This window comes from Amblyomma americanum, chromosome 4, assembly GCF_052857255.1.
Source record: "Amblyomma americanum isolate KBUSLIRL-KWMA chromosome 4, ASM5285725v1, whole genome shotgun sequence".
Classification (NCBI taxonomy): Eukaryota; Metazoa; Arthropoda; class Arachnida; order Ixodida; family Ixodidae; genus Amblyomma; species Amblyomma americanum.
In genome coordinates, this window is record NC_135500.1 from 67267566 (window position 1) to 67555923 (window position 288358).

The 288358-nt window shown below is 47.8% G+C and overlaps 2 protein-coding genes and 2 long non-coding RNA genes across 5 annotated transcripts; 2 read left to right on the plus strand and 2 right to left on the minus strand.

Annotated features, from left to right (window-relative positions):
* Positions 1 to 106362: 106362 nt before the first annotated feature.
* Positions 106363 to 231064, minus strand: LOC144128019 (uncharacterized). Of its 2 annotated transcripts, XM_077661071.1 has the most exons (10): positions 230910 to 231064; positions 228693 to 228816; positions 200143 to 200266; positions 178092 to 178178; positions 166928 to 167054; positions 130539 to 130662; positions 118051 to 118105; positions 116677 to 116805; positions 107685 to 107778; positions 106363 to 106741 (listed from the first exon to the last, which is right to left on the minus strand). In XM_077661071.1, exons 2-9 carry the CDS (start codon positions 228798 to 228800, stop codon positions 107690 to 107692), a joined length of 843 nt encoding a protein of 280 aa, XP_077517197.1. In that variant the 5' UTR covers positions 228801 to 228816; positions 230910 to 231064; the 3' UTR covers positions 106363 to 106741; positions 107685 to 107689. The 2 variants fall into 2 exon arrangements, with proteins under 2 accessions (XP_077517197.1, XP_077517198.1); XM_077661072.1 differs by lacking the exons at positions 228693 to 228816; positions 230910 to 231064 and adding an exon at positions 201261 to 204202 and having other exon boundaries at positions 200143 to 201105.
* Positions 231065 to 232273: 1209 nt separating this feature from the next.
* LOC144130152 (uncharacterized) lies at positions 232274 to 232942 on the plus strand. Its single transcript, XR_013313983.1, has 3 exons — positions 232274 to 232368; positions 232457 to 232602; positions 232815 to 232942. It is a non-coding gene; the product is annotated as an uncharacterized LOC144130152 (long non-coding RNA).
* Positions 232943 to 265877: 32935 nt separating this feature from the next.
* Positions 265878 to 267432, plus strand: LOC144129552 (uncharacterized). The gene is made up of 3 exons (XM_077663698.1): positions 265878 to 266240; positions 267106 to 267180; positions 267256 to 267432. Exons 1-3 carry the CDS (start codon positions 266001 to 266003, stop codon positions 267430 to 267432), a joined length of 492 nt encoding a protein of 163 aa, XP_077519824.1. The 5' UTR covers positions 265878 to 266000.
* A 5189-nt stretch (positions 267433 to 272621) lies between these two features.
* Positions 272622 to 273364, minus strand: LOC144130153 (uncharacterized). The gene is made up of 2 exons (XR_013313984.1): positions 273227 to 273364; positions 272622 to 272690 (listed from the first exon to the last, which is right to left on the minus strand). It is a non-coding gene; the product is annotated as an uncharacterized LOC144130153 (long non-coding RNA).
* Positions 273365 to 288358: the final 14994 nt, after the last annotated feature.

Genomic DNA, 288358 nt, shown 5'->3' on the forward strand with positions numbered 1-288358 from the left:
TCAGGGATAGGACGCTTTCAGCGCTTGTCCATTGGGTAAACTGTAATGCTCTACAGATAAATGTTTCGAAAACGAAAGCAATGTCCTTTCGTGCGAAAGGGAAAATATTAAGTTTCTCCAGAAAACTCTGCTGCGCCTCGAGTAGTATAGAAATTGTTAACACATTTAAAAATTAGGCATCTGGTTTACGGAAAAACTGCTCTGGGATACACATATTGATCATATATGCCTTAAGGTTGCTCGTGTAGTTGACATACTATCACGTTATCGCCATTTTTTCTCTACCTCAATTAAACTGCTTCTGTTTAAAACCCTCTTCATGTCACATTTGCATTACTGCAACCTAGTTTGGGGAGCTGCTACAAAGACCACTCTTTAAAATATTTACCTCCTTCAAAAGAAGGTCTTAAGAATTAATTTTAACCAACCTTACGATTATCCTTCCGCAGCCCTTTTTCACAATAGTAACGTGCCGAGAATATTTAGTCTCTATGATATACGTCTGTCCTTGCGCTACAAACAGGAAACACGGGACGAAATTTCAACAATATCTCAAGTTGCTAACCTTGAGCTCCTTGTTCCTACATACCCGCTACGCCGTCTGCGGCACTACACCCTTAACACGCCATGAACTAACTACGGGATACAGATGCTTAGATATTATCTTCCCGCACTACTCAATCGTCTCTTTGATGCAGGCATTGACATTAATAAATGCAGCAATGCTGACCTCCGGGCGTTCTTTCACTAAATAATTCTTTTTTTATGGTTTGTGGTTCTTACGTATACGGTAGAAATATGCAGGCTCGTTGAATGCTTATCGTAACCCGTCAGCACGCCAATATCATGCTGTCTTCATTCATGTATGTTGAAAATTGTTCTTTTATGCGTTGTCAATGTGTTCACTGCTGTGAAATTAAGTGCTATAATCTCTGCGCATATAGAATGTTTAAATAATGCTTTCAGTGCATGCTGTGAGGTTTATATATTACTTGTTCTTTATGTTACATTGCGCACTTAGTTTGTGTTTCCGCTGTTCATTCACAGATTGTGAATCATGCCTTAGGTTGATGTATGCCTTTCTTGTTTGCACGTGACCAATGGGGCCACTGTTGCTGGATGTTGTGGGCCTCGGGAGCTTGTCAAGCTACGGCTTTTTTTCCCGGGGCCCACTGCTCTCTGTAGCAAGAAATAAACTGAACTGAACCTGAGCTAACTATGGAGGGAAGCGAGGCAGATATCAATTTTTTTATATGTAATGTGATTTACAAATTTCATGGTTGCACCTCCTTTTCTGATAGGAGAGGACATAATAGCAAAGGTTATTGGAAAGTGGTCACTAGATGTACCTGAGTCTACTGTTGACCATGGAGATACTCCAATCCCATGAGATGCTAATGTTAAATCTCTGACTTAACGAGAAACTCCACGCATAAAGGTTACTGCTCCGGAATTGCAGCAGCGCACAGCATTCATAGATATCCATGACCAGAGAAGCTGGCCGCAGGAGTCAGAGCGACTACCCCAGACTCTTTGGTGCGAATTAAAATCCCCTGCGATGACTGTGTTGTTTGCTCCGCTCAGTAGGGTATCCAAACAGTTTGTCCTGTGAAGACCTAGAGGAAAGTAGACGTTAGCAATAGTTACCGTGGCGCACTGTGTAAGGGAGATTTCAGCCGCCAACAACTCACAGTCAGGGAGCATAACTTTCTGCGAGATTGATGCCCGGTGACATAATTTTGTAGAGATCATAGTTATTAACCCACCACCCCTGTCATTAATGTGGTCTACCCTGAAAACACGGAATTTTTTCATTGAAAATGATTTAAATGGAGAGAGCCACGTTTCTTGCAAAATCACAATATCTGGATTATGTTTATGAAGAAGTATATCAACATCTGTGAGAGAAGAAAGTACGGAACGACAATTGCATTGCAGAAAATTTAGAGCCGCCATGATTATTGACTGATGAAAGAGGCAGCAACAGCCTCCTTCAGCACATCAGTCTGGGGGATTAATTTGGGGGGTCCTTTCTTTGCTTTGATTTGCGGAACAGCTGACTTCGAGGGTGAGGAAGAAGCTTGACGCTTCTGGGAAAGACAGCATTTCAACATCCGTGTTACAGATATCGACGTGAGAGACACTGCCAGGAGCGCTCTTGGCAGGCGGGACTTGGGATGTGTCAGGAGGCGACATGGAGTCACTCTTACTGGCAGCACAATTTAGGAGCGATGCAGGCGTCGCCGCCGAAACAGATTGAGAAGGCAGACACAGGCCTGCAACAAGTTGAGATAAAGCCTCGGTGAAGTTGCACAGCATTTGCTTGACCACCACAGAATGAGCCTGTTCTACTGAGGACACTATCGAAGTAGTCAAGCTTGACTCTATATCTGCAACAGAGCTTCGCGAACGGCTCGCATATGTATTATTCTTCCGATCCAGAATTGCATAAGCATCTGCTCTCGAGCATCGCTTCGCTTGAATTATATCTAGCAAGCTTTGTTCGTCAGCTCGCTTCGAGCAGTTGGCATCATCAGCTGAGTGGTTACACTTGCAGAGGCAACACTGGGGCTGATCAGAGGAGCAGCTGTCATCCGAATGCTCTTCTCCACAAACACGGCAGCGGGTCGCCGATTTACACGCTTTACCACTGTGACCGAACCGCCAACTGTTGGTGCATTGAAGTGGACGGGGTTGCAGAGGATCCACACGATACACTATTGGCCAGACCTATAGCTCAGAATGACAGGAGGATCCAGCAAAGTAGTTATAACTGATTCTGTCGCTACACGCACTCCATTTAATTCTCTACTGCGCCGGTAGACAGAAAGAACCCCCGCATCTGCATCCTGAAACTCCTCCAGTATTTCCTGTTGGGAAGATGCTGAGTCCACTCCACGAACAATACCTTTGGAGCATGCGAGCGGTTCAGGGATGAATGCTTTCACCGCTGATGACTTAAAAATTTTGCACTGGAGCAGGTCTGTGACGCAAGCAATGTCAGAGGACTTGAAAACAATGCCTCTACGGCCGAACGGTCGCACCTCAGAGATCTGGAGGTAGTGGGTAGTGAGAGACCTTAGCTCCTCCTGAAGAACCTTAGAGGTTTTCATCTTGATCATTCCTTCACCGATCGGTACGAGCGCCACAGGGATGACGTCAATTCCATTTTTCCTAAAAAGGTCCAGCGGCAAGCTTTGGGTGGGCAGGCTGGCAACCCAGGCTGCCGACCCTCCGCCCGGGGAGGTCAGCGACATACCTGAGCTAAACGCTCCCTCAAGTGCACATTAACCGCGCCTACAGACTTAACCTTAGACCTGGCCATGCAGAACGGCCTCACCAGAGATGAGCACGCAGACACCACCAGGAAACCACAGGCACCACAGGAAACAGCCGTTCAGAACCGTCTCCCCCGGCTCGAACTTCTGTTTCTTCCGCTGCTGTCCCCGCTGGTTAGTGGCCGGAAGGAGCTCGAACGGTCTCGAGAATTGTTACTGTTGTCCCTGCTCGATCGGGCAAATGATGAGGACGACGATCGGGTTCTGGATCGCGACTGGCGGCCGGCACCCGGGAACTGTTGTTGTTGCTGTTGTTAGAGGGGGGATGTGGCAGCGCAACCTCGTCAGTGATACTTCAAGCTGCCGAGAGCAACAAATTTTCCTCTTCCAATAATATTTAAGGTGCTCATAATCCGCCGATGTTAAAAGTGTTGTGTCTTGCGTGCTTAAAAACGCACGTCGCCGAAATCTAGGTGCTGTAATATAGGCTGTAGCCGGGATGATTGGCAACACGGGGCCGCTGAGGGAAGACTTTGCGAGATTGTCAGCAATCTCATTTACTGTCACACTGCTGTGACCGGGAACCCATACTAAATGAACAAGGCTCAAATGCGGAGGAAGTAGGGATAAGAAAGTTGTTAAAATGGGACCGTCAACATGTGCAGCGAGGGACGAACACAAAGATAAAGAATCAGTTATTACTGCAACTGCTGTAATAGAGGGGTCAGGCTTGACGGACTGAAGGCCGTTGCCTCCGTCGTCTTCTTCCTTCTTGTTGTTCGGTTGTTGCCGCCCCACTAGGCGCAGCTTACAGTTGCGGCTGCCTGTGTTGTGGGCGCAGTGGCAGACGATGCAAATCTGCTTGCACATCGGTAATTCGCCTTCGGCGGGCACGGGATAATCTTCGCCACAGCGGCAGCATAAGGAGATCTTGGGCTTGCAGCAGACGTCCGCTCGATGGCCGACTCTTCTGTAGTTAAAACAAGTCTCTACTTGCTCTCGGTACGAGTGTATGCGGAAGATGGTTCCCCAGTAACAAATCCGACTGGGGATGCCCTTGCCTTGGAAGGTGATTTTGATGGTCCGGGATTTTCCGATGCGTCGGAAGTCCACGATGATGATTCCTGGGTTCCGGTGCATGAAGCCCTAGCGGAGTTCGTCCGGGGAGGTTCCATCGTAGGCTCGGTAGATGACTCCCTTGATGGAGTCGTCGGGCGCATCCACGTATCACGCCACCTCGAAGTCTTTGTCCCCCATCTTGAGGTTGGTTGGTTGGTTTTTAGGGGAAAGGAAATGGCGCAGTATCTGTCTGACATATCGGCGGACACCTGAACCGCGCCGTAAGGGAAGGGATGAAGGAGGGAGTAAAAGAAGAAAGGATGAAAGGGGTGCCGTAGGGGAGGGCTCCGGAATATTTTAGACCACTTGGGGATCTTTAACGTGCACTGATATGGATGGATGGATGGATCGATAGATGGATGGATGGATGGATGGATGGATGGATGGATGGATGGATGGATGGATGGATGGATGGATGGATGGACGGACGGACGGACGGACGGACGGACGGACGGACGGATGGATGGATGGATGGATGGGACGTAGGAGCGTCCCCTTTGAAACGGGGCGGTGGTAGTTTCCACAATGTCTACAATAATTGACTAAGCTGTTCTTGAAGTTTGCACATCTCTGCCCTCTCTATCTGTAGCTGTCTTTCCAGGGAATCCATACGTAGCGCTAGGCTGGTGTTCGCTTCGACAGCCCTGTGCAGGCGTGTACTTAATACGCAGCATTTGCACATAGCATCCGCGCCTTCGGCCTCCTCTACAGATTCGAACCGCATTTCTTTCAAATTCACCGACGCCTCAAACTCCTTGCATTTCACCTTCAGTTGCTTGACCATCTTAGCAGCAGCACTCTATTATTACTACCACAAAATGCTAGAAAAGAAAAAACCACTCGCAACCACTTGCTCAAATAAAATTCTGCCCACTGTAAAAGCCAATCACATAGAAAAGAAATACTAGCGACCTGTCTAAATCAGTTAACTCACAATTGTGTCCTGCAAATCTATAGCTGCCGGCCGGAAAAGTCCCGACCGTTAGGGCACTGACCTGCTGTTTCGCGAGCACTTCACCTACCTAGCCTAGGTCTAAAGCTAGCCTAAATCTAAATCTCAAAATATTGAAGGAAAGAACTCATCTATTTTTCGTAGTCAGGGGGCTCTCGCAGTCGTCCGTCCGTCAGGTCCCGGTAACCAGGCGTAATCCGAAGAGCACCGAAACAAGCGTCCGCACCGCAAAGCTGCAAACTGTCGCCGTGCAAAGCACACGGTCGCCTTCTGCGGTGCAATATCCGTGCACGTTAAAGATCCCCAGGTGGTCGAAATTATTCCCCATCTTGAGGACTTCAGGATTCCATATGCCGAACCTCGTTGGTGGTTTCGGCGTGCTGAACGTATTGTGTTGTTTGAGGGGTTGACACGAGTGGTGTCCTCGGCTTAGGCGGCGAGGAATGGAATCTTGACCGCGTCGAAGGCGGCCCGCTGAAGTCGCGAAGTTGCCGAGGAACGACGTCGTTTATATTCCTGCCTCGCGCACGGCAGACTATTTAATAGTCGTCGGCAGGCAGGCGAGGGAGTGGGGCAGGTCTTCGGGGAGCAGGCGGCCTCTTCTTTTTGGCGGGAGAATTTTCGGCCAACTGGCCTCGCCCTGGCAAAAGCTTGTTGGCGGCAGCGTCGCTTTTTAAGCGTCGTGCTCGGTCTTGCAGGCGGAGAACGGTCTCCCGGACTCAAGCTGCGTTGGCGAAATAGTTTCACCCTGGACGGCGTATTCCATCTTGGCAAGTTTTGAGGCGAGCTCGGCAGCGTGCGCGGATCTCAACGGCACGAACGCCGCGACGCGTTCGGCCTAAATTAGGCCTAGCCCGCGATGCCCGTGCTCGGTGGAAAAAACACATTAAATGGCAAAAAGTGGACGAACCTGAGAAAATCCGGTGTCCGCAAGCACGAAATGACGATCCGGATGTCTTCTAAATTCTTTAGGCCCGGGGGCCGACTCTATCCGCCAGAAAGTGGCTTCGAGGTGGGAGCCCGTGCGATGCACGTCAGCCCAGGTCGAGTGCCAGAGAGGGAATCCTCAAACGAAAGGCTTCCCTTGTACCTTGGCCAGATCCAGATGAGCTAGACCATACTTACGAACGGTGATTTGCAAAAATAGACGAACGACTCGCCAAGGTGGAGGAGACTATCGAGAAACTATTACCACAGCGTAAAAAAGTAACAGCTAACAACTTGTAATAACATCTGACAACTACCGCCCGATCTCCTTAACGACATCCTGTTGTAATCTTATAGAACATATTATTGCATATCATATACTTGCAATATTAAACAGTAATGGTGCCTTAAACCCTGCTCAGCTCTGCTAAATTTAGGAAGGGATTCTCTACCACTACCCAGCTGATAATAGCCATTCATAATTTCAGTGCAGCTTTAGACAAGTCAGGCCAAATTGATGTTTTATCTCTGGATTTCGCCAAAGCCTTTGACAAGGTGCCACATAACAAGCTTCTTTTAAAACTGATACTGATTTGTGTACCACCTCTGCTCATTGCTTGGATTGGGGCTTATCTACAACACAGAACGCCATTTTTGGAGATTGGCCATAGTTGTTCTTCCCCACTCCCTGTAACCTCTGGGGTTCCTCAGGGAAGTGTTCTTGGTCCCCTACTTTTTTTAATTTACGTAAATGATTTAGTTCCCGGCATTATTCTAGCTGTTAAGATTGCTCTATTTGCCGATGATTGCATGATATATACTCCGTTATCTTCCGTTTCTGACCAGATAATGCTCTGATTAGTGTCGTTTCCTGGAGTGGAAAATGGGGCATGGAAATAAATGCTCAGAAGACTGTGCTCTTGCGGATAACAAGGAAGAAAAATCCGTTTTTCTTCGACTGTTGCAGTAATGGCGTTTCAGTTAAAGTTAAACTGCCAAGGTATAAGTATCTTGGTGTTGTAATAAACTCGCAACTATAATGGAATGACCGTATAGACCACAATAAATCGTGAGGTTTACGTAAACTTGGTTTTCTTCGCCATAAACTTAGGGGAGCACCCAGCAGCTGCAAGCTATTAGCCTACAATACGCTTATAAGACCAAAACTCGAATATGCCGCCCTCGTTTGAGACCCCCATGAAAAAAAAAGACATAAGAGAATTAGAAAAAATACAGAGACGTGCAGTACGTTTTATATTTAATGGGTACAATGGAAGTAATTCCCCATCTTCGTTAATGGCAGCAAATGATATTAAACCACTTCACGTCAGACGCAAGATAGCCCGCCTATCTTTCCTTCACCAACTAATTCACGGAAAATTACACATTTCTCCAATCCCCTATGTGCAGTTTTCAGAAACGCGTAGAACTCGTCGTCATCATGATCACACTTTAGCACCATACTTCGCGCATACTAATGCTTTTAAATTTTCTTTTTTTCCGCGAACGATTGACGAATGTAACGCCCTGCCTTTACGAGTGATATCGGTTGTTGATTTTGACAAGGCACTCTGTGAGCTATTTTAGATATATGTACTGCATTAGACAGTTTTATTGATCTGTGTTTAACGATGTAGCTGCTCTTGTGTTGAGTGAATGTATTTTTCTGCCCTCCCTGCCTGGGCTCAAATGAGGGTCTTATTGATCTGTGTTTAACGATGTAGCTGCTCTTGTGTTGAGTGAATGTATTTTTCTGCCCTCCCTGCCTGGGCTCAAATGAGGGTCTGCAGTATTGTGAAAAAAAGAAGCAGTGGCCAATGTGGCAAGTACTTTCGAAACGGTGTTATCTAAGCTCGAGACCGACCCGCTAACAAGTAGGGTTGACGCACTAGCTGCTGCTAGGAACCTGACCATGACATCGCCAACGCTAAATGCAGACTCTTTTATTCGTACCTGCACTGTCCTCTCCCACCCATCCGATGGCGCGTCGGCACGTGCGTACGCCAGCGGTATTCTCAAACCTAACTTTATGCGACCCTCCGCGCGAGCGGGACTTTACGGGAAACGCGATGGCTAGTGCGCCTGTTAGAGTATGGCAATATAACTGCAGATGATTCAGAGCCAAGCGTAAGGATCTGGAACATGCAGTTTTGGCCCAACCAAACAGACCGACGCAGAAGTAAACTTCACGGGATACGCAGCATACAATGAGAAACTGACGGCTCATCTCCGCCCGATCAAGGCTACACTTGTACACCGCAATCTATCTCACAGCAAACCAACTAGATCTGGAAATGTCGGAGGTCTCTCATACTTTTATACAAACCTTACCGAACACGCGCGCACTATGTCCCTCTACATTCCCAATGTATACAGTCCACCTAAAGACAACATCCCGAAAATAGCAACCCTACTCCGCAAGGCGCATTCAGCCGTGCGAGATGGGTGGCTGACTGTCGGAGACTTTAACACCCCCTATGCAGAATGGGGGTACTCAACCAAAAGTATAAAGGGAACTAAACTCTTGTAGACTGCTCAGGCGCTCGGGCACACCTTACTCATCGACCCTGACAAACCTACGCGCATTTGTAACAGTGTAACCAGGGAGACGTGCCCCAACCTTACGTTTGCAAGAAATATCCCCGATCTGAGATGGGAGAACCACAACATTAACATAAGAAGCTATCACTATGTGCTGTGTATCACTTTTCGAGCCACGCATTGCAGAATGCGTCGCCGGGAAGTGAAGCACACAAATTCGGACGCCTTCAGATATGTCCACTCACAAAGACAGACGGAGGGCATAGTAGATTTACGACAGTGGACGGAGCGTCTGCTTGAAGACGCCGCCAACACCTCGAAAGCTGTGACGCAGGAGGAAAGCGGTCTCAGTCCGGACACTGAGCTAGTACACATGATAGAAGCAAAACTAAGCATACAAGCTCGATCGCGTAAAAGTAAGCATAACCGGCGCTTAAAAATTCGACTAACACGACTTGAAAAGGATATCGGGGCATACACGTGGGAGCTTAGCCGAGAGTAGTGGCATCAGACTTGCGACCGCCTTAATTGGCAGCTGGGCAATAAGAACACAGGGTTTCTATTCAAGCATTTACTCGATCCTAGAAAAACTAAGATCGAATCTCACAAGACCCTACAGAGGATCGCGCAAGCTTTCCAGGGTAGCGACAAGAGCTCATTACGACATTTAAAAAAAATCAGCACGTAAACACGTACCAGGATATACCTACGTCAGATGGGTATTCGGGGTCGAATAATGCTCACATGAATGGGGTCTTTTCCGTAGCGGAGGATACTGCTGCTATTAATCAAATTAACGCCACCTCGGCAGCCGGGGACGACCGTATCACCAATAAGATGTTGCACAACTTGGAAGACAAATGAGTAGAGACCCTTACGGACATTTTCAACAGATGCTGGAAAGAAGGAAGCATCCCCGACGAATAGAAAGAAGCACGCTAAAATCATTTCCATTCCTAAACTGGGAGAAAGACTCGACATTGGGAACCACCGCGAAATTTCGCTAACGTAATGTCTAGGAAATGTAACGGAGCATGTGGTCTTAAACAGGCTGCAAATGCACGCTGACGCGGAAGACCCGTTTCCACCGTCCATGATTGGGCTTCGAGCAGGCCTGTCGGCTCGGACATCATGTGGAAGACCCGTTTCCACCGTCCATGATTGGGTTTCGAGCAGGCCTGTCGGCTCGGACATCATGTGGCAGACACAGCAAAACACTCTAGATCCAAATCGCATACGAGCCACGCGTACCATCCTGGGACTCGGTGCAAGGCCTTTGACAATGTGTCACACGCTTCCATCCTCTCTCACCTGTCACTGATGAACGTAGGAAAATTGACATACGACTACATCGCCACCGTTCTGAACGACCGCACGGCTACGCTCCATTATGGGGACAAACGTAGCTACAAAAATTACACTACGCGCCATAGAAACCCTAAAATCCGCTGTACTTAGTTTTTTCTTTAATATTACTATTGTCACGAAGTGGTGACTGCAATTCGGTGAGCAGAACAACAGATAAAATGACGTCTAATCAAAACTCTTTATTTGGGATGACTTGCGCCCTGAATGGACTCAATCACTCGGTGGCGGCGTAGCAACAACCGTGCTCGGCGGTCGTCCAACAGAATGCCGCCGCTCTCGGCCATGCTCAATTTAAAGCTGATAGCTAACTTTCGAGATAAAGCGTGTAAAGTTACTACAACATTCGGGAACAACGTAGAATCGGCTTCGCTTGGATGCGATCAATCAAGATAAATCTGGTCGCGTCTTGCATCGGAAACAAGGCGATAAATCAGCGTGCCTGCAGCTTTGAAGAATGAACGAACACTGCAAAGATTCACGGCATTACTCCCCTATCAAAGAAGCATCGATGCGATGTATTAAAACAAATAATGTGACTAGCAACAAATAAAAGGCATCGTGCGAGAATAAACACAGTGTGGAAACACAGCATAGGGCTTTAGGCGGACACATGGACAACTTCTGGTCGTACGCGGCGTCAACGGGAAGCAGTCAGGAAAGACTTCATAATCCAGTTCACCTAGCCGACGAAGAATCTTGCACAGGCAGAAATAGCGGCCCAAAAGCTTTTCACTCAATCCACGGCGGCGAATGGGCATCCAAACCTAGACTTGGTCTCCTGGCTTGTATGCCGCGTTGCGTCTTCGTAGGTAGCAGCGTCTGGCGTCGGTCCGCTGTTGGTCTTTGATCCTAAATCGCGCAAGTCTTCGGGCTGCTTCTGCGCGTTGAAGGTAGGCGGCGACGTCGACGTTCCCTTCTTCGGTAACGTTGGGCAGCATAACGTCCAGCGTGGTCGTGGCCTCCCTGCCATGGACGGTTCTAAAAGGCGTCATTTGGATGGTCTCCTGTACTGCGGTGTTGTAGGCGAAGACAACGTAAGGCAGGATGGCGTCCCAGGTCTTGTGTTCAGCATCGACATACATGGCGAGCATATCGGCGATGGTTTTGTTCAGGCGCTCGGTGAGTCGGTTGGTCTGCGGATGGTATGCAGTAGTCCTCCGATGGCTGGTTTGGCTGTAACGCAGGATTGCTTCCGTTAGTTCCGCAGTGAATGCTGTTTCTCTATCCGTGATGAGCACATCGGGGGCGCCGTGTCGCAGAAGAATGCTCTCCACAAAAAATGTGTCGACTTCTGCTGCTGTGCCGTTCGGTAGGGCTTCTGATTCAGCGTAGCGGGTCAGGTAGTCGGTCGCTATGATGATCCACCTATTTCCAGACGTTGACTTTGGGAAAGGGCCAAGCAAGTCTATGCCGATCTGCTGAAAGGGCCTTGAGGTGTGTTCAGTTGAGGGGGCTCAGAAATCATTCTGGTAGTGTGGGAGGGGTGTTTCGTCGCTGACAATCTCGGCAGGTTTTCACATAATGCGCGACATCGGCGGACAGTCAGGGCCAGTAATACTTGTCTTGAATGCGGTGGAGGGTGCGAGAAAACCCGAGATGTTCAGCTGTCGGCTCGTCGCACGTGTGAAGGCTATAAAACTCCTTCGCGGAGAGAGCAGGTACAACAAGGAGGCAGGCTGTTTTGTTCGCTGCGAAGTTTTTCTTCACAAAGATATTCTGTACACAGAAGGAAGACAGTCTTAGACTGAATGAGCCGGGGGTGAAGAAACCTTGCCTTCCAGGTACTCGATGAGGCGTTTTAGGTCGCGGTCCGAGCGTTGCTACTGAGCAAAAGAGGTTGGGCTGATGGGTCCCAGGAAGGCGTCCTCATCGTCGTCCGGCGGCGGTGCATCCACAGGGGCTCCTGAGATGTCATCGGCGTCAGAGTGCTAGCGTCCCGACTTGTAAACGACGGTGACGTCAAACTCCTGGAGGCGCAGGCTCCATCGAGCGAGGCGGCCAGAGGGGTCCTTCGAATTGGCAAGCCAGCACAGCGTGTGGTAATCGGTGACTCCCCTGAACGGTCGTCCGTACAGGTAGGAGAGGAATTTCGATGTCGCCAAGATGATGGCACGTCACTCCTTCCCAGTTGTCGAATAGTTAGCCTCGGCCTTGGAGAGGAAACGGCTAGCTTAAGCGATTCAGACATAGAATGGTAGGCCCCCTAGAAAATGAGCACTAAGCATCACAAAAATGCGCCGGAGGCACTTAAATATCTCTTAACTGTGCGAAGGCGAAAGCCGTTTGCGACTCACTGCACTGATTTGAATTTTCCGCGCTTGAATTCTCACGACAGAGGAGAAGAGCAGCTGGCGCGAGCGTGGCGCCACGTGACCTAATTCCTTGACCTAGGTCACGACAGAGAAGAGGAGCTGGCGCAAGCGTGGCGCCACGGGACCTAGGTGGCGATGTAACGGACTGACGGTCACCACGTCTGAGCCATTAAAGGCTATCACCTTAAACTTCTGATGAATTGAAAGAGGCAGCTGCGGGCTGATCCTTTAAAAGATTACATAGCGGGATTAAGAGTCCTCCAGTGGAATTGTTCAATCGCATCTTCCTTCAATGACTTACAGCAGATCGTAGTTAAGCGCAGTCCAGATATTAAGCCAGAGTAGAAACTTGGCTGTCTACAAATCGGATATTCCCGGTGAAAAATCTCTATGTTTAGAGCTGATGGGACGAGGGGAAGTCGCTTGTTCACATTGATTTCAGCAAAATAATTTCATTCCGCGAATACATATCCGAAAGTTACGCTACCAGGGTTTTGGTATTGTATGTCCAGAAAATGTGAGCTGCTGCAACAGCTGCGCCTGAACATTTATGTGGGCACATTCTAGTGCGGTTATTGGTTTATATTTAGCTTTGAAAAGCTTTCGAGTTTCTTCGTGGTATCCTTTTCACTTCGGTACGTGGACCACTACCCGCTAACTTTCACTATAGCTTTGAGTTCCCTTAGAGCGTTTGGTACCGTTTAAAATTGATCAGCATTGTAATATTAGAGTAATATCTACGTTAGGACCTATCCTCTATTGTTCCCTTGGGTAGCTCGGAAACTCCCCTTCGATTTTTACCTGCTGCATTAAAGCCAGTCAACGCTGTGTGTTTAAGGTTCATTCAGCAGTGAAAAACAAGATATCTTCACAGTGGTAGAATAAAGACGGTGAAACAGATCATCATGGTAGGGAAGCCGCAAGGAAGAGACTTGCGGCATCACCAGTGCCTTAACAATTAGAACAATTACAAATTCGTTGCACCGCCGTTTAAAAGAACTGCATCTAAAGCTAAAAGAAAGAGTACCGTGGAGAATTTAAAAAAACTCTTTATCTAGCCCAGTTAACCGAAAATCTTTGTACACAAACATGGAACACAATAACTCTTAGCCTTCCACTCGGGTAACCTAGCCTACAGTTATGCCTTCCCAAGAAACACATAGTTTTATGCCCATAGTTAGGTTCATTCCATCTTACCTATCTGCATGAAGACTTGACTGAGGTCACTCCATCTGAGTTGATGACTATAATTACTGTGGTGCAGTCTGCCGCATCTGGCGTTGAAGGGGTCACAGTTGGCGCCACTGGTCGTTATTGCGGGACTGCCGTCAGCACTACGTTAGAGTACGTTGACTTCACCCAGGGTATCCTTCAGATTGTGAATTGGCCCTTGAAGAAAGCTCGGATTCCACTTGCTTGGAAGCCGCCCAGAATAATTTATTTGCTTAAAGGCACGGGGAAAAGATTTGACCTTCACTATGTTCGGCCAAATTCTGTCACTTCAACTTTGATAAATCTTGTCCATCCTGTGGTACACATCCGCATCACGAATCAATTTTCAATGCTGCATGCTTTCAGTGAGTTTAATATTGGTTTTCGCCGTGGGTGCTCGATTTGGTGTGCGCTAACGGGCTTAGAGACGTCTATTAAGGTTGAATTAAAGCGAAAGGACGTCTCAGATCTATTTACACTGTATATTGCAAAGGATTACAACAGCGTTGAACACAGTATTTTGTTTCATAAACAAGCTAACCGTGAACCTCCTTTGCCCCTCTTTCTGTGGATAAGAAGCTCTTAATCGATAGATATTTATTTTGTGTTGATGGCGATTACAATTCAAACTCACAGCCCACTCGAGAGGTGCGCCTCAAGATTTGTTGCTATCGCCGTTACCACTTAATACGGTCGTTGGAGAGAGAGAGAGAGACATAGAGAATCTATTCGTGCGAGATATTCCTGTCCACCCGGCTGTTAGTCTGTATACTTGCAGACGACTTTGCATTCGTCTCTTCGGCTAAGGATGTTCATACTTTGTATCAGGGGCTGCAAGCGTATCTAAACACTCTGGAAGTCTGGCTGGACAGTCTCAGGTTGAACACCTGAGACTGACCTGTGAACACCTTGAACAGAAGGCTGAGTACCATGGATGCACTAAACGGCATGGGCACGGAGGCTGTGTGTCTCCGATCGGTCGGCCCGCTTAGGGTTTTGCGAGTGGGATTAGTTCGTCGTGTCTTGTGGTCGGTGTGCGGGACGGGGCTGGGGCGACGGTGAGGTCGGTTCTAGTCAGGCGGACTGGGGCACAGCCCGCCGGTGCGGACACGGAACACAAGGCCGACGACCACGGAAGACTCAGCACACCGAAGGCCCAGGACCAGCATGGCGATGATTTCCCAGCAGCTTCAACAAATGTTACGTGACAGCCAGCAAAGATGAGACGAGATGACTGATGGCAATGAGGTGACTGAATGGCCGCTGGCTAGCGCGAGCTCTCCGTGCCGCACCACTGCCAACTTTGTCGTCTTCGAGTCAGTGACAACATATTCATTCACAGCGGTGTAAGTGTCTTAAACTACAGACCTACCAGCTCATTTTTTATGGCATGCAATATATATGTACAGAGGTAAACAGTTAAGGGCATCTTTGATTTTCACCTAAAAATAAGGAGGCTGGCTATAGAAAAGGTATCGAAAAAAGGCCGCATTCATGTCATTATTCAGGTGTTATAAAAATCCGCGGAATTTTAACAGGTATTTTTGATATATTAGCCTTCGTGTTTCAAAATAGTGTTTCAGGTCATCCTGTCTAAATATCAGCAGACATCAACTGCATAGTCAATCAAATTTCCTATTCATTAGTCTATAATGAACCACAAGCACATGTTAAATTCCTGAAAAATACGTTAAGGCCTCCACAAAGAAAATTTCCCTCCACAAGGGAAATGGTAAAATCGCAATTCGTAAGGGCGGTAGGTCGAAGGATGTGCTTTGTCTACTTCTTTTAAACACGTGATTACAGTATTCAGAAAATAGGATTCGGAATTCTGTGCATACAGGCTGAGAATATGATATACATTAACAATTTAGAAATTTGCAAAATATTTCATTCGCACAGTTACGAAAAATCACAAGGCGGCTTGGTTAAAAAAGGTCAGACACTCAGGTGAGTAATGAGATGTCGTGTTTCCCGGTCAGCTGATTATAGATAATTAAGCAAGAGTTGCAGGTAGATGCGGTGGTACGAATAGACAGGCGGGCTGCGGCAACTGCACGAGCGGTTACCTGTCGGAGAAGAGGAATTGTGCCCTGACGTGGAGAGAGTCAATGCTATCCACGTGTGGACGTCCGCACGGCATCACCTAAGAGCGAGCTGATAGACCCTTTCGCATCCGTAGTCGATCGGCGTCATACTCGATCCGCTTCATAGTGTACCGAAATTCGCAGCACAAATGAAACGCGGGCACAAGAGCAGGAACAGACCAGTCCGGACGGCGACCACTTTCCAAGTGATTTTAATTGAAAGGTTCGACAATTAAATGTGTTGAGTTCCCTTGACGAAGTATGTTCTGGCAGTTCTCCAAAAAGAGAATACGTTTTCAAATAACGAGAGTGAATGCGTGCTGACGCAATTGTCAATCCTTCTTAATAAATTAAGTTTCAATAATTTCATATTCAAGCTTGCTCTTAGCGCAGCCTTAAAACGAATTTTCATTTAACATGGGATGATTTTTGTATTTATAGCAACTGAGAGCAAAGCTCCCTCAGGCAGCGTACACGTGCTCTTGTTCCCCCATGTACCTACCCCTTCCCCCAACCTATCACGGGTGGAGGAGGACTCTGAGACGGCTGCGGGTCGGAGTGGCCCTGACGCCTGCAGTTTGCAACCAGTGGCAAAGTGAGAAGATTCATGCGCAGGAAAAATGCCCTCACTGCAAAGCACCCGCTTCCGCGACCACTTCCCACCACCTGCTGTGGACATGCCAAGGAACTTCGCTGGTGTGCGCTCGTATTCTTCAAGAGGCAGGCCTGTCTTCAAACAATGACTCCAATTTCCACTTGTGGCTAACGAAAAACTTTAAATAAGGGAGTACGACATTGGCATACACCCAAACGCTGCCATATGGCTATAAAAGATCGCTGTACAACTTTCTCGGAAACTTCGTAGTTAATAAAAAATTCGGCCTGGTTCACGGTTCGAACCCGGGACCATCGCTTCACCGGAGCAGTCGCTCTACCAAATGAGCTAAACGGGACGGCAAGCTTATGGTAGGGCGAAGGCGAATCGATCAGTAACTTGAAGTAGAAACAGTGTTGGTCACATATTTACGGGAATCAATTCGCTCTCGACCAACCATAAGCTTGTCGTCCCGGTTAGCTGAATCGGTAGAGCGACTGCTCCGATGAAGCGGTGATCCCGGTTTCGAACCGCGGACCGGGACAAATTTTTTCATTAACTACGAAGTTTCTGAGAAAGCTGTACAGCTATCCTTTGTAGCCGTGTGGCTGAGCTTGGGTAATTACTCCCTTAATACAAGTCAACAACTCCGCCTTGGGGGATTCCCCTAAACATGTGGTCCAGACTGTTCCCACTTCGTGTTACTGATCAATTCGTTCTCACCCTACCATAAGCTTGCCGTCCCGGTTAGCTCAGTTGGTACAGCGACTGCCCCGGTGAAACGGCGGTCCCAAGTTCGTTCATTCATTCATTCATTCATTCATTCATTCATCTTTATTCGACATCTTTACAGAGGTCTGGAGCACAGACAAAAATCTGAAGACAGCTTGACGGGGTCTGTGCCCCTTAACAATTCATGTTCGTACAGACATGTATAAATGATAGTTGGCAACGTCAGTTTCAGATTTATAATTCAGAACATAAAGAGTCATGACTGAAAACTAAATGAACAAGCCTCTTATTAATATCTGTGGACAAACAATTCGCAATATACTAGTAAAAAACATTCTGGGTAATGATACAAGGTAGATACAAGGATAATGGCTGAGTAAAACAAAGGACGACAGCAATGAAGCACTGGTGGATACTGGATAACAAACCCAACAATCTGAACGTTAGAAAAACCAATAGAAAGTGACACGTTGATGAAAGTTGTAAAAACTGTATGAAAAGACGTAGTCTTTCTTCTACGTTTTCTTTTAGCTTACAGATTTTTTTTCATAGATTACGAATATTTAGTAGGGCCGGTAATCTCATGCGTAATGACTGATTGCCGTAGTTGGTGCGCACTGATGGAATGTGCCATATTTCATGGTGACGTATTTCATAAACATTACCATTTCTCATCAGGTTCGATGAGGTTCGATTTACCCTGCCGATCCCTCTGACATACGTGCGGATATAGCAACTTAAACTGGTAGCGGTCATACTTACATTCCTGTACCGGAAATGTGTTAAATGGGAACAACAGAAGCTCAGCGCAAGGAGATGCCGAAGTCATACAGGTGACCAAAAACACGTGTCACGCAGGGACGACCTCTAGTCTGCAGTTGGCATGTACGGTTACGACACCATCGAGTCAAATCAATAAATCTTCATCCTGATGCATAAAATTAACATACATGGTAGCGCACGTAAAGGATGGCGATAAACGACACGCCAGCGCAGAAATCTGGCTTTACCTGCCGGCTTCGAGTCCGTGCCCTACCTTTTCGAGTACCCTTAGATTTCACCTTAATCAGTAAAAATGTGCGCAAGATAACTTCAGTGCTGTCTGCTGCAAGTAAAAATGTGGGTCGTGATGCACAGCACACACCCACATACGTTAGCTGATGGAGCGCACGTAAAGGATGGCGATAAACAACACGCCAGCGCAGAAATCTGGTTTTACCTGCCGGTTTCCAGTCCAAACCATACCTGTTCGAGTACCCTTGGATTTCACTTTAATCAGTAAAAATGTGCGCCAGATAACTTCAGTGCTGTCTGCTGCAAGTAAAAATGTGGGTCGTGATGCACAGCACACACCCACATACGTTAGCTGATGGAGCGCACGTAAAGGATGGCGATAGACAACACGCCAGCGCAGAAATCTGGTTTTACCTGCCGGTTTCCAATCCGAACCATACCTGTTCGAGTACCCTTGGATTTCACTTTAATCAGTAAATATGTGCGCCAGATAACTTCAGTGCTGTCTGCTGCAAGTAAAAATGTGGGTCGTGATGCACAGCACACACCCACATACGTTAGCTGATGGAGCGCACGTAAAGGATGGCGATAAACAACACGCCAGCGCAGAAATCTGGTTTTACCTGCCGGTTTCCAGTCCAAACCATACCTGTTCGAGTACCCTTGGATTTCACTTTAATCAGTAAAAATGTGCGCCAGATAACTTCAGTGCTGTCTGCTGCAAGTAAAAATGTGGGTCGTGATGCACAGCACACACCCACATACGTTAGCTGATGGAGCGCACGTAAAGGATGGCGATAAACAACACGCCAGGGCAGAAATCTGGTTTTACCTGCCGGTTTCCAATCCGAACCATACCTGTTCGAGTACCCTTGGATTTCACTTTAATCAGTAAAAATGTGCGCCAGATAACTTCAGTGCTGTCTGCTGCAAGTAAAAATGTGGGTCGTGATGCACAGCACACACCCACATACGTTAGCTGATGGAGCGCACGTAAAGGATGGCGATAAACAACACGCCAGCGCAGAAATCTGGTTTTACCTGCCGGTTTCCAGTCCGAACCATACCTGTTCGAGTACCCTTGGATTTCACTTTAATCAGTAAAAATGTGCGCCAGATAACTTCAGTGCTGTCTGCTGCAAGTAAAAATGTGGGTCGTGATGCACAGCACACACCCACATACGTTAGCTGATGGAGCGCACGTAAAGGATGGCGATAAACAACACGCCAGCGCAGAAATCTGGTTTTACCTGCCGGTTTCCAGTCCGAACCATACCTGTTCGAGTACCCTTGGATTTCACTTTAATCAGTAAAAATGTGCGCCAGATAACTTCAGTGCTGTCTGCTGCAAGTAAAAATGTGGGTCGTGAAGCACAGCACACACCCACATACGTAAGGTGATGGAGCGCACGTAAAGGATGGCGATAAACAACACGCCAGCGCAGAAATCTGGTTTTACCTGCCGGTTTCCAGTCCGAACCATACGTGTTCGAGTACCCTTGGATTTCACTTTAATCAGTAAAAATGTGCGCCAGATAACTTCAGTGCTGTCTGCTGCAAGTAAAAATGTGGGTCGTGATGCACAGCACATACCCACATACGTTAGGTGATGGAGCGCACGTAAAGGATGGCGATAAACAACACGCCAGCGCAGAAATCTTGTTTTACCTGCCGGTTTCCAGTCCGAACCATACCTGTTCGAGTACCCTTGGATTTCACTTTAATCAGTAAAAATGTGCGCCAGATAACTTCAGTGCTGTCTGCTGCAAGTAAAAATGTGGGTCGTGATGCACAGCACACACCCACATACGTTAGCTGATGGAGCGCACGTAAAGGATGGCGATAAACAACACGCCAGCGCAGAAATCTGGTTTTACCTGCCGGTTTCCAGTCCGAACCATACCTGTTCGAGTACCCTTGGATTTCTCTTTAATCAGTAAAAATGTGCGCCAGATAACTTCAGTGCTGTCTGCTGCAAGTAAAAATGTGGGTCGTGATGCACAGCACACACCCACATACGTTAGGTGATGGAGCGCACATAAAGGATGGCGATAAACAACACGCCAGCGCAGAAATCTGGTTTTACCTGCCGGTTTCCAGTCCGAACCATACCTATTCGAGTACCCTTGGATTTCACTTTAATCAGTAAAAATGTGCGCCAGATAACTTCAGTGCTGTCTGCTGCAAGTAAAAATGTGGGTCGTGATGCACAGCACACACCCACATACGTTAGGTGATGGAGCGCACGTAAAGGATGGCGATAAACAACACGCCAGCGCAGAAATCTGGTTTTACCTGCCGGTTTCCAGTCCGAACCATACCTGTTCGAGTACCCTTGGATTTCACTTTAATCAGTAAAAATGTGCGCCAGATAACTTCAGTGCTGTCTGCTGCAAGTAAAAATGTGGGTCGTGATGCACAGCACACACCCACATACGTTAGGTGATGGAGCGCACGTAAAGGATGGCGATAAACAACACGCCAGCGCAGAAATCTGGTTTTACCTGCCGGTTTCCAGTCCGAACCATACCTGTTCAGTACCCTTGGATTTCACTTTAATCAGTAAAAATGTGCGCCAGATAACTTCAGTGCTGTCTGCTGCAAGTAAAAATGTGGGTCGTGATGCACAGCACACACCCACATACGTTAGGTGATGGAGCGCACGTAAAGGATGGCGATAAACAACACGCCAGCGCAGAAATCTGGTTTTACCTGCCGGTTTCCAGTCCGAACCATACCTGTTCGTGTACCCTTGGATTTCACTTTATTCAGTAAAAATGTGCGCCAGAAAACTTCAGTGCTGTCTGCTGCAAGTAAAAATGTGGGTCGTGATGCACAGCACACACCCACATACGTTAGCTGATGGAGCGCACGTAAAGGATGGCGATAAACAACACGCCAGCGCAGAAATCTGGTTTTACCTGCCGGTTTCCAGTCCGAACCATACCTGTTCGAGTACCCTTGGATTTCACTTTAATCAGTAAAAATGTGCGCCAGATAACTTCAGTGCTGTCTGCTGCAAGTAAAAATGTGGGTCGTGATGCACAGCACACAACCACATACGTTAGCTGATGGAGCGCACGTAAAGGATGGCGATAAACAACACGCCAGCGCAGAAATCTGGTTTTACCTGCCGGTTTCCAATCCGAACCATACCTGTTCGAGTACCCTTGGATTTCACTTTAATCAGTAAAAATGTGCGCCAGATAACTTCAGTGCTGTCGGCTGTAAGTAAAAATGTGGGTCGTGATGCACAGCACACACCCACATACGTTAGCTGATGGAGCGCACGTAAAGGATGGCGATAAACAACACGCCAGCGCAGAAATCTGGTTTTACCTGCCGGTTTCCAGTCCGAACCATACCTGTTCGAGTACCCTTGGATTTCACTTTAATCAGTAAAAATGTGCGCCAGATAACTTCAGTGCTGTCTGCTGCAAGTAAAAATGTGGGTCGTGATGCACAGCACACACCCACATACGTTAGCTGATGGAGCGCACGTAAAGGATGGCGATAAACAACACGCCAGCGCAGAAATCTGGTTTTACCTGCCGGTTTCCAGTCCGAACCATACCTGTTCGAGTACCCTTGGATTTCACTTTAATCAGTAAAAATGTGCGCCAGATAACTTCAGTGCTGTCTGCTGCAAGTAAAAATGTGGGTCGTGATGCACAGCACACACCCACATACGTTAGGTGATGGAGCGCACGTAAAGGATGGCGATAAACAACACGCCAGCACAGAAATCTGGTTTTACCTGCCGGTTTCCAGTCCGAACCATACCTGTTCGAGTACCCTTGGATTTCACTTTAATCAGTAAAAATGTGCGCCAGATAACTTCAGTGCTGTCTGCTGCAAGTCAAAATGTGGGTCGTGATGCACAGCACACACCCACATACGTTAGGTGATGGAGCGCACGTAAAGGATGGCGATAAACAATACGCCAGCGCAGAAATCTTGTTTTACCTGCCGGTTTCCAGTCCGAACCATACCTGTTCGAGTACCCTTGGATTTCACTTTAATCAGTAAAAATGTGCGCCAGATAACTTCAGTGCTGTCTGCTGCAAGTAAAAATGTGGGTCGTGATGCACAGCACACACCCACATACGTTAGCTGATGGAGCGCACGTAAAGGATGGCGATAAACAACACGCCAGCGCAGAAATCTGGTTTTACCTGCCGGTTTCCAGTCCGAACCATACCTGTTCGAGTACCCTTGGATTTCACTTTAATCAGTAAAAATGTGCGCCAGATAACTTCAGTGCTGTCTGCTGCAAGTAAAAATGTGGGTCGTGATGCACAGCACACACCCACATACGTTAGGTGATGGAGCGCACATAAAGGATGGCGATAAACAACACGCCAGCGCAGAAATCTGGTTTTACCTGCCGGTTTCCAGTCCGAACCATACCTATTCGAGTACCCTTGGATTTCACTTTAATCAGTAAAAATGTGCGCCAGATAACTTCCGTGCTGTCTGCTGCAAGTAAAAATGTGGGTCGTGATGCACAGCACACACCCACATACGTTAGGTGATGGAGCGCACGTAAAGGATGGCGATAAACACCACGCCAGCGCAGAAATCTGGTTTTACCTGCCGGTTTTCAGTCCGAACCATACCTGTTCAGTACCCTTGGATTTCACTTTAATCAGTAAAAATGTGCGCCAGATAACTTCAGTGCTGTCTGCTGCAAGTAAAAATGTGGGTCGTGATGCACAGCACACACCCACATACGTTAGGTGATGGAGCGCACGTAAAGGATGGCGATAAACAACACGTCAGCGCAGAAATCTGGTTTTACCTGCCGGTTTCCAGTCCGAACCATACCTGTTCGAGTACCCTTGGATTTCACTTTAATCAGTAAAAATGTGCGCCAGATAACTTCAGTGCTGTCTGCTGCAAGTAAAAATGTGGGTCGTGATGCACAGCACACACCCACATACGTTAGCTGATGGAGCGCACGTAAAGGATGGCGATAAACAACACGCCAGCGCAGAAGTCTGGTTTTACCTGCCGGTTTCCAGTCCGAACCATACCTGTTCGAGTACCCTTGGATTTCACTTTAATCAGTAAAAATGTGCGCCAGATAACTTCAGTGCTGTCTGCTGCAAGTAAAAATGTGGGTCGTGATGCACAGCACACACCCACATACGTTAGCTGATGGAGCGCACGTAAAGAATGGCGATAAACAACACGCCAGCGCAGAAATCTGGTTTTACCTGCCGGTTTCCAGTCCGAACCTTACCTGTTCGAGTACCCTTGGATTTCGCCTTAATCAGTAAAAACGAGCGCCAGGTAACGTCAGTGCTGTCTGCTGCAAGTAAAAATGTGGGTCGTGATGCACAGCACACACCCACATATACGCTAGGTGATGGAGCGCATAAACGACGGAAGCGAACATGTAAGCACGCGTTCTATGCGCGGCGCCGGCGCTACCTTCCCGCAGGCCACCGGGCCGCGGGCCGATAGATGGCGACTGGTGTCGAGAGTAAGAGCGCACCCGGAGCCTGCGTACGAGGGTAAAGGAATATTATCTATAGGGGACCTGCAATCGTCGGGCGGCGCCGCCAGTGCGTCGTTATTTGCCCCACCAGCGGAGGAGTTGCCAACCAATGAGGCGCTGCATCATGCGTCGGTGCCGTTGCAGTCCTTTTCGTAGTTGGTGCCGACCGTGCCTATACGTAGCGGCCATCTTCTACGTTGCACCGTAAGTGCGTTTGATTTCACGCCTTTGCAGTTTTTTTGCAGTTTGTGCCCTAACCAGAGAGTCGCCACTCCCTTTTTAACAGCGCAATAGAACTGGAGGCACATGGGCCTCTCTTGAAACCCGGTGGGTCAGCAGCGGCCGCCCAGAGGAAGCGACTCACCTAAGTGACGAAAGCAGCCAGGAGACCGTGGTGTACTGGGCGGCCAGTGAAGACTCGTCGGCGGACGATGGGTTCGTACGAGTCCTCAGTAAGAAGGCCAAGCCAAGACTGCGCCTACTTGAAGACTCGTAGTCATCATGCGCGTCGTCATCAAGCGCGAGGTTCCCCAACACATACCGTCTTGTTTGTGCCACAGACGCCGACCGACAACCTTAACCTTCTGAACAGGCAAGCCACGTCTATGTTCCTTGAAGGCCTCGTCCCTTTGGAGATTAAAGACTTCAGACTCAACTCCTACAAAATCATCACAGCCATTGATGTCAAGGAGCGGAGCCCACTGCAAAGTTTGACCCTGTTAACAAACTAGGCGACATCAACGTACGCTCCGGTGTCCTCAAAGCCAGGTTCACTACAGCTGGCGTCATGTACAACGTCGACACGGCTATCGCTGATGCTGATTTGATATTTTTAAAAAGCCAGCGTCCAACAGAATCTCAATAATGGAAGTTCAGCGCCTTGAAAGATCTCAGTGCATGAAGCTGGCATTGAAGAGCGACTGCATACTGTTGTATGTGAAAGTTTGGCATTTTCGACACCCGGTTCGGTCCTACTTGTGGTTGGGAGGCTTCGAGCACCCCTGCATCTTGTCCCCCTGCTCCACCTGCTATACTAAATGAAGGGAGCCCGACGGTTGTTGAAGCTGGACGTGCTGCGCCAGGCGTTACGTGGTCATCGCTCCTAAAAATTTGCATGTCCACTGGGGCCAGGAACGTTATTGCGATCCCACAGTTGCGTGCCTGCAGTTGATCCGGAGAAAGGCCAAGATCCCGATCATGCTGAAGAACTCCACGTCATAGCAATGTTCAAGTCCGTCCTGAGTGGTATACGCGCTGTGCTGGAAAGCCTACGCACGCACGCATGTCCCACAGAATGCGCTACAAATACTGGATGCTCTAACTCCAGTTCTCGCGGCTTTATAGCAGCAGAAAGAAATCGATACCCCAGCATTAACGGTTTAAAAGCAACTGAAAGAACCCTCTATTTTTCAACGGAATGCCCGCGGACTCCAGATTTGAATTTCAGATATTCGACAATATGTTTACGTAAATCATTTCCCCATTCTTGCAATTTGTTAGCCGGATGCACAAAAGATATGATTTTATTTTTCAGCCTACGAGTCATTAGCACCTCCGACGCTGCGAGGAAAAAGTAGCCATCGTCTACATTCGGCGTGAACGGAGCATGTACATGCTCCATCCGATACCCCCCAATAACCACAACCAGTACGTTTGCCTGATAGTGAAGGGGCGTAATCTGACGTTTACGCTTGTGCTTTCCGCCTGTGCCCTCTTCTTATAAGCTATATATATATATATATATATATATATATATATATATATATATATATATATATATATATATATATATATATATATATATATATATATAAATATATATATATATAGCTTATAAGAAGAGGGCAGTCAAATACTTTGCTAAAATCTACAAAAGCTGCAAGTGTGAACATATTGTTTTCTATGTTTTGCAAAATACTTTTATTGCTAATAGAGCCATTTCCGTCGACCTGTCTTTCCTAAAGCCGTATTGCGCGTCACTCAGAACGTTATGTCTATCAAAGAACCCAGTTATTCTAACAGAGATTATTTTTTCCAGCGCTTTCGAGAAGACTGGAAGTATAGATATAGGTCGATAATTTGTTGGCAAGTTGCGATCTCCTCCTTTAAAGACAACTGACGTTCTAGCTATCTTCATTGCATCTGGAAATTTTCCGGACTCTATTACTAAGTTAAATATATGTACAAGTACAGGCGTTATTATGCTCAAGACGAATTTAACGGGTCTTATCTGAATATTATCGGTGTCTAACGCCCTGCTGTTTGGTAAAGCCATGACTATACTGTGGATTTCAGACCCATCGGTTGGCTGTAAGAATATGCTGTCAATGATGGTGTCTCGGTGATTTCTGTTTTCGGTGAGGTCGATTTCCGTTTGAATTGGGTCAGCGACATTAATGAAAAAATGATTTAAGTAGTCAGCGACTTCCTTGCCGCAGAGTTCACGGCCATTTATCATTAAAGTATCTGGCGGGGAATTTTTGCTTCCACGGACTAGAACACTATTCATTATTTTCCAGGCAGCGTTGGTGCGCTGTTCAGCGATATTAGCAAAGATTTGTTCATAATATGAAAACTTCACGCGCCGCAGCTCCGCATTCAGCTTATTCCGAAGGGTTTTAAAGTCTTTCAAAGTTGCATCCAATCGTGTACGTAAAAAAGATTGATAAAGGCGGTTTTTGATTTTTATCTTTTTTACATGCTCTTTTGTCACCCAGGGCTTCCTCGCTCTTTTAGTGCGTTTAAGAGCTTTTAATGGGAAATATTTTTCATAGACAAGTATGAAAAGCTTGATAAATTCATTGTAAGCTTCATCCGCGTTACCTTTTGTTTTTACTATTGACCAATCTTGGCATAATATTTCTTGTTTGAACAGCTCTAAACTGTTTTCAGTGATGCACTGACTAGTGAAACATTTCTTTCGCCTTTCTTTTGGTATTGAATTTACGTAGTGCGCAAGGAAAACCGGGCAATGGTCACTGATGTCGGATGAAATTGTGCCTGCACTGTTTATGGCAGTATCAATGTTTGTTATTAAAAGATCAAGTACTGAACATGTGGAACATGTAATGCGTGTTGGTGTTTCAATTACATTTGCGAAACCAGACGAAAGCAGTAGCATATTAAATTCACGTGCAGGATGGCTATCTTCTAAGACATTGATGTTGAAATCACACCCACCAACCAATATCAGGTTATTTTTTTAGACGAAGTTTAAAAAAGATTCATATAAATCTAGAAAGCGCATAATGTTACCGTTTGGTGGGCGGTATACAACAGAAATTACTTGGCTTTCATTTTGAATTGTCAGCATTTCAAAATCATCATTCACCATACTGAAATCTGTCAAAATTTAACATTTCTTTTGAGCCGAAACAAGTATCGCAACACCGCCACCTCGTCGGTTTAAGCGATTAAGAAAAAAGGTCTCGTACCCATCTATTTCCAACACAGGGCAATTGTTTAAATACCAAGTCTCTGACATCATTATCACATCAAACTTAAAAGAAAATTGCTGCAAAAGAAGGATGATATCATCTTCTTTATGTTTAGCCGAACGTGCGTTAATATGCAAGACGGATTCACAAAAACGATGCTGAAAGTTGAGATTTGATGGTAAGATCAGTTCGCGATAATCCATTTTGGCTTCTTTTTTTTCCGTCTGTACAAGCAACTAAGCCTGCACACACTTTACTCATTATCATTGGATGAGGACGCTACGCTAGCCTGGGCGGAAAATATTTTGTCGATGTCAAGTTCAGAAAGGATCTGCACAGCCGGCATGCCATCGGCTTGTTTTGCGAAGATCTTTCCGTTGCTCGTCCAGACGGATTTCCAACTATTTTCGTACTTTTTCTTGACAGTCAGCGCTAGAAGCTTCTTAAGTACTGGGCATAGGTGTTCATTGATGTAGATAGGATCTGAAGTGTTCAGGCCGATGGTGCTGTTTGTGAAACGAGTCTTTTTTGCTTTTCCGAGGACGTTGTCGCGTTTAGCGCGTGACTGGAACTGTACGATGATGTTTGCTTTATCAGGGTTTCGTGTGGGCACACGGTGGCAAGCCTCAATGTCATTCTGAGTAATTGGTTCTTTTACAGCATCACCAATCTTCGCGAGAATATCAGTGACCGATTCATCTTCACTTTTAGCCACACCCTGTATCTCAAGGTTATTTTTTCTTGAGTACTGTTCAGAGTGGGTTTGCCGGTTTTTAATTTGGCCTCCATCAACGTGAGCCTCACTTGAAGTGCCTCATTTTCAGCAGCTTTCTGTCGCTTTTTAGCAACTTCATCGTCCAGTTTCTTTTTTAAGTCATCTATTGTTCCATGGGCGAAGTCAAGGCTTTGGGTTATATTTTTTTGTTCACTCTCAAGATCACAGATTTCGCTACGCAAGTCTCTTTCCATCGACTCGCGGAAAACCTTGACTTCCTGTCTGATTTCCTCTTTCATCTTTGCTAGTTCGGCTTTCATATCATCCTTCATGGCGAGAAATGGTTACGTGTAGCCAAGAAAGAAAAAAAAACGGAAAGGCAAATACACAATGGTACAGTGGAAAACAAGCGGCGCGATACAAAATGAACTGCAGTACAAGTAGCAGCAGCAGCAGCCGTGGTACAAAAACCAAAAACTGAAATAAACTGCTTGAAAAACAGTTGTACCAACCTGTACAGAGCAAGAAACTTTAGAGCGTGTTGCCGAGGCCACAACTGCTGCTGCTATGATGCTGGGGGTCCGGCGGCAGAAGATTTTATGGTCAGTTTCCACGCAGGCGCAGAAACGGCAGAAGGCGTATCCGGTGAGTTGCTTGTGGCGCCCGAGAAGTTTATCTGTCCACCGATGTTGGCAGTAAACCGCGCTCAGGCCAGACCAAGGGTGCAGGACAAGTGATGGCTTGGTAGATCAGCTGTGCACATGGGACCTGTACAGAGCAGGAAACTTTAGAGCGTTTTGCCGAGGCCACAACTGCTGCTGCTATGATCAAATATGTAAGGACATGGTCACTGCCGTCGGTTTCAATATCCGACAACCACCGGACGTTGCTGCTCAGGCATAGAGAAACGAAAGCTAAGTCAAGACAGCTGCTGTAAGTTGTCCCTCGAATATAGATTGGGGACCCGTCAGTTAGACACAGAAGGTCACGGTCAGAGGAGAATGACTTAATCTTTCATCCCCTGATATTTATTCTAACGACTCCATACATAGTGTGCTGAACGCTAAAGTCACCCATGACGATCCAAGGGCGAGGTGTAACCGCGCCATCGTCACTCAATCGTGCGGCGTCAAATCGAACTGATGGCGACATATACGCACCCACAAGCGTAAACGACAGACTGCGCATCTTCCCTGTCAGGCAAATGTACTGGTTGCGGTTATTGGGGGAATCGGATGGAGCACATACGTGCTCCGTTCACTCCGAATGTAGACGATGATTTTACTTTTTCATCGAAACGTGGGAAGTGATAATGGCTCGTAGCCTGAGAATCAGAATATCTTTAAAGCATTCGGCTCACAAATTGAAGGATGGGGAAATGATTTACGTAAACATATTGTCGAATATCTGAAATTCGAAACTGGAGTCCGCGGGCATTCGGTTGAGAAATAGTGGGTTCCTTCAGTTGCTTTTAAACTGTTAATGCACGGGTATGCATTTTTCCTGCTGCTATAGAGCCGGCGGAACTGCAGTTAGCGCATCCAGTATTCGTAGCGCATTCTGTGGGGCGTGTGCGTGCGTAGGCTTGCCAGCACAGCGCGCATGGCACTCAGGACGGTCTTGAGCATTGCTATTACCTGGAGTTCTTGACCATGATCGGGATCTTAGCCTTTCTCCGGATCAACTGCAGGCACGAAACTGTGGGATCGCAATAACGTTCCTGGCCCCAGTGGACATGCAAATTTTTAGGAGCGATGACCACGTAACGCCTGGCGCAGCACGTCCAGCTTCAACAACCGTCGGGCTCCCTTCATTTAGTATAGCAGGTGGAGCAGGGGGACAAGATGCAGGGGTGCTCGAAGCCTCCCAACCACAAGTAGGACCGAACCGGGTGTCGAAAATGCCCAACTTTCACATACAACAGTATGCAGTCGCTCTTCAATGCCAGCTTCATGCACTGAGATCTTTCAAGGCGCTGAACTTCCATTATTGAGATTCTGTTGGACGCTGGCTTTTTAAAAATATCAAATCAGCATGAGCGATAGCCGTGTCGACGTTGTACATGACGCCAGCTGTAGTGAACCTGGCTTTGAGGACACCGGAGCGTACGTTGATGTCGCCTAGTTTGTTAACAGGGTCAAACTTTGCAGTGGGCTCCGCTCCTTGACATCAATGGTTGTGATGATTTTGTAGGAGTTGAGTCTGAAGTCTTTAATCTCCCAAGGGACGAGGCCTTCAAGGAACATAGACGTGGCTTGCCTGTTCAGAAGGTTAAGGTTGTCGGTCGGCGTCTGTGGCACAAACAAGACGGTATGTGTTGGGGAACCTCGCGCTTGATGACGACGCGCATGATGACTACGAGTCTTCAAGTAGGCGCAGTCTTGGCTTGGCCTTCTTACTGAGGACTCGTACGAACCCATCGTCCGCCGACGAGTCTTCACTGGCCGCCCAGTACACCACGGTCTCCTGGCTGCTTTCGTCACTTAGGTGATAGAGTCGCTTCCTCTGGGCGGCCGCTGCTGACCCACCGGGTTTCAAGAGAGGCCCATGTGCCTCCAGTTCTATTGCGCTGTTAAAAAGGGAGTGGCGACTCTCTGGTTATGGCACAAACTGCAAAAAAACTGCACAGGCGTGAAATCAAACGCACTTACGGTGCAACGTAGAAGATGGCCGCTACGTATAGGCACGGTCGGCACCAACTACGAAAAGGACTGCAACGGCACCGACGCATGATGCAGCGCCTCATTGGTTGGCAACTCCTCCGCTGGTGGGGCAAATAACGACGCGCTGGCGGCGCCGCCCGACGATTGCAGGTCCCCTATAGATAATATTCCTTTACCCTCGTACGCAGGCTCCGGGTGCGCTCTTACTCTCGACACCAGTCGCCATCTATCGGCCCGCGGCCCGGTGGCCTGCGGGAAGGTAGCGCCGGCGCCGCGCATAGAACGCGTGCTTACATGTTCGCTTCCGTCGTTTATGCGCTCCATCACCTAGCGTATATGTGGGTGTGTGCTGTGCATCACGACCCACATTTTTACTTGCAGCAGACAGCACTGACGTTACCTGGCGCTCGTTTTTACTGATTAAGGCGAAATCCAAGGGTACTCGAACAGGTAAGGTTCGGACTGGAAACCGGCAGGTAAAACCAGATTTCTGCGCTGGCGTGTTGTTTATCGCCATTCTTTACGTGCGCTCCATCAGCTAACGTATGTGGGTGTGTGCTGTGCATCACGACCCACATTTTTACTTGCAGCAGACAGCACTGAAGTTATCTGGCGCACATTTTTACTGATTAAAGTGAAATCCAAGGGTACTCGAACAGGTATGGTTCGGACTGGAAACCGGCAGGTAAAACCAGACTTCTGCGCTGGCGTGTTGTTTATCGCCATCCTTTACGTGCGCTCCATCAGCTAACGTATGTGGGTGTGTGCTGTGCATCACGACCCACATTTTTACTTGCAGCAGACAGCACTGAAGTTATCTGGCGCACATTTTTACTGATTAAAGTGAAATCCAAGGGTACTCGAACAGGTATGGTTCTGACTGGAAACCGGCAGGTAAAACCAGATTTCTGCGCTGGCGTGTTGTTTATCGCCATCCTTTACGTGCGCTCCATCACCTAACGTATGTGGGTGTGTGCTGTGCATCACGACCCACATTTTTACTTGCAGCAGACAGCACTGAAGTTATCTGGCGCACATTTTTACTGATTAAAGTGAAATCCAAGGGTACTCGAACAGGTATGGTTCGGACTGGAAACCGGCAGGTAAAACCAGATTTCTGCGCTGGCGTGTTGTTTATCGCCATCCTTTACGTGCGCTCCATCAGCTAACGTATGTGGGTGTGTGCTTTGCATCACGACCCACATTTTTACTTGCAGCAGACAGCACTGAAGTTATCTGGCGCTCGTTTTTACTGATTAAGGCGAAATCCAAGGGTACTCGAACAGGTAAGGTTCGGACTGGAAACCGGCAGTTAAAAGCAGATTTCTGCGTTGTCGTGTCGTTTAGCGCCATCTTTTACGCGCGCTATCATATATGTTAATTTTATTTTTATGCATCAGAATGTAGATTTATTGATTTGACTCGATGGTGTATTAACCGTATATGCCAACTGCAGACTGGAGGTCATCCCTGCGTGGCGCGTGTTTTCGGTCACCAGTATGTATTCGGCATGTCCTTGCGCTGAGCTTGCTGTTGTTCTCATTGAACACATTTCCGGTACGGGAATGTAAGTTCGACCGCTACCAGTTTAAGTTTCTATTCCCGCATGTATGTCAGAGGGATCGGCAGGGTAAATGGCTCACCGCAGTATCATTCTGCTGGTGTTATATCTGCCTGAATCACAAAAAATATACACGTTTTTATTACATTCTATGACAAATGGCCAAACGTCTACGCGACGCATTCACACGCACCGAGAGCTTGCAAATAAAATGAACGCGACTTATTTATTTACTTATTTGCGAAGCTAAATGTGCCGCACGGCATAAAACATGATGCCAGTAAAGAACGTTATAAAACGTTACAAAAAAGAAACATGAAGTCCGGTTATGCACAAAAATTCACCTAATATTCAGGCGTAGATGTTTTTCGTTGCTGAAATGTTTAGGGGAATTCCCACAAGTGGAGTAGATCTGTAATAAGGGCGTAATTACTTATAGGCATCCACCCAAGCGCAGCCATACAGGTGCAGAAGAAAGCTTTACAGCTTTCTCAGAAACTTCGTAGTTAATGAAAAATTTGTCCCTGTCCGGGGTTCGTAACCGGGATCACCACTTTATTGGAGCAGTCGCTCTACCGTTTGAGCTAACCGCGACGGCAAACTTATGGTTGGCCGAGAGCGAATCGATTCCTCTAAACACCTGATTAACACTGTTTCTACTTCGAGTTACTGGTCAATTCGCTTTCGCCCTACCATAAGCTTGCCGTGCTGTTTAGCTCAGTTGGTAGAGCGACTGCTCCTGAGAAGCGATGGTGCCTGGTTCGAACCCCGAACCAGGCCGAAATTTTCATTAACTACGCAATTTCTGAGAAAGCTGCACAGCTTTCGTTTATAGCCATATGGCTGCGCTTGGGTGGATGCCAATGAGTAATTACTCCCTTATTAAATGTTTTTCGTTAGCCACAAGTGGAAATTCGAGTCAAGCGTTAACCGCTTTTATCCCCATCCCACCCAACACTGCATGGTGATGGAAATAAACTATTATTATTATTATTATTGTTTGAAGACAGGCCTGCCTCTTGAAGAATACGAGCGCACACCAGCGAAGTTCCTTGGCATGTCCACAGCAGGTGGAGGGAAGTAGAGTCGGAAGCGATTCCTTTGCAGTGAGAGCATTTTTACGGCGCAGGAATTTTCTCACTTTGCCACTGGTTGCAAACTGCAGGCGTAAGGGCCACTCCGACCCGCAGCCGTCTCAAGAGTCCTCCTCCACCCGTGATAGGTTGGGGGAAGGGGTAGGTACACAGGGGAATAAGAGCACGTGTACGCTGCCTGAGGGAGCTTTGCTCTCAGTTGCTATAAATACAAAAATCATCCCATGTTAAATGAAAACCCGTTTAAAGGCTGCGCTAAGAGCAAGCTTGAATATGAAATTATTGAAGCTTCCTTTATTAAGAAGGATTGACAATTGCGTCAGCACGCATTCACTCTCGTTATTTGAAAACGTATTCTCTTTTTGGAGAGCTGCCAGAACATACTTCGTCAAGGGAACTCAGCACATTTAATTGTCGTACCTTTCAATTAAAATCACTTGGAAAGTCGTCACCGTCCGGACTTGTCTGTTCCTGCTCTTGTGCCCGCGTTTCATTTGTGCTGCGAATTTCGGTACACTATGAAGCGGATCGAGTATGGAGCCGATCGACTACGGATGCGAAAGGGTCTATCAGCTCGCTCTTAGGTGATGCCGTGCGGACGTCCACACGTGGATAGCATTGGCTCTCTCCACGTCAGGGCACAATTCCTCTTCTCCGACAGGTAACCGCTCGTGCAGTTGTCGCAACCCGCCTGTCTATTCATACCACCGCATCTACCTGCAACTCTTGCTTAAATATCTATAATCAGCTGACCGGGAAACACTACATCTCATTACTCACCTGAGTGTCTGACCTTTTTTAACCAAGCCGCCTTGTCATTTTCATGAACCGGTTTCCCGGCTTGAGATTTCTTGTGACCTACCCTATCTGCGGCGATTTAAACGTCAATCAACACACGTGTCTGCATTTACTCTCATTCAAGCTTGTTTTGCCGCGCTCGCTGCTGTTGGCGTTCAACACAGCTGATATAGCTCAGACGTTCAGCGGCTGTGACTTTATCCCAGGTTAAAACTTTCATGCCAGGATCGGGAACCTGGCCAAGCACACGGAACGAAGCTGTATTCTGCAATTGGCGACAAGTGGGTCTTCGTTCGCACTGCAATCCTCCTGTTGATCCAGTCATGCCTGCAACGTCCAGCAAGAGATTTGAGATGTGACCAAGACAGCGACCCAAGCACAACGTGACCAGCCACACATCCACTCTTGGCTGTGGCGTCGACCCTTGTCGGCCCCTCCTCTTCGTTGAGCGTGTGGCGATCGCTGCGCGCAATTTCAACCGCATGCTCTAGCTCTCCATCAAACGACCTTAATCGTGCACATGGGCCTCAACTGTTTATCATGTTCCCAGGAAGTATCCATGCATTTAGAAGCAAACAGTCATTTAAATCGTGAAAAGCAATTCGGTTCTTTAGTTTTAATATTTTGGGGTTTCAATAATTGTTTTAGCAGGTTAACGTATTTGAAAAAGTAATAAAATATACCAAACCCACACTTCCTTTCCCCTTTATATCTACAAAAAGAACGAGTTGACTGCCTCCCATCGGTAGACTACCATGCAATCAAAGTTCATACAGTGAATGGAATCTATCTCCTTCATCAGAGCCAAGAGTTCGCAGCTAAGTTGGAATCATGCGCGATATTTAGCCAAGTAGGTCTCGCCAGGACGTACGCGATATATTTGTCGAACGTAATGATTTTCGCAACACGGATATCATGACGCTGTTTGGACTGTTTGAATCTTTAAGCACGCCGGGTAAGCGACAAAAAGGCATCAGCCATTACAACTATACAATACCCAGACGACGCGCGAGCTACAAGCTGTCTTAGCTTACAGTGACATCTTAGCGCGTCGAAGAATGCGCAGCAACGGCTGTTTCCAGCGCGAACACTTTCAGCACGTTCAGCAATCAGACAAAGTCGGTAACGGTTAGGAATGCGTCTACCGATTCTCCACTCCTGACCTCCTAGGCCGCCAATTGTCGAAACTGAGAATTCGTCTTCTGATCTTCTATGCCCAGCTTGGGAAAGAGCTGGGAGCCTCTATTACCCTCCACAACTTGAATGAGTTCCTGGGATGATGTTAGCCTCTCTCTCCTCTGTTGACCTCGGTATAGTTGCGGCAACCATTAGCCAACATTCTCCAGATGATAGAGATGTGTTCCTCAGCCTTTGCATAAACCGAGGGCTTTTCACGGCTACTATACAAAGCGTCGCATATGCGGTACTCCCAACGGTCTACAGAAAAATCCGTAAATGGCGTCACGATGGGTACTTCATGCACATTCACTGGCGTTGTTCTCCAACTGCAACTAAACTCCAATTGGCGTCCAAAAGGTTCCCTATCTCGCAAACTGCTACCTGCTGGGACCCGCTTCAGCGTTTCTGGCAATGCTCACCATCTACTACTCTAGCCAGAAATTATTCCCCTTCTTGCAAGATAGGCAATTTTACGTCAGTACACATAACAAGCATTATAAAAGCATAATTAAATCGTTGTCAATACATATAAAATAACTTACAATCAGGCGCCACCACACAAAACAATTTCGTTAAAGTTCGTGATTGCACTGTCTGGTTTTATTTAGTGTCATGCATGTTTTATATAGGATACAAATCATGGATTTCTTTTCTAGAGACCTGCTTATTCTTCACTCCCACTTTTTAAGGTAAAATTTTCACGCATTCTCTTGAAACCCTCATTTGACAGGCACAATTTTCTCTGATATACTATCTTTTTGCAGAGATAACATTTCATTTTCTTCTTTTTGAACCCTTTTGTTAGTGAGATGCCATTGCTCCACACCTACAATAGGCCGCAATTAAGCACCACGACAAAAACAAAAACGTAGTTTCAACGCAGCGATGGTACCGCTACTGCTACTGCTGTTCCCGAGTAAGAAAGAAAAGGAAAGTGCTCGGGCCTGCCTACTGGCTCAAGCCCAGCCACGCTCGCTGCCGCGTGCTGAAAGTAGCAGGGGATAAAGGATTGGGAGAAGAGTTATGGGTTCTGGCATGACGACTGGGAGGAAACGCCAGACTACTACTGTCGACTTCGGTGGGCTACTACTCCGACGAAGTATCATAGCGTGCCGCTGAACTCTGTGGGGACCTGCCGTGCAGTCCCCTGTGTTTGCTTTCCCGCGAGGCACCGTGCAGCAGCAGGCTCACCGCGAGGAGGAACGCATTCCTTTGTCAGTTATATTAACTAGCAATAGAGGGTGCCACCGTCGAAGCGAGACTGCTTGCAGCCCGCGCGCGGGAGAGGGCATGAGCGCGGCCGCTCAGTGGGCGCACTGGCCCTCATTGAGCGGCCGTGGCATGGGGCTCTTCGGCTGGGATCGTCGGCGCGAGCGGCCGTGTCGCTCGCGGCTCCGCTCTTCCCCGGCGGGGCGAGGAATCGAAGGGAAGACTGGCTCTCGTATCTCATCCCGTCCAGGCCACGGAGTATCTCTTGCCCTAGCGTGGGCGAACATTCGCTCGGAACCTTGCTGGTGAGTCGGACGACCTTGATTCATTGGTGTACCTTGCTGCTAGCTGGTGTTATTGTTGCTGTAGCAATAAATGCATGTTTGTGTCAGCCAATGTGTCGTTCGTTTGTTCCCTCAGAGCACGGCCCGCCGTGGTAGGTGTGCGCTCGGTAGCATACGCGATCACGGGGTTTGTTCCGGACGGCTTTGAACCGTGTCAGCCGCGATTAAGTGGGGAGAACATATCTACCTCCCCATTTCAACCCCACAACTCTTATAGAAGCCCCAAACCATACTGGAATGAGCAGGCAGAAATGGCAAAGGAAAAGGCCAGTGTGTGGCAAGGGCGACAGCTATCAATGTTCTCGTGCACCACAGTGTGTAACCTGTTTCTCATCTCCAAAGATATTGTATGTCATGAATGTGTTGAGCGCCTCGCGGATCAATTTTCAAAAGATCCACAGGGTTTTTGCCGTTTTTATTTAAGCGTCGACTTGGGAAAGAAACAGTCGAACAAACTTATTCTTGGCTGTGAAGAGAGGAGGTCTTGGTCTTGCTCATTTATTTGACGACAAACCTTGTCGCACTTTGTTTCTTCGCGACCAGAACATTTTTCTTCGCACAGTTATGCAAGTTTGTTTATGTCGATTGCTACCAGGATTTTTAGCATGCTCGGTTGATGGAATGCGTGGTACCGTGATAGGTTACTTGCGCGAAGTTGTGCTTGCATACAAAATGTTACAGGTGCGATTTTCAATGCATTACCTTTCCAATGTCAGTAGGAAAAATCTGTATAAAGATCTAATAGAAACAATGCTTCCTGTACCCATTTATCGTTTGTCAAAGTGCGGAGGCTCAGGAGCAGATGTGCTCAAAAGGGTTAAAAGAATGCCAGTGTACCCATCTTTAAAAACTTTCTTCTTTAATCTTCACACCGGTACACTGTCGGTTAAAACATGGATGCATGACAAAGGTCTCATTGTCCCTTGGTCTACAGACTAATTTTTGTGTAAAAAACTTGAAACAATAGATCACGTGATAGTTGGGATGTTTTTTTTCTAGGACATGCTTCAAAGAACTTTAAAGAAAGATTTTCCATTACATCCACATGGCATCAGGTTTTGACCGGCAGGAAAACAGGACATCCCTTATGACACTATAATGCTCCTTGGCCTCCATAGTTTATATAAAACAAGGACACAACTCTACAATGCAGATGTAGTTGTGAGGTCTCCACGCGAGAATTTCATCGAAGGTGTCATAAGACTGAGGGAAGTGTATCGGGCGCTGCCTGATCAGCCAACGTGGATAAATGTGGTTGATGACTTGGTTGAACTGAAAAAATTTAACTCACCGCTTCAGTGCACGTGTTACTGACATGTTTTATTCGTTAATACCCGTTGCCAAAATGCAATAAAGAAAAAAGATAATCATACCTCTAGATCAACGAGCCAAGGTGCGTAATCGGCAATAACTAAGCGATTTTCTGAGCTATGAGGCTACGAAAAAAGGAACAAAGGTAGGTTGCGCGTGAAGGAGCGTGCGCAAAACAAAATAGCTGCGAGTCAGTCTGCTTAACCGGAATATGAAATGCCGCGACCAGTACCCGAAGCAAAAGGGGAGACTGGGCTCGTCAGGGATTTGAACACGGGACCTCTCGCACCCTAAGCGAGAATCATACCCCTAGATCAACGAGCCTTCTTTGTTTATTGCATGAATAAATACATCAGTAAAATATCGTAGTTGCTATGCTCCTTGGCAGACAACAGTGTCTTATGGACTTTCATTACAACAAAATGGTCCATCAGACTCAATACATCATCCGCATAGTCATGCTGCTTCAGGACTTCTCTTAATTTATGCCTATGTTCAACAAAATATTCACATACCGATCGTGCATCCAAGTCACAATGTCTAAAAGCCATTCTGCTCCTTCAAATGCTGTGAAGGCCCAATAACATAGTCTGGTCATACTGTTTAACATCATTTTCAGTGGTCAGGTACCGAATTCCGCGCGGTGTCAATGGCAAGTCTTTTTAGGGCTCTTTGCAAAACATCCCAGTAGAATACCGCATCCCAACTATCCGGGAACACGAGTTCTACCGTCTCTGACTTTCTATACAAGAGACCGTTCGAGCCCCAAATAACAAATGACCCTTTTCCTCTAGCCATGTTTTTACTGGTAGCGTTCCTGTATGCAATTTGAAAAAGAATGTTTTGACGGCAGGTGCAACAGTCATCTCCTTAACTCGCCTGAGAAGGTCTTTCCCGGGGCCTTCGCAGAATAAGATTCTGTACAGTGGAGCTGGAAACAACTGTTCAACAAGATCCTTGTATAGTCGCTTCGGCATTAAACTCGCTAGATACTCTAGAGAGAACCGCACTTACAAAAACCTAAACGACCAGACCGCCTCTCGCCGGAAGCGAGACACTGTGTACCTCCGAGCATTGTACGAAGAGAGAATGAATTCTGGAATTGCACTGGATAACATGGTTTGTATGAATGTTCGCAGGAAGGCATCATTTTGGTCACGCAAGAAACGAAACCTTAAAACCACCTGCCATACATAGAGATGCATTAGTGACAGTCCTCCGACCTTTACTCTCCGGAAGAGATTATATCTGCGAATTCGTTCCCAATTGGACGCCCAAATGAAGACTGCGAAAACCCGATGAAACCTTAGATTATTGTTTCGTGCTGTGGGGACCTGCCTTGCAGCCCCCTGAGTTTGCTTTCCCGCGAGGCACCGTGCAGCGGCGGTCTCACCTCGAGGCTGAGCGCATTCCCTTATGAGTTACCTTAACTGGCAAGAGAGGGCGCCAGCATCGTTGCGCGGAGACTGCCAAAGCCCGCGCGCGGGAGAGGGGGCAGGGGGGCTTCGGCTGGGATCATCAGCGCGAGCGGACGTGTCGCTCGCGGCTCCGCTCTTCGCCGGCGGGGCGAGGAAGCGACGAGGAGACAGGCTCCCGTACTCGTCCCGTCCGGCCTTCGGAGGATATATCCCTTGCCCTAGCGCGGGCGAACATTCGCTCGGAACCTTGCTGGTGAGTCGGACGTCCTCGATTCATTAGCGTAACTTGTTGCTAGCTGGCGTTATTGTTTCTGTAGCAATAGATGCCTGTTTGTGTCTGCCAATGTGTCGTTCCTTTGTTCCCTCAGAGCAAGGCCCGCCGTGGTCGGCGAGCGCTCGGTAGCGTACGCAATCACGGGGTGGGGTTCGGGCGACTTTGAACTGTGTCAGCCGCGATTGAGTGGGGAAAACGTACTTATCTCCCCAATTCAACACCACATCTGGCGCCCAACGTGGGGCCTCCTCTTGGAACACTGGACGACTGTCGGTTCGGTTCGAGGAACGCTCTTTGTCCGGACTTGACAAGTGCTAGGCCTAGAGTGAATTTTGATCGCTAGGACCTGCGGCATGCTTTCTTGAGTGCGAGGTGTATTGCGCTGCAGCATGTTTGAACTTTTCGACATGCTCAGCACATTTTTTTCCCTGAAGTTTCTTCGTGAGAATCACTAGGTCCGCATCGAGGGAGCGCGAGGCCTAGCGCCCGCGGAGTCGCCGAGCCCGAAGCGAGTGAGTACGGAAGCCGCGTGGGTGGTCCGAGTTTCTGTATATACTTTCTCTACTGTCTCTTTTTCGACTCTGGGAGTCGCGGCTCCGGGAGCCGGGTGGCCTGGGGCCACGGGTGCCGCTACGAGCTCGCTGGTATTGCAGCTCGGCACCGGGCGCTCCGACACCGTCCGATACGGTGGGCGCCGACCGCTCAGAAGCTTCTTTGTGCAGTGAGCGGGGTAGGACCACCCCACAAAGCTGATGTCTCCTCGCGGCTGCGCGCACATAACCCGTTTCGAGTCTTTGTTGTGGTCACGGTCGTTGTCGGAGTGGTAGTTAGGCCTGATGCTTTTCGGAGCTGCTGCACCACGTTAAAAGAGACACGGCCATCGGACCGTGTCGTTGAGAGGGGGCGCACTTTGCTGCCCGCCCGTTTTTTTTGTAACCTCGCACGAACTGAGCAGTCTCGTTCAACTCAAGAAAGGGCTTTGTTCACTCGAAATTTGCGTTTGCACAGCCGCCGACACGTTTTGCTAGCGAGTTAGGCATTGTGCCACGTGGCCCTTGCGGATGCCGTTTCCCCTCCCGTGACCTACGTTAAAGGCACGCCGAGAGCGTTTCGGCAATTTTGCAGATCCGGTGGAGCCACCCAGGCTTGCTGACCGGTGCACATCGTCTCGCTGCCACCTGCTGCGACGGAGCGGCCTGTATCCTGTTCGCCGCATCCATCCGGGGCAGCTGTGGGCGAGACCAGTCAGCAGTCACCTCCGGCTGCTGCTGCCCTGGCGACTACTGTAGGATCCTGGCCTGCAGTTTTCCCACCGGCCTTCGTTTCGCGGGCCTTCGGACACGGTAGTCCGCGGGCCATGCGAGTCGTCCTAGCGGAGACCTTCACGCCGCATTCGGAATACCGCGGAAGTCTGCGTGGACGCTGTCGGCATGACCTCCGCTGCAAGACGTGCCTCAAGGACATGAAGACCAGGAGACTCCTCCATAGCATGTACTTTCAGGCGCGTGGGTCTATTTAAGGTTGGGGGATGTGGGGACCTGCCCTGCAGCCCCGAGTTTGCTTCCCCGCGAGGCACCGTGCAGCGGCAGTCTCACCTCGAGGATGAGCGCATTCCCTTGTGAGTTACCTTAACTGGCAAGAGAGGGCGCCAGCATCGCTGCGCGGAGACTGCCAAAGCCCGCGCGCGGGAGAGGGGGCAGGGGGCTTCGGCTGGGATCATCGGCGCGAGCGGACGCGTCGCTCGCGGCTCCGCTTTTCGCCGGCGGGGCGAGGAAGCGACGGGGAGACAGGCTCCCGTACTCGTCCCGTCCGGCCTTCGGAAGATATATCCCTTGCCCTAGCGCGGGCGAACATTCGCTCGGAACCTTGCTGGTGAGTCGGACGTCCTCAATTCATTAGCGTACCTTGTTGCTAGCTGGCGTTATTGTTTCGGTAGCAATAAATGCCTGTTTGTGTCTGCCAATGTGTTGTTCCTTTGTTCCCTCAGAGCAAGGCCCGCCGTGTTCGGCGAGCGCTCGGTAGCGTACACGATCACGGGGTGGGGTTCGGGAGGCTTTGAACTGTGTCAGCCGCGATTGAGTGGGGAGAACGTACTTATCTCCCAATTCAACCCGACAGTGCACAATATAATACCTCGAGTAAATACATTATCCTTACCGCAAGAAAGGTGTTACATAGTTACGCGCGCGAATATGTAAAGATTACGGCCCATCCACCCTTTCGTCCTGTCCCGCATTTCTTCCGCTTTTTCATTCCAGTAATTGGTATTCTCCCTACATTTGCCCAGCGGGACTCCCAAATAACCTCCGGGAGCTGTAGCCCATCGGATCCGGCAGAACAATTCTGGTTCTAAGGCCCATTGTTCATGCCAGACTCTGAGACACTTGTCTAAATTAACAGCCCTGCCAGTTGTGGGATACACAGGTATCCCCTCCTCATCCCCCGCGCCAGCGGCGACCGTGACTTACACGGGCGCGCTGGCCACCAGGAATGTGGAGAGAAGGCACCCCCGCGACTCTGCTCATTTCCGCCCCAGCACTGACGTGACGTCACGGCAGCGCGCTGCCTTCTGCGGAGAGGGTAGCACGCCTAAGCTTGACGGCAACGATTTGCTGCCAGGGAGGCAATGCCCGAAGGGATAAAAGGGGGAACGCGCGGCGGGAAGGGACTCTCGCTGCCGGACCTTACCTAAGTGCCCCACGGACCCCTTTCGCTGCCCGCCGGCCCCCGAACACCAACGCCGGTCGATGTCAACGACTTGGTGAGCTACTGAACATCTATTTTATGGATAGAACATTCTTCCGCAGTGTGCTTTATCTCGCGTTAGGATAATAAACTATTTCCTAGCGTGCCCTGCCGTTGCCTATTTCGTCCGGACCTGCCGTGGCTGCGACTCTGCGCCACGGATTGGGGAAACGTGTTGCGTACTTGAATAACGCCTGCGTGTAGCTTGCACGGAAGCTCGCCTTCCCGGCCGGCTGGACGCAGAGTGACCCCATATCTTGGCGCCCGAACGCAACACCCTCTCAATGCTAAGGCCTCTCCACCGGCCGCGTGACGTCACGCCAAGGGACCGTGCAGGCCCCGCGCTCCGCGATTTCAGCGCGCCGCGCCCGTCTGCACTATTCGGGTACTGCCGTACGTAGCTGCCTTATAAGTGATTCCTGCATTTTCATTTTTGTCGTTGCTGCAGAAAAGAAATTCGCTAGTTTGTGCGCGCCTTAGGCTATCATTTTATCTGCTTTATATATTTTTTTTATTGCAGAACACCTTATTGTCAAGAAAGTTCGAGCTGCTAATACAGTTTTTTATAATAAACAATTTAGCATACGGCCGCCAATTTCGCATTATTGGTCATTATAATAAAAAATTGATTAGTTAATTTCAATTAATCATCTAATTATTAGGTTCTATCACGTACATGATGTCTGCCGTGCGGTAAAATCCATCCGCACAGACCGCACATGCGTATATCTAGTTGTTAAAGTAGAAGTTCGTGAACATTGAAAAAAAAAACACCGTCTACTGCGCATTGTGTTAGTTTTATTCTGTATTGTGTTTTGCTTAAAGCTTTCACACACAGCAATAATGACACTCACAATAATGTTGCGCTGTTGAGTATTTGTACAGCTAATCTGACCCTTACAATAAAAAACGACGAGACACCAGCAATGAAGTGTGCGCAAAGCATTTTTATTGCTTGGGAATAAAACTTACTTCTTCTTAAGCGTTGCTGCTTTCCGGGCTGCGGCCTTCTGCTGCGCATTGTCTTGTATGGCATCATTTCTTAGTTTGCAAAAGTTGTTTAGAACAACGTTGGTTGCAACGCGTACTACCAAGCGCAGGAGAGTTTGTGCAGTGTGGCCATTTTCACATGTCTCAATGTCGTGTTCGTCCAGGAGGGAAATCGTCTGTGAAATCACGACACCACGTTGATTTCTACAGGAGAGAAAATCTTCCGCGGTTGCTCCAAAAGACAACTTCTCTGCAACTAGTTTAGTCATCAGTACCATGTGAACTGTGCATGGCTGGGGAAACTTCAGCCCTCCTCTCGACAGGTTAGCTATCATGGCAGTATTTTCCGCTTCGATCTCTCGATTTTCAATCACCAATGTGCTGAAGCAAGCAGAACATGAAAGCTTCTTTAAAGCAGCATGAGCAGCGTATCCTGCAATGTAGACAATAGCATCCATGTCAGAGTGGGCGTGTGTAATATCGTCGTCGCTGACAGCCACAGAAAAGTTGCATGGGACAAGATCCTCACTTACGTCTTCAAACTCTGTTTCCTCGCGTGGAAATGTCAAAAGTTTTTGAAGACGAAGCTTCTTCTCACATTCGTAGAGCTGACGCACGGAAATGTGGTACTGTGATCCTGCCAGCTGGCGGTAACGGCCGAACCGGTCTTCTAGCGCATCCGTCTGAAATTTGCCCAGCAGTACGTACTTGAAGTGAAGTTCTTCTAAGCAGTAGCGCGAGAGTTCTACCAGAGAATAGCATGTCAGTCGCAAAGCACTGTGAGTCTCTTTCGTCAGCGAGCCACTGGTGATGTTTATTCTTGCCCAAGCGTCCAACCAGTCCACAACGCCGCTCAGGAAAGCTAACTGTGTGTCATCAACAGACCTTACAGGGTCTTGCATGCTGTCCCTTAGCCTCTGGCCTTTGCAAGGGGTCTTAACATTGACTATTTGCCACCATGTGAGGATAACGTCAATGAAAAGAGCAGTCGACTCAGCTTGAGGAATCTTGAACGCGGAACCATGTGTCCTGAGGGCATTTGAAACAAACTGATTAATGACGTCGAGAGCGAGCTTTACATTTTGCCGCTCCATTGAGGTTGGATTCACGGCTTTTGCGTTCAGTCTGTAAGCAGCCTTCACAAGCGACGTCTTCTCTGAAGAATAAAGCTGCCGCACAGCTGCGAAAGAAGCAGCTTTCATACGAGGAGGCCCTTCGGGCATTGCTCCACTCAAGTCCATTTCAGGGAAATAGAGGCATGTTCCAGGGTTTTTCTGGTTAATCCAATTGTTCCTAATGCACTTCAAGAGATGCACAGGATCGACCACGTAGAAAAGAGGGCGAGCGTTATCGGCTGGATGGGGATAGACAATGCTCACCTGAGGACTTGTAGCAAATAACGACATCATCTTGCGGTTCAGAGCATTGTTGTCCGTTATCACAGCGATAATTTTGAGCCCCATTTTCTCAACATTAATGATTATGTTCTTAGCATGCTCGTGCAAAATTTCTGCGCTCAGTTTGCTCACAGGTAATATGTGAATGACGTCCTTGTTTGCAGAAAGGAGTGATTGTACCATGAACACATGGGCTGTTGTTGCTGGTTCCGTTGAATGAACCGACGATCCTACTATTGTGCCCCCTTTGTAGTCGAAGTATGGTTTTATGTGGATCTCATCGATCATCAGGGTCACTGTCTTCTCGTGGTCTTTCATTGATTTGACTCGTTCTCGGATGTAGGAGAGACAGTGCGGTTGATTTTGCTCCACAAGAGGGTCAGCTTTGTAATTTGAGCAAACACGGCGCAGTGTGGAAGGATGGGGCAGAATGATTCTTGATGCAGCTCTTGTGAAGTGATATGCGTGAGGAGAAATTGAATTCAAAATACTGGCGAATACCAGCAGCTCTGCGCTATACACATGCTGTTTCGCGAGGAGAAGCTCTATCTGCTCAACCAGAAATTTCAGCAAAGAAGACTGTTCTTTCGTCGTATCACTGTCCTCAATGAGGTCTGCAAGCAGTGAACCGACAAACTGCAATACTTTAGTATGTTTCGACTCTTTCGTCACCTCAGGTATATTATGCAAGCCTATCTCGAGTTCTTCTAGCAGCAAGGACAGGCTGGAGGTGTCGCATACTTGAGCTGGCAGAATCCTGCCTGAAGGAAGCGACAGAAGCTTCACTCCATTCAAGAAAACAGAAAGTGACAGATCAGGGAGAACTACCAAGGCGCATTTCACATTAGGTGAAGGATCATTCTCGATGAGAAGGAACCTAACGCACTGCTCATCGACAGAAACGGTCCAGAATTTCGTGTTGCAGATTCCAGGCAACTTAGATTTGAACTCCTCGTAAGATGAAACTTTGTTTCTTTTCTGTTCAAGCTCATTAGACTGAAGTGACTTCCTCATAGCCTCCTGCAAAGCAGCGTTTTCCCTTCTTGCTTTTTTCGTCTCTGGCGATTCACTCCGTCCAGGCGTTGAGGACAAGTATTTTGGGCAGTTTGGAAAAACAGAAGGCGCAGCATCAATCTTCAACTGTAGCCTGTCACGCTTCACCTCTATTATTTTCCCTGTCAGTTCATCTTGGTGTGACAACGTCGTAATGAAGTCGCCTGCGTGGAAGTGCAGTTCACACACCTGCACGAGAAAATGAAGCAAGGCCATTCGCCATGACTCTCCATTGCCTAAAACACTAAGTAAAAAGAGTCTGAATAGTGAACAGCTTTTACATATTTACACAGCTTTTACACAAACCTTATGCACATCCACAGAACTAAATGCTTCCTGGACAATTCATACATAAGTGTAAGAAGTGATATCATTGCCTACAAAGACAGCATGCCTTTCCGGGAGCGACAGCTCACAACTAAGATAATTACCAGCGCCTATTAAGCAATATTTCAGAGTCTTACCCTCGAATGCTCTGTAGGTGTGAAATCCTTCCGTGGAATGGCTCGCAACCAGGCTTTTCTTCGTACTTCGTCTCTTGGGAAGCAATAAACACGTACTTTGGGACCATTCTGGTAGTTCCCGCGGCACCCGGGAACACAGCACCGGCCCATGTTTCACGAAGTTGCACTCGCTACACGGCAGGCAATCAGTTTCCCATTCGTGCGCTAGCACAGGTACGCACGCCACACAAGAAACGGCCACACGAAACAGACACAGCCGTGCGAGGAGCGAACGGAAATGCACCCAACGCCAGGCTGAAAGACTCAAGCAGCAGCTAGACGCTCACTGCAAGACTGCGTTCGTGTCTGTGCTTGCCCGGGCAAGCGCGAGCACATCGAGGGAGACAACCGAGCGGAGCGGAGCCGCGCTTGGTGAGCAGCCTGACCGGACACTTGGCGTGACGTAGCGCGTGTGGAAAGGAGGGCCTGGAGAGGCCTGAAGAAAGTATTTAGAGGGTGTTGCCGAACGTGGGGCGAACTAGGCAATTGAGCAGTGACCTTTGTTGGAGCGAACGACTACAGTCGCCCTAACAAAGGACTGCAGCCGACAGGAGTGACTTGCAGTCTTTGTTTATGCTGTCAGAGCCAGCGGCACATAACCAGGGCTCCCTACTTGACGCGCCGTTGGAAGGGTTTTAATTTGTGAATCTTGGGCGTTCCACGCGGAATAGCCGAGGAACATCCCCTGACGCGTTGGTAGGACTTAGGCCTGGCATGGGGGGCTCCCCATCGGGCGCCTCGCCGCTCCGCGGCGCGTACAATGAGGCACCTAGGCCTCATCATTCGACGCCATCGGCGGCTGCGCCCAACTCCGGGGGCGTTAGTCCGCAATCATCCGAGGTGCTCTTGCAGAGCGCAATGCAGGTTATGCAGAGTCTAGCGGGTATTTTGCAAAACAATTTGCAAGCCCCGGCCCAGTCACCACGTGTTAGGATAGACTTGCCTACCTACACGGGGTACCACGACATTACGGTAGCAAACGAGTACCTCGACCGTCTACTGCATTATCAGCAAGTGACAGGAATCGGAGACGCCGAAATGCTCGCGCGTGTTGTGCCTGTTTCTTTGACGGAGCAAGCGGCCCGCTGGTACCGACTAGCCGGCAACCGAGCGAGGACAATGGAGGAGTTTTGCGCAAGCTTCCGCGACGAATTCCTTCCCGCAAACTATGAGTGGCGTTTGAGGAGAGAGCTGGAGCTCCGAACCCAGCACCCCGACGAGTCTCTGTTAGAGTACGTCCGAGCGATGGACGAACTTTATCGCCTCGCTGACCCTCGCGCCATGAACACGGAGAAAGTTGAGCGTGTCACGAGACAAGCGCAACCGACTTTCACGGCTTACCTGAGAGGAGTCAGGTTCAGAGATTTGGATGAGCTGGCAGCTGAGGCGAAGCGCATTCAGGGAGACATCCTCTCTGCGCGAGCGTATCGGCCACCCCCACCCGCGTCGCTGTCACTTGAGCCGCGCTGCGCGTGGAATGGCAGCTCAGCGCGCAGTCCATCTAGCGCTAGCACAGTTTGCTGAAGAGCGTGTCCCAAGGGGTTGGGAGTTGTCCGACCGCGCTTTGGACCCATTCAGCTACGCGTTGCGAACAGCACACGCTGCCGCAGAGCGGAACGAACCGAGGCGAGATAGCGAGGCCGACACGCGGCCCCCACCATCCGCGCCGCGAGTTCGAGATGACCGACCGGAACGGGGTGACCAGCGCCTAGCCCGTCGGGCCCCGGGCAACCGTTGCTACCGGTGCGACCAGCCGGGGCACTTCGCCCGCGAGTGTGGCCGCCCTCCCGCCCGTGACCAAACACGGTCGGGAAACGGCCAAAGCCGCCGGTGATCGACCTTCGATCTCGCGCGGCGTACACAGAAAACCCTGGTTTGCTAGCGCCTTTGGCATGTCGCGTAGGAAGTTCTGTTGACCTGTCAGCGCCATTCATTTAGCTAACGATAGCTCGAAGGAAATTCACCGCGTTACTAGATACAGGAGCAAGCGCTTCTTTGTTCGGTGACGAGGTGTTAAACCATCTCCGTGAGAGCAAAATCCGGCTGAGAGAGTGCGATACCACTTTTCGCCTCGCGAGCGGCACAGCGCCATCAAGCGGTGCAGCTAGGAGAGTGGTTCGCTAGGAAAGACGCGTGCGGCGACAACGCCTCGTTCATCTTCCCTGTTTATCCGTTCCTGTAATTCTTGAACGAGACCTCCTAGCCAAGACAGGTATTGTGATAGACATCAGCAGCGGAGGCTACAGGGAGCGCACGTCAGGCGCCTTAAAGCCTTTCGCGAAAGCGCCCGCGGCGTCGCAGACCATTCTGACTCCGAACGCGGCGCGAGCGGGGGAAGACCATGACAAATCCACCCTGCCAGCCCGAAATCCAGGAGGCGAGCGGACCATCGCCGCTGAGGGAGAGGGCAGAGAGAAGGTTGCCGCGGTAGAAAACTGCTCTGCCGCGCAGGGAAGGTCAGCGCACCCCTTGCTCGGAGTTCAGCTCGAACCTCCTTGGAGAGCAGACGTGTTTTTGGACGCTCTCCCCTCGCGCTGGCGCCTGCCGTGTTCGCGTTGATCGCCCCTCCGTGCGTGCCGCTCGCCCTACTGGGTAAGCGCGCGCCCGCTTGCGCTGCCTTCCCCGGCGGAAACTGAGCCCGCTCGATCTGCCTAGTCCGAGCGCACACGCTTCGCTTTCGCTCCCACGAGTCTGAGCGCACCGCTTCCTGCGCTACGCGAGGCCCCTTCGATCATCAGTCGACGTACTGCGCTGCCCAGCCATCCAGAGCTACCCGCGGCTAGGTGGTGTACGCGCACTACTCCTGCTGTGGCCTCTGCACGAAACACCGGTCCACGAGCCCTGCTGCTCCTGCCGGCCGCCCGGTCCTTCTCGTCGAGTCATTCGCTAACACGTGGCGCACCCGCAAGCTGTCCGGTCCTGTCACCGAGCCGCCCGCTGCCACGTGGTGCTCCTACGAGCTGTCCAGTCCTGTCGCCGAGCCGCCCGCGGCCACGTGGTGCTCCCGCTAGCCGTCCGGCCTTGTCATCGAGCCCCCCCCCCTGCCACGTGGTACTCCTGCAAGCTGTCCGGTCCTATCGCCGAGCCACCCGTTGCCACGTGGTGCTCCTGCGAGCTGTCCGGTCCTGACACCGAGCCGCCCGCGGCCACGTGGTGCTCCCGCTAGCCGTTCGGCCTTGTCGTCGAGCCGCCCGCTGCCACGTGGTACTCCTGCAAACTGTCCGGTCCTATCGCCGAGCCACCCGCTGCCACGTGGTGCTCCCGCAAGCCGCCCGCTGCCACGTGGTACTCCTTTGAGCTGTCCGGTCCTGCCGTCCGCTGCCACGTGGTGCTCCCGCGTGGCATCCGGTCCAATCGCCGTGCCTCCCGCTGCCCCGTGGGGCTCCCGCAAGCCGCCTACCCCTTTTGCCCTAACTGCCGCCGTCACGAGGGGCACCCACGTGGGCATCCTTGCCTACCGCCACTCCCTTGTTGTGGCTGACTACCCCCTCCTCTAGCCATGGAGGTCCCAGCTACAGCTGCAGCCATCAACTCCCAGGCACCTCAGGGGCCCCCCGCAGTACCTGCCCCCCCTGCTTGTCCAGAGAAACAGGGGCCCCATGGGCGCAGCATCCTGAGGGTCCAAAGCCACCGCCGGGCCACCAGCCTGGACTGCGACCCTACCCTCTTCCTGCGCCACCTCCGCCTCCGCGTCCAGCTCCTCCTGGATGAATACCAACGAGGCGAGGACCTCCTGAGCTCGCTAACGGCTCCCCCACTGCCTCTGCCCAGTGCTTCCGAGCAGGAGGCCGTCCCCTCTACCACCTCCTCCAAGGCATCCCGCAAGGCTTCCACGGCGCACACCTCTCCTGCTCTAACGCGGTCCCGGGCACAGTTCTTGAAGACGACCGCCCCACCCAACCCGCGCACTACCAAGCGAGCACGGGGGCCCAAGGAGCGCTCCTCCCAGGCGCACCCGCCAGCAGTCCCCAACACAGTGGACCCCTCTACTGAGGTACTTACTAAGTCCTCGGCCCTGCAGAGGCTCCTCAGAATTGCGTGTGCGACTCCCCTCCCACCTGAGAGCCCCGAGGACAACCTGGCGTCCCCTCCAGGGGCTGCTGGCCTGCCAGAAGCTGCCCAGTCCTCGGAGCCCAGTGCCCAGCTGTCCGGACACGAGGATGAGCCCCATGCCGACTTGGAGTCATCCGCCCAACCTCCCGGGACGCCTGCCCAGCGCACCCCCTCCACCACTCCACCACCACCCCCTGCGATGGAGGACCAGGAGGGTTGGATTCCTGTCCGTCGAAGGCATCGGCGCCTGGACACCCGCACGACACGGCTGACGACTATCCTGTTTCGGCCCCGCCCGCCAGCCACGCTCCAAGCTGCAGTCAAGGAGGACTGGAGCAGCTGCCTCTACGCAATGCCAGGGGTCTGCGAGGTGCGAATCAACAGGCGCCGAAACCTGGTCTCGGCTGACGTGCTGACGGAGGAGGCCCGGAAACGCCTTCTGGGCGTCACCTCTTTGCTGTCCACCTCTGTCCATGCGTTCGAGGCCCCTCCAACGGATGGCTATATCGGAGCGGTCCATGGAGTCAGCAGGGAGGTGCCTGCCTCCACTATTGCGGACTCCATTGAGTCAGCGGTTCCCGTCAAGAGCGTCAGGCGTGGGCCCCATGCCGTAGCAGTACGGTTCACGGCCCCCCCCTCCGGACCACGTCTTCATTGCTGGGATGAGGTTTTCGGTGAGGCCCTTAACAAGCCGACCTTTGCAGTGCCGGAAGTGCGGTGGCTACAATCATGTGGCCGCAGCATGCTCCCGCCCCCTCCGCTGCGTGACCTGCAGCGGCCCCCACCACCACACAGCCTGCACAGCAACCACTCCCGCCTGCCTCCACTGCAGGGGTGGACACAGGGCCACCGACCCCAACTGCCCAGCCAGGCGGCAGCAGAGCCGCGTGACAGCAGCCCTCCGGCAGACCGCCAACCCTGATGACCGACGGTCCGTGCTGCGAAGGATGAGAGCCCTCCCAGCCAAGCGGCCCCATGGTGGTGCCCCTCCAGCCTCTAACAGCCCTGGCCACAGTTACGCGGAGGTCGTCCGGTCCGGCCGAGCCCCAACCAGCACTCCACCTCCTGCTCCAGACGTGACTGCAGCCCTTCGCGCGGCGGTACAAACACTCCTCCCCCAACTCCCCGCCAACTCGGAGGCGAGGAGACTCTGCATGGCCGCTCTGGCTGCGCAGGACCTTCCACTCGTCAGCCATGGCTAGACGGAACAAGATTGCCTCACTGCCTCACATCCTGCAGTGGAACGTGAGGTCCCTGCGGGCCAGGCATGCGGAACTGGCCTGCCTCATTGAGGATGGCCGCCTCCCCTTCGACGTGCTGGCCCTCCAGGAGACCAACGTGGAGCCATCCTCTCTGCGCCTGCCGGGGTACCTCGGCTATGCGGGAGTTACTCGCTGCACCTCGCCAGGCTGCCCCAGCTCCCCCTGCCTTGACCCTGGTCACCAGCAACAGGGCCCGCGGAGTGCTGTTTATGTTCGGGCCGACCTGCCGCACGTTGTCATGGACCTGTCCGATGCCGTCTCAGGCCCCCTGGAGGCCTGTGCAGTCACCGTGCGGATGGGCGCCACAGACACCACGGTGGTGTCCATCTACATCCCTCCAGGGGTGAGCTGGGCCACACCCTTGCTGACCCCAGTGCTTTCTCGTATCGGCCCCAGAGCACTGGTGTGTGGGGATTTCAACGCCCACAGCAGGGAGTGGGGCTGCCGCACCACCAGCCGCGCGGGCCGTATCCTGATGGAGACCACGCTGAGGGCGGGCCTTGGTCTTCTGAAGCCCCCTTCCCCCACCTTCGTCACCCTCCGACACTCATCAACCCTGGACCTGGCATTCACAACGCCAGGGATTCGGTACGAGTGCCGGAAGCCAGCTGACACCTGGGGTTCGGACCACTTCCCCCTGTTCCTCACCCCAACCTCCAGGCGGCCCCAGGAGGATCGGACGTACGCGGTGATATCCTGGCCAGAGTTCCGTTCCGCAGCAAGGAGATCCCTCCGGGCCAGAGCTTCCTGGACCACGTAGCTACCTGCGCCCGCGAGGCTACCACTTTGGTCAGGGTCCCGGCCAGTTCCCCTGTCCCGGACCTCAGCCTCCTGAACATCAGGGCAAACCGCAGGCGCCAGGAGCGCATTGCCTTGAACACCTCCCTGCCTGCGGACTGGACGGCCTACCGGCGCATCGACGCTGCCTGCCGTCGACACGCCAGACGCCGGCGCCGCCAGAGCTGGACCGGGGTATGCTCCAGCATACAGAGAAGCAGCCACTCGGGCAAAGCCTGGCGCCTCCTGAAGGCTCTGGTCCATCCACAGATCCCCAGGCGTCCCATTCTGGCCATTGCCATCGCAAGGGCCATCAGCATCGAGGACCTGGCTGAGCTGATGGCTGATCAGTTCAATCCTCCTGGCGGACCGGTCTCCAGCCCCCCTCCAGCCCTGCCCACCCCCAGAACCCCGGCAGCCCCCCCTGGTGTACTGGCCCATGTCGTGGCACAGTGCTATGCCGCAATCACGGCGCATGAGCTACAGGCAGTCCTGGACCGCCCACGAAAGCGGACGGCCCCGGGGGCAGACGGCATAAGTCATCAAATGCTCCGTAACCTCGACACCCCAGAGAGAACCCGTCTCCTTGAGGCCTTCAACGCCATCTGGGGCTCGGCCACTCTCCCTGAGGACTGGCTGACGGCCGTGGTCATGCCAGTCCTCAAGCCACGGAAACCGAGCCGCCTGCCGTCCTCCTACAGGCCAGTCTCCCTGACCTCCGCAGCCTGCAAGACCATGGAGGCCATCGCCCTGTTCCGCCTCACCTGGATTGTCCGGGTCACCAACTTCCTGCCAGAGCAGCTAACGGGCTTCCGACGGGGCAGGTGCACTGCGGATTCAATTGCCGACCTGGTTTCCACCCTGGAGGATGCCCGGCACGATGGGGACGCCGTCATGCTGGTCCTGCTGGATGTCAAGGCTGCCTTTGACACGCTTCCACACAGTGTGATCCATGAGGCCCTGAGCCGCCTGGGAGTCACTGGCCCTCTACTGGCGTTTATCCAAGCCTTCCTCCAGGGCCGCACCTTCCGGGTTCGAGTCGGCGGACAACTAAGCTCCCCACGGCCCGTCGCCGCAGGAGTACCACAGGGCTCAGTGCTGAGCCCATTCCTATTCAACCTGGCCATGGCAGGACTACCAGCCTCCCTCAAATCCAGGTCCTCCCACCGGGTGAGGTGCTCTGTGTATGCAGACGACGTGGCCCTGTGGGTGAGGGGCACACCCAGGAGGATCCGTTCTATGCGTACATCTCTCCAGAGGGCCCTGGATGCTGCACAGGCCTACCTATCGTCCATCGGCCTCACAGTGTCCCCGGCAAAGACGGAGGCCCTGCTGTACCACCCCAGAGGGCGTCGGGCGCACATCACCACCCTGCGGCTAGGTGCGGATGGGCTCACGTGGCGGAACCAGGTGAAGTACCTCGGCCTCCTGATCGACCGACGCCTCACCTGGCTTCCTGCGGTGGGGGCCCTCCTGCCTCGTCTACGACGAATCGGCCAGGCGGTCCAGCGCCTCCAGGCCAGGGACAAGGGCTGCTCTCCTTCCTGGGCCCTCCGCCTCTACCACGCAGCGGCCACGTCTCTAGTGACATATGCCCTCCCGCTGGTGACCCTGCTACCTGCCCGCCTTCAGACTCTAGAGCTTGGACACCGCTCCGTCCTGCGGCAATGCCTGGGCCTCCCGCGTATCTCCCCCATCGCTGCCACTCACGCGGAAGCAGGGTCCTGGCCGCTGTCCCTCCTGCTCCTCCAGATGGGTCTGCGCCATGTGAACCGCCTATACCATGCTCCAGACGGAAGGGCCCTCCTGTCTCGGCTCCGCCGAGCACCGGACTCCCGCATGGGGCTCCTGTATAGCACTTTCCACAGGCTCTTCGGCCCCCCTGTCAACCAGGCACCATTCCCGCCCCCACCAACAAGGCCGCCGCTTCCCATCTCGGTGGACATCCGGAGCTGCAGTAGGCGCCGTACACCTGTTGCTGCCCTGCAGCAGACTGCTGCCACCCTGCTGCAGGAGTCCCTGGGAGGACATCTCCAGGTCTACACCGACGGCTCGGTACTTCCAGCAACAGGCCAGGCCGCAGCGGCCTGCGTAGCACCGGCCTTAGGTGCAGCACTGTCGTGCCACCTGCGGTTCCCAGCCAACTCCACGGCGGCTGAACTGGCGGGCCTCCACCTGGCAGCAGACCTGCTCCTCCTGCTGCCTGGACAGCAGCCCGCAGTCATCTTAACCGACTCGAAAGCAGCCCTCCAGCTGCTGCGCCAGCACCAGCCCAGACAGCACACGGTGGCCAACCTTAAGGCCCGACTTATGGCCATCCAGGATGCTGGCCGTCCGGTCTCCCTCCAGTGGCTGCCTTCACACGTTGGCATCACTGGGAACGAGGCTGCGGATCAGCTGGCCGGAGCCGCCCACACCAATGGCTCCCCGGTGTCCTCAAAAGTAACGCAGCTGGACTTCGCCCGTCCTGCTCTTCGGCAGGCCGTACGGGCCCTCCACCCCGATCCCCGCGTGGCCTCAGGAGTCCGCTTCATGCGGGTACCCGATTGCCTGCCACGGAGGGAGCGGGCCCTAATCCTGCGACTACGAACGGGCTGCTCATGGACACAGGCCCGGCTACACCGACATGGCAGAGCCCCGTCCCCGGCCTGCTCCTTCTGTGGGGCAGACGAGACTGGGCCACCTCCTCTGTGCCTGCCCGAACCTAGAGGCCGCCCGGCGTGACATGACTGCAGGGTACCGCAACCTAGGGATGCCCTCCTACTCGGACCAAGACCTGCTGCACCCAAAGCGCAGCCAGACTGAGGCCTTCCGACTGCTGCTGGAATTCCTACAATCTACGGGATTAGCCACTCGGCTATAAGCCTGGCTCGCATCCCGTGATCCAGAACACGGCCCATATTTCCTGGAAACCCCCAGCTGTCGGCGCAGCTGATGACTTTGGCGGCAGCTTGTTCACCACCTCGACACCTGCCGTGGTACCCTGAACGGGAGTGCGGGGCCCCGACGCGCCGTCTCCCATGGCGGTATCCCCCTGCTGCTGTCCTGAAGCAGCCCCCCGGCGGTACGACCAGGCCCGCATCCCGAGATCCTGGACACGGCCGCCGGTCCCTTGTGCGCCAGCCCGCTGGCGCCCCAGCTGTAACCACAGCTCCTGCGCGCCGCCGGAAACGGCGGTTTTCCTTAGCGCACCCCGCCGCGCTGCTACCCTGTAGCAGTTTACCCCGCGATCCTCATCGGCTGCCACATGGTGGCCTCCTGCAGCCAACCCGGCTGAGCTGTAGTCATCGCCCACCTCCGCCCAGCCTTTCGGCCGGACCGGGGAAATGAGCTGCCTGCCTCCTGCAAGCCCCCGACGTGCACGCGCCACTCCCAGTGCGTGCCGTTCACCCTCCCCAGTCGTGGCTACTGCTGCTGCTGGGACCTGCCTTCCTGGACACCACGGACCACCAGCGCGCGTTGCAAGCGGACATCCCCCTCCCCACATCCCCTTTCCCCATCCCCGCTCCAAGCTGTGCCCCCGCGATATGGGTGGCAGAAATCGAGCACATTCCCCCCACATAGCCACAAGAAACCTCTTGCTCTCGGAAGTGAACAGCGTGACGGAGAGGGAGAAGGCACGGTTGTCATCGCTCCTCTACGAGTACAACGCGACATTCACTGACCGCCCGGGCCTCACTACCCTAGTCAGGCACCGAATAGACACGGGTGACGCACTGCCTTGGAAATGCAATCCTAGACCAATTAGCTTGGCCAAAAGAAAAGCACTGGACAGCGCCTTAGACGAACTTATCGGCACTGGCGTTGTTGAGAGGTCAAACAGCCCTTGGGGCTTCCCGGTAGTCTTGGTTCCAAAGAAAGACGATACATATCGACTTTGCGTGGACTACCGCAAGCTGAATGAGGTTACGAGGAAAGACGCATACCCTCTACCAACCATTTCTTCCCTAGTGTCCAACCTAGGTGGGGCGAAGTACTTCACGACGCTTGATGCTAGCCGCGGATACTTTCAGGTTGAAATGAATGAGCGGGACAAGGAGAAAACTGCTTTCACTTGTCACAGAGGCCTTTTCCAATTCAAGAGAATGTCTTTTGGCTTGGTAGGAGCACCCGCTACTTATCAGCGCCTAATAGACCGTGTTCTGGGAGATGCGAAGTGGCAACATGCGCTCGCGTACCTAGACGACATCGTGGTGTGCTCAAAAACGTTCGAGGAACACCTGCGCCACTTGAGGGACGTCCTAGAGAAGCTGAGGTCCGCGGGAATCACTTTGAACCCGAAGAAGGCGCAGATCGCCGCGACTCGAATAACACTGTTGGGGTTCACGATCGACAGAGGCCGCATTCTGCCGTGCGATGATAAGCTTGAGGCTTTGCTTAAGTTTCCGTCGCCCACAGATATAGCCGGTCTCAGGCGCTTCCTGGGAATGGCGAACTTTTATCGCCAGTTCATCCCAGATTGCGCAGCGCTGCAGGCGCCTTTGACAAAACTTTTGAAGAAAGGCGAGCGCTGGAGTTGGGGTCACGAGCAAGAGGGTGCACTGCGCAACCTCACCAAGGTGCTCGCTGACACGGCTGAGTTGCAGCTACCCGACCTAAACAGGGAGTTTGTGATTCAAACCGACGCAAGCGACCTGGGCTTATGAGCAGTGTTGCTTCAGGAGCATGAAGGCGTTCTCCGTCCGGTAGCTTTCGCGAGCCGTTCGTTGACGCCGTCAGAGAGAAACTACTCGGTGACAGAGAAGGAATGTCTCGCGATAGTTTTTGCTCTGCGTAAGTTCGACTACTACGTCGATGGGGTGGCATTTGTGATCGAGACGGATCACATGGCGCTCACCTGGCTGAGACGACTCAGCGAGCCGAGCGGCCGCCTAGCGCGTTGGTCCCTGTTGCTGCAGCGTTACGACTTCACCGTGCGCTACCGCAAAGGGAAAAACAACGCGGTGGCTGACGCACTCTCGCGAGCGCCTGTCCAGTGCGAGGAAGGTCACGCGACCGACCGCCCGACAGCCGGAGAGAATAAGGGACAGACCCGAGCCATAGTCCATGTAAGGAACGCGGACCAACCGTCGATCTAGGGCGAGAGCGTGAACCACGTGGACTACGCGAGTTACGTGGGGATCGTGTTCAGCAGAAAGGAGCTGCTCGAAGCTCATCAGAAGGATCCGTTTTGTCGAAAGGTGTTCGACGGGCTTCGGGTGCCGGGCGGTAGGGCCGCCGCGCACACGGAGACAGCTGGTTTTGCTGTTGGTGCGGAGCGCTCGGAAACAGCTGGTAGTGCTGTGAGCGCGATGGATTCGTATCTGCTGGATTCCGACGGCGTCCTGCTGAGGTATATCCCCTCCGAGAACGACACAAACGAGGCGTTCAAGGTGGTGATACCGCGATTATTGAGAGCAGCACTGTTACGCTACTTTCACGACTCGTGCATCGCTGGGCATGCAAGCGGCCCCAAGACTTACACTAAGTTGTGTCGCTTTGCTACCTGGCTTGGCATGAAAAGGGACGTAATACGCTACGCCCGCTCGTGCCATGTGTGCCAAAGTGTGAAGCCCCGAGGCGGACGACCACCCGGCCTCATGCACCCGATTAACAGGCAGACTCCCTGGCAAATCTCGGCATGTGACATCATGGGACTGTATCCTATGACACCGAGTAGGAACAAGTTCTTGCTGGTGGTCACGGATCACTTCAGCAAGTGGGTTGAACTTTTCCCCCTTAGAAAGCTGACGGCACGAGTGATCATGGAGAAGCTGATGGACGTATTCACCAGGTTCGGTTTCCCAGAGCAGCTGATAACGGACAACGCGTCCTACTTCATTGCGAAGGTGGTTGTTGATTCGTGCGCTGCACTCGGCATCAAGCAAAAGAAAACGACCACCTATCGTGCTCAGTCGAACCCCACGGATCGAGTCGATCGCAACGTTAAGCACTTGCTTGCCGCGTACTCTGAGAGGCACAAAGATTGGGACTCCTATCTGCCGGAGATCGCGTTTGCTTTGCGTTCGACCGTTAACCGCTCGATTGGGTATGCGCCGTCTTCTCTCAATCTGGGTAGAGAGCTGCTAAATCCGATGGACCGGATTCTATCGGACAGCAGGAAGACGCCAGTCGCTTCGTCAGCACGAGCTGAGTACGCGACGCCGCTGCGCGCTAAGATGACGGAGGCCTTACGCAAGGCTCGCCGCAACCTGGGCACTGCTAGGGCGCAGAAAAAAGCACAGCACGACCGCTCGCACCGGGATGTTCACTACGAAGTGGGCGATCTGGTGCTTCGACGCCAGCACGTTCTCAGCGACGCCAGCAAACAGTTTGCGGCCTCGCTGGCGCCGAAATGGATCGGGCCGTTCCGCGTGCGAGAGAAACTTTCCTCGCTCGTTTACAGGCTCGAGGACTTGCGGTCGAAACCGACAGGCGGACCGGTGCACGTATACGACCTGAAACGCTACGTGCAGCGAGATGAGTGGGTAGAGGACACAGCCCGACCCGCGCCGCAGTCGGATAACGAGCGCTGCGATCAGCCGGCGAACCCCGCGTCCCGCTATAACTTGCGTCCTAGGCAGAAACAGAATCTGCCTGCGCAGCCTAGAGCGAGGGCGCGAGCCGGCAGGCAGTCTCGTTAGAAGCATGAACGTACGGGCCGCTCATGCCGATCAATGGCACGCAAGACTGACTTGCGTTAACCCTCATGACGCGCTGCGGGAGCTGGCTACATTTGTGTTGACCTTTTCCAGGGCAGATGGAAAAGAAGCAGGGCACATCAGAACGACACCGTTCCACTACCAACTACCAGCCACCATCCAGCTGCGGCAACGCGCCGCGCCAAGGCCCGACGCTACGCCCCGCCCGCGACCTGCAGTCGCCACGCTGGCCAACCCGGCTACCTGCCACATCGCATCGGAGCTGCCCACCCGCCGACTGTGCGCCACCGCCTGCGGGGCCCCATTACCACCGCAACCCTGGGCCCTCGCCTGCTGACCAGGTATGCCAGGGAAGCCCAACCGCGGCCTCAACCATAAAGCGCCACAGCCCTAGCCCCTGAAGCCACCTGACCCAGTACCTCAGGGGCGCAGCCTTGGACCTGGCCTCCAAGCCATCGCAGCCGGTGCCAAGGAGGCGGTCGACCGAATTCACCGGAACGGCGTAGCCGCGCGCACTCGGACGACGGTGACGTGTAGCAAGATGCCAAGCGTCATCGTGCGGGAGGCCAAGCCCTCGGAGCGAAGCAGCTGATCGGCGGGGGCGTGGCGCGGCCGTCAACCGATGCACCTGCGGGAGCTGAAGAACTTCGATCCCAGGATGGCAGAGAAGGTCAAGTAATGTTATCCCTGTTTCTGTGTTCGGGAGGCTTCTTAAGGAGGGGAGGATGTGGGATACACAGGTATCCCCTCCTCGTCCCCCTCGCCAGCGGCGACCATGACAGGAATGTGGAGAGAAGGCACCCCCGCGACTCTGCTCATTTCCGCCCCAGCACTGACGTGACGTCACGGCAGCGCGCTGCCTTCTGCGGAGAGGGTAGCACGCCTCAGCTTGACGGAAACGATTTGCTGCCAGGGAGGCAATGCCCGAAGGGATAAAAGGGGGGAACGCGCGGCGGGAAGGGACTCTCGCTGCCGGACCTTACCTAAGTGCCCCACGGACGCCTTTCGCTGCCCGCCGGCCCCCGAACACCAACGCCGGTCGACATCAACGACTTGGTGAGCTACTGAACATCTATTTTACGGATAGAATATTCTTCCGCAGTGTGCTTTACCTCGCGTTAGGATAATAAACTATTTCCTAGCGTGCCCTGTAGTTGCCTATTTCGTCCGGACCTGCCGTGGCTGCGACTCTGCGCCACGGGTTGGGGAAACGTGTTGCGTACTTGAATAACGCCTGCGTGTAGCTTGCACGGAAGCTCGCCTTCCCGGCCGGCTGGACGCAGAGTGACCCCATACAGTTTGCCTGCAAAACCTTTCGGTTACTTGTAGCGCCTCTACAATACTTTTTGCGGTCTTCACAAAAGAGCTTCATGCCATCAGCGTATTCCAGTATTCTCTCCTCACATGCTCCCAACCTGAAATCTCGGATGTGCCCACTCGCAGTTATCATATTACAAAAAGGCTCCAAATAAATTGCAAAAAGGAGAAGGGACAGTTCGACATCCTTGTCGAACAGATGCCCTTACATCAATTCTTTCAGATAACAATTTGTTTACCATAAGGCGTGTCGAGCAACATGCATAAGCCATTTTTACCCCTTTCAGAACAACCGAGCCAAAACCAATATGTTCCAACAAACAGCAGAATATTTCATGAGACACCCGATCAAACGCTTTTGAAAGTCAATTTGAACCATAGCCACTTTCTTATTTATAGCATCGCAGCACTCGAGCACGCTGCATGCTACATGAATATTTTTAAATATGCTTCTTGTTTTTATTCCACACATTTGGTGAGGTCCTACAATATCTTTTCTGACGTATTGCAATCGGTTATCTAAAACTTTGATCAGAATCAGCGTTTGTTAACATGATCGGTCTATAGCTTGTAACTCTTACCAGCTTGGCTGGGTCATCTGTCTTAGGAATTAAGACCGTATGAGCATTGTTAAACGAAGGTGGCAGCCTACCGACCTCATGACACTCCTTGAAAAGCTCATAAAGCATAGTGGCAAGGTCATATTTAAAGATCTTATAAAAGGCCGCACTCAAACCGTCAGGTCCTGGCGATTTTCCGGCATTCAATTCATCAATTGCTGTCACTATTTTGTCAATACTTATTTCGTTCTCTAGTTCTTCACTAATCTCATTTCCTAATATTGCCATAAGTGATAAAAAGTTTTCCCGAAACCCTTCTTCAGTTGGTGGTTTGCTTGCGAGCAGCTCAAGATGTCCACGAATGCACTCGAAATTCTACTTTGATCACTGAGGATTTGTACTTTGTATTCGATAACTGAGATCTCGTTCGAGCGCGCGTATCGCTTTTCATCTGGGAGCGCACGTTTTGTTGGCATTTCGCCAGTAAGCCATTTTTCCGTGCGTGCTCTTATCGCTGCCCCTTTGTGCTTCTGAGCATTTAAAGCTTCTAGCGCAACTTTGACGCCTTTTATATCATGCATGAACATGTCCGGCGTTTGTTCCTCTTCGCGCCCTGAATTCGCCAGAAGCTCTCACAGTTGCTTTTCTTCTTTTTTTCCTCATACTTTATTATGGTTGAACGCTCAATGGCATGGATTTTCACCTCCTGTTTAAAGGGTTCCGAAGATTCAATACATCCTGTTTCACTATTATTAAACATATCCATGCTTTCCTTAACTTTTCTTAAATATATGTCGTTTTCTATAAGCCTTGACTTCAGTTTCCACATATTCCAGTTCATTTTTGCTTTACGCTGCTTCGTTCCTCCCATGGTATCTGTAACTAGGCCGTGGTCACTAAATGACACTTGCTTCACTTCATACTGCTCACAGGAAGGCAAAAACTCCGGCGACACAAATTTTGTCCTGTCGTGCGCGGCTACTACCTTGAAAATGCGTAAAATGCACATGTTTCTGACTATTCATCAGGCCTATGACGTCTTCCAAGCTTCACTCGTTGACACTCTTCCACAAACCAGCACTCAGGTCTTTTACATCGTTTCCATTTGAACGATATTTAAGGCCCCAAAACACAATTGGAATCTCCCGATAATATGAGTACTTGACTGCATTCAAGGAACGAAGCTAAGTGTTCAAAAAATCCGCGCCGTTCCTTTTGTATCGTAGGAGCATACAGGACAAGAGCCCTCACCGCGAGTGTTTCGTATGTGAAGTCGCACGATAAACCGTCCCCTTGCACAAGTTATTTGTTCCCCTACAATGCCTATGTTTTTCCTCAGGAAAAGACAGCATCCTGCCGACAAACCAGCCGCATGGTTTACACAAAAATTGAATCTTGACTGAACACCAAGTACCATGTTATATGTGCTCCTCATCCTCAACTTTTGTTTCTTGAATAGCCGCGATATCTAGATCTAACTCACCAAACCGTCGGTTCAGCTGCACTTGCTTACGATTCGAGGCAAGTCCTCGTACGTTCAGAGTGCCAACTTTTAGCGGTTTCTTGAAATAAGCCATAGCGTGCACACAGCAAACACAAAACAGTGCCTAAAGCTCACTGCTTCGGTTCTCGTCGCTCACTTGCGACGAGGACCGTAACAAGGCTAAACTGCCTTTCTTGGCTCCCTCCCCTCTCCAATGCCTTTCTAGCCGACGAAGTTCTCGGTCCCTAGCCGGTGCCTCTTCGTAGTCACGAGGTCGCTTAATGGAAGCGACTGTCGCATCCATCGGCGCCTCGGAGTCGTGGTCGCCTGAAGTGCTCTCCCTCGTTGGCTCTTCTGGCGGCGTAGCAGCATCCGCCTTTTTGCCAGTCGTTTCTGCAGCGGGGTCCCCTTGTGACTTCTCGTCGCCAGGAGGCAGCTCCGGCTGCTGGAAATCAGGGCCGTCGCTTAGTCCTGAAGGGGGCGGGGCTCCGGCGTTCTCAAGTTCCTCCTGGTCCATAAGCAGCTCGCTTCCGTCGTCTTGCGGCGGAGCAGTACCCGTGGCCACACGCGCATACGTGCGGACGCATCCTTGGCGTTCGTGTCCGATGGACCGACACAAGCTTCACCTCGGCGTGCGGCAGTCGCGTCGAATATGTCCCGTCTTCTTGCACCGTAGGCATATTGGTGGACGCCCAGGCACCACCACTAATATTTGCCCTCCATAAATCTTTAACATGTGCGGTAAACCATCGATACAGAGCCCCTCCTTCAGAACCATACGCACCAGCCGGGTTGTCGATTCGACGTCTTCGAAACCCCGGCTGTTCCACTGCTCGCGAGTGACATCTTTCACATCTCCGAATTATAAATAATAAATAATTGGTTTTTGGGGAAAGGAAATGGCGCAGTATCTGTCTCATATATCTTTGGACACCTGAACAGCGCCGTAAGGGAAAGGATAAAGAAGGGAGTGAAAGAAAGGAATAGCTGCCGTAGTGGAGGGCTCCGGAATAATTTCGACCACCTGGGGATCTTTAACGTGCACTGACATCGCACAGCACACGGGCGCCTTAGCGTTTTTCCTCCATAAAAACGCAGCCGCCGCGGTCGGGTTCGAACCCGGGAACTCCGGATCAGTAGTCGAGCGCCCTAACCACTGAGCCACCGCGGCCGGGTTCTCCGAATTATTCTCCGAATTATTCAAAAAGCCTTTTGCAGAGATTTATTTGACACGTAGAAGGGCACCCAGTGCACCCTGAAGGCCACCTCACGTTTGTTGGGTTCAATGACTGCACAATAGCGTTTTTTTCACTTCTAGTGCTCCTTCGGTCAAAAGTCGTTCCTTCACTTCCGCAGTTTTCAGCTTCAACATCCACACATGCGACATTTGAAATGTCCCAATGCCAGCCACGAAGGGTAGAACACCCTCAGTTTCCAATGGCTCACGAAAATCCTGTATGCGATAAGGCCTCCCGGCAATAGCGCAGTGAAGGAAAACAGTTGTCTTCATTTCGTCGCCCGTAGGCAAAGTAGGTAAAACTAAGCGATAGCCCAGTGGTGGGGGTCGCTCACTGGAACCGCGGCCAGACATGGCCGATAACGAAGTGCGCTCAGAGCTACCCATCTCACGACCATCACCCACAGAAGCCGGAGGTTAAATGATAGACCAATGAGCCCAGGAGCTGCAATGGCAATAGCTAGCCGATTTTCGATGTACAATGGGGCTACAAAAAAAGGAACAAAAGTACGGTGCGCATGAAGAAGCGTGCGAAAAAAAAAAGAATAGCTGCGAGCCAGTCTGCTTAACCGGAATATGAAATGCCACGAATAGTACCCGAAAAAGCAAAAAGGAAGACTGGGCTCGTCCGGGATTTGAACCCGGGACTTCTCGCACCAGAAGCGAGAATCATACCCCTAGACCAAGGAGACTTTTTTATGCTTTATTGCCGGGCTTCGGCAGAGTACACAAACACAAAAAATTTCATGATATTCATTTCAGGACGGAATCTGACACTCAACCAGCCACTGCTGCTGGCTTCATGTTAAAATTCTCTCAGGGACACCAAGGGCTCTACCCTCGAGAGCCATTCAGGAACTTGATCGGCCGTTTTTTGTATTTCAACGAACCAGTGCACACTCTCACGGAAGTAAATTCGGGCAGGCCTCGCATCCGGTTCACAGTAGTATGCAGCCATTCGCGAGCGCCAAATATCATGGAGACCCAAAAGCAATATTGTGTCATAAGGTACACCCTCTTCATTTTTAGAGGGAGGTACCGTATTCGATACGTGTCTAGACGCAAGTGTTTCTTGAGTGTTCTTTGCAAGACATCCCAGAAGTAGACGCCTTCCCAGCAGTGCAAGAATACATGATCGATTGTCTCTGGCTTCTTGCAAATCAAACGATTTGAGTCCCAAGGCAGAAACATTCCCTTTTTCTCTATAAATGCTTCCACGGACAATGTTTCGGTGTGTAAATTAAAAAAGAAAGATTCAACAGCCGGTGGTACCTGCATTTTTTTCACCCGCTCCAACACATTACCGCCCTGGCCTCCAGAGTACATGGCCCTGTACAATGGTTCAGGCAGAACATCACGTAAATCCCGATAGAGTGTTTTCCTTTTTACAGTAGATCGGTACTGCTGTGAAAAACGAGCAGCTAAAAATCTAACACTCATAAATACTTCTCGGCTGTATCAAAAAATCCCACCTTGAAAGTTATCTGTTCGCACAATCCATTCTGGTAACGCACGACCCAGCTTTACTTGACAGATTGTACGCAAGAAGGGGCCACTCGCGTCATGAAAAAATAAAAACCTGCTCACGATTTGGCGCAAAAACGATGGCCCAGGCCTAGGTCTCCATCTTTTACACTTCTAAACAAATTTGTGCGGCTGCGTAGTTCCCAGCTCGGGGCCCAGAAAAAAGCTGCTAAAATGCGGTGCAGTTTCTGTACGTTAGCTCGTGAACAGTGCACTACCTGCATCACCTACCATAGCTTGCTGATGAAGAATAAGTAGCACACAAGCCCTCGCGAAAGTCGATAATCGAGCCCCTTTCCACCTGTCAGCTTTTGCACGTGTGTCTTCCAACTGCCCTTTCCAATACGGTTCGCTGTCTCGGTAACACTTCAGTAGGACACCTAAGTACCTCATTGATGTCGTCACCCAGAATACATTCGCAAAGTTAACTGCAGTCGTTGTCCATTCGCCATACCAGAAGCCAATACATTTTCCCAAATTTACTCGATTTCCTCTCGATTGACTAAATTGCAGTCATGTACAAGCGCAGAACAAACAGGGACAAAGAAGGATGGGACACCACGAGCGCTTACTTCCAACTAAAGATTTACTGACAAACAAGCACATTACATACAACCTTGCTGCATGACGTCAAACTGACAGCACTGCCGACATCAAGTGGCCGCACCCAAAAACATTTTTTCTTTTTTAGTGAGCAATACAGATGGTGCGCTGACGCAGGATGGACCCGCTTTTCTAATCAATTCTGCTTCTATTATCTAACATCCTGGCACCTATGCTTGGCCACTATCTTGCATGCGCTGAAGAAAGGTTTACATGGTTTCTTATTCTTTTCCGCGCAGTCATGACAATGTTCAGAGAGATGACCATCCCTATAATTGCCTACCTTCCTCCTGTGCTCCAGCAATCTTTCATTCAGACATCGGGCAGTTTGACCGATGTACCTAGAACCATACCATAGAGTAATTTCATATACTACTTCACAAGCACACGCTACAAAAGGATCTCGGTGCTTGATAGCGCATGGTTCTTTTGGCTTTTGGAAAGGATTGGTCATTTTCACTGGTTTTTCCAGCTTCTCGGGCCCCGACACCACTACTCTGACGCCACTGCGTTTTGCAATCTTCTTTAGGCGATGCGAGGTGTTGTGCAAATAAGGAACAACTACTATCTTATTTACATTAGCTTCGCTCTGGTTCCTGTCCTTTTTCTGGCGTTTTCAACATGCCTTCTGATACAGAAACAATAAGGCTGATCAAATAACCAGCTGACTGGAGGCGCGTCACTTGGTTTTGAAAACTATGGCTCAGTGAATGGCAACACGACTTTTTTAATGCATTACTTAGACACTGCTTAGCGATTCCTCTCTTTACAAGTTTCGAATGTGATGAATGAAACGGTAAGAGAGGTTTATCAGCCCTTGGATGGTACTCCCAACAAGTAGAATTCTCAGTGAAATTTAGCTTTAAATCTAAAAACTAAAACACCATCTCTTGGAATTTCATGCGTCAGTTCTAAAGGATTAAAACACTTACCAAAAAGGGCTAAAAGCTGGTTGACAGTGGCTGGAAGATCCCTGCACCCTTGTAATAAAATTAAAAAATCATCCACATATCTAAAAGCAGTCACGTTGCTAAAATCCTTCAGGCAGTCACAAACGACTCTGCCACGATGGGCTAAAACAATGTCACTGAGAACAGGAGCAATACAAGAACCTATACAAACCACCTGCTTCTGAATGAAAACTTAGTCATTCCATTCAATGTACGTTAACCTGAGATAAAATGAAATCAATTAAAAAAACTTTCTACGAACAAACCTGCTGCATTCTGAAAAGCTATTACCCAAAACAATCAATGCACTCTTCCACCCAACTGAGGAGTTTTTCTTGCGGCAAGGAATAACACAAATCCTTTATGTCAAAAGAGCAGGCCATAAGACCATTGTTATGATTCTTCTCCAAGAACTCCAAAACTATTTCAGAACTTCGAATCTGGAAGGGGTCGTCAATCACTAAAAGATTTAGTTTCTCTTGCAAGAAGAGAGCGACTGATTTTTGCCACGTGCCATTTTCTGATACAATAACCCTTAGGGGACACTCCACTTTGTGGGTTTTAGCAGTGAACATGACCTGTAAAAATGCAGCATTACTTTTTTCAATGTTTTTCGCCAATCTTACAAGGTTCAGTTTGTTGCACAGAGCTTTGCCAGCCGACCGTAGTTTTTTCGCAGATAACACTTGTGCCTTATGCAGCACTGACAGTACTGCTTCCATGACCTTATTTCCAAACTCATCCCTTGTTAGCACCACAAAAACCACCTTCATCTGAAGGAAGAACGCACAGATTATCTTTTCTCAAATTCGAAGCCAAACGACTTATCGAAACACGCGGAATTACACCTTTAGCGTGATTTAGCACGTCAACCCCCTCCGAAATGCACCTTTCGGCTTCACTGGTATCAGCAAATCGTGAAACACGTCGTACAAGGGGCAACTGTTCCGGGGCACTCAACTTTGGCTCAACGGCAAACTTGGGTCCAAGACCAAGAATGCGATCCATATTGTCCGGTAGATGAACCTGGCCTAAGGTCTTAACCGCACACCTCGTCGTGGGGGGCCGTTTGGGCTGGGCGGCTCGAAGCTTCCTCAGCTCTTGCTGCCACAAGCACTCAGTGACGCGGTCCACTGACATGATGACGGAGTGCAGATCACGATTGCCACCATTTGGCTTTGTGGAATCGTGAAGACGCGTGTAGAGTAGATCTCTGTACAGGCGCGCTTGACGCCGCCACTCTGATCTCAGAATCTTGCATACCCTCGTAGCATGACCATTTGATGGGATAAATCCGCCAAAAGCCAATTTGATGTCATCCGGTAGAAGCTTGTTCCGGATGCAAAAGGACAAAGCACGCCCACAGCATTCGGCGTTCACGATGAATCAAGGTTGTAGAGACGAACACGAAGAAAGAGGGCCCGATGTACGAGAAATGAAGCTCAAGAGCACAGACCTTTAGGCTAGTTGGTTCATTTCAGTCATGTACAAGTGCAGAACAAACAGGGACAAAGAAGGATGGGACACCATGAGCGCTTACTTCCAACTAAAGATTTACTGACAAACAAGCACATTACATACAACCTTGCTGCAATTGCCGATAATCTAGAGCTCCTTAAGCCATACCTGCACGAGCTGCACGTTAACGGGAAACCGTGCAGAATGCTTCGTAATAGCGCCGCGACGATGGACGTTGTCCATCCGTCTTACGTTTCCGCGGACGATTTTACGGGAGAAGTCTCGTGGATAAAGCAGGCAGTAGAAGAACTCAGTGTATGCCTTCCCATAGCTAGAGTGAAAATTTGTGGACCGTTTGGAGAGCTAATAACTGAGGCCGCAGTTTTGAAGGCCTTGTCACTTCAATATCCTTACTTCTCGAATCGATCAGACCAATTGCTACGCGAGAGAGGCCAGAAGCTCGGAAGCGGGGTGATACAAGCTTTGACAAGGTCGAAAACTCGCCAGCTCGCATCTCAACTACGTCAGATTCCCGAACCTCAGGTAGCCAGAGACGCACCAGCCAGCATATCGTTGCAAACAAGTGAGGAGGGAAGTGAACCAACGAGGAATGAAAGCCAGACAGCTGACCGAGCAGATGAGCGACCAGTGACTTCAACCACTAAGTCGGTAGAGGAGGCGGAAAACGCTGAAGGATCCGTTTTATCTCCAACATCGCGTAGTTTTGATCGCCTTCTGCAGGTGAACAGGGAGTCCCTAATAAAAGAACAGAAGCAGGATCCCACTTTGGAAAGACTGCACCTTACAGCTAAAGAGGGCATCGCGAGACGCAACATAACGATGCATGAGAAGGGAGGTTTACTATACCGACACTACCAGGACAGAAAAGGCAAAACATTTGATCAGCTGGTCATGCCCGAAAAATACAGAGCGGACATTCTGAGTGCCTGCCACGAAAATGGCTGGGTAGGACATCTAGGAATCAATAAAACAAACGAGCGGCTATTAATGGAATATTATTGGCCGGGTTGTTTCAAAGATGCAGAACGCTACGTAAAATCATGCGATGCGAGCCAGCGCGTGGGCAAGCCGGGAGAAACATGGAAGGCTCCACTGAAAATTGTCCCATTGATCTCGGAACCCTTCCGCCGGCTAGTAATACACACAGTAGGTCCTTTGCTTAAAACGAAATCAGGCTATAAGTACTTGCTTACTATGCTATGTCCCGCCACAAAATTTCCCGAAGGAATTCCGTTGAAGGACTTGAGCTCCACAGAAATAGTTGACGCCCTTTTGTGAGTGTTCGCGAGAATAGGATTTCCGGCCGAAATCTAAGCCGACCAGGCGACAGTCTTTACAAGCGCCTTGACGACCACATTCCTAGAAAGATGCGGAATAAAACTGTTACACACCTCTGTGTATCATCCGCAGTCCAACAGTGTAGAGAAATGGTGAAGCGGGTGCTACGCGCTCTTTGTTATGAGCATAAAGCAGACTGGGAGGATTGTCTGCCGGCCACACTTTTCGCTTTACAAACAGTCCCCCACGAACCTACGTGGTTTACACCAGCAGAACTCGTGTACGGAAGAGCCCTCCGCTCTTCCCTCCGAATGCTGAGAGAAATGTGGGAAGGGACAGGAGAGAACCAAACAGTGGTTGAATACGTGCTTCAACTACTGACCGCCTTAACAACACGAGGGAATTAGTAAACCGAGATATGAAAGCTGCCCAGGAGGCCGCCAAGGTCTGTTACGACAAAAACGTGCGCCTTCGAGATTTCACCACGGGCGATCGCGTAATGATCCTCCGGCCATCGAGAAAAAACAAGCTGGAATTCACTGGGATGGTCCAGTGGAAGTGTTGCAAAAACTTTCGGAGACGAATTACGCGCTAAGGGTTCCAGGCAGGGGAAAACAGGTGAGGATCTATCACTGCAATCTGATGAAGCCGTTCGTGGAACGCCACGGGATCATCAATCTCACTCTAAACGAACCAGAAGAGCTGGACCGCGAGAGTCAAGGTTGGAAGGGAGGTGCGCACGCTAGTGATAACGTGGAGAACATTCTGGCTCTCTCCGTGAATACACATTTCCTAAGCGGGACACAGGTTGACACGCTAAAGCAGTTGTTGAGCGAATTCGCTGACATATTTAGCAGTCGCCCGGGAAAGACACACCTCCTGATGCACGAAATTGAGCTCACATCTAATGTGCCGGTACGATCGAAACCCTACCGGGTATCACCGCGGCAAAAAGGAATAATGGACGAGGAAATTCAGCGCATATTGGAGTTAGGGGTTGTAGCGCCAGCTGAAAATGACTATACCTCACCGCTAATTCTTGTTGAGGCCCCAGGGAAAGATCCTCGTCCCTGCGCAGATTATACAAAGCTGAATGCAATTACCAGGGATTAGCTATACCCGATTCCCAACATAGAGGAAAGGATAGGGTGAGCGGCGCGAAATTCATTTCCACTCTCGTCTCGTACGGGGATATTTGCAAGTACCTCTCTCAGAAAGCGCGAGCGGGTATGCCGCTTTCATCTACCCAGCGGGCACCTTTCGTCCCTTAATGCTTAGTTTTGGGTTGAAGAATGCCCCCTACAATTTCTCGAAACTCATGGGCATCGTACTGAAGGACATGCAGTGCTTTGCACTCCCTTATATGAAGATGTCGCTATTTTTTCGGAAACCTGGCAAGAGCATCTAGAACACCTAAGGACCGTGTTTTCCAGTTTACGACAGGCTGGACTGACACTGAAGGCAGAAAAGTGTAGATTTGGTTGCGCTCAGGTGACGTACTTGGGCCACGTTGTAGGCCAGGGAACTAGGAGCCCATCCGAGTTAAAGATTGCCCCGATCGCAGCATTTCCACAACCACGGACGAAAACAGACATTCGCTCCTTTTTGAGATTAGTTGGGTGCTACCAGCGATATATTCCTAGCTACTCACAGCGGGCTAGTCCCTTAACTGACGCCTTGCGAAAGGGAGCACCTACTAACGTAAGTTGGGATAGCCAAAAAGAAAACGCCTTCAAAAGCCTGAAGGAAGCACTCGTGTCCCGACCCTTGCTCAGGACCCTTGACTATGGGAAAGAGTTTATAGTCCAGTGTGATGCCAGCGATAGAGGACTGGGTGCTGTCTTAAGCCAAGTTGGCTACGACCATGAAGAACACCCAGTTCTGTACATCAGCCGCAAACTGACCAGTAGAGAGGAAGCGTACAGCGCTTCCGAAAAAGAGTGCGCGTGTTTAGTTTGGGCAGCACAGAAGTTGTGTTACCTGTACGGAGCAAAGTTTGTATTTGAGACTGACCATTGCCCTTTAACGTGGCTGCGACAGATGTCCCCCAAAAATGGTCGCTTGCTCAGATGGAGTCTGGCTCTCCAATAGTACAATTTCTCGGTGCGTTATAAGAAGGGGAAACTGCACGGAAATGCTGATGGCTTGAGCAGACTGATGCAAGCGGGAGAACTTAGAGGAATCTCCTCCTGTGTGTCTTTTTTTTAACTTTGTTCCGAGTAATCCGGCTGTGGCAATTTCAAAAGGGGATGTTTCGCGCTCTGTCGGCACAAATTTAACCCAAATTTAAACATATTTTTTTAAAGTGTCTAGTTGTCAATGGAAGAAGCCTGGTGATTCTTTGGCGAATTCCGAGCGCTTGCGGGTGGGGCAGTGCTTTGCTGTTTGGAACGTCCGAACTGCGCTTTCCTTTGTTGGTGGTGCTTTGGGTTCTGCCTTGGAGGCGCTGATATTGCAATCCAGGGGACCAACACGGACGCCATCTCATTTCGTCCTGCCCAGCGGTCGTCAACGCTGGACATTCAAGATTTTTCGGGCCGCGGAGGAGCTGTAAGGATTCTGGCGACAGCCCGTCTAAGTTAGCTGCGCAGTCGGCCAGGGACATCCGCAGCCGGGGTCCCTGCATGGCGATAGGCATCTTGGTTCCCATGGCCTGTCCCCGCTTGGGTTATTAGATTCGAGACGGACGACTGTGCCACCGTTTGTAAACAACATTGCTATGGAGGCAATTAGCGACCGCCAACCCGAGCAGGAGTGGCTCACCGGCGCCTCGCCCATTTGGACTTCCCGGAAGACGTGTCCTGCTTGACAGCGTGAGAACTCTCGTTCGGACGTGAAGACAACGCTCTCTCTGAGGGGGCGAAGGTCCAGCGGCACCCTCTCTCTCCGGCGAGCCATGTGATGGGTGCGTGTCCTTATGTGAAGTGGTGTGTGTGTACGACAGCGCAAGTTAAGCCACGCCCAACCTGGCGAAGACCTCCTAGAACCTGGGGAATCCTAGGGACCAGACCCTTTTAAAACCGGACGACGAGTGCCGTAAGGAGGAATCCTCGATCATCCTCAGATCCCCCGACTTTCCCCCATCACCCTCCAATGGGTTCTTAATCTTGTAATTATAGTAGATAAACCACTTGTACAGTTTCCTTCATAACCAAGTCCGACAACATTATTCGGAGAAGGGACCTGCGGCGCTGAAAGAGTCAGCTTACTCAAGGCCCCCTCATCTCTAACACCCGTAATACCTAGAAGTGAAACGCTGCACCATGCTCCCGGTCTCCTCCTCCCCGTCTACTTCAGTTTCTTGTACCGCAAACAGATCAATGTCGTAGTCAGATATAAGTCGATATACTTGACTCTGTTTTCTTTCCCCCGCCAATCCCCTTACATTAAGTGTGGCTATTTTCAGGCAACGTAGAGGAGACATTTCGACAAAAACGTGAACAGACCGGGAACATGGCGCTTACCTTTCACGTCCAGCGCATTGCTAGACGCTTTGTTTAACGCCCGGGTCATCAGGCCGATCGCCGTGGCCTTGCCGCAAAGGTGAACTTGCGGCGACTCGCCTGTCAGCTGAAACGTTCCGGTGCGGCTTGAAAGGAGGCCTCCGGGCCTGAGTAGCTTTCGCTGGAGACTCCTCTCCACTGGTTGTAGTCTCGTTGGCCTCTTCGTTGCGAGTCAGTTCACGAGGATCGCTTGACAGGTGCACTAATGGTTACTAAGCGGCCGTCGCTGTCATCCATGCCCTCTTCACACACAGGTTGGGGCACCTTGGTTTTTGAAGTGCCTGCGGATCCTCTGTCCTCTGCCATTTTGGTTGCAATAGATCCTGGCAGTTCAGGCTCCTCCCCTTGGCCACTGGGCGTCCCAGTGTCCTCCACCGAAAAAAACCATGGCTACTGCTGGCTTATCCCCTTACCCTGCACCCTTAGCCGCCTCCTCAGCTTCCGCGGCATCCATTTGCAACTCCGCCTTTTCGCCGTCGATTGCAGCTCCCGTTCCCGATGCGTAGGTGCGAACGCAATCAGCGTCACCATGACCGGAACGCTTGCATATCGTACAGCGAGGAATTTTACATTCTCGCCGTACGAGCCCAGTTCTGCGACAGCGCAGGCATTGCATAGGCCTACGAGGCACAACCACAAGTGCCAGCTCTCACGCAACTCTTAGCTGATGAGGGATATCTTTAACTGTAACACTCGGCTTCATATTAAGTAAAACAGCCCTTGTGGTAAAGGCTTTTTCCGCTATACCTTGAACTGGCCACCGTTCACGGGTCACTGCGGTGATCTTTCTCGGAACGCTGCAAATGCAGTAATGTCCTCGTCATCAACGCCGGGGAGCATCCAATGCAGCCGCAGTTTGACATCCAGGTCCTCAAGGCCGATGATCATGCACCGTCCCCCTTTTACTTGCATTTCCTTCAGGGCGAAACAGCCGCCTGGTTGCCTCGGAAGTGCTCAGGGCCATCGCCCATAAGGGATTAACCTAGTACGCCCCCACAGCAACCACGTCAGGTTGAGTTCCTGTCTTGGCCAGGGCATCGCGGAAGTCCTCGAATTTGAAGGGCCGAAGTCGCACATAGCCTTGAAGAAAAACAGTATTTAACACCTCGCGTCCGGTAGGCAGTTGGCAAAAGAACTTGATAGTCGTTATCTGCAGCTGCAGCATTCCTGTTCCCGCGGCCCGCACGGGCTGCTATCGCTGCTCCAACGGAGCCCATCCTACATGCGTCCGTCACACTCGGTGGCCGGAAGTAGAATGCCCTAGACCAACGAGCCGCTGTGCTGAAGCGGCAATAGCTAACCGATTTTCTATGTGCTATAGGAAAAACGAAACAAATATAAGGTACGTCGCGCAAGAAGAAACGTGTGCAAAAGAAGAATTGTTACTGTCAGTCTGCTTAACGAAGGCAGAATAATAGCCGAAGGAATATAGAATGCCGCGACCAGTACTCGGCGAAGCAAAAAAGGAGAGTGGGCTCGGCCGTGATTTGATCCTGAAAAAAAGAGTAATAATTATTATTACTTTACTCTCGCACCCGAAGCGAGAATCATACCCCTAGACCAACGAGCCGAGCTGGGGAATCGGCAATAGCTAACCGATTTTCTATGTGCTATAGCGCTACGAAAGAAGGAACAAAAGTATGTTGCGCATGATTAAGCGTGTGCAAAAAAAAGAATAGCTGCGAGTCATTCTGCTTAACGAAGGCAGAAGGATAGCCGGAGGAATATGGAATGCCGCGACCATTACTCGGCGAAGCAAAAAGGGAGAGTGGGCTCGTTCAGGATTTGAACCCGGGACCTCTCGCACCCTAGCGAGGATCATACCCCGGACCGACCCGCAGTGCGGAATCGGCCTTAGCTAACCAATTTTCTACGTGGTATTGGGCTACGAAATAATGAACAAAGGCACGTTGCGCATGAAGAAGCGTGCGCAAAAAAAGAATAGCGTCGAATCACCCTGCTTAACGAAGGCAGAAGGATAGCCGAAGGAATATGGAATGCCGCGACCATTACTCAGCGAAGCAAAAAAGAAAAGGAGAGTGGGCTCGTCCAGGATTTGAACCCAGCACCTCATGCACTCCAAGCGAGAATCATACCCCTAGACCAACGAAGATTCTTTTCTTCTTTACTGCCGGCCTTTAACTGAGTACAACAAAGCATACAAGGTTGGAAATACAAACTACAAAAAGGTAGCCCAGAACCCCCAGAGGGCAGGATTTGTCAATTTAAAAATCCCTGAGTTCCGTCAAACTTTCGAGCTTTGCCAGCCACTCAGTGGGAGATGCTTGTGTTTTCAGCATCTCGATAAACTTGTGCATGGCCTCAAGAAAATACAATCGCGCAGGCCGCGCATCCGGGTCACAATAAAAGCCTGCCATCCGGGAGCGCCATCTGCTATGAAGGCCCGCGAGCGTTGCTGAATTGTAAGAGGAAAGGCGCGAAACAAACGCATGGACCCAAAGAAAGACAGACGAAGGACAAGCGCTAACTTCCAACTGACGTTTATTAGAAACATCGAAAGATATATAGGGCCCTTTTGTTTGTGTTGACCTTCCCCCTTCCTACCTCATCAGCTTGACCAGCATATCTATTTGTCGTGCGCGCTCGTACTCGTTCTGCATTCGCACCAGGACGATTCCGCCTGAGGTGATTCACCTTTTCTGAGGCTTTGCACTGTCTACGGGCCACGGAACTCGGATTTGCAAGATGCTACGAGCGGAATGGCAGCGGCAGGTACGCTTCTACAGAGAGTGCCTTTTCCACCGAGTTCAGCAGGAATATTCTCGACCTTCGGTGAAGATGAGAAGTTGGCAGGATGCAGTCGCCTGGTCGACCAAACATCTGAGTTTCTCTGACGGAATATGCTCATCCACCTCCGTTCCAGTCAACAAGAAAATGAGAGGACTTTGACAACCAGCAACGTTCACACTGTTGAAGGAGTGCACCTTCCGGAGTTCGTACGCCGGACACTTTCCCTGGGACCAAAGTTTGCAGTGCAGCCTAAGTCTCAACCAGAGCTCCTTTCCATGGTGAGGCAGGTTTCCAAGCTAGCGCCGGACAACGAACGTGACCGATGTATTTCGGAGGGCGTGGACGTTCTAATGTGCGGCAATTTTTCATCTGTCAGTTTTCCTTGGAAGCGTGTCGGGCACTATTTGAAGGAACAGGATCTGTGTGTTCTCGCAGCAGACAGGGACGGGGGACTCGCTGTGATTCCTACTGTTTTGTTAAAAGAAAAGGCTAAGCACGTGCTTGGGGCGTCTTTCAAGCCGTTTTTGAATACGCTACTTTCAAAGATAAAAGCCCAAGCAAAAAGGTTGTGCAATAACTTCGAGCTAACGAGACTCGCAACACAAATTGAGAAAAGCAAAGCCAATAGCCTCAAACTATTTTTCTCCGTAAAAACGCACAAGGCTGACTGGCCTTTGCGCGCTATTGTCACGGAGCGGGAAACGTGGCAAAAGGCGAATGCCTCCTTTTTGCAGGTGGGGCTGAACCTCCTAAATGTTGACGATCCCTTTTTGATAAGGAATTTAGAAAGTGTCACTCAGTTTTTACATAGCCCGAGTGGGATGTGCTGCAGTTTTTTCTATTGACATAAAAGACCGGTTTTATTTCAAAATTCAGCTAGTGTGAGTGTAGGTTGGTTCCTGGAAATGCTTTCTATGTATCTAGAGTGCACGGCTGTAACATGCTGCGTTGACGTCTTCATACAAAAAGAAGGAATTCGCATAGGGTCAAGCATCGCTCCTATATTGAGTGATATATTTTCAGTGGAACTTGACAGGGCTTTGGCCGACTCCCTTGAAGAACCTTTTGGTACGTAGATGACTTTTTTAGTAATTTTAAATATGGACGATGCCGGCTTTGAAGAGGAAGCAGCACGTATATTAGCCATTTTTGAGGCTGGCCTAAATACGCTTGTTTTAACCCACGAGGTTCCCGATCGGTCGTCCCTTAGGTTCTTGGACCTCAGGCTTAATTGGTTGTTCTGATTCGCATGTGTGCTCGGTATACGAGTAGCGAGGCAAGAAATCGCTGCTACCTTTTTCTTCGGCGCACATAATAATAATAATAATAGCTTTTTTGGGGGAAAGGAAATGGCGCAGTATCTGTCTCATATATCATTGGACACCTGAACCACGCCGTGAGGAAAGGGACAAAGGAGGGAGTGAAAGAAGAAAGGAAGAGAGAGGTGCCGTAGTGGAGGGCTCCGGAATAAGTTCGACCACCTGGGGATCTTTAACGTGCACTGACATCGCACAGCACACGGGCGCCTTAGCGTTTTTCCTCCATAGAAACGCAGCCGCCGCGGTCGGGTTCGAACCCGGGAACTCCGGATCAGTAGTCGAGCGCCCTAACCACTGAGCCACCGCGGCGGGTAAACGAAGCTTGTAAAAAGAGGCATTGGGAAAACCTGTCTGTCCAATGCCCTAGAAAAGTCCTGCATCCACTTAGTTGGAGACAGTTTCCGGAGGCAGATTTAGAAGAAGTTTTTGTTGGGCTAGATGGTGCATTTTGTAACAAAAGAACTGCAGTGCAACCAAGACGAACACAAAAAAATGGCACACAGGACTAGCGCTAAACTTCGTCTAACTTTATTCAGTGGCAGCGCAGCAAATATAAGGAAAAACCAGGTCATGAGCAGATACCAGTTCACACACACCACTATCAACAGAACCGTTCAAGGTACGCCATCTCCGATTTGTATAGATTCACAGACGTATCGCTAACACAATATACACCTCACTTCCTAATATGAAATGCCTCCAGTAGTTCCCTTGCCCTAGTAGCTTTGCTTTTACCTAAAATCTTTGTCATGAAACCGTGGTTGACACATTAAGCAGGACAGAAATCTAGCCTGCGGCAAATGTTCTGCCGCTCGAGGGCAATCAAAACACTCAGCGCAGTGCTGAGGAAGATGTGTACCACTTAGGTCTTTCAGTGAGCGCGCGTACTCACCTGCCCTTTCATTGATGAACCGCCCTGTTTGGCCCACATAGACCTTTCCGCATGACAGCGGTATCTGGTATACCACCCCGATGCTGCAATTCGTGAACTTCTTTGCATGTCTGACCCGGCAACCACACTTGTCTTTGCTCGCAATGCGCGCGCAGAGCTGTGCCATCTTGCGTGGGGCCAAGAAAACAACCGGCACGCCATGTTTGTTAGCCACTTTTTTCAAGTGGTGGGCTACCTTGTACACATTCGGCACTACCTCCGGTTTGACAGCCGTTTCTCTGCTGACACATGGCTGCTGCAACTTGATGGTTTTCATCTTCTGTAAGAGGGCTTCAGCAACCGCTGTGATGGCTGTGCCTGAGGACCCTGCCGAAAGTAATCTGTCTACCTGCTTGTCATAGCTCCCTAGCATAGTATGACAGCACGATGTCATGAGAGCTGATTCAAGCCAAAGCTTGGCAATGGCGCGTTTCACAGTCTTCGACTGAGCCGAAGCATATGGTAGTAGCTCCTTCGGTGAGCGCGGTGCATATTGCCAACATGCATGACATTCATCCACAGTGATGTTTATGTCTAAAAACTCTAAAGAACCCCGTACAGGCAGTTCATGCGTGAACCTCAGTCCCGCTCCTATATCTTTAAAGGCATTTAACACAGTGCTCACAGCATCTGTGTACGTCAACTCATTCTGTTTTTAAAGACTACCAGGAAATCGTCAACATACCTAAAAACTTTCAGAACCCCCTTCCCCTTTATCTTAGTTCAAGGGCGCGGTCCATAGATGTTAGAAAAATGTAAGTACAGGCACTACGCAGGATCCAGTGCAGATCTCGTCTTTGGCAATAAAATTTGTTGCCGTAAGAGACAAACGTCACACTGAGGTGAAGTTCAAGTATCCTCTTAAAATTACCTATTGAAACCCCCGAGGAGTTCTGAAATTGAACAGCACCGCTCTCTTCTATATATAGCAACTCTTACAGCTGCAAACAACTCACTGTGGGGCAGAGAATACAAATCTATACAATCTATACATCTACACATATCGGAGATGGCATATCTTGAACGGTTCTGTTGATAGTGGTGCGTGTGAATTGGTATCTGCACATGTTATGGTTTTTCCTTATATTTGCTGCGCAGCCAGTGAATAAAGTTAGATGAAGTTTAGCGCTAGTCCTGTGTGCCCCTTTCTTGTGTTTGTCTTTGTTGCGCTACACTTCTTTTGTTACATGGAAGCAGACTGATCGCCTAAGGGAGAGCGGCTATCCCTACCATCTACTTTGTGCTGTGGCGGAGGGCATCCTCAAGAAGCAAAAGGATGACAGTGGCAAAGTTGCGAAAGAAAAACCAGATAAAAACAGTGTCGTTGTCTTGCCGTATATTCACACTTTATCCCACAATCTCAAGAAGATTGCCAGGAGAATGGATATCAACGCGGTGTTTTCAGCACCCCATAAACTGAGCAGGCTCCTTAGGCTGACGAAGCCATCGGGAGAACAAGATTCAGGCTGCAGGATACGACATGCCAACAGGAATGCTGATTGTACTGAAGGCATCATTTACAAGGTACCACTGACATGCGGCCGTTTTTCCGTCAGAGTGGACGATGCGTGAACGAGCGTTTCAGCGAACATGCCAACAATGTGAAACAAATGCGGGAAACTTTCGCAATTCACTGCCGTGACTGTGAATATGAGGATGGCGGCCATTGTTCTCCGGATTTCCCACAATCTGTAATTATCGACCGGCATCCTTCGCAAATCACAACGGAGATATTGGAGGCGCTTGAGATTGATAGGATGGGCAGTGGTTGCGTAAGCACGCCATCAATCGGCCTTTCAAAAAAGTAGATGTATCTGAGCGGGTATTGAGTGACATGACATTTTGTATGCTGCTGTCATTGTTAGTTTCTGTATTCCCCCCTTTCATGTGCCTATATATCGTTCGATGTTTCTAATAAACGTCAGTTGGAAGTTAGCGCTTGTCCTTCGTCTGTCTTTCTTTGCGTCTGTGTGTTTCGCACTTTTCGTCTTACAATGCATTACCAACTAGCTCGCACCCACACCTCACTACTAAATCAAACGCTATGCCATCTTCTTTCGCTGTAGGCTGGAATCCGATTCCATACGGATGCAATGGTAATTCTTTTCTCATAGTCCTTTGAAGGACGTCCCAAAAATATGCCCCTTCCCAGCAATGCAAGAAAACGTGATCAATTGTATCTGGCTGTTAGTACATGTGTTTTTTGTACATGTGTACCCATGTACACATGGGTTCCATGAATACGTCACTTACTTCTCTGTAAAGTGTTTTACGCTGAACACCGCTTGAATAACTTTTTAAAATCTCGCTGTCAAAAACCTGACGCTAAGCACAACCTCTTTAGGAAAACCAAGAATACCTCCCGTCATAAGCGCCGCTCCAACAATGAAATCTGGCACAGCACACCCGAGCCTCACTTGGCACACAAAAATATGTTTAATATATCTGCCGTACGAACAAGTGCCCCGGACCAAGTCCCCCACCTTGACGCTCCTAAACAAATTTGTCCGGCTGCACCTCTCCCATTTCGAGGCCCATATAAAAACAGCGAAAATACGGTGCAGTTTTTGCACATTTAACCGTGAGCAGTGAAGTACTTGCATCACGTACCACAGCTTGCTTATCAAAAACGAATTGCACACCGTTCATCTTGCAAGTAAAGACAAATGAGCGCTTCTCCATTTGTTAGCTTTCTCATGCGTTTCTTCAATCTGTGTTTGCCAAAAGAGCTCAGTGTCCGGGCAAAATTCTAGCAGAACACCAAGGTATTTCACGGGTGTTGTCACCCAAGAAACGCTGGCGAAAACAGCTGGAGTTGACGGCCATTCTCCGTGCTAGAATCCCAGACACCTGCCCCAGTTTACCAAAATTCCGGTGACCTCACTGAAGCCATTTACTGCTGCGATTGTCCTGCTCATGCTATTTTGGCTAACACAGAAAACAGCAACGTCATCTGCGTATGCTAAGAGCTTTACTTCTGATGCCTGTACACGAAAACCATGAATAGGCTAATTTCCTATAATGTTTAGGCAGAGAGTTTCTATATAAATACAAAGCAGCAGGGGGCTGAGGGGACAGCCCTGGCCTACCGATCGCTTCACACTAAATGGGCCCGCAAAGTCTTGTTTACCATTAACCTCGTAGTGTAGTTATGGTAAGCCAAGGCCACACCCTCTATGATAACAGAATCTAGAACGCAAAACAGTAATTCATGTGCCACACAAACGCCTTCTCAAGGTCAATCTGAAGAACTGCGACACGAGCATATATTCGAGAAAGGAAAACAGTACTGCCGAAAAAACACACACACAGCAGAAGAACGACGTAGGACAAGCGCTTGTCCTATATCACTCTTCTGCTGTGTGTGTGTTTTTCGGCGGTACTGTTTTCCTTTCTCGAGTACAATGAACCATCTATACCAAATAGAAGTTCTTCTAAACGGGCATATAATGTTTCACAGCACTCAAGCACACACTTAGCCTTGTGAATATTTTCAACAATGGAACGCCCTTTGATCCCCACATGGTGTGGCCCGACTATTTTATGCATTGCGGTCTATAGCCTACCTGCAAGAACCTACATATAAATTTTGTAGTCTACATTTGTGAGAGCTATTGGCCTGTAAGATGTTACCTGTCTGAGTTTTCCTGCTTGGTCAGTTTTTGGTATGAGAACAATATGGGACGATGCATATGATGCAGGCAGAGCATGTAACTCATACGAAATAAAACAGTAAAAAGTATTCAAGACGTAGCCCAGTTTGCAAAGGGAGTAATGAGACGTCATTATACACATTTCCAAGGGCGTAGTCATGCTAGGCTAGATAGAGCTTACGTTTCCCTTGAGCTAGCGGCGGTTTGCGATAACTACATCGTTGAATCAGTTACAATTAGCGATCACTGTTGTGTCATATTCACAATGGGAAAGAACCTGCCCCCCCCCCCCCCAAGCGAAATTCAACTAGGACTTGTGGAAGCTCAATGCAAAATTATTAAAGGACGATACGTTTCTTTTAGAAACAAAGAACGTGTTAGAAAAAGTTTGGTTGAGTTATGAGAAAAGTTGGGCAGAAAAGTGGGAGGAATTTAAAGGTGATGTCAAAATGAGGGCTATCGAAAGGTCCGTAGAAATCAAACATGCTGAAAAAGCTGAATAAAAGAGCCTAAAACAGATGTTGAAAGAATTAATTTTAGAGGAAAATCGAGCTCCGAGACTATACACTGATCTTATCAGCGAAGTTAAAGCTAAGCTTGAGGCTATCGATGTGACCCGGTTTCAGGGAGCTGCAATCCGGGCACGAACGGATCGCTTGCTGGCAGATGGTATGCCCAGTAGGCGGAATTCAACGACAGAAAAAGATAGCTACAAGGAAAGATATCGTACAGATTGAAAACAAAGGTACTCTGACGGACGATCCGAAGGTAATAAGGGAGGCTTTCAATCAGTATTACCGTGATTTGTTCGCTTCCAAATCGGCGGATGTACAGGCCTTTCAGGCTGAATTTTTAAATCTATTACCCCAACTGACCAGTGAAGACACTGGAAAGTTGGAAGAAGTTCTTCTAAACCACACTGACATCCTGTCTGCTGACTTATCAAGAGCGGAATTGGAATACACTATTGATGAGCTTCACTTGGGGAAATCACCCGGTCCTGACGGGATAACAACGAAATTTTATATGGCGTTCAAACGCGAAACTGCTCTCATTTTACAACGCGTTTATGAAGTCATTTAGAATGGGTTTTTTACCACCGTCGTTTTCTTGTGCGCATACAGTACTTATACCGAAAACTGGCAATCCTGCTAAGCTTAAGCAAGTTACTGGTTACCGTCCGATAAGGCTTACTAATGTCGATTATAAAATTTTTACGAAAGTATTAGCCAAGCGTTTACAGTCAGTTATGAACACCTTGGTTTCCCCCCACTAGACGTGTGGAATTCAAGGGCGGGCCATCTTCACGAATGTTCATGTCACTCGGAGTACACTGGAATGCTGTGACGCTGACTTTAGGCGAGTCGCAATGTTACAGATTGATTTAGAGAAGGCCTTTGACTGTGTATGTCATTACATTCTTTTTAAAATCGTCGAACATGTCTGTGTTGGGGAAGTAATTTTAAAAGTGGTTAAAAGCCGCCGCGGTGGCCGAGTGGTTATGGCGCTCGGCAGCTGGCCCGAAAGACGCGGGCTCGATCCCAGCCGCGGCGGTCGAATTTCAATGAAGGCGAAGTTCTAAAGGCCCGTGTACTGTGCGATGTCAGTGCACGTTAAAGAACCCCAGGTGGTCGAAATTTCCGGAGCCCTTCACTACGGTGTCTCTCATAACCTGAGTCGCTTTGGGACGTTAAACCGCGATAAACGAAACCAAACTAAAGGGGGTTAAAATGGCTTATAGTAACTGTACCATGAATCTGGTTGTTAAACGAGAGCTCACAGACAGAATTGCCGTGAGAGCATCCGTGCAGCAAGGCTGCCCATTGTCACTGCCACTTTTCGCTCTGTACCTAAAACCACTTTGCCGGAATGTAATAAACAGCAGCTATATTCGTGGCTTTGAACTAGAAGCAGCGCTGGATTAAGGGGTAGGGGCTATGGCGAGCTGCAGCCCAGGGCCTCACCTCGTAGAGTAGGATAAGGGGGCCCATTTGTTCTAACCTGCTTAGTATATGGAACCATAGGCAACGGAACTTGGAGCGACATGCATGAAGCGAGAAAACCAGAACGAGCAGACGGGGCCCCCGCCTAATGTAACAGCATGCGTTTAGCCTGATCATTTGGGAAGAGCTTGTCGAGCTGCAAAAACAGGAATCTTCCGCCACCCCGGCGGGGCCCTCTTTCTTACGAAGCGAGGTGCGTTTGCTTGGAAGAGTTTTCGTGGTTTCCCGTCAGTCCGTCTGTCCAGTGCTCTCTGGAGAGGAGGGGCAAGGGGGAAACACCTAAAACATGTAATGTGGGATGAGGAGCTAAATCTCCCTTGCCCCTCGTCACCACTACGCCACCCTCCACCTCTCAAATAGTTCCGCCGCTGTCCTCATAGAAAGGATGTGCTGCAGAACCCAACAGTGCCTCCCATTCGACTTTTCTTTACGGTGATGGTAATTTGGGCTCTGGAGGATGAGTCCGATAGCAGATGATGATGAGTGATGACAGAGTCTTGGCAGGAAAAGAAAGAAGACGTCACCCGTGCTTTTTTCGCGTGCCGTGGGGCATGGAATGTTCACTGTTCGGGCTAGCGTTGTGGACGAGTGAAAGGGGAAGTTGGAGAGCTGGACACAAAGGCCTGTCTCCACGGCCCATTCCTGCCTAGTGGCTACGCACCCTTGCGCGCGCTCGACGGAAAAAGTAGGTCAGACTGGCCGCCGAACTTTCCAGAAAGAAGTAGAAAAAGATGACTCAGAGGCGACGGAGGGCGCATAACTTCGCCCGTGCTAGGAGTCGCCCTCTCCCCTTCGTTCTCGCGCTCGGCGTCGATGGGGCGAAAGAAAAATCGAGAACCTCCCAGAACAGACGATTGCTCCCAGTCAATATTAAGACGAGACCGGAACAGGAGAAGGAGTGAGTTTGTACGGAGGAGAGAATTTGTACAAGGAACTCTAGGCGTATGTGAACGCCTGCTTTGGCGCTATAGTAACAGACAGACGTGGCGCGCGTCTATGAAAGGAATTTGATCGCGGGCTGCGATTCAGCCCCGAGCCGTCGGTTTAGCTTGCATAAGCTCGCCCGCTGAGGAGCTTCCGGGGGGGGGGGACACCACTCTCGGTCAGCCACGGACCATCCAGGCAGCGTGCGCCAGTCATCGGGACGGCCACCGTTGGACACCCGCGGTAGCGCCGGACTAACGAAGTACCCGCTGCGGTGAACAATTAGCATCCATCGTTGCAAAAATGCTCAGTAGGAAGCATCAAAGTGGTGCGTCGAAACGAAAGGTGAAGTTGGAGAAGAGCGTGAAAAGAAGCTACCAAAGATGAAAAAGTACCTGCTGAATGCAGCTTCCGCGGAGCAGTATGATCGCTCTACCCAGAGTCCGTGTCAAACTCCCAATAGCACCGACTGTGCTTCTGTGGAGGACTTGACAACTCCATCACCAGGTTTCCTGGCAAGAAGCAAGGTTCGACCCATCTTGGTTGTCTAGATCCTGTGAAAACAGTGCCAACCTCGGTCATCGATATTTCTGAGCAACCGACGCCAACCGAGCCCTGTCCTGTTCCTGAGTCAGCAACATCTATGCTACTCGGCCGGGCCCCTGCCACAGAGCTCCAGGTGTCCGGTCCGCCACGCTCGATTTCTGCTACTGCTGATCAACAGGTGCCAAACCTCCCCGATGAGCCTCCTTCTACTGACGAGCGCCAGGAAACAACACTCCAAGAACCGACTCACTTGTTTACAGTTAGTTTGGCTTCAAATAATCATGTTCCCATCCACAAAGTGCGCCTCGAGAGGACGAATGAGGCGGCTTCTTGTTGCGGCAACAGAGAAGTACGGACACCCCCGCAGCAAGAGGTACGCTGAGAGATTCTCCGAGTGGCCGGACGTTATTACTGACAGCTTTCGGAGTGTATGCCTTCAGAAGGGCCATTGTTTTTTAAAAAATGGGGCAGAAAATTTTCCGTCACCCGAAAGGCAATACAAAATCTCTCACAAACGCTACACGTCACCTCATCTTTTCGTGCGAAAGGCTGTAAATTGGGAGGCGTACGAGCGACACTGGTTAATGTACTCGGAGTCCAAAGGTTCCGTTTACTGTTTCATGTGCAAACTATTTTCGATTTCAAGAAGCCCCAGTGCTTTCACCACGCACGGCTTTTCTGATTGGAAAAGAGCAGAAGAAAAAGTTTGCGCACATCAAAAAAGCGTCGAGCACCGGAACTGCGTGGCAGCATGGCTCGCTCGCTCTAACTCGAGCAGCACAATTGACAAGGAGCTGGTTAAGCATCTTGTCACTGAGACCGCTTCCTGGACAGAGGTGCTGAAGCGCGTAGTCGTTGTAGTTAAGCTTCTGGCTGAGCGCAACCTAGCTTTTAGGAGAAGTGAGGAGATTTTTGGTTCACCGAGAAATGGGAATTATATGGCAGTGCTTGAGGCCATTGCCAAGTTTGATCCCTTTCTAGAGGAGCACATCAAACGCTACGGAAACAAAGGACAAGGTCACCCATTGTATCTGTCAAATACCATTTGGGATGAATTCATCGAGCACATTGCAAGGGCTGTCAAGGAAGGTCTCGTTACCGAAGTTAAACGCGCAAAATACTTCTCTTTAATTGTTGATTCGACTCCAGACCTTACTCACGTTGATCAGCTGTCAGTTGTTTTACGATATTTAAATGGAAAAGTGTATGAACGCTTTCTTGGATTTGTTCCAATCGAATCGCATAACGGCTTGTATCTTTCCGATACTGTGATGTCCCTCTTGATGACCAAATGCATGTCGATTGCTGATTGCAGGGACCAAGCTTATGATAATGCTAGTAATATGTCAGGAAAATACAAAGGTCTGCAAGCTCAAATCAAACACCTGAACGAATTGGCAGTCTACGTCCAGTGTGCTGGTCATTCACTGAACTTAGTTAATGCGTGTAGCGTTGAGTTTCCTTGAGGCAGTCAAATTTTTCACTAATTCAGAGACTGTATGTGTTCTTTGCTGCCTCACCTAAGCGATGGAGGTATCTTTTGGACAGCATGGGTTTGAAAAGTATCTCTGAGACCAGGTGGTGAAGTCACGCTGAATCATGTAAGGCATTCTGAAAATTTTCAATGCAATCTTCGGTTGATTGAAGCTATATCAAAGAACGAGGAAGAAAACGCTGACACTAGGAACGAAGCGTACTCTCTCTTTAAGAAAATGACAAAACTAGAGACTGCATTCATAGCGATTTTCTGGGGTGAAATCTTGGAGCGCTTTGAAAAAAACGAGCGTAGTACTTCAGAAACCAGGCCTAGACATTTCAACTGCTGTAGATTTGCTGAGCTCTCTAGAAGGCTTTGTTAAATTTTTGCGACCTCTATTTGATACCTTCGAAGAGAGAGCCCGCATGTTAAGTACCAATCAATGTTATCAGCATGAGGGCAAACGCATCGTTTTGAGTAAGCACCTGGACGGAAAAAGCGATAGCGCGCTGCAATGTAGAAAAAAAGTTTATCGTAGAACCTACAATGTTATACTTGACAGTCTAGGCTCTGCTTTGCGAGTGCGAAAGGCTGTCTGCACTGAACTCTGCGAAAGGTTCGGATTCTTAAAATTGCCGACAGAAGTTAGGAGCGAGTCCTCTCTGGCACAGCAGGCTGAGAAGTTGGTGAAAACCTACAAAAATGATTTGGAGCCAGCATTTTCCGCTGAAATCGTTCAGTTTGCGAACTTTCTGCACAACTCCGCGTGCCAGCTAGGACACGAGTCCCCAGGGAATAATGAAGTTGCTGCACGAAAGAAAGCTTATTGATGTGTTTCCGAGCCTTTCTATTGATTTGCGAATGTACTTAAGCAAACCCGTGGCAAAATGTGAGGCTGAACGATCGTTTGCTAAGTTGTCGCTGATAAAAAATCGCCTTCGTTCGAGCCTTCTTGACGACAAGGTGAACTCGCTATCATGTCCATTGAAAGCGACCTCCTCCGCGATCTATCCTTCGAACAGACTATATCTGATTTCGCTAAAGCGAAGGGGCGAAAGATGCCATTTTAAAAGAGGACCGTTTGCGCTATACATGCATAGTTCTAATAAGTTCGTTGTGTCGCCTCCCAGCCTCCATGTTGCCAATGAAACGGTGTAATTCAAGATATGCAAATCTTCGTTGTCCGTCTCTTGTTTGTTCTTATATTTAGCGTGCTTATAAAGAACTGTATTTTTGTTGTTTTTGATAGTGCCACGTTTATTTGGTGTCGTCCTTGCTTATCTTTAACGAAAATGATTTGAAATATTTTGCAATTACAGTTGGTAATTTTCATCTGTATTCTAGTGCATTCTTATGGTGTTTGTATTGCCTTAAGTATTGTATATATCTATTTCATATTTATAGAGTAACTTATATAACGATTAATGCAGTCTGATGCTCGAATTTTAATAAAGAATGTTTTGGATACAGCCATGCGTCTCCTCACGGGATTCAACTTAGTGATGCAAACAAAGCCTAGCTTCAGAAGGATCGATATCTAAACTGCGTTGTCTTTTATATGTTCCTGTTCGTCTTGAGTGCACTAAACTTTTCCTTAAAGCCTAGCTTTTGCTGAAAATAGAATGCAGATTAATCACAAAGTGAACATAGGCGTGTTTACAACATGCGTTTCAAGCAAGTTTTGTTGTTTTCCATATAAAAGTAACAATAATTATCCCGTTGATCACACTTCGTTCTCTTTAATTTGGTGGAATTAAAATGAAACATGGCATATTTCCAGTAGCATAGCAGGCGACGGGGGAGGGGGTGTCAGTATATGGAAAGGAGGTCCGCATGCGCATTAGCCCAGGGCCCCCATTTTTCTTGATATTGCCTCGACTAGAAGCATGTGAAATTAAAGTCTTGGCTTATGCCGAAGATGTGGCAATTTTTTGTAGTGACCGCAGCAGCATGGAACATGCAATGTCGGTTGTTCGCAGGTTTTGTGATGTAACCAACAGCGTTGTTAATCTGGACATATGTGCAGGCCTTTGGCCAGAGAACTGGACATCAGCGCCTTTGTTTTATGCAAGTATATAACGGTCACATGTCCCTTCCAAGTACCTAAGTGTTCCTCTTGACAAGTATCGAGACAACGATGACTTTTGGAAGGAGAAAATTCAAGGACTGTCCACGCATACAAAGAAATGGTCAGGAAAGGAGCTGTCTATATTCGCGCGGGCAAACATATGTATTGTATACCTGGTTTCAAAACTGTACTATTTGTTGCAGGTCCTTTCATGCTCTCGACTTGACATTCAAAAGTTTCGTTTCTTCGCAGTTTTTGTTTGGCAGTCCTCATGGGAGAGGACTAAACGTGATAATATATCTCTCCGTTTGAGAAAAGGGGGTCTTTCTTTGCCACACTTGTACCCGAGGCAGGCGGTCAAGATATATGTTTCCTCGAGAACAATTCGACCCTCTCCTGCGGACTTTTATTCAAGTGAGGCTTTATTCGGCTTTGCCAAACTATGCTATTTCCACTGTATACGGGATGCAATACAGTGCAAGTAGATTTCTGAAAGAAATGGTATTTTCTATTCTGTTTCCGAATGCTCGGTTCAGTTTGGAACACCTTTCCAATGTCACGCGTAAGAAATTGCTAAAAGACTTGCTTGAGGCCAAGGCAGAAATGATTTAAAGAGTAAGGAAAATGGTGGCGCCAGCGGGTGTGAAGACGTTTTTCTTCAAGTTGCACACTGATACGTTGCCGGTTAAAACATGAATGGAGGAGAAGGGATTGTATTTACCATGGGGTGCTGACTGCTTGTTATGTCACAACCTAGAATCAATAGAACACGTCTTATTTGATTGTTGGCAAGCGCTGCTTTTTTGGGACCTGCTTCAGCGTACAATAAATAAATACTTACTCTTGACGCCGTATGGGATACGATTCCTGGACGTTGATCTTTATTAATACGATGTAATTTTCCTTCTTGGCCTGCACAGCATTTGGCGAAGCAGGATGGCTGTACGACACAGCGATGAAGATGCGCGGTCTGTCCGAGATTACTTCAAAGAAAACATATTTAAGCTGCGTGAAGTGTACAAGGAGCCATGTTTTGGAGATCAAGTTATTGAGTTGATGGGAGAGTTGTGTTCTTTGAAACAGTTTTGATTTTCTCACGTAAGTGAAACGCATGTCTGCTCTTGATGTTTGATAATGTAGCGCAGAACATGTTTGTGATCTGTTGTAAAATGTCGAAACAGGCCATAATGGCTAAAACTCTGCTCGTTGGTCTAAGGGTATTTTTCTCGCTTAGGGTGAGAAAGCTCCCGGGTTCAAATCTCGGACGGGCCCACTCTCCCTTTTTGCTTCTTCGAGTACTGGTTGCGGCATACCATATTCTTGCTGCCATTCTTTGGCCTTCGCTAAAGTAGACTTAATCGATGCTATTGTTTTTTGAACACGCTACTTCATGCGCAACGTGACAATTTGTGACAACCTTTGTTCCTTTTTCGTAGTGCCATAGATGACAGAAAATGGGTTAGCTACTGACGCTCAAGAACCTCGGCTCGTTGGTCTAAGGGTATTTTTCTCGCTTAGGGTGAGAGAGGTCCCGGGTTCAAATCTCGGACGAGCCCACTCTCCCTTTTTGCTTCTTCGAGTACTGGTCGCGGCGTACCATATTCTTGCTGCCATTCTTTGGCCTTCGCTAAAGTAGACTTAATCGATGCTATTATTTTTTTAACACGCTCCTTCATGCGCAACGTGACAATTTGTGACAACCTTTGTTCCTTTTCGTAGTGCTATAGATGACAGAAAATGGGTTAGCTACTGGCACTCAAGAACCTCAGCTCGTTGGTCTAAGGGTATTTTTCTCGCTTAGGGTGAGAGAGGTCCCAGGTTCAAATCACGGACGAGCCCACTCTCCCTTTTTGCTTCTTCGAGTACTGGTCGCGGCGTACCATATTCTTGCTGCCATTCTTTGGCCTTCGCTAAAGTAGACTTAATCGATGCTATTATTTTTTAAACACGCTCCTTCATGCGCAACGTGACAATTTGTGACAACCTTTGTTCCTTTTCATAGTGCTATAGATGACAGAAAATGGGTTAGCTACTGGCACTCAAGAACCTCGGCTCGTTGGTCTAAGGGTATTTTTCTCGCTTAGGGTGAGAGAGGTCCCGGGTTCAAATCTCGGACGAGCCCACTCTCCCTTTTTGCTTCTTCGAGTACTGGTCGCGGCATACCATATTCTTGCTGCCATTCTTTGGCCTTCGCTAAAGTAGACTTAATCGATGCTATTATTTTTTTAACACACTCCTTCATGCGCAACGTGACAATTTGTGACAACCTTTGTTCCTTTTTCGTAGTGCCATAGAAGAAAGAAAATGGGTTAGCTACTGACGCTCAAGAACCTCGGCTCGTTGGTCTAAGGGTATTTTTCTCGCTTAGGGTGAGAGAGGTCCCGGGTTCAAATCTCGGACGAGCCCACTCTCCCTTTTTGCTTCTTCGAGTACTGGTCGCGGCGTACCATATTCTTGCTGCCATTCTTTGGCCTTCGCTAAAGTAGACTTAATCGATGCTATTATTTTTTTAACACGCTCCTTCATGCGCAACGTGACAATTTGTGACAACCTTTGTTCCTTTTTCGTAGTGCCATAGATGACAGAAAATGGGTTAGCTACTGGCACTCAAGAACCTCGGCTCGTTGGTCTAAGGGTATTTTTCTCGCTTAGGGTGAGAGAGGTCCCGGGTTCAAATCTCGGACGAGCCCACTCTCCCTTTTTGCTTCTTCGAGTACTGGTCGCGGCATACCATATTCTTGCTGCCATTCTTTGGCCTTCGCTAAAGTAGACTTAATCGATGCTATTATTTTTTGAACACGCTAACGTGACAATTTGTGACAACCTTTGCTCCTTTTCGTAGTGCTATAGGTGACAGAAAATGGGTTAGCTACTGGCGCTCAAGAACCTCGTCTTGTTGGTCTAAGGGTATTTTTCTCGCTTAGGGTGAGAGAGGTCCCGGGTTCAAATCTCGGACGAGCCCACTCTCCCTTTTTGCTTCTTCCGAGTACTGGTCGCGGCGTACCATATTCTTGCTGCGATTCTTTGGCCTTCGCTAAAGTAGACTTAATCGATGCTATTATTTTTTTGAACACGGTCCTTCATGCGCAACGTGACAATTTGTGACAACCTTTGTTCCTTTTTCGTAGTGCCATAGATGACAGAAAATGGGTTAGGTACTGGCGCTCAAGAACCTCGTCTCGTTGGTCTAAGGGTATTTTTCTCGCTTAGGGTGAGAGAGGTCCCGGGTTCAAATCTTGGACGAGCCCACTCTCCCCTTTTGCTTCTTCGAGTACTGGTCGCGGCGTACCATATTCTTGCTGCCATTCTTTGGCCTTCGCTAAAGTAGACTTAATCGATGCTATTATTTTTTTAACACGCTCCTTCATGCGCAACGTGACAATTTGTGACAACCTTTGTTCTTTTTCGTAGTGCTATAGATGACAGAAAATGGGTTAGCTACTGGCACTCAAGAACCCCGGCTCGTTGGTCTAAGGGTATTTTTCTCGCTTAGGGTGAGAGAGGTCCGGGTTCAAATCTCGGACGAGCCCACTCTCCCTTTTTGCTTCTTCGAGTACTGGTCGCGGCATACCATATTCTTGCTGCCATTCTTTGGCCTTCGCTAAAGCAGACCTAATCGATGCTATTTTTTGAACACACTCCTTCATGCGCAACGTGACAATTTGTGACAACCTTTGTTCCTTTTTCGTAGTGCCATAGAAGAAAGAAAATGGGTTAGCTACTGACGCTCAAGAACCTGGGCTCGTTGGTCTAAGGGTATTTTTCTCGCTTAGGGTGAGAGAGGTCCCGGGTTCAAATCTCGGACAAGCCCACTCTCCCTCTTTGCTTCTTCGAGTACTGGGTGTTGGGTTTTATGGCACATAGGCAGCTAAGGCTATCATGCGCCAAACTCAAGGTGTAGAATTGGCTTTCTGTAGAATGCTTACGAATATCAAAAAATGCCGATGGCGTAGATGACCTAAAAACATTGTGCTGCCTAGTAAAAGAAGAGAAGAAATTTGGAAATCGCTAATGGTAAAAACCTTAAAGAAGGTCAGGCAGCCTTAGCGGCTATCCTTGGCTAGGCAAGGATCCTGAGGCTCCCAACCAATCAAATAAAAAGCCTCAGCCTACTTCTCAGGAATGAGAAAGTGGCTAAGGTGTATCATGTAATAAAGGGAACCAGTGGTTCAAAAATTAGTTTTTTGAGGACGCCCGCTGCTTTTAAAAAGCTAAAAACGGAGGGTATGTTAACAATGGCATTATCAGCTAAGAGCAATGTTGGGTGAAAAGGAATGTATTCATGATAAAATTGAGTGAAGTACTTTTTTCTTAGTTTTTCTAGTTTCACACATGAGAATAAAATGTGGTTAACAGTAAGTTCTTCTCCGCATTCCTCACAACCAGGTTTATCTTGTTTTGTTAGCAGGAAGTTCTGCGTGAGGTGCGTGTGGCCAATTCGCAGACGGCATAAAACCACTTCTTTAAAACGTTCCTGGTGCACACATGACTTAAATTCACCCAAAACTGGTTTTACAAAGTGCAGTTTATTATTCACTTCGCTGTTCCAACGCGACTGCCATTTTTGTCTTAATTTCTGTTGAACTAATTTCATACAGTCATTAAAGGGTATATCTACTTTTTTTATTTCCTTGCCCCGAGCTTGAGCGGCACACAAATCTGCTCTCTCATTTCCTTTTATTCCGACGTGGCTCGGGACCCAGCAGAGTTTAATGTTCTGTCCTCGAGCTGTTGCTGTTACAATGTTGTGTATGATGTCCCCAAGTATGGGAGTGGTTGCGTTTCTAGAGTGGAGGGCTGTAAGTACACTTAAAGAGTCTGTGTAAATAATAGTGTTTTTCAGGTTCTCGTTTAGTATTTTTTTTGTTGCCACACATACTGCGTAACATTCTGCGCTGAAGATGAATGCGCACTGTGGAAGTCGCATTGCTGTCTCCGAATTTCCTCGCACCACTGCGCTTCCTACGTAAACATTCGTTTTTGAACAGTCAGTGTAAAAGTCCGTAAAACTACTGTATTTTTCTTCGAGTGCAAGGAATTCCTGTACTATATGTTGTTTTGGAGTTTGTTTTTTTTGGAACTGCGTAAGGGTAAAATCACAGATTGCCGGAAAATTGTGCCATGGAGGCAGTGGAGCTCGTCTTCGAGCAATGGCAGGTAATGTGTCCAGTACTCCGAGGTTTTGACACCTCTTCAAAACGCAGGAGGAGTGGCCTGATAGCTTGTGGTTTGTTGTTAAAAAGTGTTCTTGATGGGCACTTTGTGACTATGGGGTAACATAGGTGTTTGGGAAGCGAACGGATTTTTAAAACGTACGAGCACGTGAGCATGGTTCTTCGGTCTTCGAGTGACGGTTCGTTGGTTTCTACATAAATACTGTTAATGGGTGATGTCCTGAAAGCACCAGTGGAGAGACGCAAACCCAAGTTATGCACTGTATCTAGTCGTTTAAGGTATGATGGTCTCGCTGACCCATACACTACACATCCATAATCAAGGGTAGAGCGTACTACAGAGCGGTAAATTTTTAGAAGGCATGTCCTGTCGGCACCCCAATGTTTTCGTGACAGTACTTTGAGTATGTTGAGGGATCGGGAGGCTTTCTTTTTCAGTGCATTTATATGAGGCAGGAAAGTGAGCTTTTTGTCAAAGGTTACGCCTAGGAATTTGTGCTCATTTTTCACCGGTAGCTGTGTTTTGTTCAGGTGCATAAATGGGTCAGCCTGTAAGCCTCGCTTAATAGAGAAAAGAATGGCCACGGTTTTCTGTGTGGAAAACCGGAAACCGTTCTCGTCTGCCCAGGTCACCAGTTTATCCATTGTCAGCTGTATTTGTCTCTCGCATGTTACCAGGTTTGAGGATGTGCAGGCTATTTGCAGATCGTCAACATAGACGGAATACATAATGGCCTTCGGTATTACTTTGGCTATGGAATTTACTTTAATAACAAACAATGTCGTGCTCAAAATACACCCCTGAGGAACCCCGTTCTCTTGAACGAAGCCTCTGGACACGGTTGATCCTAGGCGCACTTGAAATGAGCGGTCGGAAAGGAAGTCCTTCAGGCAGTTCAACATCCTGCCACGGATGCCAAGATCTGCTAAGTCACGAAGGATGCCGAACCTCCAGGTGGTGTCGTATGCTTTCTCGAGGTCAAAAAAGACGGCAAGACAGTGCTGTCTGTGTATAAAAGCCTCTCGGACAGTATTTTCCAGGCGAGTTAAGTGGTCTGTTGTTGAGCATGCTTTCTTAAAACCGCACTGATGGATGTCAATAAGCTCAAGAGATTCAATCAGAAAAGTTAGTCTTTTATTCAGCACACTTTCGAATGATTTGGCAAGGCAGCTGGTAAGGGCTATCGGCCTGTAACTAGTAGGGGATGTTGGTTGTTTTCCAGATTTCAGGAATGGTACAATAACTGCTTTCTTCCAGGCTTTCGGCAATCTTCCGAGCGCCCACACTTGGTTAAAAAACTTCAAGAGCGCCTCCACAGATGGCTGGGAAAGATGTGCTAGCATTTCGTAATGTATATTGTCAGGGCCAGGTGCTGTCTTTTTCCGGCCGAGAGAACTTCGTTTATTTCTTGGAGTGTTATTAAACCATTGTACGGTTCTTTTGTGCAGCCCGTTGTTGGAAGTCTATGTTTCTCCACTGCATGTTTATGCTTTAAAAATGTTTCTGTGTAGTGTGAAGAACTAGAAATGTTTGAGAAATGTTCTCCCAAGATGTTTGCCTGTTCCTCTATATTTGTCTGTGTACCTGGAGCTGTTAAGAAAGGAATTGTGTAAGGAGAAAAGCTTCTGTTAAACTTGTGGACTTGTTCCCACATTTTTTTGGACGTAACTGAACTATTTATGCATGATACGTAGCTTCTCCATGATGTTCTTTCGGCATTTCGGCGGATGTACCGAGCTTTTGCTCTCGTCTTTTTAAAGTTGATGAGGTTATCTTGAGTTGGGTATCTTCGAAAAACTCCCCAAGCTTTATTTTGCTTCTTTTTTGCTTCCCGGCATTCCTGCGTGTACCATACCTTGTTGTTTTGTCGTACTATTCCTGACGATTGCGGAATAGCTTGGCACGCAGCATCAATAATGCAGCTTGTAAAAATTTCATTCAGTTCGTCAACGTTAAGACTGAAAATAATTTCTCCAGGCTAGCCTTTTCTTTAAATAGTTGCCAGTCGGCTAAGTGTAGTTTCCAACGGCGTGGTTTACTAGGGATGACTGATGGTGGCGATGAAAAGTTAATCACTACAGGAAGATGATCGCTTCCGTACGGATTATCGAGAACATCCCACTTAAAATCGGTAAAAACGGAAGAAGAGCTAAAAGATAAATCTATGCAACTCATTTTTCCTGAGGCTGGAGAGCAATATGTGGGTTTGCCTGTATTGAGTAGGCAAACATTATTGCACAGAATAAAATCTTCTAATATACGGCCCCTAGTGTCTGTCTGTTCACTCCCCCAGAAAGGGGAGTGTGCATTAAAATCCCCAACTACCAGATATGGCTCTGGTAGCTGATTAAAAAGTGATTCTAGGTCATGAAGTGTTACTGTGAGGTGTGGCTGAAGGTATACTGAACATAAGGTAATTGTTTTAATGCTTATGACGGTGACTGCAATGGCTTCATAATTCGTCTGCAGCTGGATTTCACGTGTTGCAACACCGCTCTTAACAACGACAGCAACACCTCCAGAGAGCGTATCTGCCTGCTCACGGTCACGGCGAAAGACTTTATAATTCTTAAAAATATTTTTTTGTAAAGGTCCCAAATTGGTCTCCTGAAGGCACAGTGCTACAGGAGACATAGAGCGTAGGAGATCTGTTGCATCGCTGTAGTTATTTAAAATTCCACGGCAGTTCCAGTGGATAAGGAACGCCATGATTATTTTAAGGAGGAGTGTTTTGAGACCTCAGGTCCCTCCTTGTTGAGGGCCTGTTATCGTGGTTTTTTCTTTTTTCCGGTCAAGAGAGCCCCGTCGCCGTTGCGACCGAGGCGAGCTTTGACTTGTATCCATCGCCTCCATGGAGGCGCTGGAGTTCCGCGGGAAACCCGCGGGCAGGGGGGTGATAGACTTCTCCCGAACGGGGGAAGCCTTGCGGGCTGCCGACTTGGAGGACGGCCGGCCCGTTGTTGGGGGTGGCATAGCAGCTCTCGCTGCATCTGCCAGGGGCGCGGATGGCCCTGCCTCAGCCTCACTAGGTGTGAACTGGGCAGGTGCCTGAGACCGGTGTGATGCGCCGCACCCGCGCACCACATCGGCGAAGTTTGTGTGGGGTGTTAAGGAGAAAGTGCCTTGCGACATTGCATAACGCTTTCTTGCCTCTTTAAAAGTGATATTATCTTTTGTCTTTATTGTAATGATTTCCTTTTCTTTTTTCCAGGCAGGACAAGACCTTGAGTAAGCAGCGTGCTCGCCTTCGCAGTTTGCACAGCGTGGCGCGGCGTCGCAGCCGTCTGATTGGTGGTCATTGGAGGCACATTTAGCACAAGTGTTGCGGCCGCGGCAGCTCTGGGAGCCGTGACCGAACTTCTGGCATTTGAAACAGCGTCTAGGGTTGGGGATATAAGGGCGAACGGAGATTTTTGCATAGCCTACCTCGATTGACTCGGGTAGGGTGCATGAGGCAAACGTCAGGACCAGGTGTTTTGTCGGAATCTCTTTGTTGTCTTTGCGGATTGTAATTCTGTGGACGTTGGTAACATTCTGAGGGTTCAGTCCTTCAAGCATCTCTTCCTCTGTTAGGTGCAGGAAATCATTATCTGAGATGACACCACGTACTGTGTTCAATGATCTGTGCGGTGTAACAGAGACAGGAATATCGCCAAAAGTTTCAATGTTTGCAAGCTTTGAAATCTGAGTTATGTCGAGCAGTTCGAAGAGGAGGTCACCACAAGCCAACTTTGTGACTTTGTACTGAGGGCCCAGGGATTCTGTAAGAACTCTTGAAACAAGGAACGGGGATATTTGTCTGGCTGGCTTTTCTGTTTCTTTACTGTGGACGATGTGGTACTTAGGGAAAGTTGTCTTCTTTTTGTTGAAAAACTGGGATGTGACATCGGTCCGCCCCCTTTTCAGACGGCGATCATTATTAAGCAGGGAGGAAGCCATAAAAAATTTTGTTCTTCGGCCTTGGTGCCAGCCGCCCACCATGGAGCCCAACTAGGGGACAGGACAGGAACTTGAAAACAAGTCCTGCCCACGCCAGCTGTACACCATTGCTATAACCGAATATGACGAAACCCAGGATAGTTCGCCACACAGGGTTAACCCTAGCCGCCAGGAAAAAGGAAAAAACCAAGGAAGGAGGAGGAGACAGGAGAGTTGTAAGAAAGATGATAGGAAAGTAAAAGATGGAGGGGAGGATAAGGAAAAGACGACTGCCGATTTCCCCCGGTCGGGTCAGGCCGGAGGTGCCGTCTACAGGAAGCTGGGGCCAAAGTGGTGTGTTGCCTCCGCCGAGGGGCCTTAAGGGTCCAAACGCTCGGCATCGGCTCAACCACCAGGATCCCCTTTTCCCCGGACACGGCGATGCCACGCACGGCGAGGCGCGGGTGCTCGGGTCCGTGGTGATGCACAGCTCACCATCATCCCCTTGCGGGGATGTCCCTGCGGATGCTCGGGAACCCGCGGTGTCGCCACTCACCGTCGCGACGCCTGCAAGCTGCAGGCGCCCCCCTGCGGGGACTTCTTCGAGTACTGGTCGCAACATACCATATTCTTGCTGCCATTCTTTGGCCTTCGCTAAAGTAGACTTAATCGATGCTATTTTTTTAACACGCTCCTTCATGCGCAACGTGACAATTTGTGACAACCTTTGTTCCTTTTTCGTAGTGCCATAGATGACAGAAAATGGGTTAGCTACTGACGCTCAAGAACCTCGGCTCGTTGGTCTAAGGGTATTTTTCTCGCTTAGGGTGAGAGAGGTCCCGGGTTCAAATCTCGGACGAGCCCACTCTCTTTTTGCTTCTTCGAGTACTGGTCGTGGCATACCATATTCTTGCTGCCATTCTTTGGCCTTCGCTAAAGTAGACTTAATCGATGCTATTATTTTTTGAACACACTCCTTCATGCACAACGTGACAATTTGTGACAACCTTTGTTCCTTTTTCGTAGTGCCATAGAAGAAAGAAAATGGGTTAGCTACTGACGCTCAAGAACCTCGGCTCGTTGGTCTAAGGGTATTTTTCTCGCTTAGGGTGAGAGAGGTCCCGGGTTCAAATCTCGGACGAGCCCACTCTCTTTTTGCTTCTTCGAGTATTGGTCGCAGCATACCATATTCTTGCTGCCATTCTTTGGCCTTCGCTAAAGTAGACTTAATCGATGCTATTATTTTTTGAACACACTCCTTCATGCACAACGTGACAATTTGTGACAACCTTTGTTCCTTTTTCGTAGTGCCATAGAAGAAAGAAAATGGGTTAGCTACTGACGCTCAAGAACCTCGGCTCGTTGGTCTAAGGGTATTTTTCTCGCTTAGGGTGAGAGAGGTCCCGGGTTCAAATCTTGGACAAGCCCACTCTCCCTCTTTGCTTCTTCGAGTACTGGTCGCAGCATACCATATTCTTGCTGCCATTCTTTGGCCTTCGCTAAAGTAGACTTAATCGATGCTATTATTTTTTTAACACGCTCCTTCATGCGCAACGTGACAATTTGTGACAACCTTTGTTCCTTTTTCGTAGTGCCATAGAAGAAAGAAAATGGGTTAGCTACTGACGCTCAAGAACCTCTGCTCGTTGGTCTAAGGGTATTTTTCTCGCTTAGGGTGAGAGAGGTCCCGGGTTCAAATCTCGGACGAGCCCACTCTCCCTTTTTGCTTCTTCGAGTATTGGTCGCAACGTACCATATTCTTGCTGCCATTCTTTGGCCTTCGCTAAAGTAGACTTAATCGATGCTATTATTTTTTGAACACACTCCTTCATGCACAACGTGACAATTTGTGACAACCTTTGTTCCTTTTTCGTAGTGCCATAGAAGAAAGAAAATGGGTTAGCTACTGACGCTCAAGAACCTCTGCTCGTTGGTCTAAGGGTATTTTTCTCGCTTAGGGTGAGAGAGGTCCCGGGTTCAAATCTCGGACGAGCCCACTCTTTTTTTGCTTCTTCGAGTATTGGTCGCAACATACCATATTCTTGCTGCCATTCTTTGGCCTTCGCTAAAGTAGACTTAATCGATGCTATTATTTTTTGAACACACTCCTTCATGCACAACGTGACAATTTGTGACAACCTTTGTTCCTTTTTCGTAGTGCCATAGAAGAAAGAAAATGGGTTAGCTACTGACGCTCAAGAACCTCGGCTCGTTGGTCTAAGGGTATTTTTCTCGCTTAGGGTGAGAGAGGTCCCGGGTTCAAATCTCGGACGAGCCCACTCTCTTTTTGCTTCTTCGAGTATTGGTCGCAGCATACCATATTCTTGCTGCCATTCTTTGGCCTTCGCTAAAGTAGACTTAATCGATGCTATTATTTTTTGAACACACTCCTTCATGCACAACGTGACAATTTGTGACAACCTTTGTTCCTTTTTCGTAGTGCCATAGAAGAAAGAAAATGGGTTAGCTACTGACGCTCAAGAACCTCGGCTCGTTGGTCTAAGGGTATTTTTCTCGCTTAGGGTGAGAGAGGTCCCGGGTTCAAATCTTGGACAAGCCCACTCTCCCTCTTTGCTTCTTCGAGTACTGGTCGCAGCATACCATATTCTTGCTGCCATTCTTTGGCCTTCGCTAAAGTAGACTTAATCGATGCTATTATTTTTTTAACACGCTCCTTCATGCGCAACGTGACAATTTGTGACAACCTTTGTTCCTTTTTCGTAGTGCCATAGAAGAAAGAAAATGGGTTAGCTACTGACGCTCAAGAACCTCTGCTCGTTGGTCTAAGGGTATTTTTCTCGCTTAGGGTGAGAGAGGTCCCGGGTTCAAATCTCGGACGAGCCCACTCTCCCTTTTTGCTTCTTCGAGTATTGGTCGCAACGTACCATATTCTTGCTGCCATTCTTTGGCCTTCGCTAAAGTAGACTTAATCGATGCTATTTTTTGAACACGCTCCTTCATGCGCAACGTGACAATTTGTGACAACCTTTGTTCCTTTTTCGTAGTGCCATAGATGACAGAAAATGGGTTAGCTACTGGCACTCAAGAACCTCGGCTCGTTGGTCTAAGGGTATTTTTCTCGCTTAGGGTGAGAGAGGTCCCAGGTTCAAATCTCGGATGAGCCCACTCTCCCTTTTTGCTTCTTCGAGTACTGGTCGCGGCGTACCATATTCTTGCTGCCATTCTTTGGCCTTCGCTAAAGTAGACTTAATCAATGCTATTATTTTTTGAACACGCTCCTTCATGCGCAACGTGACAATTTGTGACAACCTTTGTTCCTTTTCGTAGTGCTATAGGTGACCGAAAATGGGTTAGCTACTGGCGCTCAATAACCTCGTCTCGTTGGTCTAAGGGTATTTTTCTCGCTTAGGGTGAGAGAGGTCCCGGGTTAAAATCTCGGATGAGCCCACTCTCCCTTTTTGCTTCTTCGAGTACTGGTCGTGGCATACCATATTCTTGCTGCCATTCTTTGGCCTTCGCTAAAGTAGACTTAATCGATGCTATTACTTTTTGAACACGCTCCTTCATGCGCAACGTGACAATTTGTGACAACCTTTGCTCCTTTTTCGTAGTGCCATAGATGATAGAAAATGGGTTAGCTACTGGCGCTCAAGAACCTCGGCTCGTTGGTCTAGGGGTATGATTCTAGCTTGGCGAGCGAGATGTCCAGTGCCCATAATTGTTTTACGCACAGTAAGATTGCACCACAACAATCAATATATCCGCAGATTCCTTCTTGCGAAGCTTTCCTGCAGGTGTCAGAAACGCACTCCACTGCTCCTTTTTGCTGGTGTTTACTCAGTGAGGGCACATGACAAATTTTAAAAGTAAGACCTTGCTGGGCATCAAAGAAATTAAACCACTGCGATGAATAAGTTCATAAACGTACCTTACTGTACTTTGCAGTTTGCCTCGCAATTAGAAGTGATGTCCAGGAAAGTGGACTTGGTTTGGAGGAGCAACACTACATCATGCCATAGTTCTCAAGATGCGCTAGTGAAAGAAGTTTTTAAGCTATACCACAAGGATCTTCGAGTCACCGCGTCAATGCTTCACTCTTGTCTGTTGATGAAAGGCACCTTCATTAAATACAACATGGCAACATGCTTGTGTGCTCCTGCGTACAAAAGCTTTTTTTTCTTCTTTTTACTAAAAGGGAACCACGAAATGTTCACTGAGGTTATGCATATTGCATGACTGATAGGCATTCCATCACTCGTCATCACACTGCTCAAATTTTTGTGCTATCTTCAGAGCAACACAGATATCAACTTAAAATGATGCTCCTCCTCAAATCGCTTCACTTATAGCATGGCCGCATTTTGGGGGTCAGGCCGGTAGTTTATGTAATTTATGTAAACTGTTACTATCGCCAAAAAAAAGATTAGCAAGGTATGTTTTGCCTGATCAAACTTGAAACCTTTCTATTTGTTTTCTTTCTAGCCTTTAATGAAAAACTGTGAAACTGTTTCTGATCTTTAGTTCTTGCAGTATTTTCCTGCTGTCTCTGCCTTTGCCCTGTTCTAAAAGCTGCAAGCTCCATGCAGTTCTTAACGGTGGACTCCAATTTCCCCAGGACTATGTTTAACATACGTTTGAAGCTGAACATTATTCATTAAGTAGTGAAGTCATCCACGACCAGTTTGCATGAAGAAGAGTAGCTTTAAAAAATGATTTTGCATGAAGAACAGTAGCTTTAAAAAATGATTTCGCTTCTTTTTTATGTCAATATGTCTTTTCTATGTCACCATGGCATCATACTAATGCTGAAGTTGTCGAAAAACTAGCTGCACCAACAGTGGACCTTACAGCAGTCTGTGAGACCGGATTCGTTTAAACCCTTTCCATAACCTACCATGCTTTCAATGCCTGGCATCAGCTCAAAAGCGGCCACTCACGCAATATCAAGGCGACGAGTTGGTCATGGCACTCGGCTGCTGACCCGACAGAGGCGGGTTTGATCCCGGCTGCGGCGGTCGAATTTCACTAAAGGTGAACTTCTAGAGGCCCGTGCACTGTTTTATGTCAGTGCACGTTAAAGAACCCAAGGTGGTCGAAATTTCCGGAGCCCTTCACTACAACGTCCCTCATAGCCTGAATTGCTTTGAGATGTTAAACCCTCTAAATCAATTCAATCAAATCAAGGCTAACAGTGCTCCTTGCGGGCAAAGTGCGAGTCCAGGAGAGGCTATTCGCCTGGCGGCTCAGGCCGCGAAGAGACAAAATCTTTGTCAGCCTTTAGTCGCGGATTATACAGCCCTCGTCCTCCAGGCCTGCGTGCCGCAGGCAGGCAGTAGTAAGGGTTCTCCATTTCCAGTGGAAATAAATGTCATCTATGCATCCATCACCACGTGCCAATGGGCACATGCTGCTGGTTTGCGCGAAATGCAATCTCTGCCGCAAGCGGCTTGTCTGTTATGCAAACGCCTCATCATGGCCGGCAGCAAAACTAAGCATGCCGCCAAGAACCAGCGATGAAAGAGGTTTCAGGTATGCGAGCCTTGACGATAAGTGCTACGGTAGGCATCTATTAATCTTGTCGCCGATGACCAGGCAGGGAAAATATAGTAGGCAACGCACTTTCAAATACACTTCCAGAAACCACGCAGAAATTTTCTAACTTAGCAAATCGCATACCAGATTTATTATTCCCAATTTCAATGGCATAATGAAGTACAGTGGAACCTCGTTAATTCGAAGTCCGTCGGACCGCGAAAAATCAACGAATTAACCGGGTTTTCGAATTATCAAAAATGGACGAAAAACGAGAAATAAACGTACAAAACGTGGCTGTATCAATACTGCGCCTTTATTTCGCCTGAAAAACGGTCACTTGAAGTAGTCATCGATGCGCGACTGCTTGGCGCGGTAGTTAGCCGCACCGTAGGCTGCGTCCTCCAGTCTGCTTACAGTGCGCAGCAATTCGCTGTTACCGCCGCTACACTCCACAAAACTGTGCACAACGTTCAGCGACTCGACGACTGCATCTAAAGCTGGTGCTCGGGCGGGCTCAACATCGCCTTCAACTTCGCTGGAAGGCCCGTTGTCACATATTTCTCCTTCCAAGTCGGCATACGACGTTTGGGCATCAAGTTCGGCGCTCAAATAGTCCGCAAAGGTCAATCCGTTGCTCCCGTCGCCGCTTTCTTCGTCGAAGTCGGTCATGCGCGCACACAATAACTCTCCTTCATCATCCAGTGTGCAGCTGGCATCAGATGCATCCTCGGGACTGACATCTTGTTGCTTGGAAAAACCGGCATGCATAAAGCAACGCCTGATCATATCTCCCTCCACCTGCTTCCAGGCGTACACGATTAGGCAAATGGCACCCAGTAGGTCCACGGAATATTGCTTACTGTTGTCGTAGCACAACAAGATCCTTTTAAGTAAATGGCAGCGATAAATCTTCCTCGCTTGCAGAATAACGCCTTGGTCCATAGGCTGCGACAGAGCTGTAACATTCGGCGGCAGGAAGACAAGCCTAACTGCTGTCAAGTTCTGGATGTCGGCGTGGGCTGGGCAGTTGTCAACAACAAAAACAACTTTTCGTCCCGCGGCAGCAAACTTACGGTCAAGGTGCCTCACGTACTCCTCGAACAGCGCTGCCGTCATCCAAGCCTTTTTGTTGCTTCTGTACAGCACGTCATCTTTAGGAGGAAGTCGTGCGTTCTTGAAGCACCGAGGCTTCTCCACTTTTCCTATGATCAGCAGCGGCAGTTTGTGACTGCCGGACATATTCGCACCAAACAGAATGGTTATTCTGTCCTTGGGTTGTTTTTTTCCCGTGACTACCGCATCCTTTGGGGCAAACGTCTTCGTAGGCAGCATTTTGTAAAACAATGCGGCCTCGTCCATGTTGTAAACATCGTCCTCCGCGTACTGCTGAAGCAGCGGAGCCAATGTATGCCTTTTCCAATTCTCGACAACATTTGGGTCGACGCTCCCACTTTCGCCGCACACTGTCACGAATTTGAGGTTATTGCGGTCTTTAAATCTGGACAACCAGCCGTTGCTGCACTTAAATGCTTCATGGCCCAGCCGCAGTGCAAGCTCATCGGCCTTTTCGCGCAGCAGCGTGCCGTTCACAGGCAGGTGCGCTGCATTTGCATGCTGAAGCCACTTTATCAAGGCGTCTTCAACGTCCGGATACGTAGGAAAACGAATCCTTGTCCGCTTCATCGAATGCGTCTTCCCGTAGGCCTCGGGGATCTTCGTCTTATTTTTCAATATAGTCGAAAGGGTCGATAAAGGCACCTTGTGCTTTTCCGCCAACTGCGTTTTGGAGCTCGTCCATTTTTCAGCCTCCTCAATTAGGCACACTTTCTGGCAGAGAATCAGAGTTCTGTACTTCGGCATTTTCTTAACACCAACACCGCGCACGTGGTCAAGAACTAGCAGAGCACAGTACTCGCCTGGTCGCGGCACCGAACAATAAAGAACAACGAGCAGTGCCTGCCACAAGCGAGACAAACAACAAAAACGGAAACGGAACCAGAAAATTTTTGACCTAGTGGCACCTGCTTGTTGCTTTGTCAACTAAAGCTAGCCCCCAAAACCGGTGCAGATCACTGAGGCACAACAAAGCACCGGAAACAGGAAGTTGATTTAAAGTGCCGCCTGGCTTCCACTCCAGCAACTATACTGGCCTCAGAGACTGGCATTGTGGAAAAATCACGGAGGCCATGGCTTAAATTGACGTATTATCCGGATGAGGGCGCGCTGGCTGTTCAAATTATCCGGCAAAATTTGCATACAAACTGTTGGGACCGCCGAAAACCTTCGAATTACGCGGGATTTCGAATAAACAGAGTTCGAATTAACGAGGTTTTACTGTATATAATTTGCAGTATTAAATATCTGCATCAAAAATCTCTTGGTTCTGTATCTTGAATCAGAAATACAATATTTTTCAGGGCATGTGGTATCACTATTGAAGATGCTTGTTTCAAGCATTGTGCCCAGCCCTCAGTTTAGCTCATAGTAGTTAGGAAAGGGAGGGGGTCAACTGCTGCAATATCTTATGACCGTGCAGCATTGTACACATCACTGAGCAGCATCAGCTGCCTATCTGACCACAGCTTCTATGCACTCTTTCGGGTACCTTTCTCTTTGAGAGAACACACACTGCAGGATCCTCTGCTTAGTGCAAGCACAACTACTTCACCCACATAACACCAGATGCTGCACCAACCGGAGAACAACTGCCACGGAGCATTGTGGCGCCGCAGCAGAACTTCTTGTGAACTAGGCCTATTAGCAAGGTTCTACTCTACAGCACTTACCTCGTTTATTACCATGACATAACATTTCCCGAAGATAACCTGCTGCTGTTGCCTTAGGTGCTGTGGGTACAATTTCAATAGTGCTGGTGGCCCGAATGACCTGGAAGCCGTGGACTTCCAACAAGGTATCTTGCAGTGACCACATGAAATGGTGGCATCTGGAGTTGAACTAAGCTGCGGATAAAGACCGGGATGTTTCCATATCTAAAGCACACCTATAATGGGGGAAATGAGACTACACCACACCCAGCATGGCTCTATCAGCAAAGATGAAGCTTCAAATATGCCGCGTTCTTGGCCTGCAAGTACTTAAAAGCTGGTGGAGTGACAGGTGTTTATTAGGCACTTATGACTTGGCCGTACCAAGAGATGAAACACAGTACAACACAACTAAAACTGAGGAATGATTGGCGAACAAACAACATGATCGGGCAGTGTCTGCATATAGACACATCACAGTACCTAGCGGCTAAACTTCTTGCTCAAAATCGATTCCTGTGACTGCTGCAGAAACACTGAAAGACCTGCTATCCTTGGACACAATCCTGAATGATGTGAACAGCCTGTGCACTAAACTTGATAAAATCATCTTTTTGGAAGCTGGTGGTCTTTGCTGTGTGCGCTGCATTTCTTTAACCTCATGTCAACCTGCCCGGCGCACCCTTGTCACAGCTGCTAACGTCGGCAACTTGAACCCTGCAAGAGAACATAGAGCCACATACACAAGCAGCCAAATGATACTCAGTTGAACTTAGTTACAGTGAACCTCTTAATAAAATCATAATATACAGTAGACCCCCTTCCGTTCTCAGAGTTTACAACTATCAACTGCAAACAGATAAGTATCTAGCAGCTGAATGAATGTCAACAGAGCCACAAACCGCCAAGCAATTGATATTTTAATACGAAATAAAATTTGGATGGAGATGTCCTTAACACCACTGTAAAGGGATTGAGCAGTCTATGCCTCCAACGCAAGCAGCACGCAGCAAACTCCCTGTAAGAGAAACCCTAAGAAACCACACGGCACTTTCTTCATAACATTAGAGGTGCTCCCAAAAAGATTCACTTGCATGCCAGGTATACCAAAACATCTTTCATGTCAACGGAATAAACTAAATGGCCTAGCAATGAGAAGAGAACACCACTTCAAAGAAGCACTTTTTGCACAATGCATAACGAAAAGCAATGAAGTGAGGGCATGACACGCACACACACACACACGTGATACCACACAAGAACGACTACAGTTTTTTTTTTTCTTGCCATCCCCTTCCCTTTCACAGCAACTGCTACTTCTATACCTTTTTTTGTTCCTTCTGACTACAACAGGGCCAATAGAAAGCTCCAATAGGGCCCTGGTAGTGCAACGCAGGCACCGACATCACACTGTTTATTTTTTTCTCTCTGAAAGTGTCAACACAGGACCTGCCCACCGTTCGAATGTCTCAAAAAATGCCAGCCTGCTTCTCCGGCCTTCCATGGTAGATATTACTTTATCCTGTGGATCTTCTCGTCTCTTCCCGCAAGCATTTTAAGGCCAGGCTGGCCAAACCTCAGAGTCGCCCAAACAAATGGTGGAATTTGTGAGGAGAGTCTCCATGGTGCCATCCATCCTGTGAAATATCATTCCCCTCACCTCTCTCAGTTGCGTCGCAGCGGACGGCCCCGGCCCAGGCCCAAGAGCCGCATGCGGGAGCGAACCTCTTCGTCCTCCTCTTCTTCAGAGTCAGCTGGTCCAAGAAAGGCGGCCCATGCAGGGAATAAAACAGGGGAGACTGTTCACAGAGACTCATCAAGTGTGCAACACACAATGGCAATGTTATTGTCCTTGTCACATACGTACAAGAAGCAATTCATGCTGCTTACTGTGACTTGTGAGTGGGCCTGTTAGTATATACCGTATTTACGCGCATAATTTGCGCACTTTTTATTCAGAAATTAGGGCTCCAAGAAGGGGGTGCGCAAATTACGCGGGGATTTCACGAGAGCGACTTAAACTCCACAAAGGTCTTAACGCGCAATATAGGTATAGTGTATGTTGCTGCATATACGTCAACACCCGGACCAGGCCGCGCGCCCCCCCACCCTTGCGGGATGGCATGAAAGTGCATGCACGAAGCTGAATAAGAAGCTAAAACAGTGTCATCGCTTGCAGCCCAGCCAATTGTTTGGTAGTTCCGGATTCCGTAAGTTTGCTTTCGCAACTTCGTCCGGGAAAGCAACCGTGAATCAATAAATCAAATATCACACCACACAATTCTTTTAAGAGTACCACGCGAGCGTCGACCAAACTGCTTGTCGGCGCCTTTTCACGGCGCGGAGCTGAGAACCCAGCAAGAATAGCCACGTGCGCACAAGTTTTCCAACACGATTGTCGTCTATGGGCAAACTTGTGCGCATGCTTTTATTCTGGCTGGCTTCGCCGCTCCACGCCGTGATAAGGTGCTGACAAGCAGTATGAAACTTGCCGTATAGTTGTGATATCCCATCGCAAGACACGTCCGAACAATCAAACACAAGCCGTCAGAGCCACCAAGAAAAGTGTAACCGGCAGTCGAGTCACATGCACCAGCCAAACAAACAGCGGTGTTGGGTCTTCTATCAGCTGCCGATCCTCCCCGGAAGCGCTGCTGGCCGTTCCGAGTGGCGATGCTGCTGGTGCCGCCGCGATTGTAACAGCGGCCTCCGACACCACCATGAACGCCCAGTGCACAAAAGATTCAAAAAGCCTTCCGAACAAACACGCGGAATAGCCGAATGCTACTGGGTAGAGCCATAGGGTATAGCCCGCGTGCATGATGGTGGTCTAGCGCAGTGCGGTGCGTAAAATATGTGAGTAAAAAATGTTTTTTTGTAAACCCGGGTGATAAGTTAAGGGTGCGCAAATTATGCGAGGGCGCTAATTATGCACGTAAATACGGTACTGTTGCCATAGTAAGAACAATGTGGCTGCAAGTATAGTGAACTAGATAGGAGTAGTGGGGCCAGGGAGGCTGCGAAAGCAGCAGCGCCGGCGAGACAAAAATCCCGGAAACCTTGAGCCGCTGTGTGGTGGCACCAGTGCATCCTTCACCTGAAAGCCACCTCAGACATGCTCCATGTCATGCCACGAGCAGTGGCATGTTTGCCGGTTGCGTGGTGTTGACCGTGTGCACTTTTTTTCACGTGCCTCTGTGCCATGTGCAGAGATCAATTATGAGATGACAGACACTGAACATGACTTGAGGACTTGTTTTTCCATTTATGATGCAAATTCCCAGTACAGAAACTGCTGCCATGGAGTGACAGCAGCCCTAGAGGAAGTATGAACATAAAGACGTGTTGCTGGCATGGTCGTATTACGTGCTGCAAAAAGTCTTCAAAGGGTCTGAGCAGCCGTATTTCTGGCACGTCATCAATATCGTCGTTTTTGAGACACACTTAACGCGTGGGGACGGAAGCGCTCAAGCGCCTGAACTAAAGCTGCCTCTTCTGACGCCAAATATCCTGGCTGTGCGCGGTCTCTGAACTAATCCTAGCAGAACGAAAATGTGCGTTTTTATGATGCACAGAGAAACAAACTAATTTTTGAAAGTCAGAGTGGTGGACACGTTTATTACTCGAATACATCAGTTACGCGAGATTTTCGATTACACGACACCTGGATTATACAGCAAATGCTCGTTAATTCAGCACTGATGGGAACGCACAAAATTGTCGAATTATCGAATTAACAAAAAAAATAATAAATATGCCCCAGCATGGCGTACCTTTATATGTCAAAGAAGTCTGCAATCATCTGTTTTTAAGCGAGAATTTTAGCAGCAAAAATTATGGTTATCACTGACAGATGCTATGTGGCACACACCATTTGAAATCATTCACAGAAGTCAAGCGTGAACAGGGCTTCTGCGGCTTCTTTTACCGTGCGCTTCAGGAGTTGGAGCAGCTGCTCACAATCGTCATCTCCCGATGAACCATAATTGTCTGCACCTGTGATCTCTTGAACTATTTGTTTTTTCAGTCAGCTGCCCGGCGACTGACTCCATCGATGGTCATGTAGTCGGTGAGCCACACGGAAGAAGGTAAGACGTCGAAACGGCTGTCGTCTTTTCTGGTTGAGGTTGCATCAGCTGTTTCAGATGGCATTTCCTCTACACAGCAGACCAGTGGCACAAAACTGCTGTGCCGGAAGCAGTTCGCTATGACTGCTGCAGGCGTGTTGGCCCATGCCCATGCATAAGCCAGACTGTTCAGAGCGCTGAGGAACGTAAGGTCGGCCTTCTTCCCATGTTGCATGTGCTTTCTGTATTTACATTCGAGGTACTGAACTGTGTCCTGATCCATGTGCTGTAGGGCTGTGGTTGCATTCGGAGGGAGAAACACCAGCTTGATCCAATCAAGGCCCAACAACTTGCAGTGAGCACTGCAGTTGTCCACAACCATGAGCATTTCTCAATTCCAAAACACCAGTCAAGCTGACGCAGCCGAGACTGAAAAATGTTCGATGTCATCCAAGCCTACCTGTTAGCTTGGTAATCAACAGGAAGGTGCCTCTCGTTCTTACGCACGTCAGCTTCTGCGCCTTCCCAACCACAAAGAGTGGCAAACACTCTGTTCCAGTCTTGTTGGCGGCAAAAGCACGGTAACTCTTTCCTTGCTGTGTTTTCCTGCTGTGCAAGGGTGATCTTTGAATGTGACCGATCGTTCTGTCCAGGAGGTGCTTTCAAATAACAGCGCTGTTTCGTCAGTGTTGAATATATTCCTGGCGCCATACTTAGCCAGGTGTTCACAAAGCCCGATGATCGGCCACTCCTCAATCACTTCATTCATGGAGGCTCTTTTGCCGCGCACATTCGTAAAAGTGAAACGGTGCCGGCTTCTGAAGTGAGCGAACCAACCTCCGACCTTTAAAATCTTCAATGCTCATTTTCACGGTGAACCTTACAGCCTGGGTGCAAATTAGTGGCCTGCACAAAGGGAGATGGGCCTCACGTTCGTTTGTAATCCATCGCGGTACGGCTTCTTCAAGCTCTGGGTGGGCCACTGTTCGGAGTCGTTTTCTTTTGGTACAGTTGAATCCCGCTACAATAAAATCGACGGGACGCGCGAGAAATTTTGTTGTCGCGAAATTTCACTGTCGAGAAATTAACCAAAAATGCAAGGCAATAACTCCAGCAAAACACAGTTTTATTGTTAGAAATCTGTGAGCTTAGCCTGCTTGCGTTTCACTGCCAGCAGCGGCGTCACGCGACTCTCGCACTGTTAACAGCGACATCGCAACGCCGTCATCGTGCGTGCCAAGGAATTTTCTAATTACGTAGAAGGCATCCAGTACCTGCGGTGAGGCTGCCGGGGCAGGTAAATCTTGAGCGGAGTCATCTTCATGATAGGACGGCTCTTCCGGCTTGCGAACACTTTTGATGATGTCTTCATCACTTCGTTCCTCGTGGACAATCACGTCCGCGTCAGCGTCGAAGAAACCGTCCAGCGCTATGTCAGCAGGGACGTTTCCAGCTTCCTTCCAAGCAACGTCAATCCCCGGAGTCGATGACGATGGTACACTTTCCGCGGCTGCAGTCGTACTGGTCACCTTGCTGTCGACAAGCCCGGCGTGCTTGAAGCAGTTGCGGATCAAGCTGCACTGTGTTGCTCTCCATGCCGCAGCCATCATTTCTAAAGCCATGAAAAGATCGACTTTCGTCTCCCTACCAGTGTCGGTGTTCAGAAGCCGCTGGATCAACCTCTCCTGGTAGGAAGACTTCATGCTCCGGATGACGCCTTGGTCCAGGGGTTGAATGACTGAGGTACAGTTCGCCAGGAAGAACTTCAGCTCCACAATTGACAGCTTGACGTCGTCAATGCGGTGCGCTGAACAATTGTCCAAGAGCAAACAAACCTTTCGATTTTGTCTGTTCATGTCGCGATCAAGTGCCACCACCCAGTCAGCAAAAATGGCACAAGTCATCCACGACCGGCTGTTTGCCACGTGCTTGACAGGTAGGCTGCTGTTCCCCTTGAAGCAGCGTGGTTTTGCACTTTTGACAATAACTAACGGGGGGCATTTGCCAGACCCATCCACATTTGTGCACAGCAGCACAGTCACTCGTTTCTTGCTATGTTTGCCTCCGTGGCAACGCTGCCCCTTAAAATCAAGCACCTTCGCTGGCAGCATCTCACAGAAGAGGACCGTCTCGTCTGCGTTATAAATATCAGACAGAGCGTAAGTGCTCATTATGTCAGTCATGTTGTCCGCCGCCCATGCTAATGCGCCGTCAACGTCCGCAGATGCCGATTCACTGCACAAAACCTTGTCGACGATGTTATGCCTTTCTTTAAAGCGATTGAGCCATCCTATGCTTGCCTAAAAGTCGTTCAGCCCTAGCAAACAAGCAAAATTTAGGGCCTTCTGCTGTACAATTTTACCGCTCAGGGGCATGTTTGTTGCTCGCGTGTCAACGAATTAAGCATAGACAGCCTTGTCAAGCTCTTCATACATTGGTTGCGTCACTTTCTTGTGCTGTGCAGAAGTGCCCGATGAAAGTGCCTTCCTAATGCTGTCCTTATTCTTCAAAATCGACAATAGCGAACTTGGCGCGATGCCAAAATTTGTGGCAATAATTGCCTTCTTCCCGCTTCGGCGATAATTCTATCCTTTTCTTCTAGCGAAATAAACTTTCGCTTCTTCATTGGCGGCGACATGGCAGAGGCGATCGACAAGATCAGACTGCAGCAAGAGATAGACGATCAACACACACCGACACACGAGAAAATGGTGGCAAGGGCTGCGGAGAAGGCGGGGAGGGGACGCTGGTGACTGGATTTGGATTTGTCTTTGACTCTCGTACGGCCGGTGGCCTTCACACGGCGCCAACAAGTCCCCTCGCTGCTTCCCTATAACGAATAAACGACTCCCAACCAATTTTTTTAATAAAGAATACATGAAACTGTAATAAACATACATTCCATGCATTTATTTGCTGCTCCAAGCTACTGCTTTAGCAGGGAATAACCTCTCGTACAGCACCCAACTTTTGAAGAAAGGCCGGCCACTGACCGGTGAAGGCTAACGAAAAATTCTTAGAAGCGAATGCGTGCTCACAAAGTAATTCATTTTCGAGGGAATTTTAATACATTAACTCCTACGGGGATTTCGCGGGGAATGAAAAATACTTCGTTGAGGCGAAAATTTTGTTCAAGTGCAATTCGTTGTGCCGGGATTCAACTGTATTGAAGGTTTCACTGTCAAACACCTCCAAGGTATCTTTTTCATTTTTGAAGAATGTAGCCAAGGTTGTTCTTTCCACTTTGTATTTGTCCATCCCATCCCAGTGAGAAACGCAGCACTTGAGCGCATTCAATATTTCCACTTCGTGGCTAGGTCTTTTACCTGGTAGTACTTCGTCTGCTTTGCTAGTGTCGCCATCACAGCTGCACGTGACACAGTGGCAAGACACGCAGGCACAGCATGCTACACACTCAAAAGCAGCACAGTAAACAGGCTGACAAAGCGTGCCATAACCAAGAAAGGTGACTTAGGGCTAAGTAACTGCAACCATAGCAGCAAAAAGCACGCGGAGACGGCCCATGCTAAATTAAGACTTATTCAAGATAGTATTAATATGACTGCAAGAACTACGCCACAACTATGCAAAAGTAGGGTTAGCAAAGACAACAAAGCATTCGGCCGCTGCCGACCCAGCTTCCCTTGCCATCACCTCCTCTAACCTTGCCCTCCCTCACACTGCTGATGACAACCATATGGACTGCCTACGCTGCATTTTTTTTAGCTATGTCTAATCAGCCAACACGCACTATAATTTGTCCCAATTACCGTATTTACTCGCATAATGCTCGCACTCGCGTAATGCTCGCACCCCCCACATTGGCTATCAAAAATTGGAAAATTTTTTTTCCCCGCATAATCATCGCACCCCCAAAATTACTGCCGCGAGCCGTCTGCTTGCCGTAGCGATCGCCATCTATTGACTGCGGCCACAACTAACTGCCATGGTTGGGCGCGCGTGCTACTAGACGGCGGTACTGTGCTATCATCCGCTGCCACCGCCGCTACCGCTCATCCACTCACCACCGCTACGCCATTTTGCGAAGGTGTCTCCAGCTCTCCGGTGTCTCGTAGGCCTCGTTTGCCTTGTTTGTGTGTTGCACCGTGCTCTTTGTGCCGCTTCGCCATGGGACGCTACGCAAGCTACACAGCTGCTTTTAAGCTAAAAGCTATTGAGTATGCGTTGGAACATGGCAACCGTGCCGCCAGCAGACACTTCGGCGTCAACGAGTTTTGCGTCCGGTATTGGAGACGGCAGCACGACGAACTCAAGATAACTGGTAAGACGCGCCAGGCCTTCCCTGGACCGAAGACTGGGAAATTTCCTGCCGTCGAATCCTCTTTACTGGAATATATCAAGGATCGACGAGCGGATGGGTGTGCTGTGTCGATTGATTCGATAGGAACCAGGCGCTCGTAATCGCAAGAAAGGAGGGCATCCCGGTGCAAGACTTCCGCGCTAGTAACGGGTGGGCCACACGATTTATGCAGCACAATGGACTCTCACTCAGGAGGCGAACGACGCTTTGCCAGCACCTGCCCGCAGCCTATGAAGAGAAAATAGTGGACTTCCATCGATTCATTATCAGGATCCGGCGGAGAAAAACTTCTTGCTCTCCCAGATAGGGAACGCGGACCAAACTCCGCTGAATTTCGATATGCCCAGCAGCAGGACAGTCGAACAGACAGGCGCTCGGACTGTGCATGTCAGGACTACAGGTGCCGAAAAACAGAGGTGCACGGTCATGCTAGGCGTGACGGCATATGGGTGGAAGCTCCCACCGTACGTCATTTTCAAGCGGAAGACCCTCCCGAAAGGAAAGCTCCCCCCTGGTATACACATGCGTGTCCAAGAAAAGGGGTGGATGACCGCGGACCTTATGATGGGCTTTGTGAAGACTGTGTGGGGGCGGCAACCGGGAGCGCTTCTTTTTCCGTCGCTCCTCGTGCTTGATAGCTTTCGGGGCCATCTTCAAGAGTCGGTTCAGGCAAAGTTCAAGGAACTGCGCACGGACCTGGCTGTTAAACCCGGCGGTCTCACATCAATGCTACAGCCTCTTGATGCATCTTTGAACAAGCCATTTAAAGATAACGTCCAGAGGCTGTACGCAGAATGGATGGCCGAAGGTGAACATGCTCTGACGCCGGGCGGCAAGATCAAAAGGCCGTCCGTGAAGCTGCTGTGCAGCTGGGTATCAGAGGCATGGGGGATGATTGATGTATGGTGGCCAGAAGCTTCAAGAAAACAGGAATTTCGAACGCCCTGGATGCGACCGAGGACCACCTGGTGTGGGACGACGAAGAAGCATCTGAAGATGAAGAAACCATCGATTAGAGCGTCGACACAGACTCTGATGAAGAGTAGAATTACCTGCAGGACGTACGCAACGCGAGTAGTGACAGGGAGGTTGCGCGCGGCAAATAAAGTGATTTAGCAGCTTGAGCTTACGTTCACCCTGTACTTTCATAACGAAGGTAAGTTACGCTTGAAAGTAATGTTTTCGTTATATTTACAATTGCGGACCTGACAATCCTGATCTTGCACCCATTCATCTTTGCATTTAACATTCCGAAACATTTGCCTGAAAATTTTCCCCGCATAATTATCGCACCCCCAAATTTCGCATTGATTTTCAGGAAAAAAAGTGCGAGGATTACGCGAGTAAATACGATAATGAGGGCTTTGCCCCATAGACTCCTGCATATATTTGAGGGAACCAGGCTCGCAGGTCAAATTAACCAACTTTCTGAACTAATGGGGGTAGAATTAACGTCTTTCACTGAATCAAATGTGAAGAAAAAATTGCAGAGAAAGATGCATTGGCAAATGTTGCTACCCTTTTCTTTTTCCTAAATAGTGCAGTTTCTGAAGCCAAAGTAAACGAAGCTAGGCTGAACACCATGAAAAAAAGAAAGACCTGCAAAGAAATGCATACTGCTTAAGCAGCACAACAGTATGCAATCTATGATGTGTTCATGCAAAATGACTGACAAAATAAAATCCGTGAATCAACAACTAACAATATCAACTATAAATAACATGAAGGGTAGTGAAATCTCACAATCTAGGACTTCAATGGACTAGGGAAATGCCCAAATAATCCAAAGGCCGAGGACAGATCACCCAACAAGCACAAATTGCAAATTCAATAAAGCGCGGATGTTTCAGATTACATCACTGATCTGCCTGTGCTTTCCACTTCCCTCCACAGCCTTCGGAGATTCATAGACTTGCATCTCTCAAAGCTTCTACTGGCACCACTAGTGTCTGTAGCAGTGGAGAGACAAGGCATGGTCATTTCGACATCCCACATTTCCTCACCACAAACGAAAACAGACCCCACTTTGTGTGGATGTTCCAACACTTCTGTTTCACTGAAACGTGGCCACAGTGGCTGGAAACAGTACCCACAACCTGCCTGTGCTCGGAAACAGAACGGCTCAGCTCTCTTGATTCTCTTTCCAAGCTGAACAGGCCATTTGCACATTCACAGCGGTTCCAGCCTCAGCGTTTGCGGCAGCAAAAGGCTTCGCACAATGAAGCAGCAGACAGAGAAGAAGTGGCACAAGCCACCGGACTCACCAGCAGCCCTGGGGGCCACCACACATCCGCGGCCCACTACCATGGGGTACGGCCGGCCCCGGTCCGGCTCTTCCAATTCATCACTGTTGTCGTCATCGTCATCTGTGTCACTTTCATCCCCCGCAGCAGCTGCATGTGCACACACCACAAGCAGAGCCAACTGTAGGAGCCTTCCCTGCCATTCTACCTCTCTCCAAAAGTGCACTCAAGTAAGCAAGAGTGCGTTCAAACAACGTGCACTACTTAGCTCAACCTCAACCGACACCAACCAGTTTCTCTCTCACAACGAGCACGTTATACTTTGTGTGCTGCGCCCACAACAAAGCGGCATGGCATGCATGGTTCAACATCACAAAGCAAGCTGCTCATGGGCAATGCAAGGCATCAAGTCCAGGTTGATTTCAACCACCCGCGGTTTTTTAATGTGCATCGACATTGCACAGCACATGGGCGTGCCTGCATTGTGCCTTTAATAAAATGCAGCTACTTCAGGCTCCCATAACTCTTTCAGGTGCTTTGTACATTACCAATGTTTCATCAGACTGCTCTAGCTAGCACTACATTTTTGTTCCAAACAAATTTAGCATCCTTCACCTTGCAAATAGGGTGCTTTTTTTTTATGCTACCAAACACAGCTGAACATATTTTACAAAACAGTAAGCTTGGTAGAAGGCCTTGTGCAATTTTCTTGCTCAAGGATTTCGTCATCGCTACTAACGTCTTTTTTTTTCCGAATTTCTTGCGTCACATCCACCTTTCAAATATGACATGACGCAACGGTTTCTAGGATGTGAATTTCGTAAATCCCAGTGTTTTAATATACCTGTTCCCAAACATTTTGCCAGTTTGTATGAATCAACTATTGGTGTTTCCCATTGGAAAACTACCGAGCTGGCATTCTTGATGCCTGGACATGCTATTTAGGCCAAATAATGTTTGTTTTGAATCGAAATAATAAATGGCATCTGAAAGAGTTAAAGGGTCTACGAAACAGTTTTGAAGATTGCCAGAAAATGGGTTCAACGTATAGAACAAATGCTTTTGAACATCCACACTAAGTACGAGTTCCTGGAACAGAGCTCTCGACTCATTAAAAAAAAACTGGTTCTAAAACTTGCGAGCCAGTTAATCATCACACTGAGATGGTTCTGGAGCTCAATCATAATTTCTTGTCGTAGAATGGAATACTTGTCGCTTCTCCACTTCTATTTACCTCAGTTAAAACTGTTCCACAGTCCTTTCACAGTCCCTTTTATGCTCAACGTATTAACGCTTATTATTTCCCCGTAGTATCACTCCCAAACTGCTGGTGCCGGTAATTTTGATGGGACTACAGTGCGATGTGGTTGTTTTCAGACAGAAGAAAGGACTCACCCTCACCACACTGGGCCTTGGCTGCCCTCTGCACCATCCCCAGGTCATGGAGAACCTACGAACAAGAAAAAATAATGACCAGAAAAGCAGGAGAAGAAAAATTCTAACACTGCTTCCACTTCTGAGCATTTCACGCATTTATGAGAAAGGCACCCACAATTACAGACAGGGTACTACACTCCAACTATGGCACCTCTCTCTTCTTTCCCTCCGACCTCTGTCACAAACTCGTGCATGCCCTGTCGTCCTTCGGTCACTTTTTCGACCGAGGTATACACAGCACCTCTGTTTTTCTCACACATATGCCGTCATTGCGAGAATTTTGACCTCCTGCGTGAACGGTTAACCCTCGCAACACTGGAGAGCAATTCAAGGCTATTCCGCCCCTTCCCCGCACTGTCACCAGGACGACAGCGCTTGTACGTAGTAGGAACGGGAAACTGTGAGTTGGATGCCATGGAACCATGATCCTCATTAGCATCAGGGCTTTCTCTCGTGTTCCTTCACCATTTCTTGGTGCTTTTTTTCCTGTTTCAATATCTGTATCTCATCTGTTCGTGGCCCATGAAGACTTTTTTCTTTTGCCATGAGAACACAGCGGCAAGAAAACCACGAGCCAAGCAGTTGGCCTGAAGAAATCAGTGCATGCGGACGTGAACAAGGTCAGCGAGGGAAGTAGTCGGCAAGCGAGCCTAGGCGGGGGTATGACGCGTATGGCGCTGCGACGACGGCCCTGAAAACGCGTGGCCCGAGTTCACACGTACCTGCGACACCCCATCAGCCCCACAACGAGCATGCACAGTCCAATGCTCCCTGTGACTGGACCTTGCCACTCCGCAGCTAAGCATAGTTTCTCCCCCCCCTCTCTTGACCTTTTCTCTCTCGCTGTTTCTCGTCTCACTCTTTAGTACTGTATACAATTAAAACTCGATTTAACGAAGTTGAGGGGAGCCGTGAATTATTTCGTTAAATCGAGAACTTTGTTAAATTGAATGAGGCATTTCTTGGGCACATAATTCAGTACATTCGATTACAGTAAAACCTCGTTAAAACGTACCCGCTTAAACAGTACTTTCGTTTTAAAAGTAGTAAAGTCAAGTCCCCGACTGAGCACCCATTGAACATAATGCATTTTGCATCCGCATAAACCGTACCAGCTTATCGCGGTCGTATCGGTTAGCACGTACAATTTTCACTTTTCGTCGCACTCGCGCGTGACGAATTCACGCCGGTAGCACCGACCCAAAGGACGGTTCGGCTTCCCTAAATACCGCCTTCCCTAAATACCGCCGACGGGACGGCAAGCCACACAGCTAATGACAAATTGGCGCCAAAGTTGGTAATCATAAAACTAGCTCAATCTTTGGGGGTCCGTATGGTCATCGTCATGACCCCCCGCGCTACTTTCGAGTGGGTAGCGCCAACACCACGACCGACGCCGCTAGCGTGTATGAAAAGAAACAACAAAAATTCTTACTCGACAAGAAAGGCCCGAGGGGACTACAAATTTATTTTCCGCCAAAGAAGTCGGTGATCTTTGCCTGCGTGCGCTTTGTGAGCAACGGCCGCACCGATTTCTCGTAGGTCTGAAGTGCGTCCAGCGCGTCTTCCGTCCCCTCGTGTGCGCCGGCAAAATGTCGCAGCAGATCGAGAGCATCCATCACCTGACCTGGTGTCGGCACGGGAGCTTCGGCACCTGCAGGGTCGTCGGCAGCGTCTTCAGCCGTCACTCCCTCCACGCTTCCTACAAGCCGCAACATATCGGCATCAGTCAAAACTTCCGTTGTGACTGCGTTTGCGTCGGCGTTCATGTAGTCTGAGAAACTTATGCCTGTGGGCACTTCATCCACTGAGCGAAGGTGTTCCCAGGCATCTTCATCCTCGTGCACGGCGCTCGCGCAGTCCGGACCAGCTTCGGCAGTTTCAGGGCCTAGTGTACCGAAACCGGCAGTCCTGAAGCAGTTGACAATTATCGACGGCCTCAATGCTCTCCAAGCTGCCGCCACCATCTCAACCGCCATAAAAATATCTATTTTCGTCTCGCGCTTCAGCTCCAGGTTGAGGAGAACTCTGTCGACGACTTGACGCTTGTATGCGCACTTCACGCTATTAATTATCCCTTGATCCAAGGGCTGAACCACGGACGTTGCGTTTGGGGGGAAGTAGCGGAGCTCCACGCTGGTCAGCTCGACCTCTGCAACGTAGTGGGCCGTGCAGTTATCCAGCAACAGGCACACTTTCCTTTTCTGGCGACACATGTCGCTGTCAAATTCCTTCAGCCATGTAGCGAAAATGGCACGCGACATCCACGCCTTTGAATTGGCAACGTACTTCACAGGAAGCTTTTTTGGTGCCTTTAAAACAGCGCGGCCTCGCACTCTTTCCGATGACAAGCGGGTCTCGTTTGTCGGTGCCGTCCATGTTGACGCACAGCAAAAGAGTCAGCCTTTGTTTGCTGTGTTTGCCGCCGTGGCACGCCTGCCCCTTCAGGACGAGTGTTTTTTTAGGCAGCATTTTGTAGAATAGACCGCTCTCGTCGGCGTTGTAGACGTCGCTGGGGGCATATTTTCCCAGAATGTCGGGCACGTTTTCAGACTGCCAGTCGCCGACTACAGCCATGCTTACGCTGCTCGCTTCACCGCTAAGCACTTTCCCGACGATGCCGTGTCGTTCTTTGAAGCGCGACAGCCAGCCGGGACTTGCCTTGAACTCGTTGTCGCCCAGCAAGCACACGAATGAGCAAGCTTTTTGTTGGAGCAGGTCTCCACTCACGGGAATACTATTCTTCGTCCGCAAATCCATAAACCAGGCGAAGAGGGCCTCTTCCATTTTGCTTTGAGGAGTGGTCTTCAGCGTTTTTTTGCGCGAGAGATTCCCCGACGAAGTGGCGCGGAGGATGTCATCTTTCCCTTTCAATATTGTGGAGAGAGTACTCGCTGGAATGCCATGTGATGGAGCCACGTCACATTTCTTCTGTCCACTTATCACAGCACGAATTATGTCCGCTTTCTCGTCCAGGGTAAGCCTTTTTCGTTTCTTGCAGGGCTCCATCTCCTAGTCAGGAGGGTTAGCGGTGTGCTTGCTCGCACACACCACGTCCGCGTTCACGATAGCAAGGCTAGACTGATGGAGGCCTAACAAGCTGAGCTTGACAAAGACGTGCGTTCAAAGGCACGGGGAAATCCGCACAAGAGCGAACACAGAGCACAACACACAAACACACAAAAAAAACACGCGAACTGCAACAGCGCCATCTATGAAATGTGGCACGAAACTTTTTTACTGCTGGCACCATCTCGTGAGCTCGACTCAAAATTAAAACTCGTTTTGCGCCGCGCAGTTTGAAAAAAGCGACGGGATGAAGATGCTCCGCGCTGTTACCGCTGACTCGCAATCAATAAATTTTGGGGTGCTGTCTGCAAAATAGACCAAAAATTAACACTTTTTCACCTTTATTTCTCGAAAAAAGGTTCGTTAAATCGGGACAGATCACGGAATCGGTTTCGTTATTTCGGGTTAGTCAAAGCATTGAACCCTATGGGCGTCTGAGGGGGAATTAGGATACCTTCGTTAAATCGAGATTTTCGTTAAATTGGGTTTCGTTAAATCGAGTTTTGACTGTACCTTTAATCTTTTAACGTCATTGTATAGTTACTGCCCTGATGTTTCCCTTGTTAATAGTTTGTTTGTGTCCCCACTTAGCATTTGTTATTTGCGGTGCACCTGTATACCGACACTAATTTGCTAGGCTGTGTTGTGTTGTGTTGGGTTTAATGGCACATAAGCAGCTAAGGCTATCATGCGCCAGGCTCAAGGTATATGAACAATTTTCTGTAGGTGGGAGGAAACATGGTTGTGTAGAGGACTTAAATTGCTATTTCGTTCTGGTAGTAATAAGAGAAAGAAGAAATTTTATAAATGGCTAAAAATAAACGCTTTCAAGGAGGCCAGATAACCTCAGTAGCCATCCTTGGCTGGGCAAGGATCCTGAGGCTCCCAACCATTCAAATAACCACCTCAGCCCTCTTCTCATGGAATGAGAAAATGGGGTAAATGCATCATATTATAAAGCAAAGCTGTGGACAAAAATTTACAGTTTCTGAAGAACACCTGCTTCTTTTAAAAAGCTAAAAACGGAAGATATGTTAACAATGGCATTTTCGCCTAAAAGCAGCACTGGGTGTAAAGGAATGTATTCATTATAAAACTTCGTAAAGTGCTTATTTCTTAGTTTTTCGAGTTTTGCACAAGAGAATAAAATATGGTTTATTGTTAGTTCGTCTCCACATCTTTCACAACGAGATTTGTCTTGTTCCGTTAGTAAGAAATTTTGTGTAATGTGTGTATGTCCAATGCGGAGACGACATAAAATTACTTCAATAAATCGTTCCTGGTGCCTACAGGTCTTCCATTCACCCAGGACAGGTTTTACAAAGTGCAGCTTGTTGTTAACCTCGTTGTCCCAAGAAGCCTGCCATTTTTCTCTCAATTTATTCTGGACTAACTTGATGCAGTCCTTATGCGGTATGTTTACTGGTTTTATTTTTGCATTAAGGGCAAGTGCGGCGCTTGCATCAGCCCTCTCATTTCCGCTGATGCCCACGTGACTGGGAACCCAGCAAAACTTTATTGTATGTCCTTGTGAATCAGCTCGTATTACATTATGTATTATGTTTCCTATTAAGGGTTCGGTTGCATTTCTGGGGTTTATTGCTGTAATTACGCTGAGGGAGTCACTGTAGATAACACTGTTCTGTGTGTTTTTCTTCAATATTTGTTCTACAGCTAGAGCAATGGCGTAGCATTCTGCTGTAAAGATTGAAGCGCACTGAGGCAGCCTGACTACTTTTTCCCATTTCCCTTGCACTATCGCGCTCCCTACATAGGGTGCTGTCTTAGATCCATCTGTGTAGAAATCTGTGCAATTCTTGTATTTTTCACTTACTCCAAGAAACTCTTGCTGTATATGTTCCAGTGGGGTATGTCTTTTTTGAATGTGTGTCAGTGCGAAATCGCATACACCAGGAAACAAGTACCAAGGTGGCAACCTATCGGGTCTCTGGGCAACATCAGGAAGTGCATCTAGTATGTTTATTTCTTGCAGATTTCTTCAAAGCGGAGAAGCAATGGTTTTACAGCTTGAGGTTTGTTGGTGAACAGTGTTCTGGATGGGCATTTTGTAACTATGGCGTAACAAAGATGTTTCGGTAGCGACCTTATTCTCAGTACGTATGCACAGGTAAGCATTGTTCTCCTGTTGGTGAGGGTCGGTTCATTTGCTTCTACGTGAAAGCTATTTATGGGTGATGTTCTGTAAGCACCAGTTGAAAGGCGCAACCCGAGGTTTTGTACTGGATCTAGCTTTTTAAGGTATGATGGCCTCGCAGACCCATACACTATGGATCCATAGTTTAACGAACAGCGTACTAGAGAGCGATATATGTGCAATAGGCACCTCCTATCGGATCCCCAACGCTTCCGTGAGAGTACTTTAAGTATATTCAGGGATTGGGTGGCTTTCTTTTTTAGGGTGTTTATATGTGGTAGAAACGTTAGCTTTTTGTCAAAAGTTAAGCCTAAAAATTTGTGTTCTCGTTTTACTGGAAGTGTGGTGTCGTTCAAGTGGAGGGTGGGATTAATCTGCAGTCCTCTCTGCAGCGAGAAAAGAACCGCAACAGTTTTCTGTGGAGAAAACCTAAATCCATTTCTGTCTGCCCAAAGTGCTAATTTGTTTATTGTGAGTTGTAGTTGTCTCTCACAAGTTGCCAGGCTAGAAGATGTGCATGCAATTTGAAGGTCATCAATGTAGACCAAGTGCATAATGGACTGTGGAATTATACTGGTTAAAGAATTCATTTTTACTATGAACAATGCAGTACTTAAAATGCATCCCTGAGGAACGCCGTTTTCCTGAGTAAAATTATTTGAGAGGGTTGCGCCGAGACGAACTTGGAAAGAATGGTTGGATAAAAAGTCGCTCAAATATTTCAGCATCCTCCCGCGGATACCAAGCTCTGCCAGGTCGCGAAGAACCCGAACCTCCAGGTCGTATCATATGCCTTCTCCATATCGAAAAAGACTGAAAGGCAGTGTTGCCTGTGTATAAAGGCCTCTCGGATTGTGTTTTCCAGGCGGACTAAATGGTCGACTGTGGAACATGTTTTTTTAAAACCACATTGGTGGACATCAAGAAGCTCTCGGGATTCTAGAATAAACATTAATCTAATATTTATAACACTCTCAAAAGATTTGGCAAGACAGCTTGTAAGGGTTATAGGCCTGTAACTGTTAGGGGAGGTTGGTGGCTTTCCTGGTTTTAGAAATGGAACAATAACGGCTTTTTTCCAAGCAGCTGGTATTTTTCCTACTACCCATATTTTGTTCAAAAATTTTAACAGAACTTCTACAGATTGCTCAGATAGATGGGACAGCATTTCATAATGAATTTCGTCGGGGCCTAGTGCAGATTGTTTACCTATAGACAGTACTCTCTGTATTTCTTGAAGTGTAATCAAATTATTGTAAGGCTCGTTTGTGCTGCCTGCCGTAGGGAGCCTTTGTTTTTCGGTTGTGTTTTTGTATTTTAAGAATGACTGTGTATAGTGGGAAGAACTAGAAACTATAAAAAACATTGCCCCAAAATGTCTGCTTGTTCTTTAATACTTGTCTGTATACCGGGATCCGTCAGCAGAGGAAGGGTGAATGGGGAATAGCTGCCATTTAATTTTCTGACCTGCTCCCACAGTTTTTTTGATGTTACCGAGCTGTTTATTGAAGACACATAATTTTGGCAAGACATTTTTTCCGCGTTCCGCCGTATATATCGGGCTTTAGCTTTTGCCTTTTTGAAAACAATTAGATTTTCGTGAGTAGGATACCTACGAAATACACCCCAGGCCTTATTTTGTTGTTTTTTGGCTTCCCAACATTCTCGCGTCCACCATACCTTGTGGTTCTGGCGCACCACGCCTGTGGACGGGGGAATAGCTAGCCGTGCAGCATCGATGATACACTTTGTGAGAATTTATTGAGTTCATCAATGCTAAGTGTTTCTGAGTAAATGTCTTCTAATCTGGCCTTTTCTCTAAACAACGCCCAATCAGCTAAATGTAGCTTCCATCGCCGTGGTTTGGTTGGGATGACTGCAGGTGAGGATGATAGGCTTATAAAAACTGGTAGGTGATCACTCCCAAACGGGTTGTCTAAAACGTCCCACTTAAAATCGCTAAAAACAGAAGGTGAACAAAAAGACAGGTCTAAACTGCTCATTTTCCCAGACGTTGGGGAACAGTATGTGGCTTTTTTCGTATTTAAAAGACATACATTATTCGTCAGAATAAAATCTTCGATTATTTGACCTCTAGCGTCACAACGTTCGCTTCCCCAAAGGGAAGAGTGAGCATTAAAATCCCCAAGTAACCGATATGGCTCCGAAAGTTCTCTGATCAGTTGCTGTAGATCATGGAGTGTTAACGTAAAATGTGGAGGAATGTATACGGAACAGATTGTTAGTGTTTTGTAGTTTACGATACTGACTGCAACCGCCTCAAGTTTTGTTTTGAGTTTAATTTCTTGAGCAGGGACGCCGCTTTGAACGACTATCGCGACGCCTCCCGATAGCCGATTTGCCTGCTCTTGATCGCGTCTAAAAGTTTTATAATGTTTCAGGATATGTACATGTTGTGGACCAAGATTGGTCTCCTGAAGACATAAAGCTGTGGGTAACATTGACCCTAAAATATGTGATGTCGCTGTAATTCCGCATAAGCCCTCTACAATTCCAATGGATTAAAAAAGCCATGTTTATGTTTTTGAGAGGAAATGAAAGGGGATTTACTTAAGTAGTGGGCCCATTATTAGGGGCCTGTCTTTTTTTCGTTCAAGAGAGATGTTCCGCCGCTGCAAAGCAGGCGGAGTGGCAGTTGTATCCATCGCCTCACGAGAGGCGCTGGAGGACCGCGGGGAAGCCGCGGGTTTGTGGGTTTCAGTCCTCCCCCGGTAGGGGGAAGTCCTGCGGGATGCCGACGCATGGACCGGCGCTCCCTGCTTTGACACTGGCAGGGCAGCTTTCGCTGACCCTGCCTGGGGCGTGAATGGCCCTGCCATTGGCTCGATGGAAGTGGCCTCGGCAGGCACCGGGGTGCTGTGTGGTGCACCGCCCCTGCGCACCACATCAGCAAAGCTGGATTTTTCTGGTTGGTAACGGCAAATCGCCTTCTTGCTTCTCTAAATGAAATGTTTTCCTTGGTTTTTATCGTGATAATCTCTTTTTCCTTCTTCCAGGACGGACAGGCCCTGGAGTATGCAGCATGTTCTCCTTCGCAGTTAGCGCAGCGCAGGGCTGCGTCACATTCCTCAGAAACGCGATTCTTGGAAGCACATTTTGCACACGTTTTGCGGCCGCGGCAGCTCTGTGAGCCGTGGCCAAACCTTTGACAGTTGAAGCATCTTCGTGGTTTGGAATGTAGTGCCTGACATTTACTTTTAGGTATCCTACATCGATGGTTTCTGGTAATGTACTTGTATTGAATGTTAGAACCAAGTGTTTTGTCTCTATTTCTTTATTGTCTTTCCGGATTTTGATTCTGTACACATCTGTGACATTTTGGTCAGACAGGCCTTCCAGCAATTCTTTTTCGGTTAGGTGTATGAAGTCATTTTCAGAGATGACACCCCGGACTGAGTTTAGGGATCGGTGCGCTGTTATGGAAACTGGTATTTCTCCGATGGATGCAATGTTTGAGATTTTCGAGTTCTGGGTGTTGTCAAGGAGTTCTAACAATAAGTCTCCGCTGGCCATTTTAGACACCTTGTAGCCAGGGCCCAGGGTATCTGTTAGGCATTTAGACACAAGGAACGGAGAAATTATTCGTGCTTGTTTTTCATTACTTTCACTGTGGATAACATAGAACTTGGTGAATGTCAATGTCGGTTTCTTTTTTGAGAAAAAGTCTGCTGCTTCGTTCCGCCCTCTCTTGAGAGAGCGATCGGGTTTTGAAAGGGGGGGAGCCATAAAAAATTAAGTTTTTCAGTCATGGTGCCAGCCACCCACCATGGAGTCCAACAAGGGGACGGGACAGGAACTTGAACGCAAGTCCTGCCCACGCCAGCTGTACACCTCAACTATAACCAAATCCCACACAACTCAGGGTGGTTGGCCACACAAGGTTAACCCTCGCCGCCTATGAAAAGTGAAAAAAACCAAGAAGTGAGTAGGAGATAGGAGAGTTGTAAGAAAGAGATAGGAAAGTGAAAGACAGAGGGGAGGATAGGAAAAGGCGACTGCCGATTTCCCCCTGTCGGGTCAGGCCGGAGGTGCCGTCTACGTGAAGCTGGGGCCAAAGTGGTGTGTTGCTTCCGCCGAGGGGCCTTAAAGGTCCAAACGCTCGGCATCGGCTCAACCACCAGGATCCCCTTTTCCCCGGACACGGCGATGGCACGCATGGCGAAGCGTGGGTGCTCGGGTCCGTGGTGATGCACTGTTCACCATCATCCCCTTGCGGGGATGTCCCTGCGGATGCTCGGGAACCCGCGGTGTCGCCACTCACCGTCGCGACGCCTGCAAGCTGCAGGCGCCCCCCTGCGGGGGAATTTGCTAGGCTGTGTTCTGTAACATTTCGCTGATGTTTACCTAAGTAAAGTGTTGTGACTGAACTTGTATACGCCTCATGCCTCCGGACAACGGCTAATCAGGCGTGGCCCCTATCCCCAGTCAGCTGTGCGAAACTCGTCTTTTGCAAGCGGGATAGAGAAGTTTGTCGCTCCACCCCCTCGAAACTTACGAAGCCTGCAGTGGTGGGTACGTTGGCCCGATTAATATTCCACACCAACCAGCCATCCAGCCACCCACAATATCCTGACAACATTCCCCCCTTCCCTTATGACATGGGTTGGGGTGTCCACGGAGATATGTGAGACAACGCACCATTGCCTTTCCTCAAAAACCTAAAACCAATTTTCACAATGCTCCTGTACTATCAAAAACACTTCTTGTGAACACTGATTGCACTGGCCATATCACTACTTCAACTGACGATATCATGCAGCCAACACTACAATGCCATACAATGGAATTAACCCAGTTGCTTAAAAATTAAATAATGCATAATGCTATGGAATAAGCCAGGTGGTGCCCCCTGCTGAACTTCAGTGTGAGTGTGGAAGCTGCAGGGGCACGGCGACCTGACAAATGGAAACCTCTAGAAGCTTTCCCCGTCTGCAACTGAAGCATTCCACGGCCTACACTAACATCAGGCCCACTAGAATAGGTGTAGACTTTTGAATTAAATAAGCACAGCCAGAACAGTATGCACTTTCAAGCACCATAGGCTAAATTAGTCCCCTGCACACTGTGGCAGTTGAGGGGGGGGTCCCGAGAAGAGGGAGGGTGTTTAAAAAATATTTACTAATGAAGTCACTGCAATCAAATCTTCAGGGAACATATTTTTGTGCACCGATTCCAACATGTCGATTAATTTTATGTAAACAAGTCTGCGCGTGTATGTAAGATGTTATTTTTTGTCAAACAAATTGAAGGAAATTTTGCTGCATGTAACTTGCCAATATACCAGGTGTCCCAGCTAAATGTAACCAAGCTTTTAAAAAACATTGAATGCCCTACCCGCGTGAGACCAACTAAGAGTTGTTTAGAGTCGCATGACCTAGTCTGCACTATATTTTCGGTCTTCAAAGTTAACTAAATAGTGAATCCTAGTTAGCTAACTTTTTAATTATTACCCTGGGGAACAAAGTGTCAATAGAAAAATTGTAGAACACTTTGGAAAACAGCTGACTGAAACGTTTGCGCCAAGATACTGTTTTTTTCCGGCCTTAAGCCCTAGCACTAGCAATAAAAAAAGTGTCCGCGTGACAATGGTGCCATTTAAACATCCCCAGACGAGTCTTAGAGAACAAAATCCATTTTTACTGAAGTGCTCTCCCCGCTGAGCCTTTGCGTGCACATTGGCACATTGGGGCAGAGATGTGACCCAGCAGCTGGTCATGTGACAGCTTTCTTTTAAGGCCAATAAATAAAGCTGCGTAAATCGTACCTTGATGGAAACAGCGCTGCTAGTGGTTTTTTGAGACGACTTGCTACTTTTACATTGACCGTTTGTTCCTCAAATAAATAATTAAAAAGTTAGCTAATTAGAGAACTGATTAATTAACTTTGAAGAATGAAAAAAATACTACAGACTACTCTGTTGGTTTCACTGGGCTAGGACATTTCATCCTTTTTAAAAGCTTGGTTACATTTAGCTAGGACACCTGGTATATGCCAGTCTTGGCAGCAAGGTATGAAATAATGGTAAAATTTTCATCCTGCACATCATAGAAATTCAGTTGCAAGGTTTTGAAGTCAAACGGGAAGAAATTTTTCTTTTCTTCCCATTTCAGAAGTGGCAACTTCAAAACACTACAACTCAACTTCCACGATAGGCAGGCTGATAATTTTACCCTTATTGCATACCTTGATGTCGAGAGAGATCAATGGCATATATATTAACAAGTTACATGCAACAAATTTTTTTTAGATCCTTCGGCAAGACGTTACATTACATATTACATACATGTGCAAGGACATGTTTTAAATAAAATTAAGTGACATATTTGGAATCTGCACACAAAAATACTTATTCCCTGAAGTACGACAACTTCACTGATACAAGATTTCTTTGTAAAACTTTCTCCTCGCCTTAAGTAAGAAGAAAGTGCCTGCTGCTGCTGCTGCCCTGCTACTAACAGCATGTGGACTAGATGCCCGCGCAGTGACCTGGAGAGTTGGAAACAATTTGCACTGCGTGGCACCTGAATGTGGTGATGAATTTACCAACACAAGCGTCAAGAAAGCACAGGAGCTGCAGCAGCGTTCAGCCAGTTGGTCAACAACGAAGTCTGCTGTTTTCTTCTGTCCTACCCCCTTTGTGGTGCCATGCTATAACACAGCGAGGGTGCACATATGAGAAAAAAAAATCACTGCTGCAGGAAACAGAGTACACTAATGGGTGTGCCTCCACAGGCCTTCCTTTGAAACTGATGGCTCACAAAAAAAAAGGAAGTGAAGGATGGGACTGGCAAAAAAAATTGGGGAGTGGCTGACCTATAAAAGACCACTCTGACTGCATTGATTTTCAAGCTATCTTTCCTACCGTTCAGTACAATTTATTTTTTTTGTTATGTGTCAGATTCAAATAAAAGGCACAAGAGGAGGCAAAAAACGTCGAGAAACTGGGACAACTACGTAAAAATATAGCTTCCTGAGAAAATACACAAAATGAAAGAAATAAACAGACACCCTCTGCTTCAATGAGCATAGCCTTTCATTCTGTAGAAATACACAAAATGAAAGAAATAAACAGACACCCTCTGCTTCAATGAGCAAAGCCTTTCATTCTGTGGAAATACACAAAATAAAAGACATAAACAGACACCCTCTGCTTCAATGAGCATAGCCTGGCCAAACACTGTGCTGTGTATACGGCACACACCTTGGGGTCAGTGGTCGGGGTGCGTGGCATGTCCAAGTGGGAATCCATGTTCTGCAACGGGGGGCTGGGTGCTCGCATGTGCCGCACTGAATGGGGCCGCATGTCCGCGGGCACTTGCTCATCCCTGCACAGCAAGGACACGCACACAAAGCATTAGCCAGCACCCCAGGCATGAGGGGAAGCACTGACAGCCAGTAAAATATATACCACATTAACACAATTGTACCGTATTTACAGGACTGTAAGTCGACTCGAATGTAAGTCAACCCCCTCGTATCACATTTCAGAAAACAAAAAAAAACTTGGAGGTCGTTTAAGCTTGGCCTTTAATAATAAAACTCGATAGCATTATCCTGCGGCCGCCGCTTATCGCCAGCCGCTACCGGCTGCTGCACGCTGGCGTGCCCGTGGGCATATTCCAAAACGAAAATGTATTAGTCACTGGACTTGTCCACACTTGCGCCAACGTCCTCACATCGTCGTGCAGCGAAATTGCGCACTTCACAAACAGCAACATCACGATATCGCATGGAACAGCTAAAATTTTGCCTTGCTGCAGCTGCCACACCTGCATTACCCATTGCGAACGTTGAACGTGCGGCCTGGCGCACAGTTAGTTTCTTTGGCATAAAGAATGACAGCCATTTTGAATGCAGCTGTGAACGAGCGCCGGTCGCTTACGGGACCCAGAGCACAAATGACGACTGATGAAGCACTACATTAAAAGCTTGTGAAACGCGGCTGGAAGTAGTCAAATGCATCAGAGCCGAAGGGAAACTACAAGTGAGCGGCGTCTGCTCTTCCGTCGGGTACAGACATTCCCTGGCGCCGCTGCCATTCTGAGTGGCGGTGCCGTCGCGATAGGAACAGCGGCCCTTCCAAGAACTATCGACGCTCCCTTGAGCGCCGAATGTGCAGTTGAAAGCAAAAAAACTTGGAGGATGCCTATTAAAGCATGTGAACAGTAAAACGTATGTGTAGAACATAAAAGTAGAAAGTATGTGCTATTGGGCCGCCACTTATCAGCAGCCGCCATCTGCAGCCATGTGTGGGGAACGTATGTGTAGAACGTAACAGTAGAAAGTATGTGCTATTGGGCCGCCACTTAACAGCAGCCGCGCAGCCATGTGTGGGGAGTGGAGGGTGCCGGTTCTGCGCGCTGACATAGCAGCTGCTCTAGGCCAGCACAAAGAGCGATGCAACGAAGCTGTGCAGCAAAAATGCAACCATGCTGTGGCATGCCTGATATTTCATTTGTCTCGCCTTTATTTATGGGGCCATGCTTTCGTTCCGACTGTTTTTATTTCTTTCTTTTTCTCTGCCCACACTAATATATGTAAGTCAACCCCAGTACTTCGTATTTTCAAATTTTGAAAAACAGGTCGACTTACATTTGTGTAAATAAGGCGTCAACCTATTTTTTTTTTTTAATTTTGAAAATCCAAAGTTGGGGGTCGACTTACAATCAAAACCAAAGCAAGCACGGCAGCATCAATAAAGGCGAGACAAACGAGATATCAGAGACACTACAGTGTGGTTCGACATTCAGCTATTCTGCATGCGTGCTTGGAAGGATTTTCCAGGTTTTTTAATACAGTCGCCGACCGATTTTTCGGACTCAAAGGGACCCGAAAAATGGTCCGAATAACCGAACAGTCCGAAAAATCTGTGAAGTACAAAAAAATCACTTCATTCAGATGATATCGGCTTAAAAATGCCACTGAGTTTACCTTGCGGAAAATTTCTCTTGATGGCAACGATTTGCACCTGTATTTGCACCAAGGTTGTGCTTTCACTGTACACGCTAGACAGCAAGGTCACCGCATTTAGTTGGAATACTTCCCAGGCTTCTTTGACTGACCCAGCGGGGCCATGTTGTCCACAACCAGTGTGCACCACACCGCTCATTAAACACACGCAAATATAAGGCACTTTTCTTTCAAAGCGGCGGAACCGCCGGACGCAATCACAAATCGGCGAACAGATGTAACTTCGTGAAGACTGAGCGCCACTCGGTCAATGCGGTCAGAGAAACCCAAGTGACGAACGGCGAATGGCGAACGCATGAGACCCGCTGCTCTGGCTCAGTGGTTAGGGCGCTCGGCTACTGATCCGGAGTACCCAGGTTGGAACATGACCGCGGTGGGCGCGTTTCGATGGAAGCGAAACGCAAAGGCGCCCGTGTGCTGTTTGATGTCAGTGCACGTTAAAGATCCCCAGGTTGTCGAAATTATTCTGGAGCCCTCCATTACGGCACCTCTTTTTTTCCTTTCTTCCCTCAGTCCCTCCTTTATCCTTTCCTACAGAGATGTGAGATAGCTCCTGCACAATTTCCTTCCCAACAACCAATTTTAAACATATGGGACAAGCGATAACTGCCCCCAACAACGTCGGCGACAAAAGCAAGTTGGCGGCGATGACAATCCGGCTGCCACCTCGAAGTGTCAGAGATCGCAGAGACCTCTACTGGCAACAATGAGGTACCGAAAGTGTGTCAAGCCAAGCCAACTGCAGCATAAATCCACCTCAATCCAAGACGGCGCCTTTTGCGCAGCTGAAAAGCTGAGAAGATGGCGGACTTTGGCCCGCAGGCGACTGAAATTAGTCCAAAAAATCGAACTTTCAGACTTTTTAAGTCCGAAATATCCGTCGTGAATATGTATACGCTTCTATGGGGGACTGACGGTGCCTTATCGAGGTCCAAAATATCCTACAAGTTCGAATTATTAGAGTCCGAATCACCCGTCGGCTACTGTATTTACTGTGCACTCAGTGCTCATGGGAGTGCCAACAGTTGATGGAAGGGCCACTGCTCCAAAACTGGCAGCACCACCACATGAAACGGCAGCACTTCTGGGAAGTACTGGTAGGCGATGGAAGAGCTGACACTGTTCCCGCATAGTTTCTCTCTGGCTCTGTTTTCCGCATTTGACTTGACTGCTGGCCATGTTTTACCAGTTTTTACTGCAGTGCTTTGTCAGCTGTCATGAGTGCTTCAGGTCTGGTTATTACCCATTTGATGCCCCTTCATGATTACATTCAAAGGTGCGGCTGTCTTTCAGTGCATAAGAAACGAACAACTGCGCCGAGCCACAAGTTGATGTACGACTGACGAAGGTATACGGCTGCTGCAGCCAAGCAAAATTTTCATTTGTTCCCCAAGATATCATGGTGCGGTTGTTTGCGAAGTGCGGGATTTCACTGACAACGACGTGCTGCAGGACTGCAGCAGCGATTACGGCGGCAGCACTTGTGACGATGCTAACACAAGTGTGGACGAGCAGTCCAGTGACTAATACATTTTACCATACACCGTATATATGCGCGCAGTGAACCCACTCGCATAATGAACCCGCCCCCCCAGTTTTGTCGTCCAGAATTCACTTTTTTTAGCCTTCAGCTTTTTGTAAGGTGTTCCTCGGTTTTCGCGCCATCCGCAGTGCAAACCATGGCAGCGTGCCTAGATGCTGCCTGCCAGTAACATCATCCCTTCTTTGTTCATCTTTTGAGGAGAGCTCTTGATAGAGCGGCGGGGGGGGGGGGGGGGGGGGGGGGGGGGGCATCATTGCACACTCGGCGAACTTGGCAGAGTGCCAAGACGTTGTGTGCTCTAGGCAAAGGCTTTAACATTCGCATTACACACTAGTAACCGTCCTGTGTGTTTTTTTAACCTGACCTGGGTATTCACACAGGCGATGTAATCCCTGCTGGGAATAACAGCGCTGAGACGAGTGACAAAGAAGGAAGAAGACAACAGGACCGGTGCTGTCTTTGTCCCTCGTCTCAGCGCTGTTATTCCCAGCAGTATGTACCAACTCGCTCAACTCTCCATTTTATTGATGTAATCCCTAAGTGACGGCGGCTGCGTACACGTCACGCCTTCGAGAGTGCTTGCGGCGACGCAGCTTCCAGTTTTGCTCCAGCAGCCGCCGCACACCGAGGAGGGGACCGTTTGTTCAGCCGGGATGTTCAGTCCCAGTCTCTCCAGGAGATGCGGCCTTTGGTGGTGTGCATGGAGTGCAGCCCGCTACAGTCTTTCTTTTTTTTTGGCTGTTCCCCTCCAGGTTTATTTTCTCTTTTATCTCCTTTCCTTTCGTGCATCTATTCTGTTTCCCCCTTCGTCTTTTTTTCTCAGCCTCCAGTGTCCAGACACCAACACAACCGAGCGAGGGCGTATTGTCTTTTGGCCCCTTCCTTCCCTTACAACCCCTCCCCTCTGCCTCCAAAGCCCGGATGCTTCGCTCGTCCCTCTCGGCTGGTCCCTGCTGTCCATATGAATCGTAAATCCAAGAGCAGGGGTGGACATCGGCGGATCGGTGACATCGCTCACCTCCTAACCAGGTGCATCCTTGTCTATGTCCCCATGTGAACACCGCTTCAAAGCTGGCGCTCAGCATGCTCGCGCTATCTCGCCGCGATTGGCCGGCGCTGCCGGCTGCCACAACAGTGTGGGATCGCATCAAAGTGAATGATGCTAAACACCAGCGACATGAACGCGTCTGATCACATGCGTTTGTTGATGACGGAAGGATGAACGGAGGTATGATATGAAACTTTTATCCTTCTAAAAAAATCTGTTGAAACTTTTTCCCGCATAATGAACCCTCCCCCCAAACTGAAGTCATCTTTTTTGAAAAAACTAAGGGTCATTACACGAGTATATATGGTATGCACGTGTATAAGCGGCACTTTTTCAATCAGATTTTCTCGGGTGCGGGTTACACACGAATTAACACACACTGTGGTGCCACTGTGACTACTGTGTCAGATAATTAAAAAGTTGGCGACTGATACCAAGATTTTATTTCACCATTCATCGCTACTTTTGCGTTCATCATCATCGGATGAGCTCAGCTCATCGGCACTCTCATCGCTGTCGGACGAGCTCGCCCCATTGCCATGCTCCCAAAGCTGGTCTGCGTCTGTGCTTGCCCATTGCTTTTTGTTCACATTCAAAAGCACACAGCTTGCCACATGACTGTGCACGCAACACGACAGGTTCTGCAAGCAGTCCCCACACTTCCGAACAAAGCACCGGATAACAAAGACCAAATGGCGCTGGGCAAGGCACTGTGAAAACCGGAAACAGAAAGCCACGGAATTCTCGTGTTGAGTCACGATGATAATGGATGCGGGTGGGAAAAACTGACGCCATCTTGTAGCACTTTGTGGGACTAGGAAAGATTTGGGAGCGTTTTAGTTTTTCTTTTTTCAAATTTTTGCGGCTGAAAGTGGAGTGTGCGAGCTATACATGAGGGTGGATTATACGCAAGTATACATGTTAGTTGTGGATTGCCACGGGCACACCCTTTTGTTTTATGACATGCGATATGGGGGAGGGGGGGGGGGGGTCGATTGACATTCCAGTCGACCTACAATCGTGTAAATACAGTTATTGTTTGATGTATAACTGTCTTATTATTCTAAACTATATTAATGATGGAATTAAGTCCTGAGTGCAGTCGGTTGCGGATAATTGTGCTTTTGTACTCCAGTGTGTCCTGAAGGAATATCTCGGGCTAATTCAGAGCTGGAGTAGAAACAAGAGAATATCCCTAAAATGTGTCACCAGAGAAAATACAAACAAAGTCCAATCTCAGTATGCCCTCAAAGAACAAATGATAAGATCAGGAACTACGTATAGGCACCTAGGTATTATTTTTTCTGAGGATGGTACATGGTTTGCACATGTTAATAATGTAGCTACAAAGGCAGGTATATCCCTAGCTAAGTTCTCTTCAGCGGAATTCAAAACATGTGTGTACAGAGGATATAGAAGTGGCACATAAAACATGTGTCAGGTCCATTTTGAAATACGCCTGTCCTGTGTGAGATCCAGTTTATCATATTCATGCACACATGCTTGAACATATCCGATCTGCTGCAATGCGATTTGTCCTCGGACTATGATTGCTATCTTAACACAAGCAGCATGAAGAAGGAAATGGACTGGGATTCATTGAGAGAGCATCACAGGGCTCTCCCTCTAAAGCTCTTCTACTCAATGTATCACAATGAAACAGGAGTTTCATGCTCATCATATTTGCACCCAATGCATTATGTATCTTCACGAATTGATCATACAAAGTGCAAAGGTCAAGGACAAATATCTTCCTTTTTTGTTTGGATCAGCAAGGACTGGAATTCACTGCCAAGTGATGTGGTGAGACAAAACATTAAGGGTTTGTTTTTTAGAGACTTGCTCCCTCGTGATAATGCCATATAGGCGCTGCAGTTCTCTCAGAATATAGAATCGGTTTTGGTGAAAGGAAAGGGACAAGAATGGTCTCACCTTCTCTAAATGAAGACCTTGAATGGGCCCCAAAGGAAAGGGGGAAGAGAAATAAGGAAGAAGGTAAAAGAGGCCCCGTAGTGGTGGGTTCCAGAATAGGTGGGCTCAGAATATTTTCCACCACCTAGGGTTTAACCATTAACCCAGAGCTGTACTTGGCATGGGGGATCACCAATGACGAGCAACGCCGTCTGGCCCGATGATGCACCGCTCCCACCATCAGACTCTGGGCCGACGTTGCACCGCTCCCTCCACCAAAGACGAGTTACGGTCGGTAAATGTATTGGTAGCAATTTTCAACACTATGGTTCGTTACAACTAAAGAACGAAGCCGCAGATGTCCCACAAAAGACGCCCTCCAGCCGATGGTGTGAATCACTTTCCTGACGCCGTGGTTAATGCAATTAAAGGGCCACAGACACCTAATTCATCACAAGTTTTCTTCTTTAAAATGATGCATTAGACAAAAGAATACATGAATCCCTACATGGTATTCACATACGACCGCTAAATAATTTGCAACTGAATTTTTCCTTTCATGCAGTTTTGATTTCATCAACCAAACGATGGTTGTGACGTGCAGTTGATCCTTGGGCCTTGTCAGGTATGAAAAAAACTGCAATATAAATGCTGATATGTATCTTTAACTCACTACAGCACATCAGCCAGCTTGCTTCAAGAGCTAGAACTGCAACAAACGTCGTAACAGCAGTTATACTGCCTTTTTTTTGTGCCTCATGTGACCTAATGTCCAACTACACATCACAGACATTGTTCGGTTGATGAAACCGATACTGAAAAAGCATCGAGAATAAATTCAATTATATATCGTTCAGCTATCATAGGCAACTACCACGAGATGCTCCATGAATACCAATCTCTAAGACATCATTTGAAAGAAGAAAACAAAAAAAATTTGGCGTCAACAGTCCTTTAAGCCATAGTTATTCCCCATTCATCTGCCATCCCCTGCGATTTCATGCTAGCAGGCCCAATGGGATCGGTCAAGGGGGAGAATCGGTCGACACCATTGGCTGGAGGGGCTTCTTTGAGGGGCATCTGCTGCCTCGTTCTCGAGTTGCATCTGACTATAGAGGGCGGTTATTCTCCCCCCAATGCGTTTTGTGCCTTTATTCAGCACACACTTTAAGCCTGACAACAGTTGTTTTCACCAAAAATCGTGAAAAAATTTGCTGATTTTGGTATGTTGCTCAGGAATTTGGCCATTAAAGGGCGGACACACACTGACATCACATAGCACACTGGCATCTTTAGCATTTTGCCTCAGTCAAAACGTAGCCACCACAGCTGGGATTCAATCACAACACACCTACATGACTGGTAGCGGAGCACCACAAACACTGTATAAATGTGTGTAAAGGCTGCCCCGTGCATGGGCTGCACCCTTCCAGAACGAAACACTAAAAAAAAAATATCCGTGCAAGGGCCCCACCAAAACTTTCCACGACCCACGTGGAAATAGCCTTCGAAATACACAGGCGCCATATCCTCCGCGATGAGCTCCAGTTGCGAGCAACGGAGCGCTTGATCGCGGAGGCGGCACATGTCACAGGAGCTTCCAGGTGCCGCCCACGGATGGCGCTCGTGGCCGTGGCTCATCATCATCAACTTTCTCCCTCGCCACGAGCTCCCCCTATCCATATCAGTACCAGTATCATCAGCTCCAGCCTTTTGTGGCTGTCAAAGGTACGGGAGTTGTGATAGCGTTAGTTCACCGTAGTTGTGGCTTTCGCGTGCTGCCACCAAGCGTTGCAGTTTTAGCACAATGGGCAAACACCTTAATAGCTAGATGGCTGGGAGTTTGCTGTCGCAATACGGCAAGCGTGCGGCAACAAGGAAACTAGACGTGGCCAAGAAGTGCATCCGACGATGGCGCAACCAAAAAGATGCTTTGAGGATCACAAGCTGCAAAAAGTGCACTGCCCAAAGCAAGCAATGCAAGTTTCCGAACTGGAAGAATTGTTTGCCAAGTGATGGAAGCGTGGAAAAATAGCTGTGCTTTGACAACGAACCTGCAGCGCGACTTCTTGAGGGATGAGCGTGCACCAGAGCAAAGCACCAGCCCGGAGTCTGAAGACTCCTTGAGTGACGATTGAACGTACAATAAATGCTGCTCATTCACTGATTGGCGTGTTCTTTTTCGCACATTGCGTGTACTGGCCGGAAGACAAAAATTGGCCCTCGAATCTGGAAAAAGAATTGCTGCCCTTACATAAATTTCATCATCATCATCATCAGCCTGACTACGCCCACTGCAGGGCAAAGGCCTCTCCCATACCTCTTAAATTAACCCTGTCCTTTGCCAGCTGCTTTTACCGTATGACTGACTGCAAACTTCTTAATCTCATCTGCCCACCTAACCTTCTGCTGCCCCCTGCTACGCTTGCATTCTCTTGGAATCCACTCCGTTGCCCTTAAGGACCAGCGGTTATCTTGCCTGCGTAGTACGTGCCCTGCCCAAGCCCATTTCTTCCTTTTTATTTCGACTAGGATGTCATTAACACGTGTTTGTTCCCTCACCCACGCAGCAAGCTTCCAGACTTTTAAAGTTACACCTATCATTTTCCTTTCCATGGCTCGCTGTGTTGTCCTTAACTTAAAGCGAACTCTTTTTGTTAGACTCCAATTTTCTGCCCAGTAGGTGAGTACCGGTAAGATACAGCTGCTGCACACTTTTCTCTTGAGGGATATTGGTAACCTGCTATTCATAATCTGAAAGAACCTGCCATATGCACTCCACCTCATTCTTACCCTTCTGGTTATCTCCCTCTCATGATCCAGATCAGCTGTCACTACCTGCCCTAAGTAGATGCATTCCTTTGCCACTTCCAGCACCTCGCTTCCAATTGTGAACTGCTGTTCCTTTGCTAAACTGTGAAACATTACTTTGGTTTTCTGCATGTTAATTTTAAGACCCACCTTGCTGCTCTGTCTAACTCATTGATCATGCTTTGCAGTTCACCTCCTGAGTGACTCAGCAAGGCAATGTCATCAGCAAATCACATATTATTTAGATATTCTCCATCTATTCTTATTCCGAACTTTTCCCAATTCTGGCCTCGGAATACCTCCTGTAAACATGCGGTGAACAGCATTGGCGAGATCGTGTCTCCTTGCCTGACGCCCTTCTTTATTGGAATTTTATTGCTTTGTGGAGGACTATAGTAGTTGTGCAGTTGCTATATGTATATCTTCCAGTATTTTGACATAAGGCCCTTCTACCCCCTGATTACGCAATGCCTGTATGACTGCTGAGGTTTCCACTGAGTCGAATGCTTTCTCGTAATCAATGAAAGCTATATATAGAGGTTGGTTATATTCTGCGCATTTCTCTGTCACTTGATTGATAGTGTGAATATGAACTATCGTGGAATATCCGTTACGAAAGCCTGCCTGATGATTTGGTTGATTAAGGTCTAAGGTTTCCCTGACTACTGCCGATTACCTTAGTAAATGCCTTGTAGGCAACGGACAGTAAGCTGATCGGTCCGTAATTTTTCCAAGTCCTTGGCGTCTCCTTTCCAATGAATTAAGATTACGTTTGCGTTCTTCCAAGCTTCTTGTACGATAAAGGTGATAAGGCACTGCGTACACAGGGCGGCTAGATTTTCTAGCACAATCTCCCCTCCATTCTTCAACAATCTGCTGTTACCTGATCCTCACGAGCTGCTTTTCCCCTTCGCATTGCTCCTAATGCTTTCTTTACTTCCTCTTTCGTTACTGGCGGGATGACGCTTTGCTGTGCGCTACTATATCTATGCCTGTAATGAGAACGTTAATGGAGACAGTACACGAGTTTATGCTGTAGTAAACTCTCAGAACTGCTCCGCTCTTTTCGTGACCTAGACATTACACCTCTCTTTGCTATGCGGGATATCAACCTAGCTTGTGTCGTTATACTTGTACACATACTAAACAATAACATCCCACTACCTTCATCTGTTTTCATTTATCCGTCTCATCGTACTATAAATTTTTAAACTGTCGTTTTAACCTTCTAGTTGTTAAAGGGGCTGTGAAACACTGCTTGAAGGGATGACAGCTATAATTCAAGTGAATTCTTTATGTCACACAGATGCTGACTCAGAAATAATTACAGGAATTGGCACATAGAAACAACTTTTAAATACAAGCAAACAACATGCTGCCCTCAACTACTTTCGCGGTGTTTCCCATTGCCATTTCCCTTTCCCAATGACAACATTCGGTGGGACCGATCAAAACAGCCTATCTGAGCAAGTCACGGAAATTTGCATACCATGGTTGCATGCTCACTGCAACCTCATTCTTGCCAAGGATGGCAGCATCGTTTCCATGGTGACAACCACTAGACGCCCAGCTGGCCCAGCAATGGTTCACTGTCACGTCGATGGCGCAGAAGGTAACACTGACCAATGGCCTTCCCTCACTTATCCGAACTCAAGCACGAGATATTGCGACAGAGTGACGACCTGCGCGAGATACTTTTTAGCATATCGTGTAGTGCTACCACTTGCTGTGCCCTGTCACTGCGCACTGTTGACGGGAACGTGTCTCCATAAGGCGCCGCTGCCCAGTATCCCCCACAAGCTGACGATGTGTGCCGGTATACGTGAAACGAATGGCTTTTTTCTTTGTGTGCTTCCCTGGGACTGAAATGAACGCTTGTAGAATGCAATGGCTTGATCAAATCGATTCCATCAAGCCGTTCTCAGATACACAGAGAGTCACCTTAAGTGCTGTGTGTGCTAGGTCATTGAAGTGTACAGAGAGGAGCAAAGTCCTTCGATGCGAAACAAAAGCCAGAGCCCCTGGAGGTGCTTTTTTGTTTTGCTTGCTTTGCAGTGCCTTTACAGAAGGCAAACATGTTGGTTTTGTTGGTCTAATATAAAACCCAAAAACGCGAGAAAAAGTACCTTCATTTATTAACACAATTTGAGTATATTTACTGTTTGTCCAATCATCACGCTCCTACCCGATGATGTCATCTCCACTGCTAGAAACTGCCACTGTGTGGCGACACCATCAGTGGCAGGAATTTGTTTTTGCGAGCTAAATATTTAAAAACCAGAATATAATATGCAGTGCAACTGATGCTAGTAGGATCACTAACTCATTCTACACAACCAGCAGGCAAAACAATGCAAAGAAAATGTGTTTCACGGCCCCTTTAACAATGTGTACAGTAAAAATTACTTCCTATGCCACTGCAATAATCTGGAACCAATTACAGTCGCCGACAAATTTTTCGGACCGTCTAGAAACCGCGAATAAGCCAGAAAAATCAAGCAGTCCAGAAAATCAAATTTCAACGAAAAAATCACGAACTTATTGCCATTATGCTGAAGGAAGAGGTCAGTTGTGTTGCACTGATTCTAAAGCTCCTAATGACTAAATTTTGCCGCGCGACACGTGCACAGAAAACGGGCGGCGACCGCTTTCACAAGCTCGGCCTGGCTGGGCTGCCCTCGGCATGTCACTGCCCTCGGCATGGGTTGGGACAAAGTCTGAACGGGACAACGAACATGCCGCCGCTGGAACTGCATTGCGCCCGCAGTACGATGGGCCCAGAATGAGAACGCAAAAATGGCGAAACAATAAGAACCGAGAAACGGCCAAAGCAAGCGCTCTGTCGGCGTTGGCCTCCGTCATTAGGCCTAGCAACTAGAGCAGAAATCGGCATCGTATTTGGCGATATGCACTCTGCAGTGGCTTGTGTATAATGAGGGGCATCTTGCCAGTCATCGAAACGCCAGTTATTTACGGTTTTACGATAGAAAAGTCAGGGTTGCGGTGCGTTTTGCCGTGGGTACGCTGACCTCGCTTTAAAATGCACCACCATTTCCTCCCGCACTCACCGTCTCCATGAAGCCGTATGCCTCCCACGCGGTTCGCTGTTACCTTTTTCCGAATTCGAAACGAAAGACTCGGCATAGATGAGTTCTGCGAACTCTGACTGGTTTTCAAGTTCGTGCGGAGGAAGACGTTTAAGAACCGTATGAATTCGAAACCACGCGGGTGCAATGTGCAGACTCGCGCAGAATTTCAGTATTGCAAGAGGCCCCCTTTAAGCTCGAATTTCGTTTTATTTGATCAAGTTTTCCATCTCTCCTGCAGTTTGAAGTAATGAGGTTCCACTGTACACATTATATGGCGGCTTCTGTATTGGCGGCAAGTGCGAATGAGGTCCGAAAAATAGAGCAGTCAGTTGCGGTGCGTCCGAAATTTCAGGAGCTTTTAAACATTGGCTCTATGGGCCATGTCGCGGTGCCTCGAAAAAGTACGAGTAATCAAGCATGTCCGAAAAATCAGGCGTCCTAATTTTCGGTCGTCGACAGTACCTGCAAGCTTAAAAATAGGTCATTTTTCAACCGCCAAAAAAAAAATTTTCCCAAAGCGACCAATATCCAAATCTGTTCTAAAACAGTTTTGCTTACATGCATATCACTTTTTGTTTTTGCAACCATTGTATAATTTCATGAGTATTCGTGCTTTTCTTTGTAAATAACTACTGCATAACTCGTTAAAACGGATGCTTGGGGCGAGTTGCTTGGGCCTGTCAAACTGCGCGCTGTTCTGTTTAAAATACTGCATAACTGTTGTACATGAATTTGATGCACAATACTGAGTCATCTCGTTATAATATTTTTGCATATCTTGCATGGGGCCAAGTCTACCAGAGAAGGCCCAGTTGATTCGCATATATGTTTTTCATTAGCCGTGTGAATAAAACTGATTTGGTTTGATGTTGATTACTTCCGAACGAAAAAAAATGCCCCAAAGTGGGTGTGCAAAACTTTTCAAAAAGTTATTTTTTAAATATGATGGTAACAACAAAAAGCAATACAATCAAAATAAAAAGCTAGTTATATTGATTTTAATGGCGCAAAAGCAACTGAGGCTATGATGCGCCAAGCACACGGTTAGAGCTTTTGTTAAAGGTTGCGCTTTTATATCTAAAGTTTGTATAAAACATTGGCTTCTCTGAGAAATTTAAAAATGCTTGAAAAATCAACCAGTGCTTGATCTCCTAAAAGTAACATGGGGTGTAGTGGGATGTATTCATTGTACAATGAATACAATTAAAATGTGGTTTACCGTGAGTTCATCGCCACACATTTCGCAGAGAGGTTAGTCTTTTTTTGTCAGTAAGAAGTTGTGAGTAAGGTGTGTGTGTCCAATGCGTATTCGACACAAAATAACTTCTATGAAACGCTCCTGATGTGTACATGATCTCCATTCTCCCAAAACAGGTTTTACAGAATGTAGTTTGTTGTTTGTCTGTTCGTCCCATGCAATCTGCCACTTATTCCTGAGTTTACTGTGCAGTAATTTAGAAAAATCCCTCTGTGGTATGTTAACTTGTTTTAAATGACCAATTCGAGCTTGTGCTGTGCAAGCATCTGCTCTCTCATTACCTAAAATTCCAACATGGCTAGGGACCCAGCAGAATATAATGTTATGTTTTTGCTTTGTGATTGTAACTATGTTATGTATGATTTTTCCTATTATGGGTTCAGCAGCATTTGTAGAATGCAGCGCTTTTAGCATACTCAGTGAATCGGTGTAAATGATGCTATTTTTTATGTTTTGTTTTACTATTTGTTCTACAGCTACAAAGATGGCATAACACTCCGCAGTAAATACCGATGCATACTGTGGCAATCGTATCATTTTTCCATTTGTTCCTTGAATTACTGCACTTTCGACATGACTTTCTGTTTTTGAGCCATCAGTGTAAAATTCAGTGTAAGTGTCATATTTTTCTTGTAGTGCAAAGAACTCTTGCAATATGTGCTCGTGTGGCATTTTCTCTTTGTTTACGTGTGTCAGTGTGAAGTCACACACCGAAGGAAGGCTGTACCATGGTGGTAGATATTCATGTCTGTGCAATATTAGGTAGGGCGTCCAGCACTGCTAAGTCTTCACATTTATCTTCAAAGTGCATTATTAGTGGCCTGATAAAATGTGGTTTATTATTGAATAATCTTCTAGATGGGCACTTGGTAACAATGGGATAGCATAGATGTTTTGGAAGAGAACGGGTTTTTAGGATGTACGTGCATGTTAGTGTGACTCTTCTATCCTCTAGTGTGGGCTCATTAGCTTCAACATAAAGACTATTTACCGGGGATGTTCTATATGCTCCAGTTGATAGGCGCAGGCCAAGATTATGAACAGGGTCTAGTCGTTTCAAGTATGATGCTCTTGCCGAACCATATACTATGCACCCGTAGTCCAGCTTGGAGCGCACTAAAGAGCGGTAGATTTGTAATAGGCATGCTCTATCGGACCCCCACCGTTTTCGCGAGAGTACCTTTAATACATTGAGGGCTTGGGATGCTTTCTTTTTAAGGTTGTTAATATGTGGTAGAAATGTAAGTTTCTTGTAAAAAGTGACGCCTAAAAATTTATGTTCCTGTTTGACTGGCAATGTTGTGTTGTGTTCTATGGCACATAGGCAACTGATGCCATCATGCACCAAGAACAAGGTATAGGAAAATTCTTTTGTTGAATATTATTGGGCAGAGCAGTTGGGCAGAGCTGTTCTTTTCGGGCTCTCGGCTAATTTAATCCATTCACAGCACACATCTGAAGGTACAAGCAAGTGGGCGAGAGAGCCCGATCCAGTGGACCCGCTGGAACTAGCGGAAGCCGTTGAAGCGTCGTGCGTCGGCTTTAGTTTCAAGCCGCCAACTTTAAACGTGACCGCCCTTGAGCACCCATCCGTTTTTTGTGGCGAAAAAATAAATAACTTGGCCCTTGCAACTGTGGGAGACCTCGACGCCGCCTGCTGCACCGTGCAACCGCGCCGCTCAAGGAATCACAATCCGTTGGCCCCAAAGCCTCGGCCAGCCTCCAATGGGCGCGTTGCGCCCATCGGAGGGTGGCCGACATAACCCGCACTGGGGTTATGATATTTAGTTTGCAACGGCTGCTCACGGCAGATGCGGGAAACGACCCGCCGGCGCCTAACCTAACCGTGCTCCCTCAAGAGCATCGCACGCTCTGTGGGGCTGAGGTCGCTGAAATGCAGGCCAGAGTTTTTGCGAGAACTACGTTGTCGGGTTTGGGAATGGGATCCAATCATAACACTGCCAAGACGACGGTGCAAACGTAAACGAAGCAACGGTAGCGACCCCCAATAATTGCCTTCAACGTGCGGCGGCAGTAGCCTTCATTTCGGCAGCTGCTAGACCGCACCGCTAGCCACCAGAAATCACGGGGTCTGCGTTTACATCACGTTTCACGTCACTCCGTCCTATGACGCCACAAGAGTTCTCCGTGACGTCATAAGAGTTCTCAAGTTTGAATCGGAGTGGTAGGAAAAACTTTTTCAACTTCGAATCTAAATTTCTTTGAAATAAATGCATCTTTCGCTCCCGGCCATGAAATGCCGAACTATAAGATTTTGCTAACAAAAAAAATTTGATGAGTTCTCCTCAGTGTCCCTTTAATTTCGATTGTGTCGTTGCATAGCGATGGCTCCATGAACACCCGCTAGGCGTACACACCGCTCGACAACCGCTCAACAGCTGTGACACTTGCAGTCAGCTCAGACGCAATTCAAGGGAGCTGGACGTCTTACAATTAGAGAGATCTAGCATCGTCTGATCTGCTTCCGCAAGAAGCCACCGCGCATGCACAGATTGACCTGAGGATGCCACAAGATGCCAGGCGCCGGCAAGCTGTTTGCATGCCTATCCTGTCAGAACCAATTATCACGTGCACATTGGCAGCACACGGAAGCGAATTGCACTATGCTAAATCTCTCTATTGATGCACGCTGCCATGCTGGTTACAGTGCATGTGTGCCGCACATAGTGCAGCTGCAGACACTTGGCAGTTACAGATCTGGACGGCATGCTTCCACCTGTTCATGGCTAATGCCACGGGCAAGCGCAGACCAGATCCAGCATATGCACGGGAGCGCATGTACATGGCGTGAATTCTGGGCTTTGGTTGTGTGTGCGCCACAGTTCTATACATGGAAGAGGTACACTGAACTGAAACCACACGAAGCGCGAGTTCCAGAGATATTTTCTCTTGAGAAGAATGTTTATCAAGATTTCAAATACCAAACATTCGGCTAAATCTAATATCGAAGACTTCACCATTCAACCGAATACGCGAAATTATCGAATATTCGCACATGCCTAATCTTATGTCAAAAAGTTCATCACGTGGCCAAGAGCCACAACCAGTCTAATCATAAGACACCGTTGAGTTGCTCAATTCTCTGTGGGCGCAAAACAGCCTAATAAACAGGGTGAGCAAGAAGCCAGCTGCCTGTCCACATCCATGCTGTAAAACCCAGCCACACGACAGTATGGTTTTGTACGTGCACTACTTGCCAACATTCCAAGAGCACCACTGGACCTGCTAGTTGCCTAATACACTTTGCTAAAGCTGCCTCATTTGAGCAAACATTGTGAGCTATGGAAAGAAAAATAATAGGTGATAAGAGACTGGAAGAGAGCAGGGTGGAACCGGGAACAAACGCAGGTTGATGGTGTTCTGGTCGAAATCAAGAGGAAGAAATGGGCTTGGGCAGGGCATGTAATGCGAAGGCAAGATAATTGATCAATGGTTGTTAAGTACGGGTGTGCAAATAATCACAAATTTCAAATACCGAATCTAATATCCTCATATTCGATTATTTGAATGTATCAAATAGTGGATGTTCAAAAGTAGCGAAAACGAATCAAGGAGTTTTCGAATACTCCTCGAATAATAGATACGAAGTTCGAATAAGGCCTGGCATATTTTTCTTCGATGACTTTTAAAAACAGGGGCCATGCACGCCGCGTCACCATGCAGCCGCGATCGGGATGCGCGGGATTGCTGGACCCTCGATCCTTATGCATGTCCTCAGAGATCCAACCAACGGCACGGCACGGCCCACGCATGTTCAGCAAACCAGGCCTTTATGCCCGACATCGAGGGCCACGCCTCATACATAAGCTCTCGCCCGTCTCATGCAATAAGATGTGATGCTAGTTTAGTACCTTCCATTATCAACAGCAAAAGGCACTTTTCGTATGTACATAACATGACAATGATAAAGTTAAAATACGAACATCACGTTGTGCCCCACCCCCCCCCACCAAATGGAGATCAGTATTGCAGCTATTAAGATATACAGTACAAGCTCGTTAATTCGAACTCAAAGGGGACCGGAAAATTGTTCGAATTATCAAATGGGCGCTAGAATGAGCGACCGCTCATTCTAGCGTGACCTGCCGCACAGGCAGAATCCAAAAGAGTCACAACTAGACTCGTTTATCATGAACTGGGCGCTCTTACAAGTTTGTGGCGGGCGATTCTGAGAATTCATGCGGTCCTGATGGCAAATGTAATAAATTGATTGGCCAGTTATGCGCCAGAAACAAGTACTGGAATGCATTCGTGTGAGCAGCGGGCTTTAGTGCTGGAATATAGGACGCTATTTATGCTCCAAAACATGTTTATTTAAAGGGGAAGGGTTGTCAAAATTAAAACTAATCAGTGATGTGCATTTGGTTGTGTTGCTTCTGCCGAGACTCCATTAGCATCATCTGCTGCTTGCCCAAGAGTTATAGCGCAATGTCAGAGTTCTCATTGGCAGAGAAGTAGCGTGCCTCAACATTTAGGGCCGATGCTACATCACATGCACTTGGCAGTGGTTTAGGCTTGTCGCCGCAGTCAGACTCATCACTGTCGGCTGTGCTCACCGCACATGAACCCTGTAGCGTCTGCTGACAGCATGCACCCTCAATAATTATATCGGCGTCACTCCAGGGCTCCAACGTCTCCACACTGCTGCCACGTAACTCGTGGCACTAGCGGCACTAACAAAAACCATGACAGTGGCGCCCGAACTGCCATACTGCGTTGTGTACACCACGTGATTGTGACCCAGCGACCGCGGCACAACGAAAACCTAGAACGGCTTGCACCGAAGCATCGGCGGCGTGGGCGAGTGCTCTGGCAGTGAAAACCTGCTTTTGCATGCACCGGAGCGCGGGCTCCGCCAGCCTCGTGCACTCTGCATTTTCTTCTTTTCCATTGTTTTACACCTCTAGTATGAGAAGCGGTGTCAGCCAGGGGCTCCTAGTTCGAGTTAACCATAGCAGATGCCGACTCGTTTGAATTATTGGGAGTTCTCCCCCAATCGAAAATACACAGAGCTGTGCCTGGCCCCAGGCGTCAGTTTCAATTAACGAAGTTTGAACTAACGAGCTTTTACTGTACAGCTACAAATGAGAAAACAGTGCTTCGCTGTCCTCACCACTGCGCACTGAATAATTGCGCAAGTAGCGAATATTCGTCAAAATATTCTATTCGTATTCAATTCGGTTTTCAGCTAAGCTATTCGTACTCGATTCAGTAGAAAAGCTACACTATTTTTCTTCAATTCAATTTGGAAAAAGTACTATTTGCATACCCCTATTGTTAAGGGCAACAGACTGGGTTCCATGAGGAGGCAAGCATAGCAGGGGGCGGTAGAAGGTTAGGTGGGTGGATGAGATTAGGTAGTTTGCGGGAATGAGCTGGCTTCAGCTGGCACAGGACAGTTAGTTATATTGATTTTAATGGCGCAAAAGCAACTGAGGCTATGATGCTCCAACCACACGGTTAGAGCTTTTGTTAAAGGTTACACTTTTTATATCTAAAGTTTGTATAAAACATTGGCTTCTCTGAGAAATTTAAAAATGCTTGAAAAATCAACCAGTGCTTGATCTCCTAAAAGTAACATGGGGTGTAGTGGGATGTATTCATTGTACAATGTTGTGAAATATTTTTTCCTCAGTTGTTTCAGTTTTTTGCATACAATTAAAATGTGGTTTACCGTGAGTTCATCGCCACACATTTCGCAGAGAGGTTTATCTTTTTTTGTCAGTAAGAAGTTGTGAGTAAGGTGTGCGTGTCCAATGCGTAGTCGACACAAAATAACTTTTATGAAACGCTCCTGATGTGTACATGATCTCCATTCTCCCAAAACAGGTTTTATAGAATGTAGTTTGTTGTTTGTTTGTTCGTCCCATGCAGTCTGCCACTTATTCCCGAGTTTACTGTGCAGTAATTTAGAAAAATCCCTCTGTGGTATGTTAACTTGTTTTAAATGACCAATTCGAGCTTGTGCTGTGCAAGCATCTGCTCTCTCATTACCTAAAATTCCAACATGACTAGGGACCCAGCAGAATATAATGTTATGTTTTTGCTTTGTAATTTTAACTATGTTATGTATGATTTTTCCTATTATGGGTTCAGCAGCGTTTGTAGAATGCAGCGCTTTTAGCATACTCAGTGAATCGGTGTAAATGATGCTATTTTTTTTTGTTTTACTATTTGTTCTACAGTCACAAAGATGGCATAACACTCCGCAGTAAATACCGATGCATACTGTGGCAATCGTATCATTTTTTCATTTGTTCCTTGAATTACTGCACTTCCGACATGACTTTCTGTTTTTGAGCCATCAGTGTAAAATTCAGTGTGTCATATTTTTCTTGTAGTGCAAAGAACTCTTGCAGTATGTGCTCGTGTGGTATTTTCTCTTTGTTTACATGTGTCAATGTGAAGTCACACACCGAAGGAAGGCTGTACCATGGTGGTAGATATTCATGTCTTTGTGCAATATTAGGTAGGGCGTCCAGCACTGCTAAGTCTTCACATTTATCTTCAAAGCGCATTATTAGTGGCCTGATAAAATGTGGTTTATTATTGAATAATCTCCTAGATGGGCACTTGGTAACAATGGGATAGCAGAGATGTTTACGGAGAGAACGGGTTTTTAGGATGTACGTGCATGTTAGTGTGACTATTCTATCCTCTAGTGTGGGCTCATTAGCTTCAACGTAAAGACTATTTACCGGCGATGTTCTATATGCTACAGTTGATAGGCGCAAACCAAGATTATGAACAGGGTCCAGTCGTTTCAAGTAGGATGCTCTTGCCGAACTATACACCACACACCCGTAGTCCAGCTTGGAGCGCACCAAAGAGCGATATATTTGCAATAGGCATGCTCTATCGGACCCCCACCGTTTTCGTGAGAGTACCTTTAATACATTGAGGGCTTGGAATGCTTCCTTTTTCAGGTTGTTAATGTGTGACAGAAATGTAAGTTTGTTGTGTGTTGGGTTTTATGGCACATAGGCAGCTAAGGCCATCATGCGCCAAAGTCAAGGTGTAGAATTGGCTTTCTGTAGAATGTTTACGAATATCAAAAAATGCCGATGGCGTAGATGACCTAAAAACATTGTGCTGCCTAGTAAAAGAAGACACGAAATTTGGAAATCGCTAATGGTAAAAGCCTTAAAGAAGGTCAGGCAGCCTTAGCGGCTATCCTTGGCTAGGCAAGGATCCTGAGGCTCCCAACCAATCAAATAAAAAGCCTCAGCCTACTTCTCAGGAACGAGAAAGTGGCTGAGGTGTATCATGTAATAAAGGGAACCAGTGGTTCAAAAATTAGTTTTTCGAGGACGCCCGCTGCTTTTAAAAAGCTAAAAACCGAGGGTATGTTAACAATGGCATTATCAGCTAAGAGCAATGTTGGGTGAAAAGGAATGTATTCATGATAAAATTGAGTGAAGTACTTTTTTCTTAGTTTTTCTAGTTTCACACATGAGAATAAAATGTGGTTAACAGTAAGTTCTTCTCCGCATTCCTCGCAACCAGGTTTATCTTGTTTTGTTAGCAGGAAGTTGTGCGTGAGGTGCGTGTGGCCTATTCGCAGACGGCATAAAACCACTTCTTTAAAACGTTCCTGGTGCACACATGACTTAAATTCACCCAAAACTGGCTTTACAAAGTGCAGTTTATTATTCACTTCGCTGTTCCAACGCGACTGCCATTTTTGTCTTAATTTCTGTTGAACTAATTTCATGAAGTCATTAAAGGGTATATCTACTTTTTTTATTTCCTTGCCCCGAGCTTGAGCGGCACACAAATCTGCTCTCTCATTTCCTTTTATTCCGACGTGGCTCGGGACCCAGCAGAGTTTAATGTTTTGTCCTCGAGCTGTTGCTGTTACTATGTTGTGTATGATGTCCCCAAGTATGGGAGTGGTTGCGTTTCTAGAGTGGAGGGCTGTAAGTACACTTAAAGAGTCTGTGTAAATAATAGTGTTTTTGAGGTTCTCGTTTAGTATTTTTTTGTTGCCACACATACTGCGTAACATTCTGCGCTGAAGATGGATGCGCACTGTGGAAGTCGCATTGCTGTCTCCGAATTTCCTTGCACCACTGCACTTCCTACGCAAACATTCGTTTTTGAACCGTCAGTGTAAAAGTCCATAAAACTACTGTATTTTTCTTCGAGTGCAAGGAATTCCTGTACTATATGTTGTTTTGGAGTTTGTTTTTTTTGGAACTGCGTAAGGGTAAAATCACAGATCGCCGGAAAATTGTGCCATGGAGGCAGTGGAGCTCGTCTTCGAGCAATGGCAGGTAATGTGTCCAGTACGCCGAGGTTTTGACACATCTCTTCAAAACGCAGGAGGAGTGGCCTGATAGCTTGTGGTTTGTTGTTAAAAAGTGTTCTTGATGGGCACTTTGTGACTATGGGGTAACATAAGTGTTTGGGAAGCAAACGGATTTTTAAAACGTACGAGCAAGTGAGCATGGTTCTTCGGTCCTCGAGTAACGGTTCGTTGGTTTCTACATAAAGACTGTTAATGGGTGATGTCCTGTAAGCACCAGTGGAGAGACGCAAACCCAAGTTATGCACTGTATCTAGTCGTTTAAGGTATGATGGTCTCGCTGACCCATACACTATACATCCATAATCAAGGGTAGAGCGTACTACAGAGCGGTAAATTTTTAGAAGGCATGTCCTGTCGGCACCCCAATGTTTTCGTGACAGTATGTTGAGGGATCGGGAGGCTTTCTTATTCAGTGCATTTATATGAGGCAGGAAAGTGAGCTTTTTGTCAAAGGTTACGCCTAGGAATTTGTGCTCATTTTTCACCGGTAGCTGTGTTTTGTTCAGGTGTATAAATGGGTCGGCCTGTAAGCCTCGCTTAATAGAGAAAAGAATGGCCACGGTTTTCTGTGTGGAAAACCGGAAACCGTTCTCGTCTGCCCAGGTCACCAGTTTATCCATTGTCAGCTGCATTTGTCTCTCGCATGTTACCAGGTTTGAGGATGTGCAGGCTATTTGCAGATCGTCAACATAGACGGAATACATAATGGCCTTCGGTATTACTTTGGCTATGGAATTTACTTTTATAACAAACAATGTCGTGCTCAAAATACACCCGTGAGGAACCCCGTTCTCTTGAACGAAGCCCCTGGACACGGTTGATCCTAGGCGCACTTGAAATGAGCGGTCGGAAAGGAAGTTCTTCAGGCAGTTCAACATCCTGCCACGGATGCCAAGATCTGCTAAGTCACGAAGGATGCCGAACCTCCAGGTGGTGTCGTATGCTTTCTCGAGGTCAAAAAAGACGGCAAGACAGTGCTGTTTGTGTATATAAGCCTCTCGGACAGTATTTCCCAGGCGAGTTAAGTGGTCTGTTGTTGAGCATGCTTTCTTAAAACCGCACTGATGGATGTCAATAAGTTCAAGAGATTCAAGCAGAAAAGTTAGTCTTTTATTCAGCACACTTTCGAATGATTTGGCAAGGCAGCTGGTAAGGGCTATCGGCCTGTAACTAGTAGGGGATGTTGGTTGTTTTCCAGGTTTCAGGAATGGTACAATAACTGCTTTCTTCCAGGCTTTCGGCAATCTTCCGAGCACCCACACTTGGTTAAAAAACTTCAAGAGCGCCTCCACAGATGGCTGGGAAAGATGTGCTAGCATTTCGTAATGTATATTGTCAGGGCCAGGTGCTGTCTTTTTTCCGGCTGAGAGAACTTCGTTTATTTCTTGGAGTGTTATTAAACCATTGTACGGTTCTTTTGTGCAACCCATTGTTGGAAGTCTATGTTTCTCCACTGCATGTTTATGCTTTAAAAATGTTTCTGTGTAGTGTGAAGAACTAGAAATGTTTGAGAAATCTTCTCCCAAGATGTTTGCCTGTTCCTCTATACTTGTCTGTGTACCTGGAGCTGTTAAGAAAGGAATTGTGTAAGGAGAAAAGCTTCCGTTAAACTTGTGGACTTGTTCCCACATTTTTTCGGACGTAACTGAACTATTTATGCATGATACGTAGCTTCTCCATGATGTTCTTTCGGCATTTCGACGGATGTACCGAGCTTTTGCTCTCGTCTTTTTAAAGTTGATGAGGTTCTCCTGAGTTGGGTATCTTCGAAAAACTCCCCAAGCTTTATTTTGCTTCTTTTTTGCTTCCCGGCATTCCTGCGTGTACCATACCTTGTTGTTTTGTCGTACTATTCCTAACGATTGAGGAATAGCTTGGCACGCAGCATCAATAATGCAGCTTGTAAAAATTTCATTCAGTTCGTCAACGTTAAGACTGAAAATAATTTCTCCAGGCTAGCCTTTTCTCTAAATAGTTGCCAGTCAGCTAGGTGTAGTTTCCAACGGCGTGGTTTACTAGGGATGACTGATGGTGGCGATGAAAAGTTAATCACTACCGGAAGATGATCGCTTCCGTACGGGTTATCGAGAACATCCCCCTTAAAATCGGTAAAAACGGAAGAAGAGCTAAAAGATAAATCTATGCAACTCATTTTTCCTGAGGCTGGAGAGCAATATGTGGGTTTGCCTGTATTGAGTAGGCAAACATTATTGCACAGAATAAAATATTCTAATATACGGCCCCTAGTGTCTGTCTGTTCACCCTCCCAGAAAGGGGAGTGTGCATTAAAATCCCCAACTACCAGATATGGCTCTGGTAGCTGATTAAAAAGTGATTCTAGGTCATGGAGTGTTACTGTGAGGTGTGGCTGAAGGTATACTGAACATATGGTAATTGTTTTAAAGCTAATGACGGTGACTGCAATGGCTTCATAATTCGTCTGCAGCTGGATTTCACGTGTTGCAACACCGCTCTTAACGACAGCAACACCTCCAGAGAGCCTATCTGCCTGCTCACGGTCACGGCAAAAGACTTTATAATTCTTAAAAATATTTTTTTGTAAAGGTCCCAAATTGGTCTCCTGAAGGCACAGTGCTACAGGAGACATAGAGCGTAGGAGATCTGTTGCATCGCTGTAGTTATTTAAAATTCCACGGCAGTTCCAGTGGATAAGGAACGCCATGATTATTTTGAGGAGGAGTGTTTTGAGACCTCAGGTCCCTCCTTGTTGAGGGCCTGTTATCGTGGTTTTTTCTTTTTTCCGGTCAAGAGAGCCCCGTCGCCGTTGCGACCGAGGCGAGCTTTGACTTGTATCCATCGCCTCCATGGAGGCGCTGGAGTTCCGCGGGGAACTCACGGGCAGGGGGGTGATAGACTTCTCCCGAACGGGGGAAGCCTTGCGGGCTGCCGACTTGGAGGACGGCCGGCCCGTTGTTGGGGGTGGCATAGCAGCTCTCGCTGCATTTGCCAGGAGCGCAGATGGCCCTGCCTCAGCCTCACTAGGTGTGAACTGGGCAGGTGCCTGAGACCGGTGTGATGCGCCGCACCCGCGCACCACATCGGCGAAGTTTGTGTGGGGTGTTAAGGAGAAAGTGCCTTGCGACATTGCATAACGCTTTCTTGCCTCTTTAAAAGTGATATTATCTTTTGTCTTTATTGTATTGATTTCCTTTTCTTTTTTCCAGACAGGACAAGACCTTGAGTAAGCAGCGTGCTCGCCTTCGCAGTTTGCACAGCGTGGCGCGGCGTCGCAGCCGTCTGATTGGTGGTCATTGGAGGCACATTTAGCACAGGTGTTGCGGCCGCGGCAGCTCTGGGAGCCGTGACCGAACTTCTGGCATTTGAAACAGCGTCTAGGGTTGGGGATATAAGGGCGAACGGAGATTTTTGCATAGCCTACCTCGATTGACTCGGGTAGGGTGCATGAGGCAAACGTCAGGACCAGGTGTTTTGTCGGAATCTCTTTGTTGTCTTTGCGGCTTGTAATTCTGTGGACGTTGGTAACATTCTGAGGGTTCAGTCCTTCAAGCATCTCTTCCTCTATTAGGTGCAGGAAATCATTATCTGAGATGACACCACGTACTGTGTTCAATGATCTGTGCGGTGTAACAGAGAAAGGAATATCGCCAAAAGTTTCAATGTTTGCAAGCTTTGAAATCTGAGTTATGTCGAGCAGTTCGAGGAGGAGGTCACTACTAGCCAACTTTGTGACTTTGTACTGAGGGCCCAGGGACTCTGTAAGAACTCTTGAAACAAGGAACAGGGATATTTGTCTGGCTGGCTTTTCTGTTTCTTTACTGTGGACGATGTGGTACTTCGGAAAAGTTGTCTTCTTTTTGCTGAAAAACTGTGTTGTGACATCGGTCCGTCCTCTTTTCAGAGGGCGATCATTATTAAGCAGGGAGGAAGCCATAAAAAATTTTGTTCTTCGGCCTTGGTGCCAGCCACCCACCATGGAGCCCAACTAGGGGACAGGACAGGAACTTGAAAACAAGTCCTGCCCACGCGAGCTGTACACCATTGCTATAACTGAATATGACGAAACCCAGGATAGTTCGCCACACAGGGTTAACCCTAGCCGCCAGGAAAAAAGGAAAAACCAAGGAAGGAGGAGGAGACAGGAGAGTTGTAAGAAAGATGATAGGAAAGTAAAAGATGGAGGGGAGGATAAGGAAAAGACGACTGCCGATTTCCTCCGGTCGGGTCAGGCCGGAGGTGCCGTCTACAGGAAGCTGGGGCCAAAGTGGTGTGTTGCCTCCGCCGAGGGGCCTTAAGGGTCCAAACGCTCGGCATCGGCTCAACCACCAGGATCCCCTTTTCCCCGGACATGGCGATGCCACGCACGGCGAGGCGCGGGTGCTCGGGTCCGTGGTGATGCACAGTTGACCATCATCCCCTTGCGGGGATGTCCCTGCGGATGCTCGGGAACCCTCGGTGTCGCCACTCACCGTCGCGACGCCTGCAAGCTGCAGGCGCCCCCCTGCGGGGCAGAAATGTAAGTTTCTTGTCAAAAGTGACGCCTAAAAATTTATGTTCCTGTTTGACTGGCAGTGTGGATTGATTCAAGCACAGATTGGGATCGACCTGTAGGCCTCGTCGTAATGAGAACAAAACAGCTACTGTTTTTTGAGGGGAGAACTTGAATCCATTTTTCTCTGCCCAAGCAGCCAGTTTATTTAGTGTGATTTGTATTTGTCTCTTGCAGGGCACTATGTTGGAAGAAGTGTATGCTATCTGTATGTCATCTACATAAACTGAATACATTACGTACTTAGGTATTACTTTGGCCAAAGAATTCATTTTTACTATAAAGAGTGTCGTACTTAAAATGCATCCCTGGGGTACGCCATTCTCTTGGGTGAATGTCATTGATAGAGTTGCTCCCAGACGGACTCTGAATGTGCGATTAGCCAGGAAGTCGTTCAAGCAGTTCAGCATCCTGCCGCGGATCCCTAGCTCTGCTAGGTCATGGAGGATGCCAAACTTCCACGCGGTATCATAGGCCTTCTCCAAATCGAAGAAGACCCAGATACAGTGCTGTTTGTGGATGAACGCCTCCCGGATGGTGTTTTCTAGGCGGACAAGGTGATCAGTGGTCGAGCATGCTTTCTTAAATCCACATTGATGTAAATCTAAGAGTCGACGAGATTCAAGAGTGAAGATCAGTCTAATGTTTATTATGCTTTCGAAAGATTTAGCGATGCAGCCGGTTAGGGCTATTGGTCTATATGTTAGGACTTGTTGGTTGTTTTCCGGGTTTCAGAAAAGGTACTATTATTGCTTTCTTCCACTCCTCAGGTATATTCCCAGTTGTCCATATTTTGTTAAAGAATTTCAGCAATGCCTGCACGGCAGCCTCAGAGAGATGGGCAAGCATAGCGTAATGCACATTGTCTGGGCCTGATGCAGTCTTTTTACCCGAAGATAATACCCTATTTAATTCCTGGAGCGTAATGGGCTGGTTGTAGTCTTCCTGCATGCCTGCTCGGAATGGAAGTTTTTGTTTTTCAGCTATTGCTTTGTGCTTCTGGAACGTGTTTGTGTAATTGGACGAACTGGAAACTTCAGCAAAATGCTCACCTAGTATGTTGGCCTGTTCCTCTAATGATGTTTGTGTCCCGGGTGCAGTCAATAGAGTAAGTGTGAAAGGGGTATGGTCACTACTGAATTTTTGAACCTTTTCCCACATTTTTTTTGAGGTTATTGAGCTGTTTATTGAGGACACATTTCTGCCACGAGAATTTCTTGGCATTTCTCCGAACGAATCGTGCTCTGGCCTTGGCCCTCTTAAAGGCAATCAAGTTCTCCGCTGTGGGATACCGACACAGAGCCCCAAGCTTTATTTTGTTGTTTTTTTGCCAATGTGCATTCTTGTGTCCACCATACTTTATGTTTTTTGTGTACAAGTCCTGTTGTTTGTGGTATGGCTAGCGTAGCGGCCGATATTATGCATGTAGTAAAATTTCCATTAATTTCGTCTAGGCTGAGATCTTCACAAAATTCTTTTTCTAGAGTCGCAGCGCTCGCTTCCCCAAAAAGGGGAGTGAGCGTTAAAATCCCCAACTACCAGATATGGCTCTGGAAGTTCATCTATCAATTCTTCTAGATCATGGACTGTTAATGTAAAATGTGGAGGAATGTATACGGAACAGATTGTTAGTGTATTATAGCTGACGATGCTGACTGCAACAGCCTCAAGTTTTGTATTGAGCTTGATTTCTCGAGCAGGGACGCCGCTTTGGACGACAATTGCGACGCCTCCTGAGAGTCGATTTGCCTGCTCACGATCGCGTCTAAAAGTTTGATATTTCAGGATATGCACATGTTGTGGACCAAGATTGGTCTCCTGAAGACATAAAACTATGGGTAACATTGACCCTAAAATATGTGTTATGTCACTATAATTCCGCATGAGTCCTCTGCAATTCCATTGAATTAAAAAAGCCATGCTTGTGTTTTTGAGAGAAAATGAAAGGAGATTTAATTATGTGGTGGGCCCGTTATGAGGTTAGTTATATTGATTTTAATGGCGCAAAAGCAACTATGGCTATGATGCGCCAAACACAAGGTTAGGTTCTTGTTAAATGTTACACTTTTTATACCTAGAGTTTGTTTAAAACATTGGCTTCATTAAGAAACTTAAAAATACTTGAAAGATCAACCAGTGCTTGATCACCTAAAAGCAACTTGGGGTGCAATGGGATGTATTCATTGTAGAGTGTTGTAAAATATTTTTTTCTCAGTTGTTCCAGTTTTGTACATGAAATTAAAATGTGGTTTACAGTGAGTACTTCGCCGCACATTTCGCAGAGAGGTTTTTCTTGTTTTGTCAGTAAGAAGTTGTGTGTAAGGTGTGTGTGCCCAATGCGTAGCCGACATAAAATAACTTCAGTGAAACGTTCTTGATGTCTACATGATTTCCATTCTCCTAAAACTGGTTTTATAGAATGCAGTTTGTTGTTTGCCTGTTCTTTCCATGCAGCCTGCCACTTAATTCTGAGTTTACTGTGCACTAATTTCAAAAAATCCCTGTGTGGTATGTTATCTTGTTTTATTTGATCAATTCGAGCTTGTGCTGCGCATGCATCTGCTCTCTCATTACCGACAATTCCAACATGGCTGGGCACCCAGCAGAATATAATGTTATGTTTTTGTTTTTTTATTTTAATTATGTTATGTATGATGTTTCCTATAATGGGTTCAGCAGCGTTTCTACAGTGCAGCGCTTTGAGCATACTCAGTGAATCGGTGTAAATGACGCTATTTTTAATGTTTTCTTTTACTATTTGGTCTACGGCTACAAGGACTGCATAACTCTCGGCAGTAAAAACCGATGCATACTGTGGCAGTCGTATCATTTTTTCATTTTTTCCTTGAATTACTGCACTTCCAACATGACTTTCTGTTTTTGACCCATCAGTGTAAAATTCAGTGAAGGTGTCATATTTTTCTTGCAGTTCAATGAATTCTTGTAGTATGAGCTGATGTGGCATTTCCTTTTTATGTAAGTGTGTCAGTATGAAGTCGCACACTGAAGGCAGGCTGTACCATGGTGGTAAATTTTCATATTTTTGTGCAATATTCGGCAGGGCATCCACGCTCCTAACTCTTCACATTTATCTTCAAAGCGCATTATTAGTGGCCGGATGGATTGTGGTTTATTGTTAAATAATCTTTTGGATGGGCACTTGGTAACAATGGGATGGCAGAGATGTTTAGGAAGAGTACGGGTTTTTAGGACGTATGCGCATGTCAGTGTGACTCTTCTATCCTCTAGTGCAGGCTCATTAGCTTCAATGTAAAGACTGTTTACCGGGGATGTTCTATATGCTCCAGTTGATAGTCGCAGACCAAGATTATGAACAGGGTCCAGTCTTTTCAAGTAGGATGCTCTTGCTGAACCGTATACTATGCACCCATAGTCCAGCTTGGAGCGTACCAGAGAGCGATAGATGTGTAATAGGCATGTTCTATCGGACCCCCACCGTTTTCGCGAGAGCACCTTTAATACATTGAGGGCTTGGGATGCTTTCTTTTTAAGGTTGTTAATGTGTGGTAGAAATGTGAGTTTCTTGTCAAAAGTGAGTCCTAAAAATTTATGTTCTGGTTTAATTGGTAGTGTGGCTTGATTCAAGTATAGGTTGGGATTGAATTGTAGGCCTCGTCGCAATGAGAACAGAACAGCTACTGTTTTTTGAGGAGAGAACTTGAACCCATTTATCTCTGCCCAAGCAGCTAGTTTATTTAGTGTGATTTGTATTTGTCTCTCGCAGGACGATATGCTGGAGGAAGTGCATGCTATCTGTAGGTCATCTACATAAACCGAATACATTATGGACTTGGGTATTACTTTGGCTAACGAATTCATTTTTACTACGAAGAGTGTCGTGCTTAGAATGCAACCTTGGGGTACGCCATTCTCTTGGGTGAAAGTCATGGAGAGTTGTTCCTAGGCGGACCCTAAATGTGCGATTAGCCGGGAAGTCGTTCAAGCAGTTCAGCATCCTGCCTCGGATACCTAGCTCAGCTAGGTCGCGGAGGATGCCGAACTTCCACGTGGTATCGTATGCCTTCTCCATGTCGAAGAAGACCCCGATACACTGCTGCTTGTGGATGAACGCCTCCCGTATGGTGTTCTCTAGGCGGACAAGGTGATCGGTGGTTGAGCATGCTTTTCTGAATCCACATTGATGTACATCTAATAGTTGCCGAGATTCGAGTACAAAGGTGAGTCTAATATTTATCACACTTTCAAAAGATTTAGCAATGCAGCTGGTGAGGGCTATTGGTCTGTAATTGTCAGGACTTGTTGGTGATTTTCCGGGTTTCAGAAAAGGTACTATTACTGCTTTCTTCCACTCCTCAGGTATTCTGCCAGTCATCCATATTTTATTGAAGAATTTTAACAGTGCCTGTACGGCTGTATCAGAGAGATGGGCAAGCATATTGTAATGCACATTGTCTGGGCCTGGTGCTGTCTTTTTACCGGAAGATAATACCCTATTTAATTCCTGGAGCATAATGGGCTGGTTGTAGTCTTCCTGCATGCCTGCTCGGAATGAAAGTTTTTGTTTTTCAGCTATAGCTTTGTGTTTCTGGAATGTGCTTGTGTAGTGGGATGACCTTGAGACTTCAGCAAAGTGCTCGCCCAATAAATTGGCCTGTTCTTCCAACGATGTTTGTGTACCGGGTGTTGTCAAAAGTGGAAGTGTGAAGGAAGTACGGTCACCAGTGAATTTACGGACTTTGTCCCACATTTTCTTTGATGGTATTGTACTATTTATAGAGGACACATATTTCTGCCAGGAGGTTTTCTCAGCATTCCTGCGCACGTACCGCGCTCTCGCCTTGGCCCTCTTAAAAGTGAGTAAGTTCTCTGCAGTGGGGTACCGACGCAGGGTGCCCCATGCTTTATTTTGCTGTTTTTTTGCAAATGTACATTCTTGTGTCCACCATACTTTGTGTTTCTTCTGTACGAGTCCTGTTGTTTGTGGTATAGCGAGTGTTGCAGCAGATATTACGCATGTAGTAAACCTATCATGAATTTCATCTATGCTGAGGTCTTCAGAAAATTCTTTATCTAGAGTGGCACTTTCTGTAAAAAGTGACCAGTCGGCGAGGTGAAGTTTCCAGCGCCGTGGTATTGTGGGGATGACTGCAGTAGACGATGAGAGGCTGATGATAATAGGAAGGTGATCACTTCCCAGAGGGCCATTTAAAACATCCCATTTAAAATCGGTAAAAAGCAATGGTGATGCGAAAGCTAAATCGAGAAAGCTCATTTTTGCCGAGCTTGGGCAACAATAAGTTGCTTTTCCTGTATTTAAAAGACAGATGTTATTTGAGAGGATAAAATCTTCGATTGTTTGCTCCCTAGAGTCGCAGCGCTCGCTTCCCCAAAAAGGGGAGTGAGCGTTAAAATCCCCAACTACCAGATATGGCTCTGGAAGTTCATCTATCAATTCTTCTAGATCATGGACTGTTAATGTAAAATGTGGAGGAATGTATACGGAACAGATTGTTAGTGTTTTATAGCTGACGATGCTGACTGCAACCGCCTCTAGTTTTGTATTGAGCTTTATTTCTCGAGCAGGGACGCCGCTTTGGACGACAATTGCGACGCCTCCTGAGAGTCGATTTGCCTGCTCACGATCGCGTCTAAAAGTTTGATATTTCAGGATATGCCCATGTTGTGGACCAAGATTGGTCTCCTGAAGACATAAAACTACGGGTAACACTGACCCTAAAATATGTGTTATGTCACTATAATTCCGCATAAGTCTCGCAATTCCATTGAATTAAAAAAGCCATGCTTGTGTTTTTAAAAGAAAATGAAAGGAGATTTACTTATGTGGTGGGCCCGTTATGAGGGGCCTGTCTTTTTTTCGCTCAACAGAGCTGTTCCGCCGCTGTAATGGAGGCGGAGTAGGTGTTGTATCCATCACCTCAACAGAGATGCTGGAGGACCGCGCAGCCGCGGTTGTGTTAGTTTCAGGCCTCTCCCGACGGGGGGAGGTCCTGCGGGATGCCGACCCATGGACCGGCGGTCCCTGCTTTGGCAGTGACAGGGCAGCTTTCGCTGACCCTGCCTGGGGCGTGGATGGCCCTGCCATAGGCTCGGTGGGAGCGGCCTTGGCAGGTGCCGGAGTGCTGTGCGGTGCTACGCCCCTGCGCACCACATCAGCGAAGTTTTGTTTTGCTGTGAAGGAGAATGTGTTTGTAAGCGCAAAACGCCTTCTCGCTTCTTTAAAAGAAATGTTTTCTTTGGTCTTTATGGTGATAATTTCTTTTTCTTTCTTCCAGGACGGACACGCCCTGGAGTATGCAGCATGTTCTCCTTCACAGTTTGCACAGCACAGGCCTGCGTCACATACATCAGACTGGTGATCGTTAGAGGCACATTTTGCGCAAGTTTTACGACCGCGGCAGCTCTGTGAGCCGTGGCCGAGCCTTTGGCAGTTGAAACACCTGCGAGGGTTTGGTATGTATGGTCGTACATTGATTTTCAAATATCCCACGTCGATTGTGTCGGGCAGGGTGCTGGTGTTGAACGTCAGGATCATGTGTTTTGTGTCTATTTCCTTGTTGTCCTTCCGAATTTTGATTCGGTGGACATCTATGACGTCTTGGTCGATAAGCCCTTCGAGCATTTCTTTTTCAGTTATGTGAAGAAAATCATTTTCCGATATTACGCCTCGGACAGTGTTTAGTGAGCGATGAGGAGTCACGGAGACCGGGATTTCCCCTATGGACGTTAGGTTGGAGAGCTTAGAATGTTGGACATTGTCACACAGTTCGAGCAATAAGTCGCCGCTGGCCATTTTTGACAGCTTATAGCCAATGCCTAGGGTTTCAGTCAAGCACTTTGACACAAGGAAGGGGGATATTATTCTTGCCTGTTTATCTTGTTGTTCACTGTGGATCACATGATATTTGGGGAAAGTTACTTTTCTTTTTTGAAAGAAGTTGTCTGCCTCGTTCCGCCCTCTTTTGAGAGAGCGATCAGGTTTTGAAAGTTGGGGAGCCATAAAAAAACTGTTTTTCGGTCATGGTGCCAGCCACCCACCACGGAGTCCAACAAGGGGACGGGACAGGAACTTGATAGCAAGTCCTGCCCACGCCAGCTGTACACCTCAACTATAACCAAATATGACGCAACTCAGGGTAGTTGGTCACACAAGGTTAACCCTCACCGCCAGGAAAAAAGGAAAAACCAAGAAGTGAGTAGGATATAGGAGAGTTGTGAGACAGAGATAGGAAAGTTAAAGATGAAGAGGAGGATAGGAAAAGGCGACTGCCGATTCCCCCTGGTCGGGTCAGGCCGGAGGTGCCGTCTGCAGGAAGCTGGGGCCAAAGTGGTGTGTTGCTTCCGCCAAGGGGCCTTAAGGGTCCAAACGCTCGGCATCGGCTCAACCACCAGGATCCCCCTTTCCCCGGACACGGCGATGCCACGCACGGCGAGGCGCGGGTGCTCGGGTCCGTGGTTATGCACAGTTCACCATCATCCCCTTGCGGAGATGTCCCTGCGGATGCTCGGGAACCCGCGGTGTCGCCACTCACCGTCGCGACGCCTGCGGTGACAGGAACTTGATAGCAAGTCCTGCCCACGCCAGCTGTACACCTCAACTATAACCAAATATGACGCAACTCAGGGTAGTTGGTCACACAAGGTTAACCCTCACCGCCAGGAAAAAAGGAAAAACCAAGAAGTGAGTAGGATATAGGAGAGTTGTGAGACAGAGATAGGAAAGTTAAAGATGAAGAGGAGGATAGGAAAAGGCGACTGCGATTCCCCCTGGTCGGGTCAGGCCGGAGGTGCCGTCTGCAGGAAGCTGGGGCCAAAGTGGTGTGTTGCTTCCACCAAGGGGCCTTAAGGGTCCAAACGCTCGGCATCGGCTCAACCACCAGGATCCCCTTTTCCCCGGACACGGCGATGCCACGCACGGCGAGGCGCGGGTGCTCGGGTCCGTGGTTATGCACAGTTCACCATCATCCCCTTGCGGAGATGTCCCTGCGGATGCTCGGGAACCCACAGTGTCGCCACTCACCGTCACGACGCCTGCGGGGTCCGTTATGAGGGGCCTGTCTTTTTTCCACTCAAGAGAGCTGTTCCACCTCTGTAGTGGAGGGGGAGTGGGTGCTGTATCCATCACCTCAACCGAGGTGCTGGAGGACCGCGGAGGGCCGCGGTTGTGTTAGTTTCAGGCCTCTCCCGACGGGTGGAGGTCCTGCGGGATGCTGACCCATGGACCGGCGCTCCCTGCTTTGAGGGTGGCAGAGCAGCCTTCGCTGTCCCTGCCTGGGGCGTGGATAGCCCTGCCACTGGCTCTGTGAAAGCAGCCTCGGCAGGTGCCGTAGTGCTGTGTGGTGCTACGCCCCCGCGCACCACATCAGCGAAGTTGGGTTTTGCTGTGAAAGAGAATGTGTTCGTAAGCGCAAAACGCCTCCTTGCTTCTTTGAATGAAATGTTTTCTTTTGTCTTTATGGTAATTATTTCCTTTTCTTTTTTCCAGGACGGACATGCCCTGGAGTACGCTGCATGGTCTCCTTCGCAGTTTGCGCAGCGCAGTGCTGCGTCACATTCCTCAGAATGCTGGTCTTTCGAAGCGCATTTCGCGCAGGTTTTGCGGCCGCGGCAACTTTGTGAGCCGTGGCCAAACTTTTGACAGTTGAAACATCGGCGGGGATTGGGTATATAATGTCTGACGTTGACTTTCAAGTATCCAACTTCGATCGTTTCGGGCAAGGTACTGGTATTAAATGTGAGGACCATGTGTTTGGTATCTATTTCTTTGTTATCCCTGCGGATCTTGATTCGGTGAACGTCGATTACATTCTGGTCGGTAAGCCCTTCAAGCATTTCAGCTTCTGTGATATGGATAAATCAGGAGAGCACGTTGTTGGGCGAGTCGGTCGTACATACTTAAATAAGGGAATTTGCGCCCGTCCTTGTCTTTTCTCGTCAATGTCTTTTTTAGCGCAATTCCCTTCTTTAAGTATGGATATGGATAAAGTCTGATTCCGAGATTACACCTCGGACTGTGTTTAGAGATTGGTGGGGGGTTACAGAGACAGAGATGTCCCCTATAGACGCAATGTTGGAGAGTTTTGAACACTGGATGCTGTCGCGCAGCTCAAGAAGTAAGTCGGCGCTGGACATTTTTGAGACCTTGTAGCCAGGGCCCAAGGTATCGGTTAAGCATTTTGACACAAGGAATAGGGATATTATTCTTGCCTGTATTCCGTCACTTTCACTGTGGATTACGTGGAACTTTGAAAATGTTTGTCTCTTTTTTGAGAAAAAATCAGCTGCTTCGTTCCGCCCTCTTTTTAGAGAGCGATCAGGTTTGGATAAGGGTGGAGCCATGAAAAAATTTAGTTATTCGGTCATGGTACCAGCCACCCACCACGGAGTCCAACAAGGGGACGGGACAGGAACTTGAAAGCAAGTCCTGCCCACGCCAGCTGTACACCTCAACTATAACCAAATATGACTCAACTCAGGGTAGTTGGTCACACAAGGTTAACCCTCGCCGCCAGGAAAACAGGAAAAACCAAGAAGTGAGTAGGATATAGGAGAGTTGTGAGACAGAGATAGGAAAGTGAAAGATGGAGAGGAGGATAGGAAAAGGAGACTGCCGATTCCCCCCGGTCGGGTCAGGCCAGAGGTGCCGTCTGCAGGAAGCTGGGGCCAAAGTGGTGTGTTGCCTCCGCCAAGGGGCCTTAAGGGTCCAAACGCTCGGCATCGGCTCAACCACCAGGATCCCCTTTTCCCCGGACACGGCGATGCCACGCACGGCGAGGCGCGGGTGCTCGGGTCCGTGGTGATGCACAGTTCACCATCATCCCCTTGCGGGGATGTCCCTGCGGATGCTCGGGAACCCGCGGTGTCGCCACTCACCGTCGCGACGCCTGCAAGCTGCAGGCGCCCCCCTGCGGGGTAGCTGGCACAGGACAGGGTTAATTGGAAAGATATGGGAGAGGCCTTCGTCCTGCAGTAGGCATAGTCATGGTGATGATGATGCCGTCTTGCTCCCTCATGTGTTCTTGCTACATGATCAAAAGCAGCTCCTCGCCGGCATGCCCAGCCCTCCCTCAGTGCCTCCCCACTTAGCCAACAAGACTTACGCCACGCTGTGGAGCGATGTGTAGTAGTGGCGCCTCTCAGCCGGAGTCATGGCCTGCACGTTGATGAAGACGGGAGCCACGGCTGGTGTCGGAATCTTGTCCTGCAGTGACGCCGAGCCAGTGGCCTCTGCGTTGTAAAGGTGGGAAAGAGAAGAAGACACGCTTAGAGTGCAATTTTTCAGCAAAACCTTTTTGTTTCCCCCACCTGGAAAGACCCAAAAACACCCACCAATTTTTATGCCAACTCCCTCCACCAGCCAACAAAATTCTGAAACTCTGCATCAGGGATCGGGATCCCACACCAAAACGAATAATCTGAACTCAAGGACATCATGGACTCCGAGGTAATGAAGCTGCAGATGCAGCAGCCCGTGCACTCATTCCCTGGGAACCTCCCTGTTGCCCTGAGCAGCCTGAATGTCCTATCCCCCCATCCAAAAATCAATGGGCAATGCCAGCACTGTGGTGATATGGCATATTTACATCACATCGTCTGGGCCTGCCAATAGAATCGAAGTTATCCCCTATTCCCGACCCTGCTTGAGAGGACTGGGAGGCGACCCTGCTCAGCAGCTTCAGACTAGCGGAATGAGCTCTGGTCCAACAGGCTCAAGTGGAGGCTTCGACCAATGACATCCCGGATTAAGGACCATTTCTAGTTCAGTGGGGACCACGAGCTTCACCCTCTCTCATTGTTGAATATAAGCGTTCAACACCACCACCCTCCTGTTTCTAGATGCACTCTCCTCCACTGCCCCCTACCAACAAAGGTCAGATGCCTCAACAAACCTCAGACAGAACTCATGGCACAGCTCCGAAATGCACGCTGGATATACATGCTATTCTGAAAAACAAGCGTAATTGCAAGTGATGTCCGACATCAAGAAAAAAAAATGACCCATTTAAGCACCGCCTTAAATGTGTGGAGACGCCAAATTTTTTGTTGGACTGTTCTTTGCATAAAATATTGTGTACTGCACCAGGATGCGCTACACATGCTCCGCGATTCATATATGCATGGTAAACAATGACTTCATTACTTATACTGAGCGATTTCGGTTTCCGAGCATCAGGGTGTGCTATGACATCGCAACTAGGGAAGAGCAGCAACCGTGGTCACACGGTCCAAAAAGTGTGACATACCGACTGCCGCTTCGTCTGCTCTCGTACACATGCTGTGCATACCAGTGCCTTTCAAAATGCCAGCAAACGCAGTAGGTACTGCGATATGCTGAGAAAAGCCAAGCGGGCATGTCGGTGGCCCTCAGCCGACAGTGTGCCAGTCTGTCCATTCCGTGGTCACATTACAACGACACAATGCCTCAGTCCATACCGACAAATACACCAGGTGGTTAAAATTACCTGCAGCCGTCCACTACGGCGTCCCTCGTAGCCTTAGTCGCATTGGGATGTTAAACCCTACAAAACCATAATCTGGAACTTTGAACGAGCACACAACTAAGCTGAACTTCAACATGCGCTGCATTTGGCAGAAAGGCTGCAGTGCAGGCCTGTGGAAAGGAGCAAAGGATCAAAGGGTAGGCTGTCATAAAGCATACAATGCTCTGTTCACAATCTGGGGGTATTGAGAAGCTGCTACCCAAGAGGATTTCGAGGCAGTGCTGAAGAAAGGAAATATGCCATATGAGAGGACCCATCACATTGAACCAGATGAAGAATGAAAAAAATTGGCGGTGGTTTAGCTCTGGTTAAACCTGGAGTGATGCGATAGCTACAGCTGGCCGAGTGGAACTTTGTCATGTGACCAACAACATGACGAACTACGTGATCAGCCACGGCGCCGTGTTGCTGGCAGCTGCTCCACACCCTCTGACCAACCACGTGACAGCGTGGCGGCGCAGCCATGCTGAAGGCTCGAAATACGGTACAAAAAAAGATACTTAGGCTATCATACGAGGTAATGAGACAGATGTTTGCTGGCAGTATTGATTGTAGACTTCACTACTACAATGATCACCTTCCTCTTACTACTTTGAATTGCATTTCGCCATCTTGTTCCAAGGCTGCATGGGCTTCTCGTGGGCCGAGGAATCTGGAGGGCAGAAACAAGTGGATGGGCGGTGGGTAGGGCTTTCTGGAGGGTATCGAGATAGGTGGTTGGTGGTCATTGGCAGCTTCTAGACGGTGAAGGCGTGTGCAGAGACCTCCTGGAGGGTGGAAGGGTAGGGCCTTCTGGAGGGTATGGAGATAGGTGGTTGGCGTAGCTTCAATAGGGTGTGGGTAGGTTGGTTGGTGGTCACTGGCAGCTGCTAGACGATGAAGGCGTGTGCAGAAACCTCTTGGAGGGTGGAAGGGTGGACGGGTAGGGCCTTCTGGAGGGTATGGATATAGGTGTTTGGCGTAGTTTCAATAGGGTGCGGGTAGGTTGGTTGGTGGTCATTGGCAGCTTCTAGACGGTGAAGGCGTGTGCAGAGGCCTCCTGGAGGGTGGACGGGTAGGGCCTTCTGGAGGGTATGGAGATAGGTGGTTGGCGGAGCTTCAACAGGGTGTGGGTAGGTTGGTTGGTGGTCATTGGCAGCTTCTAGATGGTGAAGGCGTGTGCAGAGACCTCCTGGAGGGTGGAAGGGTACGGCCTTCTGGAGGGTGGCGATGAGGGGCTTTCGCTGGGTGGAGGTGGGTTGGTTGGTGGTGAGTGCCGGCTTCTGAGTGGTGAAGGTGTGTGCAGGGCGATGGTGAGGAATCGCATGCCTGGAAATTTTTCTAAAGTACGAGGTGTTTGAATCAGCTGTACATCAGGTTTATACCACGAAAAAAAAGGGCGGAGTTTGCAAGTGTGCCTGGACTTTGGTCAAGAATCGCCAGTCCCATAGTAGGATACAACTTAAAAAACCAGCAGTTGGAACACTAGATTACGGTCTGCAGCGTCCTGTATTAGTCCACTAGCCAATCATGGAAGACAGTTGGGCTAGTTGGTGTGTATTCGTTAGTGACTGCGACATTGCAACTAGCGTGGAAAGCACAAGGACAGAGGCAAAAGGAACAGACGAGACAGCACGCTAGACTTCAACTGACATTTAATCGCAACAGGAACTTTTTATTGTTTGACTACTAAACAAGCCACATATAAAAAATTCTGGAGCTTATTTTTCTTTTTGTGATCAGTTTCGTGTACACGGAACAAGAAAAGTTTCAACAACTGACTACTTTTTTGTAGTGGAGGAATGCTATGCGGCAGATGTGAATATAGGCAGGGCTTCATTGCAGGCTTAAGCGGGGACATGGCTCTTAAAGCTATTTTTTTTATTTTATGGCCAAATTTGATTAAATTTGCATCTTATGCAGTTTCTTGCACTGATTTCAAATATCTAATTTGTTTCTGAACAGGTCAATTACTTACGAAGATATATGAAATTAATGGTTCATAATTTTCAGAAACAATGAAAATATAACCGCACTACAGAAATTGATAATAACATATGGCTAGGTACTAGAAAGCATAGGGAATACAATGTTAGGAGTGCTTTTTTGATGTAACAAATATTAGCGATGCTAGAGCAATCCAAAGTTCACTGTTCAAAACGTGGGTACCCTATTGTCTGATATAGAGCAGAACTGCTAAATTTTAAAACCCAAATTCCACAATCTGCTCCTAACATTGTGTGCTCTGCCCTCTTAGCTACATTCCACAACAAAAATTATGGTTCTACGTGCCTTGAAGGCCAAGATATCGCTTCCGCAAACGAGCAAAAAGTCAAAAATGTATATTTTGAGAAAACGAGATAAAAGAAATAAACCCACTTTTAACCAAAAATGCAGAAAAAATAGGGCCATATATTGCATCCTATGTAGCTAAAAGCCAGCAGGAGTGTAGTCAGTCTGACTACAACCACCCAAATGACGCTTTTTGAAAGCATGCTGCATGTCCAAAGTCTTTTTGCGCTTCTTTGCAGATGCCACTGCTCGGCGGTTGTCTTTCTCCGCTATGCGCTTCGTGCTCAGTGCTCCAGGGTTGAGGTGCAGCGCTTTCAGTATTGCTGCGGAAGTCCTTTCAAAGCCAGCATTGAATTTCATCACAGCCTCAGCCACTGCAGCTTGTACAGTGAACAGGGAGGCACGCTTTTCCTTCGGAGTTAATGCCCATATCATGGAGTGAAGGGACTCATTGCTGTTCTGAGTACTGTCCCTTTGGCATCGCTCAAGAAGTCTCTCGTCGGAAAGGCACTCATAATTGGGCAACAGGGCCTCACAAATGTATGGTGGCAGATTGTAGCGATGCTTAGGAGCTGTCTAGCCCTTAGCGCTTGCTGCATTTTGGCAGCACCATGAGCTCGGTCCTGGTGGGCAATGGCTGTGGTCTGACACCAGGTCATTTGACGTTGTGTGATGATAAGTGGCCGTCGCTGCTTTCTTCATTCCCTGCACATCACCCTTGTGAGTCTTCAGGGCCCAGCCATAATACCGCGTCAGCTTTGCAACTAGGTCAGCGGTTAGTTTGCCTTTACCGCGAAGGCTCTCTAATCCAGGTCCTTTATGTTTTGTGATGAGGTTTCGCAAGCTTATGCCCATCCGTTTCTGTACGTGGTTAGTACAGTCTTCTTTTTCCACCGAAATGTACCCATACACTTTGGCTTCCTGCAGCACAAGGAAAGCACGGCTGTCACCATCTGAGAGTAGGGTGGTGTACCTCAGGTTATGTCGTTGTTATGACCTCTCAAAAAGGATGAGGGCAGCTTCAACTTCCATTTCACCGGCCTTCTTAGTGGTGTTTTTCTGGCAGGCGTGGCTCTCCTTCCAAGCCTAGTACGTCGGATCATCTTCCTTTGGCCCACGCTCACAACCAGCACAGAAGTTGCTGAGCACAACAAAATCGAGAACAAGCCCCGTGAAAAGCTCGATGACCATGCCGATGCCAATGTGCGACGAGTGGCCGCGCGTCATCCAGGAACCATCGTATGACAAGGGCAATGTTTCCGGGATTCCCAAGCTTCAAGTCGTCGTACAGCTCCCGAACTGATTGCACGCACTGCGTCGTCTGCTTCTCGGCAGCAAGAGCCGCCGCGGGCGCCAACTTCGTCTTCACATAACTCTGCCATGTTTTGGTGTGAAGGAAATGTTCATTGCGGCAAAAAAGTCGTTTAGCGCCATTTGCCGATTCCCAGTGGCTTGCATCGCGCGCGCAGCAAGAACGTTCACAACGAAAGGGTTGGCCTTCTGGTTGCCGTTCACGCGGGGCGAACTACACGTCGACGCAACATCACCGCAGCAAGCACACCTGATAACAATCTTTTTGGCGAGGCCATATTCTCGTTCGCCTCTGCCTACAGTGACGCTACCGCCGCACACTTTGCACTTTACGCACGACATCATCGCGCGTTCACGGAGTTCAAGTTGACGATAACGAAGCCCGGCTCGATGTCAACTGGCGCGACCGCATCGTCGTCAGCGCGAGTGAGAAAATCCAGCTTTCGCGTCGTTGCGGGCGTTGAAGCAAGGACTTGAAGTTTTTCTTGTGCTTCAAACTCTCTCTGCACCAAATCCGCAAGCTTCAACATTGCCGTGTCACGCCGAATGCGGCCGCTGTCCGCAACACTTGAACTCGTCGACGAGCTGGCTAGGCCTACTTCAGCACTGTCTGCAGCTTCGGCATCGCTTGCCGGTGGCGGCGGACTGTTCTCGATGCCCTCCAAAGGAATGGCATGCTTCTGGAAGTTATAATGAGATCGCTTCTTTCTTCTGCTGAACTTGTGCCTCGTGGCGAACTTTCCCGTTGGATCGGACATCGTTGCACACTTGTCACAAAGAACAAAGAGACGCGTCATCGTGTTGCCTGCGGAGTAGAGCAGCCGACGGGAGCCTCGCACAGCCAAACACAGCACGCTTTTTGGTCACCTGCGCTAGCTCGACGAACGGGGCCACACGTTGGGACTTTTCTTTGTGCGCGGATTTCGACGCCACCAGCGAACGGTCGGAGCCGTTTGTGGTGGGAAATTGAAGAAAAAAAGCCGCTCTTTCCAATGAGACCAAGATGGCTGCGATCGCGCGTGGAAAAAGAGCTACGCGTAGCGACAAAAAGGCGTTTCTGCATAGAATTCAGCTCACAGGGATGTTATGAACAGATCGTGCGCTCAAAATACTGAAGCACGGGACTGGAAACCTCGTGAATTTAGGGATTATTAGTTGTAGATTTCGAAAAAGTAAGTTTTAAAAAATCGATTTTTTCGTGATTTTTTCGTCTCAAAGAGCCGTGTCTGCCCTTAAGTTCTATCCTACTATATAGCTTCTGAGTGGAAGGTGCACCTGAAGACTGCTCAAGAACTGAAATCCAATGAAACAGCCCTCGCAACATATTCTTCCAAGAAAGACAAAAAGTGAATACAAATTTCAACACGTTGTCCTTTCGGGCTGGAATGAAAGTTTGCAGTCTCTTCCACTGCTCTCAGATATTTGTCAATCTCACAACTTTGTTGAAGCAGAGAGAACATTCAGTAGTTTGTGGATGCTGTATCAATCAAGCGAAATTATTTGAAGATATAACACAAAACATTACTTGATGCTTCAGCCATCTTCTGTCTTAGAAGAGAGATCTCTGCAAAGCTTGCAAGGCATGTGTTTGAAAAGTAAATTTGTTTTTCTCATATCATGCTTCCCACTGAACTTCATGGATTTTTCATTCTGCACCCGCAGAACTCAAAAATTTTGACCGCCAAAAGTTAGGCGCCTTATGCATTGTTGCATTGAAAAAAAATGAGCAACCAAAAAGTTGGTGGCTATACTCCCATATTAACGAAAACAGATTACTTACCACCAACAACTACAAACGATAGATTTTTATTACCTTGTAGCACCCTCTCTTGGGCGGCGCCGACAACCCGGCTAGCGCGCGCCACCCTGCGAAGAGAATAAAGACGGCACCTGGTCGTGGCTTGTGCAGCCACGACAGTTCTGCAGTTCTGTTCTGGTGTCGGCTCGTAGCAGTGGTCTCGTTTCCTTCGCTCCTGAGGCGTTAAGCCTACATTGGTGACCTAGGACGAGCAATGACCGATCCCACAACATCCACGCAGCAGGATTCGCGTCCGCAGGACGTCTCGTCGTTGCAGGTTCGCCTTCCACCTTTCTGGCCCCAGAACCCGCAAGTTTGGTTCCACCAGGTTGAGGCGCAATTTTGCCTAGCCCGCATCACGTTGGAGATGACGCGCTACTACCATGTTGCCTCAAGCCTGCCTCCTGACTTTGCCGGTGAGCTCTCCGACGTTCTCTCTGCCCCCATGGGTGCTACACCATATTAGCACCTGAAAACCGGGTATGACCTTGGCGACCGACACCCCTCCCAGCTTCTGCGCCGCATGCAACAGCTTCTCAGGGAGCGTGACATCCCCAACCACTCAGCGTTGCTTCGAGAGCTTTACCTCCGATGCCTTCCCCAGCCCATCCGCCTCGTCCTTGCGGCGGCCGGTGACGTCACCCTCAACCACCTGGCTGAGCTCGCAGATAACGTTCATGAGGCCACCTCCCCGTCCGTCACTGCTGTTTTGCCGCCAAGGGACCCAGCGATTTCGCGCCTTGAGGCTCGTCTCGATGAGCTTGCCGCCTCAGTCGCCGCACTCCGGAGCCGACCTCTCGAGACCAGTCCGTCTCGTCTTGATCATCGCGCTTTTTCACGCTCACGTCAAGCTTGGAGTCCCAGCCCTACATCTCTCTGCTGGTACCACAGGCGTTTTCGCCAACGGGCCACAAAGTGTACACCGCCCTGTTCGTGGCCGGGAAATGCCCGCCGGGATCACTAACGGCGGCATGTGGTTCCCCCAGTCATTCAAGCCGCCTGTTCATGGTCACTGACAAGTTCTCCGGCACTCGGTTTCTTATCGACACGGGCGCGGAAATAAGCGTGGTTCCACCGACTAAGGCAGATCGTTCCAAGCCATCAGGACTGTCGCTCCGTGCTGCCAACGCCTCGTCTATACCCACGTATGGGCTACGATCTCTCACCCTCGACTTCGGCCTACGCCGCACTTTTCGATGGGTCTTTGTCATCGCAGACGTGGTTCGCCCGATCATTGGCTCAGACTTCCTCTCCTACTTCGACTTACACTTTAGCGTGTGGCATCGTCACCTTACCGACGGTCTGACTCATCTTTCCATCTCGGGAGTCTCGTCCGACCTTGCTCCCATGGGCATTCGCAAGCTGATACCTTCCTCTCAGTTCGAAAAAGTGTTGGCGGATTTCCCGGAGCTCACTAAGCCATGCAACCTCACTCAGGCACCTAAACATACTGTGACACACCACATCGTCATCCGGGGTTCACCCGCAGCTGCTCGACCGCGCCGCTTGTTTGGAGACCGTCTAGCTATCGCCAAACGTGAGTTTGACCACATGCTGGAGCTCGGCATTATACGCCCGTCATCCAGCGCGTGGGCGTCTCCGCTGCATCTAGTGCCCAAGCGTGGTCCCGGTGACTGGCGTCCCTGCGGCGACTATCGGGCATTGAATGCCAACACTGTCCACGACAGCTATCCGCTGCCCCACATCCAGGACTTTACATCGCGCCTCGCCAGCTGCGCCATTTTTAGCAAAGTTGACCTGTTTAAGGCGTATCTTTAAATTCCCATTGAACCCGCCGACATACATAAGACCGCCATCACGACGCCCTTTGGTTTGTTTGAGTACGTCCGGATGCCTTTTGGACTACGCAATTCGGCTCAAACCTTCCAGCGGTTCATGGCTGAGGTCACGCGAGGCCTACCGAGTGTATTCGCGTACGTTGACGATGTCCTTATCGCCAGCCCTACACCTCATGATCATGAGCACGACCTACGTGCTTTGTTCAAGCGTCTACAGCACTACGGCCTGGTTGTGAATGCCTCCAAGTGTGTTTTCGGTGCTTCTGAGCTCGAGTTTTTGGGCCATCACATATCCTCAGCGGGTATCTGCCCTCTCGCGTCCCACGTCCAGACCATTTAGAATTTTCCCCTGCTCACAACCCTGCGCCTCCTGCGACAATTCCTGGGGCTGGTGAATTTCTCCTGCCGCTTTATCCCGCACTGTGCAGAGCTACTTCGCCCGCTCACCTACCTCCTCCGGTCAACCGCTGGCCCGTCCTCCGCAATCTCTTGGTCATCAGAAGCCCAGGCCGCCTTTACTGCCGCGAAGCAAGCAGTCGCTAACGCCGTGCTTCTAGTCCATCCGCGCAACGACGCCCCTACGAGATTGATGGTGGATGCCTCCAGCGTGGCCATCGGAGCCGTCTTACAGCAGTACATTAACTCCGAGTGGAGACCATTGTCTTTTTACTCTTGGAAGCTACTTCCTGCTGAGACCTGCTACAGCGTCTTCGGTCGAGAGCTCCTAGCCACCTACTCCGCTATTCAGCACTTTCGGCATTTTGTAGAAGGATGCAAGTTTCACGTGCTAACCGATCATAAACCGCTGGCATATGTGTTCCGGACCAACTCATCGAAGTACGTGTCACGTGAACTCCGTCAGGTCGCTTATATCTCGGAATTTACTACCGACATCCGGCATGTAAAAGGTGCAGCCAACACCGCCGCTGACGCCCTTTCTCGTATAGTCGCGGTAGACGCTCCGTCTTCCACCGTCGACTGGGCCGCATTCTCTTCTGCCCAGCAGAATGACGATGAGCTCGCCGCTTTTCGAGCGAACTCTCTCCGATTACGGCTTGTGCCCCATCCTTGCTCACCTGAGCCCTTGTGGTGCGATGTTTCAACGGACTTTCCTCGCCCTTTTGTTCCGGCTTCACTACGTCACCCTATCTTCCAATCTCTCCACGACATGCCATCCAGGCATTCGGGCTACTCAGCACCTTCTCACCCAGCGCTATGTTTGGCCCGGAATCAACGCTTATGTGCGTGCTTGGATGCGCCGGTGCCTACCCTGTCAGTCGACCAAGATTTGTCGACATACCAAGACACCTTCCCAAGCCTTTCTACCCCCTGGCCGTCGTTTCGACCATGTTCATCTCGACATCGTGGGCCCTCTACCCATCTCTCGAGGCTACCGCTATATCTTGACCATAGTCGACCGCTTCACTCGCTGGCCGGAGGCAGTCCCCATTCCTGACATCACCGCAGAGACTGTTTCACGCGCCTTCATTTCTGCGTGGGTATCTCGATTTGGTTGTCCTGGCACTGTGACAACCGACCGTGGACGCCAGTTTGAGTCCTCACTTTTTGCTTCCCTTAATAATATTCTCGGCGCCAGGCATTGCCGTACCACTGCATATCACCCGTGTGCTAACGGCATGGTGGAACGCCTTCACCGCCAATTGAAGGCGCCCGCCTCCCGCCTCGCTGCCCGCCTCAATTGCGCCTCCTGGGTCGACTCCTTGCCCCTTGTGCTGCTTGGTCTAAGGGCCGTCATCCGAGAAGACTTACAGTGCTCAGCTGCAGAGCTCGTGTATGGAAGTGCTTTGCGTCTTCCAGGCGACTTCTTTACATTCCAGCAGCTTCCAGCCCAGCCCCAAAAATTCCTCCAACGCCTGCTGGACTGCGTTAAAGACCTCCAGCCTACTCCCCCACGTCCATCACGCCACCATACCATTTTCGTACACCCCGACCTGGCCACTTCGACCCACGTTTTTGTGCGCCACGACGCTGTCCGAGCTCCACTCACACCGGCTTACGACGGACCTTTCCGCGTTCTCCGCCGCACCCCGAAAACCGCCACCATCCTCCAAAACGGCCGCGAAGAGACCGTCAGTCTTGACCGCCTTAAACCGGCTTACATGGAGACCACCCTGGAAAGACTAACAGCGCCGCCTGACCTAGTGCTCGAGTGCCATCGCCGGCCCTCCGTCCGTTTCGACTTCCAGTCTAGCCAAGGGGCCCTGTAGCACCCTCTCTTAGGCGGCGCCGACAACCCGGCTAGCGCGCGCCACCCTGCGAAGAGAATAAAGACGGCACCTAGTCGTGGCTCATGCAGCCACGGCTAACAGTTCTGTTCTGGTGTCGGCTCGTAGCAGTGGTCTCGTTTCCTTCGCTCCTGAGGCGTTAAGCCTACAACCTTTACATGCAAGGCACTAAGACTGTGCCTGCATTATCTCTGAACTGATGCAGTTCAAAAACGAAGAAAAAGAACCACTGCACAGTAAGCGACAGGAGACGAAGGTAAACATGCTGTGAGGCAAGAAACAAATGCAGCTGTGTGAACCTGCAGCTCCAGCTCAAGCAGCAAATTTGCAGTTCCTACCTTCGTCCCAGTTTTCTTCGGCGTTCACTTCCTGGTAGGTCGGTGGCGGCACGGTGGTGACACCCGACGGACCATCTCGCTCGGAAGCTGGAAAGTGGAAAGCACGCCACGTTATATGCAAGCTGCCATTTTACCCCAAAGGAAGCAAGCAAAACACTGCGCACCCTCCAAGTGCTTGTCCTGCTCACTACGCAGCAACCCAACAGTATAACAGGCAGTGAAGCATTCACAGAGATTGATGTTCATGAACAAAAGCAATGCATGAAAGTTCCAAGCAGCCAAAATTTGCATGCGAAAACAGCAGAAACTCAGTGACATAATCTCGGATGAAAAATTTGTAGAATTCCCAGGCGAGGGTGCACAGTGTACAATGTACACAAATTCAGGTGCCCCAAACATTCTCTCACCCCACTACAGATGATACAAACGTGTACTAGCGACCACACCTTCGAGCACTTTACTTCACCTCAAGTTGTTTGTAACACCATAGACTGCGGCGATCTGAGCCAATCCAAATGGCATGTGCTGCAATACGTGTTCCTCCGTGCCGCTCACCCCACGCCTCCATCCCCAGGAAGGAAAGAACACCAGTGCCCGGCTGCTGCTGGGCACTGGTTGATTCAGCTGATCCACAGCGGACGCCATGTTTACGAATGGCTGCGCACCACTTTGCAGCAAGCCTCAGCCATACTGTGTTTGTGCACTTTTTCTGCAAATTTAACTAGTGAATTTGACTAGTGATTTACCAGAAATTTAACCACTACTAATTTAACCAGCAAAAGCTGTACTTTCAAAACACAGCCCTGAACTACCTTTTCACCAAATGTAATAATTCTTTACAAAATCCAATAGACACCTATTAAGACGAACTCGGTTCAGACAAATTCTCGGATAAGGTGAACAGTATGAGACCACTTGGTCGGTTCCCGATAGAGGTCAATGTAAAAAAAATCTGCTTAAGACGATATGTTTAGTGTGTGCTTCAATTAAGATGCACTTTAGCAGCGGCGCTCACGGGGCTTCTGCGAGGCTCTAGCAACCGAAGGAGAGAAATATTTTAACGCTGCCAAGGAAGAAACCACGCTCCGACAAGATAGCTCCTGGGCAACGCCGCGCAAGTGTGCGAGGAAGCTGCCTTGTGGAGACGCGGGCAGTATGGGCGCACTGACAAGTGGCTGCTGCCACCATCCGAAGTGTGGGTTTCTAGCGGGGAAGCTTTCTTGCCCAACCGGCGAACGCAAGGCACCTTCGCGCGGCGCAGAGATGATGCCCGATCTCTGTATTGTGTGTGCGTCTCGTGCCACGCGGTGCCTCCAGCGTGCTAGATGTGTAAGCGAGGAGTGCACCCGCTCATTGACTCTTGGCTTAAACAGTTGGGAGCCAAATTTTCAGTTCAAACTGCAAAGGCGCATGGCACGCCTGCCCGTAGAGTTAACAGCTATGCTGTGGTAGAAGCGAGATAAGAGAGGGGCACGCCCAGCAGGCACAATGCTCAGTGGCTCAAAAATCAAATCAGGAAAAAAATAGTTGCTACAAAAGAGAAAAAAGTGAAAAAGTGAAAAAATAAATCTAAACCAATGCTGTTTCCAAGAGAATAACGCGCCCGTTTCATGTATGTTCAATTCGCAATTATTCTATCACTGAGAGGACATCTTTTCAAGTAAAATATGCACAGCATGCTTACACATGATTTCTAAGGGCAGTCCTGTTAGGATGAACTTCCGATAAGATAAACAAACTTTCTGGTCCCTTCAAGGGGGTCTACTGTAGTCTCAACACTGCCCAAATATTTGAGGGACTATTTGTTGTCTTCCTTGGCCCTGATGAGTCAAAATTCCTGTATCTCGCTGGAAAGTATAGAAGATATAGAAAGGAGGATATAGAGGATATGGAAAGTATAGAGGTTAGTTAGTGATATTGATTTTAATGGCGCAAAAGCAACTGAGGCTATGATGCAGCAAGCACACGGTTAGAGCTTTTGTTAAAGGTTACGCTTTTTATATCTAAAGATTGTTTAAAACATTGGCTTCTCTGAGAAACTTAAAAATGCTTGTAAAATCAACCAGTGCTTGATCACCCAAAAGTAACATGGGGTGTAGTGGGATGTATTCATTATAGAATGTTGCGAAATATTTTTTCCTCAGTTGTTCCAGTTTTGTGCATACAATTAAAATGTGGTTTACCGTGAGTTCATTGCCACACATTTCGCAGAGAGGTTTGTCTTTTTTTACCAGTAAGCAGTTGTGTATAAGGTGTGTGCAATGCGTAGTCGACACAAAATAACCTCTGTAAAACATTCCTGATGTTTAAATGATCTCCACTTTCTCAAAATGGGTTTTATAGAGTGTAGTTTGTTGTTTGTCTTTTCTTCCCATGCAACTTGCCACTTATGCTTGAGTTTACTGTGCAGTAAATTAGAAAAATCCCTCTGTGGTATGTTAACTTGTTTTAAATGACCAATTCGAGCTTGCGCTGTACAAGCATCTGCTCTCTCATTACCTAAAATTCCAACATGGCTAGGGACCCAGCAGAATATAATGTTATGTTTTTGCTTTGTGATTTTAACTATGTTATGTAAGATTTTTCCTATTATGGGTTCAGCAGCATTTGTAGAGTGCAGCGCTTTGAGCACACTCAGTGAATCGGTGTAAATGATGCTATTTTTTATGTTTTGTTTTACTATTTGTTTTACGGCTACAAAGATGACATGACACTCTGCAGTAAATACCGATGCATACTGTGGAAATCGTATCATTTTTTCGTTTTTCCCTTGAATTACTGCACTTCCGACATCGCTTTGTTTTTGAGCCATCAGTGTAAAATTCAGTGTAGGTGTTATATTTTTCTGGTAGTGCAAAGAACTCCAGTAGAATGTGCTCGTGTGGCATTTTCTCTTTGTTTACGTGTGTCAGTGTGAAGTCACACTTTAGGGAGGCTGTACCATGGTGGCAGATATTCATGTCTTTGTGCAATATTCGGTAGGGCGTCCAGCATTGCTAACTCTTCACATTTATCCTCAAAGCGCATTATTAGTGGCCTGATAAAATGTGGTTTATTATTGAATAATCTTCTAGATGGGCACTTGGTAACAATGGGATAGCAGAGAGGTTTAGGAAGAGAACGGGTTTTTAGGATGCACGTGCATGTAAGTGTGACTCTTCTATCCTCTAGTGTGGGCTCATTAGCTTCAACGTAAAGACTCTTTACCGGGGATGTTCTATATGCTCCAGTTGATAGGCGCAGACCAAGATTATGAACAGGGTCCAGTCGTTTCAAGTAGGATGCTCCTGCTGAACCATATACTATGCACCCATAGTCCAGCTTGGAGCGCACCAAAGAGCGGTAGATTTGTAATAGGCATGCTCTATCGGACCCCCACCGTTTTCGCGAGAGTACCTTCAATACATTGAGGGCTTGGGATGCTTTCTTTTTAAGGTTGTTAATGTGCGGTAGATATGTAAGTTTCTTGTAAAAAGTGACGCCTAAAAATTTATGTTCCTGTTTGACTGGCAGTGTTGTGTTGTGTTTTATGGCACATAGGTAACTGAGGCCATCATGTGCCAAGAACAAGGTATAGGAAAACTCTTTTGTTGAATATTATAGAAATGCAAGAATAATCCTTGCTCTAGCAGCCCTCAAACATTAATATTACCCAGTGAACACATACACAAATTGTATAAATGGCTACAAGTAAAAGCTTTAAAGAGGGCTGCGTAACCTCAGTAGCCTTCCTTGGCTGCGGAAGGATATCGAGGCTCCCAACCAATCAAAATAAAAGCCTCAGCTTTCTTCTCAGGCATGAGAAATTGGCTGAGGTGTACTAAAATTCAAACAAACCAGTGGGTAAAAATTTAGTCTCTTGAGAAATCCCATTTCGTTAAGAAAGCTAAAAACACATGATATATTAACAATTGCATCATCTCCTAAAAGCAGTGCAGGATGAAAAGAAATGCATTTATTATAAAATTCAGTAAAATACGTTTTTCTTATTTCTTTCAGTTCCACACAAGAGAATAAAATGTAGTTAACCGTGAGTTCATCTCCACATTGTTGGCAAACAGGTTTGTCTTGTTTTGTTAGTAGGAAGTTGTGCATAAGGTGCGTGTGGCCTATTCGGAGACAGCATGATCACTTCCTTGAAACGTTCTTGGTGCACACACGACTTAAATTCACCTAAAACTGGTTTTACCAAGTGTAGTTTATTTTTGACCTCATTGTTCCAAGCCGACTGCCATTTTTTTCTTAGTTTCCTTGCTACTAATTTCATGAAATCATTAAACGGCATATTTAGTTTTATTATTTCCTTGCCACGAGCTTTACCAGACACACATCTGCTCTCTCATTGCCTTTTATTACCACATGACTCGGGACCCAGCACAGTTTTACATTTTGTCCTTGAGCTGTGGCAGTTACTATGTTTTGTATGATGTCACCGAGCAGAGGGGAGCTTGCATTTTTAGAATGGAGAGCTCTAAGTACACTTAAGGAGTCTGTGTAGATAACAGCATTTTTGAGGTTCTCACTTAGTATTTATTCTATGGTCATCCATACTGCGTAGCACTCCGCGGTGAAGATGGAGGAACACTGTGGTAGTCTTACTATTTGCTCCGAATTACCTCGCACCACTGCGCTTCCTACGCAACTATCTGTTTTTGATCCATCAGTATAAAATTCTGTAAAACTACCGTATTTTTCTTCAAGGGCACGAAATTCTTGTAATATATGTTGCTGTGGAGTTCGCATTTTACGGAAATGTGCAAGAGTGAGGTCACAGATTACAGGAAAATTGAACCATGGAGGCAGTGGACCACGTCTTCGAGCAACGCCAGGTAATGCATCCATTACGCCGAGGTTTTTGCACACATCTTCAAAACGCAGGAGAAGTGGCCTTATTGCTAATGGTTTGTTGTTAAATAGTGTTCTAGATGGGCACTTTGTGACTATTTGGTGACAGATATGTTTAGGTAGTGAATGGATTTTTAAAACGTACGAGCAAGTGAGCATGGTTCTTCTCTCTGTAAGCGATGGCTCGTCGGCTTCCACATAAAGACTGTTTATCGGTGACGTCCTGTATGCACCGGTGGAAAGACGCAAGCCTAAATTGTGTACTGGGTCTAGCCGTTTAAGGTACGATTGCCTCGCTGCTCCATAAACTAAGCATCCGTAATCTAATGTAGAACGTACTACAGAGCGATGAATCCGTAAAAGAAAAGTCCTATCGGAACACCAATGTTTTCGTGAAAGTACTTTTAGTATATACAGAGATTTAGAAGCTTTCTTTTTGAGTATGTTTATGTGTGGTAGGAAAGTGAGTTTTTTCTCATAAGTCATTCCTAGAAATTTGTGCTCATCTTTAATTGGTAGTGAGACTTCATTTAAATACAAGGAGGGATCAGTGTGCAGTCCTCTTCTAAGAGAAAAAAGAACAGCTGCTGACTTTTGCGTGGAAAACTTGAAACCGTTTCTGTCTGCCCACGTTGTTAGTTTATTTACTGTCATCTGTATTTGCCTCTCACACGATGTAATGCTAGAGGATGTGCAAGCAATCTGGAGATCGTCGACGTAGACAGAATACATGATAGACTTTGGGATTATTTTTGCTAGGGAATTCATTTTTACTATAAAAAGCGTGGTGCTTAAAATGCACCCCTGAGGCACACCGTTCTCTTGAATGAAATTTTTAGAAAGAGTGGCACCCAGGCAAAAGTTGAAATGAACGGTTGGTCAAAAAGTCACTCAAGCATTTTAGCATTCTACCATGGATTCCGAGGTCTCCAAGGTCCCGCAGTATGCCAAACCTCCATGTGGTGTCATAGGCTTTCTCTAAATCGAAAAAGACCGTAAGGCAGTGTTGCTTGTGTATAAATGATTCTCGGACTGTGTTCTCTAGGCGGACTAGATGGTCGGTTGTAGAGCACGCCTTTTTAAACCCACACTGATGGATGTCAAGAAGATCACGAGATTGTAATATAAACATTAATCTAATGTTAAGGATGCTTTCGAAAGATTTGGCAAGTACGCTTGTTAGGGCTATAGGTCTGTAATTGCCAGGGGAGGTAGGTACTTTTCCCGGCTTCAACGACGGTACAATTATGGCTTTTTTCCATGCCTCTGAAACCTCTCCTGATAACCATATTTTGTTAAAAAATTTCAGAAGCGAGTCTACAGCATGTTCGGACAAGTGGGCAAGCATTTCGTAATGGACTTCATCTGGTCCTGGTGCAGTTTGTTTACCTGAAGAAAGTAGACTGTTAATTTCTTGTAGTGTAAATGGGCTATTATATGCTTCGTGAGCACTGCCCTTTATCGGCAGTCTTTCTTTTTCGGCTGTGTCTTTATATTTTAAAAATGATTCTGTATAGATAGAGGAACTAGATACAGTGGAAAAATGTTCGCCTAATATGTCTGCTTGTTCTTTTATATTTGTCTGTACACCAGGGGCGGTCAGAAGAGGAACTGTGAATGGAGAGTAGCGACCAATCATTTTGTGTACTGCCTTCCACTATTTTTTCGAAGAGACTTGGCTGTTTATCGAGGAAATGAAACGTTTCCAGGATGATTTTTCGGCATTTCGACGTATGTACCGCGCTTTTGCTCTTGCTTTTTTAAAGTTTATCAGGTTCTCCTGTGTGGGGTATCGGCAAAATATACCCCTAGCTTTATTTTGTTGTTTTTTTCCTTCTTTGCAATCTCGTGTCCACCACATTTTATGGTTGCGTTGTACTATTCCTGAAGATTGGGGGATAGCCAAGCGTGCGGCAGAAAGAATGCAATTTGTGAAGTTTTCATTTATTTCATTTACATTAAGATTTTCTAACGTGGCTGCTGTTCTAAACAGCTGCCAGACTGCTAAATTGAGCTTCCAACACCGTGGTTTTGTCTGGGTGACTGATGGTGGGAATGACAGGCAGATTTTAACAGGGAGATGATCGCTTCCGTACGGGTTGTCTAAGACATCCCATTTAAAATCGTTAAAAACTGAAGGAGAGCTAAAAGACAAATCTAAAACACTCATTTTTCCTGAACTAGGGGAGCAATAAGTAGGTTTACCGGTGTCCAATAAACAAATATTGTCGGATAGTATAAAATCCTCAATAACCTGACCTCTGCTATCGGTTTTCTCACTGCCCCAGAAACAAGAGTGTGCATTAAAATCGCCAACTATCAAGTATGGCTCCGGTAACTGTTGTAAAAGGCTCTCTAATTCATGCTGTCTTACTTTGAGACGTGGTTGAAGATATACGCTACAAATTGTAATGGTTTTGTAACCAACTACAGTGGCTGCTACGGCTTCGAACCTAGTTTTGAGTTTTATCTCGCTAGCTGCTACGCCAGGTTGCACAATGATTCCTACGCCTCCCGAGAGTCTGCTCGCCCCCTCTCGGTCACGGCGGAAGACAGTATACTTTTTTAGCACCTTTGTGTGCTGAGGGCCTAGATTGGTGTCCTGCACACATAAAGCAATAGGAGAAGTTGTGTTTAAAATGCCTTTTATGTCGTTATAGTTATTTACGAGACCTCTGCAGTTCCAGTGTGTAATGGAAGCCATCTTAATGTTGTGTGCGTGTGTGCAGATAAAATTAATTAATTTTGATTTGGCCCCTTGACTCGGAGCCTCACATTTTTTTTATCGATCCAAAGACCTCCGCCGTCCGTCCGATGTGGACGGCACGGGGCTGCCCTGGGTAGTGTCCATCGCCTCAGCAGAGGCGCTGGACGACCGTGCAGGATGCACGCTGACTTTTGAGTTAGACTTCGACCTGTGGGAAGAGGTCTTGAGGCCCGCTGACCCGGGGGTCTGCGAAGCCTGCTTTGGGGTTGGCGGAGTAGTATCAGCTACTCCACCAGGGGGCGCGAATGGCCCTGCCATAGGCCCACTGCGTGCGGCCTGGACAGGTGCCGAAGCCTGGTGTGGTGCGCCGCGCCCACGCACCACATCGGCGAAGGTTGTTTTCGCAGTGAAGGAGAATCGGTTTGTTTCGGCGTATCGCCTTCTTGCTTCCTTGAAAGAAATGTTTTCAGTGGTTTGCAGAGTAATTATTTCTTTTTCTTTTTTCCACGACGGACAAGCCCTGGAGTATGCAGCATGGTCTCCCTCACAATTTGTGCACCGCGGGGCAGCAACACATTCATCTGACTGGTGGTCCTTCGAGGAGCATTTCGCGCAAGTTTTGCGGCCGCGACAACTCTGAGCCGTGGCCGAACCTTTGGCAATTGAAACATCTGCGTGGGTTGGGTATATATGGCCTTACATTTATTTTTAGGTACCTGACTTCAATGCTTTCAGGTAGTGTGCTGGTGTTGAAAGTGAGGATCATGTGTTTCGTATCTATTTCCTTGTTATCCTTCCGGATCTTTATCCGCTGAACATTTATGACATCTTGGTCGGCAAGGCCTTCAAGCATTTCTTTTTCAGAGAGGTGAACAAAATAAATTTCTGATACGACGCCTCAGACTGTGTTCAAAAACCGGTGTGATGTGATGGAGACAGGAATCTCCCCTATGGATACAATGTTTGCAAGTTTCAAGTGCTGGACGGTGTCACGTATTTCAAGCAGTAAGTCGCTACTAGCCATTTTTGATACCTTGTACCCAAACCCCAAGGTCAGGCACTTTGCTACCAAGAATGGGGAAATCAGTCTTGCTTGTTGTTCTTCAGCTTTGCTGTGAATGACATGAAATTTTGGGAATGACACTTCATCGTCCCATCGTTCCGCCCTCTTTTTAGAGAGCGATCAGGTTGGGAATGAAGGGGAGCCATAAAAAATTTAGTTTTTCAGCCACGGTGCCAGCCACCCACCACAGAGCCCAACAAGGGGACTTGTTGACTGGCAGTGTGGTTTGATTCATGCACAAATTGGGATCGACCTGTAGGCCTCTTCGTAATGAGAACAGAACAGCTACTGTTTTTTGAGGAGAGAATTTGAATCCATTTTTCTCTGCCCAAGCAGCCAGTTTATTTAGTGTGATCTGTATTTGTCTCTCGCAGGACAGTACGCTGGAAGAAGTGTATGATATCTGTAGGTCATCTACATAAACTGAATACATTACGAACTTGTGTATTACTTTGGCCAAAGGATTTATTTTTACTATGAAGAGTGTCGTGCTTAAAATGCATCCCTGGGGTACGCCATTCTCTTGCGTGAAGTTGCTCCTAGACGGACTCTGAATGTGCGGTTGGTCAGGAAGTCGTTCAAGCAGTTCAGCATCCTGCTGCGGATCCCTAGCTCTGCTAGGTCATGGAGGATGCCAAACTTCCACATGGTATCATGGGCCTTCTCCAAATCGAAGAAGACCCCGATACAGTGCTGTTTGTGGATGAACGCCTCTCGGATGGTGTTCTCTAGGCGGACAAGGTGATCAGTCGCCGAGCATGCTTTCATAAATCCACATTGATGTACATCTAAGAGTCGACGAGATTCAAGTGTGAAGGTCAGTCTAATGCTTATTATGCTTTCGAAAGATTTAGCAATGCAGCTGGTGAGGGCTATCGGTCTGTATTTATTAGGACTTGTTGGTGGTTTTCCGGGTTTCAGAAAAGGTACTATTATTGCTTTCTTCCACTCCTCAGGTATATTCCCAGTTGTCCATATTTTGTTAAGGAATTTCAGCAATGCCTGCACGGCAGCCTCAGAGAGATGGGCAAGCATAGCGTAATGCACATTGTCTGGGCCTGATGCAGTCTTTTTACCCGAAGATAATACCCTAATCAATTCCTGGAGTGTGATGGATTGATTGTAGTCCTCGTGCATGCCTGCTGCAAATGGAAGTTTTTGTTTTTCTGCTATTGCTTTGTGCTTCTGGAACGTGTTTGTGTAATTGGACGAACTGGAAACTTCAGCAAAATGCTCACCTAGTATGTTGGCCTGTTCCTCTAATGATGTTTGTGTCCCAGGTGTAGTCAATAGAGGAAGTGTGAAAGGTTTGGTTTGGTTTGGTTTATGGAGGTTTAACGTCCCAAAGCGACTCAGGCTATGAGAGACGCCGTAGTGAAGGGCTCCGGAAATTTCGACCAACTGGGGCTCTTTAATGTGCACTGACATCGCACAGCACACGGGCCTCTAGAATTTTGCCTCCATCGAAATTCGACCACACGTCTTTCGGGCCAGCAGCCGAGCGCCGTAACCACTCAGCCACCACGGTGGCTTGAAGTGTGAAAGGGGTATGGTCACTACTGAATCTACGAACTTTTTCCCACATCTTTTTTTGAGGTTATTGAGCTGTTTATTGAGGACACATATTTCTGCCACAAGGATTTCTCGGCATTTCTTCGAATGAATCGCGCTCTGGCCTTGGCCCTCTTAAAGGCAATCAAGTTCTCTGCTGCTGGATACCGACGCAGAGAGCCCCAAGCTTTATTTTGTTGTTTTTTTGCTAATGTGCATTCTTGTGTCCACCATACTTTGTTTTTTGTGTACGAGTCCTGTTGTTTGTGGTATGGCTAGTGTAGCCGCCGATATTATGCATGTAGTAAACCTTTCGTTAATTTCGTCTATGGTGGGGTCTTCACAAAATTCTTTTTCTAGTGTGGCATTAGCTGTAAAAAGTGACCAGTCGGCGAGGTGAAGTTTCCAGCGCCGTGGTCTTGTGGAGATGACTGGAGTAGACGATGAGAGGTTGATGATAATAGGTAGGTGATCACTTCCCAGAGGGTCATTTAAAACATCCCATTTAAAATCGTTAAAAAGCGATGATGATGCGGAAGCTAAATCGAGGAAGCTCATTTTTGCCGAGCTGGGGCAACAATAAGTGGCTTTTCCTGTATTTAAAAGACAGATGTTATTTGAGAGGATAAAATCTTTGATTGCTTGCCCCCTAGAGTCGCAGCGCTCGCTTCCCCAAAAAGGGGAGTGAGCGTTAAAATCCCCAACTACCAGATATGGCTCTGGAAGTTCATCTATCAATACTTCTAGATCATGGACTGTTAATGTAAAATGTGGAGGAATGTATACTGAACAGATTGTTTGTGTTTTATAGCTGACGATGCTGACTGCAACCGCCTCAAGTTTTGTATTGAGCTTGATTTCTAGAGCAGGAACGGCGCTTTGGACGACAATTGCGACGCCTCCCGAGAGTCGATTTGCCTGCTCGCGATTGCGTCTAAAAGTTTTATGTTTCAGGATATGCCCATGTTGTGGACCAAGATTGGTCTCCTGAAGACATAAAACTATGGGTAACACTGACCCTAAAATATGTGTTATGTCACTGTAATTCCGCATAAGTCCTCTGCAATTCCATTGAATTAAAAAAGCCATGTTTGTGTTTTTGAGAGGAAATGAAACGGGATTTACTTATGTGGTGGGCCCGTTATGAGGGGCCTGTCTTTTTTTCACTCAAGAGAGCTGCTCCGCCGCTGTATTGGAGGAGGAGTGGGTGTTGTATCCATCACCTCAACAGAGGTGCTGGAGGACCGCGCAGCCGCGGTTGCGTTAGATTCAGGTTTCTCCCGACGGGGGGAGGTCCTGCAGGATGCCGACCCATGGACCGGCGGTCCCTGCTTTGGCAATGACAGGGCAGCTTTCGCTGTCTCTGCCTGGGGCGTGGATGGCCCTGCCATCGGCTCGGTGGGAGCGGCCTTGGCAGGTGCCAGAGTGCTGTGTAGTGCTACGCCCCTGCGCACCACATCAGCGAAGTTTTGTTTTGCTGTGAAGGAGAATGTGTTTGTAAGCGCAAAACGCCTTCTCAGTTCTTTAAATGATATGTTTTCTTTTGTCTTTATGGTGATTATCTCTTTTTCTTTCTTCCAGGACGGACACGCCTTGGAGTATGCAGCATGTTCTCCTTCACAGTTTGCACAGCGCAGGGCTGCATCACATACATCAGACTTGTGATCATTCGAGGCACATTTTGCGCAAGTTTTGCGACCGCGGCAGCTCTGTGAGCCGTGGCCGAACCTTTGGCAGTTGAAACATCTGCGAGGGTTTGGTATGTATGGTCTTACATTGATTTTCAAATATCCCATGTCGATTGTGTCGGGCAAGGTGCTGGTGTTGAACATCAGGATCATGTGTTTTGTGTCTATTTCTTTGCTGTCCTTCCGGATTTTGATTCTGTGGACATCTATGACGTCTTGGTCAATGAGCCCTTCGAGCATTTCTAATTTCAGTTATGTGAAGAAAATCATTTTCTGATATTACGCCTCGGACAGTGTTAAGTGAGCGATGAGGAGTCACGGAGACCGGGATTTCCCCTATGGACGTTAGGATGGAGAGCTTAAAGTGTTGGACATTGTCACACAGTTCGAGCAATAAGTCGCCGCTGGCCATTTCTGGCAGCTTATAGCCAATGCCTAAGGTTTCAGTCAAGCACTTTGACACAAGGAAGGGGGATATTATTCTTGCCTGTTTATCTTGTTGTTCGCTGTGGATCACATGATATTTGGGAAAAGTTACTTTTCTTTTTTGAAAGAAGTTGTCTGCCTCGTTCCGCCCTCTTTTGAGAGAGCGATCAGGTTTTGAAAGTAGGGGAGCCATAAAAAAATTGTTTTTCGGTCATGGTGCCAGCCACCCACCACGGAGTCCAACAAGGGGACGGGACAGGAAATTGAAAGCAAGTCCTGCCCACACCAGCTGTACACCTCAACTATAACCAGATATGACACAACTCAGTGTAGTTAGTCACACAAGGTAAACCCTCGCCGCCAGGAAAAAAGAAAAAACAAAGAAGTGAGTAGGATATATGAGAGTTGTGAGACAGAGATAGGAAAGTGAAAGATGGAGGGGAGGACAGGAAAAGACGACTGCCGATTACCCCCGGTCGACTCAGGCAGGAGGTGCCGTCTGCAGGAAGCTGGGGCCAAAGTGGTGTGTTGCCTCCGCCGAGGGGCCTTAAGGGTCCAAAAGCTCTGCATCAGCTCAACCACCCAGATCCCCTTTTCCCCAAACACGGCGATGCCACGCACGGGTAGGCGCGGGTGCTCGGGTCCGTGGTGATGCACTGTTCACCATCATCCCCTTGCGGGGATGTCCCTGCGGATGCTCGGGAACCCGCGGTGTCGCCACTCACCGACGCCTGCAAGCTGGAGACGCCCTCCTGCGGGTGGAAAGTATAGAGGTGGCCAGCAGAGCAGTGCCACAAGATTAATCTGCTTCCTAAAAATGTCCGTGCAATGGCAAGAACTGTGTGGCCTGTAAAACAAAAGGTGGAAAGGCACCCACAACCCTCAAGAAGCCACAAGTTTATCTTGGAAGAATTGTGAAGTTCTGCACAAATGTCACCCAAAACTTGTAGTAATAGGGTCAAACCTGGATATAACAAACATGAATTTACAAATTGTGGGTTATATCGAAATGTCCCCAAAAAATATTTATAACAAATACATGCAATTCTTACTTTATACAGCGAGTGCGGTTTGCCATAAAATAGATATGTCAAGCTGCAAAGCGCCAAGTTGACCCCACTCGGATGACAGGCAGCGTCTGCTGCAAAGCGCCAAGTTGACCCCTTTCAGATGACGGACAGAGCCTCATTATATTGCCACGTGCCTAGCTCCGCGCGACAGCCTTGTTTGGTGCCGACGACGACGAAGCGGTTGTTGTGGGCACGAGCGGCGCGCTGGTGCTGGTCTCTGTGACTCTGTGATCGGAACGGCAAGCCGACCTTATTCTCTGGTCCTCGGCAACGTGTACCTTCCCTGTGACTTCAGTCGTGACACTGGTGGAGGTGCCATCGATGATCCCTTCTCCTGCGGACGATCCTACGCGGCCGCCTCTCGTGACCACTCCTGTTCATCGTACCAGCCGACGGCTCCGAGGCTTGCCCCCCGAGGCCTTCGCTCTTGACGAAGAGACCCTAGCTGTGGCAACGACACCGCCCGCCCGTACCATGACTGTCCCTTCCACCCCTTCGACCTGTCTCATCCTTCAGACCCCACGCGCCCCTAAACCATTTCACGGTGAGCAGTTTGAAGACGCCGAGGACTGGCTAGCTCACTACGAAAGGGTCGCGACGTTTAACGGCTGGGACAACGCTGCGAAAATGCGGAACGTCTACTTCAGCCTTGAAGACGCTGCTCGGACATGGTTCGAGAACCGCGAGGCCACATTCTCTACGTGGCCGGCCTTCCGAAGCCAGCTCCTCAGTACGTACGCCAACAGTGACCGCCGAGAGAATGCCGAGCATGCCCTAACCTCTCGAGTTCAGCGTCAGAACGAAGGGGTCGCAATGTACGTTGAAGACGTCAGGCGCCTTTGCCATCGCGCCGACCCGTCCATGAGTGAGGAGAAGAAGGTGCGGCACCTTATGCACGGCGTCAAAGAACAGCTTTTTTCCGGCCTCGTGCGGAACCCGCCCACCACCGTCGCGGCATTTCTGGCTGAAGCTGTGACCATGGAGAAACTGCTACAGCAGCGATGCAGCCAGTACGGTCGGCCGCTGAATTCCATCTCCACACTACCGCCGTCTGCCCGAACCGACTACAATCCCGGGGAAGATATGAGCTCCCTTCGCGACCTCATTCGCACCGTGGTTCGTGAGGAGCTCCAGCAACTTCATGGATCATTTACTCCTGGTGCAGCTTCCCTGGCCAGCATCATCCGTGAGGAGGTCCAGAACGCACTCACGCCACCGACAAGTACAGTCGTTCCACCACCACCCCCGGGCCCCACCCAGCGGATGACTTATGCTGATGTCACACGCCGCCCAGCCCTGCTACCTACCTCTTCGCCTTACACGCAACCTCAGGTCGCTGTGCACGCTGCGGAACCGCTGCCCCTTTGGGCAGATCGGCGCCAGGCGCCCCGGAAGACTGATCTCTGGCGCACTCCAGATAACCGCCCTCTCTGCTACCATTGTGGCGAAGCAGGTCACCTCTACCGGCAGTGCCCTTATCGTCAGATGGGCCTTAGAGGATTTTCCCCCGACAGCCCTCGTCCACGGCCTGGTCAGCGGCCTCAGGACATCGCCGAGTACGTCGCCCGCCAGCGTAGTCTGCCACATTCTCCTCTTCGCGAGTCGCGCTCGCCTTCGCCTTCTGGGCCACGGTATACCGCTGGACGCCATGGTTCCTCGAGCCGCACACCGATTCGCCGTAAAGCTTCCACCGCCGCACCGCTTGATTCGCCCCGACGTCGAACGCCGAATTCCTGTCCAGTTTTCGCCGCACAGACCAGATCGCCCCGACATCGTCCGCATCGCCGACCAGTTACCACCGCCGTGTCGCTTAAATTGTCCCGACGCCGACCACCCAACCGCCGTCCAGCTTCCGCCGCCACACCGCTCACTTCACTCCGAACCGACGTCGACAGGCCCTGGTCTTGGCCGGGTCTCCCTGGACATCCCTATTGTCATCGACACGAAGGAGGTCAGCGCTTTAGTTGATACGGGAGCCGATTATTCTATCCTTAGCGGGCGGCTTACAAGGACTCTGAAAAAGGTGGTGACGCCATGGAACGGACCAGACATACGGACGGCAGGCGGACATGTGGTTGCACCACTGGGTATGTGTACAGCCCGGGTTACGGTGCGAGGCTGCACATTTGTTGCGACTTTTTTTGTTCTACGCGAATGCTCTCGTGATGTTATTCTTGGCATCGACTTCCTTCGTGAGCACGGTGCCACGGTACCGAACCGCTTGGTGACGTTTTCCGTCAAACTGGCCACTGAAAGGCATGAGTACCGCGGGTCCCACTCCACGCTGCGAGTCGCCGATGATAGCCTCACAGTGCCACCTAGTGCCAGCATCCTCGCCAGAGTTACTTGTGAGGAGCCACATCACGGCCTTCGGGTTGTTGAGCCTAATGTCTCCCTTTCACTCGCCTTGGGAGTTTCTGTAGCAAGGGGTCTTTGTTTCCTTCGTGGAAGAGAGACGGAGGTGCTTGTCACCAATTTCTCCAATGTACATCGACATCTGTTCCATGGCACTGTCATCACTTACGTCGACCATCTGCACGAAGTCGCCGAATGTTTTGCTTCAGAGGAAGCTACGCCTAGCACTGAACCGGATGATGCCGTACACGCTGTCGACATCAATTCTAGCCTTTCCTCCGTTGAAAAGAGGCAACTCCAAGATCTATTGCTGGAGTTTCGTGTGTGCTTCACGTCTTCATCTAAAGTGCAGCAAACGCCGGTCACTAAACACCGGATTATCACGCATGAAGGCACTCGACCCATCCATCAGCAGCCCTATCGTGTGTCTCCTCGGGAGAGAGACGCTATCCAACAGCAAGTCAAGGAGATGCTCACCGATGGCGTCATTCAACCTTCAAGCAGCCCATGGTCGTCGCCTGTAGTCCTCGTTAAAAAGAAAGACGGAACACTTCGTTTCTGCGTTGACTATCGGAAACTTAACAGTATGACAAAGAAGGACGTCTATCCGCTGCCACGGATTGACGACTCTCTCGACCGACTTCGCCGAGCCAAGTACTTCTCCTCCATTGACCTCAGGAGTGGTTATTGGCAAATTGAAGTTGATGAGAGGGACCGTGAAAAAACTGCCTTCGTAACACCAGATGGGCTCTATGAATTCCGCGTCCTCCCATTCGGGCTCTGCTGTGCTCCTGCCACCTTCCAGCAGATGATGGACACTGTGCTCACAGGTCTTAAGTGGCAGACATGCCTTGTTTATCTCGACGACGTGATAATTTTTTCACCGACGTTCACAGAACACCTGCGCCGCCTGAGAACTGTTCTCGAAGCTGTCCGGTCTGCCAACCTTTCTCTCAAGCCTCAAAAGTGCCACTTCGGGTTCACCGAATTGAAGTTTCTTGGGCACATCGTGAGTGCTGATGGCATCCGAGCTGACCCTGAGAAACTTGCTGCCGTTGCTGCCTTTCCCGTCCCCGCCCACAAAAAAGCAGTCCGACGGTTTTTGGGGCTGTGCTCCTATTATCGTCGCTTTATCAAACACTTTGCACAGAGGGCCAGCCCTCTGACTCTCCTAACTCGAGATGACGCATCATTTTCCTGGGGCGCCGAGCAGCAGATGGCTTTCGACGAGTTACGACGCCGGCTCCAGTCACCCCCAATCCTGGCACATTTCGACGATGATGCCAACACAGAGTTACACACGGATGCGAGCAACGTCGGCCTTGGTGCCGTTCTAGTTCAGCACCAAGACGGGGTCGAGAAAGTAATTGCCTACGCCAGCCGTGCACTTTCCCGTGCTGAGTGCAACTATTCCACCACTGAAAAAGAATGTTTGGCAGTAGTATGGGCCGCTGCCAAGTTCCGCCCATACCTTTATGGCCGATCGTTTCGTGTCATCACTGACCATCACTCCTTGTGTTGGCTGAAAAACTTAAAGGATCCTTGTGGCCACTTAGCACGTTGGGCATTGCGCCTGCAGGAGTTCGATTTCGATGTTATTTATAAGTCTGGCCGGAAGCACACCGATGCTGATAGCCTGTCCCGCGCCCGTCGGCCCTCCTTCGTCAGATGCCACCGACGACGATAGCTTCCTCGGAGCAGTCACTACGTCCGATCTCGCCTCCAAACAGCGTGCCGACGACGAGCTGCGACTGATTATTGACCATCTTGAAGGTGGGCATCCTACAATACCCCGGTATCTTGCTCGGGGGTTGTCGTCGTATTGCCTCCGCAATGGGGTGCTTTATAAGAAGAATTCTACGTCGAGTGCGAAAACATACCTGGTAGTCATACCGGCTGATCTAAGGCACGAAATCCTCCTGGCCTGCCACGACGAACCAACTTCAGGGCATCTTGGCTTTACACGCACCCTAAACCGAGTCCGGCAGAACTATTACTGGCCACATCCTTCTCCGAGCGTTAGACGTTACGTACAGACTTGTCGACAATGCCAGCGGCGAAAACAACCCACGCTCAAGCCATCCGGTATGTTACAATCTATTGAACCACCCCTCACACCCTTCGAGCAAGTGGGCATGGACCTTTTAGGCCCATTTCCTTTATCCTCGAACGGACACAAGTGGATCGTAGTCGCCACAGACTACTTAACACGCTACGCCGAAACGAAGGCCCTTGCCCGAGGTACTGCCGGCGAAGTTGCTCGATTCTTTATGAACGACATTGTGCTCAGACACGGTGCACCGTCGACCATCATTACTGACCGAGGAAAGGCGTTTACAGTTCGGCTACTGCGGGACACCTTAACTCTCAGCCATACCGAGCATCGCACAACAACAGCGTATCACCCTCAGACAAATGGATTAACGGAACGACTAAACAAAACTTTGGCGGACATGATCTCAATGTACATTAACGTCGAACATAAAATGTGGGACGAAATCCTGCCGTATGTCACCTTCGTTTACAATACGGCGCCGCAGGAAACCACGAAGTTTATGCCGTTCCGTCTCGTATATGGCAGAGAGGCCCGCACGATGTTGGACGCGATGCTCCCGTGCGGGGAAGAAGCGGTCGAACCCGATGCCGCCCATTTCGCAGAACAGGCCGAGCAAGCCCGTCAGCTGGCCCGCCTGCACATCAAGGAGCAGCATGCCACCGACGCTCGCCACTATAACCTCCGGCACAGGGAAGTCCACTACGAACCAGGGGACCAAGTGTGGGTGTGGACCCCCGTGCGCCACAAAGGCTTGAGCGAGAAACTACTCCACCGCTATTTCGGACCCTATAAAGTCCTGCGCCGCTTAAACAACGTTAATTACGAAGTCATTCCAGATGGAACTGTGACCATCAGTGTTCGACGCCAGCGGCCTGAAATTGTGCATGTGGTGCGCTTAAAGCCATACTTTTCGCGCCACTGAGCGCTTCCTGCAAGTGAAACCTTGCGTTATTGTACAGTTCACCTCATTTTTTTTTTCTTCCTCTCACCTTGTCATCGGGACGATGTTTTCTTTCACGGGGGGGAATAATGCCACGTGCCTAGCGCCGCGCGACAGCCTTGTTTGGTGCCGACGACGACGAAGCGGTTGTTGTGGGCACGAGCGGCGCGCTGGTGCTGGTCTCTGTGACTCTGTGATCGGAACGGCAAGCCGACCTTATTCTCTGGTCCTCGGCAACGTGTACCTTCCCTGTGACTTCAGTCGTGACAATATGAGTGACTGGTAGGGGTGTGGCAAGCATTCGTGCCATGTTTCACTACTTCGCGCTTACAAGATCAAGCGGCGTGACCGCAAGCATGAGCCACTTGATTGGTACCCGTTTGCACCTCTTGCACCCATCAATAATGCCCCAAAGCAGGCGGTATATGGTTGGTTGTGTAACCTTCCAGTAGCCATCACGTGCTCACACCAACTGTCATGAAGGCGTTGAAAATGGCGATAACTTCTGTTCTGTGGTCCCATTTTTCACACAACACCACTTTAGTGAGGGAAGCCACCCTAACTGGTGTTTGACTGACGCTGCCACATACTGGAGGCATTGTGTGTAGAAACCAACATAGTGGGAAGTTTCCCAGGCTGATTTGCAGCCTCCGCAGTCACTGTAAGCAGCTTTGAAACTGGCTAAAACTCTGGAAAACTTTCACTGACTGTATTGCACTTCTCCTGAACAAGTTTTCAAAGAAATTTTATATTACGAATTTCGCCTATATTGAACTATTTTACAATTTTTGCAAGTTTGCTATAACAAGGTTTGACTGTAGTAACAGTTTCACTGAACATAAATACCGAAATAAAAAGTGAGGCGAGAGATGGGTGCCAGCTCCAAAACCTGCCACATGTTCACTGGATAGCTGATCTGCAGCTGGCAGAAACAAAAGTGATGGGGTAGGGGAAGAAAAGCCAGGAGAGAGGGAAAAAACAAGGAAATTATCCTTTTCTTCTCGAGTGGTTTCGTACAAGCTCACCTTGGAAAAATGCGGTTTTTAATGTCATATACTCTGAATTCAATTGCCTTTGTGGAACAGGTTGCTATTCTCCGCTTTCAGAAGACTGCAGTGTGCAATAAGTTGGAGCAGACAGACAATAACAGTTTTACAGCATCCCAACTTTTCAGTTTTCTTGTCGGGCTCCTTTTTTCTTTGCTAACAGAGGTTCTTAACATGTGTGTGGCCTGCAATCTTGATACGCTACTGTCAGTAGCAGACAGAAGTACAGTATGGTCCACTGCTGAAGAGAACATGCAATCGCGTGCCGTTGGCTTTCCGCAAGGCGCTGCTGCGGAAAGCCGGAAAGAGTGCCGCGCTGATTATGGACCAGAGTTTTTTTCGGAATTCTGTCCCCTTGCATAGATCTCACTAGGATATCCACGTGTGAGTGCCTTGGTTGATATGCCACTCAACGTGTACAGTACACATTGAGTGGCATATGAACCAAGGCACTCACGCGTGGATAATCTAGTCCGCAGAAAATGTTGCTCATTTCGCACGAAACGCGACCACAGAATGGAAAAGGCCAATCCGCCTTTTTCACGACGCGACTGCGCATGCGCCCATCCCCTGGCGGCGGTGTCGCGAAACATATTGGAAGGGTCGCTCGTTCCACTCGAGACCGGTTGTGGAAGTGTAAACAAACCGGCTTCCTACGCGGGGTGCGTTGCTGCAGCCGTCGGGCATTCAGCGCGACGCATTTGGCAATACCTACGAAATCTGTTGCATACGGCAGCAATGCCCAATATGTAAAGGGAAGTAAACTCAGATTTTTTCCCTTTCCGAGCGCTTCCCTGGTCAGCCTTCGTCGCCAAGCGTGGATAAAAACAGTTCGCCGGCTCGACGATCGTGCCACCCTTGGGCACCATCAAGCACGTCAAGACTGTGCGGGAATCACTTTCTGACAGGTACGGACGAGGTACTGTGTTTAAATGCGTGTGCAGTCTATTACGAAGTGTTTTATTCATGGGCAGGAAGGCCTCGAATGTCACCGCGGCACCCAGACTTCGTTCCGACGCTTTTTGCTTTCTCAAGCAAGAAGGCCAAATGGGCAAGTGCTGGGAGCCGCTTTCAACGCGCGATGCAGCGGGCAACGAAAAAGAAGCTACGAGAGCATTCACGCATGGTGCTAAAATTTTGTCATAATCTCCTATGGAAATTTTCTTGTTTATGGCACTACACCCTGGCCAATCCCCCGGTGGGTATGTGCCATGTATTAAGAGGCAGAAGAAGAAGGTGCGTTATGCGTGTGTTCGAATCATATCCATGATAAAGAGCTCTGCGTGGTATCGCTGGAATGGATTAATGTGCACCTCTCGCGCTCGTGTTTATGGACGCGCATGCTTGTTTAACCTATGCAGCGGTGTGTTGTGGGAAAATACAGTGAAATGCTAGCAGAGCTGCCACGTTGCGAGTATGCTTGTGCTTTTATAGCTCGTGTAGCTAATCTGCAGTGCTTGAGCACTACGATTGCTTGTGAAAATTGTTGTCCCCAGTCGTTTTCTGTACTACGGCATGCACGATGTAGTATCCACCTATCATGATTGGCAAGCATATACAGCGGAAAACGCCAGCCTCACTGATCGGGGATATTTCATTGAACATTATGTTCCGAATGTAGCCTTCATCTCTGAAGCGGCGGCCCTTGCTAGCTGGTGTTTGCATCGCATGCCAGATGATCGGAGATACTGAAGAATTTGCTCTTCGGTGGGCACTACAGCCTGCCTCGGACTTCGCACCCAGCCATCAGTCAACCCTAGAAATCCTCCAGGTACCAGGTGCTGCCCAGGACACGCCATCGTTGACAGATTCCAACAAAACGTGCTGCGCAGTGGCACTCAGTCCGGCCGGGTTGGGCGCGCAGTACCCTACCAGTGAGCTTCCAGCGTTGTACGCGAGGTGGCAGCACAGGAAAATGAAAAAGGCGGATTCAGCAGAGAGAAGAGGTAATCGATGAGTTGTGGGTGTGAAAAATGAGATCCACGCAAGGAGACAGAATGCGGAAAAAAACTCCGGTCCATAATCAGCACGGCATTCTTTCTGGCTTTCCTCAGCAGCACCTCGCGGAAAGCCAATGACACGCAATCGCATGTTCCCTTGAACAGCAGACCATACTGTACATCCCCTAGTACCTCCACTGAAATGGTCCACATCCCGAGCTACTAAAAAATCAAGCCAATTCTGGCCATGCCACATGTGAGAGACAGCAGAGCTTGTCAGCATGGTAAGATATTGTTGCCCTGCCATGATGGCTAACGCAAGAAAAAAATAAACGTTGAAAAAAGTGCAAAGAAGCATTCATACCAGTGAGGAAGTGCTCCACAGTAGTGTTCAAAGGGCAAGTGTAGATGTGGTGCATCAGGTCGCTGGCAGGTACTACATGCTCTGCAGAAAATGGGCAGTGTCTCATGTCCTTCTCAGGATATGCCTGCAGAAAGAAATAAGGACCAGAGTGCCAATGGCCGAAGAACGTTTACTGGTTTATGGGGTTTAAGTGGAGAGCTCCAGATAATTTCAACCACCTCGGGTTCTTTAGCATGCGCAGACATCACGCAGTACACAGGCCTCTAGCATTCCGCCTCAATCGAAATGAGACCGCTGTGGCAAGGATCGAACTTGCGTCTTTATGGTCAGCAGCCGAGCACCATAACAATTGAGCCACCACAGCTCCAAAGCTGAAGACCCCATCACCAGAGACCCTCTAAGGTGCGATGGTTTAAAAAAATGACAGAATTTTTGCCTAAACTCTATAAACATGCAAAAGCAGAATTGCATGAACAAAAGTGATGATGAAGACAGAATTCTATGCGTCTTCGTGCCGTACATGGAAGCTGATGAAGACGACGATGCGCAATGCATAACGCGAGTGTGCTGCACTTTTAACATAAGGAGTGTTCGGCTGCAGCGATAGGCTAGTTCTCTCATGCAGTGGCCAGAGAAGCTTATCTGTTCGCGCCGCCGTGGGTTTGAGCCCCAGTCGGGGATATTGAATTTATTTTCATTGATTTCACTAGGCATAAACCCACAAACACCACAAGATCTTCGCAAACCCATAAACATCGCAAGATCTTGCTCTGGTTTTACCCACCAGAATAGTGCTTTCACAATAAAAATACCAAAGTTCAGAACGCAGTCGCCGACACATTTTTCGGATTTGGAGGGGCCCGGAAAATAGTCTGAATAATGAAACAGCCCGAAAAATCCATTAACTTAAAAAAATAAATAACTTCAGCAAGAAAGCGGCTTTCAAAATCGCGATATTCACAACTTCCCATGTTTCGTTTGCAAGAGACATTAGACTGTATATGAACCATAGTCATGCTTTCGTCATGTCTGAATAATGAAACAGCCCGAAAAATCCATTAACTTAAAAAAATAAATAACTTCAGCAAGAAAGCGGCTTTCAAAATCGCGATATTCACAACTTCCCATGTTTCGTTTGCAAGAGACATTAGACTGTATATGAACCATAGTCATGCTTTCGTCATGTCCGCAGCACCTTACATCATGATACCAGACAGTGCAATGCGAGGTGCCAAGTCATGCTGTGAGCGAATGCACATGCCGCGCGAAGCAAGAACAGCTAGTTTGTATGGGTAGTAATGCTCACGAAGACCGACAGGTAACCAACGGGCAGACGCGATCAGAAGCACGCGCCTCCAAATGCACCTCCACCCCTCCCGCATCTGCTGCCCCACACCAAGGCTGGCATCACCCAAGTTGCAGTGGACGCTGCACTAGTCCCACTGTCCCATTTCCAATGCTGTCGTGCACTCTTTGCAGGCCACCTCCATGGCAACACAAAGTATGCCATTATCTGGAACGGCAATAATGACAAGTGAATAGCCAGGCCTACAGAAGCCAGCCTGTCAAATTTGCTCCGTCAGTACCCGCTGACTGCGTTCGGGTCCAAGATGGCGCCTTTCACTGCGGCGGAGAACAAGTTTGCTGTGACAGTCATGCCTGCTTGCTTCTATATAAGGCCGAAATAACAAACTTTCGGATGAGAAACAATCTTCACAGTATTGTTGGCACCTATCTTAGTCTGAAAAATCCAACTTCTGGACTCCACAAGGTCTGAAATACTAGTCGTAAAAATTTAGATGTTCCTATGGGGTGCACGACAGTTCCTCAGCAAAGTCTGAAATATCACTAAGTAAGAATTATTGGAGTCTGAAAAATTGGTCGGCTAATGTATACCCGTTTTCTTTCAAAATATGAAAAGCACTATAGGAATACAGTTTTCACTAGCGCAATGCATAGCAAAGTGAGGTCAGACTGAGCACTAAAGAATTTCAACTTATGTGCTCCATGACTGTGCTTCTCACTGTTGCTAAACAGCACGAAAAATGACTACGCACTGTATGCCCTCAGAGGCAAAAGCCCTGTGAGCTACTCCAGGTCTATACACAACAGCAGCGACATTTCTTGCAACGTTCAATGCAACGTTTCGACAATACTAAGGAAATTCTGAGCTGAATAGCAGGGATTTCAGGTTCAGGCAAAACATTTCACCACGTCTTCAGGCCTTTCCATTATCGTGGTGCATAATAACAATGAACCTCAATGTTTGCCGCCAGCTATGAAAGTGACATTAAAAAAAAAGGCCAACGAGCCTATGCAAACTGAAGGTATGAGCGCCACATGCGCATGACACACGAGTGTGCGGCACTTACATGAAGAACACCATTCACGGTAGGGGCAAGAGGGGGCCGGAACCTTGCTGCTGTTGTGTGGGAGACCTAGGATTTTCTAGCGCTGCGGCATGGTCATGTTCTTGTCACAGAGAAAGCAAAACTTATTTTAATGCATGAACTCTGGATCCCACAAGGCAAGCAAGCTTCACTAATCAACTTGATATAATCTTCCAAGATCTTTGCACATGCCTCAATTTCTGTTATCAGACAAGCTTGCTTCCCTTGTGCAGATTATGTGAAGATTACACCCAGCTTTTTAAATCACAAACCCAGGAGGCCACACGCAAGAACGTTCCATGAAATTAAGTCAGTGATTAGCTATACTGCATTGTCTTACATTGCGAATGATATCTGCATGCAAACAATTCACAGAGGTGGTTGTGACCATACCAACAACATTACATCAGCAATGCTAAAGTCATGATCAAAATTTAACAACCCAACAATGTTTAAAAGACACTTTCATGGCCCACTTCACTTTGCTATAGGCAGAAGGCACGTCTCTCAGCTGCAGCTACCAAGCCTGACAGAGCACCACTCCAACTTGCAGGGCCTTGGAAGGTGCTTCAGAGGTGAACATTCCCATTCCCTAATGGTGACTTTTACAGCCTACAGGGTGCACCTCAATTGATCCAATATGGTGGCACTGAGTACAACTGTTTCTCCAGTCAGCCTAGGCAGAATCATGACCATTTTCAAAATACACAAAACTGATCCATGCTTATATGTCGATGGCACCAAACAGTTGTTTGCTGCTCAAAGGTGTAAAGGAATAAACAAGGCAGAAGAGAAAAAAACAACTGTCTGGAGTTTTAAAACGTCCAGCATGAGAACAGACCTGTAGGCATTTAACGCAGCCTGGAGAGAAGCTAAATTTAAAGAAGTAGCCTTTGTGGCCAATAGATGAGCTTGGGTGGATGCTAATCAATAATCAAGTCTTATTTCAAATCAATTGCACCATGGGGATTTCCTTAACATATTGAGCTTACAAAAAAATGAATGATGCTAGACATAAGGTACCGTACATTGCCGATTATAAGTCAGACCCCGTGGGCAAAAAAATTGAGTTTACGAGTTCATGGGTGTCTAACCTCCCAAAGCAACTCAGGCTATGAGGGACGCCGTAGTGAAGGGCTCCGGAAATTTCGACCACCTGGGGATCTTTAAGTGCATTGACATCGCACAGTACACGGGCCTCTAGAATTTCGCCTCCATCAAAATTCGACCGCCGCGGCCGGGATCGAACCAGTGTCTTGGCCATAAATTGACTCCGAACATAGGTCAACACTGCCTCACCCAGTGGTCCAAGCTCGCCATGAAGTTTTCATAAGTTTCTAGCGGTGCAGCCAGACACCTGCGCCACACGAGACGAAGCCATTCGAGGAAAGTTTCATCATCAAAAAAAAACCTCTTCATAAACCCGCACAATAACTTTAGGCGAAAACTTTTCTTTGGCTGGCATCGTTTTCCTCTTGAACAGAAGAAAGGGTGGTAGCGCATGCCCAACTGCAGTGCAGCACATGACCATGAAACAGTTGTGTGTGTTGCTCGTGGTCAGAAGGAGAATCTGGCCCTCACCTTTCCCGGACACTGTCCTCTTACTAGGCATGTCAAACCAGACCAAAGTCTGGTCAACGTTGCCGATTTGACCAAGCAAGAACAAATGTTTTGCCCTTACGTCATTAATGTACCACAGAAACATGCGCTGTTTCTCTTCATATGCTTCGGGCGGCCTTTGGCATACACTTTAATCTCATTTTGTGGGATGCACATCTCCTCTGCGACAGTGGATGCCTTCGCTCTTCAATGTCACTGTAGCAAGCACTAAGGCTCCTATTTCTTCGGTTGAGGAACCCAATTTCGAACCGCCTCTTTAACAGCAGGGTGTCGTGCGGACTTCTGTCCTCAAAAGGAAGAGTGTGTAGCAACACATGCAATGATCTTGCTTTTTTTGTTTTCTCCATTCCCTCGCGCACTTTTCTGACACGTCAAACTGTGTAGCGACGTTATTTTCAGACTCGGCACAGAGGATTGCTTGTTGTTTGAAACCGTGCTGCATTGCTGTGAGGTTGCGGTGGCATCTTGGCATCCATCAGGCAAAGACACAAACCCCTCGGTGAAGTGAAACGCAGGAATCGCAAAAAGGCATGCAAAAACTCTTGTGTGTGCACTTAACTGGTCACGTGGTTTACCCTATTTGCTCACGTAATTTGTGCCCTCTTGTAATTTGGTGTATGATTTATGGGAATTTAATGTCCCAATGCAACTCAGGCTATGACGGACGCCATAGTGAAGGACTCCGGAAAACGTGAACTGACAACGCACAGCACAAAGGCCTCTAGAATTTCGCCTCCATCGAAATTCGACCACAGCAGCCAGGATCGAACCCGCATCTTTCGGGTCAGGAGCCGAGCGCCATAACCACCGAGCCACTGCGGCGGGACTCGTGCGATTTGTGCACACCTCATCTATTGACCACGTGCATAAAAAAAAATAACTTTTACTCACACATCTTAAGGTAAGTGCTGTACCAGACCACCAGCATGAACACGGGTGCATGCAAGGCAGGATTAGGAATACTGGCACGGCCGCATTACCGTCTATTTCCAGCAACCTCCAGCGCTGGAATCCAAAACTACCAAACCGTTGGCTGTTGTATTTGCCGCTGGCCAGCCGGCCCACACATGATGGTGCCATTTTATCGCCTATAATCCCTATTTGACTCTGACTGCTGGCTGTGCGCATTTATTGCTTTAAGCTGTGAATTAAAATTCCTGTTTTTTAAGCAGTCTTGCTTTCGCACCATGTCTGACAACTCTTACGCAATAATTTGTGCAGGGGATGTGGCATTATCTGCGGCTGGATCGAACCTACTTTTGACCCAACCACGGTGTAAGAATATTTTAGGTGTTGACACTGCCCACCCGCCGCGGTAGAGAGTGCGCACAGATCATGTTCGCCCTCTAGTACATGCGCCGACCGCAGCGGCGCTGGGGTGCAGTGGAAAAGGGGCCATTCGCATATAGAGAGCAGCGGAAGCAGCTAAGCATTTTGCATGGCTTTCAGTGCCGTTTAGGCTGTCTTTGTTGGTGTTTTGCGTTGCCACAGTGCATCATGACGTGTAGACGTGAGGTTCTCGGCTTCCACATTGTGTTAAGCACCGACATGAACAAGGTTTGCTAGAAGTAGCTTTTTGTGTTGCGGTTTGGGACCAGCCGCAATGATAGTTGTGCAGACGTACATGGTGGCGCGGGCCGACGCCAAGCATGGTCGCCGCGGCCTATGTATGTACATAGTGGCTGTAATGTGTTAGTTGTCGCCCACTGACATTATTTTACTCGATTTTTGTTAAGCTTTTGTTTGCGCGAGTCACGCCAAGCTCATTGCAGAACTGGAACAAGCTATTGGGAAGGGAGAAGTTTCCACTTGGATAACAGAGTTTTTTAACAAACTGCTCCCAGTTTGTTTTGTTCAATCATACGCCATCTGATATCATACCTGTCATATCTGGAGTGCCACAAGCATCAGTTTTTGGGCCACTGCTATTTTTTATTTTTATTAACGATATAACCAATAATATAGGGCGAAAAATTAAACTCTTCGCTGATGATTATGCAATATACAGTCGATCCCGGATATATCGAACTCAAAGGGAATCGTGAAATAGTTCGATATATCGATAATTCGAAATATAAAATATGCATGTCAAAAGCTTTTCTAACAGCTCTACACATCTCAAGGCAGTTTCCCGATGTCGTGACTAATGGGAACTGACCGATCTGTGCCTCAAAGGCGCGTAAAAAAACAAAAACACGGAGCGATGACCAGAGCATTTTATTTCAGAATAAAAAAATCTGTGACCTTTGCTTGCTTTTTCTTCTGCAACATCAAGTTCATTAAGCTGCCCTCAAACTTGTTGACAATGTCCAAATGAGAAAGGCCAGCTCCTTCCATTCTGCTACAACAGCAGCGAATGATGCTGAAAGCTGATGCAAGTTCAGCTGCAGTGCATGGTGGTTGGTCCTCTTCGTCAGAGCATTCGCCGCTGCTCAAGTCTGCGTCCTCGTCACCCATGATGTTAGCCACAATCTATGCATCAGCGTGATCCGCTACAGCTTGCACGCCGTCGTCAGCGCTGACGAAATTGCGTGCTGTAACGCCGCCTGGGATGGCGTCTGGGAATGCCGAGAGCTCGCGAAATTCGCTGCCTAAGCATTTAGCGTCACCGTCTTCACTGTCAAGACATCGTCGTCTGCAGCTACCACAAAGCCTACTTTGCGGAAGCAGTTCACAATTGTGCTTTTCTTCACGTCGTTCCAAGCACCAGCCAGCATTTGAATGGCTCCGAGGATGTCCACCTTGAGATCGATTCCTAATCAAAGGTTGATTAGGAGCCTCTGCACCAGTCGTCGTCTGTACCCAACCTTAAACGCTTTCACAATGCCTTGGTCGAGAGGCTGAAGTTTTGCCGTTGTGTTTGGCGGAAGAAACTTGAGGGTGACCTGCTTTAATGGGCAGACGACATGATGGGCCGAACAATTGTCAAGAAGAAGACAAACTTTGCGGCCAGACTTCTCCAGTTCAGCATCCCACGCCTGTAGCCATTCAACGAAAAAACCGCATGTCATCCAAGCTTTCTTACTGGACGCGTATCGAACTAGGAGGCCTTTCGCGTTCTTAAAGCAGCGTGGTGACCTGCTCTTTCCGATAACAAACGGCCGCAGTTTGGGTGACCCATCCATACTTGCAGCAAGCAAAATCGATACGCGCACTTTGCTGCTCTTTCCACCATGGCATGCAGTGCCCTTCAGATGCAATCTTGTTTGGCAGCATTTACCAAAACTGTGCCGTCTCATCTGCGCTGAATATTTGCGACGGCAAAAAGCTGTCGGAAATATTTGGCCACTCGTTGGACAACCACTTCTCTATGTGACTTGTGCTAGTCGCCTCGCTTTCGCCCGAAAGGGTCTTTCCGACGATGCTGTAGCAACTCTTAAATCACTGCTGCCAACCAGTGCCACCAGTGAAGCTTTCTCCTCCCAAGTATGTTCTTGGCACGTGTCTCCAAAAACCAGGCATACAATGCCTTCTAGACCTTGTCAAAGGTTGGGACGCGCACACGACATGCTCCAGGGTGACTGGACTGCACTGCCTTCAGCTTAACATCGGCTTTGTTCTTGAGGATCGTACTCAGGGTGTTGCAAGGAATTCCGAACGCCGCGGCGACCGACGACTTTTTCTCGCCAGCCTCCACTCGTCGAATGATGTCCACCTTTGTTGAAAAATCCAAATTCTTGCGTTTTTTCGTGGCCATGGCTCCGGAACTCGTGCCAAAAGCGGAAGGGAAAACGCACTGCACCACACGAGTCTCAAGCCTTCGCGTTGGCCTCATGAATAAAAGGAACACAGCGAATCGAAAGACGCACCACTCTGCGTCTCCGCACTAGCACAAGCCCAAGCTGCACTGACCTCGTTCGTCTTGCTGTGCCAGCGGTGTCAGCCAACCAAAACACAGGAAACGGGCACCTGTGGTCAGCGCAGTTTCTCCCTCCCGCTTCCCTTTCACACCCAATCGCACTCCAAGTGCTCCTCGTCACGTGCTTTTTACCCACACGTCCCTTTCTCAGAGTGTGGGGCGGCGCGCGTGAGATCACGAGAACATCGCGAGAGCTTCGTGAGGAGAAGCGCACTTGCGGGGGTCGGATGCGATGGGAGAAGCGCACTTGCAAGGGTGCGGTATGGTGGGAGAAGCGCACTTGCCGGGGCAGAGCTCAGCACGGAGTTCGATACATCGATATGCCGGTATATGGGAGTTCTATATACACGAACAACAGCACTATACTTTTGCATGGGATTCCCAAGGGGATTTTTCAACTGTTCGATATAGGCAAATAATAATAACAATAATTGGTTTTTTAGGGGAAAGGAAATGGCGCAGTATCTGTCTCATATATCGTTGGACACCTGAACCGCACCGTATGGGAAGGGATAAGGGAGGGAGTGAAAGAAAGGAAGAAATAGGTGCCGTAGTGGAGGGCTCCGGATTAATTTCGACCACCTGGGGATCTTTAACGTGCACTGACATCCAGCACACGGGCGCCTTAGCGTTTTTCCTCCATAAAAACGCAGCCGCCGCGGTCGGGTTCGAACCCGGGAACTCCGGCTAAGTAGTCGAGCGCCCTAACCACTGAGCCACCGCGGCGGGCAATAATTCGATATATCCTGGTTCGATATATCCGGGATCGACTGTATAAAGAAATTAACAGCCATGACGGCCATCCTGTTCTTTCTGGTTTCCTTAACATGCTAGCCGAGTGGTGCTCCAAGTGACAAATGTTTATTAACGTAAATAAATCAGTGTCAATGACGATAACAAGAAAAAAAACAGCAATCTCACTTCACCTATACCGTTAATAACTTGCCTCTTTCGAAGGTCGATCAACATAAATACTTAGGCATAACATTTGCATCAAACCTCAAATAAGAAACACATATAACTAATATTACAACTACTGCACTGCGAAAGCTATTTTATCCAAAAAGACGCCTAAAGCTCGCTCCAATGAATATTAAGCTTCTGGCGTACAAAACATTTGTGAGACCTATTTTAGAATACTCTAACACAGTTTGGTTTCCTTACACAGCAACTAACATAGCTAAACTTGAAGGCGTACAAAGAAAAGGCGCAAGGTACATTCGCGGAAAATACCGTCCTAATAACCCGCCCTCACGTCTTTTAGCCTGTTCAGGCCTTAACAGATTATCGACGAGAGCAAAAGAAGCTCGACTTAAGTTCCTTTTTTAAATTCTGCACCGTCAGTATAAAATGGATACCACGCAGTACATTTCATACTCGCAAGCTAGAAAAACATGGCATCAACACGAGCATATGATAACTGAGTATTCATTCTCTAACGACACATTCAGGTACTCATTTTTTCCTCGCGTAGTCAGAGAATAGAATAGACTTAGCTCATCATTAACAACGACAAATTCATTAGAAAAACATGGCATCAACACGAGCATATGCTAACTGAGTATTCATTCTCTAACGACACATTCAGGTACTCATTTTTTCCTCGCGTAGTCAGAGAATAGAATGGACTTAGCTCATCATTAACAACGACAAATTCATTATCCAGGTTCGTTTCACAGTTAGAGCTTATCACAAAAGATTATTAGGATTTTTTAATGTTTGTTCCCGATTGTGTTTTAAGTAGCATGCTCAATAAGTAGAATTGAAACGCGGCTGCTTCTTTAAAATTTCCAGTTTTTGCTCATGTGTATGGCGTGCACCACTGTTGTTCATTATATTCTACGTTGTTTTCTATTGTATTACCTTATCGCTTTTATTTTGATGAATTGTGTCGTTTCTCCATTATTTGTGTCACTCACATGTATACTTGTACGAGAACAAGAAATCATTGTTCATGCCCTTCTGTTAGGCTCTCGGTTGAGAGCGGCAGGATTGTAAAATAAATAAATAATAAAAAAAGACAAAAAGCAAGCAGCACAGGCAGGTCGACGAACGCTGACGAGTACTTTGATAACACAGTAGTCTAATCTGGACTCGATTTTTTGCGGGCTAAACTCAACGCAACACGGCGAACCCACTATAAATGTGCCTGTCGTGCTTGTATGGAACTTTTCACAGTGACAGTTTTTCTCAGCAAGTATTCAATCCTAAGATCGCGGTCTTGCTTAACGGCCAATAGAGCAACGAAATGGGCGTGTGAACGGTGTCGCCAGCAATGGATCGGCCGTGATTGATCCAGCCGCAGTTATGAATGGTGTGAAACAAAAAAGCAAATTGTGAAGAGTAAGTATAATTAGCAGGATGTATGCAGTGAGGGTGGGAGTATGAAGAGTCTGCACAAGCTTCCGCTCGCACACATTCGATCAGGAACAGAAGATCCAGTTCAGAGCGAATAAAGGCACTGCACTCCTGTCGCGCTTTTTCTATGCGCTGTGTACAATCGGAATATAACGATCTAGAAAGCCATTCAAGACAGATGCCTTTGTAACGAGTTGTCACTAACCTCCAATGCTTACCATAGGCGCAGCCAGCACACCATTACGATTCGACGAGCTTTCGGAGCTTCGTTGCTACCCGAAGCTCCGCAAATGTTGTCCCAGCGAGCTTGAGTCAATGTCAAGCAATAATTTTTCGCATCATGTGATTGCAGCACCGAAATTAAAGTACTCTAGAAAGAAAACAGCAGCCGTTGGCTAACATGCCAATGCGCAACTGCGCAATCGCACAATCCAACATGGCGACGATATTGCATAGATCATAGACTGCACTGCGTATGCAAGATGGCAGCACCCCGGTAAAATGGTGTAAGGTGCTCAGCGTTACCTGTACATGCCATGGCAGCGTAACAATTTCGGTCGGCGATCTCGTGGCCAGTTTCCACCCGCTGTACATTTTGGTGCAACAAAACAATGGTATAAAAGGCAGAAGGCATGCCGGTAAGATTTATAACAAATATCCAGCTGCATAATTTTCCAGGCCCTAAAACACTCGATGGAGAATTTCGCGGCCCAACATTATTGAGGTCAACAAGTCGCTTTACCACACCAACTACAATTATTTTAAGGGCACAGGGTAAGGTAAAATTAGAAAAAAATCGTTTTTTTTTTCTTTTGGAATTTTAGAAGTTCAATTCTTTGTACACATGTTCCATGATCGCACTTTCCTCAGAAAGCCATATTTACGGCTGAAAAACGCTTTTTCCGAAACCAAGTAGTGAGCGGCCACGCCCCCTTTCAGGATTAACGTCAATTTTTTCAACCAAAAAGTCCACCACCTGATTTCAAAACTTGTCTAAAATCAGCTACATATAAAAAATTGTCTGGCAACTATTGTACAGCTCCTCTTTTTTAGCCAAGACAATCCTGAGACGCTTTGCACGTTTTTTCCACGTTTCTGCAACCTTCATGCAGCTGCGTCCGAGTGCTATCCCTTTCGATCAGTATTGTAAATTGTGCCGGTGTTGGTTGCTGCTGATAAGTTGAGATGCCCAGGGCAAAGAAGGCCTTCGTCAGGCGTGAATTTCACGGCAACCGCTACGCTCATCGTGAAAAAGCAAAAGGATGTCGACGACCGAATGAGATCCCGAACGCCGAACGCGCCAGCTCCTCGACATCGAAGCTTTCAAGATTTTCTCTGTGCTTCCAGGAAGAGGATGTGCTACAGAGCAGCAGCCAATATGCCTTAATAGACATGGACGGCATTTGTGCCGCAATTACACAGATTTGTGTGTGCAGAGAGTGCGGTGGAAGTGTTGAGCTCATCGAAATTGTGACAAAACGGGTAGGTGTTGCAAGCGTTTACAGTTTGAACTGTGAAGTGTGTAGTGCCGCACGATTTGAGACGTCAAAGAAAACTACTTCTGGCCTCTATGAAGCCAACCTCAGGTTAGTGTATGCCTTGAGGTCCATTGGTAAGGGAATGGCTGCAGGAAATATACTCTGTGCTATGCTAAACCTTCCTAAGCCGCCGACAAAGTTTGCGAAATACAATCAAGAGCTTCTAGGTCACATCGAAGCTGCTGCTCAGGAGTCGATGAAAAGGGCAGCTGACGAAGCTGTGCAGCTGAATGAGGGGGATAAAGACATCGCAGTTGCTCTTGATGGAAGCTGGCAGAAGCGAGGCCATACTTCCAATAACGGCATAGTCTCTGCGACCAGTGTAGACTGGGAAAGTGCTGGATGTGGAGGTTTTGTCTAAACGTTGTCCAAAGTGCAGCATCAAGGGTACAAACAGTGACCCTCTTCATAGAGAGGTGTGCCAAAGCAACTACCAAGGCACCAGCGGTGGAATGGAAGTCGCAGGAGCACTGAAAATTTTCGGCAGGAGTGAGGAGCTTCACGGCGTTCGATACGTCAAATACCTTGGGGATGGTGACAGCAAGGCTTTTATGGCTGTGAAGGCACAAATGCCATATGGTGATTCCGTTGAAATATCCAAGGTTGAGTGCATAGGGCACGTGCAAAAAAGGATGGGCACAAGGTTACGAAGGCTAAAAAAAGAAAACAAAGCAGGAAAACTCTCTGATGGAAAGAGCCTCTCGGGCCGAGGCTGACTGACTGATGCAGTAATAGACAAGCTCCAGACGTACTATGGTTTGGCCATCAGAAGAAATGTAGGAAACCTGGATGAAATGCGAAAGGCCGTTTGGGCAACCTTCTTCCACTTATCGGCCACAGACGATGACCCATGCCATGGACTTTGCCCAAAGGGACCTGATACGTGGTGTGCCTTCAACAGAAGTCAGTCAGAGGGCAAGCCATTTTTCCACAAGGAGAGTTTGCCTGCATCTGTCTTGGAGGCTATCAAACCCATTTATAGGGAGCTATCGAAGGCTGAGCTCCTAGAGAAGTGCCTGCATGGGCGAACTCAAAATGCAAATGAGTCGTTCAACCATGTTGCTTGGGAACGCGCGCCAAAGAATGTGTTTGTTAGGCTTCGGACCCTACGGATGGCAACACTGGATGCTGTTCTTTCATTTAATGATGGTAGCATCGCACGGGCCAACGTTTTGAAGGCGTGCGGATTGAACCCAGGGAGCAACACCATCAAGTGGCTGAGGGAAGCTGACCATAAGCGCATGTACTTTGCGGACCGAGCAACACGACAGCTTACAAAAGAGGCCCGACAGTCAAAACGACAAGCCGAAAAGCGAAAAAATGACGGCGACAGTGACTACGAAGCAGGGGGCTATTAAACCAATTACTATGGAGGCGTTTCTGCGAATAAAAAATGGTTTTTCACATCTTTTTTCTCTTTACGCTCTATTATCTCAAAACAGTGTTTTTTCTTACAAAGGTACCATTATTTCCAATGCCTTTCAAGACAGACGGCCGATTTTTTTTTGCAATCATCTACATAAGTGTTGCCAACTACTGAACTAGAATTAAGCAATTTCACTGAGCAGTTATTCTGTTATGAATTTTGAAATGCGCAAAGAAAGGCCAGATTTGTGTACTACCGGAAAAAATTTTATTAAAAATCGAATTTTCAACACATTTCAAATATTCTAGTTCAGTAAAAAGAGCACAAAATTTGGCAAACAACGATATATGTATTATTAGGCTACTGTTATTAGTTAGTGAGAAACATGTACCTCAACATGGCCTAAAATGCATGGGAAGTATAGGGCTTACCCTGTGCCCTTAAACTGACATCCGCCAATTGCAGTTTGGAGTCTCGTAAGTATTTTACCTCTACGCGTACATGCCAGTCTTTCCTTGAGGGAGACAACAGCTCATCATCCACGGTGTTGGCGTAAAAAATAAGCTTGGCAGCATCAATGCCAGGGGAATTTCCATTAACCATTTTTGTGTCCCATAGCTGGAAGTCCACTGCACTAGCCATTAAAACATCGCAAATGCATACTTGATTTTCTTCCGGCCCCTGTGCTCGTTAGTACAGCGCTGGGGGTGTTCCGCAGTGCAGCACAAGAGCGCAGGTTCTATTCCCGACTGCGGAGGCAACAATATTTCTGATGCAGGTGAAATGCAGTACCGCCATTCAGGTTTCACTGCACATGAAAGAACTCCAGTTGGCCGAAGTTGACCATGTTTCCTGCACGGCGGGCATCATCTCACACCATTGGTGCATTACACTGCTCAAGCAATGTCTCAACATACGCATAGGCACTTTGGCCCAAATCTTGGAGCATGCGTGCTGCGGCCAACCTTTTATATTTAAGAGTTGGTAGAGTTAACTATGCTCTCAGCATTATTTGTGCGGATGAACGAAAAAACTTTGCAGTGAACGCATTTCGATAACAAGCTCTGAAGGATCGCAGGGCAGCGTCGTCGCTGCTGTTCCACCCATTCATGTAGTTCAGCAAGTAAAGCACGCAGTCGCCCAAAATTATTTGGTGTCAACAGCAGATTTAAATGTTCTGTGGCTTGCCGTGCTTAACAAGCGCACGTACACGTCGCAGCACCGAACGATCGTGCAACACCTGCACGACGACCACCGCAGCTCAGCGCAGTGGTGGAACAGGCAACTGGCTTCTTATAGCAGCTTTTGTAGCAGAAGAAATTGCAGTTTGTAGCAGCAATTTCAAGTTTTGTAGCAGGAAAAATGACATTTTGCAGCAAATATTTGTGCTTTTGTAGCAGAAAAAAAAACTGTTTCGTAGCAAAATTTCATGTCTCGAAACACTTAAATAAAGAAGGCTTGTTTTATCTCTGGGACAGCCAATTTGCTCAGGTGTTTATGATGACCATAGTCATGAAAAACAAGCTTCAAGCCCAAACTCAGTCTAAAGTGCTGTTCTTTCCTTGAAAAGCCCCAAAATAAGCAAGCAGGAGATTTTGCTAAAAACAAAGCCGTTTTTATTCAGAGGGAAAACATAACGAGATATGCAACAAAGCTATAAAAAATAATACCATTTACAAAACTGCAAATTTAAGGTACTATTTCTTCTCTTTCCTTGATGACTCCAGCTCTGACAGCGCCGCTGCGAGCTGTTCCTGTCCATTCTTCAGAAGGGCTTGCAACATTTGCAAAATTTTTAGACTTGACGCCTTTTGCAAAAAACAGCTCAGCATTGGTGATCATATTCCTGGCCAGCCTGATATTTTCTTCCAGTACAGTCTCTTCATTCTGACCTCTTTTCTGGGCGTCCTTGTCCGGTACATCAGCCTTCTGCTGCATCTGCAGCTGTAACTTCCACAATCCTTTCACCGCTCTGATTAATCGTTGTCATAGGAATGGCTGCTGGATTTCGGCCGAAACGCTGGGAATATATCATTACAGACCTAAGCCCAATTACACTTTGTATTGAAAAGGACGATCGGTCTCTCCGCACTCACCGATTTTCACTGAAGCCCCTCTCCAAATGAGCATCGCTGTGCGAAAGGCACCGAAGTGCTTTTACGAGTGCCGCCAATAAGGGATACTTGAGCCCCATCCTCTTGTATGAGTTCGAAAAATTTTTGCCAGAAGTCATCAAGTCATTCGAATTGTCTGGCTAATAACTTCTGAGACACAAAGACTAAACTCATCCATCAAGGCGGAGACCTCGTGAGCTGCGATGACTTGAACACTTCCGTCAGCGATGACCAGCAGGGATGAAGATGGACACTTTCTTCGTGCCCTTTTCTTCCAATCAGCACGGGTATTGAACACTGTTGCAGACAGATGCCGAATTTCGCGACAGTGAATTTCAGTTTTGCTCTCGGCAGAGTTATTCAGCGGCGTTTCGGCGCACACACGGCGCAAAAGTAGGCAAGAAATCGATTTTGTAGCAGCATGTAGCAGGATTTCTGATTTAGTGCGGTTTGGCGCAATTGGCGAAGCAGTTCCACCACTGTCAGCGACTCGAGAGGCCCCCATAGTGTGGCACCATCTGTTTACGTTCGAGAGAAGCACAAGGAGCAGCGAACAAAATCTGGTCGCGCCGCCAGGTGCAGTGTCAGCACCTGAATATTGCCACGCTGCTGACTTTCTGCCGGCGCCACCTGGAGGTCGAACTATGTTCCCGAGCGCGTGGCCGAACGTCTTCTTTGTCCAGAACGAGCGCGGCGGTGTTGGCAAACCTCGCCCGAGTGAACAGCTTTGTTCTCTGTATTTTCGCCGGTGACATTTTTGGTGGAGCCGTGCTGGGTATCATCCCATGTACGCTGACCGGGACGATAGCCCTGACGCTTCTCCCCGACGAGCAGACGCCACACCTGTCCACAAAGCGAGCCGTCGCCTGCGAGGCCTGCAACCCGAATTTGAGCCATTCACGATTCCTGCTCGGGCCATGACTTCCGCCACTGGCAGCCAGACAGGTCAGTCCTTCGGCAGAGCCCCGCCGTTCGTCTTTCTTGCACCTCGGTCACCACCATTCTTCCACGGCGACCGGTTCGAGGATGTAGAAGATTGGTTGGCTGGTTTTGACCGTGTGGCCGCGTTCAACCAATGGGACGACGAGCGAAAGCTGCTGAACGTGTACTTCGCACTGCAAGACTCGGCGAAAACGTGGTTCGAGAACCACGAGGCGTCCTTCTCTAACTGGGCAGCTTTTCGCCGCGAGGTGCTCGCCACGTTCAGTTCGAGCGAGCGAAAGGAGAATGCCGAACTTGCCCTTCGCTCCAGGTCACAGCAGTCCAACGAGAGCGTGGCCATGTTTATTGAGGACATGACCCGCCTCTTCAATCGGGCCGACCCAGCCATGCCCGAAGCTACAAAGGTGAGGCACCTTATGCGTGGGGTAAAGGAGCAGCTGTTCGCTGGCCTCATGCGCGACCCTCCGAGAACTGTCGCCGCCTTTGCCAAGGAAGCGACGACCATAGAACGTTCCTTGCAGGAACGGAGTGCCCAATACGGCCGTCAGGCAAATGTAGCGGCCGCTCAGTACTGCACGTCCTTGGCAGGCCCCGGGGATGAGGCGCTGCGAGCGCTTGTGCGGAGCATTGTCCGCGAAGAACTGCGACACCTCCACTTGAGTGCTCCGTCAGAAAGTGTACCTTCGACAGTCGATGTTCTCCGTGACGAAATCCGGCGAGCGGTGCAGCCACCCCCAGCACCCCTTTCGGAGCCGCACGTAATGTCCTACAGCGATGCCCTGCGCCAACCTGCCTCGGCGCCGCAAGCGTTTCGCCCCGTTGCCGAACAACCACCACCCCATCGTTACGTGCGTCCCATCGAGCAGCAGCAGGACCCGTGCCCTCCATTCCGCAAAGCGTACGTGTGGCGAACGTCCAACGATCGTCCGCTCTGCTACCACTGCGGGGAGCCCGGCCATGTTCTGCGGAATTGCCCGTACCGGCGGATGGGTCTGAGAGGATTCCCACCGGACGCGCCTCGACCGCGCTATGGTGAAAGACCGCGGGACATAGAGGAGTACCTGAACTCTCAAGTGCCGCCCCCGACCTCACAGCGGCGACAGTCGCGATCGCCATCCCCGAGGCGCTTTGCTACGCCCAGTCGGCCCTCAACCTCCGGTCAGTTCGGAGGCACGTCCCCTCGGCGGGAAAACTGAAGACGGCGTCCTCCGGGGGTAGGGCCGCCGCCGCTGCACGAAGTCAACAGCCTCCACCCAACGATTGGACGCGACGGCCCGAGCGTCAACGACCCGATCCGACGACCTCACCGACGTGCTGCGAACGATTAGTTTCCGCTGAAATTTTAGTAACCGTCGACAGTTATGAACTGACCGCACTCGTCGATACCGGCGCTGATTTTTCTGTGATGAGCAGGGAGCTAGCCATGACACTCCGTAAGGTTCTGACGCCTTGGTGTGGACCCGTGATCCGCACTGCCGGTGGCCATGTCGTGACACCAATCGGCGTCTGCACTTGCCGCATCCAAATCCGTGGTCTTACTTTCACCGGCTCCTTTGCCGTGTTAGCTGACTGTTCAAAGGACCTCATACTGGGCATGGATTTCCTTCACGAGTATGGTGCGATCATAAACCTTCAGGAACTCATGGTATCTTTTTCCGCCCAGCGAGCCGTTAACACAACCACCGAGCCCTGTAAAGTAATGTTGCGCATATGTGACGACCACATAACAATCCCTCCGCGAGCCAGCAAGTTCGTCACAGTCGAGTGTACTGACAGCACCGGCGCTCTTGGCATTGCTGAAGCGAACATGTCCCTGCTACTCGCTCGGCAAGTTTGTGTCGCCCGAGGCCTAGTAGACCTTGCCAATGGTCGTACCGAAATCTTAGTCACGAACTTTACTCGTGAACCGCAACATTTGACGAAGTCAGAAGTCGTCGCTTATTTTGACGAGCTTGGAGAGTGTACGAGGCAGTGCTCTTTATCCACCACGTCAGACCTCGCCGACGCGACGGCTACAGCCATTCCGACTGACGTGAACCCGCACCTCTCGGCCAGTCAGAAAAACTGCGTGCAAAGCCTAATCTATTCCTTCCGCGACTGTTTTGCGGAAACTTCCAAGGTCCGACAGACGCCGCTTACCAAGCATCGAATTGTCATTGCTGACGACCAAAGACCAATTTGCCAGCGCCCTTATCGCGTGTCTTCCAAAGAACGCGATGCCATCCGCCGCCAAGTTACACAGATGCTCCAGGACGACGTCATCCAACCTTCCACGAGCCCCTGGGCATCGCCTGTTGTTCTCGTCACGAAGAAAGATGGCACCCTCAGGTTCTGCGTCGATTACAGGCGCCTGAATACCGTCACGAAAAAAGATGTGTACCCTCTGCCCCGCATTGATGATTCCCTAGACCGCCTGCGCCATGCCACCTTCTTTTCATCCCTTGACCTCCGCAGCGGGTATTGGCAAATAGAGGTCGACGAACGCGACCGAGAGAAGACCGCCTTTATTACGCCTGACGGTTTATACGAGTTTAAGGTACTCCCTTTTGGCTTGTGCTCGGCCCCTGCCACGTTCCAACGAATGATGGACACCGTGCTGTCCGGTCTGAAGTGGCAGACATGCCTCGTATATCTTGACGATGTCGTGATCTTCTCTGACACGTTTGATGAGCACCTGAAACGCTTGCGTGCTGTTTTCGAGGCCATACGTTCCGCTGGTCTCTCTCTCAAGCCAGAGAAATGTCACTTTGCATTTCAAGAGCTGAAGTTTCTTGGTCACATTGTCAGCGCACGAGGTGTTAGTCCAGATCCCGAAAAGACGGCCGCCGTAGCTGCCTTCCCTAAGCCAACAGACAAACGGAGCCTGCGTCGTTTCTTGGGCCTCTGTGCGTACTATCGCCGGTTTGTTCCCAATTTCTCCCGGCTAGCAGAGCCTTTGACCCGCCTGACGAAGGATTCTGAACCCTTCATCTGGGGTCAAGATCAGGACAGCGCCTTCACAGAACTCAAGTCCCGTCTGCAGTGTACGCCTGTGCTTGGCCACTTCGACGAAGAGGCCGACACTGAACTGCACACTGATGCTAGTAACGTTGGCCTCGGCGCGGTCCTTGTTCAGCGGCAGGATGGTCTAGAACGCGTGATTGCTTACGCCAGTCGCACTTTGTCCCGTTCAGAAGTCAATTATTCCACAACGGAAAAGGAATGTCTAGCTGTGCTGTGGGCCGTTACGAAATTTCGTCCGTACTTGTATGGCCGCCCGTTTCGGGTCGTGAGCGACCACCATTCACTCTGTTGGTTGGCGAACCTGAAGAATCCCTCGGGGCGGCTTGCTCGATGGAGTCTTCGGTTACAAGAATTTGATGTCACCATCGTGCACAAGTCTGGCCAGAAACACAGCGATGCTGACTGTCTATCCCGCGCCCCAATCCTGTGCCCCACTGACGAGTCCGACGACGATTCCGCTTTTCTTGGTGCTCTCACCACGTCCACCCTTGCCCAACAACAAAGGGCCGATTCTGACGTGCTGCCCCTCATAGAATACCTTGAAGGAATCGCCCCATCTCCACCTCGGCTCTTCAAGCGCGGACTGTCATCGTTTTGCTTGCGCGATGGGGTACTCTACAAAAAGAACTACGGCCCAACGGACACTGTCTATCTGCTTGCAGTGCCAGCTGCGCTTCGTGACGAAGTTCTGCACGCGTGCCACGACGACCTTTCTTCGGGCCATCTCGGGTTTTCCCGCACGTTGGCGCGCATACGCACCAAGTACTACTGGCCCAAGCTTGCTGCAGTTGTCCGCCGTTACGTCCGAACCTGCCGAGAATGTCAGCGCCGGAAGACGCCACCGACTAAACCAGCCGGGCTCCTGCAGCCTATCGATCCCCCGCGCCTCCCATTTCAACAGGTCGGCATGGACTTACTCGGTCCGTTTCCGGCGTCTTCCATGGGTAACCGGTACATTGCTGTTGCCACTGACTATCTCAGCCGCTACTGTGAGACCAAGGCTCTTCCCCGTGGTACCGCCGCCGAAGTCACAAGTTTTTTCATTCATAACATTGTGCTTCGTCACGGAGCTCCAACGGTCGTATTAACTGACAGGGGAACCCCGTTTACGTCGGCACTTACGAACGAGGTACTTCAACTCAGTGGCACCAGTCATCGAAAGACAACCGCTTACCATCCGCAAACCAACGGACTGACTGAGCGGCTTAACAAGACAATTGCCGATATGCTTTCTATGTATGTCGACGATGACCACGCGAACTGGGACCGGATACTTCCTTACATAACGTTCGCGTACAACACTGCGCTTCACGAAACGACGCGCTTCACTCCTTTCCATTTGGTGCACGGTCGCGAAGCCTTGACCATGCTGGACGCCATGCTTCTTCCGGATCCTACTCCCTCTTCTGTCGTGGATGCCGACCAATTTGTCCGTGACGCCGAAGTTGCTCGCCAAGTTGCTCGACAGCGAATCCGGTGCCAACAACAACGCGACGCCGAGCGTTACAACCTCCGCCGCAGGGAGGTGATTTACACACCCGGTGACCAAGTCTGGGTGTGGAGCCCAATCCGTTTGCGAGGGCGCTCCGAGAAGCTTCTTCGCCGTTACTTTGGTCCGTACCGGTGTTACGCCGCCTCAGCGCGGTGACCTACAAGGTGCTCCCTCAAGGAACTGTCCGGTCCTCTCGACACCCGACGTCCGAGGTCGTCCACGTGGCGCGAATGAAGCCGTTTTATTCCCGTTAGCCCCGGACCCAACCCCACCATTACCTTTCGCCTTATTTTTTTTTTTCTTCCCCTCGCGTGCGGCATCGAGTCGATGCCTCTTAGATGGGAGGGGCAATGCCACGCTGCTGACTTTCTGCCGGCGCCACCTGGAGGTCGAACTGTGTTCCCGAGCGCGTGGCCGAACGTCTTCTTTGTCCAGAACGAGCGCGGCGGTGTTGGCAAACCTCGCACGAGTGAACAGCTTTGTTCTCTGTATTTTCGCCGGTGACAATATATTCTTACACCGAGGACCCAACACATACGTCGACTTTACAGGTACACGTATAGGTAGACTCAGATTATAAGTCAACCCCCCCCCCCCCCCCTCGCTCTGGAAGGTCAATTTTCGAGAAAAACGTCAACTTATAATTGGCAATATACAGTAATTTTTTCTTATTGGCTCTCACTGCAGACATTACAGAAGTTGTGCGGTGCCACGGTTTTTGCCTCAGCAGTAAGTGACTCCTCTGGCTGCCAGCGAAAGCTGCAACTACCTTGAAAAGCAGTATACAACAGTGCTATCACACTGGATTCGCATGTGCACGCCCGACACCAAATGTTCATGGGCTGTAAAGTATAATTTTTTACTGCCGTAATTGTAACTTTGTCAACTGCTGATTACACATGGCACATTACGTGCTTGTTTGTTAATGCATTTTTAAAACAAAGTGCAGATAATGAAGTTGAAGTTCTCGGGAGGTACGGAAACTAGCGCCAGGACTGAAAGATTACCCTTCTGTAATGACTAGCTGCCTGTCTTCACAGCAAATAACTCTTGTAAGGCAAGAGTGAAAATTAAATACAGCCATATCTACGCTCTGGTTTCATAATGTGGACAAGTATTGAGGTAACTTTCATACTAGCGACACTACAGCACCTCTACCACTCAAGACAGTTGAAAATTAAGATATGTATGGAGAATTCAATGAAACTGCCTTGCAACACTTGGTAGCATTAAAACTCAAAGCCTAGGGGGGATCCAAACAGCCTTCAAAAGGTGGTGAGGAACCATGTGTGCATTGGCATCCACCCCTTCCTGCCTCAGGTACAGGCGCAGGTCAAAAATACGCGGCCCACGGCTCCGGTCGGCGGAGCGGCTGCGAGCCGCACCGCGGCGCTCGCGCCAGCGCTGCGAGAGTATGCACTGTGACGACAGATTTCTCCCTCGTTCTCGAGCGGGCACGTCCGACGGTTGATAAAATTCAAGTGCGACGTTCAGCTGTTTCGCACCTTACGGTCAGGGCGAAAGATGGCTCCCATTTCCATGAAGCGTCGCCGCGCTGGTGCCGCCTCGTTTCTCGTCTCCCGTGTGTGCGACATCGGCTGCGGTGCGTGGGCGCTCAGCCATTCGCATAGCGCATGGCGCCCCTCTTTCTGGCATCGTAGTTGGGTTGACACCTCGTGCATGTAACCCGCCGCGAAGGACGTGGCTTGGATTTCGGCGGCGGCGGTTGCTGCATTTCGGTTGAGGCGAAGTGCTTAAGGGCCGTGTACTGTGCGATGTCAAAGCACGTTTAAGAACCACAGGTGGTCGAAATTTCCAGAGCCCTCCACTACAGCGTCTATCATAGCCTCAGATGATTTCGGACGTTAAACCCCATAAACCAAATTTCATGCTTACGTGCTGCCCGCTTCCGTGTAATCCGCCTCGCCCGCGTGCTCAAGGCTTGGGTGTCTGTATGCATCACGTTCCCAAATATTATACAAGGGTCGTCCGCTGTCTTACAGTGGTAACATGCAAACAGCCGCCGCATTAGTAGAATCAAGAGTTGCATTAAAAGCCACATGTGGAAGAAAAGCCCGGCGTGGATTACGTAAATGCAAGTGGTTAATTATTTTAATAGATCAAAAGACGGTATTGCATGTAAAACATTGATGGAAAGCAATGTATCCACTGCGGGCAGAGAAATAGAAGACCTCGTAGAATAGCGGTTCCTTACAGTTTCAAGTAAAATGTGATGAGGATTATTAAGTTCGAATGTGAAAATGACTGCCTAAAATTCATCCAAAACTACGGGCGCATAACGCGAAAGCCATTTTTAGGACTGTTAGGATTGAAAATTTAGCTAATGTCGTGAAATGATGAAATTTATTATTGGTGCATTGACAAGGAAGCTCATCACTGCTATAGGTTACGGGTGCCAGGCATTGTCATTATCAAGATAAAGTTTGATGAACATGAAGAGAAAATGATTGAGATGTATGTGTAGCAAAAGCGAGTATCACTGTTTTATGGCAGTGCATCGGCCGCATACAATGAAAATAGGATATCTGCTTTTTAAAGGTAAATCTGGCATTTTTGATGGCTCGGTAGAAAGTGTCACCGAGTTTTCAGATGCTCGCACCTACTTCTTTTTGCAAAGAAAACCTTAATATATTTCAGCGTTCCTCTTTTGTTCGTGATCATTTTTCGTGTATATGGTAAGAAAAGGTGCGCTTCTTCTGCTCCCTTGTATCTAAATATTGCTGAGTATAATAAGTTTCCAGGTTTGGTAACTGGCGATGATCACAGCATTTCAGACCGCAATAAGATGGTCGTTCTTCGCACACATCCACTCTGCGTAATAAATGGCGAGAAATCTATACGGTATGTAAAAAAATTCTTGATGCTTGTGTTTTCGGGGCAACAATGATTGATTGTCGACACAGCAAGGGCATTTGAAAATTTTATTTTATGTCGTTATTTTCGCACATGTTATAGCCGCCGATCTTGCGACTTAACATAGGAGAGAATCTTTCTGCAGATATCAATTCTCAAGCCTGTCTAATGCTTGGAGAACGTCCCCCCGGCCGCGACCACGTCTCGAAGACGCCCTGGAATGGAAGCGTACAAGGCTGGAACGAGATCAGGCACAAGGCGAAGGCGATCCCACTCTTCTTTGACTGCCCTCCACAAGACCTCTCGCGTCTGAGCTGATATCGAACGACGGGCCAGTCGGCTTTTCATGTGCCCCCACACATTCTCAATTATGTTTAGGTCTGCACCTTTTGGGGGCCATGGCAATGTTTGGATTCCCAATTCTTCAAGAGTTCGTCCAACTTTCCTGCGCATTAATGAGGAAAAAAATGCGAGAGTCACAAAACACAAAGGCATGAATTATTACAGGAAAAAATTTTTTGAATGAAAATTTCACAGTGTTCTTTGTGTAGTAAGGACTTAACATTACCGGATACGTTATTGTCTCGTGGGAGCATAGCACGTAAGACTGGTAGTCGTTAATTATGTGTATATACATACATAAACAGGTATACGAAATATGAGTGCATGTGACCCCCCCCCCCCCACTGGGCACAGTTCCCGGAGCCCTCCACATGAGACATGAGCTGCATCGGGACGTTAAGCCCCCCCGCCCTAATTAAGCACACTCTTTCGTTAAGTAATGACTGCATGAAGATGCTTTACATTAGGAAGAATAAAACGATTTTAATGAATCCAAGGCTTATGAGAAAAGTTGTGTAACTCATTTTTCTTCGTTTTGGTACACAAAACTGTTTGCACTTTACCACCGAGAACGAATATAAATTAAGGTCCTTTCGTATTGTTTTATTTTTGTGGGAGGTGTTTAGAGAGACGTTGCCAACAGTTTTCAACACGCTGCAAATAAGGCTATAATCTGAACATACGACAGGTGTTCTCCTTACCTCGCGGTGTGGATCGGGCTCCTGTCTTGTTGTGTGGATAGGGCTCCTGTCTTGTTGGAAAATATATACCCCATCTTTGAACGGGCCTTCCAGCGCAAAGGGAACTAGGACTTGCTTTATAAATTGAGTGTATTGGTCAGCGGTCAGGTTCCCATCAATGAGATGCAGCGGTCCAAGTCCGTGGCAGGTAATGGCGCCCCACACGCTGATAGAGCAGCGCCCACTAGCTGCCACTTGTTGTATGTACTGCTGGTCATATCTGCAAAATGACCGTCGATTTCACGTTGAAATTCGCATTGAGCGCGAAGGTTCAACACGTGTAATCAATCACGTTGTGGCAAGAAGAAAGAGGCCTTTGTATTTTACATTATCATTGCGCGTTAGAAGAACCTTATCGGTCTAAATTAACGCAAAGCCTGCCATGCGTCAGTCCTCATAGCCCATGTGTAAGCTCCCGATGTTGAGCTCCACAAAGCAGCGTAACCAACGCATCTTGTTAATGGAGACAATATTTGTAATCTATTCAGTTACACGGAAACTGGCTTACCTCGTCCCAAGGAGTCTCCAGACCCTGCGCTGCTGGTCCCATTTGGTAACAAATGTCGATTCGTCGCTGAACAAGACTTCTTCCCACTCTTCCTGCTGCCAAGACAAGTGCTTTCTGGCAAACTCCAACCGGGCGCGCTTCTCCGACTCATTCAAGCGCGGCCTTTGACATGCCACCCTGCTCTTCAGACCAGCGGCATGCAGCCTGCGTTTGACGGTGGAAACAGATACTGGGAGATCAAGCTCCCTCTTGATCTCGAGAGCAGTCATAGCAGGCTCGCAGCTGAGAGCAGCAACAATTGCCAGGTCTTGGTCCTCCGTCGTCGCCAAAGGCCTTCCTGCTCTAGGTGCGTCCTCTACGCGGCGTGTAGCCATAAACGAACGACAAATTCGGTCTACAGCGCACTTCGAGCACCCAACCTCTATAGCTATTGCTCGCCGACTGCGCCCGGCAACAAACAGATCTACCACTTTTTGCGTCTTAACAGCATCGAGTCGCGCCATGCTTGCACTGCTGTACGCTGAGCTAGTGAAGAACCTCAACCGGCAGAGCGCTTTATATGCACCAGCTATGCTTTGCATTGGCTGTTAAAGCTGATCACTTATCGCACTTTTTTCTATTACAAAGCAACCAGAAAAAACAGCGTCATGGTTACGAAGAGGTAGCACCGCAGTCTTTGATAAGGCAACATTTTTTGTGCGAGTGAGAGCAAGCTAAATGCCCAGTCATTTCAAAATCGAATGGCATGCTTTGGGACCTTTTTTTTGTGCCGAAAATAAAGGTAGAAGATTGACATTCATGGTATCTCAGCGCGCACCATTTGGCTATGCACTTCGTTTCTAAGAATTACGTCCTTACTACACAAAGAACACTGAAATTTTCATTCAAAAAATTTTTTCCTGTATTAATTCATGCCTTTGTGTTTTGTGACTCTCGCATTTTTTTTCCTCATTAATGCGCAGGAAAGTTGGACGAACTCTTGAAGAATTGGGAATCCAAACATTGCCATGGCCCCCAAAAGGTGCAGACCTAAACATAATTGAGAACGTGTGGGGGCACATGAAAAGCCGACTGGCCCGTCGTTCGATATCAGCTCAGACGCGAGAGGTCTTGTGGAGGGCAGTCAAAGAAGAGTGGGATCGCCTTCGCCTTGTGCCTGATCTCGTTCCAGCCTTGTACGCTTCCATTCCAGGGCGTCTTCGAGACGTGGTCGCGGCCGGGGGGACGTTCTCCAAGCATTAGACAGGCTTGAGAATTGATATCTGCAGAAAGATTCTCTCCTATGTTAAGTCGCAAGATCGGCGGCTATAACATGTGCGAAAATAACGACATAAAATAAAATTTTCAAATGCCCTTGCTGTGTCGACAATCAATCATTGTTGCCCCGAAAACACAAGCATCAAGAATTTTTTTACATACCGTATAGATTTCTCGCCATTTATTACGCAGAGTGGATGTGTGCGAAGAACGACCATCTTATTGCGGTCTGAAATGCTGTGATCATCGCCAGTTACCAAACCTGGAAACTTATTATACTCAGCAATATTTAGATACAAGGGAGCAGAAGAGGCGCACCTTTTCTTACCATACACACGAAAAATGATCATGAACAAAAGAGGAACGCTGAAATATATTGAAGTTATCTTTGCAAAAAGAAGTAGGTGCAAGCATCTGAAAACTCAGTGACACTTTCTACCGAGCCATCAAATATGCCAGATTTACCTTTAAAAAGCAGATATCCTATTTTCATTGTATGCGGCCGATGCACTGCCATAAAACCGTGATACTCGCTTTTGCTACACATACATCTCAATCATTTTCTCTTCATGTTCATCAAACTTTATCTTGATAATCACAATGCCTGGCACCCGTAACCCATAGCAGTGATGAGCTTCCTTGTCAATGCACCAATAATAAATTTCATCATTTCACGACATTAGCTAAATTTTCAATCCTAACAGCCCTAAAAATGGCTTTCGCGTTATGCGCCCGTAGTTCTGGATGAATTTTAGGCAGTCACTTTCAAATTCGAACTTAATAATCCTCATCACATTTTACTTGAAACTGTAAGGAACCGCTATTCTACGAGGTCTTCTATTTCTCTGCCCGCAGTGGATACATTGCTTTCCATCAATGTTTTACATGCAATACCGCCTTTTGATCTATTAAAATAATTAACCACTTGCATTTACGTAATCCACGCCGGGCTTTCCTTCCACATGTGGCTTTTAATGCAACTCTATTGATTCTACTAATGCGGCGGCTGTTTGCATGTTACCACTGTAAGACAGCGGACGACCCTTGTGTAATATTTGGGAACGTGATGCATACAGACACCTAAGCCTTGAGCACGCGGGCGAGGCGGATTACACGGAAGCGGGCAGCGCGTAAGCATGAAATTTGGTTTATGGGGTTTAACGTCCGAAATCATCTGAGGCTATGATAGACGCCGTAGTGGAGGGCTCCGGAAATTTCGACCACCTGTGGTTCTTAAACGTGCCTTGAGATCGCACAGTACACGGCCCTCAAGCACTTCGCCTCAACCGAAATGCAGCAACCGCCACCGCCGAAATCCAAGCCGCGTCCTTCGCGGCGGGTTACATGCACGAGGTGTCAACCCAACTACGATGCCAGAAAGAGGGGCGCCGTGCGCTACGCGAACGGCTGAGCGCCCACGCGCCGCAGCCGATGTTGCACACATGGGAGACGAGAAGCGAGGCGGCACCAGCGCGGCGACGCTTCATGGAAATGGGAGCCATCTTTCGCCCTGACCGTAAGGTGCGAAACAGCTGAACGTCGCACTTGAATTTTATCAACCGTCGGACGTGCCCGCTCGAGAACGAGGGAGAAATCTGTCGTCACAGTGCATACTCTCGCAGCGCTGGCGCGAGCGCCGCGGTGCGGCTCGCAGCCGCTCCGCCGACCGGAGCCGTGAGCCGCGTATTTTTGACCGCGCCTGTACATGTACTATACAGACTGAACAGTCCACAATACGTGCCCAAATTCAATTAATACTGGCAGGCTGTATAGTGAAACAGCCTGCAATAACAGTGTGATTAGTCCAAAGATGAAGTGGTTAAAGGAGAGGTAAGCATTTAGATACACGTGGATTTATGTACTTTGGTAACCGAACAGTAACCCCAAGAAACTTGAGGGCTCTACAGAACCCAGTTTGAGAACTGTTTTGAACATATGTTCTCCACGAAAGCTGAACCATCCTGCATGAACAACAAGACCATCAGAACTAAGACTTGATAGCCACACTTTGGTTTGTAGACAAGACTACAATGCCCCTTCTATTTCAGGGCGAATGCCCAGTGCGAGATAATCTTTTTCTGGCTTCTTATTCCATGAACTTTTGATGCCGGGTGTATACAACGCAGCTAATTAAGGTCAGCACTCACCTTTCGGCACTTCGTGATGTGTATCTGGTATCTTCCCTTTTTCACTTGGTGTGATGGATTGAAAGGGCATGTGACTAGAGGGTCACGCCGCTCCGTATATGTGGCCATGGTTTCGCGTAGCACGCTGCAAACAGAAATAGCGCCCTCTACTTCAGACTCCAGTGGAAGCACATGACGGCTAGTAAAGTAGCCACAAAGCATGGTGTAATTCAAACTGACTGGTTTAGTTTGGTTTATAGGGCTTAATGTACCAATGCAACTCTGCCTACGAGGGACGCCATAGTGGAGGGCTCAAGACAATTTCAACCACCTGGGGTTCTTTAACAAGCACTGACATCACACAGTACACGGGCCTCTAGCATTTTGCCTCCAGCGAAATGCAACCACTGCAGCTGGGATCAAATCCACGTCTTTCGGGTCAGTAGCAAAGCGCCATAACCACTGAGCCACCGTGGCAGCTTAATTCAAACTAATTGTAGCTTCAGAATGCTTTAACAAAAAAGACATTTGCGCATTTTTTTTCATTATCGACACACACAGCAGTTCCAATACTCGATCACTTCAACAAGCTTGCCCGAAAAAAAGTAATTGTAGTCCATCTCGTCATCAAGAGCAGGTGCAAATGTGAAATACTTACGCCTACTCTGCTCATGAAAAGAGCTTAAAACATGACAATGTATACACAAGAAAGCCTAAGGAATGTAGTCGCTCTGGCCAGTGACTTCATGCAGTTGTAAATTTAGTTTGTCTGACATTTTTGTCGGAGGCTGAAAGCACTACTATGCTAACGACAGCATTATCACGCACTTGCTAAATGTGATGAGGAATGATAGCTAGAATTTAAAGCTGCCTGAATAATGGGAAGAAGAAATAATCTAACACATAGTCATCCAACTCATTACATATTTTACAAATGAAAGAATGGTCGGAGGTAGCCTGTATGTCAGAGGAAAATTAAATATTGATTCACACTGCAGCAAGACCAAAAATAAGAGGGATACACGAGATGCTGAGGCAGTGGAAGCAATTTGCTCAAATAAACCACAAGTTCAATGAAACAACCTCAAGTCAGCTAGATTCCACAAAACAAACTAACCTCATCTGCAGCACACGGCAGTGCACCATGCAGATAAACAGGAGTGAAAAAGCTGAATCATGTGCACCAGATAAAATAATTTGTTACCGCAGCAGCAGCGGCAGAGACATGAATTGGGCAACAAAAACATTAGAAAGCGTGAACAGTAATGCCAATCATTACACAACCACTTATTCTTCTGCACGCAAAGTGCTTATAATAATTTGGGTAGCACCAAACAAGCCACAATTATATCGCGTACAGGCATGCTAAACACATTCTAAATTGCAAACTGTTCTGATGTTTACCAGCAACGAGAACAAGCGTGGCAAGCTTAGCACAAGAACACTGAATCATAAGACATTTGCTATTGCTCATTTGGAGTCAAAGATGAAGGAAAACAACTAGTGTTGGCATGGTTCACCATTTCTGTAACCCAATGTGGTGCACCTACGATACAACAATGAACGCCCGCTCCTGCTGAGTCTGAAGTCACACTTTAGTGTGGAATCGGTTTTTGAAACAAATCATGACACACACAAGTGACATGACCAGGTGAAAATTCTGCACAATGTGCGACACATGATAGGCGGGCACTTTTTAGGAACGAGTAAATAATGGTATACCCTATAAATGTAAGAACTGCCACAAGTAGTCCAGTAGAAATAAATGCCTACTAGCCCGAAACTAGTGAACCACACAGAGATGCCATCGACGTTTGCCCGCTGAGGGCGCTATGCTGGCCTGTCACGACTCTAGAATCGGACACGCCGCGCAGCGCGAACCTGACGAGTCATTCCGCGTTGGTCGTGCATGCTTCGGGTCTAGAGCGAGCTAAACAGACGCGTTCAATGCGCGTCGTGGTTGCGAGAAACCATGCACGCGAGAACAGACATACCGCGCAACGGAAAGCAAGTTCTGTCAGCCCTGCCACCTCTCACGGTTCAATGCAAGAGGGACATCGAAGCTCTCAATAAGGCTTTTCGCTAACGAATAACAGCGCACTAGAACGAACGCAGGAGTACCTGCCAGACAAGCAGAGGAAGACGTGTTTTTCTCTTCCGCTATTCTTCATTACCCAAGTAGCCAACCAACAAGCCTAAAACGCGGCAGTACAGAATCCTAAAAAGGGTCATTCAAACCTTAGTGACGTAGAATTACTTCACTGGCAGAGCGGCAAAAAGCGTTCCATCACCAGCACCAATTCCGACCGCTGAAATGGGGCACTGCCAACGTGACAAGCGGCAAGAAGCGGCAAAAATAAAAACGGGAGCTACCACTTAGACAGCAACTTTCCGCTGCAAAACGCGACCTCTTGCACATACCACTCGCGCGTGTTTCCAGAAGCAGCAGCGGAAGTTCCGGTGACGTCATTAAACACAAGCAAAACAAAACAATTACGCCCCTTACGTTTGTTCGAGCATACTACATATTACATACACTGAAATCCACTGTTAATAAAATTGTCTGCTGCATTAAAACTTCTCAACAGCAATCCACTTTTTACATCGCTTGCGTTTGTCGCGCCATCTTCACGTCGGCCGACAGGGCAGCTGGCGGGCTGGCTGGTTTCGATAGTTTTATCGGGAGGAGAGAGAGAGAGAGAGGGTTTATTGATAGGAAAGGCAGAGAGGTTGGCCTGAAAAATAAATATCTGGCCTGCTACTCTACTCTGGGGGACGGGAAGAGGAGATAAAAGGTGGTCACGATGGGGACGATGATGGTGGGAGGAGGCAGATGAAAAACTTTAAAAAAAGAAAAATAAGGCACACTTTCTGACATCACAAACGCGAGACAAGGTCCGTGTCGCTCAAAAAGCGTGAGAGCGCTCGCGTTGCCTTTACAGTTCTAAAATTATCTGGTCAAGCGCCGAGGATCAAATCCTCAGAGAGGAGCGATGTGTCCATAGGCTTCAGAGCAGATGCGAGTATGAGTCACGTGCATACGCTGGACATGCCACTAAAACATGTTCTATAGTCTCTAGCACGCCACATGTGGTACATTCCGGGGAGTCCGCTTGTCCTATTAAGTGCAAGTATTTGCGCGTGAATGCCACGTTTAAACGTAGTCTACGGATAACGCATGCAATAGGGTGAGGTATTCCGCGAGGAACTGAAAAGGTCATCGTCGGATCTAGCCGTTTAGGCGGATGTGGCGGGTGTCTGGCAGGGCCCAGTACCTAGCCGTCGCCCTCCTCATCAATTCCGAAAGGAGACGAGTTGTGTCCACTATAGAGAACGGTACAGCTGTACGCAGGCCACTGCTGAAGGCGCTCCTTGCTTCACTGTCGGCGGTCTCATTTCCATCGAGTCCGCAGTGTCCGGGGATCCACTGAAACACAATACGGTGGCCGTTTCTCTGAGCAAATTATACGAGACCAATGATATCAAGAGGCAGAGCTTGGTAGGCTGTGTGGCGTAGGAAGCATCCTAAAATGTGTAGCGCAGGTTTACAGTCGGTGAAAATGCACCACTCCTGAGGCGGTTCTCCGCCTATTTTTATCGGGAAGAAATGTGCATAGGACTGAGTATCGCGCTAAGGCACAGCCTCAAAACCAGCACGAGCGGTGTACAGGTTGAAAAAAAAAAAAGAAAACCGAAGGTGAGCTATGCCGAAACTCTCTCGATAGCTGTCGCGCGATCCTGTCGTACTCATTGTGTGCAGTGCGTTTATTTTTGGTGATACGCAGGCTGACCCTGTCTTCTCTTACGACCATATTTTTCCGTCCCCATCCCAAACATATGCCCGTAAATATCGTAAATGGTCTTCTTGCTCCACTGGCGCTACTGTCCCGGCGCTGGCATCCATGCTTGGCTGGGACAGGCTGTGTCAACGGTGAGCTTAAAGGAGACTGCTGAAGGTTAGATCTTCTGGAGCTCCGTCTCGATTGTTGTCATGCGGTCCTGCGGCGCTTGCTCACATGCGGTGCATTTACAGCCCGGCGAGATCGAACGCAGCTGCCGAGCGAAGCTAGCAGATTTGACATTTTCGTAGACTTCATACCGACCTTGAGGTCTAAATTTTTTTCTTTTGCTTCTCTCTGACAGGTTGCAGTGCCGTGAAAGCGATGTCACCTTGCTGATTCGAACAAGGTGGCGAGCTGACCCAACACTAAGTGCAAGTTGAGGCAAGAAGATGAACAAATGCATCAAAAAGAATGACTTTCCTTTGCTTAGCCTCATTCTCTTTGTGCAGTCAAGAGAGGCACCGAGCACGAGTACAATTGCCCAGTTTAAAGTGCTGATGCCCTGCACACAGGAGTGAAGTGAAAGCACTGTCCTCACCACCTGAAGCCTGCACACACACATGAGAACAGACTCCCTGTTGAGGAGGATACCACAAGGTTGTGGTGGCTTTCTAGCAATCTTTTAAACCCAACAAAGAGTACTGCATACTAACATCTGTAATGTGTGGCAACAGAAATGCTGCAGCACCGTTGTTAGTGTACTAAAAAAGCTGCAAGAAAAACTTCCCAAATATTCAGCTTGCAGTTCAAAAGCGAACTGCTTTCAGCCCGGACTCCTCTCATCGACAGGTAGCTCTAACAAGAGCTGCTTATTCACGTACGCACATCACTTCGCATATACAACACACACACTGAGCATGTGTTTCTTAAATTAAAAATGTCTTAACAGACATACATTATGAATGTATGTGGACAATACAGGCATATATTGAAATTATGGGGTGAAACATACCAGTGCAAAGCAGGCAATGAGGCATTCTTAGTTCCTTCAGCTTTCTGCATGAATATGTTTTACCATGACCATTTTGCAACTTCATTCACAAACAGGCTTTCCTTGTTTCATAAGCATGAAGTTATGTGGTTTGTGGTTTAAAGTCCGACAGCGACTCAGTGTATGAGGGCCGGCGTAGTGAAGGACTCTGGATATTTCAAGCACCTGCGGTTCTTTAACATACACTAACGTCGCACTGTGCAACGACTTCTAGCATTTCCCTTCCATCGAAATGTGACCTATGCGGCCAGTATGGAACCTGTGTCTTTAGGGTCAGCAACCGAGCACCATAGCCACTGCGCCACCACGGTGGCCTGAAGTTATGCGTAACGTGCATATGCCCGATGTGAAGGTAGTGTAAGACAAGTTTAAAAAGCATTCTTTAGTGCCGACATGTTTAATAAAGCATTCTTTAGTGCCGACATAACTTTGATTCGCTGAGAATCTGCTTTACCAGGTGTAGCTTATTGTTGATAGCATTATATGAGGTGGTCTACTATTTCTTTTCTAGCTTACTATCCACCAGCTTCAAGCAATGTATGTGGAATATTTACTTTTTCTAGTTTCTCGTATGCTCATAAAGCACTCCCGTCAACTCTTTTGTTACTGCATATGCTGACATGGCTCCGGACCCAGCACAATTTTATTGCATGTCGAGTGTTAGGGCTGTTGCTGTATTATGCATGATATCTTCTAATAACAACTGTACTACATTTTTTGGCGTGAACTACTTTCAGCATGTTTAGTGAGTAAATGTAGATTATGCTGTTCTCAATGTTTTCACCTAGAGTTGTTCGATGTGCTTTAAAATTATCTGCAGACTGGCATTTTCGCACTGAGTCTGCAAGAAAAATCCATACCACTACCATAGCCGTACGATACTGCTGCCATATTCTGCCCATCAAACTTGGTGACTGCTGCAACGTCTTGTATCTTGTCAATACCAGTCCCTCGTGAAACACGCTAAAATGGAGTCTAAAGAAAATAAGGTCGTCTCTTGTCGTTGCTGTGGTTTTATTAAAAAACAAAGCAGAAGCAAAATATTGCCACGCTGCTGACTTTCTGCCGGCGCCACCTGGAGGTCGAACTGTGTTCCCGAGCGCGTGGCCGAACGTCTTCTTTGTCCAGAACGAGCGCGGCGGTGTTGGCAAACCTCGCCCGAGTGAACAGTTTGGTTCTCTGTATTTTCGCCGGTGACATTTTTGGTGGAGCCGTGCTGGGTATCATCCCATGTACGCTGACCGGGACGATAGCCCTGACGCTTCTCCCCGACGAGCAGACGCCACACCTGTCCACAAAGCTAGCCGTCGCCTGCGAGGCCTGCAACCCGAATTTGAGCCACTCACGATTCCTGCTCGGGCCATGACTTCCGCCACTAGCAGCCAGACAGGTCAGTCCTTCGGCAGTGCCCCGCCGTTCGTCTTTCTTGCACCTCGGTCGCCACCATCCTTCCACGGCGACCGGTTCGAGGATGTAGAAGATTGGTTGGCCGGTTTTGACCGTGTAGCCGCGTTCAACCAATGGGACGACGAGCGAAAGCTGCTGAACGTGTACTTCGCACTGCAAGACTCGGCGAAAACGTGGTTCGAGAACCACGAGGCGTCCTTCTCTAACTGGGCAGCTTTTCGCCGCGAGGTGCTCGCCACGTTCAGTTCGAGCGAGCGAAAGGAGAATGCCGAGCTTGCCCTTCGCTCCAGGTCACAGCAGTCCAACGAGAGCGTGGCCATGTTTATTGAGGACATGACCCGCCTCTTCAATCGGGCCGACCCAGCCATGCCCGAAGCTACAAAGGTGAGGCACCTTATGCGTGGGGTAAAGGAGCAGCTGTTCGCTGGCCTCATGCGCGACCCTCCGAGAACTGTCGCCGCCTTTGCCAAGGAAGCGACGACCATAGAACGTTCCGTGCAGGAACGGAGTGCCCAATACGGCCGTCAGGCAAATGTAGCGGCCGCTCAGTACTGCACGTCCTTGCCAGGCCCCGGGGATGAGGCGCTGCGAGCGCTTGTGCGGAGCATTGTCCGCGAAGAACTGCGACACCTCCACTTGAGTGCTCCGTCAGAAAGCGTACCTTCGACAGGCGATGTTCTCCGTGACGAAATCCGGCGAGCGGTGCAGCCACCCCCAGCACCCCTTTCGGAGCCGCACGTAATGTCCTACAGCGATGCCCTGCGCCGACCTGCCCCGGCGCCGCAAGCGTTTCGCCCCGTTGCCGAACCACCACCACCCCATCGTTACGTGCGTCCCATCGAGCAGCAGCAGGACCCGTGCCCTCCATTCCGCAAAGCGTACGTGTGGCGAACGTCCAACGATCGTCCGCTCTGCTACCACTGCGGGGAGCCCGGCCATGTTCTGCGGAATTGCCCGTACCGGCGGATGGGTCTGAGAGGATTCCCACCGGACGCGCCTCGACCGCGCTATGGTGAAAGACCGCGGGACATAGAGGAGTACCTGAACTCTCAAGTGCCGCCCCCGACCTCACAGCGGCGACAGTCGCGATCGCCATCCCCGAGGCGCTTTGCTACGCCCAGTCGGCCCTCAACCTCCGGTCAGTTCGGAGGCACGTCCCCTCGGCGGGAAAACTGAAGACGGCGTCCTCCGGGGGTAGGGCCGCCGCCGCTGCACGAAGTCAACAGCCTCCACCCGACGATTGGACACGACGGCCCGAGCGTCAACGACCCGATCCGACGACCCCACCGATGTGCTGCGAACGATTAGTTTCCGCTGAAATTTTAGTAACCGTCGACAGTTATGAACTGACCGCACTCGTCGATACCGGCGCTGATTTTTCTGTGATGAGCAGGGAGCTAGCCATGACACTCCGTAAGGTTCTGACGCCTTGGTGTGGACCCGTGATCCGCACTGCCGGTGGCCATGTCGTGACACCAATCGGCGTCTGCACTTGCCGCATCCAAATCCGTGGTCTTACTTTCACCGGCTCCTTTGCCGTGTTAGCTGACTGTTCAAAGGACCTCATACTGGGCATGGATTTCCTTCACGAGTATGGTGCGATCATAAACCTTCAGGAACTCATGGTATCTTTTTCCGCCCAGCGAGCCGTTAACACAACCACCGAGCCCTGTAAAGTAATGTTGCGCATATGTGACGACCACATAACAATCCCTCCGCGAGCCAGCAAGTTCGTCACAGTCGAGTGTACTGACAGCACCGGCGCTCCTGGCATTGCTGAAGCGAACATGTCCCTGCTACTCGCTCGGCAAGCTTGTGTCGCCCGAGGCCTAGTAGACCTTGCCAATGGTCGTACCGAAATCTTAGTCACGAACTTTACTCGTGAACCGCAACATTTGACGAAGTCAGAAGTCGTCGCTTATTTTGACGAGCTTGGAGAGTGTACGAGGCAGTGCTCTTTATCCACCACGTCAGACCTCGCCGACGCGACGGCTACAGCCATTCCGACTGACGTGAACCCGCACCTCTCGGCCAGTCAGAAAAACTGCGTGCAAAGCCTAATCTATTCCTTCCGCGACTGTTTTGCGGAAACTTCCAAGGTCCGACAGACGCCGCTTACCAAGCATCGAATTGTCGTTGCTGACGACCAAAGACCAATTTGCCAGCGTCCTTATCGCGTGTCTTCCAAAGAACGCGATGCCATCCGCCGCCAAGTTACACAGATGCTCCAGGACGACGTCATCCAACCTTCCACGAGCCCCTGGGCATCGCCTGTTGTTCTCGTCACGAAGAAAGATGGCACCCTCAGGTTCTGCGTCGATTACAGGCGCCTGAATACCGTCACGAAAAAAGATGTGTACCCTCTGCCCCGCATTGATGATTCCCTAGACCGCCTGCGCCATGCCACCTTCTTTTCATCCCTCGACCTCCGCAGTGGGTATTGGCAAATAGAGGTCGACGAACGCGACCGAGAGAAGACCGCCTTTATTACGCCAGACGGTTTATACGAGTTTAAGGTACTCCCTTTTGGCTTGTGCTCGGCCCCTGCCACGTTCCAACGAATGATGGACACCGTGCTGTCCGGTCTGAAGTGGCAGACATGCCTCGTATATCTTGACGATGTCGTGATCTTCTCTGACACGTTTGATGAGCACCTGAAACGCTTGCGTGCTGTTTTCGAGGCCATACGTTCCGCTGGTCTCTCTCTCAAGCCAGAGAAATGTCACTTCGCATTTCAAGAGCTGAAGTTTCTTGGTCACATTGTCAGCGCCCGAGGTGTTAGTCCAGATCCCGAAAAGACGGCCGCCGTAGCTGCCTTCCCTCAGCCAACAGACAAACGGAGCCTGCGTCGTTTCTTGGGCCTCTGCGCGTACTATCGCCGGTTTGTTCCCAATTTCTCCCGGCTAGCAGAGCCTTTGACCCGCCTGACGAAGGATTCTGAATCCTTCATCTGGGGCCAAGACCAGGACAGCGCCTTCACAGAACTCAAGTCCCGTCTGCAGTGTACGCCTGTGCTTGGCCACTTCGACGAAGAGGCCGACACTGAACTGCACACTGATGCTAGTAACGTTGGCCTCGGCGCGGTCCTTGTTCAGCGGCAGGATGGCCTAGAACGCGTGATTGCTTACGCCAGTCGCACTTTGTCCCGTTCAGAAGTCAATTATTCCACAACGGAAAAGGAATGTCTAGCTGTGCTGTGGGCCGTTACGAAATTTCGTCCGTACTTGTATGGCCGCCCGTTTCGGGTCGTGAGCGACCACCATTCACTCTGTTGGTTGGCGAACCTGAAGGATCCCTCGGGGCGGCTTGCTCGATGGAGTCTTCGGTTACAAGAATTTGATGTCACCATCGTGCACAAGTCTGGCCAGAAACACAGCGATGCTGACTGTCTATCCCGCGCCCCAATCCTGTGCCCCACTGACGAGTCCGACGACGATTCCGCTTTTCTTGGTGCTCTCACCACGTCCACCCTTGCCCAACAACAAAGGGCCGATTCTGACCTGCTGCCCCTCATAGAATACCTTGAAGGAATCGTCCCATCTCCACCTCGGCTCTTCAAGCGCGGACTGTCATCGTTTTGCTTGCGCGATGGGGTACTCTACAAAAAGAACTACGGCCCAACGGACACTGTCTATCTGCTTGCAGTGCCAGCTGCGCTTCGCGACGAAGTTCTGCGCGCGTGCCACGACGACCTTTCTTCGGGCCATCTCGGGTTTTCCCGCACGTTGGCGCGCATACGCACCAAGTACTACTGGCCCAAGCTTGCTGCGGTTGTCCGCCGTTACGTCCGAACCTGCCGAGAATGTCAGCGCCGGAAGACGCCACCGACTAAACCAGCCGGGCTCCTGCAGCCTATCGATCCCCCGCGCCTCCCATTTCAACAGGTCGGCATGGACTTACTCGGTCCGTTTCCGGAGTCTTCCATGGGTAACCGGTACATTGCTGTTGCCACTGACTATCTCAGCCGCTACTGTGAGACCAAGGCTCTTCCCCGTGGTACCGCCGCCGAAGTCGCAAGTTTTTTCATTCATAACATTGTGCTTCGTCACGGAGCTCCAACGGTCGTATTAACTGACAGGGGAACCCCGTTTACGTCGGCACTTACGAACGAGGTACTTCGACTCAGTGGCACCAGTCATCGAAAGACAACGGCTTACCATCCGCAAACCAACGGACTGACTGAGCGGCTTAACAAGACAATTGCCGATATGCTCTCTATGTATGTCGACGATGACCACGCGAACTGGGACCGGATACTTCCTTACATAACGTTCGCGTACAACACTGCGCTTCACGAAACGACGCGCTTCACTCCTTTCCATTTGGTGCACGGTCGCGAAGCCTTGACCATGCTGGACGCCATGCTTCTTCCGGATCCTACTCCCTCTTCTGTCGTGGATGCCGACCAATTTGTCCGTGACGCCGAAGTTGCTCGCCAAGTTGCTCGACAGCGAATCCGGTGCCAACAACAACGCGACGCCGAGCGTTACAACCTCCGCCGCAGGGAGGTGATTTACACACCCGGTGACCAAGTCTGGGTGTGGAGCCCAATCCGTTTGCGAGGGCGCTCCGAGAAGCTTCTTCGCCGTTACTTTGGTCCGTACCAGGTGTTACGCCGCCTCAGCGCGGTGACCTACGAGGTGCTCCCTCAAGGAACTGCCCGGTCCTCTCGACACCCGACGTCCGAGGTCGTCCACGTGGCGCGAATGAAGCCGTTTTATTCCCGTTAGCCCCGGACCGAACCCCGCCATTACCTTTCGCCTTATTTTTTTTTCTTCCCCTCGCGTGCGGCATCGAGTCGATGCCTCTTAGATGGGAGGGGCAATGCCACGCTGCTGACTTTCTGCCGGCGCCACCTGGAGGTCGAACTGTGTTCCCGAGCGCGTGGCCGAACGTCTTCTTTGTCCAGAACGAGCGCGGCGGTGTTGGCAAACCTCGCCCGAGTGAACAGTTTGGTTCTCTGTATTTTCGCCGGTGACAATATGTATGACTGCAGCAACAATTGGTTTGGTTTATGGGGGTTTAACTTCCCAAAGCGACTCAGGCTATGAGAGACGCCGTAGTGAAGGGCTCCGGAAATTTCGACCACCTGGGGTTCTTTAACGTGCACTGACATCGCACAGTACACGGGCCTCTAGAATTTCGCCTCCATCGAAATTCGACCGCCGCGGCCGGGATCGAACCCGCGTCTTTCGGGCCGGCAGCCGAGCGCCGTAACCACTCAGCCACCGCGGCGGCTAACAATTGCCATCTACTATGTTAAGTTCTGGCTGAGCTGTGGCCAGCGGAAATAAAGGAAATAGTGAAGAAGATAATAAAGGAAATAGGGAAGAAGATTGGAAGATTTGCAGAAAAACAGAGAGCAGGGATATCGAGAGGGTAGCGCCAGAAAACACTGCCGCTACCTTCCTAGGTCCAAGAAGGACTTTTTTCCGTTTGATTCGGCCCAGTCAAAAACTGTTAAGAGGGCTATTGCTACCTTTTCCATGGAGTCGGCACTCCTCAAGTCGTGCTCTCACATGATGTCGGCAAGCTTCCAGGGTGAGGTAAGTAGACTTCGTAAAGCAGGGTTCCTAACCACGTCTTGGCTGCCGTGACCGAGGCACTGCTGCAGAAACTAAGAGTAGGGCAAAGAGGCAATGCCGGAAAGAAGATTTCGGCAAAGCCAAACCAGTGGTGATACCATATATTCACAAGGTGTCCCACAATCTAAAATGAGTTGGCAACAAGTACGGAGTTCCTATGGTCTTCTCCGCCCCCTGCAAATTGGTCACGATGTGCCTCAAGCTTAGCAACGGTGCTAAAGAAACATTCAGCTGTGGAAAAAAACACCCGAAGCCCTACATAAGGTGTGCCACGGGAGTAGTCTACGAGATCCCCCTTACATGTGGCAAGGTGTACATCGGCTAGACTGGACGCTGCGTACACGAGCGTGCTGGGGAACACAAAAGGTCGTTAGGGAACGCATCATATTCTTTCGAAAACCTACCTGTCCATTGCCGCTCTTGCATTGATAAAAATGGGAAAAACTGAACCACAATTTGGGGAGATCAATTCTAGCTGGAAGTAAAGATAGATTAGCTCACGAACTGGCTCACGAAGGTGACAAGTGCGTAAGTAGCACTTCTATCTCCCTGCGAGCAAGTGAACATAGATTTTTTAAAAATACTCAATAATGAGTAGTTTCAGTCTGTGTGGTGTTTTTGATTTTTTTTTTGCCTTATGGGAAACGTGCATGCGTTCACCTTCTTCGGGCTATATATATGCTACATGTGGCCTTCAATAAACACAGTTGGAGTCAACGCCCGTCCTGTCCGTCTTTCTGTGGGGTGTGTTAAATTCAGTGCTGTTTTTGCCTTTTGTTAGGCAATGCTCCACCAACTAGCCCTGGGAGACTAATAAACTGCACATCTCCAACCAAAAACTGTGGGGAGGCGGTCAATGGCGACTTTTTTTCGTTGACTGCCTCAGACAGGCAAATCTGTCAAAATGTTTAGTTTGTAAGCCCAGGAAGATGTACTGTTAAATTAAACCTGTAACCTGGTTTGTCCAGCAGAATGGCTTTGCTGCTTCATTACCACAGAGGCCCATTCACATTTGTTGAAGTTTCATTCAATGAGATGAATGAAATGAACATGGCAAGGAACTCATGCCTGAGAAGGTGAACATAGAAGAGCAAAAGTAGTAAAAGGAGAGTACTTAACTTGATGTCCATATAGCAATGACTGTATAACGAAGCTACTCGCACCACTACGAAGTAGTGTATTACAGTGCTGAGCACAAAGCTTGAAACTGTGAAGCACTCTACTTGATGCTGCTTTGGTGCGTAAAAATCGAATCCTACTTTTAATTAATATTGCTTAGGAATCCTTTCAAATACCTATACCATAAATATTCCTAAACTTTTAGCTGCTTTATGAAAACAGAAAGTTGAGCGGCTTCAATAGTTTTTTCTGAACTGACTTGAGAGTTGCAAGGTGCATTGACAAACACATGAAATGGGTGCATTCAGGATTAAACATTTGTCAATGTTGTGTTCATAGGCAGCCTGCGTGCCCAGGCAGCACTGCAATCTGCCTGTTTCACATGGCTGCTCTGCACATTCGCATCTCACTTCCTTGAGCTTCACAGGTTGAAAACAAACCTCCAGCTTCTGCTGTGCTAGTGCAGTTCACGTTATCGACAGGCACAAGCAACGCACGGTGGTTCTTTTCACTTCACAGGAGCAGTTGGCACCTTGTAGAATTTGGTCACGCCCGTGTCACCAATGTGCATTTGTTTTCAAACAATTTTTCTGGGTGGCAGACGAGTTTTCACGCCTTCCCTGTAAGATAATGCCTCCTGTGAAAAAAATATATATATTGTTCAAATGTGCGTCTAAAGACTGCTGCTGTCAGCTGATTTGGCAGTGACAAATGCAACACCCCATTAGGAATGATTATGAAAGTGTACATTTGGCTGATAACATCCCTTGCCTAGGTGCCCCATCGTACCCCACTTAGCTGACACACATGTGGCTTCGACAGGGCACACATGCTTATGCCTATGAAAGCAGGCAGGTGGCATGAAAAAGCACCATGGTTGCAACTATAAAATGCATGCTCTCTTGCTAGGCTGTGTTGCAGCACCGCAATCGACGCAGCAGGCTTCATCACGGGTTGCCTATAAGGAATTGAAATATAATGTAACTACTTAGCTCTTAAGTGAACTCTGAACACACCCCTTAGCAGACCCTACACTACCTGCAACTCACATCTGGAGATGTCAGTCCTCCTGTTATGGCATTTGTCACCAGCTGTTCATGCTGTTATGAGCCAAACTTTTTTTATTTTGAGCTCGCATTGCTCAAATATTGCACTGTTTTGTGCGTTTACTATAACTTGTGCTTGTACTGAAAGATGGGATAGCTACAGCTTTTTAGATGACAGCTTGTATGAGTACCCCATATGCCCTTTAACAAGAAAAGTTTTTGCTATCAGTACATTTTAGTTTCGTTACGAAATGTCAATAATGCTCTCGAGGAATGAGCACTTCAAGAGAATCCAGTGCGTGTTAACTTGCTTGAAGTAAGGCTGGAACACTAACGTTTATTCGGTCGAACGCGTAGTGTGCCAGTGTTAGAAAATCAACAATAGGAAGGGGCATATGCAATAGGCCTCATTTATTTATTTATTTATTTAGCAAATACTGCCGGCCTGTGTTACAGGCCTTAGGCAGGAGTGGGGTACAAACATATTGATAAAAATAACAAGTACATTGCAAAAGAAGCAGATAGCGAACAGAGCAAAAACCAGTACATACAACATAAAATCGATTACAAAGACATAGAACATGCGGCGGCGGCATCAACCCTCGTGCACGGCATCTGAGCCTCTCCTCTGTGTATTTACAGTTTTCCCCGACCCGGTGTTCTGGAACCTGAAGGACAGCAATTTGCGGCAACGCACTGATTCCACCGACTTCACACTTTCACACGCGGCCACATCGGCCTGAAATTGCTGTGGACATATTCGAGACGGCTCGGCAAACCCGGGAATACCCATCGCCATTGCACCAGCGCCGACAGCGACAACCGGCAACAAGTCCCGCGAGGGGCGTCGTTCGTCATTTGGCAGCGGCGGCATCAACCCTCGTGCACGGCATCTGAGCCTCTCCTCTGTGTATTTACAGGTTGGTTGATATTATTCTGTACTGCTTTTTTCTTTTTGTTGTTTTATCACCGCCTATGCCGCTGCTGCCAAAGACCTCTTGTTATTTTTTTCTGCTTTGCCACGGTTTTAACCATGTCGCGTTGTTGTGCGTGCCGATCGCGGGTTCCCGACAATGGGCCGCATATGACCTGTTCAGAATGCCAATTTACTTTTCATCTGGGTGCATGTTCTGGTATAAGTGACGAAACATGGAATTCCAAACGCGGTTCTTTCAAGAAATCTTGGAAGTGTGACCGGTGTAGCAAGGGTTCACGAAGCGATGACTCGGAGAGCCCCAACTTAGACAGCGACTTAGCAGCGCACTTGCTAGCAATTCAGACCAAACTCGATACTCTTCTAGCTCTCCCTAAACTGGTAGACGCACTTGACTCCAGCGTGAAGTTCCTGTCAGACAAGTTCGACGAATTTCAGGATCGTCTTCAAATTCAAGAGCAAGCGACAAAAAAACTAGCCGAACGCATGGATCAGATAGAAAAGGCCGACTCTTCCAGTGAACTGCAACAGATAATGCAAGATGTAGATAACCTGGAGTGGCGTAGCCGTCGCAACAACATTGAATTTCACGGCATTCCTGAAACTGAAAACGAGAACTTGCTCGAAAAAATAAATGAATTAGCCCCTAGACTGGATATTCAGCCACTAACTAAGCAAGATATCACCGCACTACATCGGCTTCCTGCGAAACAAGGCAAAACACGGGGCATCATTGCTCGCTTCGTCAGTCATGAACATCGTGACGCCTGGCTGGCAAAGCGACAGACACTAAGGAATGAACCTGGTGAGATGTTTATGTGCGAAAACATGACAAGGCTTTCCCGTAGTCTTCTGACAAAAACGAAGGAGTGGGCGAAGAACGCAGGCTACGCTTTCGTATGGCACACGAACGGAAAAGTGCTAGTCCGGAAGAAGAGCGGAGATAATGCTGTGGTGATTCGCACGGTTCAGGATCTTGATGATCTGCAGTGATTATTCTTGGCAAGTTTGTTTTTCTTTGAAATTTTCTTCCACAATGAAAAACCTGCCCACACTTTCAGTTTTTCATCTTAATGCCAGGAGTTTACGCAACAAGTATGATGAAGTAATTTCTTTTTTGTCGGAACCTAATCATTCCTATGACATCATTTGTTTTACAGAGACTTGGTTCTCATGTGATGACGAGTGTTTTTCACTTTCCGGATATGATGTTGTATCTGCATGTCGCTGTAGGAGGCGTGGTGGTGGTATCGCTGTATACATCCGATCAAAGCTTAATTATAAGGTACTTCCGGAGTTCAAGATAATTGGCGATAATTATGAATGCATAGTTATACAGTGTCGTGGTATGATTTTCTCTGTCATGTACCGTCCTCCATCAGGCGTTCTCCGTGACTTTATGCAGTTTACTGAAAAGATACTTGAACTCAGTGTTCAGCTGAAGTCTGAAAGCGTTCTTGTGGGTGATTTCAACCTGAATGCTTCCCTTGACAATCAAGCCTACTTACAATTCAAAGAGTTATACGAGTCTTATGGTTGCTCCAACGTAATCACCACACCGACAAGAATTACACCAAGTTCCCAAAGTATTCTTGATCTGTGCGTTACAAGTTTCCCTCGTGAGAATGTAAAATCAGGCACCCTGGTCTGCAGTTTAAGCGATCATTTGCCAATATATTGTGTGTTACCCTGCAAACACACAGTCGCCCCCGAACACAAAGTATTAATTAGAGATTACTCCGAGTACAATGTTAACAAGTTTAGGGACATGCTGACAAATGTTGACTGGAACATAATTTTGGAGCTCTCGAACCCCGATGCCGCTTACGACGCTTTCCTTTCATGCTTTGTATCTGCTTATAACACATGTTTTCCCCTCAAGCCCCGAAAAAAGAACAAAAAAGTACGAAAGCCCTGGATTTCTCGTGAATTGTTTCAAAGAATCAAACAGAAAAACCGACTTTTCCAAACATTCTTGCAAACAAAAGATGAAAGTGACTTTCATGCATTCAAGAAAGTACGAAATCTGCTAAATTCAGACTTAAAAAAAGCAAAGCTCAAATACTACACACATAAATTTACACAGGTGAACGGTAATACACGACTGGTATGGCAAACCATGAGAGAGTTAATCTATAAGAATGCAGAAACAAAAAAAGTGAAATTTCGGAATGCCGATCTGTCTGAAGCAGAGGTTTCAAACCTGTTTAATGAGCATTTTCTCGCTGCTGGTGCTCCTTTAGCCGACGCAACAAATGTCCCTTCTTCTACACCTTGGGAAAATTATGTCACTGCAAGTAATCCGAATACAATATTTTTGTCCCCCACTGATTTCAGCGAGGTGCAAGATATAATTATGTCTCTAAAAGACGGTTGTGCATCTGGCACTGATGAGATCAGACCAAAACCACTGAAGGCTGTGAGTCAAATAGTTAGTACTCCTATTGCACACATCTGCAATCTTATAATGGAAAAGGGAGTTTTCCCAGCCAAAATGAAACTTGCTCGTGTGACGGCTATACACAAGGGAGGCTCTTTCGATGACGTGAACAATTACAGGCCGATCTCTGTGCTTTCTGTATTTTCGAAAATAGCTGAGCATATTATAAACAAAAGGCTTGTTGGATTTCTAACCTCGCAAAATATTATCGTAAGGCAACAGTTCGGCTTCCAGAAAAACAAATCTCCAGAAACAGCACTACTTGGAATAAAAGATGAAATTCTGCACAATATCGAAAACAAGGCATTAACTCTGGGTATATTCCTCGATTTTAGAAAAGCGTTCGACAGTGTCCAACATGATATACTTATAAAAAAGCTTCAGCATTACGGTGTCAGGGGTATAGCTGGTACTCTCCTCATGAGTTATTTAACTTCACGTGAGCAGTATACTGTCATCAATGGTGAATGTTCAGAGACAAACACTCTGTTGTATGGTGTACCACAAGGGTCCATCCTAGGGCCAGTCTTATTTCTCATCTATATTAATGATATTGTAAATATACCGGGTGCCTCGAATTTGGTTTTATATGCGGACGACACCAATGTGTTCTTTTCGGGTAGGGATTTAGATGCGCTGTTCAGAAAGGCGAACAATTGGATGTTGGGCTTAACCTCATGGCTGGGAAGTAACCGGCTCGCATTAAACATAAACAAAACAAAGTATGTACTCTTTCGTTCCAAAGGTACAGAAATGTATACAATTCCGTGTTTAAAATTTAATGGCCTGGACATACAACAGTCTTCTACTACCAGATTTCTAGGTGTGACATTCCACGAAAATCTCTTATGGAATGCTCACATCCACACACTTAGAACTGATCTCTCTCGTGCCTTAGGCATCTTAAACAGACTGAGGTGTTACCTGCCAGCTTCTATCAAACGACTAGTGTACTACTCCCTTATACATTCACGTTTTAGCTATTGTTCTCTTGTGTGGCAAACCACAACGAAAACAAATTTAGATTCCTTACTATCAATACAAAAAAGAGCAATACGCGCTATCAGTAACTTAGAGCTGTCCTCTAGTTGTGCGCCCTACTATAGATCGCATAGAATACTCCAAATGCCTCAGTTCTACAAATACAGACTAAGCCTGGAAGTTTACCGCCAATACCGGTTGGATAAATCTACCTTTGAAATAAAATACCAAGAAAAAAGAAGTGTGTACGATTTAAGAAAAAGCATCATAGTCAAGCCCCGAGCTCGAACAAACTATGGACATCAAAGATTAAGCTGTCAGATAGCAGATTTACTAAACAACTATCCCGTCATTCGCGACCTATTAACTGAAAATCTTTCATTAAGCAGGTTTAAGAAAACACTCAAGGGATTATTCTTAACGGAAGACTAGTGTGTTATGTTTTCATGTTTTTCTTCTTGTTTTCAATTTTATGTTCCATGTGCTTCAAGTTCGATAGTTTACATGTATTTTATGTTTGGAAGTGTTTTGTTAACATGTATTGCTAGCAGAAGTTGCTGCACTTATTCTTGTACTCTGTTTCCTGTACATATTCTTGCACTGTAAAAAAAAAATATATATATAATAAGGGGGTTGGGGGATACAGTTTCATCTAAGACATTTCTCTGCATGTAAACTCTGTTGAAACTCTGCATGAGTGTCAAACCGCTGCTTGCCACAGGGTGGCGTGACCTCGTCAGGCACTTTTCCGCCTTTTGTCACGTCCCCCAAGACAATAGTCTTGTATTATTGTCTTGAATAAAAAATGATTGATTGATTGATTGATTGATAATGATATCGATCCTGGCAGCAAACGAAGACATCGGACTTGGCCCAAAACAAGGATACATAAGAGCCCTATACATCCTTCAGAGCTTGTAAAAATAAATCCACCGATTCGCAATTGACAACATCAGCAGGTAAACCATTCCACTTAATGATAGTATGGGGAAAGAACGAATACTTAAATACATTAGTTTTGCATGAAAACGCGGCAACTTTCTTAGTATGGTAAGAGCGTGTAGGGTGTCGAGATGTGTGCTGAACTAAAATTCCTTCCTCTATTGTTAGTTTATTGTGATAATACAAGTAGAATAACTAATTTTTCTCGATGACGACGCATGGCCAGGCGTTCAAGTCCTGCGGTTTGCAGTAGGGCTGTTGGGAAAATATTCCAACTGTAACAATTAAAGATAAATCTAGCAGCTTTGCGTTGGACATTTTCTATTTTAAGTTTGTTACTTTCGGTCCAGGGATCCCACACTGCCGCAGCATATTCCAACATTGGCCGAACAAATGTTTTGTAAGCTAAAAGCTTTATTTCTTGTGTGGATTGTGCCAGCGTTCTTCTCAAGTAGTGCAGTTGTCTTAGAGCTTTTTTTTCTATATACGATATGTGCTCGTTCCATCGAAGGTCTGAGGCTATCTGAATTCCTAAGTATTTAAAAGCGTTGACAACTAAGAGGGGCTCATTGGCTAAGCGGTATGTAAAACTAAAAGGATTCTTTTTACGTGTCACAGTCATCGCTACTGTCTTGTTGGAATTCAAAGTCATTTGCCACGTGGAGCACCATTTTTCTACTGCAGACAGTGAATCGCTTAAAAGGAGTTGATCTTCAGGGCTACAAATTTCTTGATAAAGTATGCAATCGTCTGCGAAAAGCCGTATTTTAACATGTACGTTGTGAACTATGTTATTAATAAATACTAGAAAGAAAAGGGGACCCAAGACTGAGCCCTGCGGAATACCGGATTCTACTGGGACAGCATCAGAGAGGACACCATCAACAACCACACTTTACTGAAAGGCAAAAATGTCAAGTAGCATAGAGGATTATGAATTGGGTGTAAACAACCAGAACAGGCTTACATTGCATACTGTGTGCCCACAGCACAGCAAAAATGCGACTCAGCCAAAGAGCACGTTCTTCTGTACAAGGTAACCAAAGCATCTTGCGGTTCTTCGGCAGTTTGAAGTCGGCACAAATATCTCAATACAATGCACATGCTAGGCACTTGAGCACGTCCTGACAATCTAGCAAGGCCAAAATTTGTTCCACCTCGACAACAATCCATCAAATTTCATCTTATTTGGCGTCACAGCTTTTCACCACATGACGGTAGTGCCTTGCGGTGGATACCCAATGAGGGATAATGAGAAGGCACAAAATACCAGAAGTGGAGCACACAACCGGTTTGCTACTGGAGTAAGAAAAAAATAAAGCAATGAGAGACCAGCAGCGGCGGACTGTGCCGCTGAAATCACAACGCCTTCCGAGATGCACAAAATCCATGCGATGAAGTGCCTGCAGAACGAATGCATTTTCGGAGGTTGATTTCACACATTAAGAGGGAACGCCTCGTCATATTACAAAGGTAAACTACACCACAACTGCTAAAAATCACTGCTGAAAAGCTGTAAAGATGCAGGCAAGCAATCTGCAGAAAACGCGTTTTCCGCCCTGGACGCGGCCATGGATGGATGGATGGATGGATACGGCTGAACCCTTTACATCGGGCGGTGGCTCAAGCCACCTAGCCATGTCTTGTGAAATTTTACTCCTGTCTTGCTTTTAGCCACCAATCAGATAACCTTCGCTTGGTTACTTCTAACCTATTAAAATCCACTTTCCCTTCACTATCCCTAAACCCCAATGCCTTGGGTAAGTCAGCCCCGCTGCCTTCCACTGTAGGGTGAAGCCCTTTACAGAAAAGTATCAAGTGTTCAGCCGTTTCCTCCTCCTCTCCGCACGCAATGCACAAAGTGTCTATCTCCTGGTACCTGACTCTATACGTCTTAGTCCGCAAAACTCCAGTCCTGGCCTCAAACAACAAAGAACTTCCCCTACAATTCTCATAGATATTTTCTTTGACAATTTCCTGTTTAAAGGTCCGGTATGTTTCCAGTGCCGATTTCGTCAGCATCCCTGTTTTCCACAAAGCTCCCTCTGTTCCTTTAACCTTTTTCTTAACCGATAATTGCTGATTTGCCCCCTTACTGCTGTCCATATATTTGCTTGTCAATTTTCTAGTTCGCTTTCTCCATTTCGTGTCAACATTCTTTATATACAGGTATCTGAAAACTTTCCTAGCCCACCGCTTTTCCTCCATCCTTCTCAATCGTTCCTCAAATGCTATCTTATTGCTAGCCTCTCTGCTCTCGAAAGATGCCCATCCCATATCACCCTGTACCCCCTGATTTGGTGTATTGCCATGTGCTCCCAAAGCTAACCTCCCTACTCCCCGTTGCCTAATTTCCAGCCTTGCTTGAACATCTGGCCTCATACACAGGACCGCATTCCCGAAGGTCAGGATAGGGACCATCCCCCCTTTCCAGATCCCTCTTACCACCTCATACCTATTGTAATTCCACAGTGCCCTATTTTTCATGACAGCTGCATTCCTACTAGCTTTATTCATTACATATTTTTCAATATCTGTCAGATACTCAACACTGTTATTTATCCACACCCCAAGATACTTGTACTCATTCACTACATTTAGCACGAACTCCTGTATTCTATGCTTGCCGCCCTCTTCATTAAATATCATGACTGCAGATTTTTCCTTACTATACTTGAAGCCTAATCTATCTCCCTCTGTACTGCATATGTCTAACAACTTAATTCTGCAGGTCTTCCTTGTTGTCAGCCATTATCACTATATCGTCCGCGTATATTAGTCCCGGTAATGTCTGTTTAATCAATTCCCCTTGCTTGAAAAAAGATAGGTTGAAGCCTAGTCCGCTCCCCTCTAGCTTGGCCTCCAAACCTTGCAGGTACAACATGAACAACAAAGGGGACAGAGGACATCCTTGTCTAAGCCCCCGCTGTATCTCTACAGGCCCTGATACATTTTTTCCCATTTTATGAGCACTCTGTTACCTCTATATATATCTTTTAAAAGATTAATTACTCCATTTTCCACATCAAATGTGCCCAATATGTCCCACAAATGCTCCTGAGTAACGTTGTCATAGGCTCCCCTAATATCCAGAAATGCTAGCAATAAGGGCCTATGTTCCTTTTCCGCAATTTCTATACACTGTGTCAATGAAAATAGATTGTCCTCCAACCTCCTTTGTTTCTGGAACCCATTCTGTAGTTCCCCTAACACCCCCTCGTTCTCCACCCAAGCCTGCAGTCTATCCTTTATAATTTGCATCACCACCCTGTAAACCACAGATGTCACTGTTATGGGGCGATAGTTACTTACGTCTGCTTTGTCCCCCTTTCCCTTATATATCATGTTCATTCTACTTAATCGCCATTCATCGGGGACTTTCTCATGCACTATCATTTTGTTCACTACCTGTAGTAATGTTTGCTTGGATTTTGGTCCTAACTTCCTTATCAACATAATCGGGATACCATCTGGTCCTGTTGATGTGCCACTAGGAACCTTCTTCTCTGCCCTTTCCCACTCTCCTTGCTCAAGTGAAGCTATTGCTGTAACCGGTCTATCCTCCTACGATAAATTATGTACCACGTGCTTTGCTGAAAATTTTTCCGTCATCCTTGTTCCTATGTGTTTTATTGCTTCATCCCCTTCTAGTCGAATACCCGCATCTGTAACAATAAACCTTTGTTCTAGCCTAGTTTTATTACTCATTGCATTTAGATGTTTCCAGAATTTTCGGGCTGCTTTTCTATCCTTTTTATTTACTTTTGACATCCATTGGGCACCCTTTCTTCTAATTTTCTCATTAAGCAAATAGGATGCGTCCCTTCTACACTTTATGAAGGTATCCCATTTTCTGTCTACTTCGGGTTTTGGTTCCCCCTTCCTCTTGGAATATCTGTGTTCCCTGGATGCTTCCTTGCGCTTTTCTATTGCCCTCTTGACCTCCTCATCCCACCAACACTTGGGTTTGCATCTTTTCCCTTTTAGCTTTACTCGCACCTCAGCTAGCTCTAGCTCCAGTAATCGAGTTAATTTGGTACAAGTCCATTCTGTTTCACTATCTTCAAAAATTACTTTCTCGATTTGTTTGGCTGCTACTTCCAATTGCTTTTCTGAGTAAAAATTTCCCCCTGATTGTTCATCTTGCTTCAGTCCTACATTGCTTTTTCTTCTGAAGCTCAACTTGATACGCTTGTGGTCACTACCTAGACTTCTGGAACCATCTTCATCTATGCTCATTACCCCTGATCTGTTATACATCCTCTGTGACATTAGTGCATAATCTATCGTCGAGTGCAGACTCCCCGCCTCCCATGTTATGAGCCCTTCACACTTCTCGGTGCTGTTGCATACAACTAAATCATGCCTGTCACACATGTCCTGCAGCATGCTTCCTGTCGAATCCGTGTACCCATCCAGGTCTTCTATGTGTGCATTCATGTCGCCTAATATAATTATCTCGCCCTGTCCTCCTAGCTCATCAATGTCGCTTGCAATACATTCTAACATTTTCCTGTTTTCCTCTTTGGCATTAACCCCTGTCCACAGGTATACAAAGCCAAGGAGTGTTTGCTTGCCTGCCACTGTTCCTTTTAGCCATAAATTTCCCTGCATCCCAGTCTAACCCTTTGAAAATTCATACTTTTATGAATGAATGCCCCATTTCCACCTCCCTTTCTGCTGCCCTCTGTTCTATTGCAATATTCCCATGCGTAGTCTGGGTTACAGGGTGGTTGCTCCATGTCTCTAAGATGTGTTTCCGCTAAACCATATACCATTAATTCCTCCTGTCTTAACTGTTCTTCTATTTCCTCCCATTTCAGTCTATTCCTGCCACCTTGCATGTTAATGAAACCTATATCTGAAGTAACTTGGCCCTGGCGCTTGCGTCTCTTTCTTCCGCTATGGTTCCATTGTCCGTTTGATCTTAATTCTTCCTTCTCTACACTGGTTCCTTCAGAGCTCTGGGTCCCCCCCAAAAAAGCTGTTGCCTGGCGACCTATCCTACTACCCACCTTCTTGCCAGTGGCACCACCGTAGTGGATGCCATTCTGTGTAAAAGGGTGGGGCCTAACCTCGTACACTTCCCTGTTGACCTCCATCACCTCGTATCTTAGTCGTCGACTCAATAGCCTAATTACCCGATTAGTCTCCACGACCCTCCTTTCCGTTTTGCGAGCCTGCCTCTGGACCTCTGGGATTGTGCATATGGTCACATGCACACTCTCAGAGGCCTCTCTAAGCCTACGCATCCCCACCTCCAACTGCGTCTCAAGATTCTGACTCCTCCCCTGCAGTACATCATTGAGACCAGCATGGATGACCACAAGGTGTTCGCCATCCATGCTGCCCACCACCACCTCCCGGGCTCTGGCCATTGCATCCACCATGCACTTTCCCGACTGAGCCTCCACCTGCACCCGCCTGTCTGCCTTCACTGCCGTCAGAACGCCTCCCTCAACCCTCGCTACATTCGAGTCCCCGACCACCAGAACTCTCCTGCGCCCCAAACGTTCGCTTCCTAATTCCATCTGTTGGCCTCCGGATCGCTCTAGCTGACTCTCCTGCCGCTGTACGCTATTGTCGCGAGTTTCCATGCCCGCTTTAACCTTTTTCATTTCGTTCTCATTTTTCTCACTCAATGCTCGCTGCACTACAGCACTGTACGATCGACGAACCTCGTCCCCCACCTGACACTTCTCCGAACTGGGGTGCCCAGCCGGCCGCGACCTGAGCGCTTCAACCTGTTTTTCTAGCTGGGTCCGCTTTTCCCGCTCTTCTTTAATCTCGCCCACCATTCGATTCAACAGGGCGGCATTATTCTCCTCCTTTTTAATCAAATCGGCGAAATTGGCGGGGCAGCCAAGGCGGATTGGGGCAGCAGCATCGTGATTGCCACGAAGTCAGATGGGCTTCTGCTTGACATATAGAAACTCGGTGCTGCGTGAAGTTGTCTGAATTATTTCGATTCCGTCTTTATTTTTTCAAAGGTTGAAGCACTAGCTGTGGCAATCGTTTGGTCGCGGATGGGATGGAAACGAACGAATGCAAGCACTGGCCTTAAATGAATTAAGAGCTTGAGATGTTCGGCTCCCATACAGGAGCTTTGTTCACAATGATACAGCGACACGGCACAAGCGTGCGGAGTGGCGCCGTTGCTTGCTACTGTGAATGTGCTAAAAAAATAAGTTTTCTTTTCGTAGATTTGGCTTCAAAAGGGAGCAGGTGATCACCCTCCACGGTGCATACCAGCACGGCTCTTAAAGGCCTGCTGCCTCTCAGTGCTTTCCTGTCGACAATTTTGTTCATTACATCCTTCATAGCAACTCCAATTCACAGGGAATCAATTTTAGGCAACCGCAACTACACAAAGGCAGTGTACTGCTTTAAATGTGTGCACCTGTGGAAGAAACAGTGGTAATTTCTTGTGACCGACATTGCCAGAAAAAAAAAGAAGCTTATTCCTCCAGTTTCATGCGTTTCACGGCAACCTTATCGTGTCGCAGTTGTTTGGTACGGATGTTTTACACTTGCAGTTCATTCTCATCTCAAACAAAAACCCGTCTCTTTGTTCCCATCGCAATTGCAAAAATGTGAAGTGAATGGCAATAATTTTACATTTACATTTTCATTCCTTACAAGGAATGAGCAAAATGCCTGCATAACCTACTAATGTGGTTTTGAGAACTGGCATGGGGTCACTCGATCATAAGGTGGTTTTGAGAACTGGCATGGGGTCACTCGATCATAAGGTGCCATACATATCTGGTACTAGTCAAAAAAGCAATATTATGATCGTTAATATTCTGCCCCATGAAACTTGAAATATTCTTCAGCAGCCGTTCGGAACAATAAGGTATATTGCCTCCTCTATTACCACTTGCTTGACCAACATACTCTGCTGATAGACTAGCAGTTGCTGTGCCTGGTATAACGCCAGCATGCTCTAAATAAAATTCAGTGCTCCTTGTCAACACGCCGCAAAAAATAAAAAAAAATCGATTTGATACACATCTCTACGCCAATTTAGCTCAAGCCTATAATGTTGACCAACTGACCTTTAAGTAGTTTATTACCCCTGATAGTGATTTACTGCTGCTTATCTATCCGCTAAATTTCTCACAAAAGGTATTCCCTGTTCAGATGTACTCTTTAGCAGCAGCACTATCACTGCCTCGTCCGCCATGCCATACTGCCGCTGCACCTCCTGTAGAAGGTGCAACGACCGAATACTGAACTTTGACATCACAGTCATTGATCACCTGTTGAAGCTGAAAATGAAATAGTGTGAAAGCAGAAATAGGATTGTAAATTATTCAGCAGTTGTACGCAAATACCACATGGCGATTCATGTATATTATTGTCTTATGTATTATTACAAAGAAGAAAACATGCAACCAGGATTTGGTGTCTATAGTCATTGAACTTCTGCACAGGCGTAATTGATGGCTCATTGCCCTAATGCATAGATGTAAGCCAGCGACATGCTGTACATGAGGCGCAGTCACGTGCTACTTTATGGGAGGGCTACTCTCCAATTGCGCAAGGCATGTTTGCTTTTCTTGTGACTTGTCGTGTTAGCTTTCATGTCTTGTGCATATTGCATATATGCAGTTTTCTCAAGGGGAAGGGGGGGGGGGATGAGCCAACACCTTATCTTTTTGGGAGACCAGCTGGGTGGTGCATAAAGGGACCCTGAAATGATTTCAATGGTCATATTCTAGTACAGCAGATCTGCAGAGGTGGTCTTTGTGGGTATTCGAGTCAAATTTGAAAGCTCTGCGTGGACCCTACAATTTAGAAATCATTTTAAAAAATCACTACTCGCAGTAGCTTGCAAACCGATTAGGGTGACATCTATTACTCACCATGACGAATTTTTTGAATACGCACAGTGTTCTATCACCTTGTCAGTACGGCTTTATAGCAGGAAAAGGAACAACGGTTCTTCTTGAAGAATTCTCTGACGTGCTAAATTCAGCTTTTGATAAGAATCAAGTCGCATGTTCTCTTTTTCTGGACGTAAGCAAGGCTTTTGATAGCATCTGCCACGTTCTTTTGCTTGATAAACTTTCTGCGCTGGGATTTAGATGTTCGTTTTTAGAACTGCTTACTAACTTTTTACAAGATTGGCGCCAATATGTGTCGATTTCAAGATTCCATAGCGATTTCACGGCAATTACCTCTGGAGTCCCTCAGGGTTCTATATTGAGTCCTTTATTATTCAATCTATACGTTAACGACCTTGCTACCAGTGTGCCACCTTTGCTGTTTCAGTATGCTGATGACACTGTTATTGTTGCATGTGCAAAGAAATACACTGATGCTGTTACAGCACTACAGATAGCAGCTATTAAAGTCATGGACTGGTTTAAGTTTAATCTTATTAATGTTAATACTTCTAAAACAAAACTGATCTGTTTTCATAACCCATTAAAACAAGTTGAATTGACTGACCCTGTTTATTTGCATACTTCCTCTTGTTTTAATTGCAACTGTGTACCAGTAAAATATGCGCATTCGGTCAAATATCTTGGCCTGATCTTCGACAGCGATCTCTCTTGGAACTCGCACCTTTCTTTTGTTTGCCAAAGGCTTCGTGCTGTATCGTGTGTCCTGTATAACATCAGATATTTTATGCCTTTTTCTGTCCGTAAATGTGTTGCACATGCTCTAGCCTATAGTGTACTTAGGTACGGAATTACTGTTTATGGTCATTGCACGGTTCGCTGGCAACACAGGGTGAATTCGCTTTTGCGTTTGCTTCTAAAGAATATTGCTTACGACCTGTCCATTGGTAATGACATTGATATTTTTAGAAGACTAAAGCTTCCAAGTTTTAACTCTTTATTAACAGAAACTATTGTGGTAAAACACTTCTGGTACAGTCACTTCACCGTTCCATATGTTCCTGCTCGGGATTTAAGACCAAAATACCGCTATTGCATTCCTCGCTCCTCAACCCGGTACGGAAAGCGCACACGCCATTACTATGTACCTGCATGTTTCAATAGCTTGCCACCTACTGTACTCCGCATGAAAACTAAATACACCCTGAAAAAAACTTTGCGGTATGTCTCCGCGCTGCTTCCTGCCCCGTAGTTATTAGTTATTTCATCTATTTACTGTATTAATTTCAAATTACTGTAATCTCTCTTGATGTTGTAATAGTTATATATTTGTTTCACTATGTTTGGTGACCTTTTTCTTTTTTGCAAAGTTCATTGCAACGTCTCTATTTTCCTTTCTTTTGCCAACGTTCGCTGTCTGCCAGGCGCTGCCACTCAAGCCCTTTGAGGCTTTGGTAGGCCTGATTTATGTTGTCTGGCAATTGACATGAATAAAAGTTCTATCTATCTATCTATCTATCTATCTATCTATCTATCTATCTATCTATCTATCTATCTATCTATCTATCTATCTATCTATCTATCTATCTATCTATCTATCTATCTATCTATCTATCTATCTATCTATCTATCTATCTATCTATCTATCTATCTATCTATCTATCTATCTATCTATCTATCTATCTATCTATCTATCTATCTATCTATCTATCTATCTATCTATCTATCTATCTATCTATCTATCTATCTATCTATCTATCTATCTATCTATCTATCTATCTATCTATCTATCTATCTATCTATCTATCTATCTATCTATCTATCTATCTATCTATCTATCTATCTATCTATCTATCTATCTATCTATCTATCTATCTATCTATCTATCTATCTATCTATCTATCTATCTATCTATCTATCTATCTATCTATCTATCTATCTATCTATCTATCTATCTATCTATCTATCTATCTATCTATCTATCTATCTATCTATCTATCTATCTATCTATCTATCTATCTATCTATCTATCTATCTATCTATCTATCTATCTATCTATCTATCTATCTATCTATCTATCTATCTATCTATCTATCTATCTATCTATCTATCTATCTATCTATCTATCTATCTATCTATCTATCTATCTATCTATCTATCTATCTATCTATCTATCTATCTATCTATCTATCTATCTATCTATCTATCTATCTATCTATCTATCTATCTATCTATCTATCTATCTATCTATCTATCTATCTATCTATCTATCTATCTATCTATCTATCTATCTATCTATCTATCTATCTATCTATCTATCTATCTATCTATCTATCTATCTATCTATCTATCTATCTATCTATCTATCTATCTATCTATCTATCTATCTATCTATCTATCTATCTATCTATCTATCTATCTATCTATCTATCTATCTATCTATCTATCTATCTATCTATCTATCTATCTATCTATCTATCTATCTATCTATCTATCTATCTATCTATCTATCTATCTATCTATCTATCTATCTATCTATCTATCTATCTATCTATCTATCTATCTATCTATCTATCTATCTATCTATCTATCTATCTATCTATCTATCTATCTATCTATCTATCTATCTATCTATCTATCTATCTATCTATCTATCTATCTATCTATCTATCTATCTATCTATCTATCTATCTATCTATCTATCTATCTATCTATCTATCTATCTATCTATCTATCTATCTATCTATCTATCTATCTATCTATCTATCTATCTATCTATCTATCTATCTATCTATCTATCTATCTATCTATCTATCTATCTATCTATCTATCTATCTATCTATCTATCTATCTATCTATCTATCTATCTATCTATCTATCTATCTATCTATCTATCTATCTATCTATCTATCTATCTATCTATCTATCTATCTATCTATCTATCTATCTATCTATCTATCTATCTATCTATCTATCTATCTATCTATCTATCTATCTATCTATCTATCTATCTATCTATCTATCTATCTATCTATCTATCTATCTATCTATCTATCTATCTATCTATCTATCTATCTATCTATCTATCTATCTATCTATCTATCTATCTATCTATCTATCTATCTATCTATCTATCTATCTATCTATCTATCTATCTATCTATCTATCTATCTATCTATCTATCTATCTATCTATCTATCTATCTATCTATCTATCTATCTATCTATCTATCTATCTATCTATCTATCTATCTATCTATCTATCTATCTATCTATCTATCTATCTATCTATCTATCTATCTATCTATCTATCTATCTATCTATCTATCTATCTATCTATCTATCTATCTATCTATCTATCTATCTATCTATCTATCTATCTATCTATCTATCTATCTATCTATCTATCTATCTATCTATCTATCTATCTATCTATCTATCTATCTATCTATCTATCTATCTATCTATCTATCTATCTATCTATCTATCTATCTATCTATCTATCTATCTATCTATCTATCTATCTATCTATCTATCTATCTATCTATCTATCTATCTATCTATCTATCTATCTATCTATCTATCTATCTATCTATCTATCTATCTATCTATCTATCTATCTATCTATCTATCTATCTATCTATCTATCTATCTATCTATCTATCTATCTATCTATCTATCTATCTATCTATCTATCTATCTATCTATCTATCTATCTATCTATCTATCTATCTATCTATCTATCTATCTATCTATCTATCTATCTATCTATCTATCTATCTATCTATCTATCTATCTATCTATCTATCTATCTATCTATCTATCTATCTATCTATCTATCTATCTATCTATCTATCTATCTATCTATCTATCTATCTATCTATCTATCTATCTATCTATCTATCTATCTATCTATCTATCTATCTATCTATCTATCTATCTATCTATCTATCTATCTATCTATCTATCTATCTATCTATCTATCTATCTATCTATCTATCTATCTATCTATCTATCTATCTATCTATCTATCTATCTATCTATCTATCTATCTATCTATCTATCTATCTATCTATCTATCTATCTATCTATCTATCTATCTATCTATCTATCTATCTATCTATCTATCTATCTATCTATCTATCTATCTATCTATCTATCTATCTATCTATCTATCTATCTATCTATCTATCTATCTATCTATCTATCTATCTATCTATCTATCTATCTATCTATCTATCTATCTATCTATCTATCTATCTATCTATCTATCTATCTATCTATCTATCTATCTATCTATCTATCTAATCAACCCGCGCCTGTCCCCTACCCCTATTTATTACATCCGTGGGCAGTCTGGGCTAGCTGGTTTGCCCACACTGTGAATGATTGTTTCAGGGTGAGTGACCCGGCCTTTGTTGGCACTGCATGATTCTGCCATTTGCACTCGCAGGCACACTCACACTGACGCAGCAGTCCACAGTCACTTTGCAGCTGGGACGTTGTCCTCCACACTGCAGCACAGCGAGTAACTGCGCTTGGCCTTCTTTGATGGCCTGCCTAGGGGGACACGTTTTGAACCTTTGTTCAGGCCAGGTCGTCTCCTTGAGATGCTTGTTGGCTGCACACTTATCTTGCCTCGGCACCTTGAAACCCTGCAGACTGCAGCTGACATGTTTATCATTGCCGTGACAAAACTTTGCTTGCTTGGAAGGCTTTTCAGTTTTTTTGCCAGTCTGGCTGTATGCTTCATGCATGTCGGGTCATTTCCAACTTCAGCCTTCAGGTGTTGAAAGGCTTCTATGAGGGCTTCAAAAGGGTCCTCCGCCAGTTCCTAAAGCAAACACACACACACAAAAAATTCTTTGCTTAAATGCTGCTGTTGGCCTACCGATGGGCTGCTTGTCTCAGTCTGGTCTATGCGAAGAGAAAACTGAGCTCTATGAACCTGATGCTCATCAAAGGTACAGCACGGCAGGCTTCGTTAAACTTCCTCCCATTGAAAATGAGCCAAGTTCTTTGATGCACATGTGGCTAAAATGTAAGAAGGAAAAGTGAGGAGAAGCACCATGTATCCCAGACGTATTGTGAAAGAAGTGGCAGAACTAACATATTATTCATAAGCCCACTTTACGCTTCAGAATCATGGTTGCTAAGAGGCAGCATGCCAGTCGGCATGTGCTGGCTGTTGCTGCTGTGGGCAACAGAGAGGCATGATTCAGTAAACCGAGCTCTTGGGCGTGTTGGTTACTTGTCTTAGGCGCAGTAGCAGCGCAAAAAACACACAAAAGAAGAACTAGATACGCAGTGTCTGTGCGTGTCTCTCGGTGTCTAGTTCTTCTTTTGTGTGTGTTTTTTTGCGCTGCTACTGTGCCTAAGAGAGGAATGAGAGGAGGATGATGCGTCATGCATATGGGGGGAGCGCATTGTCTGATCGTGGGGCGGCCCCTCTGCTCTCCTTTATATTTAAATTTACTTCCTCCATGGTCTAAAATATTCATGAACCGTTGCTGGTCTTGCTTTTGGGGGAAAATTGCATAATTAAGCATTTCTGCAGAATTCTTGTAAGGAATGACAATTTCGTTTTTTGTTATAACAGACACCAATCAGAGTGTGAGAGTAATAAAAATGAGACTGGTTTGTTTTGAATTCTCATAAAAGTCAGCATATTGTTACACAGTTTTGTTGATGCCTATATGCTTAACCTCTCCATCTATATAAGCACGTGAACGTCTCGAGCTTGGCGGCTGCAGTAACAGTGCATTCACATTCTTTCAGAGGAAAAGCCACGAAACTGTCATATTTTGAAAGGAGCATTAATGGTAGTGCCGAAGTTTCTAGTCTTGAATAATGCTCAGCATCCAATCATGGGTTTTTATCTTTTATGGTACCAGGCTGTCCAGGAATGAATGAGTGACAGTCCGATGCCAGACTAATATATGGCTTTGTCCGGCATGCATGCATGGCCACGACAGCAGGTGCAGGATTGTGCACCATGGCACTGGGAGGCGTTGTCTTACCAGCACCTTCCTTCAAGTGAAGGGAATACCAAGTATTACCTGATGCTGAACTGCAACCAGCACATGCTGCTTTACTGAAGGTACATTTGGAGTATGAAGGTACATTTGGAGTATGTCTCAAAAATAAGCATGCATTTATTTTATGTGCGTTATGGTTTCTGCAAAATGTTGCATATTTTTCTTTATGAATTCGCAGCATTTTAAATTCACCACAGACAATAATGGGCCTTAGTCATCATAGGGTGCCTATTGTCACTGACTATGGTTTATAATGACTATGGTTTATAATGACTGCAGCCAACATAGAGTTGCTGTAAATCATCTTGCTAATGTATAGCACCATAACTTACCTGATTCATTAGTTGAGCAGTGGAAGTTTCCCTGCTTTCTGGAGGACTGTACTGGGTCGTTGGAGCTGTTGAAGTGGAGGGAGTGTCCCAACAGTCTAGAGCATCGGTGGGAGCCTTGCTGCACGCAGCATTTTGCAGCACTTGTGTCTCGTGGAGTCCTTCAAAGAAATCAATGCCAGGACAGTTGTCTCCGAGCGCAAGCTTTCCAAGGTTGTAGCGAGCTGCTGTAGTCAGCAGAGGTGTATTTGGGAAGATCCCACCAAACACTTTGTGCACGAGTGCCTGGTGTTTACAAAATGCGCCCTGCTGACCAGAGCGGCAGGTGCACAGGCCGATGTCAGAGTACACAGTGTAAAGCTTGCTATCTGGACTGCTGCCACTCGGGACGACATATTGCCCATCTCCGTTGCACCAAATGTTTTTTTTTTGGTGTCTTTTGGCAGCTTGTTTAAAAGCCTCTCATAGAGGAGCATGTGCCCAGTCATACGTGAGTGTGCATGGTCTAGTATTCTGTGGAAAAAATATTTCTCCCACACAACAGACAGGAATTCAGCTAGGGCCACAACATTAAACGCTTTTGTCCTGTGCAAGATTGTCTTTTAGGACCCTAATCGAGGCCTCTGAATAATGATTTGTGTTGTGGCCTCGTGTCTTCGCTGACAGTCAGAAGAGAAGCACCCATTCTTCTTCTCTCCCCAGTAGAGTGTCGACGTGGGGGATGAAGCCCTTGTGCTGTTGGGAGTAAACGTCTTGCTTGGCGGCCTCCAATGTGTCTTTGCTGCCAGCGTAGATGATCTGCAAGGTTGCCAGGGAAAAAAAGAATAGCTCCAAGCAGAAGCATTTAAACACTAGTGCAGTATATAAAAACCTAAATATTTCAATTCTAAACCATGTTATATGAAGTAGATTCCAAGCATTTACATGTAGTCTGAGATCTTAGCTTTGAATTAGTGTCCAAAATTTTTAGCACTGGTGCTGCCATCTCAAGAGCATCGGCCTGCTGTATTGAAGTGCACCAGCAGGTGGAAACACTAGTATAGCTTCAACGGCATTGTAAAAATCTCCACTTAATTATGAGCTAGAACAAAGTTGCTACAACGATTTATGCATATGCTGAGTTTGTCAATTCGGTCTACAGATCTCTGAAAGAATGAGCAGGTGCGTTAATTTTGGGTGCACATTGGGAAAAGTTTCATGAAGGCCTTGGCAGTGATTAAGCAAGCATTCACGCAGGTTTGCAAGGCCTGTATGAAATGCTGTTTCCAAAATTAAACTTCTTGAATTGGTTACAGGCACGGCAGCAGATTTAACTCTTGTTGTGCATCATTTTATTGCCGTATTTGTGGTTGAGATCCTGACCACTCTTCAGAACGAAGAGTGCATTGACACCTGCATGGAGCTACATCGGATTGTCGTAAATGTGCAAACATTTTGTTCCAGGTCACTGTTGCCGCTACCTGGTGTTATAATAATGACTGAAAGAAAGCAACCATCCTCCCAGGGAAGTGTCTGCTCTTGTGATGAATGGTGAGACAAGTGTAAAGTAAGGTGCATGTTCAGGACTATCCTTGGTATCGATGGTGTTGTGTACGAAAAGCGGACACCAGAACGACAAAGGAGTCAATTTCATCTGCTAGTGTACCATCTTGCAGCACCTGGAGACGTCCCCTTAATCGGCCTACAGAATGATTTCAAGGCTCCCTTTTCCAAATTTGCTGCTTTTGTTAAAAAAGAGGTGGAGCTACCATCAGAAAAATGTATCAGGGCTATGACATTGCATATCACATAAAGCGAACAACCTTGGCTATATCACTATGTTACAACTAATGAGGAAGCGCTGTAAGCTCACTCCCACAGTCTCCTAGCTACTGTGATCCCCGTAAAGGAAATGTAGCTACCCCCTCCCCTGAAATAAATAAATAAAGTGGATTTGAAGCTTTAACTGCTGGCCAGGTTTGCTCCAACAGGCTACAAGGTCAGGTGCCGCTTGCGTGTGCGCCAGCCGGGTAAAGCGTCTAAAGTGGAAGCAGAAGCACGGTAAGCACTAGACAGGTGCAGCGTTGGAAGTGAACAGCTGCACAATGCTGGTGCTCAGCCAATGGCAGGAATTTGAAAAGCTTGAAAGCCAGTCACGAGGTATGCCTTGCGCCATTTACTTTCCTCCAAAAACCAATTATTATTATCTACGTAGAGATCGGCAACCAAAACCCGCAGACGACACTTTTTCGCTGAAGGGCGGCAGTGGCGCCATCTGTTTGCGGTAGCGCAAAGCGTCACGACAAGGCCGTCGAGGAGAGAGTTGCAAGGAGCGCGGGCCGTTTGAATATGCCATTCCTGTCGTTTCGTCTGCTTCTACTGAAGCGCTTACAACATTTTCGGCTAATTAAGCGGAAAAATATCAGAACAAATGATTTAACGAGGTTTTACCTTTTAAAGAATATTGTTTGCAATGCTCGCCTCGGCGGCCTTGTCGTGACGGTTTCCACTGCCCAATAGAGATGGCGCCACTGCCGCCCTTCAGCGAAAAAGCGTCGTCTGCGGGTTTTAGTTGCCGATCTCTACGTAGAATAATAATAATAATTGGTTTTTGGTGGAAAGGAAATCGCGCAGTATCTGTCTCATATATCGTTGGACACCTGAACCGCGCCGTAAGGGAAGGGATAAAGGAGGGAGTGAAAGAAGAGAGGAACAAATAGGTCCGTAGTGGAGGGCTCCGGAATAATTTCGACCACCTGGGGATCTTTAACGTGCACTGACATCGCACAGCACACGGGCGCCTTAGCGTTTTGCCTCCATAAAAACGCAGCCGCCGCGGTCGGGTTCGAACCGGGGAACTCCGGATCAGTAGTCGAGCGCCCTAACCAATGAGCCACCGCGGCGGGGCATCTCTACGTAGACGATTACGTTTTCGCATCATGCACGGCTCAACTAAGTAAGCACCGTTGTGAAACTTGCTACGATACAAAAGTTACCATAATACGCAAGCTCTGTGTGCAGTTTCACCGCAAATGAGCCAGCGGTTGAGGCGGGGAAATTTTTGAATGTGTCAGCGATAAAAACGCACAATACTGTATGCTGCGTCATTTCGACGCTATCGCTTTTAAAACGTCACAATAAATGTGTGTTGCGAATGCGGGCATGCTCCCGACAGGCGCTCCAACAGCAGGGTGTTGCACCAAGTTCTCGAGGAGTCCGATGTGCTGCAGCGTGTACTACATTTACTCGTTAATGTTAGCAATCGTTCAAATTAGTCAACACACCCATACGTGAAAAGTTCAGAAACGGCGCGACCGAGAGCGAAACGCACTCGACAGCGTAGAGAACGCCCCGTATGTTTGTAAGTAAACACTGGTTTCTTGCTGTTTTCACCTTTTTTCTGAAAAAAAAGTGCCCTAGCAATAGTAAAAGTAGGTTATTTGTCAACAAAAAGTGCCAATAATGCAGACGTGCACACGCGGCACAAGCAAAAGCGGTAGATGGCGCGTTATGCGCAGCCGATGTAGGCGGCGGATTGCTGTTGAGAAGCTTTAATGCAGCAGACCATTTATTAACAGTGCATTTCAGTTTGTGCAATATGTGGTATGCTCGAACAAACGTAAGCGGCGTAATTGTTTTGTTTTGCTTGTGTTTTTGTGTTTAGTGACGTCACCGGAACTTCCGCTGCTGTATTTTTGGGAGCGTTTACAGAGAGCAGTTCGCCTAGTCGACACTCGCGGCGCCACCGCCGTCGCGACATCAGTGGCCTTCTGGATAGCAGGCGACTGCAGGTGGTGCCTACGGGCTGCTGACTTCGCTGCTGTATCCGCTATGCTCTGCGGCCAAAATGTGGAAAAGCAGAGGCAAAACGTGTTCCGTGTTCGATTGTAAGAACTGCGACGCAGATTTGAGGGTTTGGAATGTATCTGTCTGCGAAACGCACGGGCCTCAACTTCACGAAGATTGTCCGTGCACTAGGCCTTTTGCAATGCATAGATTTCCGCAAGAAGAGAAGAACAAGTTGGTACGAGAGCACTGGATTGCGAATCTACAGAGGAAAGACTTCAACCCCGGCTCATCGGCTAGGGTGAGTACACATGATAAAAGTGAAAACACCGGTTGCTCGGGTTGTTTGCTGACGGTATACCTGTAACGCCGGCAGTCACCTGCGCGCTCGAGCCGCAGTTCAAATGAATTTCTGTGCATGGTCTGACGGGAGGTTTTGGTTTGCCAGTATCGTTTCAGTCACCTTGCATTCAGTGTTCATCTGAGGGTAGGGTAGTACGGCTTAGAGCCTGCTGTTTTAATTGTAAAAGTGATCTAACCTAGGACCGAGCTAAACGGGCTGATGTATGTACATGATGTACGTACATACATGTCCGCGTTTAGTCGGTGCCTTTCGAGTCGGCTGTGCATTCGCGCTTGAAGCGTAGATCCTTTGCATTGTAAGTACCTTATCTCTACCATCTCGTTTCGAAATACTTACGCGAACGTGCGGTGCTGGCTGCATTTCATTTTCGCCACAACGGGGAGGTACTACGTACGTGTGTTAGCGCACGTGACATAGGCGATTTCATAATACGGCCAGAAGCTTTCCAGGCATTGTGCTGGACTTTTTTTCGTTTATGAATATTGGCATCGCACATCCGAGGAATGCTGTTGGGCTATCTTTGAGTGAGTGCAAACGCCGGTTGAAAAATTTTTTCTTGGTTGTGTGCCCCGGTTTATGGAAAACAAAACTTCTCAAATATGCATTGTGAAAATATTATGGTGCAATATTTTTGAAGAGCACAAAGGAGAAGTGCAATGCCTGGACAGTTGCATGAAATGACCATATTACATGTTTAGTTAGAATGACCATATCCCATATTTCCCTGTATTTGTGGTGTTTGACGTAGTCCGCTTGCACTGGTTGTCAGAATTTAAGTGGCCTTCATACACATTTCTTGCAGGTATGCTCAGTTCATTTCATTGATGGGCGTCCCTCTAAAGACAACCCGTACCCAACACTGCACCTTGGAACACCGGTATGGCTTTCGGAGGTTTGTTCTGAACTGCAGTTTATTTATTCTTTTGTATTTTCATACTCTGCAATATTTTAGACTGCTCACCACAAGGGAAGAAGGAAGCTGGTGCGGCACGATGTCAAACCTTTGGAGCCTGAGACCTGTTCAACAACTGAACCTTTGTCACACCATTTATCAGACGAGCAAGATGAAGAGAGTGCTGCAGCTGATGATCACCTGCCTATCAACATTCAGCAAATCCTCTGTAGTTGAGGGATGGTTTGCCATCTGTGTCAGGCATTTCAACCATGTAGTTGTAGACAACTGAAATAAAGAATGATATCAGTACAGTATGTCATCATGTGTGCTATTTATGTAGCTAGTTTTGTGGTAATAAAACTTTGTCCCCATGCTGAAAGTTGGATGCCAAGAAATCTAGTAAGGTTCTGCAGAATACACTTATGCTTTCAGTTGCTGACAAATATTGAAAACTAATTATTTGTGCCTGATCGGCCGCGTCAGTCATGCTGCGACCCGCCGCATATGTTTACGATGGTTGAACGGCTGGTATTAGCTCCTGATGTTCGACTTTGCAAAACCAAAATAAAAGGACTGCTCATTAAATGTCTCCACAGTTCCAACCTTTTTTGATCTAACGTGACTGGCGCAGAAGCATGCAGTGAGGAATATTGTCACTTGTGCTGATAGTTTTACGTCGCATTTTACTAGCGGCTGCCAGTTTTGGCTTACTGTCCACGCTGGAAACTTCGCTTATCGTACGCAAGGCTACCGCAGTAGATCGCGCGATGCCATGCAGCAGCTGTAGGTTAAACGCAAAAGAGCTTTTCTCAAGTGCTAACTTGTTTGCAAACGAGTGCACGTTGAATCTCGCGCTCCTTGCGGCAGGCTACAAAAAGCATAAATTCGGAAACCCTTTCCGCAAGCGAGTAAAAGTTCGATTTCATGCAAAGTCGAACATCAGGAGCTAATACCAGCCGTTCAGCCATCGTAAACATATGCGGCGGGTCGCAGCATGACTGACGCGGCCGATCAGACACAAATAGTTAGTTTTCATTATTTGTCAGCAACTGGTACGCAGGTGTTGGGGATTTTTTGCAGAATGAGGCCGTTACGAGCCAGCTGCACAAAAAGTACAACTTTGCGCAACTAACTTGTGCTGCAATCAAATCTGGGATGTTCTCGCTTTAAACTCACGCACGAAAACAGTCATAAGCACACCAGGACAGAAATCCAAGCAGTGTTTTTGGCTTTAGAAAAGCGGGAAAAGACAGACAGCGAGCATACCATCGTCACCAAGCAAAGCGATGTGGCGTGAAGGCTCACACAAAAACAAGAGCAAAGAGTCCTAAAATACAAAAAAAAACAGCGCACTTACACGGCCGCTGAAGCTTCGGCCAAAGCTTGGTGTCATCCACCCATCCTGCATCCATTTTGCGAGCAAAAATAAGTACTATCGCAGTAAAACGCGCTTGCAGATGAGGCTTCCGCACAGGCAGGCAGCGGAGTCAGAAGGCCAGCAATGGAAGAGGGGTCACGTGACCAAATATGGCGGCGCCCATGCTTCCGCGCTGTAAAGCGTCTATAGTGAACTAGAATACTTTCTAGTGGCGCGACCGGTGGCTGCTGGGGCCAGCTCGGCTGAAGCGAGTTGATACTGACGGCCGCCAGGGGCGCTGGTATCCCGATTATGTTGATAAAGAAGTTAGGACCAAAATCCAAGCAAACATTAATACAGGTAGTGAACAAAATGATAGTGGATGAGAAAGTCCCCGATGAATGGCGATTAAGTAGAATGAACATGATATATAAGGGAAAGGGGGACAAAGCAGACGTAAGTAACTATCGCCCCATAACAGTGACGTCTGTGGTTTACAGGGTGGTGATGCAAATTATAAAGGATAGACTGCAGGCTTGGGTGGAGAACGAGGGGGTGCTAGGGGAACTACAGAATGGGTTCCGGAAACAAAGGAGGTTGGAGGACAATCTATTTTCATTGACACAGTGTATAGAAATTGCGGAAAAGGAACATAGGCCCTTATTGCTAGCATTTCTGGATATTAGGGGAGCCTATGACAACGTTACTCAGGAGCATTTGTGGGACATATTGGGCACATTGGATGTGGAAAATGGAGTAATTAATCTTTTAAAAGATATATATAGAGGTAACAGAGTGCTCATAAAATGAGAAAAAAATGTATCAGGGCCTGTAGAGATACAGCGGGGGCTTAGACAAGGATGTCCTCTGTCCCCTTTGTTGTTCATGTTGTACCTGCAAGGTTTGGAGGCCAAGCTAGAGGGGAGCGGACTAGGTTTCAACCTATCTTTTTTCAAGCAAGGGGAATTGATTAAACAGACATTACCGGGACTAATATATGCGGACGATATAGTGATAATGGCTGAAAACAAGGAAGACCTGCAGAAGTTGTTAGACATATGCAGTACAGAGGGAGATAGATTAGGCTTCAAGTATAGTAAGGAAAAATCTGCAGTCATGACATTTAATGAAGAGGGCGGCGAGCATAGAATACAGGAGTTCGTGCTAAAGGTAGTGAATGAGTACAAGTATCTTGGGGTGTGGATAAATAACAGTGTTGAGTATTTGACAGAGCATGAAAAATATGTAATGAATAAAGCTAGTAGGAATGCAGCTGTCATGAAAAATAGGGCACTGTGGAATTACAATAGGTATGAGGTGGTAAGAGGGATCTGGAAAGGGGTGATGGTCCCTAGCCTGACCTTCGGGAATGCGGTCCTGTGTATGAGGCCAGATGTTCAAGCAAGGCTGGAAATTAGGCAACGGGGAGTAGGGAGGTTAGCTTTGGGAGCACATGGCAATACACCAAATCAGGGGGTACAGGGTGATATGGGATGGGCGTCTTTCGAGAGCAGAGAGGCTAGCAGTAAGATAGCATTTGAGGAACGATTGAGAAGGATGGATGAAAAGCGGTGGGCTAGGAAAGTTTTCAGATACCTGTATATAAAAAATGTTGACACGAAATGGAGAAAGCGAACTAGAAAATTGACAAGCAAATATCTGGACAGCAGTAAGGGGGCAAATCAGCAATTATCGGTTAAGAAAAAGGTTAAAGGAACAGAGAGAGCTTTGTGGAAAACAGGGATGCTGACGAAATCGGCACTAGAAACATACCGGACCTTTAAACAGGAAATTGTCAAAGAAAATATCTATGATAATTGTAGGGGAAGTGCTTTGTTGTTTGAGGCCAGGACTGGAGTTTTGCGGACTAAGAAGTATAGAGTCAGGTACCAGGAGATAGACACTTTGTGCATTGCGTGCGGAGAGGAGGAGGAAACGGCTGAACACTTGATACTTTTCTGTAAAGGGCTTCACCCTACAGTGGAAGGCAGCGGGGCTGACTTACCCAAGGCATTGGGGTTTAGGGATAGTGAAGGGAAAGTGGATTTTAAGAGGTTAGAAGTAACCAAGCGAAGGTTATCTGATTGGTGGCTAAAAGCAAGACAGGAGTAAAATTTCACAAGACATGGCTAGGTGGCTTGAGCCACCGCCCGATGTAAAGGGTTCAGCCGTATCCATCCATCCATCATAGCCTCCGGCGCGCGCGTTGGCAGCACGTGGCAATGCGGTGTGTTATTTAGCTCGCTTCGCGCGCGCGCTGTCACGCAGTTAATTTTACTTTAGCGTTCGTATCTTGCTGTTAAGTAGGGATAGCAGTGAGCAGGAACTATGTAGCATCAGTGTCAGGGAATTTAACGAAGTTATGGCGAAAAGAAGAACTGATTCCCACTGTTTTGCGCCAGGCTGCCGCACCGGCTACCTGGGCGCGCCTAAAGCACCGTTGTTTGCCGCACCAAGAGACGACGAGTTGCGAGGGAAGTGGGAGCGGAACATGCGAAGGGACGACAAGAGCCTCACGGAACTATCAGCAGTGTGTGAGCACCATTTTGAAGCCCACCTCATATTGCGCGACTACGTTCACGTAATCGACGGCGTTGAAGTGCGTATACCCAGAAGCAAGCCGTCGTTAGCTCCCGGTGCCATTCCGACGCTGCTGCCTGGGTGTCCAGCCTACCTCTCTGTTAAAACCCCTAAACAGAGGACTGAAAGGAAAAGATCTGCTTGTCAAACAATTCCACCACGAAGCAAGAAGCCTAGATCAAACTGGGACTAGCCTGCCTGACAACAAGTCTCACTTAATACAGTGTGCTATAGTGAACTGGTGCACGACCACATGACTAACTGAACGCTTTATTATTTATGTGTCGTAAATAAGTTAAATAGCTAAGTGTGATTCAAACTGAACATTAACATTGCTCTTGCAGGATCATTCATGGTGTTATACAAGTCATGACGTCACGCTTTCCAGCTGAAGCACTGCGTCCCAACTCTGCATCGGCCGACAAGTTGAATTCTTTTCTGTCGTTTCTGTCAGAGTGGGAACGTCATACAAATGGGCAGCGGGGCTTTCTAAGCCAGTCCACAGTAACTGGACTGCGTGTAACGCTATGCAGTACCTTGTCGCTGTTGAAGTACTTGACTCAACACATTGGTTTCAAGTATGTAATGACAAGCAGGGTGAGCCAAGACCCCGTGGAACATCTTTTTGGCATCGTCAGACAGTCATCGGGATGCAATACTCATCCTACACCTCAGCAGTTCATTGCTACAGTGAACTGCCTCAGCTTCAGCAATCTTGCACACTCTGTGTCAAGAGGAAACTGCGAGCCTGCTGTTTTAAGTTCACTCTTGAATGCAGATGCTGGTGAGCAGGACACTTGCACTGGGAGGGAGAAACTCATTGACAGATTTCTCGATGCCGGAAACTTGGATGCAGCCGACGCCCTGCTCACAAAAGCTGTGCCTGACCATTCTTCCATTGTTGTGGCATCAAGCGACTGCAGGCTAACCTTTTACATTGCTGGTTACGTCGCGCGAAAATGCGTTCTAAAAACGGGTTGTGAAAGGTGTCTTAACCTTCTTTTGCTCACCAAGGAGGCAGCGGACAATTTAAACTATAGGCGACGATTATAGTGAACTAGAATACTAGTGAACTAGAAAAGTTGCGGTGGCACCATCACATGGCGTCTGTTAGAAAACGGCTCGCCTGCGCCTCGCCGCTCGCGCCACTAGAGAGTTTTCTAGTACACTATGGCTGCGTTCCAATACTCTAGACGTCTAACAAGACGTCTAGTGTGACGTCTAGGAAGCAGTCTACATGTCCATGTATTGGAACTTGTCTAGTGCTCACGCCGCCTCGCGGCATAATAATGTAACTAAAGCTTATGAACAGCTGTACTACTATTTTTCACAAACTGAGCAATAAAGATAATTAAAAACGTGTTTTCAACAAGTTTACACATTTCTTCTGGAATGAATTTGCGCGTAAACCGGACTGGTGGATGTGCCTATCGGTCAGTCTACTTGTAGCAGACGGGACCGCTCTCCGAAGACGACGCTAAAGAGATATGCGATTATTCTTTTATTATTGATGCTCAACTGTACATGCTCCTCGAACGTGCTCGTCCAGACGGTCCTGTAAACATAAGAATACGAAAGACTGTAATTAATATGCGCGAAATACGATACGGCTAATATACACTGCAACAGGAAAACACATACGTGACATTAAACCCGCTGTCTGCCCTACGTGGCACTCGGAGACAGCGAGAGACCTAAATACAGCAGCGATCTTTAATCCTGCAACGACTAAAATCAATTCGCAACATGCCGGTGTATTTGTTCTGAGAGTGTAGAGATAAAAAAGAATGCACGCGAAAGAGTTGATGCAACTAATACAGCAACAGAAGAACACATTTGTTAACCGTCACGCCAGCCGTCTTAACGCCCGTCGAGGAAACCAACGACAGCGAAGAGTATTCTCTAAAATCAAGTGCTAATTAAGATCCGGCATCGTCCGGATCACGTAAACAGACCTACAGCGTCCGCTGCTGTAGCAAAGCTCTCAACTGCACGATTTTCTCCTGCGTGATTCACTGCTAGGAATCGCACGTCCACGAAGATTAATTAGCCACTAGTTTGCGTACCAAATAACATTATGGAATGACTCACATTTTTCCTTTCCTATACTCCGTGTACAGTCCGACGCCCGCAAGAGCACGACTCGCTCATCCGCGTATATCAGCTCCGCCATCTTTAGACAGCAAGTTAGCCTGCATCGATGTGGACTTCGGCGAAGCAGTCTTATGAGACTGCTTCGCCGAGAAATGGAACGCGTCCCAAGATGGCGGCTGTCCGGCTAGACGTCTAAGTAGCCGTCTACTTGGGAGTATTGGAACGCAGCCGATCTGCGTTCCAATACTCCCAAGTAGACGGCTACTTAGACGTCTAGCCGGACAGCCGCCATCTTGGGACGCGTTCCATTTCTCGGCGAAGCAGTCTCATAAGACTGCTTCTCCGAAGTCCACATCGATGCAGGCTAACTTGCTGTCTAAAGATGGCGGAGCTGATGTACGCGGATGAGTGAATCGTGCTCTAGCAGGCGTCGGACTGTACACGGAGTATAGGAAAGGAAAAATGTGAGTCATTCCATTATGGTTTTTGGTACGCAAACTAGTGGCTAATTAATCTTCGTGGACGTGCGATTCCTAGCAGTGAATCACGCAGGAGAAAATCGTGCAGTTGAGAGCTTTGCTACAGCAGCGGACGCTGTAGGTCTGTTTACGTGATCCGGCATCTGACGATGCCGGATCTTAATTAGCACCTTTATTTTAGAGATTAATGCTCGTCGCTGTCGTTGGTTTCCTCGACGGGCGTTAGGACGGCTGGCGTGACGGTTAACAAATGTGTTCTGTGTCTGTATTAGTTGCATCAACTCTTTCGCGTGCATTCTTTTTTATCTCTACACTCACAGAACAAATACACCGGCATGTTGCGAATTGATTTTAGTCTTTGCAGGATTAAAGATCGCTGCTGTATTTAGGTCTCTCGCTGTCTCCGAGTGCCACGTACGGCAGACAGCAGGTTCAATGTCACGTATGTGTTTTCCTGTTGTAGTGTATATTAGCCGTATCGCATTTCGCGCATACTGATTACAGTCTTTCGTATTCTTTCTTATGCTTACAGGACCGTCTGGACGAGCACGTTCGAGGAGCATGTACAGTTTAGCATGAATAATAAAAGAATAATCGCATATCTCTTTAGCGTCGTCTTTGGAGAGCGGCCCCGTCTGCTACAAGTAGACTGACCGATAGGCACATCCACCAGTCCGGTTTACGCGCAAAGTCATTGCAGAAGAAATGTGTAAACTTGTTGAAAACACGTTTTTAATTATCGTTATTGCTCAGTTTGTGAAAAATAGTAGTACAACTGTTCATAAGCATTAGTTACATTATTATGCCGCGAGGCGGCGCGAGCAGTAGACAAGTTCCAATACATGGACATGTAGACTGCTTCCTAGACGTCACACTAGACGTCTTGTTAGACGTCTAGAGTATTGGAACGCAGCCATCGTCACCTCATCACTCGTAACCAGTGTTGCCAATTTAGCTACTTTGTAGCTAGATCTAGCTACGTTTGGACTCAACTAGTTACCAAAAATGTAATTTAGCTACGAGTAGCTATTTTAGCTCCTTTTTTCAAAATCTAGCTCCTAATCTAGCTATTTTAGCTAAGTCTAGCTTTAGTACAGTGACATTGTCAAAACCTCGAAAAACTTATTGCTACAGCTGCCGACGATGATGATAATTTGTGGCTGTACCCTTTGTACCGGGTGAGCGCAGGTCCGCGCCCGAACCGAATGAATTAAAAGGTCGAAGGGGGGGGGGGGGGGTTGCTGCTAACGCCGGGCGAGTGTCCACCACATTCGCAGCCGGGCTTTCATCGCCGACACTGCGCTGTTCCGTTGGCTGTCTCCTACATCGCTTTCCGCCGAAGCAAATCCCAGTGCCATGAGTATCGTGGTGCCCTCTCGCGGCTTGGGCGACTGTTGTGGGCACTGCAGAATGATGTGCTCCGCCATTCCTCCATGTGCTTCGCCGTGTCCTCTTCGTTCCCACACGCTCGTTTTCGATCTGCGGCTTCCTTGGCTCCCGGTCAGTGGGAACACGCGCTTGTACCGCCGATGTTAGATGTCTGTGCGCCTGTATGCTTTTGTGCAAACGGACAAACACGCCATGACCTATAAATAAGAAGCAATGAATGCCGGATATCAACTCGCACCCATAGTTTCGTTTCCGAGAAGCGCTACTGTGCGACCTCCGGTGTTTCGACGCTGCTGATGTCCAGCCAGCACGGGGGATCGAGCGTGCACCATTTATTGGGGCGGCCACATCATACATGATCCTGCAGCGGTCATCCCACTTTTGAAGTGACTGGAGAAAATGTGAAATTTTTTTTTTTCGTTTGCCTATCTCGCTTGTTAGGGCACAGTTGTTGCAACAGCTCTTTCTGTACTGTCGCTGCTGCTCGATATTGTTTTGCATGCGCAGTGCTTTGTCGAACACTGTGCCTTTTTATGTGTGGCTGGTAATTTCTCTTTATCACTGCTCTGATTGCGAAAAGGAATTTGAGAGCGTGGCGTACATATACTTGTAAGATTATTAGAGATTCGGACAACATGGCAGACAAGAGCAAAACGTACAAACAGCGCTTCAGAGACTGCTGGCTGAAAGAGGATAAGTACAAGGACTGGCTCATGGCGATGTCCGAGGACCCCTTGAAGGCTTTCTGCAAATTTTGCAAATGTTCTATCGAGGCGAAGAAAGCGAGCATCGATAAGCACTCCACGTCTGCTAAACACCTGGCCTGCGCGCCACGCAAAGGATTTCAGCAGCGTGCTCTAACTGATGTCATGCCACGTGTAACGCAAAGTCCTGTGCAGCAAGCAGAAGCCACCCTTGCTCTTTTTGTTGCTGAACATTGCGCGATGAACACCATCGACCACTTGGGCGAAGCTTGCAAGCGGATTTTTCAAGATAGCCAGGTCGCGTCTAAGATTAAGATTCACCGCACGAAGTGTACTAATCTTATTAAGAACGTCCTTGGACCGCATTTTGAAAAATCGTTGCGGGAAGACATTGCGGAACAGAAGTAGAGCGTTCTGATCGACGTGTAGACCGACATTAGTGTCGTCAAGGTACTCGGCATCGTTATCAGGTATTTTTCCCAGTCAAACGGTGAGGTCGTTTCGACTTTTCTTACCCTGCAAGAACTCGAACAGTGCAATGCTGAAGGCATCACCTCAGCGCTTTTAGAAGGATTGCGGTCTAAGGGCTTGAACCCCCAAAACCTTGTCGGCGTTGGAGTCGACAATGCAAGCGTCATGACGGGCGTGAATAGTGGCGTCTACACTCGACTAAGAAACGAAATGCCCCATCTTGTTATGGTGCGATGCGTCTGCCATTCACTTCAGCTTGCAGTTTCACATGCGTCGGTTGCCTTGCCACGAAACGTAGAATTTCTGGTCAGAGAGACATACCGATGGTTTGCTCACTCCTCAGCAAGGAAGCTGGAATACCAAAGCTTATACCGCGAAATAAACGATGGCGAGACTCTGCTTACTATACCGCTAGCCTGTGACACACGCTGGCTGTCAATACACACGGCAGTAAGTAGGATACTTGCCCAGTGGACTGAACTGAAGGAAGTTTTTGAAAAAGCAAAGACAGACAAAAATTGCTACACGGCAATGATGCTTTATGAAATGTACAGTGACCCCAAGAACAAATGCTACGTATTATTGCTGGACTGGGTTTTAGCGGAAGTTCAGCGTGCCAACAAATCCTATCAAGCGGAAAACCAAGACCCGATGAAATTGTTCGAAGACCTGATGATCCTTGTGAAATCGACGGCCGCAAAAGTATCTTTGCCAACCTCCCGATACGACGTTTTAACGGTCAATATCAACGAGCATCTCGACCCAAATCCGTACTTTGGTCACCGGTTTGAAACAGCACTCCGAGACGCATGCTTGCCACGCGACGATGAAAAGGAGCTGCGCCTTCGCTCGCGACGTTTCATTGTGGAACTCTTCAACCAGCTGCGTCAGCGGCTTCCAGAAAACATTCAGTGCTTGCAAAGGCTTCCCTCCTCTCTGTAGAGCACGCACTGAGAGCAACACGTGAGCCAATTACGGAATTGGCGTCACAGTTTCTCTCCGTGGAAGCCGTGTCCGCTTGCGAAACTCAGTGGAGGAATTTGCGGCACGTAAAATGGTGCTCCACGAATACAACCGATGGTTTCTGGGCAGAAGTCGGTTCCTATAGGGACGCGCAAGGTGAAAACCCCTTTGCCGAGCTGGCCACTCTCGCCATGACAGTGCTGTCATTGCCTTTCTCAAACGCTGGAGTAGAAAGGTGCTTTAGCGACATGAGCATTGTGAAGAACAAGCGTCGTAATAGGTTAGACATTGACGCACTAAAAGCGCTACTAAGTGTGCGGGACGGGCTTCGTAGGCACAAGAAAAAATGTCATGAATATAGCTTGCCAAGTGACGTGATATCAAAAATCGGCACGATGGCATCCTACTCAACGGCAGATGATGATGCTCTGCAAGCTGCAGATATTATTCAAGAACTGTGTGTACAGCACGACTGATTGCGTTTATGTACTCCTGTATAGTTGCAAATGAATGCGTTATACACATAAAGTATATTTAAAAAAATCGCTTGAAAAACATTTAGCTACATTTAGCTCCTTGCTGGAGTTTTTAGCTACTTCTAGCTACCTTCAACCTGACATCTAGCTACGTTTGCTCGCCAACATTTGGCAACACTGCTCGTAACTCAAGCAATCGATCGGGGTCATGTTATGAAGACGAAGAAGAGGGCAGTGGCGCGGGACGGAGTGCTCGCGCTAGGTCCTTGAGCCATTAAATCATATCTTCATTCAGTCATCATGTCGTGCTTTCCTTGGCTTGCCACCTCGTAACAATATTAAATTAGCCTGGATAGGTTTCTCGCGCATAAATGCCGCATTCGGAAACTGGCTAACAGGCATTGGGCCACGGTAGTAAAGCGCGAAGTCTGGGAGTCGATAGGCACTGCCACTCAATGCACTTAATAGCATGCAAGTTACTGCGTTCATTCACCTGAACTTCAGGATAGTAGGCTGATAATTGCTCAAGGAAAAAAAAAGACATATGCAGCTGCACACGTACTTATCACCTTGAGCCGGAGTGCACGGGGCGCCGACAGGTTCACTCGCCCCCAAGGAATGCGTTTTTTTGTTAATAGCACACCATGTTTTAATGGCGCGTTTTGTGACATTTAATATTTTCTTGAAACTGTTTCTTGATATGAGGACGTAATTATTTCATTCGAGTAGAAAGAAGTCTGGTAAGTTGTGTCAATCTTGCGCGGTCGCGTTGGTGTGCTTAGAATAGCGTACCTTAAGTGTGCTAAACGCCATATGCTTTTTCATTGCATCATGCATGTGTCATGTTTCATGAGGTAATACATGATCGCGAAGCTTGTTTGGAAAGAAGCAGCCGCAGGCGTGCTATTAACAGACACGTGGCGAGATTGAGAGGTGACGCGGCATGAAAAGTGTTTTCGTTATTCATGCATGCGATATGTAACTAAACTTGGTGCAAATATGAAATTCCTACGCTAGTTTCAGTAATTCCTTTTATTTATAGCTATACCTGGTGCAGTTCTGGGTAATTATAATAAACACCGTCGTCAAGTCCCCCCAAGCTAGGTCTCAAATAATTGAGTAGATAGTGCGCAGTTTTTTTATGCCAGCATGTACATGAAGCCCTGTTCTATATGATGACGCGATTAGTTCTTTTTCTATATGATCAGTACTTATGGATGCATAGTCACATGAAAACGTTTCTTACAAAAAATAACTAACACAATACTGCACGTGTAGGGAAAAAATCGAGAGATTTATTACGCTCCTCAATGTCTCAGGAATAGTTGGCGACAAATGGAATCATTTGATTTTCATGCGAATTTTCATGCGAGTTCCAGTCGCAGAAAATGTGAGAGGTCAGAAAACGAACCTTAAAGTTTATTCCCTCGTTTATGGCATCTTCGCTTTAGCTTTGGTGAAAGAAATGCGGCACTGAAATCAATGAAATTACCTCACAATTTTTGACGACCACACTTCTAAAAAGCGTAATTTATAAATTTGTACTCAATATTTTGCTATAATTTTTCGTCACGAAACTAGACTTCAGGGCTAGGAAAGAAAATAATTCTAGAAATCAAAAATTTTCACCAAATCGACCAGTTCAACAAGAGGACAAGTCGGCCTGGCTGGTGCGTGGTCATGCGGCTAAAAACAGCACTAAGCGAGACAGGAGATCGGGGACACGACGCTGTCCCCACTTTTCGCGCAGCGCGACACGTACGTATGTCAGCAGACGATGAGCGCATGTCTGCTCCGACGAAACAACGCCAGCACTTCCCCTCACTACTGTCCCGAAGTAAAGTCATTCCGGCTAGTGCAGAGTGTCAAAACTTGTTTTATTCAATGCCTAGCGCATAAATAAACGGCAGGAACGCTTTCTACATGTTTACTACTAACCATATATACAATACACAGTGGCAAACTATTTCTCTTTATAGGCCGCACGTGGACAACGCGAGCTCGTGTACTTCGACAAATTATTAAGTTGGAAGCATCGACCATTGCTATGATTCGCAGAAACTGGAAACGCGCCTGAAAGCCTTGAAAACCCGCGCTCAACACCTATCCGCGACGCCACTCCCCGACCTTTTGCCTACCACGAGCTCGCTAGCGACTGCAGCGCCACCTCGTTTGTTTACAAACACGCAGGAGGTCCATATCGGCTGCGCATAACGCGCCATCTACCGCTTTTGCTTGTGCCGCGTTATTGTATATTCTAGGCACTATAGCCGCGTGCGCACGTCTGCATTATTGGCACTTTCTGTTGACAAATAAGCTACTTTTGCTATTGCTAGGGCACTTTTTTTTTCAGAACAAAGGTGAAAACAGCAAGAAACCAGTGTTTACTTACAAACATACGGGGCGTTTTAGAGTTACCTACGCTGTCGAGCGCGTTTCGCTTTCGGTCGCGCCGTTTCTGAACTTTTCACGTATGGGTGTGTTGACTAATTTGAACGATTGCTAACATTAACGAGTAAATGTAGTACACGCTGCAGCACATCGGACTCCTCGAGAACTTGGTGAACACCCTGCTGTTGGAGCGCCTGTCGGGAGCATGCCCTCATTCGCAACACAGATAGCGATAGCGTCGAAATGACGGAGCATACTTTGTAATTTTTTTCTCTAAAGCACTTGCCAACTGTTAACGTACGGCTGCCTGGATAGTTACGGTGTAAAGCGAGAAAAACTTTCCGGCAATTTTTGTTTAAACGCGCCGCCCGGTAGCCCCTGCCAAAGCTGACTGCCAGGTATCGCTGTTTTTAAAATTAAATGTCAATGAAAATAACGTTTCATATTTTCACGTTCATGTGCTTCCATTTCCGAAAGCATTACGTACCTTGTAGCACGTTTTCGATGCACTCGTGAAGGCTGCAGGCTCATTGCCCATAATATCTACATTTATGTGTTAATGAGATCCCCTGATCCCTCATGTAGAGCCCACCTGACAGATGAGAATTTCCAACCATCCCCCCTCTCCCTCCGTTCCCCTTCCTACGTGTAGGGTAGCATACTGGGCGCTGCCTAGTTAACCTCCCTGCCTTTCTCTCTCTCTCCAACCATAACTGAAATTTAGCATAAATGACCTATGCGTTTTGGGTTGCAATAAGCCAACCACTGGATTCCTACACATACACAATGAAGACGAAATTTTTCTTTTTATGCAGAAATGAGCCTGAAAAGGTTATGGTTTACGGGGGTTTAGCGTCCCAAAGCGACTCCGGCTATGAGGGACGCCGCAGTGGAGGGCTCCGGAATAATTTCGACCACCTGGGGTTCTTTAACGTGCACTGACATCGCACAGCACACGGGCTTCTAGAATTTCGCCTCCATCGAAATTCGACTGCCGCGGCCGGGATCGAACCCGTCTTTGCGCTTGTGTGGAAGACCTCGGGTCAGCGGCCAAAACCATGGATTTAGGAAGAGGGAATTAAGTGTCCCCAGGGAGCGATTCACGTTCTTCCGCGTCTGTTGGATGCGCCACGACTCGAGTAGAAGCCTCCTGCGCGGGTTAGACGACCGCTTGATGCAAAGAAAATCGCGCTTTGCATCAAGCGGCCATGTCACGCCTTTCACGTATGGGATGAGTTGAGAAGTTCCAATCAATCCTGGTCACGGCACCAGTTAAACTTTCCGAATCCTTCTTTGATGGGATGGCCGCATTGGGCTGGTCGATCGGTTGCACGTCGTGAGCGGTGAATGACGGCGGCACGCTGGCCAGTGATCGAATATACACGGCGGTTTGTAGTACGAAGAGCCTTCAGGCCTTCGTCCGCTCGTCTGGCGGCACGTTGCCGGTTGGGGCAGCAATTCCAACTTCTCAAGACAAAACTTATTTATTTAAGACGGGATTGAAATACAAGGCAGTGAAAATAATGCAGTTTAACGAAAAGGCGGTTTAAAAGCGGTCGAGACTGAGACTCGGCGCGCTCCTCCTTAGTCTGTTTGCAGCGGGTTATAATCCATTCGATAATTGGGCAGAGCTTTACTAATCCAGCTATCGCCCAATTTGAACTAATAGCAGTGCAATGGCACCGTATGTACAAGTGGACGGAGCCCAGGGCTCACCGGCCTGAACACTGTGGGCCTCGCACCTCCTGGAGCATGCCGGGCGCGTGGTTCCGCGTACGCAGCTCGCTGCATGTGCATTCCATTGAGGCCCCAAAGAAGCTTCCACGCATAGGCTTTGCCGTCTCCGCTGACAGCAAAAGGAATTTCTTCATCGAGAAAAGGTCGTCGGCTCTGACAAGGCAGTTCGGGGTGTTTCACAAATGGTGTGTCACAAAGTTTGGAGGTGCCACCTCCACTGCCTCAACAAAAAAAAAAACACCAAACGCACAACAAACTGCAATGGAATGATCGATATAAAGATAAAAAAAAGTCAACTACAACACCCAAAAGAATGATGCGTATCTCCAAAGAAACCCTCCGCTGTGTGCATTGATCAAGTTGCACACCCAGCGCAACCATGCAACGGAGAGTGCAGCCGCTCTCCGCCTTCTGCAATGCAGTGACGAAACAAAACTTTTTCATCAGTACTTCGCTGATGGACTTACTCCGGCTGATGCGATACGCCTGCACGAAGGGTCTTTGTGTGTTGAAGGCGACACTGGAAGCCTGCTGAAACTTGCCAGTGGTGCACTAAACCCAACGAAAAGGACTGTTTATTATATGTACGAGGCCTGGCGGGAGACACATTATGGCACAGTTTCGGAACCACTGATGAGGCTGCAGGAGAAAATCCCCGAGTATGCAGAGCAAGGTAAGCAAAAAAAGAAAGGCTTGATGACAGCTAAGTGTGCATGACACAAACCTTTGTACAACGTGTTAAAGGGAACACTTTTTTTGTTGCTTGCCACTTGCTAGAGCTGCCAGTGGGAATAAAATGTACTGCCTTCAGAAGTTTACTTCTAGTCCGCCATAAGGGTTCCTTTCTGTACATCGTTCTGTGGCTAATAAGCAGCTATGTCAGTATGAAGGCTAAACCAGTTTTTGCATGTGCTCCCAGTCTGGTTGCCTTGCTCAGTGACCACCACAGCAGGGAAGCATCCATGCACAACGCTGCTAAAACAGCAACACAGCATGGCCTCTAGTCTCTCGCCACAAAAACAGTCTGAGTTGTGATGTCCTCTAGCAGTCTATTTTTCTACGCCACTTCAACACAAACTCACGCGCTACGCACAGGTGCACAGCCGAGTTGCAAACCAATATTTATGGACACTAGACTGGACCATCTGCCACCGAGAAAACTGTTTTGAGAAAGCCGTCAATTTTGCAAGGTTGTGTTGTAAGCAGTAACATACTTAAAGCTAAATGCATTACTATTGCTCTGGAAGAAGTGAAGCAAGTTCAAATATGTGTCTGATTAGCCTGTTCAATGTACTGATGAGGGTGGACAATTAACAGAAACAATGCACTAAGCACGATCGCTATTTAGTATTGAGACACAGAGATACTCGCTTAGCAATGCCAAGAACCTATTACCCAATAAGGAAAAAGTCTGTCAGCTTTAACTTTGTTTACACAAAGATACCAAAAATGTTGCCTACCCCACTGCACCTTTAGCTTTCTTTGTAATGCCAAAAATTTATTCAGGCCTAATCCCAGCAGATAGCTTTCCTTAACACAAGTTAGTGACAAATATTTGTTCTGCTTACTAAGAAAGCAATATGCCCTAACCCTTTTCAGCCAAATATTGTGCTTAGACAAAACTACAATGTAGCACACCCACCAAGCGGGCAGTGAGCGTAAACATCTGCACACGGAGGTACTAACATGTGATATGTATTGAAAGAATTGCACCCCTTTGTGTGACACAGGTCTATGAAGCACTTTATGCTCCGAGTGAAAGAAAAATCCCACCAAATCCCATTTTTAGAGAAATCGTCAAAACACAAAACAGCATACAACGAAGATAAAGGACTTGCAATAAGTGGATCATAAGGCCAGGACTTATAAAGGACTACTCAATAGAATAAGAAAAAAAAAGAGCTTGGTGAAGTTCTGAGGTCTGACTAGCAGTAATACTTCAAGGACTGTTAAAGTGAGTGCTACTCCTGAGGTTTATCAAACATTTCAAGTTGACAGTAGCATCACATGTTTAGAGTCCACTCTACACAACAAAAAACCATTTTTCAAGTTATTTAGTGAACCCATTTTAAAAAAAGCAAGAACAGCAAGCCGAACCTGAAATTCAGCCTGTGGTCAGGTTCGTGCTTCGCGTGATGCTGAAATGCAATCACAGAATCATTGAAAAATATGCATATTCGTCTTGCATGGCTGAAGCAGCGACTGAAAACAATGAGTACTTTCATAAAATGTTACGATGACCTAAAACAGCATGAAAATTTTGTTAGTGAAGCAGCTAGAAAGTATAAACGCACGGGGAGTGTTCGTGATGCCGAAAATGCAGTCTTGCTTAAAGCAATCACCTCAACAGACGCCACGGAAATGACAAACTTCAAAACTTTTATTTGCGCCGGAATGGAATATTGCATAGCCATCAAATTCAGAGAAAAACATACAGTATAAGTATGTTTTTGCTGAAAAAATTAGGTGTTAACACTGCAATATTTTTGCCCTATTTTAATGAAAACTTGCAATGGCGGTGATGACATTGTGTTGCGAGTTTGTTTAGTTATATTTTGCACATTTAGCTGTTTCATTTCTCTGGTGACATGAAAGTGGACTGCCAGTAGCAATACATAAAGTTACATTATGCAGGCACATCATATTTTGTTCTTTGTTGCATGGAACAAGAAAGCTCGCCTGAAATCACTAAAATGTAGCTGTGAAAATGGGCAGTGATGGCGATACCCTTCTTCCATTTTAATGTCCTTCCTACCATATAAAAATTCCTTTCAGTGAAAATGTGCTCTTCGTCCATATAAGATTAGTAATCGATGTAGGAATCAATTTGTTCTCAGTGCCTCATAAGATAATCTGTGTTGCCACACAAGCTATGCTTTCATGTTATGCCATACTGAAACATGAAAACCTTTTTATGCAGGAGTTGATGTGAAGGTGCACTCAGAGGGAGGGGCAGGCAGCTGGGCAGTGCTCCTGGTAACTCCAATCATGAGGTGTGCCCAGCAGCTGGAATCATCCTCCGAAGTCATCTTCGTTGATTCCACGGCGTCATGTGACTCAACAAGGAGCCGCGTGAGTGAGCGAGTGAAAACATTTATTGATCCATTCAAGACATTCGCGGATTCGAAAGCTCCGTCGTCTTCGTTCTTGGCGCTTTCGATTGGAGTCTTCTCTTCAGCATGGGTGGGCCCCTATTCCAGGGATCCACTGAGCCGTGCTGCATCGCCCGCGTGCCTCACTAAGGCCCGTTGGGCCTTGAGCTCACTGCTGGTGAGACGGCTCTCTCATTCCTCCGCACTCGGGTGTTCGTGTTTGGGGAATGCTTTGCTGCGTTCGCACTCCCAAGTAATGTGATAAAGTGTGGGTGTGGCTCCGCACCACGGGCAGGTGGCCCTGTATTGTGATGGGAACATTTTGTTGAGTATGTGTAGGTTGGAGAAGGTGTTTGTCTACGCCAGATGGTGGCCTCCTTTGTCAGAGCTTTGTGTGGTGGTGGACATTTGATTCTGATCCCCCTGTGTAAGTTTAAACGTTCTGCGTATCTTCCCTCGCAGGCTTGCAGATGGAACTGCGGGGCGTTAGACTGTCCTGCTCGGATTGCTTCGCCTCGAGCTAGGCTGTCTGCCCTTTCGTTTCCCTCTACCCCCGCGTGGCCTGGGATCCAAATCAGATTGTGTCTGGGTTTGTTTAACTCGGTAGGGGCTGCCCCGCTGAGCATCCTGAGGGCCGTTTTGCTGATTCTGCCCTTCGTGTAGTTTTTGCACGTTTCTTTCGAATCTGATAGAACATTTAGGGGGTGGCCGGTGCTATAGCCTTCTGCTGCCGCCAGCGCGACGGCAATTTCCTCAGCCTCCGCTGCGCCAGCGACTTTCGCCGTGGCGCTGGTCACTAGGTTTCCTTCGTTGTCTACTACCACCATTGCGGCTGCATGTTCTGCTCCGCATGGATAGACGGCAGCGTCTGTGTAGACAGTGTTGTCTTTTGGGGCTATGCCAAAGAACATGGACCCTAATCTCCACGCAAACCGACGCAAGGCTAGGGGAGAATACGTCGAACGAACGCTAGCCCCAAAAGGAGCAGTGTGACAATTATGCTGACAGCAACATCAGCTGGTGCCATACCCATAGCAGTCATTGTGCACAGCAGTCAGACTACTGAGGGCTACTCAGCAGGCTTCGAGCTCCTGAAGCACAACTACCCCTTTTCCTTTGGAGGCTGTGAGGTGGGCACATGTAAATTGTAAATTATACTGCATGTTGTTTGAAGAAATGTCAGGTAATGCTAGAATACATGAGTTAGGCAACATTAATTCAGAATATGGATCTGCGCCAGCCTGTACTTTTTGATAGCAGCAGAGACAGAGCCACTGCTTAACAATACCAGCATTGGCCACAGGCCATGCCTGCAACTTCTAAGCTTGAACAGCTTGCTGCAAGAGGCGGTGTGGCAATCTGCGAATTTTAAAATATATGACTTTAAAATTGATAAAAAAAAAGCTGAGTTAACGAAAGCCTATCCCAATGCTTCCTAAATTCCTGCTTGCCCAGCCTGTCATGTCAGCCTGTCATGCCCAGTCTGTCATAAATAAGACTTCAACCACAAATGAACAAGCTATAGAATTGAAGTGGTTAGGTTAAGCTTTCTTTGGTGTAGCCTGCCTGACACGCTGAACTATGTTGTGTAAATGTCACCTCTACATTGAAATATCAAGCAATGTTTGGCAAGAATAGAAATTATACTTGCATAGTGTTAGGATCCTTTAAGTAATGCTATCAAAGCCGAAGTGAAAAATACCCTCATAGCAACACAGGGTAATGTAGCAAAGTCAGCTGAACTGACATACAATGCAGCTAAACTACTGCCTCCCAAGGTTCGTTCTAATCATGTTACCCTGCACCCGTAAATGTCTGTCATGGGAATAACTCAGCTGTTCCATAGCCGTCAATATGTGGCCTTTTCTTGTTGCAGGCACCAGAGACTTTTATGACTGATAACAGTGCTGCTGAGAAAGCAGCAATTCTTGAACATTGGCCAGAAGCCAGACAGCAGCTATGCCACTTTCATGTAGCGCAGGCTGAGTGGCGGTGGCTGACGCTTGCCAAGCATGGTGTCAGCCCAAGTGAAAGGAAGTCACTGATGGCCATTTTTCAAAAGGTATGAAATTTATTATCAGCGATATAAAAATCTGAATGCATGCAGAAACAGCAATGAGCGACCGATTCAGAAGAAAGAGTTTAGATGTTTTATGGGTGTTTAATCACCCAAAGCGACTCAGGCTATGAGAGACGCCGTAGTGAAGTCTCCGGATAATGTCGGCCCCATGGGGCTCTACATGCACTGACATCGCACAGCACACAGGCCTCTAGCATCTCGCTTCCATCAAAATGAGACCGCTGTGGTTGGGATTGAACCCGCGTCTTTTGGGTCAGCAGCCAAGCGCCATAAGCACTGAGCCACTGCGGTGGAAAGGCCAGGTATTGTGCTGTTGATACTATGTCACAAGACAATGTCTCACAAGTCATAGATTGTATGCGTGCTGATCAGGCCTATGGTATTTGGTTAAAGAATGGGTGCTACTATAGCATGTCTGGTACATGATGATGCAGCCAAAGCACTGACCACTCGTGTTTTAGTTTGTAGGCACCATACACACATAATTGTAAATAAGTACAACCTAGCATAGGAGAGTTTTCACCTCTCAATTCATCATCACAAAGATTGTGGGACTACTGATGCAGCACTGCAGGGGCAGCACAGGTGTCAGCGGCAAGCAGGCATAACAAGGAACCATTTGCGACTGTGGAATGAGACAATAATGTTCAAATAAAGAGCTGTACGCAACCTCGTGATCATGGACAAGGTTAAACAGTTGAGCCGACTTATAATAAACTTGACGATCACACGGATTAGGTTCGTTGTATCTAAAGTTTGTAGTCACTGGACTTGCCCTATTACAGCCGAAAAATAGTCACGGAAAAGTGGCAGTTATTTGTTCAAAAGGTCGGCTGTGTGTGCCTGTTTCTTCAAAGCGGACCCTATCAAACTGCTTTCCAAGCTCTCTAGAATGGTCATGTGCTCCTGGCCAAGACCTTAGCGTTTCAGGGACATAATAATACCGTCGTGAATGAGGAGCTCATGGCAACCGGTGAAAGTCGCTATCCTCCCTTTCAATCCTCAACAAAGTTCTCAGGGTGCAAAGCTACTGCAGCACAAGTGCACTCATAACGTACAGTATGAATGACCCTTCTGTAAAGCTCTCAAGTAATGCATAGAGTTTCAAATAAAGCTATACCTTGCCGTGACTATTAGGCTCTTGAACAACCTTTCCACAGGAATAGTCGAATAGGCCTATAAACCAGGTGGGAAATAGCCCTTTGCGACAATGGCTACTACATGATTTCAGATTTCAGTGATTGGCGCATACTGTTCGAGCGCTCTAAACATGGCTGACACAGGAAATCTGCTGTTTACGAGTTTCTTGGACACGGCAGTCGCACAGAGGGGAGCCTTGAAATCATT

Coding starts and splice junctions, on each gene's coding strand:
- LOC144128019 (XM_077661071.1), bottom strand. CDS start 228,800: ATGGCCACATATACGGAGCGGCGTGACCCTCTAGTCACATGCCCTTTC. Junction 200,267..228,692: donor ACATCACGAAGTGCCGAAAG/GTGAGTGCTGAC, acceptor TTCTTTCTGCAG/GCATATCCTGAGAAGGACAT. Junction 107,779..116,676: donor GGTGGCCCCCAGGGCTGCTG/GTGAGTCCGGTG, acceptor TTCTTGGACCAG/CTGACTCTGAAGAAGAGGAG.
- LOC144129552 (XM_077663698.1), top strand. CDS start 266,001: ATGTGGAAAAGCAGAGGCAAAACGTGTTCCGTGTTCGATTGTAAGAAC. Junction 266,241..267,105: donor ACCCCGGCTCATCGGCTAGG/GTGAGTACACAT, acceptor CATTTCTTGCAG/GTATGCTCAGTTCATTTCAT. Junction 267,181..267,255: donor CACTGCACCTTGGAACACCG/GTATGGCTTTCG, acceptor GCAATATTTTAG/ACTGCTCACCACAAGGGAAG.